General features: G+C 48.4%; 19 protein-coding genes, 1 long non-coding RNA gene and 1 other non-coding gene across 36 annotated transcripts; 4 read left to right on the plus strand and 17 right to left on the minus strand.

Moving 5' to 3' along the window:
- Positions 1-2,383: 2,383 nt before the first annotated feature.
- On the plus strand, positions 2,384-4,685 carry LGALS7B (lectin, galactoside-binding, soluble, 7B). The gene is made up of 4 exons (XM_002694977.5): positions 2,384-2,489; positions 2,886-2,974; positions 3,662-3,863; positions 4,501-4,685. The coding sequence occupies exons 1-4, from the start codon at positions 2,475-2,477 to the stop codon at positions 4,612-4,614; spliced, it is 420 nt and encodes a 139-aa protein (XP_002695023.4). The 5' UTR covers positions 2,384-2,474; the 3' UTR covers positions 4,615-4,685.
- A 9,282-nt stretch (positions 4,686-13,967) lies between these two features.
- LGALS4 (galectin 4) lies at positions 13,968-20,914 on the minus strand. Its single transcript, NM_001034768.2, is given in 11 exon segments — positions 13,968-14,212; positions 14,294-14,459; positions 14,655-14,743; positions 15,035-15,064; positions 15,466-15,504; positions 15,618-15,644; positions 15,749-15,775; positions 17,507-17,641; positions 18,469-18,673; positions 20,399-20,487; positions 20,810-20,914. Coding segments are annotated over 11 exon segments (999 nt in total). The 5' UTR covers positions 20,855-20,914; the 3' UTR covers positions 13,968-14,065.
- Positions 20,915-22,180: 1,266 nt separating this feature from the next.
- On the minus strand, positions 22,181-31,330 carry ECH1 (enoyl-CoA hydratase 1). The gene is made up of 10 exons (XM_059877533.1): positions 31,272-31,330; positions 30,191-30,392; positions 29,974-30,062; positions 24,223-24,347; positions 24,090-24,138; positions 23,888-23,952; positions 23,236-23,306; positions 23,079-23,150; positions 22,665-22,815; positions 22,181-22,482 (listed from the first exon to the last, which is right to left on the minus strand). Exons 1-10 carry the CDS (start codon positions 31,321-31,323, stop codon positions 22,378-22,380), a joined length of 981 nt encoding a protein of 326 aa, XP_059733516.1. The 5' UTR covers positions 31,324-31,330; the 3' UTR covers positions 22,181-22,377.
- A 3,263-nt stretch (positions 31,331-34,593) lies between these two features.
- On the minus strand, positions 34,594-48,701 carry HNRNPL (heterogeneous nuclear ribonucleoprotein L). 3 transcript variants are annotated; one of them, NM_001192030.2, is made up of 13 exons: positions 46,156-46,434; positions 44,120-44,238; positions 43,475-43,712; positions 43,263-43,348; positions 42,141-42,237; positions 41,982-42,054; positions 38,612-38,683; positions 38,220-38,500; positions 37,236-37,357; positions 36,775-36,976; positions 36,017-36,074; positions 35,821-35,916; positions 34,594-35,265 (listed from the first exon to the last, which is right to left on the minus strand). In NM_001192030.2, the coding sequence occupies exons 1-13, from the start codon at positions 46,417-46,419 to the stop codon at positions 35,207-35,209; spliced, it is 1,767 nt and encodes a 588-aa protein (NP_001178959.1). In that variant the 5' UTR covers positions 46,420-46,434; the 3' UTR covers positions 34,594-35,206. The 3 variants fall into 3 exon arrangements, with proteins under 3 accessions (NP_001178959.1, XP_005218970.1, XP_024833782.1); XM_005218913.5 differs by lacking the exon at positions 46,156-46,434 and adding an exon at positions 48,648-48,701 and having other exon boundaries at positions 34,875-35,265; XM_024978014.2 differs by having other exon boundaries at positions 34,875-35,265; positions 38,220-38,683; positions 46,156-48,701.
- An 11,688-nt stretch (positions 48,702-60,389) lies between these two features.
- On the minus strand, positions 60,390-71,065 carry RINL (Ras and Rab interactor like). Of its 6 annotated transcripts, none has more exons than XM_005219102.5 (13): positions 70,793-70,838; positions 68,888-68,963; positions 68,704-68,795; positions 68,345-68,504; positions 66,626-66,728; positions 65,190-65,262; positions 65,039-65,103; positions 64,397-64,546; positions 63,904-64,311; positions 63,184-63,501; positions 62,803-62,934; positions 62,476-62,639; positions 60,390-62,393 (listed from the first exon to the last, which is right to left on the minus strand). In XM_005219102.5, the coding sequence occupies exons 3-13, from the start codon at positions 68,754-68,756 to the stop codon at positions 62,331-62,333; spliced, it is 1,689 nt and encodes a 562-aa protein (XP_005219159.2). In that variant the 5' UTR covers positions 68,757-68,795; positions 68,888-68,963; positions 70,793-70,838; the 3' UTR covers positions 60,390-62,330. The 6 variants fall into 6 exon arrangements, with proteins under 6 accessions (XP_005219159.2, XP_010813231.2, XP_059732523.1 ...); XM_010814929.4 differs by having other exon boundaries at positions 68,878-68,963; XM_059876540.1 differs by having other exon boundaries at positions 68,878-70,838.
- Positions 71,066-71,157: 92 nt separating this feature from the next.
- On the minus strand, positions 71,158-90,995 carry SIRT2 (sirtuin 2). 2 transcript variants are annotated; one of them, NM_001113531.1, is given in 16 exon segments: positions 71,158-71,893; positions 72,011-72,077; positions 72,220-72,290; positions 73,211-73,262; positions 73,350-73,426; positions 73,576-73,631; positions 73,940-73,999; positions 76,309-76,438; positions 82,271-82,339; positions 82,956-83,012; positions 83,135-83,241; positions 83,373-83,414; positions 86,544-86,657; positions 86,921-86,969; positions 90,018-90,064; positions 90,895-90,995. In NM_001113531.1, coding segments are annotated over 16 exon segments (1,173 nt in total). In that variant the 5' UTR covers positions 90,911-90,995; the 3' UTR covers positions 71,158-71,734.
- A 287-nt stretch (positions 90,996-91,282) lies between these two features.
- NFKBIB (NFKB inhibitor beta) lies at positions 91,283-101,906 on the plus strand. The gene is given in 6 exon segments (NM_001075872.1): positions 91,283-91,525; positions 99,229-99,334; positions 99,416-99,749; positions 100,572-100,660; positions 100,751-101,014; positions 101,764-101,906. Coding segments are annotated over 6 exon segments (1,068 nt in total). The 5' UTR covers positions 91,283-91,346; the 3' UTR covers positions 101,860-101,906.
- Positions 93,776-93,848, minus strand: TRNAG-UCC (transfer RNA glycine (anticodon UCC)). Its single transcript has one exon. It is a non-coding gene; the product is annotated as a tRNA-Gly (tRNA).
- An 89-nt stretch (positions 101,907-101,995) lies between the features above and the next one.
- Positions 101,996-104,452, minus strand: CCER2 (coiled-coil glutamate rich protein 2). Its single transcript, NM_001195092.1, has 5 exons — positions 104,360-104,452; positions 104,067-104,107; positions 103,828-103,915; positions 102,977-103,485; positions 101,996-102,334 (listed from the first exon to the last, which is right to left on the minus strand). The coding sequence occupies exons 1-5, from the start codon at positions 104,430-104,432 to the stop codon at positions 102,245-102,247; spliced, it is 801 nt and encodes a 266-aa protein (NP_001182021.1). The 5' UTR covers positions 104,433-104,452; the 3' UTR covers positions 101,996-102,244.
- Positions 104,453-106,975: 2,523 nt separating this feature from the next.
- SARS2 (seryl-tRNA synthetase 2, mitochondrial) lies at positions 106,976-116,013 on the minus strand. The gene is given in 16 exon segments (NM_174457.3): positions 106,976-107,453; positions 107,553-107,618; positions 107,731-107,823; positions 107,925-108,018; positions 109,031-109,140; positions 109,221-109,308; positions 109,398-109,443; positions 109,709-109,817; positions 110,278-110,325; positions 111,062-111,167; positions 111,410-111,473; positions 111,747-111,801; positions 111,883-112,023; positions 112,563-112,592; positions 113,360-113,455; positions 115,739-116,013. Coding segments are annotated over 16 exon segments (1,557 nt in total). The 5' UTR covers positions 116,006-116,013; the 3' UTR covers positions 106,976-107,309.
- A 198-nt stretch (positions 116,014-116,211) lies between these two features.
- On the plus strand, positions 116,212-118,273 carry MRPS12 (mitochondrial ribosomal protein S12). Of its 3 annotated transcripts, none has more exons than XM_005219040.5 (3): positions 116,212-116,328; positions 116,757-116,824; positions 117,470-118,273. In XM_005219040.5, exons 2-3 carry the CDS (start codon positions 116,776-116,778, stop codon positions 117,838-117,840), a joined length of 420 nt encoding a protein of 139 aa, XP_005219097.1. In that variant the 5' UTR covers positions 116,212-116,328; positions 116,757-116,775; the 3' UTR covers positions 117,841-118,273.
- Positions 118,274-119,123: 850 nt separating this feature from the next.
- On the minus strand, positions 119,124-151,045 carry FBXO17 (F-box protein 17). 4 transcript variants are annotated; one of them, NM_001103239.3, is made up of 7 exons: positions 150,868-151,045; positions 131,154-131,248; positions 129,955-130,058; positions 125,159-125,270; positions 123,209-123,304; positions 122,544-122,679; positions 119,124-120,434 (listed from the first exon to the last, which is right to left on the minus strand). In NM_001103239.3, the coding sequence occupies exons 4-7, from the start codon at positions 125,203-125,205 to the stop codon at positions 120,291-120,293; spliced, it is 423 nt and encodes a 140-aa protein (NP_001096709.2). In that variant the 5' UTR covers positions 125,206-125,270; positions 129,955-130,058; positions 131,154-131,248; positions 150,868-151,045; the 3' UTR covers positions 119,124-120,290. The 4 variants fall into 4 exon arrangements, with proteins under 4 accessions (NP_001096709.2, NP_001421671.1, NP_001421670.1 ...); NM_001434742.1 differs by having other exon boundaries at positions 129,690-130,058; positions 131,138-131,248; NM_001434741.1 differs by having other exon boundaries at positions 129,690-130,058; positions 131,138-131,248; positions 150,852-151,045.
- Positions 151,046-151,108: 63 nt separating this feature from the next.
- LOC112442237 (uncharacterized) lies at positions 151,109-157,997 on the plus strand. Its single transcript, XR_003030266.2, has 2 exons — positions 151,109-151,961; positions 152,102-157,997. It is a non-coding gene; the product is annotated as an uncharacterized lncRNA (long non-coding RNA).
- A 7,776-nt stretch (positions 157,998-165,773) lies between these two features.
- LOC112442403 (mitochondrial import receptor subunit TOM5 homolog) lies at positions 165,774-178,124 on the minus strand. Its single transcript, XM_059877318.1, has 2 exons — positions 178,079-178,124; positions 165,774-165,952 (listed from the first exon to the last, which is right to left on the minus strand). Exons 1-2 carry the CDS (start codon positions 178,122-178,124, stop codon positions 165,774-165,776), a joined length of 225 nt encoding a protein of 74 aa, XP_059733301.1.
- A 4,876-nt stretch (positions 178,125-183,000) lies between these two features.
- LOC508086 (F-box only protein 27) lies at positions 183,001-187,105 on the minus strand (the record flags this gene model as incomplete). Its single annotated transcript, XM_024979455.2, has 4 exons — positions 183,001-183,422; positions 184,095-184,230; positions 186,269-186,364; positions 186,612-187,105. Coding segments are annotated over 4 exons (924 nt in total), but the record flags the coding sequence as incomplete, so codon positions are not given.
- A 10,724-nt stretch (positions 187,106-197,829) lies between these two features.
- LOC789309 (F-box only protein 27) lies at positions 197,830-199,580 on the minus strand. Its single transcript, XM_059877319.1, has 3 exons — positions 199,504-199,580; positions 199,304-199,439; positions 197,830-198,638 (listed from the first exon to the last, which is right to left on the minus strand). Exons 1-3 carry the CDS (start codon positions 199,578-199,580, stop codon positions 198,495-198,497), a joined length of 357 nt encoding a protein of 118 aa, XP_059733302.1. The 3' UTR covers positions 197,830-198,494.
- Positions 199,581-200,979: 1,399 nt separating this feature from the next.
- LOC132342748 (F-box only protein 27-like) lies at positions 200,980-201,682 on the minus strand. The gene has a single exon (XM_059877320.1). It carries the CDS (start codon positions 201,514-201,516, stop codon positions 200,980-200,982), a length of 537 nt encoding a protein of 178 aa, XP_059733303.1. The 5' UTR covers positions 201,517-201,682.
- Positions 201,683-208,222: 6,540 nt separating this feature from the next.
- Positions 208,223-213,915, minus strand: LOC112442404 (F-box only protein 27-like). Its single transcript, XM_024979457.1, has 3 exons — positions 213,910-213,915; positions 212,452-212,833; positions 208,223-208,335 (listed from the first exon to the last, which is right to left on the minus strand). Exons 1-3 carry the CDS (start codon positions 213,913-213,915, stop codon positions 208,223-208,225), a joined length of 501 nt encoding a protein of 166 aa, XP_024835225.1.
- An 8,547-nt stretch (positions 213,916-222,462) lies between these two features.
- Positions 222,463-229,647, minus strand: LOC112442405 (F-box only protein 27-like). Of its 3 annotated transcripts, XM_059877536.1 has the most exons (5): positions 228,745-229,647; positions 227,671-228,048; positions 225,466-227,325; positions 223,895-224,030; positions 222,463-223,229 (listed from the first exon to the last, which is right to left on the minus strand). In XM_059877536.1, the coding sequence occupies exons 1-3, from the start codon at positions 228,959-228,961 to the stop codon at positions 227,315-227,317; spliced, it is 606 nt and encodes a 201-aa protein (XP_059733519.1). In that variant the 5' UTR covers positions 228,962-229,647; the 3' UTR covers positions 222,463-223,229; positions 223,895-224,030; positions 225,466-227,314. The 3 variants fall into 3 exon arrangements, with proteins under 3 accessions (XP_059733519.1, XP_059733517.1, XP_059733518.1); XM_059877534.1 differs by lacking the exon at positions 225,466-227,325; XM_059877535.1 differs by having other exon boundaries at positions 223,895-227,325.
- Positions 229,648-236,079: 6,432 nt separating this feature from the next.
- Positions 236,080-240,919, minus strand: LOC132342749 (F-box only protein 27-like). The gene is made up of 5 exons (XM_059877321.1): positions 240,815-240,919; positions 240,325-240,761; positions 239,872-239,967; positions 236,863-236,998; positions 236,080-236,289 (listed from the first exon to the last, which is right to left on the minus strand). Exons 1-5 carry the CDS (start codon positions 240,917-240,919, stop codon positions 236,080-236,082), a joined length of 984 nt encoding a protein of 327 aa, XP_059733304.1.
- Positions 240,920-253,790: 12,871 nt separating this feature from the next.
- On the minus strand, positions 253,791-260,523 carry LOC529686 (F-box only protein 27). The gene is made up of 5 exons (XM_059877322.1): positions 260,505-260,523; positions 258,795-259,236; positions 258,417-258,499; positions 257,924-257,991; positions 253,791-253,934 (listed from the first exon to the last, which is right to left on the minus strand). Exons 1-5 carry the CDS (start codon positions 260,521-260,523, stop codon positions 253,791-253,793), a joined length of 756 nt encoding a protein of 251 aa, XP_059733305.1.
- Positions 260,524-279,426: the final 18,903 nt, after the last annotated feature.

The following is a 279,426-nucleotide window of genomic DNA, read 5'->3' on the forward strand; positions in this document are numbered from 1 at the left end:
CCAGAGACAATGAAGAAATCAAGACAAAGATGAGCTACCAGGATACACAGCAATGTATGGAAGGAGGCCTACAAAGGGGACCCGATTATGGATCTGAGTAACAGAACCCATCATTCTGGGAAACTCTCCACCCGAATAGATGCTGGTGTTACCACCTCCAACCCTACTACTCTCTCTAATTAAAATCATGATGTGGGGTGTCCTTGGCACACAGACCAGGCGCTGGCCCTACCCTTTCCATGAGGCCTTGGAGAAAGGCTGGCTCTCTCTAAGCCCACTTTGTTCTCTGCCAAATGGGGGTGCCTGCAGCCCCCACCTAAATGCAGCTGCCCACCCTCCCTATCTGAGAAGCTTGCCACGCCCCTACCCTCAGCTGTACCAACTGTGCGGTGATGGGGCTGGAGGGAGGCTGGCAGGCCTGAGAGGCTGAGGGCGGTGGACCAATTTCTGAGTTGTCTTGTCTCCACCCAAAGTCTCCATTCCTGGCTCGGCCCCAGGCCTCTTCTCCCTCTGCTGGGTGGGGTACCAACTGGGAGGGTAGGTGGGGTGGGGAGAGGGACACGGAGTTGTGGGCTGCTAAGCTGCTAGGAGGGGTTTCTGCTCAGCCCCACACCTCCCCTGTTCCCTGCCTTCCAGAACCTGATCTCGGGTGGCAACGGCTTGAAGCAGGGCTTGGGTTCCCAGCCAGAGACTGAGGCTGAGTTTTGGCGGTGAGAGCACCAGATCCTAGCAATGAGACCAGTGGTCAGTGACAAGGGCCCTGGTCCTTTGACTTTGCAGAAAAGAATTTCCACAAGGATGGAAGTAGTGAAGCAAGTAAAGTGTTTATTAAGAGGAGGAGTACTGCATGTGTGGAAGGACAAATGGGCAGACTCAGAGGGAAAGTCCCTGAGTGGCGCCCACATTGTATTTTAAGTGACTTATATGGGGCATTTCTGCCAGTTTTCCTTTGGCCAATCATTTTGATTTGCCTGGTTCACAATCCGCATTTGGTAATCTCAGGATCCTTCGATGTGCACGCACACGTCTCTTGGTCAAGATGGATCCTACCACAAAGGCTTCTGGGTACAGCATCCCTTGACATTGCTCCCCCATTGGCCTGCAAGGACCCTTTTCTGTGCACACGTGGTCGGGGAGGTCTCCTGACTTCAGGAACGAGAAATATCTGGTCTGAGCAGAGCCCAGCTTCCTCCCTTTGTTGTCCTGCTATTCACGTCTAGAAGTTTCGGTCAATGACTCTCCAATTGCTTTACCCTAGGGGGACCCATCTGTCTCTAGCCTCAAACCCTTTCCAGGATTCTCTTTCTCACCCTACCCTTCATACCTGTGTTCCCCTCCTGGCGTCTTGGGCTGTGGGAACTGGAAATGGACCTGGGGTTCCCACTTTTTTATCTCCTTTAATCTGAGTCTGGGTGGTCCTCTTCCCCCTCCCCCATCCCTGGTCCTGAACACCAGGTGGGAGAGAAGAAGCAATTCTGGAAGGAGAGAGGCTCAAAGAAGAGAAACAGACAGGAACACATGAGAGAGAGAGAGAGAGAGTCAGAGACAGGGGGAGACAGAGACACAAGACAGCCAGAGACAAGGGAGTCTAGGGCATCCTGGAGACAGAAAAAACCAGAGAGGAACTTCCAGAGATGAAGAAAGCCAGACACACAGTCTACATGGTTCTACTTAGTTGTGTTTCTTGGGCAAACTGCTTCTCCTTTCTGAGCCTCAGTTTCCTTATCTGTCAGATAAGGGTGATCAGGGGCCCTATGCTCAGTGGCCTGTCAGAGATCAGTGGTCTCTCCCACATGCTAGGCAAGCCCGAGGCTTTGTCAGTGGCACTTCTCATTATCTTTCCTTCTTTCTTTCATCCACATTTACTGAGCACTTACTGTGTGCCAGGCACTGCACTAGGCACCAAGGATACAGCTTTGACCACTGGGCAGAATATCCTGTCCTCTTAGCTGCCTTTCCTATCATTATCCTGTTGCCATGGTTATTATTATATTACAGGAGCATCAACTGGAATTTCAGGGGAGACCCATCCTTAGCCCTAGGCAGCAGGTCCTAACCTGGGAGAGAGGGCGCAGAGTTTGAGCTCACAGCTTCGCCTCTCAGGACTCAGATTTTCCATGATGGAATGGATGTGAGTCTTCTCTCTCCACCAGGCAGCAGGAAGGTAGGGCTGGAGGGATGGTGTCTCAACAAGCCTTCCACGCTGTGTGCTGTGCTGGTATGGTTATTATTGTTAACTGTCTCTATCACTATTAGCTCAAAGGGGAGGGACCGTACACCTGGGAATCCTCAGGATGGCAGGGGCATCAGAGGCCCTAGAAAGAGGGTGCTGGGCCAGCATGGCCCCAGGGTCTGTGCCAGGTGTGGGTGGTGGGTGTGGAAAGGCTGAGTCACCAGGGCCAGGCACACCCTGCTTTGATTTAAGGTCCCAGCAGCCACGCCCCCACTGCCACTGCCGTCCCGCTGTTCCAGCCATGGCCGGGAGCTTTGTGAGTGCTCGCAGTGTCGGGGCTTGAGGGGTTTGGACCCAAGGCTGCACTGGCAGAGGGGAGGGGCTGGGGCTTGGCTGAGGGCTCCTGTTTCAGGGAGAAAGCGGGTGTTCCGTTGTGCCAGAATGTTCTGGGCTGCCGTTTCTGGGTTCACCCAATCCATCCCCACGCTCTCCCCCCTCCCCCCATTGGTTCCCCTTACTGTCTATCTTTCTGTCCCTCTGAGTATCTTCCTGCTGAGTCTCTGTGTTCCTCTGCACCCCCGGTTCTCTTTCCCGTGTCTCTGTGCCCTTTCTTCTCTCTGATTCTGCTGCTCTGCGTCCTGGTCATGTTCTCCACACAGCTGACCCACTTGTCTCTCTCCTCTGCCTCCCTGATCCACTCTGGCTGCTGCAGAATGTCCCCCACAAGACCTCGCTGCCCGAGGGCATCCGAGTGGGCACTGTGTTGAGAATTCGTGGTTTAGTCCCCGACAAGGCTGGCAGGTGAGACCCCCGAGCCTCAGCGGTAACAGGTGGGAGGTTTCCAGGTTCAGTGAACCCCACTTTTACAGCCCAAAGAACAAAGCCCCAGGCCAACTTTGCCCACCAGGATCTTGGAATCCCCAGGCTATTTCTGCCCTTCTGGAATCTGATGTCTTCACTTATCTGTCCCATGACTGTGAAGGTGGGGTCCCTACATCATTGTAAGAATCTGGGCATTCCAGGGCAATGATATGACTTCCAGTCTGAGACCACAGCCACTTTGGAATCAGGGCATATGCTGAGGGCACCTCTGTGAATCAGAGGTGCCCTCGGTATATGGAAGGCCTAAGCAATCAATCCTACGACTACCTGGGTCGAGTCTTCAGAATTTCTGAGAATCTACGGTGCCCGGGAATACTGGGGTCCCTCGCCTTGTTCTCAGCCCTCTGGGAACTGGGAGCACTCTCGTCTTCAGGACCATGACTCCTTGGTCCTCTCAAACTCTGGAAATGAGGGGGACCCAGGCCCTGGTCTAGGTGGATGTGTGTCCAGGTCCCCAGTTGGTTTTCGGGTGCCCTGCAATCTGGGCTCCATGGCCTCCAGTCCACCACCCCTTTCCCCCTGATTGTGGCTCTCAGGTCCCTCTAAATATGCTCTGGCAAAGGGTTAATTCTCTATCGGATGCCCCTCTCTTCCACCACCTGCCAGGTTCTACATGAACCTGCTGTGCGGTGAGGAACCAGGCAGTGATGCCGCCCTGCATTTCAACCCCCGCCTGGACGAGTCCACGGTGGTCTTCAACACCCTGGAGCGCGGCACCTGGGGTGCAGAGGAGCGGGGCTCAGGCATTCCCTTCCAGAGAGGGCAGCCCTTCGACGTGCTCCTCATTGCCACCGAAGAAGGCTTCAAGGTGTGTCTCTTCCACAGGGCGGGGTCCAACACCCACGTCTCTTCCCTTGGCAAGGCCAGGAAGGCCCTTGGCAGAGGTTGGGAGCAAAGGTGTGGCCAAGGCTGGGCAGGGCCTCCCCTATCCCTCACCTCCCCTGGCGCAAGCTCACTACTGTCAGAGGGCAGGCGTGTAGCAGTGCCAAGGACCAGAAAGGGAGAGCCAAGTGCCCAAAAGGTGGGTTTCCAGCCGGGAGGTGTAGACATCCTGGATCCTATTCTCTGTCCACTGGCGACCGACGTAGCGGCTCTGGGGCAGAAGAATGGATGGACTGGGAGACAGGGAAAGTGCAGGGTGTGGTCGCTACAGATCCTCTACCACCCAGGCAGTCTTCACTTCCAATCTGCACGTCGAGGGAGGCAATGAACCCCGGCAATGTGGACACCACATCCACAGCTAAACCTTAAAAGCACTCAGGTGTCAACAATAAATTCATTTAATCCTCAGGACAAGGGGTTTCAGTGAACAGTAGCCATTTGCCCAAAGGGGCCCTGGGGCCTGACAGGGTTCCCTGAGTGTCCAGGTCGCCGCGTGGGTACGAGGCTGGAATGACCCCGCAGTTGCCTGGGGAACGTTAAGCCGCGTCCCCGTGCCCCTGCAGGTGGTGATAGCAGACTCTGAATACCACCACTTCCGGTACCGGATCCCGCCAGGGCGCGTGCGCGCGTTGGAGGTGGGCGGGGACCTGCAGCTGGAGTTGGTGAAGATCTTCTGAGCCTTCCCAGGAGGGCTGGCGGAGACCGGGGACAGGGGTCTTAGATGGCAAATAAAGTCTTTAGTCCCTCATCTGTGCGCCTGTCTTGTGTCAGTGTCTCCTTCATATAGACGAGAGTAGCACGTTCAGAGAGGTGAAGACACTGATTAAAGGTCACACAGCAATGCCCTAGCGGGGGCGGATCTGAGCCTAGATCTCCCAGAACTAGGCAGGTGCTGTGCCTAGAGGCCTAGGGACGGTCGCGATCTGGGGGGGCTGGGGCTTTGACTCGCCTTCCTGCTGCACTTTGCGGAGCAGCCAGGTGGTAGTGCGATGAGGGTGAGCCGATAAGAGTTTGGAGGGACCCTCCCTTATGGGCTTCCCTGATAATTCAGTAAAGAATCTACCTCCAATGCAGGAAACCCCGGTTCAATTTCTGGGTCGGGAAGATCCACTGGAGAAGGGATAGGCTACCCACTGCAGTATTCTTGGGCTTCCCCTGAGGCTCAGCTGGTAAAGAATCCGCCCGCAATGTGGGAGACCTGGGTTCAATCTCTGGGTTGGGAAGATCGCCTGGAGGAGGGAAATGCTACCCACTCCAGTATTCTGGCTTGGAGAATTCCATGGACTGTATAGTCCATGGGGTCCCAAAGAGTCGACACAACTGTGCGACTTTCCCTTTCTAAGCCCTCCCTTGGCTTCCCTGGTGCCTCCAGCCGCCTGCCAATGCAGGAATTGCGGTTTCAATCTAGGGTCGGAAGATCCCCGGAGGAGGACACGGCAACCCACTCCAGTATTCTTGCCAGGGAAATCGCATGGACAGAAAAGCCTGACAGGCTATAGTCCATGGGGTCGCAAAGAGTCGGACACGACCGAGCGATTGAGCACATATACACACACATACACAAGCCATCCCTTGGCGCCCTCGTGTAACAGACCCCCCAATCGGTTCGTCTGCAATCAGGTCCCTTGGGGACCTCAGGTGAGTGAATTTCAGGCTCCCCGCGCGCACCCCCAGCTTCTTGTCTCTCCCCAGCTTCCCCCACCTCCAGGCGGCTGCAGGTGGCTCGTGCGGGGAGGGGTTCGGAAGCAAATCGGACTTCACCTGCCTCCTAGACTTCTGGCATGCGGGTCTGGACAGGCTCCCGCCCTTTGTGCCCCGGGTCAGAAGCGCACTGGAGCGCCAGCCTCACCGCGGAGGAGACGCTGGACGCGAAGGGCGGGTCTGCCATGTCGAGTGGGTCCACACACTTCGTCCTTCCGGGCTCACCCGAAGGCCGCGAGCGTCCCACCCCAAACCCAGTCTTACCAGAGATTCTATGGGAAAGGGGGAGCTGGGTCCCTGCAGACGCCCAGTCTCCCTCCACTGCTCCCACCCCGCGACCTCCAGGTTGGGATTATCTGGATTCAGGGGTTCTCTGGGCCGCCACTGAAGGGCTCTGGTGGGGGCCGGGGGTAGTCAGGGCCACACGATCACCCCCAACCCTCTCAGCGAGGCGCTCGCAGCTGCCGGGGTTGTCACCTGCGGATGGAGCCGGGAGGGTGCAGTGTGCCAGCCGCGCACGGAGGGCTGGGCCGGGTTCTGGGAAAGTCCGGGGCCGCGCCTCTTGGCGGGATGCACCCAGCTTCCGTATCCATGGAAGATGTAAGAGACGTGGGTTCTGATCCTTGGGTTGGGAAAATCCCCTGGCCTAGTCCAGTACTCTTGCCTGGAAAATCCCATGGATGGAGGAGCCTGGTACGCTGCAGTCCACGGGGTCGCCAAGAGTCGGACACGACTGAGCGACTTCACTTTCACTCTTCACTTTCATGTATTGGAGAAGGAAATGGCAACCCACTCCAGTGTTCTTGCCTGGAGAATCCCAGGGACGGGGGAGCCTTGTGGGCTGCTGTCTATGGGGTCGCACAGAGTCGGACACGACTGAAGTGACTTAGCAGCAGCAGCAGGAAATGGTAACCCACTCCAGTGTTCTTGCCTGGAAAATTCCATGTCCGCTACAGAAGTTTAAAACTTGCTGAGCCTCGGCTTAAGAACAGAGGCTCAGCAAGCTGGAACTGGTTCCCGACTGAACCTGGGGTGGTGGGAAGACCAGCCGTGCTGCGCGGGGCTTCAGCCTTTTCTGGACCCATTTTTCTGCCCCTTGAGACCCTTCGGCTGAAGTCACCCCACCCCAGGTTCAGCTCTTGAGAGTGTGTCTCTGGATGAATCGTGGAATGAAGGCTCCCCTCTCCCAGTGGAAGACCCGGGAAAGTCTGAATTCCCCTGGTCCCCTGGGCTCATTTTTGTTGTTGTTTTTTGTTTTTGCCTGTTCAAGGATATATTCCTGCTGTGCTTAGTTGCTCTGTCCTGTCAGACTCTGTGACCCCACGGACTGTAGCCTGCCAGACTTCTCTGTCCATGGGGATTCTCCAGGCAAGAATACAGGAGTGGGTTGCCATGCCCTCCTCTAGGGGATCTTCCCAACCCCGGGATCGAATTCAGGTCTCCCACATTGCAGGCATTCTTTACCGTCTGAGCTACCAGAGACATGTACACACACGCACGCGCACACACACACACAGCAGATCTGGTGGCTCAGATGGTAAAGAATCTGCCTGCAACACAAGATACCCGGACTTGATCCCTGGGTCAGGAAGATCCCCTGGAGGAGGAAATGGCAACCCACTCCAGGATTTTTGCCTGGAGAATCCCATGGACAGAGGAGCCTGGCGGGCTCCAGTCCATGGGGTCGCAAAGAGTTGGACACCACTGAGCAACTAAGCTCACATGTACCCACATACACTTATGGTACAAATTCCCAGGTTTGCAGTGAAAAGTAGTCATTGGCACCATGGTAAATGCGGTTGGGGTCTTCAGAACAGATGATAGTTATTCATCCATGTAGATTTCCTGATTTTCACTGTGGCCTTACAGTGGACATGCAAGAGAATGTTCTTGTTTGTGTGGAAATACACAGTGAAGTATTTGAAGGCGATCAGGCAGCATATTGGCAACTACCACTCAAATGCGTATAGGAAAAAAAATGTTTGTATGGTGCTTACAACTTTCTGTGTTTGTCATTTCAAAACAGAAAAATATAAATATATAAAACATGCAGATGAAAGTCCTCCTTTATAAGAATAAACTTCTGTTACCAGTGTCTTCATTTCTTGTGTTTCTTTCTAAAACTCTGTACTTCTTTTTTAAAAAATATGTTTTATTATTTACCTTTTTAATGTATATAAATATTTTATTATTTATCTACTTTTGGGCTGTGCTGGGTCTTCATTGCTGCTCTCTAGTTGTGGGGAGTGGGGCCACTCTCTAGTTGCGGGGCTCGGGCTACGCCAGTTGTGGTGGCTTCTCTCATGGACGATGGGCTCTGGGGCGCGTGGGCTTCAGTATTTGTGGCACACCAGCCCGGTTGTCCCTTGGCACGTGGAATCTTCCCAGACCAGGGGTGGAACCAGTGTCCCCTGCATTACAAGGCAGATTCTTAACCACTGGACCACCAAGGAAGTCCTCTCTATACTCCTAAACTCATGCATATGCAGTTTTCTCGCCCCTCCCTGCATAAAATTGAGCTCTCCACCTACTCACCTTGCTTTTGTCACTTAGCAATATACATGTGTTTGGGGGTTTTTGTCTTTTTTTTTTTTTTGTCTTTGCCATGCCTCTGGGCATGCAGGATGTTAGTTCCCTGACCAAGGATAGAATCCCTGCCCCGCTGCTGTGAACCCGCCAAGTCCTAACCACTGGAGCTCTAGGAAATTCCCTACATGTGTATCTTTGATGTGTATATTTGATGTCAGTTCAGTTCAGTCGCTCAGTTGTGTCCGACTGTTTGCGACCCCATGAATCGCAGCACGCCAGGCCTCCCTGTCCATCACCAACTCCGGAGTTCACCCAGACCCACGTCCATTGAGTCAGTGATGCCCTCCAGCCATCTCATCCTCTGTCGTCCCCTTCTCCTCCTGCCCCCAATCCCTCCCAGAGTCAGAGTCTTTTCCAATGAGTCAACTCTGTGCATGAGGTGGCCAAAGTACTGGAGTTTCAGCTTTAGCATCATTCCTTCCAAAGAAATCCCAGGGCTGATCTCCTTCAGAATGGACTGGTTGGATCTCCTTGCAGTCCAAGGGACTCTCAAGAGTTTTCTTCAACACCACAGTTCAAAAGCATCAATTCTTTGGTGCTCAGCCTTCTTCACAGTCCAACTCTCACATCCATACAAGCTAAGCTAAGTCACTTCAGTCGTGTCCGACTCTGTGCGACCCCATAGACAGCAGCCCACAAGGCTCCCCCGTCCCTGGGATTCTCTAGGCAAGAACACTGGAGTGGGTTGCCATTTCCTTCTCCAATGCATGAAAGTAAAAAGTGAAAGCGAAGCCGCTCAGTCGTATCCGACCCCCCACGACCCCATGGACTGCAGCGTACCAGGCTCCTCCATCCATGGGACTCTCCAGGCAAGAGTACTGGAGTAGGGTGCCACACATCCATACATGACCACAGGAAAAACCATAGCCTTGACTAGACGGACCTTTGTTGGCAAAGTAATGTCTCTGATTTTCAATATGCTATCTAGGTTGGTCATAACTTTCCTTCCAAGGAGTAAGCGTCTTTTAATTTCAGGGCTGCAGTCACCATCTGCAGTGATTTTGGAGCCCAGAAAAATAAAGTCTGACACTGTTTCCACTGTTTCCCCATCTATTTCCCATGAAGTGATGGGACCAGATGCCATGATCTTCGTTTTCTGAATGTTGAGCTTTAAGCCAACTTTTTCTCTCTCCACTTTCACTTCCTACGTTCTTCTTTGTCTCTAGTAAAATTTTTTTAACATCTATTGCACTGATACCAATTTTGTCCTCACTCTCTTATGCTTACTGTTTGCCTGGTAGTTTTCTTATCCTTTTACTTTCAACTTTTTTTATGTCTAAAAAGTTAGATCTAAAGTACAAATAAGCATATGCTTGGGTCTGACTTTCTTATTCAGGCTGACAGTGTATTATTATCTATTGCTTCATAACAAATTATCCCATTAACGTCATAAAATAACACATACTTATTGTCTTACTGTTTCTGAAGTTTGGAGTCCAGGAGTGGCTTAACTAGGTGGTTGGGGTGCTGAGTTTTCATGAAGCTACAATCTATCAGTGAAGTTTCTATCATCCGAAAGATGTTTTGGCAAACTATGGCAGTGGGCTAAATCCACCCAATGCCTGTTTTTGTAAGAGTCACAATCTGAGAATGATTTCCACACTTTAAAATAGCTGGAAAAAAGTGAAAAAAAAAAAGAAGAAATTTTCATAACCCTGAAAATGATGTGAAATACACATTTCAGTGTCCATAAATAGTTTTCCTGGGACATAGTCATGCTCTTTCGTTTATGTGTTGCCTATTGGCTGCTTTTGCGCTTCACCAGTGGATTTCAGGACTTTTTCAGGTCACCCACAACGCCTAAAGGGTTTACTATGTGGCTTGGCAGCTTAGCAGTAAAGAATCTGCCTGCCAGTGCAGGAGACTCTGGTTTGAATCTGGGTTGGGATGATCTCCTAGAGAGGGAAATGGCAACCCACTCCAGTGTCCTTGCCTGGAAAATCCCATGGACAGAGGATCTTGGCCAGCTGCAGTCCATGGGGTGGCAAAGAGTTGGACACGACTTAGTAACTAAACAACACACAACAACATTATAGAAAAAGTTTGCAATCCCTATTCTAAAGGCTTGACTGGGATTGGAGGAGCTTCTCCAAAGAGGGCTTACACATATGAGTGCTGGCAGGAGTTTCAGTCTCTTGTCACATGAACACTTATCCAGGACTGTTCAAGAAGTTCCTGACTCCTCCGAGAGGAGGGATAGAAAAGTGTCAGCAATAGAACAAGCCAAGACAGAAGCTGCAGTGTCTCATAACCCTGTTTGTACCATGAGTTCTGCTGTATTTTCCTAGTCATTTATAGCAACGCTGGTAGTTTGGGAGGTGTTCACACAAGGGTGTGAGTATCCTTGGAGGCCACTTTGGAAGCTGACTACCACAGATGATCTCTGACTTTAGATTGGAATGTTTATGTCATTCACATTTGATGTCATGATCGATATGGTTGGCTTCATGGCTGCCATTTTGTTCTCCGTTTTCACTCGCTGTGACTCATTCACTACCTTCTCCTGTGTTAAACAACTTTTAGTATACTATTTAAATTCCTCTGTTGATTTTTTTAAAAAATCTATATATTTTGAAAGCTGGTTTTTAAATGGTCACTCTAGGGATGACAATATTTACACTGTAAATTATCACAGTCAACTTTAGGTTAATACATATTGACTCACAGTAAAATATAGCAGACTTGTTCCAACATATCTCCATTTCCCACCTTATTTTGTGCTACTGTTGTTCCATCACATCCATATATGTTATACACTCTACAACATAGTGTTATAATTTCCACTTTTACAATCACATTTTTAAATAAAAAAAAAACTTTGATTTTTAAAAATGTTTACCCACATATTTATAATTTCTAGGATTCTTCATTTGTTTCTTCCTGTGGATTTGATGTCATTTTCTTTCAAAGTGAAGGACTTTCTTTAGCATTTCCAACAGGGTAGATCAGCTCACAATGAATTCTTGATTTTTGTCTACCTGAGAATGTCTTTCTTTTGCCTTCAGTTTTGTTTTTTTAATATTTACTTAGCTATTTCATCATTTTGGGCTGTGTTGGGTCTCAGCTGTGGTATGCGGGATCTTCCTGTGGCCTGCAGGACCCTTTGCTGCAGCACGCTGGTTTCTCTGTAGTTGTGGCAAATGGGTTACAGAGTGCTCTGTGGTGTGGCCCGTGGGCTTAGCTGCCCTGGGCATGTGAGAATTTAGTTCCCCAACCAGGGATTGAACTCTCATCCTCTGCATTGGCAGTTGAGGATTCTCAACCACTGGACCACCGGGGAAGTCCCTTGCCTTCAGTTTTAAAATGTAGTTTTGTTGAATATAGAATTATTGACAGTTTTCCTTTCTTTAGCACTCTGAATAAATCATTCAACTGCATTCTGACCTCCATTGTTTCTGTGAACAGTTAGTTCTTTCTGTAAACACATGCTGTTCCCCTGTTCGTGTTGAGCTGTTTTTCACTTGCAGCTTTGAAAACTGTCCTTGTCATTTCTCCTTCTTCCTGCAGTTTGACTGTGTTGGGTCTGGGTACGTATCTCTTTGTATTTATCCTACTTGCAGTACATTGAGCTTCTTGGATCTAGAATCTAATATCTTCCATAAAATTGGGTAAGTCTGTAGCCATTATTTCTTCAGACATTTTGCAGCAGTGACACAAAATCAGACATGACCTCCCCAGCTCTTTGGGGGCCCCTCTCCCTAAGCCCCTCTAGGCTCATGTCTGATGTGTATCTCCAGGGTCATTCCTAGGCAGTGACTGTTCAGTGTGACAAGAGAGAGTCCAGAAGGAGGAGCCTCAGACTGGAGGTGCCCAGGTCATCCCTCCTCCCTTCCTGACCCCTCCTAGCATCCATCCAGGGTCTGAGGAACATCTTTGATCAGAGTCTGACAAATCCATAGAATCATCTGAAGAACTAAATGAACATACTGATGCCTGGGACCTGCTACTGATATACCAGGCTGGAACATATGGAATGATTGACATTTAAGCACTTTTAAACCTACAAAAATGGTATTTTTATATAGTTTAATCTAATCAAGGTCTGGGTTGGGATCAGATATCAATATTTTTTAAAAACTCCCCAGGAGATTGCAACATAGAACTATTTGAGAACTAGACTAGGTGAATGAATGAGACAATAAACTGAATGAGCAACTGAGTGGGCACTGACAAATAACTGGATATGAGAACAAGCAAGTGAGTAAGTCAAATTATAAGGGAATAAATGGATGCAAGAAAGTATAAATAAATGAATTACTAAATCAACACAAAGGTGATGATAAAGGGATGTCTGAATAAATGGCAGATGGTTAGTGGACATATGAAGAGATAAATGGGTGCATAAACAGTTAGGAATTAATCATGAAGAGATGAATGGATGAATGGATAGATATAAATGGAGAAATGAATGGATGACTGGATGGAGAGGTGAATGGACAAATGGATGGATGGATGGATGTGCTGTAAGGCAGAGAATTGCATGGACAAATGAAGGAGTGAAGAGATGAATGGATGAATGAAATTTGGATGTAAGGATGGCTGAATGGATAGACATATGGACTAATAAATGAGTAAATAGATGCTTGAATAGATGGAAGGTGAAGGATTGGATGATGAGTGGATGAACAGAGAGCTGAATGGATAAAGGGAAAGGAAGATTGACTGATGAGTGAATGAATGGTTGGATACTTAGGTGGATGGATGAACATATGCTTGCATGACTGTTTAGAAATATTGCTGGATGATGAAAGAGGTGGAGAGATGAATGGATGGGTGGATGGATGAAGGGTTGGATGAAAAGATGGCTGAACAGATGGATAAATGGACTAGCGAGTGGCTAGATGTTTAGATGTTGAATAGATCTATGGACTTTTGGTTAGATGGATATAGTGGTGGATGGGACAACAGGTTATGTTGCCCTAATGGTCCAGGAGCACGTGACAAGAATGAAGCCAGAACATGAAATCTGGTGCAATGGGTCAGGGGACCTGCAGCCTCTATTGGACTGAGGGGCAGAGTCCACTCTGAGTTCAGCTTTTATTCCTAATTGCAGACTACAAGGCTTTCTCAGATCTTATCCTTCTCAAGACACGTTATGTTAATCATGTACTTCTAAACGTAATGAACTACACTGACTTAGTCCAGATCTCCTTGTGCTTATCCCAGGCCGTTCCCTTCTGGGCTAGTCTCGGGAACAATTAGCAAGTGCTTAGGCAGTGTTCATGCCTGGCGCCAACCCGGTGTTTCAAGGTCCATGTTTTCATGATCCCAGTCATACTCCCTTCTGGGTCTGGCCTTGGAGTTTGTAACAAGGTGATAATTCTTAAGAAAAACATGAAAAGATAGTCATTAACATAAAAACATAATATGTTGTTTTTTCAGGTGCTATTTCTGTGAAATTTCTCAAGGCTGTAAAAGTACATTATTAGGAATTCCCACTACAAGACTACACAGTGGTTGAGCATGGGAACCAGACCACCTCGATTTGAATCCTGGTTCTGCCATTTAAGGACTCTGTGACCTTAGGCAGTGAACTTCATTTTTCTTTGCCTGTTTCCTCATCATTTACACATGGAAGATATTAATAGTTCCTACCTACTGGCATTGTGAGGAGTGAATGGGTTGATACACTCAAAGGCCTAGGTTTATTATGATGAGAAGATGGATGACCAGATGACTGGATGGCTGAATCAAAAAGAAAGAGACAATGAGGGAAGTGAATGGAGTCACATACATTCATGAGACACCCTCAGACATTTTATTAGGGGCTTAGAAAGGGTCCACCTAAAAATCCAACCATTCCTCTGTGTTCCCAAGGGTTATGGCCCCAGGAATAGATCAGATCTGGACGTAGGACAAGGTGACATCACCGTGGATCTCCACCAAGTCCACCCTCTGGAAGGCTGAGAGGCGATGGGAGAAGTCGAAGAGGTGCTTGCCATTGGCATACACCTTGAAGCGATCTGCACCACAACGAACAGACAGCTGCAGGGAGAAGGGCAGGTATGAGGCCAGGGCCAAGACAGACGCTTCAGAGGGAAGCAGGGAAAGAAACCCCAGACTCACATCAAAGAACTGTCCAGGACCAAATGGGTTGTAGGAGACCTTCCTCTCCTCAGATCCCCAAGAGCCATTCAGAAAGCTGTTCCGAACCACAGCGCCCTCGGTCATGCGGGGGTTAATGTGCAGAGCCACGTCCCCAGAGGATCCCACCTTGAAGTTGATGACAAAGCTGGGGCAGAGAGGAAGGCAGGAGTAAGGTGGGGGTATGGGAGGGGGGCTGGGGGAGCACCTTGCTCCCCAAGGAAAGAGGGAACTGGGGCCTGGACTCCGGGGTCTCCAATGGAGGAGGGGGTTAGGGGTTCAGACTCCTAGGTTTGAGCGATGATGGTGACAGAGATTTCACACCTCAATCTAGATTCTGTACCTCTTGGCTGTAGGGGGTATGTAGCCCTTGATAATGATGGTTCTTCGAACTATGAGCCCCCCTTGCAGTCTCCCATTAAATGGCACGGGCTGTGGAAAGAAAACACAACACCCCAACATCTCTCAGGTCCCCAGAAGCCAGAGGCAGGGACGAATTTTCAGAGAGGAGCATTCACTTATCCTGGGAAACGCTCCAAACCTCCAAGCCCCACCGACTCCGACCACCAATTCTACCCTCTCCCCACCCACCTCCTGTCCCAAATGTGCTCTGCCCGTTCTGTTTCCAAACTTCTCAGGGCTCCCAGTGGTTCAGGACCTCCCACTCCTGTTTTCCCACAAACTGCCCACCACAGAACCCTAAACTCCTGCCAGAGACCTTACCGGGTTGAAGGCTGGGGGTCCCTCCATGGTCTGTGAAGTGAGGAAGAGGAGATACTATTCTGTAATATTCGACAAAAATTAGGGCACACCTATGGCATACAGGGGCAGTCCCTGATGGCTCAGAGGTAAAGAATCCACCTGCCAATGCAGGAGATGTGGGTTCAGTCCCTGAGTTGGGAAGTTCGCCCAGAGAAGGAAATGGCAACCCACTCCAGTATTCTTGCCTGGAGAATCCCATGGACAGAGGAGCCTGGCGGGCTACAGTCTATGGGGTCACAAACAGTCAGACGCGACTGAGCGACTAAACGACAACAACAGCTACTACATGCAGGCATATCTCTAGGTGCTGGATTAATACAACTGGGATCCAATCTGACCACCCCCAGCTCTTACCACCCAACACCCAAATGGCCATACACTGTCCCACTTACAGGCAGTCTGCTTTGTTGTTGATAGTACTGTCCGGGACTCTACATGGATAGAAGGAAGACATGAGTGATGAGAGGCTGGGGGCCCCAGGGCCTCCTCAGCCACTGAACCCCCACCTCGAGGGGAAGTCCATCACCCACCAGCAGGTACTTACTGGGTACGCCTGAGCAGACATGGGCATCTGTGGAGAGAGGAGAAGGAGGCAATGAGGGGGGCCCCAGGGCCTCCTCAGCCACTGAACCCACACCTCGAGGGGAAGTCCATCACCCACCAGCAGGTACTTACTGGGTATGCCTGAGCAGGCATGGGCATCTGTGGAGAGAGGAGAAGGAGGCAATGAGGGGGGCCCCAAACTAGGGCCTGGAAGGTGTCAAGGATGCCTGCCCCAGGGCAGCCCGCCACCACCATCCATGGGAACTCTGGGTGTGCCCAGATGGCTCATTCATGGCAAGGAACTCATCAAGTTTAGGGATCTTCAGTGCACCTCTCCCCACCCCTCTAGGACAAGGCTGATACCTGCCCCCTCCTGGCGTCCTGCTGTCCCAGGACCCTCATCCACTCCTCACCTCCCTCCTCAATCCAGGAGTCCCGCAATAAAGTGAGCATCCTCAGAACACCTCCCAAGCCCACATAATACTCTGCTCACCTCATCACCAACCACGATTTGCCCCTCACTCTGCGTGACCACCCTGAGGCAACCAGGGGTGCTTTTACCAGCCAAGTTCCCATCTCTCCCCTGTCTGTCTCAGGCATTTTCAGTCTGTGTGAGACTCTCTCTTTCTCAGTCTCTGGCTCTCCCTGCCTTTGTTTCTCTCTCACTTGCCCTCACCTTCTCAACTGTGGCTTCTTGTGCCCAGAAAACCTTTTCCCCCATCTAGACAATTTTTATTTACCCTTTCTCTCTGTTTCTAATGAACTCCTTTCTGCCTTGACTTCTGTGTTAAGCCAGTTTTAAAAAATAGCTTCATTTTTTTTTTTCTCCTGCCTGTATTGTGCATTTGGTGGGATCTTAGTTCCCTGACCAGGGATCGAACCCAATTGCTCAGCAGTGAAAGAACAAAGTCATAATCCCTGGACCACCAGGGAATTTCCATTTTTTTTTTTTTTAAAGATACATTGATGAGGGAATTCCCTCATTTTTGGCAGTGAGGCCAAAAATAAATAAATAAAAACTAAAAAAATAATACAATACATTGATGGAGCGCAAGAGTAAAATGAGGTTACCCTAGGCCTGAGGTTACCTATGGATGAAGACATTCCTCACTGGGGAGGCAGAGTGGTTTGATCTGTGCCTCTGCCAATTACAAGCTCCAAGACCTTGGGCAAGTTACTTAAGCTCTCTGTGCCTCAGTTCCCACATCTGTAGAATGGGGCTGATGATCGTCAGAGAGTACTTTCCCCTGGGAGGGACTGGGGGACTCACAGGTTGGGAAGGGGAGAGCCCTCAGCTAAACGACATGCCAGGGGTATGGAGTTTGAGCTGCTCCAAGTGGTGCTGCTGGGAGGGTTCTAGTGCCTGTATTTTGGTGGCCAATCGTTCACTATGGACCTGGGAGTGGGTTTCCTGGTCACTGGGTCTGTGCTTTCTGACTCAGCTCACACACCTATGTCTCCTTCAGAAAGTCCTTCCTTAAGACCCTGCAGGGAATTCCCTGATGGTCCAGAGGGTGGGACTCTGCACTTTCATCACCAAGGGCCAGGGTTCAATCACTGGTCAGGGAACAAGGATCTTGTAAGCCAAGTGGCACAGCCAAAAAAATAAGTGAAAATAAACAAAATGATGGTGTAGGAAATGGTTCAAATACCTTAGAAAAAGAAAGACTCTCCAAATCCCCTGTATACCTCCCACCCCCGCACTGACCACCTGTGGCCACCACCATCTGGCAACAGAGCCATCTTCCCAGTAGATTGTCTTGGTTGCCGCTGGGTCCATGGAATCACCCAGCAGTGGGTCTGGCACAGAGAAAGTGCCCAGGAAATAAGTAAACATGGGCACGAATTAAGGAAGGAAACAAGCAGACAGGAGAGAGAGACACCACACACCTGGTTTGAGGGAGGCTGGCCTCCAATGAAGTTAATTGATTGAAGCATCAGGTCGCCATCCACATGCAGGTGGGTGACCATCTGCAGCGGGATCCGGTGCTTAAACTCATGGAAGGGAGTCCCATTCACCACCACCTGGACGGCAGGGGTAAGGTCAGAGTCGGCACCCATGACCTTGGGAAGGCAGAAACAGGAAGCAGGCAATAGGGAGCTTTTTGACATGGGGTCAAAACAAAAATATTTATGAATGAAATTATATGATATCTAGGATTTGCAGTTAAATGATAGGGGAGGGGAAGTGGCAGGTAGAGATGGGAGCAGACAGACCTGGAATTGACAGCTATCAGCCCTGGCCCAGGAGAGGAGGGTTTCCCACAATTCGGTGCTTCCTTTTGCGTGTGTTTGGGCTTTCCTAGTGGCTCTGAAGTTAAAGAGTCTGCCTGAAATGGGGGACACCTGGGTTCGACGCCTGGGTCAGGAAGATCCCCTGAGGAGAAGGGCAACCCACTCCAGTATTCTTGCCTGGAGAATTTCAGGGACAGAGGAGCCTGGCGGGCTGCAGTCCATGGGGTGGCAAAGAGTTGGATACGCCTGAAGCGACTAACACAAATCTCAATCTCACAAGAACACAGAGGGGCAAGATGATAAACGCGAAACATGTCAGAAGGGTCTCCACGGTGGAGGAATGGGAATAAGAAAAAGAGATGAGAGAATTTGTATTTAAAAAGTTCTAAAATGAAAAAAAAATTAAAAGAAAAAGAATTGGCTAATAGGCAGGAAAGAAGGAAAAGAAAAGAAAAAAGGGAGGAGGGAGGGGAAAGGGAGAGAGGGAAAAAGAAGAAAGAAACGGCGGGTGGGAAGGAGTAAGGGAAGAAAGGCAGGCAGGCAGGCAGGCAGGAAGAAAGGAAGAAAAGGAGGGAGGGAGGAGCGGGGCGGGGAGGCCCCGCCCCCACGGCTCTGACCTTGAAGTGCTCCGTCATGACCATGAACACCAGCTCGAAGGCCGCGCCCTTGCGGAAGGGCATGCTCATTTTCCTCTCCTCCTGGCCCCACGAGCCGTTCTGCTTCGAGTTCAAGACCACCTTATCCCAGCCATCAAAGCGGGGATTGAAGTGGAAGGCGACGTCTGCCCCTTGGCCCTGCCCCACCTCGAAGTTTACAAAGAACCTGGCGGGACACGGAGGGCTGTACCCCTGGCCGCACTCCAAGGGGCAGTTTCCCATCGCTACCCCGTCGCTTACTCCCTGTCCTTATGAGAAATCCTTCCCCCACCCAGTTTCAAATAGGACCAGCCCTGGGACTCCTGCGTTTGCCCCGACAAACTTGAAATCTATCAGTTCAAGTCTCTTTATCCCGGTCCCCAGTTCCTGAAGCCCATTCCCCAGGTGCAGCCAGAGGGACTCTCAGTTCAGTTCAGTTGCTCAGTCCTGTCCAACTCTTTGCGACCCCATGGACTGCTGCATGCCAGGCTTCCCTGTCCATCACCAACTCCTGGAGCTTGCTCAAACTCATGTCCATGGAGTCAGTGATGCCATCCAACCATCTCATTCTCTGTCGTCCGGAAGACCCAAATCCGAGCACTTTCCACAGCTCATTTCACATCAGCATCCCACAAATTACCGCAAGGGTGCAGGCACACACCTGCCTCAGGACTTTGCACTCAGATACACCTCAGACACACCCCAGACTCCCTCCCTCACCTCCTTCAGGTCTTTGCTGAAAAGTTCCCTTCCCTGGCCACCTTATTTAATGGGACAATGCCACATCCTCTCCCCCACATCTGCTCCCCATCTCTCTTCTCTCCTTATTTGTCTCCATAGCATTTATCACCATTTGCCAAATTGTATATTTGAGTTAAATTTATTTTTTATCCATCTCCTCTACTAGGATGTCAGCTCCAGGGATCTTTGTCCTGTTGACTGCTGTTCCCAGCGTCTAGGCACAGAGTGGGCACTCAGCGGATGTATAAAAAATGAACAAAGAAACGACGATCCTATTTTAAAGCCATAAAAAAAAATCTAAGATATTTGGCAAAACTAATACAATTATGTAAAGTTTAAAAATAAAATAAAATTAAAAAAAAAAATCTAAGGACTTCTCTGATGGCCCAGTGGTTGGGACTCTGCCTGCCAGTGAAGGGGACACGGGTTCAATCCCCGGTCTGGGAAGATTCCAGGTGTGCCAGGGCAACTAAGCTCGTGAGCAGCAACTACTGAGGCCATGCATCACAACTATTAAGCCCGAGCTCTAGAGCCTGTGTTTCACATCAAGCTAAGCTACCACAATAAGAAGCCCGCACACTGCCACTAGAGAGTAATGCCCCCTTACTGCAACTAGAGAAAAGCCTGTATGCAGCAATGAAGACCCTGGGCAGCCAAAAGTAAATAAATTAATAAAATAACATTTTTTTAAAAGCTAAGTTATTGTAGCACTGATTATACTACTTTACACATTTTACACATTGAATCCTCAAAACTCATTTTATAGATGAGAAAGTAAAGCACACAGAGCTTTCCCAGTCACACTGTTGGTAAGTGACAGATCTGGGATGTGAACTCAAGTGGACCAGTTCTGAGCCCATGATCTTAATTCATGCTATCATACCCATCAATTCCAATCCAGTGTTCCAAGTTTGGGGCCACCTGTCATAGTGAGTCTCCCTGACACCTCCCAGTCCCGAGGGTCCCCCTCTTGATCTGATCACCAAACCCTGGACTCCCCAGACCAGGGCTGGTCTTTGGCCATCCGATGCAGTGACATAGAGTCCTCTTCTCAGCCAGGGTGGAGGAAGGGAAGTAGGCCTCCTGCATTTGGGCTGGAAGCCCCATTTGTAGTCACCCCCTTCTCTCCCCACTTCCTCCTTTGCTCGCCTGGCACAGGTGAGGGTCTTACCTCTTCATGTGCTCGCTAGCCACTCCTTGGATGTAAACGGACATTCCAACTCTGAGACCTCCTGGGATGGGGTTGTGGTAGGGCAGCGTCTGCAGATGGGGTTGGGTGAGGGGCCTCAAAGGCCATCTCCCTATTGCAGCCCTTACCACTTATTCAGAAGCCCCTCCAGCCCCACTCCATTAAGCAAGGGAGAGGAAACCAAAGTGGGAGTGATCAGTGAGATGAAGAGAGCTGAGTTAGAGATGGAAGCAAATAGCCTGAGAGTCAGAGTGGGAGTAAGTCAGGCTCCAGGGTCACTACTGGGTAAATCAGCCCCAAGGGTCACAGATGGGTGCCTCTGAGGCTCAGGATGAGGATAAATGGGTGCGTGGAGGTCCGGGTGGAGCTAACCCCGGGGTTAGGGTATCTCACCGGGTTGTAGGTGGGTTGATAGCCTGGTGCAGGGACAAAGGCCATCTTTAGAGGCTGGGCTGGTGACTTCTCCTGTGAGAAAAGCTGCAGGAGTCGTGAATGGTGGCAGCTAGCAGGTGGTGGGTGGCTCTTATAGCTGAGGATAAGGGTGTGGCTGGCAGGGCAGGGTCCATGGTGGGGTCTCTCTTCTGCACATCCCAGGCTCCCTTCTCTTACCAGCCTCACTAGTGACCAACCAGCATCCAGATCACTGGGGCCACACCTGGTGCAACTGAGCTCAGAGCCGCTCTAGGCTCTTTTGTAAAGAGGAAGTGCTGGTGAACTTTGGCCCTTATCAGAGCCCATAAAACCTGACTGGCCCTTTGTTAGCAGAGGGAAGGTGAGGCCAGGAGGGTTGGGCAGGGCAAGGCTAAAAGGAGTGGCTCAGAACAGATGGGCAATGAAAAAAGTGAAAGCAGGGAGGACCTGGGCACTCTTGGTACCCCCAGGAACGTGAAAAGACCTAAATTTATTGCCTGCCCACTGCATGGCTCTACTATGTACATTATATTGTGTATGTAGTGCTTTAGATCACCAACTTCTGGAGCCAGAAGCTCTCGGTTGAATTCCTTCCTCTGCCATTTCTTGGCTTTGATCTTGGGTCAGTGCCTTCACTTCAATTTGCCCATTTGCCTGTCTGTTAAATGGGAGAATATTAATAGTATCAACCTCATAGAGTCCTTGAAAGTAGTCACTAAATTAATAAATATGCAGAATAGGATGTGGCATATACAAGACACCAAAGTAATGCTAAAATACTCAAAGACAGAGGGAAAATAATACTTTGCTCTCTTTCCAAACATAAATCCAGGAGGTTAGTTGTTTTTTTTTTAATTAATTTTTTTGGCAGTGCCACCAGGCTTGTATGATCTTAGCTCCCTGACCAGGGACTGAACCCTGGGCCACCGCAGTGAAAGCGCCTAGTCCTAATTCCCCAGGAGGTTGAGATTACCTATGGAAAACTCGAAACCTAAAGAAGTGAGGCAGTTGGCCCAAGAGTGTGTAGCAGCTGACTCCTAGCCACACTCCAGCACCAGATCCCACTATGTTCTGTGGTGAGTGGGTACCAGGCAGGGTAGACTCTGCCCTTAAGCATAAAGCAGGCAGGGAGACCATCTGTAGCCTCATCAACCTAAAGGGAATCACATGACTTTCTACCAGGCCTGGCCTGCCCACCAACACTCTGAATGGTCATCATGTGCACAGCTCCCGTTCCCAATTGGTCAAATCTCTATTCCCAACATTCAACACAACCGTGGTCCTTAGAGCCCCCAGGGTCATTTATCTACCTACTCTTTCTGCCTCGCCTCTCTTTCCAACAAGGACACCGGGTTCTTTACATTGCTTTACTGTTCGTGGGGCAAAGATAAGGCAGGAAGAAATGTATCATAAAGATAAAAACTGGAAGACTTGAGAAGACAGCAAGCTGGACCATCTTTATGAATCCTCCCTTCCCGTGAATGAGAACATGCAGGCAGGAGGCAGGGCAAAGCCAGACCCCTGCGTCAAGACCTGGGATGACAGGCCTCTCAGAGCTTAGAGAAGGAGACGGTCTTCAGATCCTTCTTCTCTATTGCGGCCTGGACAGACTTCATGATGTCTTTTGTTTGTAGCATGCTCATGTTCCAGGATTTCTGGATAAAGATGGCAGCCGGTAATAGAAAGAATACAGGAAGATTTTCGTTGGACCAATGAAAAATGGGAGGGAGATAGCAGCGAGCCAATCAGAGGACAAGGCCTGTAAATGGCCGCTGGGTCCTGATTGGTCACTCAAGGAATCAGAGATGGGTGTGACCGATTGGATGGAGAGTCTCACCATATAGTTGAGGCTCTCCATCACCGAATGGTCGCGGGAGTAGATCAGGTTGATTTTTGTGCTCTGCACCGCCACGGGGCTCTTGCTGGAAATCTCAGCTGCCAAGGTGAAAGCCGCATCAAGCATGCTCTCCTTGTCTGGGAAGAGCCGGCTGAGGATGAAAGGAATCGGAAATCAGGCAATCTGAGAAGAGCTCTCCTCTCCCTCCCATGGATGAAGAAGTGACCAATCGCAGTAGAAAGTGGAAGACAGCACTGGTGAAATGGACCAATCGGAGCAAGGCAGTAGACTCCAGACCACCCACAGAGAGGAGGCCACTTGGAATCCATGAGTTAAGGTGCATGGGAATCCAGGGAGCCCCACCCAAGTCTGCCTGTCCCTGAATTCTTATCCAGCACAGGCCTCAGCCCTTACCTGACCAGTCCACTCTCCAGGGCCTCGTCAGCCATCATCTTGCGGGCAGTGTAGGCCAGCTCGTTGACCAGGCTGCAAGAGGGCAGGACATGCAAGAGGATGGCATCCGGTTTAGGAGATGCTCTGCTGTCCCCTTCCCCAGGTTCCTCTCACCCACCTCTGGTTCCCGATGACTTTGGGCAGTCGCTGCAGGGTTCCCACATCTGCCGCCAAACCTACGTCCACCTCCTGGGGGAAGCCATAGTGTTAGTGCTTGGTTTCTGCCCAGTATTGTCCCCACTGCAGCCTCAATGCCAGCGAAACTCTGCATTTACCTCAGAGTCCCAGCACACTCTCACCTCGGAGACGCCCCTCCCAGACACCCCTTTTCATTCCCATCCACAGACTTTTGCCCATATAGGTTCCTTCGCTCTAGAATATAGCCCACCTTCCAACTCCTCTGTCCTCCCAACTCTTTGAAGTCAGCTGCATCTATCTCCAGGAAAAGCCTTGCCCTGACCCCCTCCATCCATGAGCTCCATCCTGCCTCCTACCCACTCCAGCACTGACTTGAGCAAAGCCCCCACCCTCTTCCCCTCCCCCACACCTTGACTCACTCTTGACCTCACACTGACTCCGTGACCTCCCCTTGATGTCCTCAATGGCCAAGTTTTACTTTTTAAGATTCAATTCTAACTCTTCCATGAAGCCATAGAGGCTCACTCCCACCCCCTTTAGCTTGCTCCGTCCCTGCTCTGACCCGGCTCTGCCACTCATTTCTCAGCCCTCAGTAGGACCCAAGGGAGCAGAAGCTTGGGAGAATGGCTCACCTTCACCTGGAAGAAAGAATCCCGGGTACTGTATCGGATGTCACAGGCAGTGATGAGATCCACTCCTGGGAAGTAGAGGCCAGAGACAATGAACAACCACAGGACTGACCCACATCCATTCCCAGAGTGGGGAGCAGGGGCTTGCACCTTGGGGCAAAGTCTAACTAGCAACAGATCTGGGGTGGGTGGGTTCAGACTCAACCTCCGCCAATGCAGCCTCCATGGATGGCGGCGATCACCGGCTTAGGGCACTGGAAGGGGACAGAAAGGGCAGGGTCAAGGCTGGTCCGGGAGCAGCAGGTTGGGGGGACACCCTGCTAGACTCCCAGAGTCACCTTCTCAATGACGCTGAAGGTCTCTTGGTATCTGGTGAGGAGGCTATGGAGGTGCCAGCTGATGCGGGCACTGTCGTCACCTGTGGGCTGAAGGAGGTCTGAAGCCATGTCCATAAGGTCGATACCTGGTGGGGAGATGTGGGGAGGCTCACCTAGCCTCCCAGGCCCTACTCATTGCCCCGACTAGAGGTCATAGGCCAGGCAAACCACCACAGTGGAGAAAGCAACTCACACAGGACTTCTGGAGGGGTTGCATTTGGGGTGTGAAGGGCAATACAAGTTAACACGTATTGAGTCTCTGCTCACTTTAGCCTCACAGTGATCCTCTAAGGTAGGTCCTATTACTATCTCCATTTTATCGGGGGAGAAACTAAGGCACAGGGAGCTTAAGTCACTTGCCCAAGGTCACCCTGGCTTGTGAGCAGTGGAACTGAGATTTCAAACCCAGAGCCATGAAGCTGGCTCTGGGCGGTAAAGAATCTGCCTTCAATGCAGGAGACCTGGGTTTGATCCCTGGGTCGGGAAGATCCCCTGGAGAAGGAAATGGCAACCCACTCCAGTATTCTTGCTGGAAAATCCCATGGACAGAAGGGCTGGCTCCTCTGTGGACTGGGCTACAGTCTATGGGATCTCAAAGAGCTGGACATGACTTGAGCAACTAACACTAATTTCGTCAAAGGTGGTAATGTTTCCTAAGACAGGGAGGTCAGAAATGGAGCAGTCTTTGTCACTCCAACCTTAAGACAATCCCAAGTTCGACCTTTTCCTCCACTGACCTGCTCCCACATTCTGTTCCTCACACACAGCCTCAGGGCCCTTGTGATCACCTCAGGGCCCTCTCTTCTTCCCATCCATCCATCCCTCTCATATAGAACAAAATGCGGGGTCTTATACCAGGACCTTACCAACTCTGCACAAGCACCATTTCTAACCTATTCCACTGGGCACGCAGGCCTCCACCAGCTGTTACAACAACGCGACACATTCCCTTCCTGGGGCCTTCATGCCTATTCCTCCCTCTGCCTAGAGCAGCCTTTCCCCAGCAATGGTCTTAAGACTGACTCCATCACACTGTTCAAGCCACAGGGCAAAGTCCACCTCCTCAGGGAGGCCCTCCTCCCCACCCTGGCTCGATAGCTGCCTGTCACCCTTCACCTCCTTTCTCTGCTGTGCCTCCCACACTGCCCTCTTGTTATCACATAATTGTGTGCCTGTCTCCCTCTCTAGGATGTGAGATCCATGAGCAGAGGAGCTTGTCAGCTACACACACACACATACACATGCACAGGCATGTGCGTGCACGCAAGGCGTTTGGCTTTTTGCCTCCCACTCTATCCCTGTGCCTAACACAGCTTAGTACACAGCAGGTGCTTCATCAATGAACAACACAGACAACAAGCTCTGCCCGCAGGGGGCTGCTCTTCTGGGGGGAAACAAACAAATGAGAAAATTCATTTTGTCCAGTGGAGAAAAGTACTAAAAAAATTAAAGGAGGGAAATGGAACGGAGTGTGAGTGTGTGTGTGTGTGTGTGCACGCACGTACGTGCGCATGTGCACAGGCATACGCCATGTGCAGTGAGGGCTGTTGCATTATTAACTGGGGTGGTCAAGGACCCTCTCACTGAAACGGTGACATATGAGTAAAGATCTGAAGGACCAGAGGGAGGAAACTGTACAGATATCTGGGATAAGACAGTTCTCAATGTTAGGGACAGCCAGTGCAGAGGCCCTAGGGTGGGAGTGCCCCTGGTGTCTGCGTGAGGACCATGGAGGAGGCCAGCATAGTGGAGCAGAGTGAACAAGGAGAGTAGGAAGAGCCAAGGATAGAGAGGTGACAGAGGCAGATTCTGTGGGGCCTCGTGGGCCAAAAGGAGGACTTGGCTTTGACTCTGAGTGAGATGGAGCTACAGGATGGTTCTGAGCAGAATTTTCTTCTTCCTGAGGTTAATCATTCTCATTTTTCACTTGTCTGAACAGTGCAATTTGACAAAGCTGGAAAAATCAGTCCCACATTTGGCCATACCCCTGACCGTCTATAGATTTGTGGCCTCTGCAGCTTGTTTAAATGAGCGAGAACAGAGGAGTGTTGACTTGGTAGAGCTGAATTTGTGCAAGTTAAATATGAGTAGGATATAACCCCAATTATCCTTCAAATAAAAATAAAATAGGGCTTCCCTGGTGGCTCAGTGGTAAAGAATCCGTCTGCCAATGCAGGTGAGATGGGTTTGATCCCTGGGCAGGAAGATCCCATATGCTGTGGAGTGACTAAACCAGGGCACCCCAACTACTGAACCTGCACTCTAGAACTCAGGAGCTGCAACGACTGAAGCCCTTGCACCCTAGAGCCCGTGCTCCGCAACAAGAGAAGCCATCACAATGAGAAGCCCTCATACAACAGCTAGAGAGTGGCCCCTGCTCGCCACAACTAGAGAAAAGCCCTTGCAGCAATGAAGACCCAGAACAGCCCAAAATAAATAAATACAATAAAATTATTAAAAAAAAAAAAAGAACTCTGTGTGACCTCAGCCAGGTCACTCCATTCTCTGGGTCTTGGGTTTCTGCTCTGAAAATTGAGGCTAAAACCCTCCCTAGAGCTCATGGGGCTGCAAGGATTCAAGAGACAGAGCTCATGGCGCTTTGAGCAGTGCCTGGCATGTAATGGCATCACAATAGGTCCTATTGTTATACATTCCATCTCTGCCAAGGCCAGAACCACCTGCATCAGTCTGTAGGCATCTGCTGGCTTCCACACCAGGTCCGAGAAGCTTGTATGACTCAGTGGGAACCACGCTTACTCCTAGAACAAGCTCAGCTTGGCAACTTGCGACACCTCCTCCCACGGGCTTTGCTGGTTTATCTGCCCTACTTGGATCTGCAGACATGGGTGGTTGTCTGCAACCCCTTGGAATAAAGGGCCCCAGACCATGGTACGAGGTCTTTCCCTTCCAGAGCCAGAACTCATTTTTGAGGAGTCTCTCATCTCATTCCCTGGGAACATCTAAATGTTTCAGATCTCATTCACTGTCATAATTAAGTTATTCATCATCATCAAGAATAACAGCTACATCAATAAAAGCTTCACATGAATTAACATTTGGTGCCTATTAACTCATTTAATCCTCGATGCAACCTGATGAGGGGGGTGATGAGTTGCTAAGTTGTGTCCAACTCTTTGCGACCCCATGGACTGTAGCCTGCCAGGCTCCTCTGTCTATGGGATTTCTCAGGCAAGAATACTGGAGTGGGTTGCCATGTCCTTCTCCAGGGGATCTTCCTAACACAGGGATCGAACCTGTGTCTCCTGCCTGGCAGGTGGATTCTTTACCACTGCACCCATGGGTGCTCATAGCATCGCCATTGTCTTCAGATCAGAAGCTCACAGAGAGGTGAAGGTGTGTGGAGGTGGCAGGGGTGGGAGGTGGCTGGCTACTGGGCCAGGAATACTCTGAATCAGCTTGCCACACACCTGGGCCATAGTCACTTAGTGGTGAAGGGCAAGGATTCTGCAGCCAGGCAGCCCACATTCAAAAATCCCAACAATGAGGACTGGGCACACTTCTTCCTCTCTGTGGGTCTCAGTTTCCTCATCTATCAAATGGGGATGATGACTGAGCTTGTCTCATAGGGCTGTGGTGAGAATTAATTAACATGTGTAAAGTGCTCAGAGACACTCCACAAATGTAAAGTCTGGACTACTTTTTTTTTAATTAGCAGTTTCATTCAATCTTTAAAACTGCTAATTAAACTAAATGTCTTCTTTCTGGCCTTCAGGTTGAAAATGGAACAAAATGGGCACAATCAACTGAGAGCTGAAAGATGAGGACCTCTGGCCAGGCACAGCTAGAGATGAACCCTCATCCTGCACTTCATCAGAATGAGGGGTCAGAAAACAGGCTGCTTCCTATTTCAAGGTCGGGGTCACCCAGGAAGGGGGCTGACACTGGAGTGACCTCGCAGAATGTTGAATGGATGAACAAAGAAATGAAGAACAGAAAAAGGAAACAAGGGACAGGCAAAGATGTTACAGAGAAATAGAACAGAAGGAAAGAGGAAACACAAAGAAATACATTGTTTAATGTCCAGTCTTCCCCACTGAAGGAGGGGCAGGGCCTGGGGCTATCTCAGTCGCCACTGGGTCCCCAGCACTGGGCTGCGCCCTGTGCAGAAATCAGTGTATGTGATCCCTCACTTCTGGCATAGAGCCTCCCACAGATGCCAACTATGTGCCCTAGATGAACAAGGTCCAATTACCTGAGGATACCAAGCAGATTCTTCTAGAAGGAACCAGCCAAGTGAGTTACCTGTTTTTTTTTTTTAAATTTAACCTGAGTACAGGGTGAAGTTGTGCCTGAAGAACCATAGGACAGAGTCCAGGGGGACCTCAACTGATGGAAAATGAAGGGGTAAAATTCCAGAAAGCAGACAGCCAGAGAGGAGAGCCCCAGATTCTGTGTATAAGCTCTGCCCAAATCTCTATAACAAGAGACCCATGAACCAGACCTACAGCCCAGCAAAGAGATTTAAAAACTGATACCAACGTAGCTGCTAAAACAGGAAATTCAGCACTCTGGAATTATGTAATAGGATCTAGAATTTCCATATCATTTTCTTCCATAGTCCAACATCCAGGATACATGCAATCCAACCTTACTCCAAAAACAAAGAAACAGGAAAATGAGACTCATTTTTTTTTTCAGGAGAAAAGGTAATAAACAGAGATTGACCCCAAGGTGGCCCCGATGTTGGGATCAGGAGACAGGATTTTAAAAACAGCCATTGTAACCATGCTGAATGATGCAAAGAAAAATATGATTGTGATGAATAAAAAGATATGAAACTTCAGCAGAAGAATGGAAACTATAAAAAAAAAAAGGAAACTAAGATACAGGCATATCTCATGTTACTGTGCTCTGCAGTATTGGGTTTTTTACACCTTGAAATTAAAAAAAAAAAAATCACTAGATGGGTTTAACAGCAGAAGAGAGAAGACAAAGGAGACGATGAACCTGATCGATGGAAATTATCCAACCTGATGAATAGACTTGTGGGACAATCAAAAGACCCAATAGACATGAACAGAAAATCAGTTCATGTAGGTTCAAAATTAATTGCACAAAAACATGTATTTAAGAAAAAAAGGTCTTGGCCACTTCATGTGCAGCTGGCAGGATCTTAGTTCCCCAACCAGGGACTGAACCTGGGCCCCTGCAGTGAAAGCACCAAATCCTAACATTGGACTTGATACGGAATTCCCAGAAAGCATGTAATTATCACAACACATTTTATTGACACCCAAAAAAAGACTGAGAGGTCAAGGGCCTTCATCAAGGCCATAGATTCAGCGTGAAAACCAGACTTTAGAGCCCGTGATCCTGTCTTTTGTTGGACTAATTTCTACATTTGAAAATGATTTAAGCAGACCTTCCCCAAGTAAAAGGTGGCACTAGTGGTAAAGAACCCGCCTGCCAGTGCAGGAGACATATGAGACATGGGTTTGATCCCTGGGTCAGAAAGATCCCCTGGAGAAGGGCACAGCCACTCACTCCAGTATGCTTTCCTAGAGAATCCCCATGGACAGAGGAGCCTGGTGGGCTACAGTCCATGGGTCGCAAAGAGTCAGACAACTGAAGCGACTTAGCATGCATATAAAGCAGAATTTAGAAGCTGCTTAAAACCCTAATTATGAAGCATTATTCTACTCCCAGGAGCAGGGGAGACTGGCAGGGGTGGGTGTGGAGAGCAGCTGCTACCTGAACTGAACATTTTTCCTGCACCAGAGATCACCACCACACGACAGTCAGAATCTTCTGCAATCTTGTTGAAGCATACCACCATTTCTCTGCAGAAGGGGAAAGGAGGAAGGGCTGTGTCTGGGGTGGGAATCCCCTGCCCCCAGGCCCTCCCCTGCCCAGTGCCCCAGCCCCTGCCTCCTCGTGCAGGCAGGCCTCCAGGATCTGCAGGCCAGACCTCCAGAAGGCCTTGTTCATGGCATTTCTCTTCTCAGGCCGGTTTAGTTGCACATGCAGAACGTGTTTCTGGGCAGCTGTCACCCGAAGGGACTCATAGCTGTGGCCTGGGGCTTCTTCTGGGGACGCTTTGGAGGCTTCCTCTTGTGTAAAGGCACTCATTGGGCGAAGGTTGAGACCCAGGTTGCTGGAGGCTGTCAATCCTGGGGAGACAGAGGTAGGAAGTGCCTTTGATGACCCTGAATACGGGGCACAGCACCTTCAAAAGCAGAGGGTACACATCTCAGTTGACACTAGGTTGGGGGACACAGCCTATGAGAGGCCTCGGTTTAGGGGATACAGACTTTAAGAGGGGCTTCCCTGGTGGCTCACTCAGTAAAGAATCTGCCTGCAATGCAGGAGGACCGGGTTTGACCGCCCTGATTAGGAAGATCCCCTGGAAAAGAAATGGCAACCCACTCCTGTATTCTTGCCTGGGAAATCCCATGGACAGAGGAGCCTGGAAGGCTACAGTCCATGGTGTCACAAGAGTCAGACGCCACGGAGTGACTAAAGCACCACCACCACCACCAGACTTTAAGATTCAGGTGCACTTATCCGAGGCCTCAGCCTGAGGATCACTTCAGACCCATGACTGTGGTGCACGCTAAGTTGCTCTAGTCGTGAAGCAACCCTTTGGCCCTAGCCCGTTCTTTGCAACCCTCTGGGCCATAGCCCATTAGGCTCCTCTGTCCATGGGATTCTCCAGGCAAGAATACTGGAGTGGGTTGCCCTGCCCTTCTTCAGGGGACCTTCCCGACCCGAACCCGTGTCTCTTAAGTCTCCTGCATTGGCAGGCAGGTTCTTTACCACTAGCGCCACCCAGAAAGCCCTGTGATCATGGTACTCACCCCAGACTGAGTACACTGAGCTTGTCAGCGGCCCAACTGTAAGACATAAGCCCTTTGGATGGGGGCACATAGACCTGTGAGTTTAATAAGGGGTTCGAACCCTCGGTGACCCTGGACAGGCCTTTCTGTCCAACTGTCGCGATGACAGCACGACAGCTCAAAGGACCCCTCAAAGACCAAGAGGTGACTCACGCGGGATAAGCAAGTTGCCGAATCGCCGAACAGCCGCAAACGCTGCCGCCATTGCCACTGACTGGTGGTGTAAGGCGACGAGAGTAAGCGATGGGGGCGGGCACAAAAGGCCGCCATGCTTGGTGAGGGCATCGAAGCCCTAGGCTGACCGCGGAGACGGTCCCCCTTTCCGCCATCTTTATCAAGGGCAACCGGAAACAGTCTTCTAAGTTCGCCGGCCATTAGAGTGATTCCGCATGAAACCTTTAACCCAGTAGAAACCTGACCTAAGAAAACAGTTCACAGTGCTTTTGAACATTGTGTTCAAAGTTCACCACAGCTGTTTCATAAAGGAGAAACTGGAGACAACTGAATGTCCACGGGCATAATGGCGAAATAACTGCCAATCTCCAAGTTTGCAATCATGCGTTTGTATATAGCCGGGAGAAATATCAATAACCTCAGATATGCAGATGACACCACCTTTATGGCAGAAAGTGAAGAGGAACTAAAAAGCCTCTTGATGAAAGTGAAAGAGGAGAGTGAAAAAATTGGCTTAAAGCTTAACATTCAGAAAACTAAGATCATGGCATCTGGTCCCATCACTTCATGGGATATAGATGGGGAAACAGTGGAAACAAGTGTCAGACTTTATTTTGGGGGGCTCCAAAATTACTGCAGATGGTGACTGCAGCCATGAAATTAGAAGACGCTTACTCCTTGGAAGGAAAGTTATGACCAACCTAGATAGCATATTCAAAAGCAGAGACATTACTTTGGCAACAAAGGTCCGTCTAGTCAAGGCTATGGTTTTTCCAGTGGTCATGTATGGATGTGAGAGTTGGACTGTGAAGAAAGCTGAGCGCCGAAGAATTGATGCTTTTGAACTGTGGTGTTGGAGAAGACTCTTGAGAGTCCCTTGGACTACAAGGAGGTCCAACCAGTCCATCCTAAAGGAGATCAGTCCTGGGTGTTCATTGGAAGGAATGATGCTAAAGCTGAAACTCCAGTACTTTGGCCACCTCATGTGAAGAGTTGACTCATTGGAAAAGACCCTGATGCAGGGAAGGATTGGGGGCAGGAGGAGAAGGGGACGACAGAGGATGAGATGGCTGGATGGCATCACCAACTCGATGGAGGTGAGTTTGAGTGAACTCCGGGAGTTGGTGATGGACAGGGAGGCCTGGCATGCTGTGATTCATGGGGTCGCAAAGAGTCTGACACGACTGAGCAACTGAACGGAACTGAAAAGGAAAAAACAGGTCCCACCAAAGTTATCCACATAAAGGAATGTGAATACAGACGGGCCAACGTTAAACTCTGTGCAATCTGAATTGCCCCACCACACCCAAAGAACCCGGTTCTCCTGTGTTGCAGGATTCTTTACCAACTGAGCCATCAGGGAAGCCCATCTTCAAGTCTGTATCTCCCTAAACCAAGGCCCCTAGTAGGCTGGTGGGGGTGGGGGTCTTACTATGTTACATCTACCTCCTCACTTGCTAGGGGTCATAGTATTTTACATTTGTATGCAGATAAAACTGGCTGGGGAGAAGTCACTAGTTCAAGGTCTCTGAGCTTCAGGAGTGCTAAAGAGGGGATTTATATATACAGTAAGTACATGTTGAAATTTCTTTCAAAAATAAAATGACTTTGGAAAAAGCTGGTTAACCCTAGAGTATAAAAAAACAAAACTGGGGCTTCCCTGGTGGTCCAGTGGTAAAGAATCCACCCTGCTACGCAAGGGACAGGTTGGATCAGTGGGGTTAGATTCCACATGCCATGGAGCCACCAAGCCCCTGGGCCACTATTTCTGAGCCAGCACTCTAAAGCCTGTGTGTTTTTTTTAAGTGCTATTGAAATGCTTAAGTATGCTCTTGTAGGAGGTGAACAGGTGTCCCTGACACATGGGATTGAAATGAGTATTTTGCTTTCTTTCTCCCCTTTTGGCTGCACCCTTGACTTGCTAGGTAAGTCCCACTTTGTCTTCTTCACGTGTCAGATGGTAAAGGTCTTTTGGAAGACAGAGAACTGTTTGGTTATCTGGAACCACTAAGCAGGTACCAAGATTTGAGAGAAATTTAGAGGTAGTACGTTTAGTTCAGTTCAGTCGCTCTGTCGTGTCTGACTCTTTGTGACCCCATGAATCGCAGCACGCCAGGCCTCCCTGTCCATCACCAACTCCCGGAGTTCACTCAGACTCACGTCCATTGAGTCGGTGATGCCATCCAGCCATCTCATCCTCTGTCATCCCCTTCTCCTCCTGCCCCCAATCCCTCCCAGCACCAGAGTCTTTTCCAATGAGTCAATTCTTCACATGAAGTGGCCAAAGTACTGCAGTTTCAGCTTCAGCGTCATTCCTTCCAAAGAAATCCCAGGGCTGATATCCTTCAGAATGGACTGGTTGGATCTCCTTGCAGTCCAAGGGACTCTCAAGAGTCTTCTCCAACACCACAGTTCAAAAGCATCAATTCTTCGGCGCTCAGCCTTCTTCACAGTCCAACTCTCACATCCATACATGACCACTGGAAAAACCATAGCCTTGACTAGATGGACCTTTGTTGCCAAAGTAATGTCTCTGCTTTTGAATATGCTATCTAGGTTGGTCATAACTTTCCTTTCAAGGAGTAAGTGTCTTTTAATTTCATGGCTGCAGTCACCATCTGCAGTGATTTTGGAGCCCCCAAAAATAAAAGTCTGACACTGTTTCCACTGTTTCCCCATCTATTTCCCATTTAGTTAGGTTGGTATAAAAAGACGGTTGTGAAACAATTGAAGGCGGAAGGGGGTTGACAGGATATGATTGGATGGCATCACTGACTCAATGGACCCGAGTTTGAGTAAACTTACGCACAGGCTACCTAGGAAATAGAACTTAATATGGGAAGAAAGCTGAGTGCTGGGAGTCAGAGTAGAGAAATTTACTTTTTACCCAAGTAGCTTAAAACCTAGTAGTATGATTTTGTAAGTTATGGCTACCAAGTGACTGTAGTTTCTCCTTGTTTAAAGGTTCTCTTAAATTTCCACCCTGATGAAGCAGTTTATCTGATGTCACTTGACTTCAGTATTGTTTAAAAACTCTACAGGAAATCCCCAAAGTGGTGATACAAACACATACAAGTGGGGGATACACACACAAGGCACTGGACTTTGCTCCCAGTCACCACTATCAGGGAGGATCAACAGTAACTGAACATACCCTTTAATCCGGCAATTCCACTGCTAGGAATTTACTTCTAGATCAGTATCAGGGAAGTTGCCTAAGAAGTTTGTGTAAAGATACACATCACAGTACTGTTTGCAAAACCAAATAATCGGAAATTACCTTCGGGACCAAGTAAACTATGACACATCCACACGTTAGGAGTCAAGATAAGGAGGTTGCCCTGCATGTGATACGAGATCACTGTACAGCACAATGCATTTTGTTAAAAGACACACAAATTGGAAAACTTCCCTTATAGACAAAAAAAGACTCTCAGAATTCCCAGCATCACCCCCAAGCCACAGCTCTGGCCCACACTGCTCCTCGGAGCTGGGTCTGTCCCTCTGGAGGCTGCAGCTGTTCCTAGCCACCCTGCCTGCCTTCAGAAGACTGAGTGGGAGGGAAGCAGACACACCTCAGAATCCCAGAAAGTGACCTTTATTTTCCAAACAATTTTATTGAAATGTGCCAAGAGTACATGGGCAGCACAAATGTATGAACAGGAAAAAAAAAAAAAAAAGAAATCACATGTACAATAATTTTTAAAAAGTGAAGGTTAATCTTGGGAGATATCAGTTCCCCTTCCCCTCCCCCTTTAGACTTCCAGCCAGTCCATTATGGTTAAAGCCTCTACTAAACTAGCATTTAAAAAAAAGGAATACAGGAACATTTGCAGGAAAAAAAAAAAAAAAAAAACCAGCATAAAAGAAAGAAATGTTTTCCTGCTCAGATGGGACTCTTCTTAGGCACCTAATTAGGAGGCGTGCTGAGCGGTGGAGAAACACAACTTCAGAGTGTACGGGTATGGCCCATCTGTAAGAGAGGAGAGACATGACTGGGCCCCTTTCCCCGCGTTTCCCTGGTTTTGCACACATCTTCTTCTGCAATTCGGGGGTCTAACTCATCCTTGCCAGTTTTGAGATTCAAAGACAAGCCAAATCCACAAGGCATTCTTCCTTCTGTTCCTTAACTGCAAGGAGGACCCCTTTCCCAGCTCTTTAGCTGGTACATGAGGAGAGGCCTGCCCAGGAACTGGGTAGGTGAATTTTACCTGCTGGCTAGTACAGCCCCCCTTTTCCTGGGCATTATGTGAGCCAGCCTCTGACGCACACAGAATGCCAGCTCCCTGGAGGACAAGCCTAAGCAACTCCCAAGCTGGCAGAGTGGGTGGCAGCAAGCAGCTAGGCTGGCCCTCCCATGTGGAATAGCAGGCTGCTCTCCTGACGACCAGGTCCCACCTGCCTGTGTCAGCAACAAGGAGGAAATCTCCAGGGCCCTGTCTTGACGGTACGAAGGATGGCTCTGGCAGGAAGCCAGCCAACCCACTAGGCCACAAGGGAGATGACTGCAGGACACACAGATACTCACTTGGGTTTTTCATCTGGTAATGGTTCAGGAAGCCCAGAGTCTCCAGGGCATCACTCTTGGATTCCCACTCCAGCAGTCCAGAGGAGCTGCGTTCACCTGAGGGAAAATGAAGGTGTTAGGCTGATCTGAGGAGGAGCCAGGGAGCTGCCTGTGTACCACCAGGGAACTGTGGAGATAGGCGGGGCAGTTCGCTCACTTTTGCCTGAGAATACTTTCACAGAAGATGGCCGCTTCACTCCCAACTCATCGCAGATCTGCAACAGAGAGAGAAAACAGACTCAGGAACACAAGAAGTGCCACATGGTGGAATGCAAGCACACAACCAAACACCTGCGTTTTTCTGGACAAGGAGTTGCTAAGCTTTTCTCACACACACTGTGGCCCTATGATCCCCCTCCCCAAAGACTGAAGTACAATCACTATTATGTTGAAAAACACTGGAAAACTGCTTTTTAAATTTCCCATCTTCAGCTGTTAATTTGGGTGTATTGCAGGTACTAGGTAAATATTTGCTGAACTGAATAGCAACACCTCAGGCTAGAATAAGGCCGAAAGTCCAAATCAGCAGTCAGACTCCCACCCTTCCCTGAAGCTGCCTGGTTCCCCTCTGAGGGCACTGTAATGGGACCCTACCTTCTAATGTCATCTAGGCCCCAGAGGGCCTGACAGCGCAGATGTTTCAAGATTGGGCTCCAATCACCAACCTACCATCTAGACGAGGACTCTCTCACGGCAGATGAGCAGCCACTCTAGCTTGCCAAAGATGCAGAGAGCACAGCAGACTCCACTGCTGGTAGGTGTTCTGTGCTGTTCTGAGCCTTCCTTGGTCCCTGACATGTGTCCAGCACCCAACCCAAAGCCCAGGAGAGTGGGAGCTCAATATTTGTTAAAAAATAAGAAAACAGATGGCCTCCTCAGATGGCTGTGCTGAGGGACCAACTCCGCAGCACCCACCTCAAAGAAGTTCTCTTCAGTCACCTCCAGAGGGGCATTGAAGAAGTGCAGCACATTGCTAGGGTGCTGGATGCGATTCTTGGCTGCCTGCTCTGGAGTGGAGAACCGGTTGTTCCTTGATTCACTGAAGTCTTTGTAACTGCAGGACCCGTCTTCTAGCCCATATGACTGACCGGGCATGATGGCTGGTTGCTTGGAGACACTGTCGGACAGAAGGGGAGCCCCGTCAGACCTCAAGCTGTCCCCCGCCTTCTACTGTGGCTTTCCCATCTGACAACACTGTGTGCCTCGCAGGGCCCTGCTCCACCGCGGAGAGAGGCTGACAAGACACTTCCATCACACCCAATGCCAGCCTGGCTAAGCACCTGGCTGTTCTGTGCTCCTCTGACCCCTGTCCAGAGTGGGCTCCACTGCCCTTCCCCTCTCCACACCTCCCAAGCCCACAGAGATGAGGTACCTACCAGACATTCAGCTTCTGCCCAAACATGAAGTTGTTGTTGAGGTGAGTGATGGCCCGGTCCACAGCATAGCCATCAGCCATCTCCACCATGGCAGCCCCCGGCTTGCTTTTCATGAATTTCACCTTGAGAAGAGCAGTCACAGTCAGCACCACTGGTCAGGTGCCAGAGACCCTTCTGCTGACCCTTCCTAGTTAGTTAAAAGCAAGTGAACTCCGGCTCTGGATCTAGGCTTCTATTTCCTCACTTGTTAAGACAGGTGGACAGAGACACTGGCCTGGCCCACAGCAAGTGCTGAGCCCAAGTTGGGCAGCAGAGACTCACTTGGCAGTGTTTCCCTAATGGCAGGACCCAACCCATGAATGGGTCCTTTAATGAAGCACAACAGAAAAGCGGCCACAGGGGGAGAAAAGCACTTACTCCCATCAACACAGAATATGTACAAATACTGAGTTGTGGCTGTTATACAAACACTGAAAACAGCAGTGTCAGCTAGAAGTCCTGCTTCCACATAAAGGCATGTGAAACTAGACAAGTTATCTGCTGCCCCCGATGCTTTCAATTTCCCTGCTTGTCTCACTAAGGATTCTTATAATGAATTTAAGCAACTTATAACACCTTTAACACCGTCCTGATACAGTAAGAATACCTGACACGTGTTAGCTGCTATTATCAATGGGCTAGGTCAGGGGCTGCAAAGCAAAAGGCTTTCAGGACCCAGATGAGTTTGACAGCAGAAACCACCTAGTCTGAGGTCGGCAGTCACAAGGCAGCCCCAGTCAGCTGTTACCCCTGGCAAGACAGAGCGCTCAGTGTTGCTGTTATCACCTGAAGCGCTCCAGAGAAAATCCTTATTACCCACTCTGGACCTGCTTGCTTCTAAAAAGGCTCCTGACCACTCTCTGCTCACTGAGGGGTCAGAGGATCAGGGCCTCCCTTGGGCCTGTCAGGTCTACTAGGAAAGCAGTGGACCTAGCAGAAGCTCACCTTCTCCACATTGCCATACAAGCAGAAGACATTGAAGACCCGGTCACAGTTCATCTTAGACTGATCCAAGCCATAGACCATGAGCACAGGGCTGTCGGCGTGGGGGCCATACTCGGGTGGTGGGGGAGGGGGTGGGGGGTGCCCATACTGGGGGCCGTAGCGACTTGGGCCCCGGCGGTGACCCCCCACTGGTGGGCCCATCCTTCTCCCTTCGTAGTGAGGTGGGGGGGGCCCGTAGCCCTCATCATGGTAATGGCTGTGGTACCCACCGTGGGGCCCTCCTGGGGGGTGGGAAGGAAAGAGAGGGAGGGCGGGTGAGAATTTGCGTGTCGGGCGGCGGGCAGGGGCACACGAGCCACGGGAGTCCACGGAGGGGAACCCCCTGCCCTCACCATATTCTGCGGGGTGATCTCCCAGTAGAGGGGGCTGCCTCTGGCGTTTGTTAGGGTTGCTGCCAGGGTCACCTGTAGACAGAGAGAACAGTCAGAGGCTGACTTGGAAATGGGCATCTCCCTCCCTCCTGACTGCAGGGCACAGTCTCAGCGTCCCTTGGCTCCTGAGGGCCTGGGCACCGGCCTTCCCAGGGCTGGATCCAGGGTGGGCATGAAGCCCAGGTCTCAAGGCTGGAGCCCACCGTCCCTCCCTGAGCCCTGCCCAGTGCAGGCAGGCTGCTTTCCTTTCCCAGTGAAGGGTGAAGCCAGATTCTGGACTTCCCACTTCCCAGAGCTCTGTCAGGAAGGTCAGCTCTTGGGCCCTCTGGGGAACTTGCAGCCACTATGGAAGCTGACTGGGGGCCAGGAACAGCATTCTACAGTAACTCCCAATAAGGCAAAGGAGTTAAGAGCCATAAAATAACTCAGGGAGGAGCAGAAAGGTAAAATCGGGCCCTTGAAGCCCCAAGGTTCTACGAGCGCTAGGGCCCACTCTCTAGAGACGATTTTCTCAAATCTGGTCCCAGTCACCCTCCCCGCTCATCATGTTCACCCCAAGGAGAGGGACTGAAGGAAAGGACAAAACAGGGCATCATCAGAACCAATTCAAATGAGCATCATATACAAGGCATCAACATTCTCAAGACAATGGCGCAGATCCACCCTGCCCCACCCACAGCTACAGTTCATAATCGCTACCTTAACTTAGCACTTCAAATGGCAGACACGGTGCTAAGAGCTTTACAGACAGACATCATTGTTTCTTAAATTCCTCACAACAACCCTATGAGGTAGGTACTAATATTTTTGCCCCATTTCACAGATAAGGATAATGAGCAATTAATTTTTAACTGAGCAGTTAAGACACTTTGGCCCAAGGTCACAAAGCAAGTTAGTGACTGAGCCGGGATTTGAACCCAGGCCTGGCTGACTCCAAAAACCCAGGGCTTGGGGCCACTGCCCTTTCCTGCCACCCGGCCTGGGTTTTGTTTTCCAACAGTCATTACAAAGATGGAAAAGGGTTACTTACAGCAGAAGTACAGAGTACAATATCCATTTGTCACAAAAAACAAATCTGTATTTTCTCTTACCATTGGACGCTTCAACAGTGAGTTAGCACAGTTCTGAAAGATGGCGTCCCACCAAACATACACTGCGACCCTGCATCACATGGTTTTACAGTCATAAATACAAGTTACGGTACACATCCGCTACAATTTTTTTTTCTTTAAAAAGAATTGTTTTTAAAGTCAATGTCTCGATTAAGTCAAAAATGGCTCACAGATGTTCTGTCCTCAGAAGATACCAGAAAGTGGACAATAAAGGTGTATGCAGTGGGTAGTGTCCCTCCGTGTTGTCACTCCTCACTGTGTGCTCAGTGCGGTGCTGCTGGCTGTGTAGCGCTCCGTGTGCGTGTCTCCTGGTTGTGAGGTGTGCCAGTGGCCCCACTATGCCCGCACTTTTGGCCTTGGGAGCGCGCCTGGTTACCCGCCAGCAGGTAACTGTGTACCTCTGAGCTGTTTGGTTTTAGGTCTGTTTTGGCTTTTTGATTTTTTTTTTGCTGTTGTTGTGGTTTTTTTTTTTTTTGGTTTCTGATCTCCAGCTGGTGCAGATTATGTTGGCAGCCGATGACTGCAGAAAAAAAAAATATCAAAACACAAAAGAAAAAAAAAAGAAGGCCCTCCCCAAACCAAAGGACTTAAAAAACAAACAAAAAAACCAAACCCACATGGCGAGGAATGGAGAGGATCCTATTGTCTTGGAGGCCCATGGAATCTACTTCAGTCTATGAATCGTTCTCCGAAAAGAGCGCCGCTGGCTGGCTGGGAGAGCTCTGTTCTCTGTGTTTCCTACTTCTGTGTACATTTTCGGGTTCAAGTTTGCTTGGATTTTGACTTTTTTTAATGTTTAGTAAAAAGCAGTGTCTGCTGCCATGTTGCGTCTCTTTCTTTGTCTCTGTCTGCCTCTGTCTCTGTGCTTGTAGCTGTTCCTTGGAGCGCGGTGTGGTGGTGTTCTTGATGTAGTGAGCTCAAGTCTGCGGCTGTTTCTGGGGACGTGGTGGAGGCTGCGTGTTCTGTTCTCTCCAGGAAGAGCTAGTGGTTTCTACCCTGTGTGTTGGTGAGCAATGTGCAGAGGCAGAGCCGCTGAAGTCTGGTTCCCGAGGGGGTGGCGAAGCACCGCCCTCACTCCAGGTCACCTCATCAGCTCTCGTTTTTTTTTTTGACCCCGGGCCTGGGGGCGGCCAAAGCTGAGAGGCATCAAAACCAATGCACAGCCAGCCCCTGCCACTAGCCCCTGCCGGTCTGCACATCTTCTACTTATGTTCCTTGGAGAAGAAATGGTTGGTTGCCGTGTTTCTGTTAGCAGTCATGTAATGCCATTGCCCGCTCTGGTACATTCACTTGGTCACCAATTTGCCTCTGATCTCTGGAGGGGGCAGCCTGCCCCACAGCGCCCATTGTGAGGGTCCTGGGGAAGAGTCTAGCCCACCCGGCCCACGGCTTCCCAGCGGCAAGGGCAAGCAGGACAGGCCTGCCTAGGAACAGGCGCCTCTGGCTTCCCAGGGCTGGTGAGATGTCAGCGACCAGCCACCTCCCTCAGCCCATGCCTAGTCCAAACAATCAGACCAAAACAGAAACAGACGGGTGGTTTGGCTGAGGGGGTGCTGCTGTTTTTCAAAGGCAACGCTCCACCTCTCCCTCCTATCCAAGGCAAACCATTCTTGAGAGATTCTAGGAAGAGGGTTGTCCATTTGGGCCCCCTGCAGAGATGTTGCGTCCCCTCTACAAGTGAGGCAAGGCGTGTCTGCCCCTCTCCAATCCGGGGTGTCTGAACTTCACAAGGTCAATCTGCTCAAAGGCTCTGCTGCAAAGGCCTGGGAGCCCTCATCACCTCCCCCGTCTCTCTCCCCACAAGCAGACCCTGTCAATAGTGGACAGCAAAAGGGCCATTCCTAGCCCAGTGAGAATGGAGTCAGTGACCCTAAGCAGCCTCCGAGAAGGTGAGCGGCAGAACCCGCCTGGGAGCTAGGAGCCACTGGTTTGTAAGCCATTGCCAGGGCCTGTGCTCTGTTTCCCACCCCACCCAGGCCTCTGCCTTGACCCTGCATCCTCAGCTGCATCAAAGGGCCGCAACCAGCAGCTAGGACGTAGAGGCCCCTTATTTACCCTCTTCCACAGGAGTGCCTTCTCCAAGAGCTGATCCTTAAGGCCCTCCCATGTCCACAGGGAGCCCAATGGCATTACATAACCCTGAGCCCAGGTCTATGAAGTGAACTAATCAAGTGAAGGCAAGGCGGGTGTATTTAGAATAAAGCGGCCATCAGGATTACCTTGTCCACTGAGATTGGGGTTTGTGTAGTCCCAAGTATCCTGATCATTCTTGAACACGTTTAAGCGTGTAGGCTGCAGGGATAAAACAAAGCTTGAGATCAGCCAGGCCCTAGGCTCACCTGAGAAGCGGACAAGGGGCAGCCATTTCCCAGACCTACCTTTGCATATTCTATCTTCAGAGTGCAACAGCCTGAGTAGATGTCAGCCCCGTTGAGTGAGGCCTTAGCTCGCTGGGCACTCTGCACAGAGTCAAACGTGAATCAAGTTAAGGGAAAGTCCCCTCCCAAGAGCTTTTCGGAAAGAGCTCAAGTTGGGCCAAAGGGGAATGAGGGCAAGGCAGCACCCAAAAACAGCTCCAAGTGGGCTCAGGGGTGAGCTCACTGCCCACAGCCACTCCTATGGAGACAGGTAGAGTGCTGCGCTGAGGCACAGAAACTAGCTAGAGTTCTTCTATGACTTGTACTCCCCCGCAACCCAGATATTAGCATCAGCCTTCTCTGTCACCATCAAAGGTCAAACCACCTTCTTCAGCCCAACCCTCCCCTGGTGCTACATGTCTTGACTAAGCCTGAACAGCATCTGAAATGTCAACGAGATTATGTTCCTGTCCTGAAAAATCCATCACTGAGCTCCCTCTGCACCCTGATCCAACCTTCACCCCACTGCCTGGGCCACCCTAACTTCTTCGATGTCTTAAGGAACCCTCTGTTCGCTACTCCTCAGTTGTCAGGTTGTTTGCTTTCTCCAACACTAAGCGCCTGCCCACTAGCAGACCTCTGCAGAGGTGGTGTTCTCGGTCGTGCACCTATCAGTTCCCACCTCCATGTGAAAACAGGAGGTCACTTCCTCAGAGACCTTCCCAGAACCTCTGTAAATTCTGTCCCCTTATAGCTCACAGCATGCTCTTTTTTCCCTTCACGCTTTAAACTCTGCACTGCACTTTCACAATACACAATTAACCCTTAAACACGGGTGTGTTTTACCGATACCGACCTCTGTGCAGTTGAAAACCAATGTATTTAACCAACTACAGATAACCTACTACTCAAGTATGCACTTAGTAAGTGAAATTCACCTTAAGAGGATCCACAGAGTTCAAGCCTGTGCTGTTCAAGGGTTATCTGTTTACATGTGATTGTTTAACTAACCCTCCCAGGAGACCATGGGCTCTATGAAGGCATCTGGCACAAGGCAGGTTTTCAGGAGACACATGCTGCTTGAAAATATGGACTCCTGTGAGCTCCCATCTCAAGGAACACCCATTTCCCAGCAAAGGATATTCCACCATGGCCTGGACGCCATTCTTCCGGAAAATCACAATTCTCTGGACAGGACCACAAGGATTACAGATAGTATAAAGAACATCCTGTAAAAACCAAAGATGAAAAGGCACCGGCCAATCAGTCTGACTCAGGGGAGAGGGAACAGGGAGAAATGGCAGGAGAGAGACTATACAGAAAAAGAACCTCAACAAGTAACTGCTGGCACGCACCGTGGTAATGGAATAGATGGGGTTTAGGATGGTAAAGAGAAGCACACTGTTGACGCTCCGGGAGTCATCTGAGTCCCCGGGACGGGAGATTTTCTGGCTGGTAGAGTAATTGACAAAAGCTGGGTGGCCCGCAATGTAGATCTGGTTGTCGGCTGCGTAGTTCACAGCATTGCAAGCCCCCAACACATCTTCAAACTCCACCAATGCTTGTCTCTTTTTAGGCATCACCACCACATAGCTGGCAGAGAGAACACAGAGAGAACGCAATCATCTTAGGGGGATGGAGACAATGAGAATCAGAGGACAGCTTCAACCTTCTATGAGCTGATTGCTCCCTGGCCTCTCGAGTGCTCTGAGCCCTGTCATGGTATCCTGACCCGTACCTTACACCCCTTACCGCAAACGGCATGACAAGCAAAAGGGGTCTGCAGCTTTGGCATTACATTCTTTGGCACAGAACTTGCTGTAACTTATCCAAAGTACAATGGCTAACCCCAGGAGTAGTGGAGCCTCAGGACCTAGCTAAAGGAACCTGGACTGAAATTGAAATAGGTTACTTCCAACCAGAAACCCGGTGACACGTAGGACGCCAAGGAGTTAACTCATTTGAATACCCAAGCCCAATCCCTGGCCTCGACCGAGTACCTGATGGGTCCAAACTCCTGCAAGGCTTCCACAAGGTCAGCTTCCACCACACCATCAATCAGGCCCCTGATGTGAACAACTGGGGAGGCAGGGGTTTTATGCGGGTCATCGTAGTTCTCCTGAGAAAGGAAGCAAAACCAAGACTTTACTTTCTGCTGTGTAAGATGGCGGCCTACTGGGTTCTGCACTGCTGGGGACTCAGATGGATAAAACATTTGCGTGTCACCCAGGAAGAACATACATGGCAGACAATAAGGAACAGCAATTCAACCAATCATCCCAAAAGGATTCTGGGTCAGCAGAGCAGAAGGCCTAAGTGGATGGCCACTTGCCTAATGGCTCTCACTGTTAATTTCTGAAGATGACAAAATGGAAGATGAAGCAAATCTCAAGCCCCATCTTATTAATTCATTCTTCCCAGAACCAATCTCTTCCAACTGACCAAAGAAATGTGGGAAGAGTGGCTTTGGAAAGGGGACTCAATGTTCTGCTGCAGCCTGAACCGGGACATTCCCTTTCCATTCATCCCAGCTTCTTCGCTCATCCTCTATTGGAGGAAGCTGCCATCACCACACAGCCAAACACTGCTGTTCCCCACCACTCATCCCCAGGTCCAGCAGGTGCCTCAGACGCTGTGGCATCCAGGCCAGTCTTTACTCTCCCACCAAAATCTGTATTGAAAAATACTACCTAGACACCAAATTAAGGAAAAAGAGGGTGAGGAAAGTCTTAAAACAAAACACAAAACTCCAACCCATATCACTAAAAACCAGGACACTTCCCTTCCCAGGGGAAGTATTTTTCCACCCACAGACAAAAGTCTCTGAGAGTCAAGAGGAAAGTTAAGCTTCTCCTCCTCTCCTGGGCTCTGGGCCCAGCCTCCCATCTGAGAACCACTAGGCAGAAGCCCATGTAACAGGGGCAGAATGGGATTCTATTTCAGGAATGAACCACACAAACCACAGGCACCACACCCGCCTGAGGTTACCAGCTCAGCGATTTGGAGTTCCACAGCCCTCATCAGTACTAATCCCAGCTGCTCCCTAGTTTAGCTACAAAATCAAATGTGTAATAGTAACACCATTCTTTATCTTATAGAAGAGTGTTAAGTATTTTAAGTATTATGCATGCAATGAAGCTTCTCACACACTTTAAATGCCTGTAAACCGCAGCTACAGAGCGCCACTAAACCCTGGAAAACCCTGCAAATGGCTGAACCGGACAGGATTTCATGAACTTCCAGGGAAGAAAAAATGGGCTCCAAGCCAGGAGTAACAATTGGTTGTCTTTTCGACGTAGGACGCTGAAGAGGCTGAATTCCTTCCAAAGTGCCCACCCCTCAGGGAACATTTTCGTTCATCAAACCTACCGCACCCATCTAACCCCAGAAATTGTAAGCAAACTTGTGATGACTCCAAAGCATGGTTAAACTTCCAAATATCTAAAAAGACCTTTCACAACTTTTTTCTTCCGGTTTTCAATGTTCACTAAATGAGGCATACTTTGATCTGGGTAAATACCCCCAAGTAAATAAATTTCTGTATTGAGACAAAACATGACGCTACAAAACTAAACAGTGTTCAGGCATAATGCCCAACTCAGGCGCGGAAAAGGCCACCACCCACTAGTTCCCGCTCAGGCGGTCCCCGCCACCCCCCGCACAACCGCCCACGAGGCCCGGACAGGAGAAGTGCGCCTGCGCAGAGGGCCAGCGAAGAGAATGATAAAGAAAAAAAAACCGGCCCGGCCGCGTGCCCGGCCCCCACATGCCAGCCCGCGACGCCTGCGCACTGCAGCACCTGCAGCGCGAGCAGTTTCCTCCGCCCCCCTACACCCGGTTCTGTAGAGCGCGCACGCGCAAGCGCCTGTCCTCGCGCAAACCCCGCCGTTTGCCCAACGCCCGCCCCTCCCCCACCCCTTCTACAGAGTGAGGGCTTGGGCGCGTGCGCACAGCCCCCCAACAAATAAATGCCCTCAAAGTGAGAAAATTTTCCTCCCTGCCCGACCATCTCCGGCGTCCAGGACCCTGGCCTCACCCCGCCGCCACCGCCCGCCGCCCCGGCTCCTCCGCCGCCGCCGCCGCCGCCTCCATGCTGGTCGCCGGCGTTGTCAGTCTTGAGCCGTTTGGGGGCCCGACCGCCCTCACTGCCGCCGCCGTAGTAACGGCCACCGCCGCCTCCGCCGCCCGCCGCCGCCATCTTCACCATCGCTCCGGACCGCCTCCGCTGCTCGTCCGGCTGCTGCCTCTGCTCCAGCCGCCGACGCCGCTTCTCCGCCCGGGGCAGCAGCCTCCGCGACATGGCGGCGCAGAACCCGCCTCCCCCCGCCTCTCATTGGGGGAGGGACACGCCCGTCACCCGCCGCCCCCACCCGATAGGGGGAGCCACTGGTCCCGCCGCGGGGGGAGGGGAAGCCTCCATACGCCTTGCGCGCCTATTGGATAAAGCGCACGCCCTTCTGCAGGAGTGCCCGCCCTCGTTTGTCTGGGACACTTCTTATAGGCGAGAGCTTTCTGCCAGTCATTTCTCTGGCCCCGCCGCCTTAAAATAAACTCTAACTTGATTGGTTGGATTTCTGGCACGGCATGGCCTCCTTAGGAGTACCTGATAGGAGCAGCACACCCTCACTGTCAAAAGCCCCGCCTCCTTCCCACTTTCATTGGTTTTTCTCGCTAATCCATCAAACCAAAAGACCCCTTCGCCTCTCCACAAGGAAACAAGACGGCCCCTCCCTTTGCCTCTCTCCAATGGCTACTGCAGACGCCGATCTTCTGCTAGACGCCCGATTAGTTAATTGAGAGTGGAAAGAGTCCTCTCACTAGATGTTAGGCCCACTGGTGACCCCTGATTGGGTGAAAAAGGGGAACCCACTTTGGCGCAGTCTACGAAAGGATCGGGACCGAGGACGCACGCGCGAATCGCGTTCAGTCACCTCCGGAGGCGGGGCGACCCTCCAGAGGAGGGAAGGCCTGGAGCACCGAGAGTGTGTGTGGACTCCTGTGAGCAGCACCGGCAGGGTAGACTCTTAAAGGGCAATTGCCAGTGCAGCTCTGTACCGATCCCTATCTCCTATTCCTCTCCATTGCTAACCTTCACAATGCCAGAGGGAAAAACTTTTTTAAACTCAATTTGACCCTTTCCCTCAGTATTAAACCATTTGCTGCTGCCGTCTATCTTATGACCCTGTCCAATTCGCCCGCGTCCTTTCACCACTTCACCTCTAAATTCAACCACAAATAACTCCTTTTAGTTTGCAGAAAGGGAAGAATCTCGCACCACTCGATCTATGCCCGAGCAGGCTCTTCGAACTAGAACACTTTAATCCACTATCCCTCCTGCCAGAATTAGGGATTAACATTCTAAAATTTCTCTTGTTCGTGCTCAGTTCACGCTGAAAAGCGTTCTTGGCCCTACCATCCCAGACCCTCGGTTTCCCTCATGATAACCCCTGATAGCTCAGGCCACCGGTTTTCACTCGACAGTCCTTACTATTCTGGGTTGTCAGTTTGGTGAATGCCCTTTTTCGTAGCATGAAAGTGCTTGTGTGATCTGTGTGTTGATCTTAGTGAAGCTGCCCACGACCCCGCCCGCCACCAAGCGCCAGGCACAGCACCCGGCACAGTGCTAGCTAGCTACTCGGCAAAGGCGAGCAGTTATGGTGTTCTAAGTGTCCGACGGGCCTCATTTCCTCTGGGACGGGTAGGGCTACCCACGCAAAGAACACCCACCCAGTCTCTAGGGTCCAACGACGGCCGAGGCCCGGAACGTTGGGGGCGGGGTCCGGGGTTGACCCTAGGATCCGGCCCAAAGAACTCTATAACCTTACGGGGCTGTCTGCTGGCGGGTAGTGGGTGTGGGGGGTCGTGGGGAGGAGGGAAGGAGAATGGAAGAGGCTAAAGATGCTACGGAACTTTTCCACTCGGGCGAAAGGGGCTTCCTGAAATAGGGTGTCCTCGTGGAAACTAAGTTTGAAATGGGGTCAGTGGCACTAAGAGAGTGGGATCGGCTTGGTAGCTCTGTGAGTTTGGGGAGGTGAAAGTTGGGGTAGGCTGATCTGGATCTAAATCAGCTCTCAATCACCCCGGAAAGATCCGAAGGGGCCGGCCAAAAGGAGACGGGGGACGGCGCAGCGCCTCCAACACGTGATCGGAGCGACGGAATTAAGGCGGGGCGGGTCGGACTGAAGGGCGGGGTCGCCGAGGTCCCGACGTCAGAGGAATGCGGTGGGGGGAGGGGGAGAGAAGGGGCCCCTCCCCTCCCCGCCCCCGCGCCTGGCCCGGACGCCCCTCGCGCCGGCGCGCGCCGACGGGACGCGGCGGAACCGTCCCCCGCGCGACACGTTTCAGGCCGCTCGCCCCCTCGAGCGCGTCCACGGCGGGCGACCGAACGGCCGCGTTATCTGCACCCCCGAGCTCCCAGCCTCCGCCCCTCCCCCACCCGTTGCACGCGGACCGCGGCCGCGGGCCCGGGGCGGCGCCTCCCTCGGATCCCCCCGCACCCATCCCTGACCCCTCGCCCCCAGCCCCTACCAGTTCGGCGGCGAGCCTGGCCGGCCGTCCGAGATCGAAAAGAGAGCAGACACTGGGAAGTTTTGGGGGAGGGAGGGGCGGGCCTTAAAGGGACCACGACCTTTTTCCAGCCGGGGGAAAAAACACGTGGGGGGGTTGTTGCGGGGGGAGACCGAGAGTTGCCCCGCAATTGAATGGAGGAAACAACGCAAAAAGAGGATGGGAAGACTCCGCGTCCCTTTTCCCCAAACAACTCCAACCTCTCAACACCCGCCGCACATCCCTCACAGAAAGTGGCACAGTTGTTTGGGAATCAATGCCTCTTTGCTCCTGGTCAGCCAAGTGTTGCGTTGGTTGAGGTGAATGTTGGGGTGCTCATTATACAGACAGGGAAATGAGCTCAGGGGACGCTGGCAACTAACCCAGGATCCCACCGCTTGTAAGTGGCAGATATAGAAGAATTTGCCGGAAAGACGCATAACCACTGCAGTGCCTGTTATGGAGTGGGGGTGGGGTGGGGCTGCAGTATACCCTGGAGATTAAGAGCGTGGGTCCCGGGGTCAGACTGTCAGCTTTCAGATGTGGACGGTGAACCTACTAGCTCTGTGGCGTTGGAAAAGTGATTTCGCATTCTGGGGCCTCTGTTGGAGTTGGGTGCAGGTGCACTCAACTCACATCGTTAGCTGGTCTTGAGAGGTGCTGAGAATGTCCAAACGGAACCTCAGATCTACCTCCAGTTCAGAGACTGAGGCCGGGAGAAGGGAAAGACCAGCTGAAGATTAACTAGCCTCTGAAAAAACAAATCCTCCCCTCCTTAGCACCCCCAGGGCATAATCTAACCTTTGTGGGCCCATCTAAATCCACGCCTAACCCTTTCCCCTTGTCCTCCACGTGGCATGAACACTGGTTTTCCTTCTGTTCATCAAATACCCAAAGCTCATTCCTGATGCTGCACTGGCTACTAGTCTGTCTAGAGAACACTCTTCTCCCAAATATTTGCTCCTCATTTGACAGGCCTTGGCTCAAATGTCACTTGCTAAGCACCCTGCCTAGTTAGCCCCCATACATAATCACGGTTTCCCATCTTTGCTCTTATTGACATGTGAAAATATCTAATTATTTAATTTTTGTCACCTCACTAGCATCTGGGCTCTTTGGGAGCCAGAAGTAGGTATGTTTTAATTCCTCCAAGGACCATTCATTCATGTAACAGATGTTTATTGAGCTCACACTATTTGGGGTATCTGGGATAAAATGATGAACAAGATAGGAAAAAACTCCCTCCTTCCTGGAGTTTACAATCTAGTGTAAAAGATGCACAATCCCAAGTAAAACATGTATCAGATGATGATAACTGCTATGAAGATAGTAAAATAAGGAAGGAGGATGAAACGTGCATGAGAGCAGTTGGCTCAGAAGGGTGTTCAGGGGAAGCCTCGCTGAGAAGATATTTATTTTATTATTGTATTTTAAAAATTTAAAATTTTTTTGGCTATGCCACACTTAGTTCCCCAACCAGGGATTGAACCTGAGCCCCCTGCATTGGAAGCACAAAGCCTTAACCACTGGACACCAGGGAAGTCTCTATTTTATTATTATTATTATTATTATTTACAAGATGACATTTTAGCAAAGCCTTGAAGTAGAGAGAGAGGAGGTCATGTAGATGCTGGGGGAAGAGCATTCCAAGGGAACATCCAGTGCAAAGACCCTGAGGTGACAGTGTGCCTGATGTGTTCCAGGAATTGGGGCTTCCCTATTGGCTCAGGTGGTAAAGAAACTGTCCACCATGCAGGAGATCGGGATTCGATCCCTGGGTCAGAAAGATCCCCTGGAGAAGGGAATGGCTACCAGTATTCTACAATATTCTTACCTGGAGAATCCCATGGGGTCACAAAGAATCAGACACTGCTGAGCGACTGACACTTTGTGGCAGGAGTAAAGGGAAGAAGGGGTAAATGGTAAGTGATGACATCAGGGAACAGGGAGAGGGCAGCTTGTGAGTGTCCTCCTGGGCCACAGGGAGGGGAGGACTTTGAGACGAGGTCTCAGGATGGTTATGAGCAGGGGAGGGCCCTGATCCGGGTCGGGTGTTCATGGGAGCCCTGTGGCTGTGGGCTGTGGGTGTGGGAAATTGTGGGAGGTGAGATGGGAGCAGGAAGACGGTGAGGAGGCTGAGTCAGTGGGAACGGCTGGAGAAGGTGGAAGAGATCAGGATGGGAGCCGTGGAGGGATTGAAGTGAGCAGGTTATGGATGTGTTTTGAACACCAAGCTCACAGGATGGTCTGAGGGGTCAAAATTCCTCATGATTTAAAACTATGCCATCTGCAGGGCTTGTGGTGGTTTAGTCACTAAGTCGTGTACAACCCTTGCAACCCCATGAACTGTACCCGGCCAGGCTCCTCTGTCCATGGGATTTTCCAGGCAAAAATTCTGGAGTGGGTTGCCATTTCCTTTTCCAGGGGATCTTCCTGACCCAGGGATTGAACCCACATCTCCAGCATTGCAAGTTGATTCTTTAGAGGCACAGATAATGCCTGCAGGGCTCATAGCGGTGGCCAACATCCCCAGCTATTTTTGGTCCTCTATCCACTAAGAGATGCTGCATTTTTAAGGAGAATCTCTTCTCCCTCTCCGTTTGACAAAGACCTGTTCCATGGCCTCCCAGGACCAGCTCTCCTGGGAGTGTGTCCATGTCAGTGTTGGGGGTGTGCATAACCACTCTAGAACACTTACAGCAAAACCCAATCCAGAGGGAGGTGGGGATTCCTCTGGCTTGTAGCCTTAAAAAAAAAACACACAATTTTTTTTTTATTTTAAAATTTTATTTATGTATTTACTTTTTGACCACTGCATGGCTTGTGGGATCTGAGTTCTTGGACCAGGGATCAAACCCATGCCCCCTGTAGTAGAATCACCAATTCTTAACCACTAGACCACCAGGGAAGTCCCAGTAATTTTTTAAATTGAAGTATAGTGGATTTATGATATTGTGTGTCCCTCCCAAGGCCATACTTAGACCTTGTCTCACTAACCACAGCCTCTTTAGAACCTCAGTTTCACGTGTGTTACTCTGTATCTATTGCCTATCTGTTTCATTCCTTTCAGAAGCTCAACTCCAATAGTTCATTAGCCCTACCATGTTTCCATGGCCGCTCAGCTCCCTCGTACCTTCACACAGATTAAATTCCTTGACCAACCACTGTAATCACTGCACCCGACCTTATGCCCATTCTCTATACACTCCACCCTACTCATCTTGCAAAACCACAATCCTTATTAAATCTAAGGCTCCATCTATCACATGCCTGCATCTGTGCAGGTGAATGTGGGTGGAGAAAAATACACAATCATGTTAACCGGTCTCACCTTAAATTCATTCCCATGGACTTGGAATGGATGCACAATGGTGTGTGATTTTCCTGTGTCCCCGGTCCCTTGGGCTTCCCTCATGCCTCAGATGGTAAAGAATTCGCCTGCCATGCGGGAGACCTGGGTTCAATTCCTGGGTTGGGAAGATCCCCTGGGGGAGGGCACGGCAACCCACTCCAATATTCTTGCCTAGAGAATCCCCTTGGACAGAGGTGCCTGGCGGGCTACAGTCCATGGGGTGGCAAAGAGTTGGACATGACTGAGCAACTAAGCGTGCGTGTGCATGCGCATATACGCATGCACGAACACATACACACATCCCTTGATTCTCCCAGAGGATATATCAGATCTTCTCCTCAAATCTCTACCAGCGGGTCTTCCCTGGTTGTCCAGTGGCTAAGACTCCATGCTCCCAATGCACAGGGCCCGGGTTCCATCCTGATCAGGAACTAGATACCACATGCCACAGCAAAGACTGAAGATCCCACGTGCTGCAACTAAAACCCAGAACAGCCAAATAAATAAAATAAATTAATCAAACCCTCTAACATCATATTCCTCTCAACAGGGTCTTTCTTCTTGCTTCCTGAGAGAACCACAGCCACCCTCCCCCCACATCCCCTCTCCTGCATCTTCACCGCCCACTCCACCTTCCCACTTTTAAGTGGGGTAACTAGCCATGTTCCCATCTGCTCAGCTGCTTTTTTTTTCCCCTATGCATATTCTTATTTTTTTTTCTTCACTTATTCAAGAAATTGGTCTCCTGTGGGCTCAGTGTCTCAGGAGAGAAATGTGACAAGCCCCAAAGCAGGAATAGGTCAGCTTTCTTTTCTTTTTTTAAAGCCTCTTCAGGGCTTTGAACGGAAATAGCTTCATGGTCTGTTGGGCCTCAAATTGAAAACTCAGATGCCTTTAGGGGTTAATGGGTAAAGCCGGCCTGGTAGGGGAAAAATTCTCAGTTGCATTACACAGTTGCAACTTAATTTTCCTCAAGCTTTATTGAGATATGCCTGACTTTCAAGAAACCATACATATTCAAAGTATACAGTTGCTGGGGACTTCCCTGGCAGTCCAGTAGTTGAGACTCCTAACGTCCAGTGCAGGGGGTGCAAGTTTAATACCTGGTCAAGGAATTAACATCCTACATGCCACACAGTGCAGCCAAAAATAATTTAAAAAAATAAAATTAAAACTATAAAGTATACAGTTGATGAGTTTTGACTTGTGTATAAACCTGTGAAAATACCACCACAGTCAAGATAATGACCAAAAGAAACAAAAGACCTACTACTGTACAGCACAGGGAACTATACTCAATATTTCATGATAACCTATATGGGAAAAGAATCTGAAAAAGAGTGCATATATATATATATGTATGTATGTATACACACACACAGACTTCCCAGGTGATGCTAGCAGTAAAGAACCCACCTTCTAGTGCAGGAGTTCCATCCCCGGGTAAGGAAGATCCCCTGGAGAAGGAAATGGCAACCCAGTCCAGTATTTTGGCGAGGAGAATCGTATGGACAGAGGAGCCTCGTGGGCTACAATCCATATTGTTGCAAAGAGTCGGACATGACTGAAGCAATTTAGCATGCACACATGCATATATATATATATATATATATATATATATATATTTATATATTATATATATATATATAAAATATATGAATCACTTAGCTGTACACCTGAAACTAACACATTGACATTGTAAATCAACTATACTTCAATAAAAAATAAGTTAATTAAAAATTTTTTAAAAGGGAATCTGTAAAAGAATATATATGTGTATAACTGAAACACTGTGCTGTATACCTGAAGCTAACACAATATTATAAATCAACTATCCTTCAATTAAAAAAAAAAGGTGACTTCTCTGGTGGGCCAGTAGCTAAGACTCCATGCTCCCAACACAGGGGCCTGGTTTTGATCCCTGATCAGGAAACCGAATCCCCCATGCCACAACTAAAATGTTCCCACATGCTACAAAGAGGATGGAAGTTCCCATGTGCCACAAGTAAGACCCAGTGCAGCCAAATAAATAACAACAACAAAAAAAGAAGCAGCAGCAGCGACGGCTTAACCATGAAAACAACAAAAATTAAAAATAAATGAATAAGTTAAATGTATGTTCTGAAGAACGTCAAAAAAAAAAAAAAGATAATGACGCAAAACTAATGAGCATATCCATCATGTCTGAATTTCCTCCTGCTTCTTGATAAACCCTTCATCCCTCACCCTTCCACACACACACATCCCCAGACAAGCACCAATCTACTTTCTATCGCTATTGGTTAGTTTGCATTTTTTTAGAATGATATTCTATAGTATGTACTCTCATGTCTGGCTTTTTCCCTTCAATATAGTTCTTTTGAGGTTCGTATATGTTTAGAAATAATTCATTCTTTTTATTTCTGAGTACTGTTCCATCGCATGCAATAGTTTATTTATCAAGTCATCACAATTTGTTTACGAGTCACCCACTGGTGGGCATTTAGGTTATTTGTAATTTTTGGCAATTACAAATGAGGGTGCTATGAACATCGACGTGCATGTCTTTTTTTTTTTTTTTAATCTTATTTATTTGGCTGAACTGGGTCTTGGTTGTGGTGTGTGAGATCTAGTTCCCTGACCAGGGATCAAACCTGGACCCAGTGCACTGGAAGCTCGGAGTCTTAACCACTGGACTACCAGGGAAGTCCTGATGTGCAAGTCTTTGTGTAGATATTTTTCTTTTTTTTTAGCCTATATACCCAGGAGTGGAATGCTTGGATCATATGGTGGGTATATATTCAACTTTTAAAGAAAAGTCATTTTCCGAAGTAGTTTACCGCAGTATCCAACCAACGTCTATTACTTAAAAAAAAATATTATTTATTTATTTATGGCTATGTGAGGTCTTTGCTGCTGCTCAGGCTTTTCTCTAGTTGTGGAGAGCAGGGGCTATTCTCTAGTTGTGATCTTCTCATTGCAGTGGCTTCCCTTGCTTCAGAGCACAGGCTCTAGGGCGTACACGATTCAGTACTTGGGGTGTGTAGGCTAGGAGTTGCAGCTCCTGAGCTCTAGAGCACAGGCTCAGAAGCTCTTCCCCAACGAGGGATGGAACCCGTGTCTCCTGCACTGGCGTGTGGATTCTTCACTACTGAGCTACCAGGGAAGCCCTCAACTTCTATTACTTTTAAAAACAACAATAATAATAAACTGGTTGAAAGTTTAGTATTTATTTTAATTCATTCATTCCTTGATCAGACAAATATTTACTAGGTACTGCCAGACCCTGTTCTAGACACTGGGGATTCAGTAGTGAACAAGACACACAAAATTCCCACTCTTGGGCAGCTGGTGTTCAACTTAGAGCCTCTCTCAGCCCAGGTGAGTTGGTTTTCTAGGTTGGGACCACACACACGCAAAGGAGACAGATGACCTGGTCCAAATCCTGGCTCTGCCATTTCCTAACTATGTGGCCTGGGCAAGACCCCTTCCTTATCTCTGAGTCTTACACTGTGAAAAGGGGATGCTGATAATACCATCTTTACCTCCTAAAGTTGTGGCATTGTTGATTCACAAACTGGCCCCTGAACATAGAGGGTCAGAAGATGCCAAGAAAGAGGCATGTCCAGATAGAAAACTGACAGTGTTAGTCGCTCAGTCCCGTCCGACTCTTTGTGACCCCGTGGACCGTAGCTTGCCAGACTCCTCTGTCCATGAAATTCTCCAGGCAAGAATACTGGAGTGGGTTGCCATTTACTTCTACAGGGGCTCTTTGTGACTCAGGGGTCGAACTCGGGTCTCTTGCATTGCAGGCAGATCCTTTGCTGAGTCACCAGAGAAAACCTGGTGCTAGACGGCAGGTGTAACAAGCAAGGGAAAGTTTATAGGAGGCTTATCTTGGGCAGCCAAAAGATGAACAGATCTCTGCACCCACCTGCAAGAATCTTCAAACTCTATGTACAGAGGCCTTGACTGGGCCGTCAGGTATACCATCTAGATGGTCTCAACAACACCGTACTTTCCCAGAATTGTGTGCCCTTGGAACAACTCCCATTGTGGGAACAGTGGGCAGTGTACATTCCAAGGACAGGGGAGAGGGTGAGGAGCCTCTGATGGCCTGGGTCCAGCTCTCAGGTCAACTGGCAGTCATGTGTGTTCTCTTGATGACCTCCTCCAGCAGGCAGGCAAGCCACTAGACATTAGTTAGAATCTACCCTTGGGTTTCTGGGGAGCCAGAGAATAAATAAGTGAAACAAAGCATGCCTCTTTAAGGGTCATGAAATGGTGGTTTGTAGTGATTTTGATTTGCACTTCTTGAATGATGAGTGATATTTATTATCTTTTGAAGGCTTCTCTGATGGCTTGGTGGTAAAGAATCTGCTTGCAATGCAGGAGATATGGGTTCGATCTCTGGGTCAGGAAGATCCCCTGGAGGAGGAAATGGCAACCTGCTCCAATATTCTTGCCTGGGAACTCCCATGAACAGAGGAGCCTAGCGGGCTACAGTCCATGGGGTCTCAAAAGAGTTGGACACGACTGAGCACATTATCTTTTCATGAGCCTTTTAGCCACATGCATATCCTTTTTGGAGAAATCTCCATTTAATTCCTTTGCCTGTTTAAAAAACTTTATTGTTTGGGTTTTGTTGTTGTTGCTGCTGAGTTTTAGAAATCATATATATATATATCTATATCTCATATATATTCTGGATATTAACCCCTTATGATTTGCGGATACTTTCCCCTATTTCATGGGTTGATTTTACATTCTGTTGATTGTTCCCCGCCCCCCCGTCCCCCACCTCCCTGGCCATGCTGTGTGGCTTGCAGGATCTTAGTTCCCCTAGAAGGGACTGAAACCAGCCCACAACAGTGAAAGCAACAAGTTCCCCACATTTTAAAATTTTTGATGTATTCCAGTTAATCTTTGTTGCCTGTCCTTTTGGTGTCATATCCAAGAAATCGTTGCCAAATCTAATGTCACAGAACTTTCCCCTATGTTTTCCTCTAATAGATTTATAGTTTTTACATTTAGGTCTTTCATCCATTTCAGGTTAATTTTTGTATACGTTTTTAGAAAAGGGTCCAACTTTATTCTTAAAAAAACTATTTTTTAAATTTTCTTGGCTGTGCTGCACAGCATGAGGGATCTTAGTTCTCTGACCGGGGATCTAATCTAGCCCCCTGCATTAGAAGCATGAAGTATTAACCACTGGACTGCAAGAGAAGTCCCCCAACTTAATTCTTTTGCATGTGGGTATCCACTCCAGTACTCTTGCCTGGCAAATCCCATGGACGGAGGAGCCTGGTAGGCAGCAGTCCATGGGGTCGCTAGGAGTCGGACGCTACTGAGTGACTTCCCTTTCACTTTTCACTTTCATGCATTGGAGAAGGAAATGGCAACCCACTCCAGTGTTTTTGCCTGGAGAATCCCAGGGACAGGGGAGCCTGGTGGGCTGCCGTCTCTGGGGTCGCACAGAGTCGGACTTGGCACAGACTTAGCAGTAGCATCCATCCAGTTTTCCCAATTCCATTCATTGAAAAGACGATTCTTCCCCAGTCCAATGATATGAAACCTTTGTCAAAAATCATTTGATCATACTTGCTGCTGCTGCTGCTGCTAAGTCACTTCAGTCGTGTCCGACTCTGTGCGACCCCATAGACGGCAGCCCACCAGGCTCCCCCGTCCCTGAGATTCTCCAGGCAAGAACATTGGAGTGGGTTGCCATTTCCTTCTCCAATGCATGAAAGTGAAAAGTGAAAGTGAAAAGTGAAAGTGAAATCGAAGTTGCTCAGTTGTGTCCGACTCTTAGAGACCCCATGGACTGCAGCCCACCAGGCTCCTCCGTCCATGGGATTTTCCAGGCAAGAGTACTGGAGTGGGTTGCCATTGCCTTCTCCATTGACCATACTTGTGAGCATTTATTTCCAGAATTTGTATTTTTAACAAATTGCTGCTGAGAATGATTGATACATAGTATCAGATTGTTGCAGGAAGAGGTACTGCTTCTGTTACAAAGTCCAAGCTCTTTCTACTGGTCCTAGGCCATGAAAACAAGGTGTTGAGGCAAGGAATTCTACTTTATTTAGAGAGGTGACTGACCAAGAAGAGGGCAGGCTAATGTCTCAAAATAACCATCTTATCTGGGTCTCAATACCAGGTTCTTTTAAATATCAGAGAGGAGGAGGAAATAAGGAAACAAAGTAACATGGTCATTAATCTTGCAAATATCTCCTAGAATGGCAAACCTCAGGGAGATGTGTTAATTTCTTCCTTCCTGCCATCTACAGGTGGACAGGGTTCTGAGCAAAGGCACTTTAATAGTCAGGCAGAGGGGCAGGATTCTCTGAGGCAGGCCATTATGTATGATCATAATAATAAAAGCAAGTCAGAGAAACAGTTTCAACATGGAATCAGAATTGACTTCTCCATGCAACACTTCCAGGGTCTGAGTGAGGACTCTTTTCTAACACTCAGAAATGAATTTTTTGAGGAGACACCCTTGCTGATAAAGCAAAAGACTTTATTGGGAAGGGGCGCCCAGGTGCAGAGCAGCAGGTTAAGGGAACCCAGGAGAGCTGCTCTGCCACATGGCTTGCACTCTCAGGTTTTATGGTGACGGGATTAGTTCCCAGGTTGTCTCTGGCTAATCATTCTGACTCAGGGTCCTTCCTGGTGGTGTGTGCATCTTTCAACCAAGATGGATTCCAGCGAGGAAGATTCTGGGAGGTTGGCAGAACACAGCATCTCCTCCCTCCTCCTTTTGGCCCCTCCCAAATTCTTCTGAGTTAGTTTTTTTACAAGATATACAATGGGCTGGTGTCAGGACCTCCTGTTGTGAGACAACTCAGGCAAGTGGTTAGCATCATGCCTGGCCAAGGCAGGTGGTTTTGGTCAATGTTTCCCTAACAAGATAAACAGGAAGGGAGGCTGCACTTTTTGAGAAGTCATAGAGAAGATGATGCAGAGATGCGAGTTCGATTTCTGGGTGGGGAAGATCACCTGGAGAAGGAAATGGCAACCAGCTCCAGTATTCTTGCCTGGGAAATCCCATGGACAGAGGAGCCTGGCAGGCTACCATCCATGGGGCTGCAAAAGAGCTGGACAAGTTGAATGAGTAAACAACCACTGCCACAACAATAAACTTTGAGCCTTATTCTATGCTCATTGTAACACATTAGCATATGTTAAATGACATACCCCAGGCACCAGGACAGTTCCAAGGCTGACCATAAAAGGGTGGATTTCCCAAGATTGCTCTCACTTTCTGAGATGACCCTCTTTCTGCTTGTGGAATGTGTTTCTCTCTAAATAGAGTTGCTTTCACTTTACCACGGCTTGCTCTTAAATTCTTTTCTGCCCAAAGCCATGGACCATAACTTGGCAGCCCATCCCGAATCCTTGGCAGCCTACCCCATCAAGACCTGGGATGTGACCATTCTCTCACTCCCCCTTCTCCTGCAACACAGGTAGGGGAAAGTCTGGCAAAGGCCCTGGGCTGGGTGGATGCCTGGCAGGTGTGGGGAGCAATGAGGAGGTGAGTGAGGCTGAAGCAGGTGAATGAGGGGGCGAGTGGGAGGAGATGAGAGTCTGGCAGGCCCTATGGGAACTTGTGGGCTTCAAGGGCCCTGGGCAGCACTCAGGCCTTCACCTGGAGTGAGCTGGGCTACGTGACCTGGGCAAACAGTGGAACATCAGGATGAGAAGAGGCCTCAAGATCAAGATGGTGGGTTGTCTCCAGCTGACTTCTGTGACCAGGCCCTAGGATGAACCAGGGGGCAGTGGGAGGCTTATTGTATTAAACAAACAAATTAAAATTTCCTCTCAGGTTAAAATTTCTTCCCAACATGGTGGGAGGAGGGCTCAGCTTAGATATCAAAGAATAAAAAAATAAAATTGTGTTTCTTGCAAACCTAATTTTTGGCCTGAGAGGTAGATCTCGGATCTATTTTTAAAATTTCCTCTGGCTGCCACTTGGAGGGCATGGGACAGGATTCCCAGGACTGGGAGCCAGGAGGCAGGGGGAGGCTGGGGCTGGACCATGATGGAGCTGTGGAAGGGGAGGAAGTGGGGGGAAGCGGGAGGAGAGGAAGGGTCCAGGATGAGGCTTGGGCTCTGGTCTAGGGACTTGGGGATCATGAGGGCCCCCTGAAATGTGGACTAGAAGGAGGAATGGGTTTCTTGGAGATGCTGTGGCCAGTTTGGGACATCATGGGAATGGGAGTCCAAGAGGAGGTATCCAGGAGGAATCCCAGAGCTTCAGAGTGAAGCCAAAGCCATAATTAACCAATGATACTCCAAACATCAGCCATTTAGTCTCACTTTCCCATACTTTGCCTCGTATCCATGTGTCACCTATACACTTAGCTACTTAATCATTTTCTTTAAATCAATTCACTTTTTAAAAAATTAAACACATTTATTTATACAGGAAACATCATTTCACTCCAGGAAGTGGAAAACTGCCATAAACAGAATAGAATAGTACAAATAAATCCAATGATTCAGCAAGGATCAAAGAGAGGTGTTGAGAGCATGGGCTAAAAAGTTGTTGGTGGGCAACTTAGTCAGGGTCTCAAGATACCACCCACAGAGTGTCAAAAAGCCGAATTGTGTTCCCTCCCCAAATTTATATGTTCAAGTCCTAACCCCGGAACTCAGAATGTGACTATATTTGGAGAAAGGGCTTTTAAGAGGTGGGTGATTAAGTGAAAGTGAAGTCATACAGATGGGCTCTGATGCAACATGAAAGAAAAGAAAGAAAGAAAGACAGTGAAGTCGCTCAGTCGTGTCCGACTCTGCGATCCCATGGACTGTAGTCTACCAGGCTTCTCTGTCCATGGGATTTTCCAGGCAAGAGTACTGGAGTGGGTTGCCATTTCCTTCTCCAGGGATGCAACATGAGTGGTGTCCTTACACGAAGAGGAGATTAAAACGAAGACACACACGCAAAAGAAAGACCATGTTGGGACTTCCCTGGTAGTCCGGAGGCTAACACTGCACTCCCAATGCAGGGGGCCTGGGTTTGATCCCTGGTCAGGGAACTAGATCCCACATGTTGCAACTAAGGGTTCACATGCTGCAACTAAAAATCCCCTCATGTTGCAACTAAGACCCAGCACAGCCAAATAAATAAAATAAATATTAAAAAAAATACCCACTCCAGTATTCTTGCCTGGAGAATCCCATGGACAGAGGAGCTTGGTGCTTGGCAGACTATGGTCCATGGGGTTGCAAAGAGTTGGACACAACTGAAGCAACTGAGTAAGAGTACTGTATATAAAGTAGGTAAACAACAAGGACCAAGTGCATAGCACAGGGAACTGTACTTAGCATCTCATAATAACCTGTGATGGAAAAGAATCTGAAGAATATATATATATTCTTTAAATATGCTTAAAACTAACACAACACTGTAAATTAATTATACTTCAGTTTTAAAAAACAAAGTCAAAAGCTGAGTCCCCTTCAGTTTTAAAAAACAAAGTCAAAAGCTGAGTCCCCGCTGAGATTCCAGGGGAAAATCCATTCCTTGTCTTTTCCAGCTTCTAGAGGATGCCTACATTCTTTGGCTCCTAGCCACATCACTCCAACCTCTGTGTGCATCATCATATCTCTTCCTCTGACTCTGATCTCCTTGCCTCACTCTTATAAGGGGATTACATTGGGCCCACCTGAATCCAGGATAATCTCCCCATAGCAAGATCCTTAATTTAATCACATCGGTAAAGTCCCTTTTGGGCTTCTCTGGTGGCTCTGATGGTAAAGAATTCACCTGCAATGCAGGACACCCAGGTTTGATCCCTGGGTCAGGAAGATCTCTGGGAGAAGTGAATGGCAATCCACTCCAGTATTCTTGCCTGGGAAATCCAATGGACAGAGGAGCCTGGTGGGCTACAGTTCATGGAGTCGCAAAGAGTTGGACACGACTGAGAGACTAACACTATCACTTTTCAAAGTCCCTTTTACCACTTAAGGTAAAATATTCACAGATTATGGGTATTAGCAGGTGGACATCTTGGGAGGGGCATTATTCTGTTTACCCCAGGGAGGATCCAGTCAGAGAAGCTGTAGTTTTAGACAGCAGTGCCTGAGACAGCCTCACTAAGAAGGTGATGTCTACCTAAGGGTCTGAAAGAATAGAAGGAAGGAGCAAGGTGGATATTGGGGAATGGCATGCCAGGAAACAGGAACAGCCAATGTAAAGGTTCAGAGGTCTTTAGGCCTGTTTCCTTTTCCTGGAAACCCCTGCCTCTAAACGACAGGGGTCAGAAGTTGGTGCTGTCCCAGATGCCTCCTGAATCTTGCTTGTGGGGCAGAAGTGTCTGAGATCTCTAATCATCTTTGGTCTCTTGCATAATCTCCATCGCCCATGGTTCCTCAAAGGGCAGCTTGGCCTGTGGGGAGAGGTAGGAGCCTGGGTCAGAAAGGAAACAGGTCCAGCCCTCCCTGCCACCCGCAGTCCTAAGGAGTGATCACCTGGTCCCCGGAGGGGCTCTGTCTGTGCAGCGTCCGCCTGCGGTGCCACTGGCGCAGAGAGGCCCGGACCTCAGAGCTGAGCCCCTTGTGCGCACGGGCCGTGTCAGGCTCGTAGTGGGCAATGTGGTACAGCGCCCCAAACCACGTGGTCAGGTAGTACCCGGCTACGGGCAAGAAGAGGAGGTCAGCGCAGCCATCTCAACTCCCCCGAAGCCCAACACCACCTCCCCCCCACCCCGCGCAGGTTGCCAGCCTTCCCTCCCACTGCAGGCAGGGGGCCTAGGGTGCCTCTTGTCGGGTCCCGGGGTTCTGAGGCTGGGGGCTCACCTTCTCCCCGTAGTTCGTCCGGATCCAGGAGCTCCATGAGAAACTCTACGTCCAGCTGCGTCTCCCCAATGTCTGGACTCCAGATCAGTTCCTCTGTCAGCGCTGGCAGGAAGGCGTCGGCCCCCAGGGGCTCTAAGGGAGGGGAGGACAGGCTCTGGGGTTGGAGGGGACGTGCTGGCAACTTCCATCCCATCCACAAGACCGCGAGTGCTGGCTACCCTTCCACTTTGCGGGATATGCAAACGACCCTCACTAGATTCCCCAGGTCCGCGTAAAGCTTGCCATCTTCTCCCGCTCGACGTGTGCACAACCGCCTGCTGCCTGGGTCTCACAACCCTCAAGTCACTCCACATCCAGGTAGACTCAAGACCCCTACTTTACCTTGGTTCTCCCCACGAGCCAGACCCTCGTATACGTCACTGCACACCGCCAGCAGGAGCGACACCTTGCGGCGCGGGGCGCAGGCGGCGTGGAGGTGCGCCAGGCGCTCATGAATGCGGCTCCGTAGGGCAGGGGCGGGGCTTCGCTTCTCACGCCCCGCCCCCTGGGCTCCCGGAGGCCCCGCCTCCGCCCGCAGGGCTACCTGTCGCCGCCGTAGTTGCCGCAGCTCTGGGGCGCGGAGCGTGCGGAGTCGCATCCACAGGGCGGGCTTCAGAGGCGCCAGCACCGCGCGGTACAAGGCCGCCTCCACTGCGGGGCCTGCAAGGGTTGAGATGGGGTTAGGCAGGGCCGCCAGGTTGACCCATGCCACGTTCTCTCCACTGACCCACCATCACCAATCACCACCCCTCCTTAGCCTCTGTCCACCCGCTTGTGTACACGTAGGTGTGAGCACATGTGGAAGAAGGATCCTGGGTATGAACAACCGCTTGGGAGAGAGAATATGCGCTGTCACACATGCGTGAAACGGAGCAGTGGTGAACAGAGTAGGTGTTGCTACTTGTGGGAAAGGGAGCGTGAGTAGAAAAGGAAACAGATGCGCTCAGAGATGGAGAGAACGAAGTTGGATGTGAACACCGATGTAGGGCCAAGAGATGGCAAATGTGAACCTGTGGGGGTTTGGAGAGTGTCCCTCGGTTCCCTCTCAGTCCTCCCCCTTACCTAGCTCCTCCTCCTTCTGGGGGGCCCCAGGTCCCCTGCTTGCGAAGACAGCCCTGACATCGGGATCCTTTGCTAAGTGATCCTGGAGGTCAGTAAGGAGGTGCCGGACGTCCTGAAGCAGCTCTGTGGCCGGGTCCCCAGGCCTGTGGGGGCCCCCAGCACCTGAGGTGAGGCGCGCCCGGAAGCTCCGGAACTGCTTGGCCACGTAGCTGCTCCGGGCCCTGGCTAGAGCCCGGACGTGCTGAGTGAGCATGTCCTCAGGTCCTTCTTCATCATCTTTGTCATCCTCCTCCTCCTCATCCTCCTTCTCCTCCACCAGGCTGGCCAGAGCTGGCCTAAGATGGTGTTCCTCTGGGCTGAGCGGGCCCTCCACCCAGGAGACACGGTGAGGGGCTGGGTTCCTGGGGGCTGATGTGGGGAGAGGGTTGGGTTCCACAGAACAGCAGCAGCAGCTTCTTCATCCCTCAGGGGCCCCGGGCCCTGCTTATCTAACCTGGACCGTGTCTCTCCGCAGTCTCTGGAGTTGTCTCTGGCAGGGTCTGCTCCATCCCCCATCCTCTGTGGGTCTCCAGGTAGAGGTTGTTCACCAGGAAGAGCACCCTCCTTGAGGTGCTGAGTTGGATGCTGCCGATTTGCAGAGGATCTGGGGGACAGCAGGAGTGAGGTGTCCCAGGTGTCCAAGGGGCCAGCCTTGGAGTCTTAGTGTTCAGCCTCATTACTGGAGGAACTGAGATTCAGTTTCTGGTACCTCCTCACTCAGACCCAGGAGCTGAGCACCACCCCCCTCAACTTTTTCAGGTCCCCTTGTGCTGTGTGCTTAGTCGCTCAGTCATGTCCAACTCTTTGCAATGCCATGGACTGTAGCCTGCCAAGTTCCTCTGTCCATGGGGATTCTCTAGGCAAGAATACTGGAGTGGATTGCCATGTCCTCCTCCAGGGGATCTTCTCAACCTAGGGAATGAACCCAGGTCTCCCGCATTGTGGGAGGATTCTTTACCATCTGAGCCACCAGGGAAGCCCCTCCAGTCCCCTTTATCCTCCCTCAAACCCTGTAGTTTGGTCCCCCAGGTACCATCCTCCTGGATCGAAGAGGTGGATAGGTGGACTCTTTCTCCCTTAGAGTATCATGTCTCACCTGTGTTTTGGTCTTCGGGCCCCAGGGTAGGAGGGGGCAAGAGCAATGTTCTAGGCAAAATATCCCTGAGAAAAGATAAGCAGGGGCCACAGTGTGGGTGGGGTGTCATAGGGAAGGATCCTCCTTAGCACCTTTAATGGATGACCTGTACCTGCTGGCTGATAGGAAGGCCAGGAGATGGGGCAGATCTGGCATGCAGAGCTTAGAGGATTCCAGACACACACCTGAGGTAGTGGAGGGGAAAGAGGGCAAGAAGGAATAAGTTAGAAAACTTGAGGGGTAGCAGCGTTCTTTTTTCTGGGACTCTCTCTTCCCCAATCCTGCAGTTCCCCCCAAGAACCTTCAGAACAGAAAAATTTCTAGCCATTGCAGTCCCCTTCTTTTCCTGTATTCTTATGCTAGCATCCCACTTATGCCACCAAATATGATTCATTGATTAGGCAATATTTATTAAGATAACTATTTTCAGGCATTGGAGATATATTTGTCAAAAGACAGATACATTCACTGCCTACCTGTAGCTTACCTTTTAGTGGAGGGAGATGAATGAGCAAACAAATAATGCTAAGTGTATAGTGTATTGAGTGCCAGAAATGAAATAGAGTGATCGAAAGTGACTAGGCCTATCATTAGCTGTGGTGGTCAAAGAAGATTACATTTCTATAGAGGTAGAAAAGATGGAGACTAAACTAGCCATTCAAGGAAGGGCACTCATACAGGAAAAGCAAATACAAAGGCCCTGAAGTTAGGACACATTTAGCCTGCTCAAGGAACAGAAAAAACAGTCTCTAGAGCAGAGAGAATGATGGGCAGTAGTGAGCAAGTGCTAATCATAATCTTATAGGCCATGATAAGGAGTTTATCTTTTAAATATTTATTTATTTGGCCATACTGGGTCTTAGTTGCAGCCTGTGGGATCTTCATTTTGGCATGAAAACAGTTGCAGCATGTACGATCTAGTTTCTCAACCAGGGATTGAACCCGGGCCCCCTGCATTGGGAGCATGGAGTCTCAGCCACTGGACCACCAGGGAAGTCCCATGAGGAGTTTAATGTTTATCTAAAATGTTGCAGGGCTTCCCTGGTGGCTCAGAGAGTAAAGCGTCTGCCTGCAGTTCGGGAGACCCGGGTTTGATCTCTGGGTTGGGAATATCTCCTGGAGAAGGAAATGGCAACCCACTCCAGTATTCTTGCCTGGAGAATCCCATGGATGGAGGAGCCTAGTAGGCTACAGCCCACGGGGTCGCAAAGAGTCGGACACAACTGAGCGACTTCACTTTCTTTTTTTTTTTAAAGATGTTGCATGTCCTTTGCAGGGTTTAAGGCAGGAATGTATAACATCTGGTTGGTGTTTCAAAAGACCACTCTGGCTGCTGTGTCCAGAATGGACTGCAGGAAGAAAAGGGTGGGAGCACAGAGACCAGAGAGGTGGCTGCTGCAATTGTCTGGGCAAGAGGTGATGGTGGTTAGGATTAGGGTATGGAGGTAGAGAGGATTAGGAAGATTCAGGAGATATTTTACAATAAAAAATGACTGATCTTGGTGATAAATTTGTTGTGGACTGGAAACTTGAGGGTAGGCTCCTCACCTCCAGGAAGCTTCTGGATCTGGTAGGTGTTGACTTCCCCTGGTGAAGATCCTGTCTTCAACACCAGGACCTGTCTGGGATGATGTCCTATGACCAGGAAACTCTTGGGGAAGGGAGACAAAGGCCAGGTTGAAGAGGAATTCTGCAGAAGTCTATTACTATTGCCTGCCTAGTATCCATTTCCTTTATTTTGGGTCCCACACCCCAAATTTCCTTTAGAAAACTCTATTCCACTCTCTACTTTAGGTCCTGCAGGTTGGACTAACTCTCCCAAGAGCCCTAAGTGTGGGTCCATGACCTGACCTAGCCAATAGGATTGAGTGTTCTCTGACTACTGTGGTTAGTTCAGAGATGCGAATGTGAACCAGATCCAGCCAATGGAAATCTCCCATGGGAGCTCTTTGGAAAGAGGCCTCTTTTTACACTGGGGTTGCTAACCTGGTAAGATGTGGCCCTGTGCTTGGGCCAGCCATCTAGAATTGCTTTATCCAAATCTATTCCCTACTCCTTGCAGAACTCTAGCTTTGTTCAGGGCATTAACAGGCCCAGCCATAGAAGATAGGTAGTGATCGATGTAGGCACTGGTTCTCACCTCTGGCTACATAACTCCCAGGAGAGCTTTTATTTTTTGGTTTGTTTGCTTTCTGGCTGCACAGCATGGCTTGTAGGATCTTAGGTCCTCCACCAGGGGTCAAACCCAAGCCCTCAGCAGTGAAAGCTCAGAGTCCTAACCACTGGACTGCCAGGGAATCCTTTCCAGGTGAACTTTTAAAAAATATTGCTACCTGGGCCTTGTCTGTATATTCTGGATCAATTGTGAAGGCTTTTGTTTTTGCTGGTAAAAGGAAAAAATGCAGCTGGTGCCTCCTTTCTTCCTTCCTCCTGCTTGGAATGCACACATGTGCTTGGGTCTGGGGCAGCCACTGGGCAACCGTAAGGGAAGTCTAGGAGAACTGCTGAGATGTCCTTGATGTCGTTTGAGGAGCAGAACTAGAACCTTCAGCTGTCTTTCTGGTTATGTTAGAAAGATAAATGCCTACTTATCAGGATATTGAAGAACAAGTGTTTATTTGCAGTGAAAAATATTTAGAATTTCCCAAAGTTTAAAGCAAAGCCAAGGAAATCCCTGGAGGTCCAGTGTTAGGACTCTGCACTTCCATTACAGGGGGCCTGGGTTCAAGCCTTGGTCAGGAAATTAAGATCTCAGAAGCTGTGCAGTGTGGTTAAGAAAACAACAACAACAAGAAATGGGATGAAGAGAAATATATATATATATATATATATATATATATATATTGTCTGATGTTCAAGATTCAGATATCCCTAAAATTACTTTTACTTCTGGACTTTTTGTGCTTCCCTGGTAGCTCAGATGATAAAGAATCTGCTTATAATGCAGGAGACCCGAGTTCGATCCCTGGGAAAATCCCTTGGAGAAGGAAATGACTACCCACTCTAGTATGCTTGCCTGGAAAATCCCAAACACAGAGGAACCTGGCAGGTTACAATCCATGGGGTCGCAGAGAGTCGGACATGACTGAGCGACTAACACTTTCACTTTCACTGGTCTTTTCTGGACTTTTCAGTCATGTGAATCAATAAGCAGGATTTCAGTTTGCCTGGTTTGTGTTGTGCTTGTCCCTGGCAACCGGCAGGGTCCTAACTGGTTCAGGGTGTCATGGGGAGGGTCAGAGAGGGTGCCTGGGGGTGAGTACTTACCCCTGGTGGCCACAGGTCCAGAAGGGCTTTCGCACTGTGGGCATCCAGCTCTGGGATCTGCCACACCCCCCATGTCCTCTGAAGGCGAAGGAGTGACTCTGGGGTCCCAAGGACCCTTAAGGGGGTCTCACCAGCTCCATTCGCCTGTGATGGGATTAGTCTGGGACAGGCAGGGACCAGGAGACCAGGGGACAGAGGAAGGCAGTTGGACACTGAGATGGGGTCAGAGGTACAGGAAGGGGAAGCCTGGGGGCAAAGGGTAAGAGATGGGGTTCTGGGTTCTGTCTGGGGGTGGGTGGGAGTTGGATGGAAGGGGCTTCTGAATCCAGGGAGGCAGAGATGGCCTCAGCAACCCTCACCTCTCCTGGTCCGTGGGGCCTGCTGAGGCCTTGTCCTCTGGCTGGGCCGTCATCCTCAGGATGCAGGAGGCCAGGGAGCCATGGTCTGGCCTCTGGCAGGGAGGAAAGTATGTCTCAAGGCTGTTCCAGCCCAGGGGTAATATTCTAAATATTTACAACCCACATGGCAGAGACCTTGACCAACCAGGATGGACTTGAGATCCCTCGCTGTGCCAGGTGTTAATTCTTCAGTTCCTGGGTGGTGGGGAGATCTGGGGATCCTAGTGGGGAGGCCGGTAGTGGGAGAGGGAGGGGGAGGTAGGGGGAAAGGAAGAGGACTCAAAGTAGCAGCTATTTACCAAGTGGTAGGGTAATATTTTTTTAGGGAAGCCCAGGTGCTCAGCTGTAAAGAATCTGCCTGCCAATGCAGGAGAAGCAGATTTGATGCCTGGGTCAGGCTGACCCCCTGGAGAATGAAATGGCAACCCACTCCAGTATTCTTTTTTTTTTAATTGAAAAAATATTTACTTGGCTGCACCAGGTCTCATTTGCGGCATGTGGGCCCTTCAACGTTTGCCGCAGCCCGCAGTTTCTTCAGCTGTGGCATGTAGGATCTAGTTCCCTGACCGGGGATCAAACATGGGCCGCCTGCATTGGGAATGTGCAGTCTTAGCTACTGGACCACCAGGGAAGTTCCCCACTCCAGTATTCTTCCCTGGGAAATCCTATGGACAGAGGAGCCTACAGTCCATAGGGTCACAAAAGAATTGGACAGGACTTAGTGACTAAACAACAGGGTAATATTTTATATTTTAACATCCAGTGAAGCCTTATGAAAGTGGACCAAATGAATAACAACCATTGTCAAAACCCAGGGCCTGGAAAAGGGCTCTGCCCACTGGACAGTCTGTAAATGTGATCAATGTTATACGATGTCTCTTCTTCCTCCCTTCCCTGATCACAAAGGGGCCTTCAAATATTTTCTCCCAAGGTTTTATCATGAGAGATCTCAAACAGAAAAATTAAAATAGGAACTTCCCTGGTGGTCCAGTGGTTAAGAATTGGCCTTCCGATGCAGGGGATTCAGCTTTCATTCCTGGTCCGGGAACTAAGACCCCCACACGAAAGTGAAAGTGTTAGTCGCTCAGTCGTGTGGGACTCTGCGACCCCATAGACTGTCACCCGCCACAGCCTCCTCTGTCCATGGGATTTCCCAGGCAAGAATACTGGAGTGGGTTGCCATTCCCTTCTCCAGGGGATCTTCCCCACTCAGGGATCGAATGTGGGTCTCCCACATTGCAGGTAGACTCTTTACCTTCTGGGCCACCAGGGAAGCCCAAGATACCACGCTGCAGAGCAAGTAAGCCCATGTGCACTGCAAATACTGAGCCCAGGAGTTCTAGACCATGCTCCTCAACGAGAGAAGCCCTCATGCCCAAATGAAGACCCAGTGCAGCCAAAACAAGCAAATTAAAAAAAACTGAAATGATTTTACAGGGAACATTTATGTACCCACTACCTAGATTCTACTATTGACATTTTACTCTTTTTGCTTTGTCGCACATCTGTCCCTCTAGCCACTGGATCCCAACTCTTAACCGGGTATAGCTTCCTATGGTGGGTTATCAGTTAAGGAGGGCATTCTAAAATATTTTCCTTGCAGCAGTCCTAGGAGCAGGAATCCATCCATCTATCCATGCACCCATACATTCAATAAATATTTACTGAAGTACAGGACCACAATTAGGCGCCTGGGGAAAGGGTGATGGGCAGAATAGGCCCCTGCTCCCAGGGGCTTCCCTTCTTCTTGGGGTGGGTATAAGGGATGGATAATAAACAGCTAAACCAATCCATCAGCCCACTGTTCCGAAGTCCAGGGTGTTAGGAAGTGGGGGACAGAGAGCAGGTGCCCTGCTTAGGGGAGAGCAGGCAGGAAGGGCGGGGAGAGGGAGGCAGAGGCTTGCCTGGGCCCCATGAGAAAGCAGAAGGAGACGAGGGGTGCTGGGCAGGGTGTGACGGGGGCAGCTGCCTGATGCCACAGGGAGGCTACAGATCAGTGTAGTGGAGGGGGGTGGTGATGCCAGCTGCTCGGTCCCCTGGGGGCCCCTACCTGTTCTTCGAGGGGAGGCCTGAAGTAGCAGGAAGTGAAAGTTCCTCAGAGAGAGAGAGAGGAAGCTGAGCTGGCAGGGGAAGAGGCGGGGCTGGGGGGATCTGAAATGGACCCTCCTCCCTCTTTTTGGGGGCTCAGGTCTTAGGTGACCCGGCTTTGGAGGAAGGGACTCTGGCAGGTGTCTGGGAGTCCAGGGGTAACAGCCACGACCCAAGGCTCCCACGGCCCCAGGAGTCCGCTCTCGGCACCTTTCAGCACTCTTCACTCTGCTTCTCACGATGGTTTCCTTAGCGGCCGGAGATCTAACCCCCTTCCTCCGACAGCTTCCCTCTGGGCCCCAGAAAAGAACAGCGAGGCCAGACAGCTAATCGTTAGTTGTTTTTTGTTTTTAATTCATCTCTAATAAGCAACACCATCTGCCCACCCCTGCCTGGGAAGCGGGATCCAAGAGAGGGGCCTAGCACCCACTTTCAGAGTTGGAGGCAGAGGCCTGGGAGGCCTTGAGGCTCGGATCTCCCCACTGGGTGCGTGGAGGGCACAACTCCCCACCCAGGGTAGGTTAGGTTTTATCTACTTGGCCACAGACCCTTGGGAGCAGTAGAGAGCGTGTGGGCCCTGGGGCTCTTGTCCTGGGACAGTTAGCAGTTTGGAGGTACCTGTGGCCCCCTGAGCAGTTAGAGATTAGGGGGGCTGATCCTTGGCTGTAGGGGTGGTTAGAGGCTGTGGGCTGTTAGAGACAGGCTGCCCAAGCCTCTGCCCCCAAGAATGTTAGAGATTTGGTGAGGTCAGGGGTGCTGGGACACCAGTTTTGGGAGGGAATAGTTAATACATTGAAGAAATGTTCTGAGCTCCCCAGAAAAGAGCTGTAAGTTAGAGGAGGGCCAGGGCTGGTTGGGGCTCAGCTGTCCCAAGGCTGGGTGTCCTGCCTGGGAGACGCAGTGGTCACTGGGGTTTCTCTCCCTCAGTGGTCCTGGGCTCCTCCTTGGTGGGAGGTGGTGGAGAATTCCTGGGGGAAGCTGAAGTAGCGGGGTTGGAGGCCCCCGACCCCGACTGGGCATCTATGCTGGCATGCTCCTTCCGAACAAGGTCCTCCAGCTCCTTCTGCAGAGGGCAAAGTTCATAGAGGTCGGAGGTCATCGTGTGTCATTGGGTCGGAGGACCTGTGGGAGGGGGATCCAGGGACTGGGCTCGGGGTGAGCTGAGGTGATAGCTCCTCACCTTCCATCCAAGGAGGTCGGCGAGGGCCAGGCAGCCCTGGTCACAGTCGCCCAGCCAGGCCACGTCCCTGAGGGCGAGGGAAGAGTCTAAGCTCCCAGGCTTGTCCCAGCACTGGTGGTTCTGCCTGTCCTTTGCCTCCGTGCCTTCCCGCCCACCTGGGCCCTGTCCCTCGCAGGCTCCACCTCACCCGCTGCAGGCCCGGGCCTCACCTGTAGGCCTTCTTGGAGTCAAAGTCCATGCCTCCTCCGAGGGCCATCATCATCCCGAGGAAAGGGTCAGTCTGTGGGGGAGGGGGAGCTCAGAGCACAGACTCCGGAGCCAGGGGGCCTGGGTTTGAATCCCAGCTCTGTGACTTCACTCAAGTGGCCTGGCCTCTCTGAACCTCAGTTTCCTTCTCTGCAGAGTGGGGGTAATCACCACACCCACTCCTAAGATGACACTGTCAGAGAAAAAGCTGAGCACAGTGTCTGCCACACAGTATGTTTTTTGCCTGCTGGAGGAAACAGCTGTCCCCGGGAGGGAGCCCCTCCTGGGACAGAGGTCACCTCAGTTTGAAAAGAGAGCTGAGAGACGGCACAGCGACTCCAGATGGCACTGCTGCCGGCCCAGGGACCAGCGAGCCCAGACTCTTCAGTCACAGGAAGCTCAAGGTTCCTGTTTTGGCTTAAGTTGCTTTGGGCTGGGGTTCTATCATCCCTTCAAAAGGGTGAATGGGACTTCCCTGGCGGTCCAGTGGTTAAGAATCCGCCTGCCAATGTAGGGGACATGGGTTCCATTCCTGGTCTGGGAAGATCCCACATGCTGTGGGACAACTAAGCCTGTGTACCCCAACTACTGAGCCCATACCCTAGAGGCTGTGCTCTGAACAGGAGAAGCCACTGCAGTGAGAAGCCCGCCATGCACTGCAGTTAGAGTAGCCCCTGCTAGCCACAACTAGAGAGAGCCCAAGTACAGCAACGAAGGCCTACTATAGACAAAAAAGAGGATCAAAAAGGGTGACTGACCCAGAGGCCTGTGGAACCCTGGAGTCGAGGTAGCCTGGAATCTGACCCCTGAGGATTCCAAGATCCCCAGGTCTGAGCTGAGGGGCCCAGAGTATTGGGCTTCCCCAGAGACCTGTCCCCTGGTTCCCGGGGAGCCTGGGGGAGGTGATGTGGGGCTCGTGTGTGGGGGTGGCGGGGTAGGACGAAGAGGACTCACCTGGCCAGTCTTCTCCTTGTTGATGAGCAGGCGCGGGGTCGACAGGGGCGCCCTGGGGGATGGTGAGCTGAGTGGTGAGGGCCTGTCGCGGCTCCCCTGGCCTCCCAGCAGCCTCCCACAGCCCCAGCCCCCAACCTACTTGCCGATGAGGGACGCGAAGGGCTGCACCTGCAGGGAGGTGCCCATGATGATAAGGAGGTCCACCTTTAGGAAGTCCTACGAAGCGGGAGTGGCCAATGAGGTCGGCTGCTGGCCCCTGCCCCCCACTGCAAGCCCACCTGCAGCTATTTGGGGAAGCCACCTGCCACAGGGCAGGACCTAGGCTGCCCCCGTGTGGGCCGAGACGGGGCGGCGGGGACACTTACTGACTGCATGCAGGAGAAGAAACGCGCTGGGAGGTTCTCGCCGAAGAACACGATATCTGAGGGGGAGACAGACGGACAGACAGACACGGGGACAGAAAGAGATGGTGAAAAAGCGGCAGACAGAGACAGGGAGTGGGAGAGAGAATGGGCAGGAGAAGGCGGACCCCAGGGCTGGGGCAGGAGCGTGGACGGGGCAGTGGGGAATAGGCCAGGGGGCTATGGCACCCCCTCCCCTAGTTAGGGAGAGAGGGTGACCAGGGTGGGGTGGATGGATGGGGAGCGTGGCCTTCTTGGGAAGGGGTTAGCGGGTGTGCAGGGTCCCAGCCCGCATCTACCTCGGTTGGTCCCAGGCCCCAAGGCTCACCAGGCTTCACCACGCTCTGACATTTCTCACACTTGGGAGTCACCTCGGAGAAGATCTTCTCTGGGCGTGGGGAAGGGGAGGAGGAGGAGGAGGTAAGAGGCCCTGGGTTGGGGCTGCAGCCTGCCCACACCACCCCCTTCATTGTCAATACAAACACATCTCAGTCATGGCAGAGCCTCCAGGGGCATTTGCCCTGCCCAGGAAGGACCTCCTCCCAGCAGCAGTCCACAGCTATTACATGAAAGAACAAACAAATAAGCAGACACTTGTCCCCAACAGGGGCAACTGGGTTCCGCCAACCCCCAACTTGGGGAATCTGGACTTGGGAGTGAAGTTCTTCCCATGGGTCTTTTTTTTTTTTTTGGCCATGCTGGGTCTTCATTGCTACACGGGCTTTTCTCTAGTTTCTGCGAGTGGGGGGCTACTCTCTAGTTGCGGTGCACGAGCTTCTCATTGAGGTGGCTTTTCTTGGAGCATGGGTTCTAGGGCGCATGGGCTTCAGTAGTTGAGGCTGCCGGACTCTACAGCACAGGCTCAATAGTTGTGGTGCACACATGGGCTTAGTTGCTCCACAGCATGTGGGATCTTCCCAGAGCAGAGATCAAACCTATGTCTTCTGCACTGGCAGGTGGATTCTTCACCACTGAGCCACCGGGGAAGCCCTTCCCATGGGTCCTTGAGGGCAGGCCTACTTCCATCATGGGTCAGGTCAGAGAGACCTGGTGGGTGCTAGGTTAGAGAGGGAAGAATTATGCAGATAATCCTGGGATGGGGACAAAACCTTAGGTCCAGGTGCTTCCCACTCTTAGGCTCAGTGACAGACCCCCTTTCCCCAACACACACACCATGCTATGACAATCCTCCTCCTCATTGCCTGTTGATCAAAGCTGTAAAGGCCTCTGTCACTTACAACCCACAGAATCTAGCTTGTTCATTCAGATATTCACTCATTCCTTCAATATTTATATAGAGCAATGCGTTAAGGTCTGCCATTTACTTTAAAATATTTCTGCATTGACAGCTCATGATATTTTGTGGGTGATGCTCATGTCACTGCTGCAAGGGACACATAATGGGGTAATGTTAATTGTACATGACCCCCAGCTGCTTGTACTTGGGCTATTCAGGAACCCTTGCCCCAGGGGCAGTCAGCTGGCATTTTGTCAGAAGGGCTACATTCCAAAAGCCTTACTATCAGCACTGCAGCTGTCCTTGTCCCACATGGACACCAGAGGCTTTGTGAAATCAGCATAAAGGTCAGAAATGGGTTTGCATGGATGAAATAAGTGGCTTCTTAATTAGCACAATGGATATCAGAAATCAACTCTCACTGGCATTCTAGAAATGTGGATTGACTGGGGTTTTTTTTTTTCTCTTCTTCTTCTTCTCTTTTTGGACACTCTGCCCTCACGTGAACAGGGACAATGACTTTAGCAAGCCCTGGAGTCTCTTCCCTTAGAGACAGCCCCCACCAGCCTTCATACCAGCGCTGTGCGCAGCTTCACATGTCATGGGCTCCACTCACCTGAATCCGGCTAATGGGCTGGTTGAACCCTGTGTCTCCAGGGCAGTGCTGTCCAATATGGTGGTTAGAGCCACATGTGGCTTTTACATTTTAATTAATACAAGCTGAAGAACGTTAGAGATTCGGTTCCTTGGTCATTTTAGCCACATTATAAGAGCTCAATTGCCTCATGGAGCAGATGGCTGCTATGTTGGACAGTGAAGATACATATAGAACATGCCCCTCACCACAGAAAGTTCTCCTGATACTTCTGCTCTTCTTAGAATGTAGTTGTGTTGGCCTGGATGAGGCCCTCATGTAAGAAGGGGTCAGAGCACCCAAAGGACAAAGGGCTAGGGTTTCATGACCTCACGCAACAGGCTGCATGACCACGTGGAGGCCAGTATGCTAACACACGTTGCTGTGTCTGGAGCCTGCATCCGTTATACCCTGGCTATGAGATGGGGTTGGGAGCAGAGAACCCCCACTGCCACCTCACATCTTTAGGGGCTGCCATTACCTGCTAAAAAGAGCCGCAGGGACTTCCCTGGCAGTCCAGTGACTGAGACTCCACACTCCCAATGCAGGAGGCCTGGGTTTGATTCCTGGTCAGGGAACTAGATCCCACATGGCCCAACTAAAGACCCCACATGCTATAATAAAGGTTAAAGATCCTGCATGCCCTGATTGAAACCTGGCACAGCCAAATAAATAAACAAATAAATTTAAAAAAAAGAGAGAAAGGAAGAGCTGCAGAACTGCATAGGACAGAGCTGGTGTCTGTGTATGGAGACCCTTTCCCTGGTGCTGAGGAGCAGACAGGGGACAGGAAGCCTACCCTCGGGGGTAACCTCCAGCCCCTCACCTTTCATCCAGCTTAGTGAGTACTCCTGCCGGCAGCCTGAGCTGATGCAGTGGGACGTGTAGAAGGTGCCGTGGGCCTCCACCAGGTCTTCGGGCTCCAGCCCAGCCACTCGCTCCAGGGTGTCTATGTTCTGGAGGGAGACACGGAGGGGAGAGGGTCAGGAGTGAACCACCTTCCCCTCCCAGGGGTCAGAAGACAGAGCAGGGGACTGCAGCTGAGAGAGGCAAGTGGGATAGGCTGAGAAGAGAGGAGGGGAGAGGCAAGGGACAGAGGTGTGTCTAAAACTCTTTGGTTCCCCCTGATGGTGCCTCTGAAAAGTCAGTCATGGACGCTTCAAGTCAGGGGCCCAAACTCAAATGCCTATGAACCCAGGTCACTGCCACCAACCAGCCCTGGTGTTTTTCTGCAAAATCAGGTCATTTTCCTTCCCTTTTGTGGAAAATTTGTTCTGTTAGAACCAGACACTCTAGTGGCACCAGCCAGAAATTTGGTGAAATAAATGTACCAATCTTCAGTGTCTCTACTGTAAACACAGCCCTCTCAGATATGGCATCCTTGTGCAGTGCCCAACCTGCACAGCTGTCTGTGGCAGGCTTGGCCAGACATTAACACAAATCAATGAATCAGGAAGTTTTTTTGAGTTTATTTACAGTTTTCCTATTTAACAGTCGGGTTTCTTACTGTGATCTGCTGCATAGATAGTATATTAACTTGTATTCTTTTCAGACAGAATTACTTTCCTTAGTCAACACACAAGGATATTTGTCTCTTTCACATTTGTGGTTTCTCCAGCCATTTTGGAGCAGCTTTTGTTTGCCCATGAGGAATGCCAATGAGGCAGGTGCTTCTGGAGGACCTAGCAGATGTTACAGAGATGGCCAGGAACGTGTAGTCCACAGCTGACCCAATAAGGTTTCCCAGAGACTCTGCGAACCACCATTCCATTTCCAACTGCCCTCTGCTTCTAGTCAGCCATCAGTTTACCCCCAAAACATGCAGACAAGAGTCTCTGTTTCCAGACCTTCTGCAGCTTTCCCCTGCCCCAGCCTAGGAGAAATGCTAGTTTTGCCTTTGCTCCTGGACTTAGTTTGCCGACTTCCTCACACGCGAGTAAGCAGCGTGTATGCAGATAACTGGGCTTCCCTGGTGTTCGGATGGTAAAGAAGGTGGAGACCTGGTTTTGATGGCTGGGTGGGGAAGATTCCCCTGGAGAAAGGAATGGGAACCCACTCCAGTATTCTTGCCTGGAGAATCCCTGGACAGAGGAACCTGGTGGGCTACAGTCCGTGCATGGGATTGCAGAGAGTTGGACACAACTGAGCAACTAACACTACTCAGTACTACTCATGCAAATAACTAAACGGCATATCAAAGGACTACCTACGTGCCTCTGTGGTACCTTTTGATGCCCCTTAAAAGAAATTATTTATTTGGTTGCACCAGGTTGTGGCACGAGGGATCTTTGATCATCGTTGCTGCATGCAGGACCTTTGGTTGTGGCACGCAGGATTTTGTTCTCTGACCAGGGATAGAACCTGGGCTCCCTGCAATGGGAGCTTGGAGTCAGCCACTGGACCACCAGGGAAGTCCCCTGATGCTACTTTTGATGGGGCACCCACAAATAAACAAAAATGAATGTGGCTGGGGAGTTCCCTGGTAGTCCAGTGCTTAGGACTTGGTCCTTTCACTGCCATGGCCTGGGTTCAATCCCTGGTTGGGGAACTAAGATCTTGTAAGCTGTGAGCACAGCCAAAAAGAAAAAACAATGTGCCCAGACTTCCTGAGTGTTCTAGTGGTTAAGCATCTGCTGACAATGCAGGGGACATGAGTTTGATCCCTGGGCTGGGAAGATTCCACATGCCTTGGGGCAACTAAGCCCATGGGTCACAACTACTGAGCCTGTGCTCTAGAGCCCATGCACCACAACTACTGAAGCCACCACATCGAGAAGCCTTGGCACCACAATGAAGAGTGCAACTAGAATGCACTCTTCAACTAGAGTGCAACCAATGAAGAGTAGCCCCTGCTCACGGCAACTAGAGAAAGCCCGCATGTAGCAACAAAGACTCAGCGCAGCCAAAAAACAAACAAATAAATCTTGGGGGGAAAAAAAAATCTATCTTAAAAAAAAAAAAATGACATGGCTGACCCGTATGTACTGGTATGAAGGAAATCTCTCCAAGATGTTAGAAGGCCCTGTGTACAAGATGTGGAAAAAATCAACATATGAATTTGTGTGTTTGCTTGCCTAAGTGTGGACTATTTTCAAAGGAAACCCAAGAAGCAGGCAACAGTAGTGGCCTCCAGAGAGGAAGCTGGGGCTGGGGAATACGGCCCAAGAGGCTCAGTATAAAGGACAAGCAGCAGTGACCGCATGGAGACACAGAGCAGCTGGTGTCTGGCCTCAGTGCCAGGCAGGGAACAGGGTGTGGTGAGGAGGTGGGCCATTCAGCTCTAGTCAACTGCTCCCTCCTCCACCCACCCCAGAAAGCCACCCGGGGTGCACCCAGTTCTTCCAGATCTTCAAGAGGAGCCTGAAGTCTGAGTTTTCATCTGCAATCTCTTTTGATTGTCAAACCTTAGCTCACTTTCGGTTTCAAGACATCACGTCTCTGACACGCTTTTGAAAAGCATGAATTGTGCTTCTCCAGTGGCTCAGTGTTAAAATATTCGTGTGCCGATGCAGATGTGAGTTTGATCCCTGGGGAAGATGTCACATGCCAAGGGACAACTAGGGACAACTGAACAATTACTGAGCCCACACAAAGCCCCTAAAGTCCGTGCTCCCCAACAAGAGAAATCACTGCAACGAGAAGCCTACGCACTGCAACTAGAGAGCAGCCCCTGCTTGCTGCAACTAGAGAAAAGCCTGTGCAGCAACGAAGATCCAGCACAGCCAAAAAAAAAAAAAATATAGGCTTCTCTGCTATAAATGGGAAATTTATTTTTAAATTAATAAAAAGCATGAAGCTGCTATGTGGCTGAGTATAAGGAAGGGTCTTCTAGATAAGGGCTTAAGGGAAAGAAAGCTGAGTATAAATCCAATGTATAATGTGAATGCCACAGATATAGATTTAAAAGAATGGAGATCACAGGGACTTGACTGAAGGAGACAACTGTTCTGTTTGAATGGATACTTGGGTCTTGAGATAAAAATAGCATGGCTTCAAAAGTGCTACATCGTCACAATTCAGGAAGACATGAAGACAGTATGTTGCAGAAAACTGGGTCAATGACTCAAAAAGTGGCTGAGGTTGAAGAAGAGGGTGAGGAGGAGTTGAAAAAAAGAATGGCTACATGAAACATGAGAGTGGAAAAAATGTTTCCACCTGTGTGTAATGTAATGCGCCAGTGTGAATATATATGTAGACTTAAATCTGTGCGTGAAATATTATAAGGGGAAATGCCACCACATTTCACACTGACCCGAGAACTTATTCATGTTGGCTTTCATGTAAAAATACCCTGCAGCTGGTGTGCTTTTGTGGTTTGGGGCAGGGGAGGGGGGTGCCTCATATGGAGGTGGGGAGTCAGCCCTCTGAGCATCTGGGATGAACCACATGGTCCTGGGCCTGTGTTTCTCGTGCTGGGACCCCTGTGATCTCCTGGTCTCCCTTGCTCTCCAGCTTGAGTCCAGATGCCTTAGTGTCTGGCTATCTGCCTACAGCTCCACATGGCTGTCTAATGGGCATCTCAACTTCGACGTGCCTTCAACCAAACTCCTCCTCTGCCCCCAACGCCTGCACATCCCACCATCTCAGTAAAAGACATCAGGTGCTCAGGCTGAGAGATGTCCGGCCATTCCTGACTCTTCTCCTCCTCTCAAGAACCATTCATCCAAACCAACAGCAAGTCCTGTTGGCTCCACCTTCAAAACGGGTTCACAAGTCACCCACTTCTCCCCTTGGACAGCCCTCTCCCCGGCCCAGCCTCCATCCTCTCCTGCTTGGACCATCACTGCAGCCCCCTTCCTGGCCTCTGTACCCACCCCCTACCCCCATTGCTTCCTCCCACAGTCTGCCCTCCACATGCAGCCAGAGGGACCCTGTGAACACCTGGGGCAGGTCATGTCTCGGCCCTGCCCAGAGCCCTCCTGTGGTTCCATCTCCCACCAGGGAAAAGACAAAGCCCTCCCAGTGGCCCCCAAATGCCCACATGGTCCACCTGTCACCTCCTGACCTCATCTCCTCTGTCCTTTCCTACTACTGTCCTTCTCGCTCACTCAGATCCAGCTATTTGAACACGCCAAGTGCAGCCTCACCTCAGGGCCTTTGCACTGGCTGTTCCCTTTGCCTCTCTCCCTGAGATGATCCCATGGCTCCCTCCCTCCCCTTAGGTCTTTGTTTAAATGTCCCTTTTTTCCACGAGGCCTTTCCTGACTTATTGTTCACAACAGCACCCTTCTCCCCACTCACACACAGAACTTCTGATTCCCCTTCTCTGTTCAGCCCAGTGCTCCACAGACATCTCAGCATTAAACAGACTAGATACTCGATTCATCCTTCTTGTCTACTGTCCCTCCCCACCTTAGAGTGTTAGCTCCCGGAGGACAGGGATGTCTGCTCCTTCTGTCTACTGCCTGCAGGGCCTGGCACTGGTTGGCACTTACTAAACACCGGGACAGAAGCTGACGAACAGGATTGACAGCAGGGCCGTGGTGAAGATTTCATGAAATCACACAGAAGGTGCTTGGCTTCAGGTGAGCTGTTTGTATCATGTCTGAGTGTATTCCATGGATAAAACTGACTCTCTGAGAAGAAAGGTCAAGTTTATCCTGAGCTGGGGCTCCCCCTCAACCCCCACCAGCCCTAGGTGGGAGTACTTGCCCCCTTCTGAGAATTCTGGACCTGAACAAAAAGACTTCATCCTCCCCCTGGTGGCAGATTCTGAGGCTGTAGGCTCCAGATTGCCAGGCCAGGAAGAAAATAATAGAACACCTATTTCTATCCATGGGTTCTCTCTCTATTTTATAAATTTGGGTTCTGAGATATGAATTCGAGTAGGCATGGTATCACTGCTCTAGTAGATCACGTAATTCAACACATATTTATAAAACAAAAGTAGAGGGACACTTTTCACTATTGGGTGTGCGAGACCCCAAAAGTCTCACCAACTAGGAAGCCAAGAATGCGAGCTGTCCTTACCTGAGGACCTCTGGGTGAGGCCCTCAGCTAAGTGCCTGCCATACATAAGCCGTGGCCCATGGCCCACACAAGGCCTTTGTGCAAATCAGAAGAAGGTGCCCCTTTCTTAAGCCTCTACAGCCACCAACTGGAAAACTGTCAGGGTGCAGCGGCCGTGGGAGCTTCCCTGATGCCTCGGATGGTAAAGAATCTGCCTGCAACGTGGGAGACCTGGGTTCAATCCCTGGATGGGGAAGATCCCCTGGAGAAGGAAATGGCAACCCACTCCAGTATTCTTGCCTGAGAAATCCCATGGACAGAGGAGCCTGGTGGGCTACAGTCCACGGGGTCACAGAGTCAGACACGACTGAGCGACGAACACTTTTACGCTTCAGTGATCATGCTAAACCAAGTCACTTCAGATCATCCGATGGAAAACCCAAAAAACTATGGTGCCAAAGGTGTCTGCTCAGAGAAGGGGTCCTTTCTCAGTACTCATGGGGTGGCCCTGAGGGAGGTCATTGCCACGTTACCACAGGCCTGAGAGGGTGAAGTGGTTCTGGCCTCTGCTTTTTTTTTTCACCCATCCTGTGGGGCGTGTGGAATCCTTGTTCCCTGAACAGGGATCAAACCTGTGTCCCCTGCATTGGAAGCAGCATGGAGTCGTAACCACTGGATTGCCAGGGAAGTCCCTGGCTTCTGTTTCATAGAAAGGGAAACTTAAGGCTGAGAGAGGGGATGTGACTCACTGCAAGTCACACAACAGAGAGGCTGCGGCCTGAGCTCCTGACCCCTCCTGCCCGGCCTCTTCCTCCCAGGATGCCCGAGGTCCTGCCTACCTGTGTGTAGCAGCGCAGGAGCAGTCCTTTTTCCTTCAGCAGGCGGATGAAGTAGTGGCAGATGGTCGGCTGGAGGGAAGCAAGCATGGCAATGCTGAATGCGCACCGCCCTGTGCCAGGAACTGTTCCAGACCTGTTTCTCCTCATGGAATCTTCACACCATGAGGCACAGACCTTCATTATCCCCATTTCACAGGTAGGGAACTGAGGCTCAGGGAGGGTGACTGTCTGGCCAGTCACACAAACTGTGGAGTTGGGGTTAGCACAGAAGCAGCCTGGCTCCAGAGTCTGGGCTCCTACATGTATCATTAGCTCATTTAAGCCTCACAGTATTTCTTTTCATGGACTATTATCTGCTCCATTTTACAGATGGGAAAACTGAGGTCCAAGGACACAAGAGCAGGAAACGAGAGAACAGGACTTGGACTCCGGTGATCTGGGCCCAAAGCCCACTCTGTTTTGTTCTGTTTTTTACTTTGCTTCAAGGCTTGCAGGATCTCAGTTTCCTGAACAGGGACTGAACCTGGGCCATGGCAGTGAAAACCCAGAATCCTAAAGATTAGGCCACCAGGGCCCATGTATTTAATGGTTGTAGGATATTTGTCTAAAGGGCCCTGAAGGGGTCCTTCCCATGCTTGCTGGCCCCCAATTTTTCCTGTCCCCACTTCCACAAAAAAGAGCTCACCTTGAACTGCCCAGGATAGAGTTCCTTGGCGAGAGCAAAGAAGGGCTCTGGATGTTTCTGTGGGAGAGAGAGCCGGAGGGCAGGTGGGCACCCAGATGCCCCTGGTGAGATGTGAGCAGGAGCCAGGAGGCCCCGTCCATCTCCATCACTATAGACCCTCCTCCCTGTGTGACACGTACCTTGAAGTAGCTGATTTCAAAGATGGCCTCCGGGTAGGGAAGACGGTATTTCTCCAGGTTGGCATAGAGGCCCGTGTTTGGGGACCGAAAGTCAGGGATACCCGCGGCTGGGGGAGGAGGGGTAATCAATAAGGGACTCTGGCCCCTTTTCTTTCACACCCCCCAACACAGCTCCTCCCCAGGCCCTCACAGGGGCGCCCCAACCAGGAAGTGGCTTTTGGGGGAGGGGAGCACTTACAAGTGGAGATTCCAGCTCCCACCAAACAGATGACCCTGCGACCTGGAGGAGGAGAGTTTAGGCAGCATGCGCTTTTCTTGTTTTCAACTTACATTTGTTAATTGTTGCTTTGAACATCAAACATTGCTCCAAAATATGAACCACTTATCTTAAGAGAGTTGTCTTTGCCATAAATTAAGTACTGAGCTGATTGATGTTTACAATTGATTTTTGACAACTTAAAAAACTTATTAGTGGCACTGCTGTCTAATAATCAGATATATTATCATAGACTGAATATAATGATTAAGAAAGTAAAGTTTAAAGAAAAAAAAGAGCAATGTTTCCCCTTCCCGTTCTTACCTTTAAGTAATTTCACCTATCACAGTCCCTGAAGCCATTTACTCTGTGCCAAACCCTGCGGCTAGCACTTCAGATCCTTGAATGGCTCTCCCAGCCATCTCAAGGTGGGTGGTGTTAACATTCCCATTTTACAGATGAGGAAACTGAGGCTTAGACAGGGGAAGGGATCATACAGCTGACTGAAGGAAGAGCCAGCATGGGGTCAAAGAATCCATTGGTTAAGATTACACCAGTGTAGTAAGATTCATAAAAAGGCTACTTGGAGAGAAATTTCTCCTCCTAGCTAGATCTAGACAAACACAGGAGATCTTAGTGAGAGGTAGATCTTAGGGAGAAGGCCGGGAGGGTGTGTTCCCATGGAAGTGCTGCATGTTATTGTGAAAAACAATCTCTCACCACCTCTTTATCTTCTGGACACAATATTGGACAGCCATCTATTTCCAGCATATGATACACATCCCTCCATCCTATTCCTTCCCTCTATAATCAAATGCATGTTAGCCACCAGAAGTCAATTAATTTTCAAGTGAGGATCCAAGCTGGGCCATTCTCAGCTCACACCCAGTGAGCAGCAGAGTGGATAAGGGCTTCCAATCCTGGCTTTCCTGTGCACCAGCAGAGTTGTGGAGGGGGTGGGGCGGGGGTGGGTCTTAGTTCAGATCACTGCGCTGGGCTTTAGCGTCCTGCTCTGTAAAATGGGCACAATCACTGCACTGGCCTCGAGGGGGCTGTTGAGAGAAGGAATTCTCTCCTGTGAAGCTGAGATCAATGCCTAGCACTAATGATTCTTCGAGACACTAGTACTCAACTTCTTCAGACCCATGATTCGTATCCCTATAAGCACTTTGTTCCCCCAGTGTCACCAGCTTTTGGAAAAGATGGGAAGATGTGGGAGGGGAGAGGTGGAATCATTTCACAAGCACGCAGGGCGGTGCGGAAGTAGCCTGGCTGCCTCTCTGGTGGCTGCCGGTGGAATCATCTCACAAGCACGCAGGGCTGTGCGGAAGTAGCCTGACCGCCTCTCTGGTGGCTGGCCGGTGGAATCATTTCCCAAGCACGCAGGGCTGTGCGGAAGTAGCCTGGCTGCCTCTCTGGTGGCTGCCGGCAGCCCTGCTGCACAGCGCCCTTGGCATCTGTCAGTCGGCTGATGGACACACACGAGTGTGAGGGCCTCTGGGGTGTCAGGATGCCATCGGACCAGGCCTGGCACACCCAGTGGACCCAGTGGAAGGGAGTGAGTATGCACTCTAGATTCAGGAGCCCTGACTGCCTCTCGCCGGCTGTGTAACCCCGCACCAGGTTACAACCTCTCTGTGTCTCAGTTTCCTCCTCTGCCCAGCTGACTCCTCACAGGTCTCCTGTGACGATCATATGAGGGGACGCCTGTCAAGTGCACAGCCCAGTGCCTGGCAAAAGGTGAGAGCCCAGTTCATTGCTATTAATTATTACTATCCCCTCACAGGCACCATCAATTATTCTAAAACCCAGGTGCAGGAGGACGGACGGAACGAAAGCTCTGTAGCCACTGCCTGTATTCTCTTTGGGGCCCACCCAAGCCAGAAGATGGGGCTTCCTGAGTAGCTCCGTGGTAAAGAATCCACTTGCCAATGCGGGCTCAATCCCTGGGTCAGGAAGATCCCCTGGAGAAGGAAAGGGCAACTGACTCCAATATTCTTGCCTGGGAAATCCTATGGACAGAGGAGCCTGGCAGGCTACAATCCGTGGCATTGCAAAAGAGTCGGACATGATTTGACTAAATGACAACAACAAAGGCAGGAGATGGCTGAAGGCCGCCGCTCCAGGAGAGGGGGGCTCAGGGCGTCCGGCCTGGCTGCCTGAGGAGAGATGGCAGCAGCTAGAGGACAGGGAAACTGCAGGAGACGTCCTCAACAAAAGGCTGTTCAGGACCCTCAAAGGGTCGATTGTTCTAGTCAAGGGCTGCTTAGGGCTCGGTTTCTCAGACTCTGGTGACCTCAACTCGAGGCAAGAAATATAAATTACCCAGTGACCGGGTAAAAAGATCTCTACACCACACCAGGAACAAGCCTCCTATAAGAATCGTCACGGGGAACACTTAGGCAACGCTTGCTCTGTTTCAGGCATTTATCTATGAATTTATGTAATCCCTCTTCATAATCCTGGGGCTTCCCTGGTGGCTCAGATGGTAAAGAGTCTGCCTGCAACGCAGGAGATGAGGGTTTGATCCCCGGCTCAGGAAGATCCCCTGGAGAAGGGCATGGCAACCCAGTCCAGTATTCTTGCCCGGAGAATCCCATGGCCAGAGGAGCCTGGCAGGCTACAGTCCATGTGGTCCCAAAGAGAAGGAAGGAAGCCATGGGGATACCTGGGGGAAGAGTCTATTCCATAATCTTATAAGGTAATTACTATAATATACTATTATTAGCATCTTCACTCTAATAAACAAGCCTGACCAATAGAAACATGGTGATTGGTTCGGGGGGTAGGACTGTGACCCAAGCTGGGCCAATCGGAGCCAATCTCTGCTCTTGTGCTTGAACCACTGGGAGAAAGATGCTGTTTTTCAGTGGGAGCTGCTAGGCTGGTGGAACTTGTTTTTACAGCTGCCAGGAGCTCCGAATACAGAGAAGAGCCAAGAAAGGGCTCAGCATAGAAGTTGCTGAATCCAGCCACACTTCAGGATCAACAGTTACAGGATCAACACACTCCCTTTTTGGCACCAGACAGTTTGAGTTGGGTTTCTTGTGACTTGCAGACGTAAGCTGTGAATGGTTTGGGGCTGAGAAGTCATGAGAAGAAGTGGGGGTGGGGGGGAGTCACGCAGGAAGGGGCCCAGGGTGGGGAACTCACAGCGCTCGCTCTGCATGTAGCGGCTCACTCCTTCCAGGGTTAGTTCGTCCAGGAGTCGCTCCTTCTGGGTGCCCAGGCCCAGAGTCTGGGAGAAGAAATTCCGCAGGAAGTCCACTGGCCAAAAAGAAGAGAGACAGCTGTTGGGTGGGTGTTTGTTCAAGGGGACACAGAGGCCCCGAGTGCCCCTGCCCAGCCCCGGGGTCTCCTGTCTTCCCACGACTAAAGGTTGGATGCCTGGCCCGGCCAGGGATCCCGAAATGCTGCATCTGTTCTTACACACTTTGCATGTCACCCCTGGTGGAGGTGAACACCTGGATCCCTGCCTTAAACCGCCCTCCAGCACCCCCCAGAACCATGCTCCCAAGGCAGATACTCACTCTCTGCTTCTCCGCCAGTGGCTCCTGCCTCAGTGTCTGAATCTGAGTCCTGGAAGGGGTGGAGGTGGGGTGACGAGGCCCCAGAAGTGGTGTTAGGGAGGGGAAGAGGGGATGACACCAGGGTTCCAGGGTGTGGCTGGGAGGTGGGCCCGAGGGAGTGAGGAGCAGCGGGGACCACGCTGGGGGCGCGTGTGGGCTCTAGGACAGGCTGCCTGTGTTGGAAACCCAACTCTGCAACTCGAGAGGAGCGCGGCCTCCTATGGGTGACTGCGTTTTTTCTGAGGCTCCGAGCTCCTCCTCTCACAAGTGGAGCTCGGAGGACTGAGGAAGGCCACCTGGAGGGCTGTGAGCAGTGAGTTCCAATGTGAGGCTCTCAGAACAGCCATGGTTGGGGCGGCAGTGGTGGTGAGTGCTCAGGAAGTGCTCGTTACTGCTCTCATCACCTCCCATGGTCCACGTCCTCAACTTATATCCCCTCCAGTCCCCTGCCCTGCCCAGCTGCCCCGCAGCCCGCCTCACCTACGTCAATAACGCTGGTAGAAACGCCTCGGTCCTCACCCTGTGGCCGTCAGCCCTCTGGCTTAAAGCACCCCCACTCCACCTTTCCAACCCTTCCATCTCCTTTATCAACTCCTCTCCTCGGCCAGGCGCCCAAATCGCGGGTCTGGGACTCCGTCCCGGGCCCTCCCTCCTGTTTCTGTCCGCCTTCCCTGGGCCAGCTCCCCCATGCACACCAGTGGTCTCAGCCTAGTTTCTGAGGATGCCACCTTTCTGTCTCCAGATCCGGGGTTTCCACAGCCCCCAGATGCCTCCCCCTAAGTGTGACCCCAGACCCCTCACTCTCACGGTGTCCCAAACTGGCCGCAGTATCTCTTCCAAGCCTGCTCCTCCCCCTGGGCCCCTAACTCAGTGTGGCTTCTGTCCCCGTGTTTGCCAGATGTCTCCTGCCTCCCTTGCCTGCCCTCCTGTGGGAGCATGTCCCCTCCCCGGGGCTCCACGTGGGCCAGCCTGTCCCTCCAGGGGCCCTGCCCCGGCCTCCGCCGTAGCTCCCGGTCTCAGTCTGCATCTCTGATCTACTCTCCTGCTGTTGACTTGTCTGGGTCCACCCTTTGCCCTCCACATCAAAGGCCTTTCTCTTTGGCTTCCCCAGTTTAATCATCTGATCACAAAAATCTGTGGCGTTTACCATGATGCCCGCTCCAAGAAGTCTGGGATTTTTCATGGTCACCACTGGGTAAAAATGTGTTAAGTCCCTCAGTCGTGTCCGACTCTTTGCAACCCCATGGACTGTAGCCCTCCAGGCTCCTCTGTCCATAGGATTCTCCAGGCAAGAATATTGGAGTGGGTTGCCATGCCCTTCTCCAGGGGATCTTCCCAACCCAGGTCTCCTGCATTGCAGGCAGATTCTTTACTGTTTGAGCCACCAGGAAAGCCAGGTTTCCTTGCTTTAAGATTGTGTCTATAAGCTTTACAAAACTCTGACCATTAGACAATGTATAACTTGAAGGTGCTTGCCTCCTGAGTCCCTCACCCACAGCCCCGCCTCCCCCACCCCATCCTCCCCTTCAAGATAGCCACTATTAACAGTACAGTGGTAATTACTCCAGATTTTTTAATCTGAATTGGTGATGGACAGGGAAGCCTGGCATGCTGCAGTCCACGGGGCTGCAAAGAGTTGGACATGACTGAGTGACTGAACTGAACTGAAAACTCATTATTTCCCCAGAAATGGGTCACCCCACAGTACAATGCTGCGCCTCGCATTTTCCACCAAACAATATATCACAGACCCGCCAGCTACAGAGTGTTGCATTGTACAGTTCATAGTTCATTTAACCCATCAACTGACAGTCGTTTGGGCTGTTTCCAGTTTGGCTGTATTGCACAATGCTGCAATTTACACCCTCGGATCTCTCTCTTTGGGACTGAGGGTCCCTTTTCCACATGAAACCTTTTTCTCTGACAGTGGCCAGGCTTTGGGAGCCAGGCGAGGGAGAAGCCTGGCCTGACAGGGAGCTCTTGTCCCCTTGGTGTGGCTCGGCCGTGCATCTGTGGGGTGCTCTTGTCACAGCTTCTGCTCTGCCCTACATGTGAACCGCGACCTCGTGTCTGTGGGTGGGCTGGCACGCTTTCAGGCTGCAGACAGTGAAGCTCTGTGGAAGGAGGCGAGGGCCCTGCCCAGCACGTGGGAGCAACTTGGTCTCAGGGGGGAGCTGAAGGTGATGGTGGAGCCTCTGTGACCTGTTTCCAGTGAAGTGTCTGGGAGGCAATATGTCAAGGCGCCGAGGGTTGCAAACCTGTCCCTGCTCTTCTAGCCAGTGGACAGAGGACAAGTTGTTAAAGAACTCAGTTTCCAATTCCTTGGCTATAAAATGACCACAGTAGACCTGCACCCCTCCCCTCCACCACTGCCCCCGGGATGCTAGGATGCCCATCAAACACGAAGCAGAGTACCCAGTTGGCTTAAATACTCGGTAAATGCTAACCATCAAGGTAATCAGCCACCTGAATCCTGAACACATGACACTCTTTCATGCCCCCCAGTATACCCTCTGCCTGGGACACCACTTCTCACCTTGCCTAAGAAAATCCTAAGTTACTCTACACTGACTACCATGTGCTGTATCTCAGTCCGACTCTGAGATCGGCCTGTGGATTCTTCCCGGGAAGGGACTGGCTGGGAACTGTGTGATCTCACACAGTTTACTCCGTGCTCCCAAAGTGCCCTGCCCTATTTTCATGATCACCAGTAGAGCACTGTCGAGTCACACGTCTATGAGATCTGTGAATTCAGGAACCAAATCTCTTCCAAGCCCACTGGGAATGAGGTTCAGGAGGGAAGGTGGGTGGGAGGGGTGTACAGGGAGAAAGGAAAGTTTGCAAGGGCAGGCCTAGGCTTGAGGCCGCACACCCTTCTCTGACAGGCCCCAGAATCCACCATTCCCCCAGGAGCTGAACCACAAGGGGAGGTGGGGTGAGGGGCTGGGGCAGTGAGCTGAGGGCCCTGGGATATCTGACTCCCCTCTGCCACCTCCCCCCGGTGTGGGGTGTGGGAAGTCCATCTCTCTCCTTCCCTCCACCCTTGTCCCCATCTCACCTGAGCCTCCTGCACCTTCCCTGCCTGGGTCTCCTCAGGGTCAGAGGCTGGGGGAGGAGGGGAGCAGACGTGGTTACAGTGAAGGGAGTGGTTAACAGGGAATGAAGGGCTTCCAAGTTGGGGTGCAGAGAGGGGCAACAAGACCCTCCAACCTAGTTATACGGGGTGGGGGTATAAAAAGGGAGTAGATGGAGGGAGGGAAAGGAAGAAAAGCAGATTTTATTAGAGTGGAGAGTGTTGGGAGGAGAGGTGGTTGGTGAAGGACAAAGAGGCTGGGACAAGGAGGCTTAGGAAAGCAAAAAGAAAGTAAAGCATATAAGGGCATGAAGGAAGGCTTAGGAGGAGTTAGGAAAGACAGTAGTGTGTGAGTGTGTGCTGGGAGGGTTAGGTTTACAAGCAGAAAAAAAGTAGAAAGAAAGAGAAGATAAGGGATACTGGGCCTGGAGGCAGGTTTGCAAGAAGAGGTGGCGGGGGCGGAACGGATGGGCGAGATGGTAGGTTTAGAAGAGGAAGGAAGGGATAGGAGGGGACACTAGGGGTCCCCTAGCACCCTACAGTTCCCACTAACAACCAGGTACCCTTAGCAACCCGGACAGCGGTATTCTAAGTCCCTAGTAACAAGGGTCCTTAGCAACTAAGGTGCGAGACACACGCTATCATTAGTAACTTAGGGGACATGGCAAATGGACCCTTAAAACCTCGCGACCCAGAAACCCACCAATCTAGCAATATGTATCACAACGGCTCCCTGAACCTCATTCCCCTCCATGCAGCCCCCATCTCATGCCCCACCACTCCCGCCCTCGGGCCCCGGGGCCTGCAGCCCTCAGCCAGGCCCCGGCGCGGCCCGACCCTCCCACCAGGGCCCCCGACTCACGATCCGGATCGGCCATGGGCGCGGGGCGGGGGCCCTCGGGACTGTCACCGACTGCTCTATCCCGTGACGGCACCGGAAACAGGAGAGGGCCGAGATAGGTCAAAGAACTACAACTCCCAGGAGCCATAGAAAACGTCCCGAGCGTGCCCCTCTGAGGTAAGAGGAGACACGCGAGAGCCGGACTACGAATCCCAGAGTGCCTCACGTCCGCAGCCATGTTGGTAAAGGGCGCGCGGAATGAGTGGGAAAGGGTAGAGAGTCGCAGTCCATCTGAATACTCTGATTGGTCATGGTGTATAATAAGGGCGGGGCGCTTACTATTTAGCCGACTCTGATTGGATGAGTCCGGGGGCAGTGTTGGGGAATTCCCAGCAGGGCGGAAGCATCAGAATTCCAGGCAGAGCCCAGCGACTGGCGGGCAGCCGCTGGGGTCCCCTGAGGCTTTGGGGGCTATGGCCGGGGTCGCGTGTTTGGGGAAAGCTGCGGACGCCGATGAATGGTGCGACAGCGGCCTGGGCTCTCTGGGTCCGGACGCGGCGGCCCCCGGAGGACCTGGGCTAGGCGCGGAGCTGGGCCCGGGGCTGTCGTGGGCGCCCCTCGTTTTCGGCTACGTCACTGAGGATGGCGACACGTGAGTGAACCTTAGCCTGCCCCACCGAGCCTTAGGATCCCACATCTGATTCCCTGTTAGTCCCTGATACTGATTTTCCAACCTCTTAATCCTAAATCTGTCTTCTAATGCTTACTCTGACCTCTAACCCCCAAGTCTAACCCTTGATAAAATCAGTTTCCAAACTAGTTTTTATCATAACCCCGTCCTTTCTGAAACTCTGGTCCTCAGAGTTTCACATCCATTGATTGATTCCACATTCAAAGCTCAATTTGAGCTTCCTGACCCCAGTCCTGAGACCTATCTTAAAACTATAGCTCACAGGCTCCTTCTGACATCTCACCTCCAAATATGATCTTTGATCCTTAGCTCCTAATTTAGGAGCTTTAAATTTTGATTTCCAAAATTAACATTTGGCTTTTGACTCTAAGGTCCCACTTTCTGAGCACTGATCTTCGAATCCTACACTGAAAGAGAAAATGTAAACTCTGTGACAGCAAGGATTCATCTGTTAAACAAGTATTTATCTAGCACCTACAACGTTTCAGGCCCAGTTGTAGATGCTGGTGATAAGGCAGTGAAGAAAGCACAACTTATGCCTTGTGGAGCTTACATTCTAGTGTGGGAGTCTATAAATGGAAGGGCAGACAGACTGACAGAAAGGAAGAAAGGAACGGTGGGAGGAACAAAAAAGAAAGAGAAGGAAAGAAAGAAACAGAAAGCCGTATAGACACAAAGTAAGAAAGAGAGAGAAGGAAAGAGAGAAGAAACAGAAAAATGAAAGGAAAAAAATGGTTTGTCAGAAGACAGTAATTTCCTTGGTGAAAAATAAAGCAGGAAAGAATGAGATAAGTAGATTATCTGGGGAGAACATTCCAGGTAGAAGGAACAATGTCATAAAGACCTAATTGAGGGAATGTACCTGGGGTTTTTGTCTGTTGTGTTTACTGTTATAGCCCCAGTGACAGAACAGTGCCTGACCCATAGGAGGCACTCAAGAAACACCGATCTTCTCAAAGAACCAGCTGTGGTTTCATTTATTTTCTCTCTCTTTTTTTGCTTTCTGTTGTGTTTATCTCAGTTTTGACTTTCGTTATTTACTTTCTTCTGCTTACTTTGAGTTTATTTTTGTTCTTTTTCCAGTCTCTTAAGGTGAAAGCTGAGGTCATTGATTTGAGACCTTCCTATTTTTCTAATATAGGTTTCATGTAAATTTCCCAAAGTAGTGCTTTAGCTGTATCTCATCAATTCTAATGTGCTGTGCTTTCATTTCCACTTAATTCAGGATAGTTTCTAATTTCTCCTTTGATTTCTTCTTTGGGCGGTAGATTATTTAGGAGTATGTTATTTAGTTTCCAGATATTCCAAATACCTTCCTTTTATTGGTTTTTAGTTAAATTCTATCGTGCGTGCAGTTGAAAAGAATGTCCGTTATCTTGTCGTTCAGTGTAGTTCTTCAGATGTCAGTTAGAGGTTGTGTGGGTTTCTTTTCTAAAACTTTTATTTATTTATTTTTGGCTGTGCTGCGTCTTTCTTGTTGCCCACGGACTTTCTCTAGTTCCGGTGAGCCGGGGCTCCTCTAGTTGCCGTGTGAGGGCTTCTCATTTTGGTGGCTTCTCTGGTTGCGGAGCAGTGTCTCTAGGGCACAGGCGCAGTAGTTGCTGTGCATTGGCTTAGTTTCCCCGAGGCATGTGGGGTCTTCCCGGATTAAACATTGAGCCTGTGTTCCCTTGGCAGGTGGATTCTTGGGCACTAGACCACCAGTACGTCCTGTGCTGGTTTCTTTGGTTCTTCTCTTTTTCAAGTCTACTATATCCTTGCCGGTAATTTCTGTCTATTTGATCTCAGTTATTGAGAGTGGGATATTGAAATCTTCAATAATAATTGTGGATTTCCTTGTTGTTTTATCAGGTTTTCCTTCATGTGATTGGATGCTCTGTTATAAAGGGTGCAAATGTTTTTGGTTTATTGTGTCCTCTTCCTGAACTGACCTCTTTATCATTGTGAAATAATCTTCACTATCCTGGGTAATATTCCTTGCTCTGAAATCTACTCTCATTTTAAAAAACTCCTTCTTTCTTTTGACTGACAGGCGTTAGCATGGTATATCTTTTTCCATCTTTTTATTCTTAACCTACTTTTAAATTTATTTGAAAAGCTGTTACTTATAGGCATCATATAGTTAGGTTTTTCTTTTTTTTTTCTTTTTTTAATATTTATTTTTAATTTATTTGGCTGCATCGGCTCCTAGTTGCAGCATGTGGGATCTTGTTCCCTGACCAGGGATTGAACCCTGGCCCTCTGCATTGGAAGTGCAACGTCTTAACCACTGAACCATCAGGGAAGACCCTAGGTTTTGCTTTTTCATCCAGTCTGACAGCTTCTCCCTTTTTGAACATTTGTGTTTATTTAGCTGTTTATTTTTGGCTGCACTGGGTCTTGGTTGCTGCGCACAGGCTTTGTCTAGTTGTGGCGAGTGGCGTCTGCTCTCAGCTGTGCTGTGCAGGCTTCGCACGGTGCTGGTCTCTCTTGTTGGGGAGCACGGGCTCTAGAGCACACGGGCAGCTGTGGCATATGGCGTTAGTTGCCCCACAGCACATGGAATCTTCCCAGACCAGGGATCAAACCCATGCCCCCTGACTGCCAGTGCGTTGGCAGGTGGATTCTTAACCACTAGACCACCAGGGAAGTCCAGTGTCTACCTTTCAATTGGAGTGTTTAGACTATTTGTATTTAATTAATTATTGATATGGTTACGTCTGTCATCTCGTTATTAGTTTTCTGCTTATCTCTCCTTTGTTTACCTTTTTTTTCTGCCTTTTGGAATGAGCAAATTTTGTTCCATTGCATTTCTTTTTTCAGCTTGTTACCTTTTACTCATTATTTTTTATTTTAGTGGTTGCTGTGAAAGATAGGTTGGCAAACTGGTCTCCAGGCAAAATCCCGCCAGCCGCCAGCTTTTGTATGGCTGTGAGCTAAGAATGGTTTTTTACCTTTTTAACCGGTTGGAGCAAAGTCAAAAGAAGAACGTTTCATGGCAAGTGAAAATTACATGAAATCCAAATTTTAGACTCCATAAAGTAAGTTCTGTTAGAATCCAGCCGTGCCGCCCATTCATTTATCAATACATATCAATGGCTGCTTTTGTATCCTAACAGCACAGCTGAATAGTAATAGACAGACCATAGCATCCACTAAGCCTGAATTATTTATCTGGCCCTTTACAGAAAATGTTTGCTGACTCCTGCTTTAGGGCTTATAGTGGCCCGTGGGCTTAGTACACGCTCCCCAACCAGGGATCGAACCTGCGTCCCCTGCATTGGTGCGGCAGATTCTTAACCACTGGACCACCAGGGAAGTCCCCACTTTAGCTTTATTATGTGCCACCTTTACGTGCTGTTATGCTCCTTCTCATGACATAAAAGAACCTTAGAATTGTGTGTTTCCATTTGTCTCTTCCTGGCCTTTAGTGTGTTGTTGTCATAGACTTCCTTTATCCATGTATTCTAAACTTCAGACGTTGTTATTTTTGCTTAAACACTCATTTCTTTTTAAGACCTATCAAAAGATAGAAGATTTACATATTGAGAAAGAAAAAATCTTATGTACTTATCCATATAGTGACTGTTTTCAGTGTTCTTTACTCTTTGGTTTTCCATGTTTTTGTTTGATGTCATCTTCCTTTTTGCTTACAAGTGTCCTTGGACGTTTCTAGTGATGTGGGTCGGGTGGTGATGAGTTCCGCTAACTTCTGTGTAGTTGAAAGCATGTAATTTTGTCTCCGTCTTTGAAACATATTTTGGCTGAGTTAAAGAATTCTAGGTTGACAGCCTGTCTTTGAGTACTTTAAAGAAGTGGCTCCGCTGTGTTCTCTTGCATTATTTCCTTTGTGAAATCTGCTGTCATGCTTATTTTTATTCTTCTGTACTTAAGGTATCTTTTCCTCTGGCTGCTTTGAAGGTATTTGTCTTTATTGTTGGTTTCGAACAGAGTTTCCATGTTGGGCCCTGGTGTGTGTGTGTGTGTGTGTGTGTGTGTGAAGTTGCTCTCGCTGTATCCGCCTCTTTGCAACCCTGTGGACTGTAGCCCACCAGGCTCCTCTGTCCATGGGATTCTCCAGGCAAGAACACTGGAGTGGGGTGCCATGCCCTCCTCCAGGGGATCTTCTGACCCAGGGATCAAACTTGTGTCTTCTGCGACTCCCGCATTGGCAGGCAGATTCTTTACCGCTGAGCCGCTGGGGAAGCCCCATGCTTCCTTCAGTTACAGGTATATTGGGCTGCTTATATACAGATATATCCCATGGCTCACTGACGTTCTTTCCATTTTTAAATATTTCTCTTTGTTTTTTTTGTTTCATTCTGGACAGTTGCTGTTGTGAACTCCTGAAGTTTGCTAATCTATTTTCTGCAACATGTAACCTGTTGTTAATGCCATCCAGCATATTTTTCGTTTTAGGTGCTGTAGTGTTTTTTGTTATTTTTTAAAATATTTATTTATTTGCCTGCACCAGGTCTTAGTTGCAGCGTGTGGGATCTAGCTCCCTGATCAGCGATCGAACCCGAGCCCCCTGCATTGGGAGCACGGAGTCTTAGCCGCTGGACCACCAGGGAAGTCCCTGTGTCTGATCTTTTTCTTCGATTTGAGACGGGCATGAAACCTGGTCCATGCTACTTCTTCCTGGGAGGGAGTAGAAGTCCTACTTAGTAAACATTGGAGACTTCCCTGGTGGTCCAGTGGTTAAGACTCCTTGCTTCCACTGCAGGGGGCGAGGATTCCATCTCTGGTTAGGGACCTAAGATCCCACATGCCGCACAGTGCAGCCAAAAACAAAAAATGAAATAAAACACCAAAGAAACCAAAAATACCAAACCAAACCAAAGCAAAACAAAAAAACACATTGATTAAATAAATTTGCTGAATTAACTCTGACCTGACCCTTCCAGATTCCTGACAGCTGGTTCTAGAGCTGTGGGTCATCATGCTTCACACAGTGGGCCCTCCACGTTTGTTGAAGGAATGAATGCAAGAGTGCTTGTCCTCATAAGAAGGAAAACAAACAAACAACCCCTCCACCCACCAAAAAAACAAAACCCAGTTCAGTTCAGTTCAGTTGTTCAGTCGTGTCCGACTCTTTGCTACCCTATGAATCGCAGCACGCCAGGCCTCCCTGTCCATCACCAACTCCCGGAGCCTACTAAACTCATGTCCATAGAGTCTGTGATGCCATCCAGCCATCTCATCCTCTTGTCCCCTTCTCCTCCTGCCCGCAATCCCTCCCAGCATCAGGGTCTTTTCCAGTAAGTCAACTCTTCGCATGAGGTGGCCAAAGTATTGGAGTTTCAGCTTTAGCATCAGTCCTTCCAATGAACACCCAGGACTGATCTCCTTTAGGATGGACTGGTTGGACCTCCTTGTAGTCCAAGGGACTCTCAAGAGTCTTCTCCAACACCACAGTTCAAAAGCATCAATTCTTCGGCACTCAGCTTTCTTCATAGTCCAACACTCACATTCATACATGACCACTGGAAAAACCAAAGCTTGACTAGATGGACCTTTGTTGGCAAAGTAATGTCTCTGCTTTTGAATATGCTATCTAGGTTAGTCATAACTTTCCTTCCAAGGAGTAAACATCTTTTAATTTCCTGGCTGCAATCACCATCTGCAGTGATTTTGGAGCCCCGCAAAATGAAGTCTGACATTGTTTCCACTGTTTCCCCATCTATTTCCCATGAAGTGATGGGACCAGATGCCATGATCTTTGTTTTCTGAATGTTGAGCTTTAAGTCAACTTTTTCACTGTCCTCTTTCACTTTCATCAAGAGGCGTTTGAGTTCCTCTTTACTTTCTGCCATAAGGGTGGTGTCATCTGCATATCTGAGGTGATTGATATTTCTCCCGGCAATCTTGATTCCAGCTTGTGTTTCTTCCACTCCAGTGTTTCTCATGATGTACTCTGCATAGAAGTTAAATAAGCAGGGTGACAATATACAGCCTTGACGTACTCCTTTTCCTGTTTGGAACCAGTCTGTTGTTCCATGGCCAGTTCTAACTGTTGCTTCCTGACCTGCATACAGGTTTCTCAAGAGGCAGGTCAGGTGGTCTGGTATTCCCATCTCTTTCAGAATTTTCCACAGTTTATTGTGATCCACACAAAGGCTTTGGCATAGTCAATAAAGCAGAAGTAGATGTTTTTCTGGAACTCTCTTGCTTTTTCCATGATCCAGCGGATGTTGGCAATTTGATCTCTGGTTCCTCTGCCTTTTCTAAAACCAGCTTGAACATCTGGAAGTTCACAGTTCACATATTGCTGAAGCCTAGCTTGGAGAATTTTGAGCATTACTTTACTAGCATGTGAGATGAGTGCAATTGTGCAGTAGTTTGAGCATGCTTTGGCATTGCCTTTCTTTGGGATTGGAATGAAAACTGACCTTTTCCAGTCTTGTGGCCACTGCTGAGTTTTCCAAATTTGCTGGCATATTGAGTGCAGCACTTTCACAGCATCATCTTTCAGGACTTGAAATGGCTCAACTGGAATTCCGTCACCTCCGCTAGCTTTGTTCGTAGTGATGCTTTCTAAGGCCCACTTGACTTCACATTCCAGGATATCTGGCTCTAGGTGAGTGATCACACCATCGTGATTATCTGGGTCATGAAGCTCTTTTTTGTACAGTTCTTCTGTGTATTCTTGCCACCTCTTTTAATATCTTCTGCTTCTGTTAGGTCCATACCATTTCTGTCCTTTATCGAGCCCATCTTTGCATGAAATGTTCCCTTGGTATCTCTAATATTCTTGAAGAGATCTCTAGTTTTTCCCATTCTATTGTTTTCCTCTATTTCTTTGCATTGATCACTGAGGAAGGCTTTCTTATCTCTCCTTGCTATTCTTTGGAACTCTGCATTTGGATGCTTATATCTTTTCTTTTCTCCTTTGCTTTTCGCTTCTCTTCATTTCACAGCTATTTGTAAGGCCTCCTCAGACAGCCATTTTGCTTTTTTGCATTTCTTTTCCATGGGGATGGTCTTGATCCCTGTCTCCTGTATAATGTCATGAACTTCCATCCATAGTTCATTAGGCACTCTGTCTATCAGATCTAGTCCCTTAAATCTATTTCTCACTTCCACTGTATAATCATAAGGGATTTGATTTAGGTCATACCTGAATGGTCTAGTGGTTTTCCCTACTTTCTTCAATTTAAGTCTGAATTTGGTAATAAGGAGTTCATGATCTGAGCCACAGTCAGCTCCTGGTCTTGTTTTTGCTGACCGTATAGAGCTTCTCCATCTTTGGCTGCAAAGAATATAATCAGTCTGATTTTGGTGTTGACCATTTGCTAATGTCTATGTGTAGAGTCTTCTCTTGTGTTGTTGGAAGAGGGTGTTTGTTATGACCAGTGCGTTTTCTTGGCAAAACTCTTATTAGTCTTTGCCCTGCTTCATTCCGTATTCCAAGGCCAAATGTGCCTGTTACTCCAGGTGTTTCTTGACTTCCTACTTATGCATTCCAGTCCCCTACAATGAAAAAGACATCTTTTTTGGGTATTAGTTCTAAAAGGTCTTGTAGGTCTTCATAGAACCGTTCAACTTCAGCTTCTTCAGCGTTACTGGTTGGAGCATAGGCTTGGATTACCGTGTTATTGAATGGTTTACCTTGGAAATGAAAGCAAGCAAACCATAAAAAGAATACTTGACCTCTGCCTTCTGACCCTGGTCCTTGTCCTCAGGGCACTGCACTTGGCGGTGATTCATCAGCATGAGCCCTTCCTGGACTTCCTTCTAGGCTTTGCAGCTGGTACCGAGTACCTGGACCTGCAGAATGACTTGGGCCAGGTGAGCCGCCCGTGGACAGCGTAGGGCTTGGGGGCCAGGATTCTCAGTATGGCCCCTCATCCCTGCCTTCTGCTCCTGCAGACGGCCCTGCACCTGGCCGCCATCCTGGAGGAGGCGTCCGCGGTAGAGAAGTTGTATGCAGCAGGCTCCAGTTTGCTGGTGGCGGAGCGTGGAGGCCACACGGCGCTGCACCTGGCCTGCCGCGTGGGGGCCCACACCTGTGCTCGCGTGCTGCTCCAGCCTCGCCCCCAGCGCCCCAGGGGAGCCCCCAAAACCTACCTCGCTCAGGGCTCTGACCATACCCCTGACACCGACCACACCCCTATTGCCCTGTACTCTGAACCTGATGTGGAGAAAGAAGAGGATGAGAGTGAAGAGGACTGGAAACTGCAGCTGGAGGCTGAAGACTATGAGGGTGAGGGTCCCCAGTCACCATGAAGGGCCCAGGCTCCCAAGAAGAGCGAGGGCAGCTGGGTTCAGCTGGCTCTGGGCTCAGCTCTCCTGATGCAGAGCTTGGCTGCTTGGGAAATAATCCCAGTAATAATAATACTACTCAAGGGACCCAGGCATCAGGACCAAGGACGCCTGCTCAGCCCCAGGTTATTGAGAACCACAGGCCCCAGCCCACCTGGGACAAGGGAACTCAAAGGCAAGGCCCTCTGAAACTCTGGCGACTCAGGTTCCCAGAGGCTGATATCGGGGTTCAGGGACAGCCGTCTTCAGCCAGACCTCATGGGAAAATAGATTCAGCCGTCTTCAGCCAGACCTCATGGGAAAATAGATTCTGTCTACCCAGGGCCCTCGCATCAGAGTCTTAGCTACCCCGTCTCTAAGCCCAACTATTTAATACTTGGCACCAGACCCCCACCACAGGTGGAAGGTGAGGACCCAGGGTTCAGGGACCACCTCACCCCTCAAGGACATGGACCCAGGAATTTGGGGACCTGATTCTTTGTGAAGTAAGACCAAAGACTCAGGTCCCCTGTCCGAAGCCCCTGGGCTCTTCACCCCTAGCCTCCAGACAACCTCACAACCCAGGCATTGGCACTGCCAGCAAGTTCCAGATCACCTGAGACTTAGGGATTTGGGATACAGGGCCTCTTTGATATACCCAGGAATGCAGAAGTCAGACCCAAACTCCATCAACCTCAGGTCACCAAACCTTCCCTGAAGATAGTGGCATTGGGGGCCCAGTCCCCACCCCTCCATCATCTGACGTCGGTCACTCTGTCCCTAGGCCACACCCCACTCCACGTGGCTGTCATCCACAAAGACGCAGAGATGGTCCGACTGCTCCAGGAGGCAGGAGCCGACCTCAACAAACCCGTGAGCTGCCCTACGGAGAAGATGTGGCAGGGTGGGAGGTCGTCCCCGCGTGGGGCAGGGCCCCAGTGACCTCTCTGCTGCACCCCTCAGGAGCCCACCTGTGGCCGGAGCCCCCTGCACTTGGCTGTGGAGGCCCAAGCAGCTGACGTACTGGAGCTTCTCCTGAAGGCCGGTGCTGACCCCGCCGTCCGCATGTATGGTGGCCGCACCCCACTCGGTAGTGCCATGCTCCGGCCCAACGCCATCCTCGCCCGCCTCCTCCGTGCTCATGGAGCCCCAGAGCCCGAGGACGAGGACAAGCCTGGCCCCTGCAGCAGCAGCAGCAGCAGCGACAGCGAGAGCGGGGATGAGGGCGTGAGTCAGGAGAGAGCGGGCAGCCCAGCTGGGGGGCCAGGGTAAAAGCGGGCAGGTGGAAGGGGGAGAGGAGACATTGTGCAGCTCACTGAGACCCGCTGATGTTGGGGCTGCTCTGATTAGAGAGCTCAGGCAGCCATGCAGGCAGTATCAGGGGAGACCTGGACAGGGGTGGTGGGGAGAGCTCAGGCACCAGCCGGTGAGAAGTGAAGGCAGTGGCAGAGGCAGAACTCAAGCGGAGAGAGAGATAAAACCTCGGTCGTAGTGGTTGGTAAACATAGGCAGCAGAGGATGGCTGCAGGAGATTTTTTTCGGGGAGCAAGAGCGGGAGAACGCAGGCTGTGGGAAGGTGACCTTGGGCAGCAGTGATTCGAACACTGGCAGCAGTGGGGAACGACCTCAGCCAGTGGTGAAGGGGCTTCCTTGGAGAGCCCAGTCAGCGAGACATGACTGTGGGCAGGGGTTGTCGCTGACTGGCAGGGGTTGAGGAATTTGGGTAAAGGGAGAGGGAAGTGGGGCAGAGGGGGAGACCCTCCTGCGGCGGCTGAAGGACTGGCGAGGCTGCGGGCCGGGAGAACACAGGTGACCTTGGAAGAGGTGGTGAGAGAACTAGGAGGTGGGATTTAGACTTAGGAGCGGGGACCTCGGGCTTCGACGCAGCACCCGGTTCCCACGGTGGGTGGGGGAACTTGGGCAGTGGGCAAGGTGGCAGCTGCCTGAGCCCCTCTGCCTGGCCCCTCTGCCCCCAGGATGAATACGATGACATCGTAGTCCACAGTGGCCGGAGCCCCAACCAGCTACCTCCCACCCCAGCGTCAAAACCGCTCCCTGACGACCCCATCTGACTTAACTGTTAATAGTTTCCAATTTAATAAAATGTCAGTTCCGATAACCAGTGACTAGATCAGCAGTCGCCTTCCCAGGCCTCCAGGTGGTTCCTGAGCCCCTGTCCCTCTAAAATCAAGTGCGATGCCATCAGCCTTGGTTTTCTCTGTGCTTTATTCACTCGGGGTCGGGGGTTGGAACGGGTTAGGGCATCTGGGCTGTGTCCTGAGTCAGGCGGAGCCCAGCCCCTCCACCCAGCTCAGACTTGGCCCCTCAGGCCTGGTTTCAAGGCACACCCTTCTCCCCACTCCTGCTGGTTGGGGAGCAGGGTGGGGTGATAGGTTGGGGGTCAGCGGTACTAAGCTGTATGGGGTGTGTGGGAGGAGGAGGACGTGAGGTCAGGGGTCAGCCCCCCCTCCTGAGCTCCTCTCGCAGCATCTCCGTCGCCTTCTTCAGCTCATCGCTCATGTGCTCCAGCCGCTCCACATCGTGCCCCTGGTGGCAACAGAAATGGGGTCTCAGCACCCACCTTCAAAGGCAGGCCACCTCAGTGGTTGTCCACAAACGTGGGCCAGGTCAGTTCACACAGTGGCAACCGCAGCGGTCTCCTTGGTCATCGTGGACTACAATGGTGACCCCGCTGGTTGACCCTGGAAGAGTCACGTGGGCTAACATGGCCAGCGGTGAGGCCCACGGTGTCTGCCATAGCCAGTGCGGCAGACGGAGGGCTAGCACAGGCGCTCACCTTGGATGCCATGACCCATCTGTGAGGTGAGGGCCATTTCTGTCACTGCTGTTGATCGTGGTGACAGCTCTACTCTCCACGACCCACCAGTGGTGTCCGCCTATGGCCCAGTGAACTGGGCACAGCCGCTACTTTTCATGGGGCCAACACACTGGTCACAGACCAGCAATGGTAGCTAACTCTGGCGCTTCTGGGCAATAAGGGTGGCTTCTTGGTTGCTGTATGGGGAGTAGGCATGGAAGCCCTCCTGGTCAGGTGAAGGCCCCGCTTAGGTGTTGCTACCTACTCCTTGTGTCAGCCTATTCATGGTGGATGTTGCTGTTGGTGACTACTTGGAAGGATGTCCACTGACATCTGGTCTACCCTGCTCCCCCATTGCCGCCTCCACTCACCTGCCTGTCTGAAGCCTCTTCCTTCTCCTCCTGCTGGGGCTCGGCTTCTGGCTGGCGGGAGTGGTGGCGGTCCTCACGTCTCTCTCCGCCCGCCTCGACCCCCTGCCACAGGCTGCGGCCCTCGCCCAGCACCTGCACTCCCTTCTCCTCTGCCTCGAACTGGGCCGTCTCCTCATCGCTGGCCTGCTCTGCCACCTGCTTCTGGGGGCCCCTGCCGCCCTCCAGACGCTTCTTCCACAGGCCCTCCAAGGTCTCCACGGGCCCCCTCTTCTTTTCTTCCTCTTTCTCCTCTTCGTGGTCCTGGTGGAGCCGGCTGTGGAGCTGCTCACGGACAGCCTGTTCCCGCACCTCAGACTTGTGGGTCCTTTCTGCTGCCTCCTCCTCCTCTTCCTCGTCCCTCACCTCCTGACTAGACCTCATCTTCCCAGCCTCTGGCTTTTTAAAATCCCCAAGCAGTAGGCCATTATCTTCAGTGGACCGACAGCCATAGGGCTCTGTCTCACACATTTCTGATGGAAAGAGGGGATGTTCTCTGTGCAGCTAATCAGGAGACAGACCTAGAGGAGTTCCGGGGGGTGGGGTGCCCGAGGTCCCCCAGGTGACAGCCCACACCTGGGAGAAGAGGGTCAGTACCGGGAGACACTCTGCCCCCATCCTGTACCCTTGCAGGGAGCCCCAAGGGTGGGGCTGTGGGCCAGGCTCCTTCAGTCTGGACATGCTTAACGGTGCCATGCCAGTCCAGACAGTGGCGCTGGGATGAGAAGGGGATGCCACTGCCTCGAGGCAGCCCTGGGCAGACCCCTGGTGGGGCGGGGGCTCCTAAGAGGAACTGGAGCTTGAGCCCCCCTTACCTCTGTGGAGGAGAGCCAGGCAGGGGCCTCGCCTCACCTGGCCCAGCGTCAGCACTTCTGTGACCACCTCTGCCAGACAGCGCGTCAGCTGGGGGTGAAGGATGAAGGGTCAGAGGGGAGATTGAGGGCAATGCAGATGGGGAGAATGAGAACGTAGGAGGGTTGGAAGGGAGATGGAGATGGTGGAGGGGGCTGGGGTCCCAGGGAGATGAGGTGGGGTGAAAGGCCACAGTCCTTACCTCCTCCTTGGAGGGTCTGGGTGCCAGGGGAGCTGCAGTGGCTGTGGGGGAAGGAGGTGGGTGCTGGGCTCGGACCCTGGGCACTGTCCCTGGTGCTGATTCCAGTTCCAAGGTCGTCCCGGTACCCACAAGTCCACTCCCCCAGCCACCTGCCAGGGGCACTGGCTCTACTTGGAAGCTCAGTCAGGAAAGCTCTAGTCTGGCCCCACTGGGTGCACTGTCCCCATTCCTGGTCACCTGAGTCCCTGCTCCCCCAGCTGGCTGCTGAGTTTGCCCTGATCTCTGGCACTCACCAGCCCCCAGCAGCAGCGCCAGCAGAGCAGGCAGCAACAGCAAGAGCAGCATGGTGGACCCTTGGCGCTGCATGGTTGGGCGTCCAGACCAGGGTCCTTGGCGCTGTGTGGCCGGGGTGGCAGCTCCTTATAACCCGCACCTGCCCTCCCCCGTTGAGTAGCCCCCACAGGGGAGGAAGTGATGTCACCGCCTCCCCCTCGCCGCCTGAGGCAGGGCAACAGCTGTGGGGCAGAGAGAGACCTGTCTGAGACCCTCAATTATTCATGGGGGCCCACTGCCCTGCACCCTCCTCTCCAGCTTCCAGCCCCTGAATGCCTGCTTGGAAGGTGAGGGCTTCTCTTCCCACATAAACAGGGTCTGACTGGGGCTTCCCTGGTGGCTCAGACAGTAAAGAATCTGCCTGCAATGCAGGAGACCCGGGTTCAATCCCTGGGTCAGGAAGATCCCCTGGAGAAGGGAATGGCTACTCACTTCAGTATTCTTGCCTGGAGAATCCCATGGACAGAAGCTGGCTATAGCCCACAGGGTCACATAGAAGTGGACATGTTAGCATGAGCTTAAGGCCCCGCTGGGAGGTTACAGACCATCCTCAGGCAATGCCTTGCCTTCTGGAAAGCAGGTCTCATAAACCTACTTCCTCAGAGTTGTAACTGGGCCCCACCTGAGTTGCAGCTCCTCTGCTACCAGCAGTGCAGCCCTGGGACAACTGCTTCATCCAACCTGTTAACTCACTTGTGAAACGGGGCTGGTGACAACCTATTCCACAGCTGATGGGGAAGATTAAAGTGATGCACATACATATTAGCTTGGGCAGTGCCTGGCATGGAGAACTACACGGGCCCGGGCTCCTTCATCCCAGTAATTTTTCTTGGACACACACTATATGTCCAGTCCTCTTCTAGACACTGGGGCTACAACAGAGAATGAGGCTACGGGCAAACCTCCCTGGCCTCTTGGAGTGGACATTTGAGAGGGGAAGACAGACAACACTCAAGGAAGGAGGAGGGACTTCCATGGTGGTCCAGCGGTTAAGAACCCGTCTTGCAATGCAGGGGACACGGGTTTGACCCCTGGTCGGGGAACTAAGTCCCACATGCCCCGGGGCCAACCAAGCCTTCGAGGCAACTTCTGAAGTCCACCTGGGCTACAACTGGGGAATCCGCGCACCACGATGAAAGATCCTGCATGCTGGAAGTAAGATCAACGCTGCAACTAAGACCAGAGGCTGCCGAATTAAAAAAAAATCTGCCTTCTAATGTTCCAATGCAAGGGGTGTGGGTTTGATTACTGATCAGGGAACTAAGATCCCACATGCCATGGGGCAACTGAGCCCTTGTGCTCTGGAGCCTGCGTACCACACCTAGGCAGAAGCCTCCGCACTGCAACCAAGATCCGACACAGTCAAAAAATATTAAAAAAAAAAAAGGGGGGGGGCAAGGAGGAAATGGCTGTGGCACATCACAGGAGCATGGCAGCTACAGCCTGGGGTTTTTGGCCAGGCTAGTCAGGGGAGCCCTCTCTGAGGAGGTGACATTTGGGCTAAGACCTGAAGGATAAAATGCAGGCAATCTCACAAGATTTAGGGGGAAGAACAGCTAGGATAGGAAAGAGTCGAGCAAGTGCCTGAGTTGGGATTGAGTCTGAGCGAACAGGCAGGCAGGTTGGAGGGCTGGCCAGAGCACAACAGGGAAGAGGCCATCAGAAAGGAAGGAGGGAGGCAGTTCCCGGGGGCCCCGGTGACAACTTGTCCTTCCCTCCCAGGGAGATGGAGCCACAGGAGGGCTCTGAGCAGGGAGGCACATGACCTGATGCAGTTGCCCACAGGGTCCCTCTGGCTTTGCGTGGGGGGGCAGAAAGCAAGAAGAGGCTGCTACGATACAGGACAGCGGACGAGACAGCAAAGGCAGGATTTGGGAATTTTTTTTTTTTTTAAGATTTACTTATTTTTGGCTGCACTGCGTCTTCATTGCTGCATACAGGCTTCCTCTGGTTGTAGAGAGTACAGGTTCTAGGCACGCAGGCTCAGTGGTTGCAGTTCTTGGGCTCCAGAGCTTGGGCTCAGTAGCGGTGGAGTACAGCCTTAGTTGTTCCATGGCATGTGGGATCTTCCATGAACTTGTGTCCTCTGCATTGGCAAGTGGATTCTTAACCACTGGGCAACCAGAGACCCCCTGGAAATATTTTGGAGGAGGAGCTGCCAGGGTTTGCTGAAGGATGGGATGTGGATGTGAGAATAGCCTAGGATGACTTGAAGTGCTGCAGTTGGAGGAGCTGCGAAAGCAGTTCCAGGTATGGAGATGGGGGCTCCAAGGGGAGGAGTGGGTTCTGGCTTCACCGAGTTCAGGCTGCTTCCCGCCCCACCTGGGGCTGGGGACCGAGGCGGAAGGTTGGGTGTGAGGTACCACTTATCCCAGGGTCAGGGGAGAGGCCTCAGCATCCTCTTGGTTCCCTCAGTGACCCCCAAGCTACCCTCTACATGCTCCGGGGGTGCTGGACACTTCTGGCATGGTCCCTGCAGCCACAGACCCCTGGATGGTTCAGCACCTCTGAGAAACTGGCCAGCATCCTGGCAAGTCGGCCAGGCCACCTCCCTCACTCACAGACCCACACAAGCCTTTGTTCTGACCATTTATTAGGGAACCTTCTCTTAATCACTGAGGGTGGGAAGAAGGAAGGAGGCATGGAGGCCTCCTCTCCCTCTCCTCTGCCCTCCCCCAGACCTCCAAGTCCCCTTGGAGGAACCACTGCTTCTCACTGCAGGCTGGGACCCCCAATGACAACAGGGTCTCTGACTGATCCCCAGGAACCCTGGAGTCCAGAGGCCCAGGTGGGGAGTGGACATGAAGAAGGTAGATGTCGGGACAGACTCAGGACACCAGGTCCCAGGGGCCAGGGACCCCTAAGCTCCAGGAAGTGGTGACAACCCTACTGGCCAACAAGGATGAGTCCTCAGCTCGAGGCAGGCTGGCCCGGGAGCCTGGGCTTCTGGGGCTGGTTGGGGCCGATGTACTGGAGAGGCACGTGGGTGGGGGTGGTGATCCGATCGGTGCCGAGGTAGGGCTGGAGGGCAGGGGGCACGAGCACTGAGCCGTCCTGGGGAGAGAGCAGGCCTCAGGCGGCTGCCCAGCCGGCCTTCCAGCCTCCGGCCCCCGCCTCCCACCATGGGATCCTCCCGCCGCCCCCGCCCCTCACCTTCTGCTGATAGCTCTCCAGGAGGGCGATGAGGAGACGAGGGACAGCACAGCCCGTGGCATTCACCTGAGAGGAGGGGACGCTCAGATCCAGGCTCCAGTGGGCCCAGGGGAGGGGCTGCAGTGGTGGGTCTCCGGCATGGGGGTGCAGGGCAGGGCGGGCAAGGGTGTGGGCTCACCGTGTGTGCGAACTGCAGCTCCCCGGCCTCGGTCTGGAACATGATGTGTAAACGGCGGCTCTGGAAGTCCGTGCAGTTGGAAGCACTGGTGACCTGGGCGTGGGGGTTGGGGTGGGCTGAGACGATGGGCTGTGGGGAGCAGTGAGGGGGGTCCTCTTTCCCACCCTGAGGGCCCCGCTGGACAGGGGGCTCACCTCACCGAACCGGCCTCGCCCTGGCATCCAGGCCTCAATGTCGAACTTGCGGTAGGCGGGCAGGCCCAGCTCCTGTGTGGGCATGTCCAGGACTCTGCAGCCCCGGAGAAAGACAGGGCAAAGGGCAGTGGGTGAGAGGTGGGGGGGTGGGGTGCAGTGGGAGGTGATGGAAGGGTAGGAAGCCCCAAAAGAGGGAAACGGAGGTAATAAAGAGATGACGGTGGCAAAGGGGACGAGATGGCCAAGACACCGGGCTGTTTGTTCACCAGGGCTCTTCTTCCTTCTATAGATAGCAACAGCACCCCCAGATTTCTGTAATGGGTCACTCAGAAAAAAGTCCACCCTCCTCAGCCTCTCCTGAAAATGTGTGACTGACAGGGTGAGCGAGGCGGTGGGGCTCGCGCCGTCCGGTCACCCCCTTAGAGGGAAGGGGTGTGCCCTCTCCCCAACCTCCCCTTCCCACTGGAAGGTAAAAAGCCATCCTGGGGCTTCCCTGGTGGCTCAGTGGTTAAGAATCCACCTGCCAATGCAGGGAACATGGCTTCGATCTCTGATCCAGGAAGATCTCACATGCTGTGGAGCAGCAGAGCACACGCGCCGCAACTACTGAGCCTGCGCTCTGGAGCCCGGGAGCTGCTACCACTGAACCCTCGCATTTCAACTATGGAAGCCTGAGCTTCCAGAGCCCATGCTCCACGAGAGAAGTCACTGCAAGGAGAAGCCCGCACACGGCCACTGGACAGCAGCTCCCGCTCGCTGCGACTGGAGAAAAGCCCGCACAGCAGTGAAGAGCCAGCACCACCAATAACAACAATAAGTAAACAAAACAGTATCTTAAAAAGCCATCTTGGACTAGGCAGATGAGACAGCATGCTAGGGTCGGGGAGTCACAGGAGGGAAGGGAGCTTGTCTTGACACTGGACTTGATAGATAGACATCCTATATACAATCCTAACACGGGCAAAAGGGGGCAGGGGAGAAGAGGCGGTGAGGGTTTTCAAGATGGGGGAGCGCCCAGCCAGCCTTTCCCTCCTCCCCAACCCCTCACCCTCTGTCCCCAACCCCAGACCCCACCATCCATCTCAGCCCCTGGCCCCTCCCCGCACCGGAAGTGCAAGCCCAGCTCTGTCAAGATCTCCATCTGAAGGGACAGGAACTCCTCCAGCAGCTCTGAGCTCTGCTCCAGCCCGGGGCCTGTCACCCCAAACATCTCCACCTGGGGCAGGGCGAGGGGCACAGGAGTCAGGAGGCACTAGGCTGTTGGGGTGTCCCCGCCACAGTCCTAGCTATGCCAACCTTGGTGAAGTGGTGTACTCGATACAGCCCCCACGGCTCCTTCCCCGTGTCTGTTTCCGCCCGGTAGCAGGTACTGGAACAAACCATCCTGGTGGGGGGTGGGGTGGGTAAGTGGGGTCAGGGAGAGGACAGGGGATGTCACAGGTGGGGACAAGTTCTACAGGAACAAGGCATCACCTGATTGGCAGGTCCCTGAAGGCCACGGAGTGGTCCATGAAGTAGCCTGGGAGGAGAAGGGGACAGAAGGGGTCAGCCAGGGCCACCATCCATCCATCCACAGGAAACCTTTGTGGGAATTAGAAAAGGTGTCCCTTCTGGCAGACACAACCTCATGTCAGGACACGTGGCTGAACAACCTACACAACTGTACGCATAGGCCCTGGGCGTGCAGCCATCACCCCCGGGATGCTCCTGGCTGCCCCCTTTCCCTCCCGCGCCGAGGACCTGAGGGGCTCTCGCCCTGCTCTGGCCCCCAGGTGTGCTCTCACCTGCAAGTCCTACCTCCGCTGTCCCGGCCAGATTGAGGTCTTCAAAGCGGGAGGGGTCGATGTTGTAAATTTGGGATGGTTTGGCATTTGGTGTCATCCCACAGCCTTCCTGGGGAGGAGGCCAGAGGACAGGTAACCTTGGGGGGCCCCATTCTGTCATCATATCCCCTGCTCCTCCCCTGGAAGGAAGGGAAGCACCCTGCATGCATGTGCGTGCTCAGTCACTCAGCCATGCTGACTCCTTTGACCCCATGGACTGCCGCCCGCCAGGCTCCTCTGTCCACGGAATTTTCCAGGCAAGAAGACTGGAGGGAGTTGCCATTTCCTCCTCCAGGGGATTATCCTGACCCAGGGATCAAACCCACAGCTCCTGCATTGGCAGGCGGATTCTTTACCACTGAGCCGCCTGGGAAGCCCCAGATTCACCCTGAGTTCCCTATTATGACGCGACCCCTTCAACCCAACCCCAGGGCAGTTTCTTCAGTGGAGACAGGCTGGTCTTGCTGCCTGGGGCCCCCATAACATGGCCTGACACATGGCTGGGCATGGGGAACGGAGTCCTCACTTACAAACACAACTCCTCGGAGAAGGTCTGGCACCGTCATGGGGGTGAAGCCCTGGGAAGGGGTAGGGAAGGGGTGAGGAGCACAGCCAGGACCCCCACCAGACCCCAAGCTCAGGCCTGAAGAACGGACACTGCAGAGGGGACTAACAGCTCCCCCGTGTCACTCTGAAGCCCATTCCACTGGAGAGGACACTGAGGCAGGCCCGAGCAGTGGGCATGGAGCTGGCCCTGGGTGCTGGGGCCCTGTCACTGGGGCCTCCCGATGTCCTCACTCAGGTTACCATACAGGGTAGTGGAGGTGTAGTTCTCCGTACAGATGTGACTGTGTCCCCCACCAGTGAACACCCTCTGTGACTCCCAGTGCCCTCAGGACAGTCCGGGTCCCTCACTGTGACCAGCGTCCCATTGGTCGCTGCATGACCAGCCCTCAGCCCTTGCCGACCCCCCCAGTCTCAGCAGACACTGTTCTTTCCCCAACACTCGCTGTCCACTGCAGGCAGGCAGTGAGGGCCAATGGTGACAGGTGCAGGCTCTCGGGCGAGCCCCACACGTGAGCCAGAGGTCCTGGACAGTTCCTCCCTCTCCAGGCCTCAATTTCTCCATCTCTAAAGGGGACAGTAACAGCACGCTCCTCTTAACGCTGCCCTAAGAATGAAGTATGCCAATGATACACATAAGCTCTGAAAACAGTGACTGGAGTAGAGGCACCCCCTCCTCTCCACCTTGAGCCTTTGGAGCTCAGCGTCGATGCCACCCCCTCCAGGCAGCCCTCCCATCCTGGCCCATACCCGGTGGATGAGCTTGTTGAGTGTGAAGTTGACCAGGCCGTGCTGCAGGAGGGCCCCAGCCCCGCGCAGGTAATAGGAGCGGTGGCCAGACACATGGGACAGGCGCCTGGGAGACAGATGGGCAGACAGGTGGGGGCCTGTAGGCCGGGGCTGGTGGGGGAAGAAGGGGGACTCTAGCACCCCGGGGCAGAGGCCCAGCTGCCAGGCGGGAGGCCGGTCATCAAACATTCATGCCGGGCGAGGCCCTGGTGGTTCCACATCCCATGCTGAGCCCAGTGAAGTGGAGCCGGCAGCCAGCTGCTGGGGTGGGGGGTTGCTGAATGGCAGGGTCTGGGAGGGGGGGCTCACTTCTGACGGATGATGTCGAGTTTCTCGGCTATTTCCAGGTGGCCCCGGGGTTGGAAGGAGAAAGCTGTATATGGATGAAAAGCAATGGGGTAAGAGGAGAAGAGACAGGGAACAGGGGATAGAGAGAAAGAGGATTAGAGAGACAGTGGGGGAAGAGGGAGGGAGAGAAAAGGAGAGAGAGGGGAGGAGAAAGAGCCAGACACACACACACACACAGGAACACACACACACGAGACAGTGTGAGAAAGCCCAGGGCTCTACAGGCTCCGGCCACAGTCCCAGACCCCAGGAGCCCCCGCCCTCAGCCTGGGGTCCCCCAGCCTGGGCTATGGCCTACCTGGCTTGTCTCCAACCACATGGAGCACGCGGGCCTGGCTTTCGTCCCCGACAGGCTGTGGGAAACAGTGGGTGTCAGAGGGAAGGTGGCGCCGGACAGGGCCCTGGCCTCCCCTGCCGCCCGGCGAGGTGCTCACCACGTCTGGGTGGGTCTGGTTGGGCAGCCTCAGTGCCCGCAGGTAGAACTGCTCTTCGAGCTGGGCCTCCTTGGGGTAGAGGAGTGTGAGCTGCTTCCGGATCTCCCGGCCACGTGCCCGCAGACTCTGATATTGGGGGTCCTGGGAACGGGACACGTGGGGTCAGCCCAGGAGAGGGTGGGGTCCTGGCTAGGATAACCTCTGTGGTGGACTTTGTTGCTTCTTCTTCAGGCTCAACATCCTGAATTTCCTTTCAGGAACCTCCCCTCACCACCTCGTGGCATGTCCACAAGGACATGCCTCTGGCTTGGCCTACTAGAACATTCCATTGCTTGGCCAAAGTGATTGGCTTAAAGACAGGCACGTGATCCAAGACAAACTCATGACAATCAGCCCCAGGGCTTTGTCTGGAAGTATCAAGAAAATGGTCCTCTTTGCACCAAACCTTGTCTTCCGTGCCCTCAAGGGGAGAAAGCTGAACCAAATATGGAGGAGCCAGGAGCTGGATCCAGCTGTACCTGAAGCCAGGATTTTTATGAATCAACACAGCCTGTTGTTATTTTTCTTACTCTTACTTGAGTTACGTTTTCCATCACATACAATGGAGACTGTATGACTGATAATGGTTATCTGTGCTGCCCACCCCCGATCAGGGACAGGATATCAACTCTCTGTAGTACCTGCTGCACTTGACTGTTGTCCTGGTTTACCTGGTAGAAAAGAGATGAGGAGGTGATTAGAGTGATGGAGTTGGGGATGAGGGGGAGGGGAAAGAGGGGTGAAAGGGCAGGGCTAGGGGATCTGAATTCCTTGCTCTGCCAGTGCCTGGCTGGACCCTCCTCCACCCTGTACCTCAGTTTCTCTATTAGTAAAACTGGGAGGAGGCAAGATAACATAACAGCAATCACACCCTGTAGCTCAGTTTAGTGCTGCCTCATGTCTAGCCATGGGCAGAGGACTCTCAGATGATCCTTTTTCTTCATAACCCCCACTATAAGGTTCGTATCAATGTGATTCCCATTTTGTTGATGAGAAAACTGAGACTCGGAATGGTAAAGTCTATGAGCATGCACATGGAGGCCTGACACCAACGGTCTTTGATGCTCGGAAACTTCTGTGTTCCTGAGCACCAGGGAATGCAGCAGAACTGGGTCTGAAAGTTGGGTGCCAACCAGAGTGTGCTCTTGGGCAAATCTCTTCCCCTCTCCAAGCCTTGGTATCCTGGTCTGTGAAATGGGCTGAGGGCAGGAGCTCCCCAGTCAGGCTGTTGCATGGTGTCCCCCAGATGATGAGCTAGGGACTTCCCTGGTGGTCCAGTGGTTAAGAATCAGCCCCAGGGATGCCTGGGCCCTGGACGCTTGTGGTGTGAGACGATGAATGTCCATATCCTTCAAACTCCTGAAACTGGGTTTCCCGTTACCTGTAGCCAGAGGCATCTTGCTGCCAGCCCCACACCTGCTCAGGACCCCGTGCTCACCACCAGGGCCCGCACTGCCTCTGTCACAGCCTCCTTCTCCTCCTCCAGGCTCCGGATCTGTTCCCGCAGCTGCCTCAGCTCCTGCCATGTTGAGATCTGGGATAAAATATACATAGAATTTTGCACATTAACTGTTTTTTAAGTGTACATTTCAGTGGCATTAAATACATTTATATTGTGCTAGCATCACAACTACCCATCTCCGGAACCACTGAACCTTCCCAAACTGAAACTGTACCCATTAGACATTCCTGCACCTGCCAACTACCATTCTATATTCTGTCTCTGTGGATTTGACTGAGACAAATCCAGAAGCCTCACAGAACTGGAATCACACAGTGCTTGCCCTTTTGCGACTGGCTTACTTCACCTAGCATAACGAATTTAAGATAAATCCATTTTGCAGTATGGGCTTCCCAGGTGGCTCAGTGCTAAAGAATCCACCTGCCAATGCAGGAGACACAGGGGTCGGGAAGATCCCCTGGAGGAGGAAATGGCAAGAAATGGCAACCCACTCTAGTGTTCTTGCTGGAAAATCTCATGGACGGAGGAGGCTGGCAGGCTACAGTCCATGGAGTTGCAAAGAGGCAGACATGACTGATCAGCTGAGCACTCACATTGTAGCATGTGTCGGAATTTCCTTCCTTTTTAAGGCTGAATGTTATTCCATTGCAAGTATTTACCACATTTTCTTACAAGATTCTTTTTGATGTGGACCATTTTTAAAGTCTTTATTGTACTGGTCACAGTATTGCTTCTGTTTCACGTTTTGGTTTTTGGCCTCAGTGCTCGTGGGGTCTTAGGTTCCTGGCCAGGGATCGAACCTGCATCCCCTGCTTTGGACCATGAAGTCTTAACCACTGGATTACCAGGCAAGTCCCTACCACATTTTCTCTATCCATTCATTGATTAGTGGACACTTGGGTTACTTCCACCTTTTGGCCACTGTGAATAATGCTGCTATAAACACGAACATACAGGTAGGTATCTGTTTGAGTCCCTGCTTTTCTTTTTTTTTTTGGGGGGGGGGTATGTACTCAGAAGTGGGATTGCTGGATTACATAGTAATTCTATGTTTAATTTTTTGAGGAACTGCCATATGTTTGTTTCTTTTTAAATTAGCTTCTCTGAGCCTTAGTTTCCCCTCTGTTAAAATTGTGGATATAATGGCACCCATCTCATAGGGTTGCTGTGAAACTTAAAGGGGACTCATCTGCATAAAGCACTTATACTAGATTGGATGTATGGGTTGGGGGGGGCGGTCCAAGAGAGGACTGGGAGGATTTGGGGTCCCCATCACCCCCAGCATTTCAACAGAGTCTAGAAATATGGCAATTCCAGTCCTAGTTCACCAGCATGTAGTGTTATGTATGTGCTGGCCTTATGAGTAGTAGCACAGTATGAATGTGTGTGTTAGTTGCATAGTCGTGTCCAACTCTTTGCAATGCTATGGACTGTAGCCCACCAGGCTCTTCTGCCCTTCTCCAGGGAATCTTCCCGACCTAGGGATCAAGCCTGGGTCTCCTGCATTACAGGCAGATTCTTTACCGTCTGAACCACCAGGGAAGCCCAGTAGTATGATTATTAATATTCACTGCCTTATTCTCAACATCAGGTACAGAACATACGCACTCCCTAAATATGTTCAAAAACACATTCGTTCATAAAATAACACTACTTAACTGCCTGATCGGAGAAGGCAATGGCACTCCACTCCAGTAGTCTTGCCTGGAAAATCCCATGGACGGAGGAGCCTGGTAGGCTGCAGTCCATGGGGTCGCTAAGAGTCGGACACGACTGAGCGACTTCACTTTCACTTTCATGCATTGGAGAAGGAAATGGCAACTCACTCGAGTGCTCTTGCCTGGAGAATCCCAGGGACGGGGGAGCCTGGTGGGCTGACGTCTATGGGGTCACACAGAGTCGGACACGACTGAAGCGACTTACCAGTAGCAGCAGCAACTGCCTGATACTTGTGGGGTAAGTGCAAAACTCTTCCTCTCACTCCCCAAAGGCAAGGGTCTCCCCTTACCCACTGATTCATATCTCTGTTCCCCGTTTTCCTTTGTGGCTTTACCATAAGCCTGGCAAGAGGCCTGAGCACAAAGGACGCGGGAAGACAGTGAGTTCCCAGCACGCTTTATGGACTAGGAGCATGATGGCTATATGGACAGTAGGGCCTTAGCACTCCGTGGTATCCGACACGTACCTAGGTGCCAGGCACAACACATTGGCTAAACTGGGAAGGAATTAAAATTCTTGCGATCAGAACGCCCCCTGCGGGACAGTATCTTGTAAGCCCATTTCGTCCGTAAAGCGAACAGCCAATAGGCAAAGCGGACCGGCCCCGCGGTGGTTGGGCCGCGCAAGCGCACTCACGATGCCGGGCAGATCCTTAGACCGCAACTCCCCCTTGCGGAGATCCAGCGCGCGCGCGGCATCTTCCGGGTATGCGCACAGTGATTCCATATCCAGCAGAGGGAGCGCGCTGTAGCCCTCACGCGCGTGTTCGTACAGGAGGTTCCGGTCCTGTCTCTCCGTAGCGAAACTTCTCTTGAAGCTCTGGTTACAGACACAGCCTCCTCGAAGCCGCAGGCCCCGACCAGCTACTAGAGGACCCAAGCGCCGCACTATGGACGCAGCCATCTTGGAAGGCGGACAAGGAGTCACGCACCCCCCTCGTCCCGCCCACTACTCATTTAGACCAATTACAAAGCTGCTGTTCTGCTCGAGACTAGCCAATCAGACCCTGGGAGGGGTGAAGCCCTTCTATGCCTCAAAAAAACACAATTCAATGAGAACAGTTGCCCGAGATTGACACTATCGTTGTCCAATCGTTCTCTGTTCCCCGCAGATCGAGCTAGAGATCGGTTTCAGCGTGTCGGCGGACCGGGCTAGGGTCGGTAAAGTCTACGGAGCTCGAGTTCTCCAAACCTCCGGGGTCTCCCCTCAGGTTCCCGTTTTATTCTGTATGTGAGCAGAGACTGTTGGCTCCCCGAGAGCTTATTCAGTGCAAGCCTAAACTTACGGAGGGACTTTCTCTTAGCAGCGTTAGGGGTTGCGGTTATACGGTAGAGGAAATTGCTTAGATTTGACCGGAAGGCTAAATAGGGAGGGTGGGGGAGAATTGGGGCTTCCATTGTGGCTCAGCTGGTAAAGAATCCGCCTGCAGTGTGGGGCACCTGGGTTCGATCTTTGGGTTTGGAAGATGCCCTGGAGAAGGGAAAGGCTGCCCACTCCAGTATTCTGGCGTGGAGAATTCCATGACCTGTATAGTCCATGGGGTCACAAAGAGTCGGACACGACTGAGTGACTTTCATTTCACTAAATAGGGAGAGTTGGGGAGAATTTGGACCCTACCCCAATGAAGGCCACTTTATCTTATCCCCTTATACAGGGACTCTGCAGGCGGTGGGATGTCTTGGTCCGGCCTTCTCCGTGGCCTTAGCATGTCCCTAAATTATGGTAAGTGGGGGGCTTGGGGTTCCTCTGGGTGGGAATTTGGCTCTTCATCGGACTGAGATGGAGCCATAGGGAGGCTCTGAGCAGGGGAGGAATGTATCTGACCCAGTGTCCACAGGGTACCTCTGGCTGCATGTGGGGAGCAGACAGTAGAAATAGGGAGACCTGGGAGGAGGAGGACAGGAGAGTCCAGTGAGAATCAAGGGTAGACAGGACCAGGGTGGATGCTGTGGAGGAGGAAGGGGATTCCGATCAGTTGTGAAGTCTCAGTTGACAGAATCTGCTCATGGGGATGGAAGTGGGGTGACAGGGGGAGTAACACGGCCCAGAGACCAGCCTCCCCCCCACCTCAGAGGGTGGCTGTGGGGCGGTGTGTGTTAACGTAGATACGAGGCATAGAACAGTACAGGACACAGTGGAAACCTGTAAGTTAATTCTTACGAAATGCTTAAAAAAGAACCCGACACATGGTGATTGCTCCATAAATGTTATTAATATTACTCTCAGCCATGAGTACCTCCAGCCATAAACAAATATAGCCCTGGGAAGTACTTGGAACGGTGCCTCAAACAAAAGAGCGAGTGGCTGATGCTGTTATCTGTTCGCTGGGATAATAATCTCTCTTCCGCCCTCCTGGTGTCTCTCCAGGCCTAGCCCTGGCCCCCCGGCCTTGGGGCACGCGTCCCATGGCCACCCTGAACCAGCTACACCGTCGGGGCCCCCCGAAGTTTCCGCCTTCGAAACCAGGCCCGACGGAGGGCCGGCCACAGCTGAAGGGTGTGGTCCTGCGCACCTTTATCCGCAAGCCCAAGAAGCCCAACTCAGCCAACCGCAAGTGTTGCCGCGTGAGGCTCAGCACTGGCCGGGAGGCCGTCTGCTTCATCCCTGGAGAGGGCCACAACCTGCAGGAGCACCACGTGGTCCTCGTACAGGGCGGCCGCACGCAGGACCTGCCGGGTGTCAAGCTCAAGGTCGTGCGCGGCAAGTACGACTGTGGCCACGTGCAGAAGAAGAAGTGACTGTGGGGACCCGGTGGGTGGATCATCACTCAGAACTTTCTTTCCCTTGGTGCACCTGCAGTGCCCTGAGGAAGCAAGTCCAGCTCTAGAAGTAGCTGGTCTGGGTTCAAAGCCCAGCCCAGTGGACCCTTAACCCATAGGGGTCCTGGGCGCCCCTCTCTCAACACCGTTGGCTTCCATGCTGGCTCCAACAACCTCTTCTGCTGGGACAAGACTCTGTACTGCCATCTTCTGGGGAGGGGTTGCAATAAAGACCCCAGCCCCCAAGGTTTGTGACCTGAACCCTCTTGTGTGGTATTCACCCTCTTTGTGGTCTTGGCAACTGGACATCCCCCGGCCTCAATTTCCTTCACCAGAAAAAAAATAACTCCGCTCACAGTATCCCCTCTGTTGGATTTGGTGACGATTAAACCAGATGCTTTTACGTGTATAATAGCACGTGCAGTGACCGCTGTTACAAGCTTTGGAATCAGGTGGGCAGCGCTGAGGTCCAGTTCCCCTTCCTTCAGGCCAAGGGCCTGGACATGAAAGCCCTCCTGTCAAGCTTCCTCATCTGAAAAGTGCCAGTAATTGTAACATTGGCAGCAAAAGGGTGTTGCTGGGATTGGTTGGCGTGCATGGCTCTGCTCAGACACACACACCTGTGTTCAAATCCTACCTCCTCTGCCTCTTCCTTGCTCTGTGACTCTGGGTATATTTGTTCCCCACTCTGGCTCCATTTCCATGGCACTGAGAGTGATGCGGACCTCACCTGATCATGTGCTTGGCCAGGTTAGAGTTTTTTTTTCTCTGTTTTTTGGCCACACCACGCTGCATGTGGGATCTTAATTCTTCTACCAAGGATTGAACTCTCTCCCCTTGGACTGGAAGTGCAGCGTTTTGCCCACTGCACCACTGGGGAAGTACCGTGGTTTTAAGATTTGGGAGCTGAGCATATATCATTGGGCTCTGGAGCCCAACGTCTGGTTCAAGTCTGGCTTCCCCTACTTCCTGGCCAGGTGACCCTGGGCAGGCCTTTTAAACTCTGAACCTGTTTCCTTCTGGACCAAATGGCAGTGACAATGGGGTACCTCCCTGAGAACTGCTGGGAGAACAGCTGAGAACAGGCAGGGGAGCTGTTGGCTGAGTCCTGGTGACCCATCTGTGTTCTCGAAACTCACCCACTTCTTGCATGGCACTTAGCACCCCGAGGTTCTCACTATTGGAAATAACCCACATGGCCTTTTAGGGTCAGAGCTGGGGGCAGACAAGCACATCAGTTACAGATAAAATCCCCCATCAGCTCACACTCTGCACCAATTTTTTATTAAGCTGGCTTGTCAGCTGCACTCAGCTAGGGAAACTGGGAGACATCAGGGGAGCCTTGCTCCCGGAGTCCTTCTCCAAGTGGGCTCAGGTGTGGAGAAAAGGAGGCTGTCGTCTTGGCAGAAGGAGAGGCTGCCCGACACAGGGCCAGGAGGTGGGGGTAGAGGATACAGTTTGGGGGTCAGTGCAGACTGGGCCTTAGGAATTCTGAAAGAAATGGCACCTGTATGGCTCAGAGGAGAGGAGCTGTTGGGTGTGGTGCTGGAGGAGCTTGCATGGGCCCCACTACTGAGTCCCAGAGATTACCCCAAAGGAGAGGATGGGTTCCCTTTGAGGCCCCTGTTGGTCCCCCCGAGGACAACTCTGCTCCCTGCCAGCAATTGCCTTAACCCCAAAATACGCTGACAAGAGTCCTTGTCCAGGATTGTTAGCAGCATTCCTCTATTTTTAACCTGGGTTTGGCCTTTGCTTTTTGACTCAGTGGGTTCGATCCCTGGGTTGGGAAGATCCTCTGGAGAAGGGAATGGCAATCCACTCCAGTATTCTTACCTGGAGAATCCTATGGACGGAGAAGCCTGGTGGGCTACAGTCCATGGGGTCACAAAGACTTGGACACGACTGAGCAACTAACACATCAACTGATGGGATTTCCCTGGTGGCTCCGTCACTAAAGAATCCACCTGCCAGTGCAGGAGATGTGGGTTTGATCCCTGGGTCAGGAAGATGGCCTGGAGAAGGAAATGGCAATCCACTCCAGTATTCTTGCCTGGGAAATCCCATAGACAGAGGAGCCTGGTGGGCTACAGTCCAAGGGGTCACAAGAATTGGACACGACTTGGTGACTAAACCAGCATCAACTGATCAGCACACGTGAGAAAGAAATTTACAAGTACAGTACAGGTCTCTGAGTTACTCTTTGACACTGCCCTGGGGAAGCAAGTGACCAGCCCGTTGGATCCCTGGTTTCTTGGTTGAAGCAGCAGCAAGTGGGGTTCACTGGAAGAGTGCCGGGAACAGGCCACACAGGACCTCCCCAGACCCTTCCACAGGCATCCTCTGGCTCCTGGCTGCAAAAGCCGCCCTTGATTGACGTTAGTGTCCGGCAGATGGCAGTCTGTCCTGGAAGGCTGGGTCAGGCTGGTTAGCTAGGACAGGCGGATCCTGACCCTCACACTGGAGTGGGTCACAAGGGTGCCGTAGTGCCCCACCCAGGAACGCGTGTCTCTTCCATACTGCTCAAAAGACACGTAGCGGATACCCTTGCCAAAGTTGGTAAAGACGTGGGAGACCTGCGCAGGGAAGGAGAGGGAGGGAGTGAGGCTCCAGGGGCTCCTCTTCCTCCGCCTCCTTGACATATCGTCTCCATCACCTGACCCTGCTCCAGGCACTGGGGATATCGCAATGAAGAAAGCAGCCCAAAGAGCTCATCCTGGGACTTCCTTCTAGTCCAGTGGTTAAGAATCTGCCTGCCAAGGCAGAGGACATAGGTTCGAGCCCAGGTCTGGGAAGATCCCACATGCCCTGGAGCAACTAAGCCCGTGTGCTGCTGCTCCTGCTGAACCCACAAACCCTAAAGCCTGTGCTCTGCAGCAAAAGAAGCCACCGCTGTGAGAAGTCTATGCACTGTAACTGGAGAGTAACCCCTGCTCGCTGTAACTAGAGAACAGCCTTCATGCAGCAATGAAGACCCATTGCTGCCAAAAATAAATAAATAAATCTTTTCCTGGTGAAGCTGAGAGTCTAGATTCTGACACTGAAGACAGAGGGGGGGAAAGGGTGGAGGAAATTCTGCAAGTGGGTGGGGTTGTAATATGAGTAAGCAAGGGCTGCGCTGAGATGACATTTGAGCAGAGACCTAGTGGAGGTGGGGATCTGGAGGAAGAGTGGTCCAGACAGAGGAACAGTGCAAAAGCCCTGAGGTGGCCGCGTGCCGCAAGCAGAGTGAGGGAAGTAGGAAAGGGTGTCAAGGAGGCAGTGGGCAGAGCACGTGGGGCATTTGAGATGGGCCCCAGAAGAACTTCGGCTTCTGGCTTTTAATTTTTTGAGGCTATGCCACTGGGCTTGTGGGATCTTAGTTCCCCTACCAGGGATGGAACTTATGCCTCCTGTAGTGGAAGCACAGAGTCTTAACCACAGGGAAGTCCCTTGCTTCTGGCTTTTTTGGTAATTTTTTAAATTGAGCTGAAATTCAAATTCACCTAACATACCATTTAAGACTACAATTCAGTGTATTATTTATTTATTTTTTTTGCACATTTGTAATATTATGCAACCATCAGCACTATCTAAATCTGGAACATTTCATCACCCTAGGAAAAAACCTCAAATCCATTAGCTGTCATTTCCAATTCCTCCCTCCCTCTGTCCTCTGGCAACCACTAATCTATCTGCTTTTTGTTTCTATGTTGTTCAGTCACTAAGTCATGTCTGACTCTTTGCAACCCCATGGATTGCAGCATGTCAGGCTTTCCTGTCCTTAACTATCTCCTGGAGTTCGTTGAACTCATGTCCATTGACTTGGTGATGCCATCCAACCCTCTCATCCTTTGTCGCCCCTTTCTCCTCCTGCCCTCAGTCTTTCCCAGCATCAGTCTTTTCCAGTGAGTTGGCTCTTTGCATGTGTCTCTAGGGCTTTGCTTATTCTGGAAATTTCATATAAATGTTATCATACAATATGTGGCCTCTTTCATTTAGCACAATGTTTTCATGGGTCACCCATGTTGAGGTGTGAATCTGTACTTCACTCCTTTTTATAACTGCATGATAGGATATTGGCTTTTGTTCTGAGATGTAGCCTTGGGACGGTTACAGGCAGGTGAAATCTGTGGTCTGATTTTTTTTTTTTTATTCACTTTTTAATAGCTTTCTAGATGCTGAGTCTGTGTGTTGGGTTGGGATTGGAGGGAGAAGATCAGGAATTGAACCAGAAGACCAAAGGTTACTTTGATAAGTGAGGTATGATGACCATGACAGCTTAGGCTCAGGAGCCACTGTGGCTTTGAATCAAGCCCTGCATGCTTTAGGGTGAGTTTGGGTGTCACTTCCGTCCCTCAGTTTCCCCAACTCTAGAATGGGGAAGGAGCAAGGATTTTGGTTCACCACATGCATTCCAGCAAGGATTTTGGTTCACCACTGCATTCCGAGCAACTACAGCAGTGCCCGGTACACAGTAGGTGCTCAATAAATGTCTATTGAATAACTAGGTCATTGTGCTAATGAAATAAATTAATGGGTAAAACTTTTGGACAGGCCTGTAATAAGGGCTTAATAATTGTTAGCTGTTGTTATTATAGATACAGATGGTGGTGCTGAGAGCTGAGAACTGAATTTGAGCAGGGTGAGAAGTGGATGTGCCCCTGGACAGGTCAAGGGTGGTGTGGAAGGCGGTCTGGACCCACCTGTCGGCAGCCTCTTTCAGTCCACTGAAGGACCGGGTTGGGTGAGGCCGAGAACTTGACCACTTCATTTTCATACACGTCCAGGAGGCGGACCCGAAGCCGGTAGATGCAGCCGCAGTTCTCCCGGGCACCCCACCTGCCAAGTGGTGGTGAGCCTTCACGTCTCCGCTACCCACTTAGGTCTCTGGCCTCCAGGAACTTTGATGATGCCAGGCCTGGGAACCTAGGGGGAGGAGCCTAGGTGCCCCTGAGGGGGAGCCAGAGCCTGGAGGAGGAGCCTGGGTGTTCCTGGGGTGGGGCCAGAGTTTGGGGCAGGAGCCTGGGTGTTCCGGGGTGGAGCCAAAACTTGGGGGAGGAGCCTGGGTGTTCTTGAAGAGGGGCCAGAGTCTGGGGGAGGAGTCTGAGTGTTCTTGGGGTGGAGCCAGAGCTGGGGGAGGAGCCTGGATGTTCCTAGGGTGGAGCCAGAGCCTGGGCTCGCTAAAGGTCCGTCCCTGCCTGGCTCTGCTACTATGAGAGCATAGCTTCCCTTCTTTCAGCCTCACTATGAAGGGGACACAGTAGCAGTGCCAGCCCATGGGAGTGACAGGGTGTGAAATGAGCCCCTTCTTTAGACCTACCACCTCCACCGGGGTGGCGGTGCGGGCAGGTTGCCACTCTTTACTCACCAGTCGGCCACACAGATCTCGATTTGGGCGCTGTCGAGCAGCTCCTGCCACACCCCTTCCATCACCAAGTCCACAAGCTGCCTCTTAAAGCACCATCTAGGAAGAGGGGGATAATGCGGGGTGGAGGGCCAAGAGTTCCATCATTTAAATCACAGCCCAGAAATCACCTCCTCCTGGAAGCCTCCCCTGACTATCCTGTCTGAAGCGGCCCCTTAGGGCTGCTCTACCAGACAAGACGTATAATGGGCTGTGGGCATCCCTGTTGGCCTCTCAGATTCCCCTCCATCATTCACTCCGCTGTGGCACCAGGAGGCTGGACCGTATGCAGGCTTGCCCCTTATATTTGTGGGGACCAGAACATGAATGCAAATAGAGGCACACCATAGTAGACATCTGAGCGAGAGTTCTGAGGTCTCCTCACGATCCAAGAGGCCCCCCGTCTAAGATTGTGTTGCCTGTATGGAAGGGTCTCCCTTCCCCTCTACTTCCTGTTGGGTCAGTCAGTGGGAAGCTTTAGCAGCAGATAGAAGGGAGAAGGCCATGGCACCCCACTCCAGTACTTATGCCTGGAAAATCTCATGGCTGGAGAAGCCTGGTAGGCTGCAGTGCATGGGGTCACTAGAGTCGGACAAGACTGAGCGATTTCACTTTCACTTTTCACTTTCATGCATTGGAGAAGGAAATGGCAACCCACTCCAGTGTTCTTGCCTGGAGAATCCCAGGGACGGGGAAGCCTGGTGGGCCGCCGTCTATGGGGTTGCAAAGAGTCGGACACGACTGAAGCGACTTAGCAGCAGCAGCAGCAGCAGCAGAAGGGAGAAGAGAGTGGAATCAGGGTATTTATCCTCCTGGCTCCCTCCCAAGGGATCATAGTGGGACTTTGTGTCTCTCCAAGAAAGGACCCTCTCCACAGTGCCCTCTCCTCCCAGCTTTCTCTGTCATCATGTTTCAATAACTGTTTTCTCCCTTACCCCTGCCAGGCCTAGGGGTAATAACGTCCCTCCCCCTAGCCTAGGGTCCTGCAGTATCTCTTGTGTTCTGCCTGTACCTTTGTAAATAGTCCTTCTTGAATTTCAATGTGCCATAATAACAGAAATAGTGATTTATCATGAGAACTGATAAACTGACCAGAACAGAGTGCTCAAGGACACATCTAGCTATGTATGGGAACTTCATAAATGATGGAGGTGGCGCTGACATTCCATGGTAAAAGGAAGGATTCTTTAGTACATGGTGTTGGGAAAACTGGCTCAGTATATAGAGGGAAAAACAAAAAACTGGATCCTTACCGAACATCACATTCAAAGGTGGATTAAAGATCTAAATATAAAAGATAAAACTATGAGGTTACTAGAAAAGAGTAGAAGTGAACACTGTTAGGATCTAAGGGGAGGGAAGGATTTTTTAAACAAAATTTCAAAAACAAATTCTAAAGCAAAAAGATGAATTTGATCATATGAAAATAACAAAGAATACCATGGACACACTTAATTCATATGGTAGAGTGGGAGATTTCTGTAATGTCCAGGATGGACAAACAACTGACATCTAGAATATATAGGAATTCTTGTGTATCAACGAGAATAAGACATCAACCTTAATAAAAATATGAACAGGCAGGGACTTCCCTGGTGGTCCAGTGGCTAAGACTCCATGCTCCCAGTGCAGGGGGCCTGGGTTCCATCCCTGGTCAGGGAACTAGATCCCACATGCTGCAACTGAGAGTTTGTATGCCGCAACTAAGACCTGATGCAGCCAAATAAATAAACTAAGTGGTAAAAATAGGAACAGGTAACTGACAAAAGAGGGAATTCAAAAGGCTGACAATTATTAGTCGAATGACTGAGTACATGCATGTGGGAAGGAGAGTGTGAACGTGGGTGAGGGTGAGGATGAGGACCGTAGGGTAGGGTTCCCCCTCCCTCGCCCCAGTGATCAAGGGCCACTCACTCGAACGAAGTCACGAAGCAGGTCTGGGAAGGAGCGCCCGGCATCATTATGAGATTCTTTTCCACGGCCCAGCCATTCCCGCCGTGCTCCACCTCCCAGCCTCTGAAGCCCTCTGTGGGATATAATAGGGTTAAACACGGGGGATTCGCGCTCCAGCTTGCCCAGGAGAGAGCCCACCACTACCTAATGTGCTCGGTCCACCGGCCCCTCCCTCCCAGCAGGCAGTCTTTGTGGACCCACCCCCCGACCGCCTCACTCAGCTCGGTGCATCCACTCAGCTTCTTCTCAGCCTCCCTGGGCCCAGTCCCCTGCCCTGCCTCTCTTAAATCTCTTGAACCACTGGACTTTAATTCTGGCCCCGCCCGCCCGGGGTGCTACCTCTGGGATCCTCCAGCCTTGACCCCGCCCATTTACTCAGTTCCCCTTCCCACAGCCTCTCAAAAAGGCCTGATAGTTCTATGCAAGCTCCGCCCCCTGTCAGAGCCCAGTCGGTTTCTCCCCAGCCCTCCCCTGACCCCTCACCCTTTAACTACTGCCCACTGAGTTGAGGGGACTTCCCCAGTGGTCCAGTGGCAAACACCCTCTTCCAACAAGAGAAGACTCTACACATGGACATCACAAGATGGTCAATACCGAAATCAGATTGATTATATTCTTTGCAGTGGAAGATGAAGCAGCTTTTGACAATCAGCAAAAACAAGACCTGGAGCTGACTGTAACTCAGATCATCAGCTCCTTATTGCAAAATTGAAGAAAGTAGGGAAAACCACTAGACCATGCAGGCACGACCTAAATCAAATCCCTTATGATTATACAGTGGAGGTGATGAATAGATTCAAAGGATTAGATCTGGTAGACAGATAACTATGAACGGAGGTTTGTAATGTACAGGAGGCAGTGACCATAACCATCCCAAAGAAAAAGAAATGCAAGAAGGCAAAGTGGTTGTCTGAGCTGAGAGAAGACGAGAAGCGAAACGCAAAGGAGAAAGGGAAAGATACCCATTTGAATGCAGAGTACCAAAGAACAGCAAGGCTTCAGCAATATGTGAACTGTGAACTTCCAGATATTCAAGCTGGTTTTAGAAAAGGCAGAGGAACCAGAGATCAAATTGCCAACATCCGCTGGATCATCGAAAAAGCAAGAGAGTTCCAGAAAAACATTTCTGCTTCATTGACTATGGCAAAGCCTTTGACTGTGTGGATCACAATAAACTGTGGAAAATTCTGAAAGAGATGGGAATACCAGACCACCTGACCTGCCTCTTGAGAAACCTATATGCAGGTCAGGAAGCAACAGTTAGAACTGGACATGGAACAACAGACTGGTTCCAAATAGGAAAAAGAGTACGTCAAGGCTGTATATTGTCACCCTGCTTATTTAACTTATACACAGAGTACATCATGAGAAATGCTGGGCTGGAAGAAGCACAAGCTGGAATCAAGATTGCCGGGAGAAATATCAATAACCTCAGATATACAGATGACACCACCCTTATGGCATAAAGTGAAGAGGAACTAAAAAGCCTCTTGATGAAAGTGAAAGAGGAGAGTGAAAATGTTGGCTTAAAGCTCAACATTCAGAAAACAAAGATCACGGCATCTGGTCCCATCACTTCATGGGAAATAGATGGGGAAATAGTGGAAACAGTGTCAGACTTTATTTTTGGGGGCTCCAAAATCACTGCAGATGGTGACTGCAGCCATGAAATTAAAAGACGCTTACTCCTTGAAAGGAAAGTTATGACCAACCTAGATAGCACATTCAAAAGCAGAGATATTACTTTGCCAAGAAAGGTTCGTCTAGTCAAGGCTATGGTTTTTCCAGTGGTCATGTATGGATGTGAGAGTTGGACTGTGAAGAAAGCTGAGCACTGAAGAATTGATGCTTTTGAACTGTGGTGTTGGAGAAGTCTCTTGAGAGTCCCTTGGACTACAAGGAGATCCAACCAGTCCATTCTAAAGGTGATCAGCCCTGGGTGTTCTTTGGAAGGAATGATGCTAAAGCTGAAACTCCAGTACTTTGGCCACCTTATGCGAAGAGTTGACTTACTGGAAAAGACTGTGATGCTGGGAGGGATTGGGGGCAGGAGGAGAAGGGGATGACAGAGGATGAGATGGCTGGATGGCATCACCGACTCGATGGACATAAGTCTGAGTGAACTCCAGGAGTTGGTGATGGACAGGGAGGCCTGGTGTGCTTCGATTCATGGGGTCACAAAGAGTCAGACACGACTGAGCAACTGAACTGAACTGAACTGAAAGAACAGCAAGGAGAGGAAAGAAAGCCTTTTTAAGTGAATGATGCAAAGAAATAGAGGAAAACAATAGAATGGGAAAGACTAGAGATCTCTTCAAGAAATTTGGATACCAAGGGCACATTTCATTCAAGGGATGGGACAGAAACCATAAGGGACTAATTGAAGCAAAAGAGATTAAAAGGAGGTGGCAAGAATACACAGAAGAACTATACAAATAAAGGTCTTAATGACTGGGAAAACCACAATGGTGTGGTCACTCAGAGCCAGATATCTGGAGTGTGAAGTCAAGTGGGCCTTAGAAAGCATTACTATGAACAAAGCTAGTGGAGGTGATGGAATTCTAGCTGAGCTATTTCAAATCCTAAAAGATGATGCTGTTAAAGTGCTGCATTCATTATGCCAGCAAATTTGGAAAACTCAGTAGTGGCCACGAGACTGGAAAAGATCAGTTTTCATTCCAATCCCAAAGAAGAGCATTGCCAAAGTTAATGTTCAAACTACCGCACAATCCAATCAACTCACAAGCTATCAAGGTAATGCTCAAAATCCCTCAAGCTAGGCTTCGACAGTATGTAAACCAAAATCTTTCAGATATACAAGCTGGATTTAGAAAAGACAGAGGAACCAGAGATCAAATTGCCAACATCCAGTAGATCATAAAAAAAGCAAGGGAATTCCAGAAAAACATCTACTTCCGCTTCATTGACTACACTAAAGCCTTTAACTGTGTGGATCACAACAAACTGTGGAAATTATAAAAAGATGGGAATACTAGACCACTTTACCTGCCTCCTGAGAAACCTGTACGCAGGTCAAGAAGCAACAGTTAGAACCAGACATGAAACAACAGACTGGTTCAAAACTGGGAAAAGAGTACATCAAGGCTATATATTTTCACCCTGCTTACTTAACTTCTATACAGAGTACATCATGTAAAATGCCGGGTTGGATGAATCACAAGCTGGAATCAAGATTTCTGGGAGAAATATCAACAACCTCTGATATGCAGATGATACCACTCTAACGGCAAAAAGCAAAGAGGAACTAAAGAGCCCCTTGATGAAAGTGAAACAGGAGGTGAATAAGCTGGCTTAAAACTCAATATTAAAAAAACTAAGATCATGGCATCCAGTCCCATCACTTCATGGCAAATAGATGGGGAAAAGCGGAAACAGTGGCATATTTTATTTTCTTGGGCTCCAAAATCACCATGGATAGTGACTGTAGCCAGGAAATTAAAAGATGCTTGCTCCTTGGAAGAAAAGCTATGTGTATTAAAAAGCAGAGATATCACTTTTCTGACAAAGGTCTGTATAGTCAAAGCTATGGTTTTTCCAGTAATCACGTATGGATGTGAGAGTTGGATCATAAAGAAGGCTGAGTGCTGAAGATTTCATGTTTTCGAATTGTGGTGCTGAAGAAGACTCTTGAGAGTCCCTTGGACTGCAAAATCAAACCAGTCAATCCTAAAGGAAATCAACCCTGAATATTCATTGGAAGGACTGATGCTGAAGCTCCAATACTTCGGCCACCTAATGGGAAGACCCGACTCATTGGGAAAAACCCTGATGCTGGGAAAGCTTGAGGGCAGGAGGAGAAGGGGACGACAGTGGATGAGATGGTTGGATAGCGTCACCGACTCAATGGATGAGTTTGAGGAAATTCCAGGAGATGGTGAAGGACAGGGAAGCCTGGCGTGCTGCAGTCCACGGGGTCACAATGAGTTGGACATGATTTAGTGACTGAACAACTGAGTCTACAGTTCCAGCAGAGCGTCACCTCTGCCACAGCTCTGCCCCTTGGCGCCTCCTCCTCTGTCTTGCCAACCAATTTGTACTCCGTCCATTGAAGCTCCAATTCTTTGGCCACCTGATGCCAAAGCCGATGCATTGGAAAAGACCCTGATGCTGGGAAAGACTGAAGGTAGGAGGAGAAGGGCACGACGTAAGACGAGATGTTTGGATGGCATCACTGACTCAATGGACATGAGTTTGAGCAAGCTCCGGAGATGATGAAGGACAGGGAGGCCTGGCGTCCTGCAGTCCATGGGACCGCAAACAGTTGGACAGGAGCGAGCAACTGAACAACACTGCCCACAGTCCCTGGCTCCTCCCACTCAGTCTGTACCTTCCCAGCTCCTCCCTGGCCTCGCCCACCCAGTTTGTCAAGGACTATGTCCCTTGGCTCCTGGCCCCGCCCACCCACCCCTGGGGTCTCTTCGGTCCCACCCGTGACCCCGCCCCTCCCCTCGGCCCCACCCCCGGCACCCACGCTCTCCGCAGGAGTTGAAGATGAGGTTGCGGCCTAGGGGCGCTCTCAGGCAGTAGCGCGCCAGAGCGCATAGCGGGAACTCCTCCTCATCCTCGCTGTTGGGCGGGCAGCGCTGGGCCACTGAATAGAGGGCGCGGCCCTCCGCACTGCGGTCGCGAGCCAGCTGCAGCAGCCAGACGGTGGGCCCGTCCACCACGTCGCGCCAGGCGCGGCACACCGGGCGGCAGCGCATCACTAACGCGCGCGGGGGCACGTGGCTCAGCACCTGCACGAGCAGCTCCGGGGGCAGCGCGTCCAAGGCTATGGGCGGGTCCGCGGGCAGCCGCCGCCGCCTCGAGGGCCGGGCGCCCATCTCCGGCCTCCAGAGTCCTGCAGATAGAGAGGGGTCGGCGGGTTAGGGCAGCCTGGCCTCCCTCCAGCTATCCTTCCAGGACGCAAGGAGAGCTTAACCGTGACCTCACCAGGTACACGGGCGACCGGGAGGCTGCCAGCTCCCAAGAAATTCAGCATCTGGTTCCTGCCACTTGGCTCCAGACGGCGACCGGTTTCTCCCCAACTTTACCCCTTGACCAACAAACCCCTAAGCCTGATCATGACCCCAGGAGGGCTGCTTCCTGCTCAGGCCGGTGGACTTGTGTCAGGCTGAGCACTTTACATATGACCACACGCTCACTGAAGACCTATGAGAAAAACCCACAGAGAGGGAAACCATTCCCCAGATGTCCCAACTCTCTGGCCTTGGGAATCCATGACCTGTCCTCCTGCAAAATCCATTTCCTCAATCTCTTCGCTGAACATTCTTGTCACCTTCTTGCTGTAATCAGAACCCAGATGTCCTGTGACCCTTCCAAGTGGGTACATCTTGCTCCTTGGTACCGTTTTCAGATCATTCTCTCTCCCTCAAACGCCCCAGCTCATCAGGGTTGATCGTTTGTCAGCTTGTCAGCATAAACTGGTGACCCAGATGACGACTCATCACTTCTCCATGATTTTAGCTCTAGACTCATTGCCACTCAGGTTGCTCTTATCAACATTCCGGGTGATTTCCAGATCCAGGTTGATGATCCTCCCGTCTACCATCCGGGCCTCTCTTGATCCCTGACCAGCTGTCCTCCTAGCCCCTTTCCTGTGGTTGCACCTACGCCTTGTCTCAACGGCCTCTTCAGAGCCTCCGTCTCAGGCTTCTCACTCTCCAGTCATCACCTCCTCTCTTTCCAGCTCTGTCCCTCCAGTGCCCCAGACCCTCCACAGTCCTGCCAACCCACTATGATCTCCCATCCTTTGTCCCTACCTCTTTTTCATTGCCCCCCCCACGCCATCAATTCTCAGTTCTTCTTTATCCAGCTTAAGTTCCTTGGTTAATCATTAAAAACATTTTTTGCGTACACCCTGGCCTCCTCTGGCTTCCTCCCACACATGACCTGGTTAAATCCAAGCCCTCCACTTACCTGTGCCTGTACTCACTCGGTTTAAAGCAGCTGAAGAACAACACACAACTCCACTGGCCAGCTCCACTTCAAGTTTGTGAACTTGACGCTCAAGCGTACCTGCAGCGCTGTCTGGCAATGAGATTACATTTCTCTTATCCAGTAGCTCTTCCTCTCTATACATAGTTATTTCACACCTTCTCCCCTACCCTCCAACACATCACACTTCCTTCCACCTTTTCACTCTTTTCTTGCTTCTTCTTTTTTATTTTTGGCCATGTGGTATGGCGTGTAGGTTCTTACTTAGTTCCCCCTGAAGAGGTGGAAGCACAGAGTCCTAACCTCTGGACCATCATGAAAGCCCCTCCTTGCTTCTTATTTTGCAGGAAAAAAAAATCGATAGAAAGTGAATGTCTACAGACCCCCACTGCCCCATAGACCCTCCCTGCCCTCTGCTTTCCCGCCATAACTGTGCCTATTCCAGGCCACTGTCTCATAGTTCTCTCTCTCTGCTGCACCTTCAGCTTCCCTCTCTGAACTGGGTCATTCTCATCAGCCCACAGAGTCATCTCATATGAAAATGAATGAAAATACTCTTGATTCCAGCTCCCTTTCCAGCTATGACCCCATTTCTTTGGTCCTCTTTATAGTAAAACTTCTCCAAAAAGTTGTCACACTCACTGCCTCTATATGGCCTACTGCTATTCTTACTCAAACCTTCTCTAATCAGGCTTTGCCCTCCTTAAAATGTTAATTGCTCAGTTGTGTCCGACTCTTTGCGACCCCATGGACTGTAGCCTGCCAGGCTCCTCTGTCCATGGAATTCTCCAGGCAAGAATACGGGAGTGGGTAGCCATTCCGTTCTCCAGGGGATCTACCTGACCCAGGGATTGAACCTGGGTCTGCGGCACTGCAGACAGATCCCCTGAGCCACCAGGGAAGCCCCTCCTTCTCTACCCCGAAATGTCAAGGTCACCCACCAGTGACCTCCCTTGGTGCTGAACCAGTAGTCACTGTTCGCTCAGTCTTCACTTTGCTTGACTTGGTAACAGCACCTGACACAGGGGTCGCTCTGTCTTCACTTCACTCCTCTGAGCCACCACATCCCTCTGGACCCCTTCCGGCTGCCTGGTGGCTCCCAGTCAGTCTCCTTGGCTGTTTCTTCCTCCTTCCTCTGATCTCAGGGTCAGGGATTAGTCTTTGAACCTCCTCTATTCTCCACCAGTACTCACTCCCTTGGAGATCTCATCCACTCTCATCACCTCTCACCTGGACCATTGCTGTCTCCCTGCTCCTTTCCCCAACAGCCTGTTTCCCACAAGCAGCCAGGACAGGTGTGAACACCTGAGTTTGGGTCCAGTCCCTGCCTGCTCAGAGCCCTGCTGGGCTCCACTCATCAGGGTCAGGGAAAGGTGCTCACTGTGGCCCACAAGCCCCACGTGATCAGCACTTGTCATCTCCCTGCCCTCATTTCCCTTGCTCACTCTGCCCCAGCCATACCAGCCTCCATACCTCAGAGCCTTTGCACAGGCTGTTTTCATCACCTAGATCCAGAGTACTTCTTTGTTCACCTCCACACTTCCTTCAAACCTTGGCTCAGCTTCTCCACGAGACTGTCTCTGGCCACCATATTTACAATTTCAGGGCCTCATGACCATCACCTACTTCTCCTTCCCTTTTCCCTACTTTATTCTTTTCTAACACTCCTATCACACCACACACATAAGTACAGGCGGATTCTTTACCATCTAAGCCACCAGGGAAGCCCATATATTGATATAATTTACTTAATTAAGTAAATCTTCTGTACTGTCTGTTCCCCTAGCCACATTGTAATAATCACGAGGGCAGAATTGCTGCTGATTTTGCACACTGCACACCAGTGTCCACACCAGTGTGTGACACATAATAAGTGTTCAATAAAGAGATATTAAGTGACTGAGTGAACGAACTGTCACATCAGAAACCCACTTCACAGATGAGGAAACTGAGGCATAACAAAACGAAACACCTGTATTTAAAACAAAACAAAACACCTTGGCAAAAGAGCTTAGTGATGAAATGCTGATTCCTGAGTACAGCCAGCCTGGGTTGAGTCCCAGCTAAGCCTCTTGCCTCAACAGCAAATCTCTTCATCTTTTTGTGCCTCACTTTCTTCTTCTGAAAATGAGGGTGTTAACCATACTTCCTTCATAGGGTTGTTGTAAGAATGAAATGAATTAATATTGGTAAAGCACTCAAGAAATAACCTCCGGTATCTCGTAAATAAAAGTGATATTAATATATGACACTAAATTTAGTTGCAGTTATTATTACATACCATAAAAAGATGACGAGCAACCATTTAGCTATGATATTTCCATCTGGTGACATTTATTGGGCCCTTTCTAAACCACTGTGCTGAGCATTTAAGCTGCATCATTGCACTGAATTTCATCATTGTGTTTTAATGGCCAAAACGATCCTCGGAGGTTGCCCTGGGTTAAGAGCCTTCAATGATCTAATGCTTGTTATATCATCTAGTGCCAGTAAGTGCTCAATTCATGTCAGCCGTTACTATTTTAAAATAAATTGATTAACGTCTTGTTAAGAATTAAGCCTTTATCAGGCAAGCGGTCTGTGGACATGGCACAAAGCCTGACTCCGCTTTGCCCCGACAACAGAGAACTGAAGTTGTGGAGCCAGGCTTTAGAGACTAGAGTGTATTTTGCCCCCAGGTGGTTATTAGTTGTATTAATAATTAGCTGCAATTTACAAGTGAGTCCACCAGCTTGCCTGGCAGGGACATGAAACTCACCAGAGCCTCATTCCCTGGGTCAGCTCTCCTTAGGAATGTGCCAACTGCTGGTGAGTGCGGGATTTCTGGACCTGAGAGTGGTCCCCTCACACCACTAGGGCAGCCGGACTTCACTGGGGAGCAAGGACTTTCAAGTGATGTACTGTATGAGCCCCTGGGTATTCAAAATACTTATCTGTGATACTCTCCTGAGGACCATGATGTGCCTTGTAGCCACCATGTCCAGCCCAGCTGAATGCCAGCTACTGGCTGGGTCAGAATGGCAGGTCACTGCCTGCTGCCAGGGTGTTTGGATGTGTGTGTGTGTCTGTGTGTGTTTAGCGGGGAGGATAATTGTATTGGTTGTCACAGTGACTGGGGGATGACACTGGTATTCAGTTTCTAGGGACCTGTGACGCACAGCAGACATCTTCTCCAAAAGCCTATAACAACGTATCCAATCTGACTTGCTCTTTTCCACTTGATCATTCTCCATTCACACCCCTCCCCTTCACATGGGCAGGCCTTTGGGACTGCTTCACTTTTCAGAGCATCACAGAAGTGATGTCGCTAAGGGGTTTTGGAGGTTGTGTTGTCTGGGGATGCATGCCTGGGGAGCCGTGAGTCCAGTGGTGTGCTCCTAAATGTTTAACAACGGACTCTTGGACTTTCCTGGGGATCCCGTGGTTGAGACTTTGCCTTCCAATCCAGGGTGTGCAGTTTCGATCCCCGATTGGGGGATCCATGAAAGACATGGTTTTTAGATTTTAGATTTAGGAATTGTAGCATTTGCTGATTTCTGTGGTGTGACTATACTGCCCATGGCTGATGGCAAGCTACCAACATGATGTCTCTGAACTTTGGAGTTGGAAAGCACTGTCCACAGTGAGCTCCCAGGATCTGGTGTGAACCAGTTCCAGCACAGCACTGCCTGAGTCACCGTGTGAGTCTGGCTGTCCTGTATATATATATATGCTTGGGGAGCCTCAGCTGTTTGAGTCTTCCCATCCTACGTGCTGGTGGCTCAGTGGTAAAGAATCCAGGTTCGATCCCTGGGTGAGGAAGTTCCCCTGGAGGAGGGCATGGCAACCCACTCCAGTTTTCTTGCCTGGAGAATCCCATGGACAGAGGAGCCTGGTGGGCTACCGGGGTCGAAAAAGAGCTGGACACGACTTAGCAACTGAACAACAACGACATCCCAGGTGCTAGACAGGGAAGCTAATGAGCCCTCGGATGACCCAGGCCCAATCACCGCCTGCTGGGACCTGCACAGCAGCCCCTGAGAATTGCTTAGCTGAGCCCAGTCAGTCCCAGAGCCATCAGAATAATAAAGGAACGGGTATTGTTTTAAGTCACTGCATTCTGAGTGGTCTCTTATGCAGCACTTACTAAATGCAACGATGGTCAGGGACTTGTATTGCAGGGGACAGGTACTACTCACAGAGGAAGGCCGAGAGAACCCCAGGCAGGATTAAAAGTTCCATTTGGAATGGATAAAGATGGGGTCCATATGTATAATAGAATACTACTCAATCATAAAAAAGAAGGAAATAATGTCATTTGCAGCAACATAGGTAGGCCCAGAGATGATTATACTAAGTGAAGTAAGAGACAAATGCCATGTAATATCACTTACACGTGGAATCTAAACTACAACCCAAGTGAACTTCTCTATAAAACAGATACAGACTCACAGACAGAGAGAACAGACTTGCAGTTCCCAAGAGGGAGGGGAATGAGGGAAGGAGGGATTGAGAGTTTGGGATTAGCAGATGCAAACTATTGTAAGTAGAATGGATAAACAAGATCCTGGGGTTTCCCTGGTAGTCCATTGACTGTCTCTGTGCTCCTAATGCAGGGGGCCTGAGTTCGATTCCTGGTCAGGGAACTAGATCCCACATGCTGCAACTAAGACTCAGTGCAGCCAAATAAATAATACATAATTTTTAAAAAATATTTTAAAAAACCCACTAAGGTTCTACTGTGTACCACAGAAAACTATGTTCAATATCCTGGGATAAGCCATAATGGAAAGGAATATGAAAAAAGAAGGTGTATGTATGTATAACTGAACCACTTTGCTGTACAGCAGAAATTAACCCAACATTGTAAATCAACTATATTCTCTTTTTGTTTGCTTTTTTCCCTTAAATCAACTATATTTTAATAAAATAAGTTTTTAAAAAAGTTCCATCTGGGCAGAGGTACTCATTTGAAAGTTGTTGTTTTTTTCTTCCTGTTTCTTGATCTAAAGTTGGGTTACATGTGTGTTCATTTGTGAAAATTCGTCAGGCTGTACAGTTTGTTTCTAGAAAAGGTTTACTGGAAACAATAACAATAAAAACAGAGATGGTAGTCCATGGAAAGGAACCAAAAGATATCCAAAAGGCTCTCTGCAAAGTTATTAAAAAATAGGATGAGGACGATGATGACGATTTTAAAAAGTGAAAGTGTTAGTTGCTCAGTCATGTCTGACTTTTTTCGACCCCATGAACTGTGTAGCCTGCCAGGCTCCTCTGTCCATGGAATTCTCCAGGCAAGAATACTGGACTGGGTTGCCATTCCCTTCTCTAGGGGATCTTCCCCACCCAGGGATGGAAGCTGGGTCTCCCGCATTGCAGGCAGATTCTTGACCATCTGAGCGACAAGTGAAGCTGCTTCACAAATACAGCATGCTAGTCTTCTCTGTATGGTTCCAATTTTAGTATATATGTGCTGCCCAAAGTGACCACAAAAGGATTATTTTTAAATTCAAGAACCCTTGAAACTATTAAGAGGTAGCTTCTCTCTTTCCTCGGTGGTTCCTCGAATTGTGTAGGGCCTTTTTAGAGTGACTGGAAAATTTCGCATAAAAATACCCCCATGACTCAGTGATAAAACCATTGCCATGGTATAATAAGCATTGTTTTATGATTTTTTTTGGTGGTCCCGGGGACTACCTGGGCTCAGCCACACGGTTCTCAGGGGCTCTTGTGCTGTGGTCCGGGGACTACCTGGGCTCAGCCACATGGTTCTCAGGGGCTCTTGTGCTGTGGTCCGGGGACTACCTGGGCTCAGTCACACGGTTCTCAGGGGCTCTTGTGCTGTGGTCCTCAGGCAGAGCATGGCACTGGGTCATCTTCTGAAAGTTCGTCACTCCTCCGCTGAGCGCTGGACCAGGGGACTCCGGCTGGGAATTCCCCAGGCAGTTCTCCATCTCCACGTGGTCTCTCCTGCTAGCTGCACACTTTCCCCAGAGTAGTTACTCTTGATGAAGATCCAATAATATCATTTCATTTTCACAGCTCATGATTCATTAAACTATCTTCATTTTATATAGTGTTTTTGAAAGTAATTTTATTTATTATTCTTATTTTTGGCTATGCTGGGTCTTCACTGCTGCTCGGGCTTTTCTCTAGTTGCAGAGTGGTCTAGGGCGCAAGGGTTTCAGTAGTTGCGGCTCCCAGGCTCTAGCGCACAGGCTCCATAGTTGTGACGCACGGGCTTAGTTGTCTGGAGGCATCTGGAATCTTCTCGGATCAGGAATTGAATCTGTGTCTCCTACATTGGCAGGCAGATTCTTTACCACCACGCCACCTGGGAAGCCCTATAGCGTCATTTTTACTTGGTTAATTTTCTTCCTTAACTTTGTTAATTTTATCTTTATTAAATTTAGCAAGTATACTTCCATCGATTTTGAAATTACTCTTATGATTTGATCAACTAATAACATATTGGGATAACTTAGGTGCAATCATTGCTTATTTATTATTTATTAATTTTGGGGGGCTGGGCCATGCAGCGTGCAAGATCTTTAGCTCCCCCACTAGGGATCAAACCCTTGCCCCCTGCAGTGAGACCGCAGGGTCTTAACTGCTGAACCACCAGGGAAGTCCCAACCTTTGTATATTTATAAATGTATGATTGTACTTGCTGTGGTATTTATACATTTTTGTACTTGAAGTGTCATGTCACTAACTTTTGTTTTATGAATTTGGAATACTGAACAAACAGTTGCTCTGAATGGCAATGTTTCAGTATCAGTCAAACAAATACACAGGCATTGTCCTTGTCTCCCTATCTTAGGAGTCACTGTATAATTATTTGAGCGTTTCTGTATGCCTGAATTTTTTCAGAATACAATCATGGGGGTAGAAAAGATTTGACTGTCAAAGACGCAATATTGGTAAATCCTATTAGGACCCTCTGCTGGGGGCAGGGAGCGGCTGAGGGTTTCCAGGACTCTCGGCTGCTGCTCCCAGCAGGACAGCTGGTGGTCAGGAGCTCCCACTATAGAGGCAGATAATCCAGGTTCAAATCCTGGTTCTGGGCTTCCCTGGTGGCTCAAGGGTAAAGAATCCACCTGCCAAGGCAGGAGACATGGGTTCAGTCCCTGATCAGGGAAGATCACAGATGCCTTGGAGCAACTAAGTCCATGCTCCACAATAACGAGCCTGTGCTCTGCAACGAGAAGCCACTGCAATGAGAAGCCCGAATGTCGCAACTAGAGAGTAGCCCCTGCTCGTTGCAACTAGAGAAAAACCAGACCAGCAACAAAGACTCAGCACAGCCGGAAAAAAAAAAAAAATTTGGTTCTGCCTTTTCTTGGGCAGGCCATCACTTTGGCATGTTGCTGGCCTCTGAGCCTCAGTTTTCTTGTCTGTAACATGTGCCATAGGAATAACTATTCTATCTCAAGGGCTGGATGTGAGCCGTGAAGGAGAAATATCCTTAAGTCATGTCTGGGACTCAAGGAATAAGTAAGACCCAATGTCATACAAGAACTAATAGGATTTCACTCTTTGGATGAAGATCTGGTAATATGAACCTAGTGAGATGCCCTTTGTAGATCTCCCTTGGGGAGAAGGGAAATGGGAGAGGCGGGTGGGCACATGTCCAACTCATCTCCCTTTCAAAACTCTTGCCAACTACCTAGGGCACCCATGTTGAACTTGAACTCCTGAGGGAGAATGCATGAACAGGGCACCAATCCAAAGCCAGGAATTACCTCCAGTAACACTTCACGGAGATACAGTGAATGCACCGGGATAAGCGAGGGAATCTCAGTGGTGGGATTTGGGGTACATTGCTGTGGTTCTTCCCTGGTAGCTCAGCTGGTAAAGAATCCGCCTGCAATGAGGGAGACCTGGGTTCGACCCCTGGTTTGGGAAGATCCCCTAAAGAAGAGAATGGCTATCCACTTCAGTATTCTGGCCTGGAGAATTCCATGGACTGTATAGTCCATGGGGTTGCAAACAGTCGGGCACGACTGAGCGACTTTCTGTGGTGTGTGCATGCATGCATATATTCCATTTATATTTGCCCAAGAGTCCTATTTCCCAGAAATTTTTAAAAATTAAAAAAAAATTCACGGATGTCTAATTTACATCCAATAAAATGCAAACATTTCAAGTGTACAGTCTGTGTTCTAACAACTGTATGTGATGGTACAACCATCCTCATAAACAAGAGGTGGCATTTCTGTTACTCTAGAATGTTTACCCTTTCCCACCTCCACCCCAACCACTAATTTGCTTTTTGTCACTACAAGTTTTCTTTTCTAGAGTTTCATATAAATGGAATCATATGGTGTGCCAGTTGCCAATTTACTGCCTCACAGCTCCAAGTTGAGAAACTGGAGTTTAGGCATTTAAATCTTCTTCCTTCGCCGGCTGCCATGTTAAAGTTTTCCAGTAGAGGGAGCCAGAGAGGTGTTGCAGGCGGAAACGGTTTTGCTTCTAGCTTGCAGTTCAGTTCAATTCAGTTCAGTTGCTCAGTCGTGTCCGACTCATTGCGACCCAATGAATCGCAGCATGCCAGGCCTCCCTGTCCATCACCAACTCCCGGAGTTCACTCAGACTCACGTCCATCGAGTCAGTGATGCCATCCAGCCATCTCATCCTCTGTCGTCCCCTTCTCCTCCTGCCCCCAATCCCTCCCAACATCAGAGTCTTTTCCAATGAGTCAACTCTTCGCATGAGGTGGCCAAAGTACTGGAGTTTCAGCTTTAGCATCAGTCCTTCCAAAGAACACCCAGGACTGATCTCCTTCAGAATGGACTGGTTGGATCTCCCTGCAGTCCAAGGGACTCTCAAGAGTCTTCTCCAACACTATAGTTCAAAAGCATCAATTCTTCGGCGCTCAGCTTTCTTCACAGTCCAACTCTCACATCCATACATGACCACTGGAAAAACCATAGCCTTGACTAGACGGACCTTTCTTGGCAAAGTAATGTCTCTGCTTTTTAATATGCTGTCTAGGTTGGTCATAACTTTCCTTCCAAGGAGTAAGCGTCTTTTAATTTCATGGCTGCAATCACCATCTGCAGTGATTTTGGAGCCTCAAAAAATAAAGTCTGACACTATTTCCACTGTTTCCCCATCTATTTCCCATGAAGTGGTGGGACCAGATGCCATGATCTTAGTTTTCTTCCTAAATGTTGAGCTTTAACCGTCTAGCTTCCAGACAGTTCTCCAAAGGCAGGCAGCTTTTCCTGCGACATTCACAAGGGTGTAGGCTTCTCCAGTGCCTGGCAGTGAGGAGCATCCCTCAGCCAGCATCTTGCCCTGGCACCCACCTCAGCTGGTTTCTTGGCTGAGTGCTTCTGGTGAGACACTTCCTTGTGAACTGTTTTCCCTAGCATCCTTAAAGGACCGACTTCTGGCAAGTTCCAGAGGGTGGATTTCCAGCAAGTTCCACAGCCGGAGCACTAAAGGGACTCCTTTGCCCTTTAGTGAGCCATGTCCAAGTGTTCTCCCAAAGCGTCAGGGTCTAGAGACTTCCCTGGTGCTCCAGTGGCTTAAGGCTCCATGTCCCAATACAGGGAGCCAGGGTTCAACCCCTGGTCAGGGAACTAGATCCTGCATGCCACAGCTAAGACCTGGTGTAGCCAAATAAATAAAAATAAATGTTAAACAAAAACAAAAACCCCCAAAGCGTGAGGGATTCTGGGACTGCCAAGGACAGTCTGGAGCTGACACCTTTCTCAAGCTCTCTATCTTAGATCTTAGTGGTAGAGGCTGCTCCCTGTATTTGCCATTTTATATTCTTTACCATTCTCTTTATTTCTCCGTAGCTACTCCTTGTAACTCTAATCCCCTGCTATGATGAATAAATCTGTATATTAAACATTCTCCCTTCAATTACTGTGCGGTTTCAGTCTCTGGATTGGACCCTGAGTGATAACCATAGGAGGCACCCCTGTATCTTCTTTCCTTTGGCAGAATAGTGTGTGATTCAGTCACATCATTGCTGTATTAATTGCCAGCTCACTCCTGTTTATCACTGAGTAGTACTCCATTGAACAGATAAACCACAATCTGTTTACTCACTCGGCATGATGGACATTTGGATTGTTTCCAGCTTGAGGCTGTTATGAATAAAGCTTCTATCAACAATCACATTCAAGTGGTTGTCTGGACATATGTTTTCATTTCCCACGAGTAAATATGTAGGAGTGGAATTCTTGGATCACATGTTCTTTACGAGAACGCACCCAAGCGTTTTTTTTCAGCATGACTGTGCACTCCCACCAACATGTATGACAGCTGCACTTCCTAGCACCTTGTATGGTCAATCTTTTCCATTTTAGGTAGAAAGGCTTCCGTTTCATTCCTTGGAGAGATCTTCCTCTACCTGACATTCTCCCTTATCAATTTTAACACTTTACTCTTGAACAGTGGCGCCGGTGTTGTCTCTATTTTATTTTTTGGCCACATTGTGCTACTTACGGGATCTTAGTTCCCCAACCTGGGATTGAACCCGAGCCCTCAGCGGTGAAAGTGCCCAGTCCTAATCACTGGACTGTCAGGGAGGGAAGTCCTGCCAGTGTTGTTCCTAACCTACAACAAATGGTTGCAGAAATATCACCAAGAAACAGGATTGAGATGTCTCTGGTGGTCCGGTGGCTAAAACCCTGAGCTGCCAATGCAGGGGGGCCAGGTTCAATTCCTGGTCAGGGAACTAGAGCCCATAAGCCCCAACTAAGAGTTCACATGCTGCCGCAGCTGGGACCCAGTGAAGGCAAATAAGGGCTTTCCAGGTGGTGTTAGCGGTAAAGAGCCCACCTGCCAATGTAGAGAGGCAGGTTTGATCCCCGGGTTGGGAAGATCCCCTGCAAAAGGGCATGGCAACTCACTCCAGTATTCTTGCCTGGAGAATCCCAAGGATAAAGGAACCTGGCGGGCAGCAGTCCATAGGTTTGCCAAGAGTTGGACACAACTGAAGCGACTTAGCATGCATGCATGCAGCCAAATAAATAAAAAATAAAAAACAAATGAAATATATAAGCGACAAGGGTATATTGTACAGCACAGGGAATTATAGTCAAACAAACAAACAGAAAAACCCAAAAAAACAAGATTGAAAATTTCTTGCTCCTTAGAATTATTTGCATGTACAAAGATTTGGCATGCCTTCTCCTTCAAGAAGGAAGACTGAGCTATAGATAATCAGGGCCTGCACTGGCCTGTAGGAGTCTTTAGGTAGATTTTTTTTTTTTTTTTTTAAGGCACCTCTTCTGGGTAGCATGACCTGGTGACTGGAGCAAGGCATGGATTTGAGTCCCCACTCATACCACCGCCCCTGGCTGGCCTCACAATTACAACAGCTGGTCCTGTGCTGCGTGCGTGCTAAGTCACGTCCAAAACACTTTGTGACCCTGTGGACTGTAAGCTGCCAGGTTCCTCCATCCATGGGATTCTCCAGGCAAGGATACAGTGTGGGCTGCCATGCTCTCCTCCAGGGGATCTTCCCGACCCAGGTATGGAACCCAGGTCTCTTATGTCTCCTGCATTGGCAGGCAGGTTCTTTACCACTAACACCACCTGGGGTTCTGTCTCTAAGTGAGGCGGACTGGGTGCAAGCCAACAGGGAGTGGTGGCGCCTCTGTCAGTCTGGAGAGAAGAGCCCAGCGTGGAGGCACTCACTCTGGCTGACTTACTGCCCAGTAGGAAGGTGGGCCTAGTTTGGCCACATCTTCCAGTTTGTCAAGAGACTGGAAATCCCTGTGTTTATGTGAAATCACCCGATTTTTAAATGTTAGCAGTGCATTTAAAGGAAAAAAAATTATTATAGCACAGTGTAGGCCAGAAGAGACAGATCTTCAAACCCAGGAACTGACTGGGGATGATCTTTTGTGGCTTATGTATTATTCCCATTGATTGTCACAACATGAGGAAACTGAGGCCCAAAGACGTGAAATGATGTACACAGCAGTCAGAAGTGGAGTGGCATGGACTTCCCTGGTGGCCCAGAAGTTAAGAATCCACCTTGCAATGCAGGGTACATGAGTTCAATCCCTAGTCGGGGAACTAAAATCTCACATGCCCGAGAGCAATTAAGCCTGTGGGCCACAACTAGAGATCCCACATGTTGCAGCTAAGACCTGATGTGGCTAAATAAACAAATATTAAAAAAAAAAGATTTCTTGGATATAATACCAAAAGTATGATTTATAAAAGAAAAATGGGTTAATTAAACATTATCAAAATTTTAAACCTTTGTACTTCAAAAGACATTATTAAGAAAATGAAAGACAAGCTATAGATTGGCAGAAAATATTTGTATATCACACACTTGATAAAAGACTTAAATCTAGAATATATAAAGAACACTTAAAATTCAATAATATGACATATCAATTTAAAAATTGACAAAAGATTTGAATAGACATTTCACCAAAGAAGAAATACAAAGGACTAATAAGCAAATGCGGGCTTCCCAGCTGGCACTAGTTGTAAAGAACCCACCTGCTAATGCAAGAGACACGGGTTTGATCCCTGGGTCGGGAAAATCCCCTGGAGGAGGCCATGGCAACCCACTCTAGTACTCTTGTCTGGAGAATCTCGTGGACAGAGGAGCCTGGCTGGCTACAGTCCATAGGATCACAAAGAATCAGCATAACTGAAGCGACTTAGCACAGCAATAAGCATATGAAAAGATGCTCAACATCATTAGTCATGAAGGAAATGCAAATTAAAATCACAGTGAGATGCCACGTCATGCTCTCTAGAATAGCTGCTGTCCAAAAGATTGGTGAGGACAGGGAGAACCCGGGACCCTTATACACCACTGATGGGAATGTAAAATGGTAAAGCCTCTTTGGAAAACAGTTTCTATAAAAGTTGAACATTAAAAAAAAAGAAGTGAAATATAAATTTACCATGAAATCCAACAATTCTTTTTAAAAAATATATATATGTATTTATTTATTTTGGCTTCAAGGAATATGGGATCCTAGTTCCTCAACCAGGGATCAAACTTGTGCCCCCTGCATTGGAAGCCTGGAGTCTTAACCACTGGAAGTTTGAAACACAGCAATTCTACCACTAGGCTATCTACCCAAGAGAAATGAAAAGGTATGTCACACAAAGACTGACTTGACTGCCAAAGTGCACAGCAGCATTACATATTGGAAAACAACCCAGGTGTCTATCAACTGGTGAATGGTAAGCAATATGTGATCTATCCATATAGTGGAATACTGTTCAACACTGAAAGGAAAGAGGACTCCCCTGGTGGTGCAGTGTTTTAAGAATCTGCCTACAAAAAAAAAAAAAAAAGAACCCGCCTGCAGGGGACACGGGTTTGATCCCTAGTCGGGGAAGATTCCACAAGCCGTGGGTCAACTGCTGAGACCTCCTGCTGCAACCGCTGAACCCCAGCACCCTAGAGCCGCTGCTTAATGGCAACTAGAGAAAGACCACACACAGCAAGGAAGACCCAGTGCAGCCAAAAGTCAAAACAAAACAAAACAATAAAAGGAATGGAGTAATGGTACAGGATACAGGGAGAATGAACCCTAAGACAGCACGCTAAGTCAAAGTGCTGGATACAAAAGGCTACATATTGTGTGAAATGTCCAGAAAAGACCGATCTAAATATAGGGAAAGATGAGGAGTTGCTGTGACTGGGCGTGGGAACAAGGAGTGACCACAACTAGGCACAATGGCTATTTTGGAGGTGATAGAAATGCTCTAAAACTGTAGTGTTGGCTGCCAAACTCGGAAAACTCACTAAATCACTGAATCGTACACTCAACAGGGCTGAATTTTATGGTATGTAAATTACTTCAATAAAGCTGTCACACACACAAAAAAAACCCAAAACCACCCAAATCCTGCACACTTTACAGTTACAGCGTGTAAGACTTAAATAGGGTAATAGAACAGATTATAGATATAATCAGCCTTGATGGTGTGAAAGCAAATGCATTACCGACAAGATGGGAAAAGAAAGGTGGGGGAGGGGAAGCCAAGACACTCCTCTCACTCAGTATCACGGGAATCAAAAGTTGCCAGGATAAAAAAAATACAAGTGAAGCATAAAATGTAAAGTCTCAAAGGTAAATAAGAAATGATCTTAAAAAAAAGTACAAGTGTTAAAAATTAGTGGAGTGAATACACATTGAGCTAAATACCATCTTTCATAGCTGACAGTAATAGATGATTTTGAATTCCTCTATTTCTCTGTCATTTTCACCATCATCACCTTCTCAGTTATCCAACTGCCTTCTGAACCACAGCATGGGTGAGATGAGAGGCAAAGTTACTTTGCATTTTGGTATATTCTAGTTTAAATGTCATGGATATCATGTGTATTAAAGAATACACTTTTATAAAAAAAAAAAAAAAACCAACCAACCAATAATACAACGTTACCATAATTTACAATCAGTGAGAACTCCCATACACACCTGATGAGAGTAAAAATTGGTGCAACCACTTTGGAAACTAGTTGGGGATTTTTTTTTTTAACTGAAGTTAGAAAAGTGCCTTTCCAACAAGCTGGCAATTTGACCCTAAAGCCAGGAAACATATACTAGAATATTCACGACAGCATTGACCCTCATAGCTCCAACCTGGAAATGATCCAGGTACCCACATAGGGTGTATAAATGAATGAAGGCAGTCATAGAATGGAAGACTAAGTAGCAGTAACAATAAGTAGACACAACAGCACAAAATGGACCTCAAAAGCATAATTTGGGGTGAAATTTACCAGAGACACAAGTCATCCAGAGTGTGAGTCCCAGGACAAGCAGACAGTCGGGGTGGCCTGGGGCAGGCCTGATTTACACCTAGTGTCCCAGGGTAATTAGGGTAAATATCAGTGACCCCTATCGCTTCCAAAATTACCTGGTTTGAAAATTGGATGATAAATTATATTCTCACACCAGAGATTTTTAGAAAGTTTACAAACAGGCTCAACTAATAAATGCTATTTACAAATGTACATACAGGTACTAAAATCATATATATATATCAGTTCAGTCGCTCAATTGTGTCTGACTCTTTGTGACCCCAAGGACTGCAGCACACCAGGCTTCCCTGTCCATTACCATCACTGGCGCTTGCCCAAAATAATGTCCATTGCATCGGTGATGCCATCCAATCATCTCATCCTCTGTCGTCCCCTTCTCCTCCCGCCTGTATATTCATACATATATAAAACAAGCAGAAACTTCCCTGGTGATCTAGTGGCTAAGACTCCATGCTCCTAGTGCAGGGGAAAGTGTTAGTCGCTCAGTTGTGTCTGACTCTCTGCGACCCCCATGGACCATAGCCTGCCAGGTTCCCCGTCCATGGGATTCTCCAGACAAGAATACTGGAATGGGTAGCCATTCCCTTCTCCAGGGGATCGTCCTGACCCAGAGATGGAACCCAGATCTCCTGCATAGCACGCATATTCTTTACCATCTGAGCCACCAAGGGGGCTTGGGTTCAGCTCCTGCTTGGGGAACTAGATCCCACATGCCACAACAAAGACTGAAGATCCTGTGTGCCACAACTAAGACCCAGTGCAGCCAAATAAACAAATACTAAATATTAAAAAAAAAAACACACAACAACACAAAACAAAATAACCCAGCCGGGAAACGAGCATTATAAAAGTCAGGATGCTGGTTCCCTCTGTGGGGAAGGAGAAGGCTACTAACCAGAGAAACATCTAGGGGGCTGGCAATGTTCTCCTTATTGGCCTGGGTGCTGCTTATATACTTTGTTATATATTTCATGTAGTTTTCTGTATGAGTGTTGTATTTTACAATTTAAAAAATTATTAATGGTATCAATGAACACCATGATTATTTAAGTCAAAGAAGGGAACAGTCGAATTGCATCTTAGTACAGATTAACAGTTCACATTTGTCGATGCTTTCGTGGTGTGAGGCACCCTGGGAAATTCTTTACGTGCATCATCTCATTCCCTGGAGGCGGCACTGACATTTCTGGGGCATCACAGGGCCAGCCAGGGACACTGGTTCTGGGAACTGCTGGTGACAGCCTGCAGAGGAGATGGCACTGCGGAGAGGTGAAACTTTGTCAGCTGCATATTCAGCCAGCCCCAGCCCCCAAACTCAAACTTTTTCGTGAACTTGGGCAAATGGGTTTCCCTCTCTCAGCGTAGATTTCTCCTCTGGAAAATGGGATGTGAATGTCCACATGTCCTCTCCAGGCTTCCCTGGTGGCTCAGTCAGTAAAGAATCTGCATGCAATGCAGGAGACCTGGGTGTGATCCCTAGGTTGGGAAGATCCCTTGGAGGAGGAAATGGAAAGTCACTCCTGTATTCTTGCCTGGGAAATCCCATGGACAGAGGAGCCTGGTGGGTTAGAGTCCATGGGGTCGCAAAGTTGGACACGACTGAGTGACTAAACCACCACCACACTCCACAATCCCTAAATCCAAAAGCTCTGAAAACCAAGGCTTTCATAGACCCACTTGGTGGCAGAACTGCCTGGAACTGATGGAAGGTTTTATTTATGATATGAACATGCATCTCACTGAAGAAGTATCCGTGTGTTTGATCACTCCCCAGTCCTGCTAGGGATTTTTTTGGAAAAAATTTTAAGTAATTATTTATTTTTGGCTGCCCTATGGCTTTGTTGCTGCACGCAGGATTCTCTGTTTGCGGAGAACAGGGGCTGCTCTCTGGTTTCCGTGGGCGGGCTTTTTATTGTGGGAGTTTCTCTTGTCCTGGGAGAGCCCCACGCCTTGGCGTGGGGCTCCAGTAGTTGTGGCTTGTGGGCTCTAGAGTGTGGGTTCAGTAGCTGTGATGCACAGGCTTCGTTGCCCCTTCGCATGTGGAATCCTCCCGGACCAGGATCTAACCTGTGTCTCTTGCATTAGCAAGCAGATTCCCAACCACTGGACCATCAGGGAAGTCTACCCCGATAAGGATCATATGTAATACACAGGATGGTTCTTTGTGACTTGCCTTATATTCAGTTCCTGCACTGAATAGCAAAAGTTTTGGCTAACACGCTGTGGACTTGTAGTAACTCTCACTTCCCACGGTGATGGGGAAATTCAACAAGATCAAGGCTGGTCTTCAACAAGTGTTAGCTGCCATTGTGACTGCTGTGACAATGATTAGCAGTCAAGGCCAGCTATGGGACTGGAGTCTGGGGCTGCACCTCCTTATGTCAGAATCATGCAGTCACTGAAACCACGCCTGAAGGAATGTAGGTTCAGGGGATTCGTGCCTAGGAAGGAACGAAATACAGCGGGACAGAAAACTGCACCAATGGCAAGATCAGAGCCACCTGGTGAATTTTAAAAAAGGCAAAAGATGGACAGTCCTAGTGGTTCAGCGGTTAAGAATCTGCCTTCCAGTGCAGGGGACGCAGGTTCATCCCTGGTCGGAAAACTAAGATCCCGTATGCTTCAGGGGCAGCTAAGCCTGTGCGCTACAATTATTGAGCCCCAAGAGCAGTTATGATGTTATGGATAATTATTCACAGGTGAGCTGACCATGGTTGTTAAGAAAAACCCTTCACAAAATACTAACAGCTACTGTTAACTGAACACTAAATCCTCCAGGCACGTACGTGGAAAGTGCTTTCCAAGATCTCACAGAAGTCTCACCAACAACCCCTTGAGGCCGGTGCTATTTTCAGCTGGGGAAACTGAGGCTTGGAGGAGGGAAGCAATCAACCCAGGGTCACCCAACAAGCAAGGGGCAGATTGGGGTGGAGGACTCCAGGGTCGTGCAGCTGTGCATGCATTCATCTCTGAGTTTCTAAACTTTTATCTTACTTTATTTTTTATATGTGTTTATTTTTCTGTCTCAATGCATTTTATTTATTTATTTTTATTGGAGTATAGATGCTTTACAATGTTGTGTTAGTTTCTGCTGGTAAATCGTCTTTATCTTCCCCAGATTTCACCATAAAAATGTCACCATACAGAAAAGCTGAAAATATAGTTAAAATGGATATCTGTTTCATATTTTGCCATATTTGCTTTCTCTCTCTCTTTTGATGAACTATTAAATACCTGAATATGCATCTCCTAAGAAAGAATAAGAACCCTTTATAGGTCTATTATCTCTCAACCCACTAAGAGAAATTCAATCTACTATCTAATGCTTCGTCTATGAACACTTTTTCTCATTGTTCCAAGGTCTTCTGGAATTGTATCTTCCAAACAAAGATGGGACTCACACACTGCTGGGGGTGCTCATTTCTCTCTAATCTCTTTTAATCTAAAAGACTGCCCCTGGGAAGTACGTAGCAGTCCAGGGGTTAGGACTCGAAAATCTCACTGCCAAGGGCCGGGTGTTTTGGATACCTGGTCTAGGAGCTAGTATCACCAAAACAAAACAAAAACAAAAACAAAAAACACTGCCCCGGCCTTTTCCATTTTTGTTAAACGGATTATATTACTTTTATCATAGGGAAAAAATACGGCAGTCTTGTTTATATTTGATTTGTGAACTGTATGTATATCTTGATTGGATTGAAAAATTAGAATTTAAATAAATATGAAAACTTTATTAAAAGGAGAATCAACAGATTCTGTATATGTATTGGAGAAGGAAATGGCAACCCAGTCCAGTATTCTTGCCTGGAGAATCCCATGGATGGAGGAGCCTGGTGGGCTACAGTCCACGGGGTTCACAAAGAGTCGGACACAACTGAGCTACTTCACATAGAATATACAAATATATATAGATATGCTTAAAGAAAAAGAAAAGTTTACAAAAAATAATTTCTTTAGAGAAGCCAAAAGGAATGTTGTGATTATACAGGGAGGAGAGAAACCCTGGAGATGATAAGCTTCTGTCCCCATCTATTTTTAGCAAAAGATTACAGACATTGTGTAAAAGTTGATAAACTAACAAATAACAATGGAATAATTTGCTTTAAAGATTTGGAAGGAACTACCAGAGGAATAAAGAGCAAAAAAAGGTTTAAAACGACACACCACGGATCACAAGTTACTTCTGCCATCTCTGAAAAGTAATTTAATTACAAAATTTAAAAACTGGCTGCAGAGGAGACTGCGCTTGTTTAAAGGATTGATATTGCATGCAAACCTTTGTCGTTTGTACTTGTGTTACTGGGACACTAAAAAAAATGTTATTGTCTATTTTAAAAGTAGATTGGTAATACTATAGTCTTTCAAAATAGCGGTAAACAGCTGCCGTCTAAAGTTGAAAGATCAAGACATGGAACATTAACAAATATGACCGGTCACTGCAAAAGTTAACTCAGAACAAAGTTTAAAAATTGGGTAGAGCGGCAGCAGCTAAAAACAAACTGTGCCCAAGTTGCTAAAGCAAGAAACGGTGCTCTAAGATCTTCCGATTCGTAGATTTTCCTGCCAGCCAGAGGACACAAAAAACAGAATTGGTAAAAAGTGGTCAGGCCTTTCACCAGCTGCTGTTGAACACGTGTTGGTCGAGTACGTGGGGGGTGGGGGTGGTGTTTAATAGTGGCCTCCTCAGACCAGCAGGCGGGCGGAGAGGCGAGGGCTTTAGAGGACCGGTTTTATAGCCAAGCCCTTTTCCTATAATCTGGGGCTTTCAAACGTGCGTTCGTGTAACTCTGGACTTAAAGGGGCAGAAGCGGGGGAAGGCGTGATGGGGCGCAGGACTCCAGGGACACGCCACTCCGGGCAGGGCCTGGGACGGAAATCCTCCCCGGGGCGCCCTAGCTGCGAGTGTGGACGGACACCGGTCCCGACCTCGGTCCCTACCTGTCCCGGCGCTCACCTGGCGGCCTGCTCGGAGGTGGCGGTGGACTACGATCCCCTTCCCCACCCTGCTCTGAGAGGCAGTCCGGGGGGGTGCTCCTCGGGATCGGCCCCGCCCAGGGAGTCCTCTAGGAGGGTTGGGGGAGGGGGTGGCGGCGGCTGAAGTCTGGACCCGGGGGCTGGAGACTGTGAAGTCCAGCGGGCAGGCGGGCGGCTGCGCGCAGCCGGAGCGGGGGAGGGGCGGGGTCTGGGAGGTTGCAGGCGGAGGGGGAGGGCTCAGCTGCCGCGAGGCTGGCGGGGAGGAGACCCAATCCCTGCGCTCCCGGATTTGGGGGCCTGCTCATCGCTCCTTTGGAAAGTCTATACTTTCTCCACGTGGTTACCTGCTGCCCAGGCGCCTCGCGATCTAAGACTGGGGTGGGTCGGTGGAGGTGGGGTGGCGTGGTAGGGGGAGGACCTTCACCGCAGGCATCTCCAATGGGAGAGTTCTGCCTCCCCCCGCGGAGCCTCCTGCGATGGGAGTTGTCCCGTCTGCCCCCACTCCCCAAATTCCCCTCTTTCCTTCTTATTCCAGCTGATCTTGAATGGCTTGAAGCAGGCTCCGGCTAGAGATTGAGGTCTAGCGGTGGCCGTGAAAGCGCTGAATCCTAACACTAGACCACCAGGGAAAGTGACAAGGCCTTGGCCCATCAACTGTATAGAAATGAGTTTCCACATAGAGACGGAAAGTATTTTTTGGAAGAAAAGGGATAGACACAGGGGAGGGCCAGATGGGGGCATTTCTTCCGGGTTTCCTTTGGCCAATCATCTTGCTTTGCCTGGTTCTGGGTCTGTATTTGGTTTATTTCAGGGTCCTCCCGTCTGTAGGGGCTTGCCTGGTGGCTCAGACGGTAAAGAATCTGCCTGCAATGCCAGAGACCTGGGTTCGATCCCTGACTGGGGAAGATCCCCTGGAGAAGAATATGGCAACCCACTGCAGTATTCTCGCCTGGAGAAGTCCATGGACAGAGGAGCCTGGCAGCCTACAGTCCATGGGACCACAAAGAGTCAGACAGGATTGAGCAACTAACACTCCCATCTGTGCCTCAGTTTCTCTTAGCCAAGAGGCCTATGGTAGGTTGACATCACTTACCATGAGGTGACACCCCCTGCCTTTTGACCTCCAAGGAGCCTTTCTGCGCATGTGTAGTTGAGAATGTCTCCTTGACTTCAAGAATGAGGAACATGGGGTCTTTTATTTCTTATCTGGGCAGGGCCCAGCGCTTCTCTGGCTTCTCATCTTCAAGGACCTGCCCACAGGGGACAAACTCTGGCTGTTCAGACTGGGTCCATCTATCTCCTGCCTCACAGCCACCTGCCTCCAGCTGCCTCCAGCATTCACATGTCTTTCACCATCTGTTTACTCCTAGTAAATGGCTGAGCTGTGACTCCAACCCTGGGCCTGGTGAAAAACACTTGGACTGAAGCTTCTGTCTGCAGGAATTCTCTGGAATTTATGTTGTGTCCCCAGGGTAGTGTCTCAGAAGCCCAGGCTTGTTCTTAAGTTGAACATCTCTGCCACACAAACTCCTGGGGCGACAACCTGGGTGATGCTACATTAGAAATCTGCCCCTCCCCTAAATTGCAGGCAAGAGAATTAATCCGAGGTTCACAGTAAGGATGGGACCAAGACCCATGTCTCTCTTGACCTCTGCCGTTGCCCTTCACTGTGATTTTGTTTTTTTCTGATTGCCCTAGATGGTGTGCACTCAAGGACTGACCTTACACATCCTAGAGGCAGCCTTCTGAACTCCAGGCCTCCCGTGCATGTGTGCTAAGTTGCTTCAGTCATGTCCGACTCTTTGCAACACCATGGACTGTAGCCCACCAGGCTCCTCTATCCATAGGATTCTCCAGGCAGGAATACCGCAGTGCATTGCCATGCCCTCCTCCAGGGGATCTTTCTGACCCAGGAATTGAACTTGCGTCTCTTACGTCTGCTGCATTGGCTGGCAGGCGGGTTCTTTACCACTAGCGCCACCTGAGAGGCTACTAGGAAATCACCAGCAATCCCAGTTACCCCAGTGCTCAGTCATCACAGGCACTGTGGAACTGATAGAATGTGTCTCTGTACTTAGTACAGTGTAGGTGCTTCTGTCTCGGGGCAGAAAGAATTCAATGAGAGGCAGAGAGACAGGTAAGGAAAGAGTTTATTAGTATAGGAGGCTTGAGTGCTGCACCCTGAGAATTTAGTGGGCTGTAGTTTTATAATCAAAGAAAAAGTGGGGAGGGGGAGAAAACCACCTTTTTCCTCATTCTTGAGTAGATGTCAAGCTTCCATCATCAGCTCCTCCTTCATGTCAGGTGGAGTTTTCATGTCCCTACCTGGTCCAGCCAGCCCTGTTCTGGCACAATGGAAATGAGCAAAGAGGCGGTAACATATGCTAAGAATAGTAAATCATCTCAGGTTTCAGTATAATGTCACCCTTTCCTTATATTTTTATTTTTGGTGTTCCCAGAGGAGCATTTCCTAGGTATTATTAACTTACTGAGCTCACTGGACAGGATGTGGGTCTCGTTTCACCATCATTTTTACTGTTTGGGGGCATGTCTCATGCTTCTGTTGCGTGGTTTTTGTTGCTAAGCAAGTCTGCTTGGCTTTGTGCTTAAGCAAACCTGCTTTCTTCTTCTTCTTCTTCTTCTTTTTTTTAAATATTTATTTGGCCCCACTGGGTCTTAGTTTTGGCATGTGAGATCTTAGTTCCCCGATCAGGGATGGAACCTGTGCCCCCTTCATGGGGTTCCCTGTGTAGTCCTGTGCAGTCCAATGGGCCTCCCGACCGCCAGGGAAGTCTCAAACCTGCTTTCTCGAATGATCTTTGACTTAGAGGGGTCTTCCATACTTTTTTTCTCTACTTACAATCCCCCAGTGGGATGAGGGCTCCCCTGGTGACTCAGACGGTGAAGAATCTGCCTGCAATGCAGGAGACCTGGGTTGGAAAGATCCCCTGGAGGAGGGCATGGCAATCCACTCCAGTGTTCTTGCCTGGAGAATCCCCATGGACAAAGGAGCCTGGCAGGCTACAGTTCATGGGGTCACAAAGAGTCAGATGTGACTGAGAGTCTAAGCACACACGCACACAGAGTGGGATGAAGTATTTAATCACCTACTTTGCCTTTATTCTGTCTCTACCAACTAGGCTAAATGCTTTATATGCAGTTCTCTGCAGCTGCCTCCTCTCCTGAGAAACTGAGGCCTAGAGATGGGTAGGCTTCGCATGAGGTGTAAGTCACTTGCTTGGGGGTCACACAAAAAGGGGTTTAAGCCTCCTCTCCCCAGATCCCCTCCACTGGAAGCCTGGGAAAGGCACCACAGCGCTGCTGTGAGGACAGTGTGAGATCGGCGTCTGTAGCAGCCATGAAATTAAAAGACACTTGCTCCTTGAAAGGAAAAAGTAGCTATGACAGATCTAGAGAACATATTAAAAAGCAGACATCACTTTGCCAACAAAGATCCATATAGTCAAAACTATGGTTTTTTCAGTAGTCATATACAGATGTGAGATTTGGACCATAAAGAAGGCTGAGTGCCAAAGAATTGATGCTTTTGAACTGTGGTGCTGGAGAAGACTCTTGAGAGTCCCTTGGACTGCAAGGAGATCCAACCAGTCCATCCTAAAGGAAATCAACCAAGAATATTCATTGGAAGGACTGATGCTGAAGCTAAAGCTCCAATATTTGGCCATCTGAAGTGAAGAGCCGACTCGCTGGAGAAGACCCTGATGCTGGGAAAGATTGAAGGTGGGAGGAGAAAGGGATGGCAGAGGATGAGATGGTTGGATGGCATCACCAACTCAAAGGACATGAGTTTGAGCAAACTCAGGGAAGCCTAGCATGCTGCAGTCCATGGGGTTGCAAAGAGTCAGACTCAACTTAGCGACTGAACACCACCACCACCACCCAGTAAACGCTGCCTCTCATTATTTGTACCATCCACCTTTCAAAGCATTTTCTGATACAGGTTGTAAAATTGTTGTGTTATTAATAAGGCTTTCAGTATAGATCCACACACAGTCCTTTATCTGAAAGATCTAGGACTAGATAGTATGGATTTCGGATTTTTTTTTTTTTTAAAGAAGTCAGTGGGTTGGAAAGATCTCCTGGAGAAGGGAAAGGCTACCCACTCCAGTATTCTGGCCTGGAGAATTCCATGGACTGTATAGTCCATGGGGTCACAAAGAGTTGGACACGACTGAGTGACTTTCACTTTCCGAATGTATGTAAGGCATATACAGCATTCTGCAGCATTCCCAGAAGGGTCAGGGCAGCCGTCCATGATCACGTGATAATTCTACTTCAAAGCATGTATAGAGAGAAGTACACTCTTAGTGGAATAGTTATAAATATGTGATGTCGGTTCTGTCAGATCTTATTGCTTGAAGACTTTGGGGCCTAATTTATGAAGAAAGTTTGCGGGTAAGAGACTGTAGCAATGCTTTTTAGGTTTGTTTTTTTTTTTTTTAATTGATACCATTATTAATCAGCTGCTTTGCAGACTTCAGATTATGTAGATTTACAGGCACTAAACAATTTATTTCAACAGATAATGCTGGCTTATTACAGATAAAATGGAGAAAAAACACAAGGTATCCCCCCAAAATAATTGGATTATCAGAGGATGTTAAAACCATTGCTAAAAGGCTGTTGGAGAATAGTCCAGAATTATTACCCATCAGATGACTTATTCATTAGAGAGGGGGAAAATATACCTACCAAGTGAGGGATGGTGGGTGTTGGCAGATAGACTCTTAACCAAATGATCAAATGATATCCTCAGTAGTTGGACAGCATGACCTCAAGGGTCTCTTGATGTGACACTATAAGAAGTATACAACATTGCCTAAGCAGAACGCTAGTTAAAAACATTTAAATCTCGATTTATTTTTTTAAATAATTTTATGTATTTATTTTTGGCAATGCAGGGCCTTCCTCGCTGCGTGGGCTCATCTCCAGTTGCGGCGAGTGGCGGCTGCTCTCTAGTTGTGGCGCGTGGGCTTCTCATTGCCGTGGCTGCTCTTGTTGCAGAGCAACGAGCTCTAGGGTACACAGGCTTCACTAGTCGTGGCTCGTGGGCTCTAGAGCAAGGCTCAGTAGTTGTAGCACACAGGCTTAGTTGCTCTGTGGCCTGTGGGATCTTCCTGGACTGGTGATCGAACCTGTGTCTCCTGTAGGGGCAGCCAGATTCTTTACCACTGAGTCACCAGGGAAGCCCTAAATCTACATTTAACAATATGAAGGCAATCAGTATTGAACATAATATAACTGGTCCCTGCCAAAAAATAACTGTCCAGAACTTTTCAAAAGAGTCAACATGAAAAACTAAAAAAGAGACTAAAGAGACAAGAACCAGAGTCAGTTTGTGCACCTTGGTTGGGGCTTGAATTGGTGATTTCCTTTGGGTTCTGTCTTGCTCGGGGCTGGTTTTCTTTTCCTGTCTGATGATGTAGCTTATTTCTTGCCGTTCTCAACAGAGGCACAAGGCTGCTGTCTGTAGGTGATGCCTGTGCTTTCTGTTATAAATGTTGACTGTTTGCCTGCCAGGCCACGCCATGAATGCAGGCTTTGTGTCTGGGTGTGGGACTTGCCGCCGGGCTGGCCTCCCGCGTGGGTGGTAAGAGACCAGGAGTCCCACTTCCAGCTGCCCTCCCCTCCCCCGCAAGTGCCAGAACAGGACGGGCTTTTTCCAGAAGCCACCACCTAGCCTAGTGACCCCCTCAGGCTGGCAGAGAGCTGGGTCTCTTTAGGGAACCGCCCTTCAGTTCTTGTTTTCCTGCGCATGAATGCGGGGTGGCTTGTGCCCTGGGGAAGGTGGGAGGACAGGATGCAGGAAGCTTGGAGAAACTGTCATCGGAGCCTGCCTAGGCTGCATTTTCTCATTCCTGCTCATGCACTGCAGCCTGGGTCCTGCCAGGCTTGCTCTTTCCTGCAGTCCTGTCTTGAATGCACGGACCTCTTTACTCTGATTCATGTCCCCAAGCCTCTACCTCGTTTGTCTTACCAGAAATGTGTGGAATTTGGAATTTCTCACAAGTGGTGGTGTCTGTGGTAGTGAAACCTGAGGGAAGGGGACAGGGCACAACCTTTAAAATAATGACAGAGCCCGAGGATACGACATGAGCTGATTAGAACCAAATAGGTCCATGATGGTGGGCAGGTTGATTTCCACTAGACCTTGAGTATCAATATACGCTCATTTGTAACACATTTGCATATGCTAAGTTTCACACTCACCAGTGCCTTGACAGTTCCAAGGCTGACCATGGAAGACCAAAAAGTGGGCAGTGGCCTAATCCCTGGAAATCTCCACCCCCTTCCCCCAAATTTCTTGACTTCCTACTTTTGCGTTCCAGTCCCCTATGGTGAAAAGGACATCTTTTTTGGGTGTTAGTTCTAGAAGGTCTTGTAGGTCTTCATAGAACCATTCAACTTCAGCTTCTCCAGCATTGCTGGTTGGGGCATAGACTTGAATTACTGTGACATTGAATGGTTTGCCTTGGAAATGAACAGAGATCATCCTGTCATTTTTGAGATTTTCTTCTAAGGGATTCTTGCCCACAGTAATAGATATAATGGTCATCTGAATTAAATTCGCCCATTCCAGTCCATTTTAGTTCACTGTGAGAGTTGGACTATAAAGAAAGCTGAGCGCCAAAGAATTGATGCTTTTGAACTGTAGTGCTGGAGAAGACCCTTGAGAGTCCCTTGGACTGCAAGGAGATCAAACCTGTCAAGTCAATCATAAAGGAAATCAGTCCTGAATATTCATTGGAAGGATTGATGCTGAAGCTGAAACTCTAATACTTTGGCCACCTGATGGGAAGAACTGACTCATTTGAAAAGACCCTGATGCTGGGAAAGACTGAAGGCAGGAGGAGAAGGGGATGACAGAGGATGAGATGGTTGGATGTCATCACCGACTTGATGGACATGAGTTTGAGCACACTCTGGGAGTTGGTGATGGACGGGAAAGCCTGCTGTGCTACACCAGGGGGTCACAAAGAGTTGGACATGACTGAGCGACTGAGCTGAACTCCCCCAAATAGTTGGAATAATCCTCCCACTCATTAGCCTATGAAGTTACCCAGCCCATAAAAACTATCCACACCATCACTTGTCTCTCACTGAATCTTTCTGCAAAGAGACATCAGAACCCCGAGCTTCATTAAGTCCTGAGACCAGATGTGTGATCTTGGTTAAAAGATCATGGAGTCAAGTTGCAATCTGAGTTACACAGTTACACTAGGCTGAAGAAAGTCCCCCACCAAGATATCTGTGCCCTAATTCTTGGAATCTGTGAATGTTGCCTTTCTGTTGTTCAGTTGCTAAGTTATGTCCGACTCTTTGTGATCCCGTGAACTGCAACACGCCAGGCTTCCCTGTCCTTCACTATCTCCTAGCACGAATCCTCAAATTCATGCTCATTGAGTCGGTGATGCTATCTAACCATCTCATCCTCTGTCGCCCCCTTCTCCTTTTGCCTTAAAGCTTTCCCAGCATCAGGGTCTTTTCCAATGAGTCGGCTCTTCGCATCAGGTGGCCAGAGTATTGGCCCATGCATACTTTTCAGTAACACTTCCAATCAATATTCAGGGTTGATTTCCTTTAGGACTTACTGGCTTGATCTCCTTGCTGTCCAAGGGGTTCTCAAGAGTCTTCTCCAGCACCATAGTTCAAAATCATCAATTTTTCAGCGCTCAGCCTCCTTTATGGTCCAACTCTCAACATCCATACATGACCACTGGAAAAACCATAGCTTTGACTAGACTGACTTTTGTTGGCAAAATGAATGTTGCCTAACACAGCAAAAAATATTATGTGGATGTGATTGAGTTAAGGATCTTTGAATGCTGAGATCACCCTGAATACAATCTCAGTATTCCTGATAGAAAGGAGACAGGAGGACTCCTTCAGAGGGAGGGCAATGTGATAACAGAAGCAGAGATGCTAGTGATGGGCTTTGAATGTGGAGGAAGGGGCCACAAGCCAACTGGAAGCTGAAAAAGGCAAGGACATAGTCTCCCACTCAGGATCTTCTAAAGCAAACAGCCCTGAGCCCCCTTGACTATCGACCTAACTGATTTTGTACTTCTAACTTTTGCTGTGTTAAGCCATTGAGTTTATGGTAATTTGTTACAGCAGCAAAAGGAAACAAATCCAGTCTCCTTCCCCATCCCTGTGCATTGTCAGCTGATTTCCTTTTTTGTTCTATTACTTTGAGCACGTGGGAGTGCATCATACCCTCTAACGTGCTAAGAGGGTGGGCTTTGGGTCAGACTTTTTGGGTCACTGGTGACAGCAGTGATTACTGAGTGACCCAAGGCAGCTCACTCTGTCGTCTCACTGTGCTGTCAGTTTCCTTGTGGTGTGAGGGTCAAATTCCAGTTTCTTTCTTTTTTATTTTTTGGGCTGTGTCATGCAGCAGAATCTTAGGTCCCCCACCAGGGATCGAACCTGTGCCTCTTGTAGTGAAAGTGCGGAGTCTTAACCACTGGGCCATCAGGGAAGTCTTGCCTCCATTTTCTTTACTTGTTAAAAAAATTTATTTTTTAATTGGAGGAAAATTGCTTTACAATGTTGTGATGGTTTCTGCCATAGGATAATGCAAATCAGCCATAATTATACATAAATCCCCTTCCTCTTGAGCCTCCCTCCCCTCCTCCTAACCTACCTCTAGATTGCCTCCATTTTCTATCAGGCCTGTATATGTTTTGTTTAGTTTTCAGTGTTTTAAAGTGTTCTCATTGAATAGGATAATTATCCTATAGGGTAATTTATTTTGAATGCTGCTAAGTCACTTCAGTCGTGTCCGACTCTGTGCGACCCCATAGACAGCAGCCCATCAGGCTCCCCCGTCCCTGGGATTCTCCAGGCAAGAACACTGGAGTGGGTTGCCATTTCCTTCTCCAATGCATGAAAATGAAAAGGGAAAGTGAAGTCGCTCAGTCGTATCGGACTCTTAGCCACCCCATGGACTGCAGCCTACCAGGCTCCTCCATCCATGGGATTTTCCAGGCAAGAGTACTGGAGTGGGGTGCCATATTTTGAATAGGATAATGTATTTATATGGTATAAGAATTTAAAAGTATAAAAATGTTTCCAGCGCTAATCTCTCGTCTACCATTGCCTTCAGCCATCCCAGTTATCCACTTGACTCAGATATGTTCTTACAGAGATTTTTCTATACATGGACAAGGAATTGCATACACACACACACAAACACACACTCACACACTCTCTCTCATCAAATGAACAATCACATACCATATGCTCCCTGCTTGACACTTTGCTTTTATCATATATTTTTTAAGAATTCTTTTCTACTATGGCTTATTACAGGATTTTGAATATAGCTCCCTGTGCTATCACAATAGGACCTTGTTATCTATCCATTCTATATATAGTTTGCATCTGCTAGTCCCAAACTCCCAATGTATCCCTTCTCCCCACCGCCTCTCATTTAGTATATTTTTTATTATCTTTCCATATCATTACATAGAGAATTTCTTTTTAATTTTTTTTTTTAAATTGGCCATTTGGCTTGCAGGAGCTTAATTCTCCAGCCAAAGATGGGGCCTGCGCCCTTGGCAGTGAAAGTCAGAGTCCTCACTCCTGGACCACTGGGGAATTCCCATCCTTACTTATTTATTTTTATATGAAGATACCTGATGCTTTTCTCTTGTCCTTTACTGATAGAAAGAAAAAAGAGTGTTTCTAATAGTGCCATATACAATGTGCGTATATATTTCTAAAAGTGACTCAGTCACAAGATATGTGCATGGTTGTGATTTTACTTTAAATTTTTTAAAATTTATTTTTCTTTTTTGGTTGTGCCATGTGGTGGGATCTTAGTTCCACTACCTAGGATGGAACCTGTGACACCCCCTGTAGTGGAAGCTCGAAGTCGTAACCTCTGGACTGCCAGGGAAGCCCCTTGGTGGTAATTTTTAAAAGGAACAATGATAAGTGTTGCTGAGTGTGTGGGTAAATTGGAACCCTCATACATTGCTGCTGGTGAAAATGTAAAATGATGTGGCTGCTTTGAACTACACCAGTCTGGAAAAGGTCCTCAAAAAGTTGAACAGAGAGTTCTCACATAATCCTCAGTTCCACTCTGAGGTATACACCATAGAGAAAGGAAAACATATGTCCACACAAATACCTGTACACAAGTGTTCATCGCAAGATTATTCATAACAGCCAAAAGACAGAAACAACCCAGGTGTCCATTAATGAATGAATAGATTAACATAATGTGATATTTCGATGCAATGGAATTCTATTATTATTATTATTATTGGCCTCTCTGTGCAGCATGCAGGATCTTAGTTCCCTGACCAGGGATTGAACCTGAGCCCCCTGAATTGGGAATGCTGAGTCTTAACCACTGGACCACCAGGGAAGTCCTGCAATGAAATTCTTGAAACGGGATTATTGAGCCAAAAAAAGAAATGAAGTACGAATACATGTTGCCACCAGGATGAAACTTGAAATAATTATGATAAGTTAAAGGACCCAGGACAGAAAGCCACATGCAGTACTGATCCCATTTATTTAAGAATGACCAAAACAGGCAAATCCACAGAGGCGCAAAGTACACTAGTGGTTGCCAAGGGGGGCTTCCCAGGTGGCACTAGTGGTAAAGAATCTGCCTGCCAATGCAGGAGACGTAAAAGACGTGGGTTCGACCCCTGGGTTGGGAAGATCCCCTGGAGTAGGAAGTGGCAACCCTCTCCAGTATTCTTGCCTAGAGAGTCCTGTGGAAAGAGGAGCCTGGTGGGCTACAGTCCATGGGATTGCAAAGAATGCCTGGTGGGCTACAGTCCATGGGGTTGCAAAGAGTCGGACATGACTGAAGCAATACACACACACACATCCAAGGGAACTGCAGAGAAAGGAGAGATATTAAGGTTCTAGAATCAGATAATGGGTGATGGTTGCACAGTATTGTGTACATACTAGAAACCACTGCTGCTGCTGCTGCTGCTAAGTCGCTTCAGTCGTGTCCGACTCTGTGCGACCCCATAGACGGCAGCCCACCAGGCTCCCCCGTCCTTGGGATTCTCCAGGCAAGAACACTGGAGTGGGTTGCCATTTCCTTCTCTAATGCATGAAAGTGAAAAGTGAAAGTCAAGTTGCTCAGTCGTGTCTGACTCTTCGTGACCCCATGAACTGTGGCCCACCAGGCTCCTCCATCGATGCGATTTTCCAGGCAAGAGTACTGGAATGGGGTGCCATTGCCTTCTCCAGAAACCACAGAGTCACACAATTTAATATGATAAATTGTTTTGTTATATGAATTCTATCTCAATAAAAAATACAATACTTTATAAAATGGTACATGCATAAAATTTTCTTACTTACTGCAGAATTACCCATTGCTCAGCAATGTATGCAAGCAACCATTTTTCCACGCTGCTGGATTTGCCAACAGCCATGGGGCTTGTGTGTAAATAGGAATACTAACTAATCTTTGTTCTTTGATAAAATCACTAAGCAGTTATTCTTCTGTATCAGATTTCCCTAACCCATTAAACAGTCCTTCCAAATGCTATCACTTAAACCCTTCACAAATCTAATATCAGATCCTTGTAAATGTTGTAAGTACCTTAATGGATAGACGAGGCGATCGTGTGATATTATAATGATTATGAAACTGATGACTGTATTGACTCATGTCACCAATGTGCTGACACCGCGGGTGTGAATTTGTTGTTTGTTTATGATGGCTGTTCCAATGTGTATTCTTCTTTTCTGTTGGAAGTATGATTTTATTTGCCTGATGGGAAGAGTCAGGGTTACTGGCTCAGAGGTGCCAAGCTTTTGGGTGGAGGTGGAGCCAGTTTGGAGTGAGCCAAAGGTTCAGGATCAGTGATGAGATGGGGGAGCACCCATCACGGCAGCCCACCAATGTGGTCGTTCCCCAGGAACTGTCCACAGGATCAGCTCTGAACACGTAGAAAGGCTTTATTTACGACCCCATTGGGCATGACCCCTGCTGCCTCCCATCACATATGTTCTGAGCATCTTCTCATAGCATATAGGCTGGCACTTTTTGTTCTGAGCAGGACCTGTTTCTTTTTAAAATATTTATTTGACTGCATTGGGTGTTGGTGGTGGCATGTGGGATCTTTGATCTTCTTGCAGCATGGGGGATCTTTAGTTTTGGCATGCAAACTCTTAGCTGCTGCATGTAGGATCTAGTTTCCTGATCAGGGATCAAACCCGGGCTCCCTGCTCGGGGAATGCGGAGTCTCAGCCACTGGACCACCAGGGAAGTCCCTGAGCAGGATTTGCTTCTACCCAGTTAAATCCAAAGTCAGTATGGTTTGACAAAACTCCAGCTATTTTTTTTAACTGAGGTAAAAAATATATAACAGAAAAGTTGCCAATTTAGTCCTTTTTAAGTGTATTCTGCTGCAGCACTGGTTGCCTTCTTAATACCTTGCAAACATCACCTTTCTCTATTTCCCCAATATTTCATCATTTCAAACAGAAACTCTATATCCATTAAGCAATAATTCCTATTCCTTCCTCCCTTCAGCCCCTGCTAACATCTAATTTACTTTCTCTATGAATTGCCAGTTCTAGATATTTCATGTTAGTGGAATCATATGGTGTTTTTTCTTTCGTGTCTGGCTTACTTCACTTTGCATAATGCTTCCAAGGTTCATCCACGTGGTAGCACACATCTGAGCCTCATTCCTTTTGATGGCTGAAGAGTATTCCTCTGCATGGATGTACTGTATTTTGTTTATCCCTTCATCAGAAATGTTTGGTTTGTGCCTGCCCTTGGGCTACTGTAGATAAAGCTGCTATGAACGTTCACTTACAGGTCTCTGCTTGAGTTCCTGTTTCCAATTCTTTATGGGTATATACCTAGGAGAGGAATTGCTCATGTGATTACGGTAATTCTATGTTTCACTTTTTGATAACCAACTGGACAGTTTCCCACGGCATCTGCACCATTTTGCATTCCCACTAGCAACATACGAGGGTTCCAGTTTCACCACGTCCTCGCCAGCACTTACTCTCCATTTTTACCATTATTATGGCCAAAAGAGTAGTCATAAAGTGTTATACAACCTCAGATTTTATTTTTTCTGCCACACTGCACGGCAGGCATGTGGGATCTCAGTTCCCCAACCAGGGATCAAACCCATTCCCCCTGCATTAGAAGCAGGAATCTTAACCACTAGACTGCCAGGCAAGTCCCTAACCCCAGCTTTTATCCTCATCAACCATCAAGACCTGAAATGACAAGCTGCTACATGTTTTCTAGTTCGGTGTCTTATCAAATGTTTTCAATCGTTTCCTAAGACATGACAAATGGTAACTTGCCCAGTCTTACTTTGCATTTCTCTTGGGGTGAGGAAGTGGATCTTCTTCTGTTTAAGAATTGCTTGTGTTTCTTTTCCATGATTTTTCTGTTCATCAACCTTTGCCCACTTTCCTGCGGTTACTGGTCATATGCTGTGTTTTAAAAATGAAGCATTGGCTGCAAACACTGAAAGCTCCAGGGGTGACATCACACAAAAATCTAATTTTCCAGCTTCTTTTGGAAGTGCCCTAGCTTGCACACTCACAAGGCAGGGAGTGACTGGAAGAGGCTGCTCTGTAGGCTACACCGTCCCCCACCTGCATTCTAATATGCCTGGGCCCATTACCTGTCACATGACCTGCCTGGCCCTGTGGGCATTTGTGGTGGCAGCTCCTGGGATACTCCTTTCAAAGCACTCAGTCCAGAGCCTGGCCCTGCAGAAAATTCAAAACAGTTAGATAGAAAAGAAATTTCAAAAACAGAGCTGGCCAGTCTCATCTCAGTGATTGATGGTGGTTAAGGCACCAGTTAATAAACTAGAAGCACATCTGTTCAGTGATGGTGTGCAGAGTTGGAGGGCAGAGAGTTCCAATGAAAACACATTCAATCGAGGAAAACCTTCTGAATGAAAAGGCAAGTTGCAAATGATGCAGTTCAGGACATGCAGCCCTCAAATGTGGCACGTTGGGATTCTGATTATTTTAAGCTTAGGGAGTTTGAAAACGGCAGAAGTAGGGAGATCACTCTGACCTCCTCCTTTCTTTGCCCTTCTTCCCTGAAGTAGGTCATAAAATCGTCATGTGAGAGGTGTTCCCACCCCACCCCCCATTCCCCCCCATCCCCAACCCCTCACCCCGACATGGAGGAAAAGAGCGTGGCATTTGTGAAGACAATGGGAGAAAAAGAAGGGTCCTAATAGACCTGCTGTGAGTTTTAATTGCTCAGTCCCACTTGCATAATCTAGGAGAATCTCCCCATCTCAGGACTCTGTAGGGACTTCCCTGATGGTTCAGTGGCTAAGACTCTAAGCTCCCAATGCCGGGGGCCCAAGTTTGAACTAGGTCTCATATGCCGCAACTAAGAGTTCGCCTGCCACAACTAAGACCCATTGCAGCCAAATAAATAAAAAAAAAATTTTAAACCATGTAAAGTCTCTTTTGCAATATGAGAGAGTATTTACATGTTCCAGGGGTGAGGACCTAGGTCATTTGGGGGCCAAATTCAGCTGACCACAAACCATGGTTCTTTTACTTATTTAACTTTATTAAATAATTTTTTTTCACAGGCATAATTCTCTTACAATTAATACTTGCTACAAAAATGACTTGAACATCATCTACAATTACACCACCATTCAGAGGCTGAATATCATATGCATGACAGTGTACTCAGATCACAAAAAATCTTTTCATACTTTCCAAATAGGCTTTTCTTTCAGCTATAAAGGTCAGTTACCTGAGCCAAACTTGTTCTTAATAAGTAGAATTTCTGTGTCCATTCCAAAAGTCTCTGATGTCTTTCTGGGCCTATTCATTTGCAGACAGGAATAGAAACTATGACCAGGGTTTTCACATCATGCATTGACAGGTGATGCCTGCTCTTCTTAGGCTGTCCGATTTCTCTAAGATAAAAGGAGTGACTCTCGGCAGGGCCACGTGGATGAGGAAGTTCCGTGCGGAGGAGATCACATCCTTGCGCATCTTCTCTGCAGGGTCCAGCTTCAGATTCAGGCTCTTGATGCAAAATACTGTGGCTCGGCTTCACCCATGGCTCTATTTTCTTCTTTTTTGACTGTGCCTCAGTGCATTCGGGATCTTAGTTCCCTGACCAGGGATCAAACCCACGCGCCCTGCAGTGGAAGTGCAGAGTACCAACCATGGTTCTTTTTATTTCAAGAGTCGTCATCATCTGGACTTCCCTGATGGCTTAGCAGTGAGGACTCCACCTGCGGATGAGAGACACGGGTTCGATCCCTGGGTTGGGGAGATCTCCTAGAGAAGGAAATAGCAACCCTCTCCAGTATTCTTGCCTAGGAAAATCCCCTGGACAGAGAGGCCTGGTGGGCTACAGTCCATGGAGTCGCAAAAAGTCAGACGCGACTTAAGGACTAAACCACAAGTCATCATCCTAACAGATATTACACAAGAATGTTCTGTAGTAATGGCTCTTAGGTGCCAGGTGCTGGGCTAAGTGCTTTAGGTATGTTATCTCATCTAATCCTTCCAGCAACCCTTGGAGGCAGGTACCACTGCTGTCCTGAAGATTCAGGCAAAGACAACACAGGGAAGGGATGAGAAGAGCTCTGACCCCGGAGCCCACCAGCTGGGCTGGTCCACCTGAGAGCATGAGAGCCACGGCTACCCCAGACGCCCCCTTCCCTGGACAGAGGTTTCCTAGGGCTTCGCACACTGAATTTTGTTCCTTGTTCTTCATGTGCTGGCCCCTTCACAAACTCCTCCTACCATTATTTGATGAAGCTGGCCCACTCAGCAGGAGAAGCCCTGCTGAATCAGAGATCTAAGGGCTGCGGGGTTACCTGTCGGTGCCAGGTGCACAATGGGGAATCTCTGAAAGCCTCAGGCTCAGGTACGCCTCCACAAGTCAGACTTGCTGGGAATCACTGCATGTGATTTTCTGTAAGGCAGTGCTTGCCAAGTATCCAGTGTCTGTAATCGGGATCACCTTTGAAGATCTATGCTTAGGAAGAAAGACAGCCCGAAGTTTTTGTCAAGCTGGCCAGCTGAGCCACCAGGAGACCATGGGTTGCCAGAGGATTGCTGGTGCAGGAGAAGATTTTGAAAAGAAATGTATGAATATAGGCTTCACAAGCAATACTTCTCTGGGGCAAAGAAACGGAAGAGCAGCACTTACATGATTGATGGCACATGTGCTGGTAGGGGGTTGCCTTATGACTTATGTGAAAAAAACATGTATTTATTAACAATTGTAATGTTTTGGGGAAAACACTGAAAACTCATACAAAGCATGCCAAACTATAAGGTCTTCATTATCATTGATGAAAATGAGGCTAGTAAGAGAGAGAATATTGATTAAAAGATGAGGTAGGGGTTTGGGAAAAGCTGAGATTTATCTGTCAAACAGAGATCCAAGTTCAAAGTTTATTTTTCTCTTCCTCTTTCTCTCCAGGTTGATAAAACAACTCTGCCCCATGAAGTTATTCAGGGATCTTGGTTCCTCCTAGGTGCTGGTCTTATCTTTGTGGTCAGAAGGCTCATCATGACTACCATACCACACAAGACCATGCCTGGCTGCATGGGAGGATGGGAAATGTAGGTTTTCTATCTGCAGGATCTTATGCCCAATAAGATACTATTACGATTGTATTAGTTAGCTATTACTGTATAACAAATCACTCCCCTACAGCATTATGCGTGCGTGCTGTCACTTCAGTCATGTCTGACTCTTGCAACCCTGTGGACAGTAGCCCACCAGTCTCCTCTGTCCATGGGATTCTCCAGGCAAGAATACTGGAGTGGGTTGCCATGCCCTTCTCCAGGGAATCTTCCCAACCCAGGAATTGAAGCTGAGTCTCTTTTGTTTCCTGCACTGGCAGACGGGTTTTTTACCACTAGTGCCATCTGTGAAGACCCCTAAACACTTAGTGATTTAAAACAATGAACACTTTTTATCTTATGTTTTCTAAGGTCAGGAATCAGTCCCTCTGGGTCAGAGTCTCTTCCAAAACTACACGTAAGGTGTTGGCCAAGGCTGCAGTCATTTCAAAGCAACAGGGGGAAGACACTTCTCCAAGATTTTTGGCATGCTTGCTGGCAGGTCCCAGGTCCTCACTGGTTATTGGTCAGTGACATCAATTCCTTGCCATCTGGGCCTCTCTGCAGGGTGGCTCAGAGTGTGGCTTCCCTCTGAGCAAGACAGCAAGTGAGAGAGACTTCACTGGTGGTCTGGTGACTAAAAATCTCCCTGCCAATGCAGGAGACACGGGTTTGATCCCTAGTCTGGAAGGATCACTCATGCCATGGAACAACTAAGCCGGTAGGCCACAATTACTGAACTCACACAACTATTGAGACCTGGAAACCTAGAACCCATGCTCTGTAACAAGAGAAACTGTCATGAGGAGCTTGCACATGCAACTAGAGTGTAGCCTCTGCTCTCTGCAAGCAGAGAAAGCCTGCATGTGCAGCAGTGAAGACCCAGTGAAGCCAAAAATAAAAATTAATTAATTAAAAAAAAAAAGAAAGAAAGAAAGAAAGTGAGAGAGGCAGAGAGGGCAAGCAAGAGAGAAGTCACATCCCTTTTGTAGCCTGATCTCAGAAGTGACATCTCACTACTTTGGCCATTTTCTGTTTGTTCGAAGTGAGCCACTTAAATCCGGGGCACAGAGGAGGGGACTGTGCACAGGATAAACACGTGGAGTTGGGGGTCACTGGAGGTCATCTCAGGGGCTGCCTGTGGACCAAAGGGAGGCGGATTGGGGGACAAAGTAGCTGTGTCTTGCACCATTTCTCTAAGTGAAAATTAGTAACTTACACCAGTGAGGGGCCGTGTAGAAGGAAATAGCAACCCACTCCCAGTATTCTTGCCTGGGAAATCCCACAGACAGAAGAGCCTGGTGGGCTACAGTCTATGGGGTCACAGAGTCAGACACGACCCAGCAACGAAAACAACAACCACCACCAGTGAGGTGGGGTGGCTTCTTACCAGCAGAGGACAGAGGGTCCAGCAGTGTCCTGGTGTCACTGGGAAGATGTTTGTGGATGGAAAAGATGAATTACTTCGTGTTTTAAGTTAATCTTCAATACATTAACACTACCAATTAAAAATATAGTCCTCTTTAGCATCAAACTTTTACTTCCAAATATTATTCTATTTATAAATGCAGTAAACTTTATTTTTTATTTATTTAAACATTTTTTTTGGAGTATAGTTGATTTACAATGCTGTGTTAGTTTCAGGTATACAGCAAAGTGGATCAGTTATACATGTACATATATCCAGTCTTGTTTAGGATTCTTTTCCCACATAGGTATTTACAGAGTATTGAATAGAGGTCCCTGTGCTCTACAGTAGGTCCTTATTTAAATCCAATCATTTTAACAGGCACTTTCAGGGAGATCTTTGATTAATGTTCAATCAAGTCCAGTTACAACAGCTTCACATCCTATTTAGAACTTTAGTTAATTACATTTCCTTAAGTGCTCTGCTTTCACATCTCAATTTTCTTTGACCACTCAACAGAAGCTTCTAAAAAGCACAACCTCCCCAGGTTCTTAACTCGTATAATAAATTACAAGCATATCAAGGTCTTTTAAATATTCTAGCACCATTTACTCACTTTGAAAAATGCCCTTTCACGTTTCAGTGAAAAATTCCAAGTCTAAAATAATGAATTGCTCAATTATACATGTTACGTTGGAAGACTGACATTTACAGGACACGTTTGTCCCATTTTTATGCCAAGTTCTCTTAAACATTTCAAATACATTAAATACTGAATATCCCAGATGATTCTTAAACATAACATGACAGTATTAATTCTATGGGTTCCGTTGGCTTTCTCTATGTAATTGTAAGCCTTCTTACAACTGGGCATTAAAAAACATTCTTAAGGAAAATTTTATTAGTGTGGTGAGATTGATTCGTAGCCAGAAATTTGGGGCTGGAACAAGAACAAGAGCTCTGACTTATTGGTTATGAAAAAGTCCACAGGGTCCTTTTTAAATAGTTACCAAAACAAAGCAGCTTCACAGGCTCCTAAGTTCTGGTCCCCTGGCTTGTGTCCCAGGTCAGGGTGTACTGTTCCCTCGCATGAGTACCAGTTCACAGCCAGTGAAATCAGAGGGAGTCTGCAAGGCTACCCAGGGCTGCTTACAGCTTGGATTGGCATCAGCTGGTCTGTCTACTGCCCGGCTGTCTATTCCGCATTCTTTCCTGAGTCTTGCTGTCAGGCCTGGCCACAGCCCCTGGAGGGAGCTAAATGATGTCCAGTGTGTTAATGGTATCACTCAGCATCCGTTTGCCTGGCTCCGCTCCTGGCCAGGCTGAAGTCAGGGTTGTGACGCAGACATGAACAAGGATGTCTTAAGGTTCCCCAGGGATCAGGGATCAGGAATTTGGAGACTATCCCTGGGATAGATCAACTCTTATGTCTATAGGATGGGAATGTGGGGAGGGTGCAACCAACCTGGAATTATCCAGCCTGGGTGTGGAGGGAGCAGCTGGGCTCAAATTCTTTTTTCTATGTGTTCTTTTTTTTTTTTCTGGCCATGCCACGTGGCTTGCAGAATCTTAACTCTGGGACCAGGGACTGAGTCTGGGCGATGGCCAGTGAAAGTGCTGAGTCCTAACCACCGGACTGCCAAGGAATTCTCTGGGCTCAAATTGGAGGGGGATGCAAAGGGCCAACAGGGAGGAAGATCGGAGAACAGGCTCTTGTGGGGGTTATGGTGGAGGGGGACAGTGGAAGGATGCTGGCCAAGCAACCTCGAAGCCCAGCCCTGCTCCTTCCACCCTCACTGAGTAGGGGTGAGGAGGTGGTTCAGTCAGCCCAGACACGAGCACCTCCAGCATGCAGCACCTACTATGTGCAGAGTGCCTTCCTGGATCCTGCTGTCTCCAAACTAGATGAATCATAACCGAGGGAAGAGGCAATCCTGCCCAGGACTAGAGCCAGGTGGTGGCAGAGGTGAGGCTGATTCTGCATATATATTTTTTAAAGTTTATCATCTCAAGTGTGTTTAAATGGTTGTTGTTCAGTCGCTAAGTCGTGTCTGACCCTTTGTGACCCCATGTACTGTAGCATGTCAGGCTTCTCTGTTCTTCACTATCCCCCAGAGTTTGCTCAGACTCATGTCCACTGAGTTGGTGATGCTATCCAACCATCTCATCCTCTGCCGTCCCCTTCTCCTCCTACCCTCAATCTTTTCCAGGATCAGGATCTTTTCTAATGAGTCGGCTCATCACATCAGGTGGCCAAAGTATTGGAGCTTCAGCTCAGCATTAGTTCTTCCATTGAATATTCAGGGTTGATTTCCTTTAGAATTGACTGGTTTGATCTCCTTGCTGTCCAAAGAACTCTCAAGAGTCTTCGCTAGCACCACAGTTTGAAAACATCAATTTAAACGGTAATAAATAATTAAATGTACGTATTTATTACTATTATTAAAATTTTTATTGGAATATAATTGCTTTACAAAATAATACTAGTTTCTACTCCACTCTACATGTATTTTGAAGGGAAGAAGCAGGATTTTCTGTTGGGCTGGATGGAGAGACAAGAGAGAGAGGAATCCAGAACGAGGCCAGGGTCTCTGATTTGAGTGTCTGGTTAAACAAAAGGAACTTTTCCTGAGAATGACCTGAGCAAAAGGTTTAGAGGGGCCTGATATTAATTCTTTCCAGGCATGTGCTGTGGACTTCAAGGCACAATATCCTTCCAAATGTTGTAACCACAATCTGAGTATGAAATACATTTTCCATAGCAATCAGTACACAGAATTTCTTGCAGCTATTTACCCTTGCTATATGCCAAGTCAGACATGACTTGGTGACTGAACAACAATATGTCGTGTACTCTGGAAAAATCAATTTTTTATTGTATTCCATTTAAAAACAAAGTGCTAATTATGACTTGTCAATAAGTCATGGCCAGAAATTTGTAAACCACTATTCTGGGTTCTACCTCTTTGAAACTTGTTTTGGGCTTATTACTGCCCTGGAGAAGTTGGGGAGCTCGGGCTGGGCTGACCACGGGGCAGTCAGAGATGTCTCAGGTGACTGGAGCGGGGAGATGCTGATGACTGGGGAGGCCACGGGGAGGTGGGACTCCTGAGGATCCCTCCAGGGATGGCTATGCTGGGTTAGGGAAAAGTTCAAGTCTGCTGACCCAGCACGGAAAACTGGCAGGGACAGGCACTGAGGGCAGCCAGGGTATGCGAGCATGGAGCAGGGGTGAATAGGCTGCTGGGTGGCCGCGGGCAGGCACCTGCCCACGCCTACTCCTGCAGAGGATGGCCAGGGTCTGAGGCACTGTGGAAATGACACCTGGGGAGAACAGCCCCTCCGATCCAGCTTCTGGGACCGCTCTGCTTCTTGCTGCCAGTGAGTGCCTGCCCCCTGCCCTCACCAGCCCCAGGGTGGGTGCAGTAATTTAGTTATGTCCTCAAGGAGCCTGGCTGTCTCTCCTTCCCCTTCACCATCCTCAGTAAATTGGCTTTTATCCTTCAAGGCGGTGGCCTCAGTTGCAGGTGCTTTAACTACACCCATAGTCAGGAAGGAATGGGAACGGAGGGCCTCCCCTGCGGAGAACGGGGCCGCATGGCCACCTTCCTGCAGGAGCCAGCATCCAACAAAGGGAAATATGTCTGCCTCCTGAGGCTGGCCCGTGGCTGCATCTAAAAAAATATCGTGGAGACTTTCCTGGTGGTCCAGTGGGCTAAGATCCTGCCCTCCCAATGAAGGGGGCCTGGGTTCCATCCCTGGTTGGGGAACTAGATCCCACAGTGCGCAACTAAGAGTTCTCATGCCCCACCTAAAGATCCTGCTTACCGCTACAATGATCAAAGATCCTCCGTGCCACAACTGAGACCAGGTGCAGTCAAAGAAATAAAAATAAGTATTTTTAAAAATTGCAGTTCTGGGCTTCCCTGGTGGTCCACTGGTTAAAAGAATCTGCCTTGCAATACGGGGGACATCAGTTTGATCCCTGATCCAGGAAAATCCCACGTGCAGAAAAATCCCAGTAAGCCGACGAGCCGCAACTAGTGAAACCTGCACACCCCAGGGCCTGTGCAGCACAAGAGAAGTCACTGCAGTGAGAAGCCCATGCACCGTGCCTAGAGAGTAGACCCGATTCACTGTGACTAGAGAAAGCCGGAGCGCAGCAACGAAGGTCCAGTGCAGCCAAAAATCAATAAATAATAAATAAAAACTATATATATATATGTATATAGTGTGGTTCTGTTAGTGAGGAAAGGGGATGGCTGGCAAGTAACAAGGCTGCCACAGCAGGACTAAGATGACATCTGCATTTTTTAATAGCAGCCCAGTCATTGCTGAGCACTGGAGCGGGGCCTCAGAAGCACCCTGTGTGTCCTTTTGATTATGGGAAGTGGTGAGGAAGTCTTGAGAAGGAGCAGAAGAGAGGAGGGGGCTTGGCAGTCGATATTGACCAATCTGCGTAGAATATTTTAATATTTAAACAATCTGTTTGACTAACAGAGGTAAGTCGGGTCCGACTATATGTGACCCCATGAACTGTAGCCCACCAGTCTCCTCTGTCCATGGGATTCCCCAGGCAAGAATACTGGAGTGGGTGGCAATTCTCTTCTCCAGAGGATCTTTCCGACCCAGGGATCGAACATGGGTCTCCTGTATTGCAGTTGGATTCTTTATCTACCGAGCTATGAGGGAAATCCCTGGGGATGCTCAAGAAAGGAGAACAGAGTCTTGCACATAAGGAAACAGGCTCGGAGACAGGAACTTATTCAAGATGGCTGAGAGGCGTTAGGGTAGCTTCTAAACACCAAGGGTGTGATTCTAATTACATACAATAACATATAATAACAACATAATGATACTAATTACAATCATCTGACAGCTGTCCCTCTATACCAGGCCTTATTCCAAGCATAACACACATGTTAACACACAGTTTAATATGCAGGTGCATGCTGTTATATGAGTAGATATGGTACATAGTGAAGATATACCAGGTAAATACTGTTATTGGCAATATTATGTAGAGGAGGAAGTTCTTGGAAATTAAGTGGTTCACCCAGGACAATGGTTCTCAACTGGGGGTGACTTCCCCCTTTCAGGAGACATTTGGCAGTATTTGAAGACACTCTGGGGCTTCCCAGGTGGCTCTAGCGGTAAAAAACCTGCCTGCCAATGCAGGAGACATGAGAGATGTGGGTTTGATCCCAGAGCAGTAAGATCCCCTGGAAGAGGGCATGGCAACCCACTCCAGTATTGTCGCCTGGAGAATCCCATGGACAAAGGAGCCTGGCGGGCTACAGTCCATAGTCCAACTGAAGTGACTTAGCCTACACGCATAGCAAAAATAATTGTTTATGGAGATACTCAAACAGTTTAAATTTCAATCCTTCTGTTAGTGACAAAAACAAGGGAGTGTCGCACAAATTTTGATTTGGTCGCACTGGTCTTAATTGTGGCCCACAGGGTGGCATGTGGGAACTTAGTTCTGCTACCAGGGATCGAATCCATGTCCTCTGCATTGGAAGGTGAATTCTTAACACTGGCCCACCGGGGAAGTCCCCCTCCTCCCCTCTGCCGCCCCCCTACACCACCCCCACTACACACACTTGTTTTTGCTCTTTTCCTTGATCCAGAAGGGTTCTTTAGTGTACATTACAAGCCTATGGTATTGTCAGGCGAGTGTATTTTCCTCGGTTCTGTCTCTTCACAATAAAGATTTGGAGTGACGGACATTAAAGCCCTTGGTGCTTGGACAGACCACGTTATAGCTCTTAGACAATTCAGTGTTACAGCTCTGTGTTACAGCTCTATTTTATTTAGAAAATAGCAGGAGAATCCATCCTCGAGGCATGAGACCATACCGACCCAAAGACATGAAGAGAAGAGAGTGGGGGAGCGCGCCAGCGCACAGAAGAGAGAGAAAGAGAGGGAAAGAGAGAGAGAGAGAGAGAGAGCCTTTTGGCTCCTCTTTTTTATATGTTTTTCCTCCCCCTGGGCCTGCCCTGTGTAAATTGGGCTAGCCAGGAGTGCTGTTTGTTCTACCTGAGGTCCTCACTCTGGTCCTTGGACCTTCCTTTGTTCTATTTTCGCAGGCTTTTCCCTTCCTTGTCTTTTAGCCACCGCCATTTAGGACTCCTGTTTCCTATTCTAACTACCTAACAGTATTTTACTGTTTTCAGTGTCCTTTCATGAGATGGTCAGTCCATTGAAGCCACAAGAGGAGACAGAGGAGAGGCTCAGGAAAGGCAAGTTTATTGTACTCACAGGTCCTAGTAACTGGAGGTGTGTCACACAGGGCTACTTGGGAAGGACACAGTGTGGTTAAGGGATAGGAGATAGGAGCCAGGGAAAGGCTGGGATCATGACCTTTACTGGGGTTTCCTCAGGAAAGATGGGCTTCCCTGATGGCTCAGCAGGTAAAGAATCCACCTGCAATGCAGGAGACACAAGAAACACAATTTTGATCCCTGGGTTAGGAGATCCCCTGGAGGAGGAAATGGCAGCCCATACCAGGATTCTTGCCTGAAAAATCCCATGGAATCAGAGGAGCTGCAGATTGCACGGGGTTGCAGAGTGAAACACGGGACTGAATGACTAAGAACACAGTAAAGGCAGCGCTTAGTTTCATTGAGTTAGACAAGGCTGTGGTCCCTGTGATTAGATTGACTAGTTTTCTGTGATTATGGTTTCAGTGTGTCTGCCTTCTGATGCCTCTCGCAACACCTGCCGTCTTCTTTGGGTTTCTCTTACCTTGGACGTGGGGTATCTCTTCACGGCTGCTCCAGCAAAGCGCAGCTGCTGCTCCTTACCTTGGATGAGGGGTATCTCCTCACAGTTGCTCCTCCTGACCTTGAACATGGAGTAGCTCCTCTCGGCCCTCCTGCGCCCATGCAGCCACTGCTCCTTGGACAGAAGAAAGCCTTCCTCAGCGATCAATGCAAAGAAATAGAGGAAAACAACAGAATGGGAAAAACTAGAGATCTCTTCAAGAAAATTAGAGATACCAAGAGAACATTACATGCAAAGATGGGCTTGATAAAGGACAGAAATGATATGGACCTAACAGAAGCAGAAGATATTAAGAAGAGATGGCAAGAATACACAGAACTGTACAAAAAAGAGCTTCACAACCCAGATAAGCACGATGGTGTGATCACTCACCTAGAGCCAGACATCCTGGAATGTGAAGTCAAGTGGGCCTTAGAAAGCATCACTACGAACAAAGCTAGTGGAGGTGATGGAATTCCAGTTGAGCTATTTCAAATCCTGAAAGATGATGCTGTGAAAGTGCTGCACTCAATATGCCAGCAAATTTGGAAAACTCAGCAGTGGCCACAGGACTGGAAAAGGTCAGTTTTCATTCCGATCCCAAAGAAAGGCAATGCCAAAGAATGCTCAAACTGCCGCACAATTACACTCATCTCACACGCTAGTAAAGTAATGCTCAAAATTCTCCAAGCCAGGCTTCAGCAATACGTGAACTATGAACTTTCAGATGTTCAATCTGGTTTTAGAAAAGGCAGAGGAACCAGAGATCAAATTGCCAACATCCGCTGGATCATGGAAAAAGCAAGAGAGTTCCAGAAAAACATCTATTTCTGCTTTATTGACTATGCCAAAGCCTTTGACTGTGTGGATCACAATAAACTGTGGAAAATTCTGAAAGAGATGGGAGTACCAGACCACCTGACCTGCCTCTTGAGAAACCTGTATGCAGGTCAGGAAGCAACAGTTAGAACTGGACATGGAACAACAGACTGGTTCCAAACAGGAAAAGGAGTACGTCAAGGCTGTATATTGTCACCCTGCTTATTTAACTTCTATGCAGAGTACATCATGAGAAATGCTGGGCTGGAAGAAGCACAAGCTGGAATCAAGATTGCCAGGAGAAAGATCAATAACCTCAGATATGCAGATGACACCACCCTTATGGCAGAAAGTGAAGAGGAACTAAAGAGCCTCTTGGTGAAAGTGAAAGAGGAGAGTGAAAAAGTTGGCTTAAAGCTCAACATTCAGAAAACGAAGATCATGGCATCTGGTCCCATCACTTCATGGGAAATAGATGAGGAAACAGTGGAAACAGTGTCAGACTTTATTTCTTGGGGCTCCAAAATCACTGCAGATGGTGACTGCAGCCATGAAATTAAAAGACGCTTACTCCTTGGAAGGAAAGTTTGACCCACCTAGATAGCATATTCAAAAGCAGAGATATTTCTTTGCCAACAAAGGTCCATCTAGTCAAGGCTATGGTTTTTCCAGTGGTCATGTATGGATGTGAGAGTTGGACTGTGAAGAAGGCTGAGCGTCGAAGAATTGATGCCTTTGAACTGTGGTGTTGGAGAAGACTCTTGAGAGTCCCTTGGACTGCAGGAAGATCCAAGTCCATTCTAAAGGAGATCAGGCCTGGGTGTTCTTTGGAAGGAATGATGCTGAAGCTGAAACTCCAATACTTTGGCCACCTCATGTGAAGAGTTGACTCATTGGAAAAGACTCTGATGGTGGGGGGATTGGGGGCAGGAGGAGAAGGGGACAACAGAGGATGAGATGGCTGGATGGCATCACTGAGTCGATGGATGTGAGTCTGAGTGAACTCTGGGAGTTGGTGGTGGACAGGGAGGCCTGGCATGCTGCGATCCATGGGGTCACAAAGAGTTGGACACGACTGAGCGACTGAATTGAACTGAACTGAACTGAAAGGCAGGGCAGGGTAAACAGTTTGGAATGGGCCATCAGCATGATTTAAGCAGGCTCTGGACTCTTGATGTGCTTTCTAGTTGCTTGGCACTGGCTCTGGGATGTTTAAGGCAAAGGAATACAGGCAGACCTTGGAGATTTTGTGTGTTCAATTCTAGACCACTGCAAACAAAGTGAATATCTCAATAAAGCAAGTCAAACGATTTTTTTGGTTTCCCAGTGCAATGATAACATGGGGCTCCTGAGGCCTTTCTGTGTCCCTCATTTCTTTGATTACAGGAGACAGCCTTCATTCAGCCCCCATGACCTTCCCTGAGTTCCAATGGGCAAATTCAATCACTTGTTAATAAGGGAGGGAATGCAAGATCAGGAAGAAACAAACAGCCAAGGAGCAGCCTTGGGGCAAACACACAACAATATCTTTGAGCTATTTTGCAGATACTGAAATCCCCTCCAGGTGGGAGAAGTTAATGATTACCTTCTATGCTGCCCACAAGCATGTAGACCCCAGACCAGCTGGACATGAAGGTTGATGATGCTGACTCCTACTTACCTCACCACCAGCCCATCAGAAGAAGGTCCACCATCTGATAATGTCTTCTCTGAACAATTGCTGTAAAAGCTCTCACTATCTTCCCCACGTTGGGACACATGGGTTTTGAGGGCATTAGCCTGCCATGGGCTTCCCTGGTGGCTCAGGTGGTAAAGAAGACACCTGCAATGCGGGAGACCTGGGTTCGATTCCTGGGTGGAGAAGATCCCCTGAAGGAGTGGATGGCAACCCACTCCAGTATTCTTGCCTGGAGAATCTCACGGACAGAGGAGTCTGGTGGGCTACAGTTCATGGGGTCGCAAAGAGTCGGACACGACTGAGTGACTAAGCACAGCACAGCCTGCTGTGGTCCCCCCTTGCCCAGCAAAGCAATAAAGCTATTCTCTTCTGTGTGTGCTGAGCTCAGTCGCTCAGTCATGTCCGACTCTTTGTGACCCCGTGGACTGTACCCTGCCAGGGTCCTCTGTCCATGGGGATTCTCCAGGCAAGAATACTGGAGTGGGTTGCCATGCCCTCCTTCAGGGGATCTTCCTGACCCAAGGATCGAATGCAGGTCTCCTGCATTGCAACTGGATTCTTTACTGTCTGAGCCACCAGGGAAGCCCCGACAGTTCTGCTATGCTATGCTAAGTCAGTTCAGTCGTGTCCGACTCTGTGTGACCCCATAGACGGCAGCCCACCAGGCTTCCCCGTCCCTGGGATTCTCCAGGCAAGAACACTGGAGTGGGTTGCCATTTTGAGGCCAACCATAAAAGGTCAAAAAGTGAGTGGTGGTCTAGTTCCTAGAAATCTCCACCCCTTCTCCCCAAATAATCTCCCATCTTTCAGCCTATGAAATTACCCAGTCCATAAAATCTAACCACACCATATTTTGGGGCCTCTTCCCTTCTAAGATGACCCATGTTCTGTCTGTGGAATGTGTTTCTCTCTAAATAAATTTACTTCTTACCCATTACTTAGTTTCTGAGCGAATTCTTTCTCCATTGAGATATCAAGGACCTGACCTTTATTAACTCCTGAGACCAGGTATGATCTGTTAAAAGACCATGGATTCAATCTGGGTTTTGGCTGGGTTCAAGTCTCACTTGCATCATACATAAGCCAGAATGTCTTCCCTAGATGGAAATATGTTAAATTTATTTCATTGGAACTCAGGGACAGTCTAGGAAGGTGAAGCCTGTTTCCTACAAACAAGAAATGGGGGTCTTGGAAAAGCTTTTGTACCCAGGAGGATCCTACTCCGTTTCATTTCCCCCTTTTCTTTGACACCCCTCAATCTTGGGGGGAACACTATGGGACAAGAAAAGAAATCAAGTTTTGGATAGAGAGGTCAATCATAGACTTGTTAGGGGAACTCGGTTTTACGGGGACTCAGATCAAACAGAGCAGCTCAGCTGTTTCAAACCATGAGCAACTCCATGGCCACCAGGCACTGGGGTTTCCCCATTCCACCCATCCCCTCCCTTTAACAGACAGGCCATAGTTTAGGTAGCCAGGATCTTTCTAGCAATGCCACCCGACACCACTGTGCATGTGTTCGTGTATCCCCAAGGCTACCCCCATGGCTGCATATTTGCCAGAAGGACTTGGGGGTCTCAGCATACAGTTGGACTCACTCCTGAGACACACTCCTTTAGAAGGAGAGGCCAAGCTATGTTAACCATTTCTGCTACTTCATCAGGCAGCTATTTAATCATTGTGACCTCTTCAGTCTAATGGTTGCAGAAAATACGCCCTAAAGGTGGTGATAGTGCATCCAGTTGTAAATGTGCTAAATATTTTGGGTGGAAAAATCCTCTTTGGTAACTATAACTTCTCTTTAAGTTTGAAATTGTGTCAAAAAAAAAAAAAAAAAGAATTTGGACATCCCCGATGGTCCAGTGGTTAAGACTTCGCCTTCCAATGCAGAGGGTGCGGGTTTGATCCCTGGTCAGGGAACTAAGATCCCACATGCCCCGTGGCCAAAAACCCAAAACACAGGAAAAAAACAATGTTATAACAAATTCAATAAAGACTTAAAAAACGGTCTGTATATATATATATAAAACAAAATTGAGGCAGTTTTGGTGAAGTGGATGAACCTAGAATCTGTTATATAGAGTGAAGTACATTAGAAAGAGAAAAGCAAGTATTGTATAGCGATGCATATATATATATATCTCAACAGTATCTGGAAAAATAGTATTAATGAGCCTATTTGCAGAGAAGGAATGGAGATGCAGATAGAACGGAATTGTGCACACAGTAGGGGAAGGAAAGACTGGGACGAATGGAAAAATAGCATTGACATATATACACAGCCACGTGTAACATAGATAGCTGGTGAGAAGCTGCTATATACCACAGGGAGCCCAGCCTGGTGCTCTGTGATGACCTAGAGGGGTGGGATGGGGGAGGACAGAGAGGCTCAAGAGGGAGGAGATATATGTATAATTATGGCTGATTTGCATTGTTGTATGGCGGAAACCAACACAACATTGTAAAGCAATTTTCTTCTAATTAAAAAATAAATAAAACAAAATATTAAAATATACATTAAAAATATAAAGAGAAGGGTGAGAATTGAGGACTGGCCTTAAGCTGAAACTGTTTTTGGGTAATAGAAAGTGACATGGAAATAACAATACTCTTCTCTCTACATTTGCTTGTATACAGAATTCTCCAAACAAAATTTTAAAACCCTGTCAGCAAAAGTGTCTTCTAAAAGTGGTTACATCTGAAAATGAAGGGAAATTGCATTGGAGGATGCTTCATATTTGTCTGTAACATAGTATTGCTACACACACACATACAGAAAATGAGAAGTTCATATATGCAAAAATGAGTTAGTACAGAAGGAACTTCTAACCACTGTTCACCACTGCGGTAAGCCTGTAATGCTTTGGTTCATATTCTTGTTATGAATAGATACATCCAGAAGTGAAGTGAAGTGGCTCAGTCATGTCCGACTCTTTGCGACCCCTTGGCCTGTAGCCTATCAGGCTCCTCCATCCATGGAATTTTCCAGGCAAGAGTACTGGAGGCGGTTGCCATTTCCTTCTTCAGGATATCCAGAAGGTAGTCCATAATACAAATGCACGGAAATATATTTAAATAAGCATGTGATAAGTTTAATTGAGGCTTTCCACGTGGCACTAGTAGTAAAGAACCACCTGCCAATGCAGGAGACCTAAGAGATGCTGGTTCAGTGCCTAGTTTGGGAAGATCCCCTGGAGGAGGGCATGGCAACCCACTCCAGTATTCTTGCCTGGAGAATCTCATGAAAAGAGAAGCCTGGTGGGCTACAGTTCATGGGGTCACACAGAGTCGAACATGACTGAAATGACTTACCAATGACCTAAATTTGGCATATAGGTACACACGCCTACAAATATGCATATAGGTATAATACAACACGTATATGTGAAAGTTAAATAATATGTTTATTTTTCAGGCAATGGTCTCCATCGTTCCCTTCCTGTAAATTCCTGTCTCATATTCCTTCTATCCAAAGTCCTCTAGTGGAACCAAAAATACCCTCCAGAGTTGAGTCTGAACCAGTATCTATTCCAGGACCACACACTGCATGTGGTCCTGACTCTCAGGTCTGTTTCAACCTGTCAATTCCCCTTTGGATGAAACTGACAAAACACTCTCCCCTTGGGGTGTGTCCCATCTTCTACTGCAGGTGGGGGGACACTTCAGGGTGGACACATCAAAGGCAGCAGCGGCTTCATCTGCTTTCCATCCAGAGACCTGGAGCTCCCTAGGGATCCTGCAGCAGGGAGGGGGCAGCTATGACCCCTGGACTGGTGTGGGGACAGCCGGATCCTGCCATTGCAAGGTTCTCTCTCATCCTCGTGACCAGAATGTCACAAATGTGGTGTCACTGTGACACTGTGCCCATATCCACTGCATGCCTAAGGCTTCTAACCCTGGTTGATAACCTGTGACCCCATGATTTCCTTCCGTTCAGTTCATTCACTCAGTCATGTCTGACTCCTTGCGACCCCATGAATTGCAGCATGCCAGGCCTCCCTGTCCATCACCAACTCCCGGAGCTCACTCAAACTCATGTCCATCGAGTCAGTGACGTCATCCAGCCATCTCATCCTCTGTCGTCCCCTTTTCCTCCTGCCCCCAATCCCTCCCAGTATCAGAGTCTTTTCCAATGAGTCAACTCGTCGCATGAGGTGGCCAAAGTATTGGAGTTTCAGCTTTAGCATCCGTCAGGACTTGGGAAATAAGGTTCTGACTCTGCCATTCTCTCCACTGGAGAACACCTTCTCTAGATGTTTCCTCGACTTGGGAAATAAGGTTCTGACTCTGCCATTCTCTCCACTGGAGAACACCTTCTCTAGATGTTTCCTCCTGTACAGTTTTTCCTCAACTGAAACAGCTCCTTACTCGGAATCCAGTAGTCACCCAGGCTGTAACACTGTATTGCTATTAAAAACTGCTGAGACACTTTGGCAAGATTATATTACATTTATTACCTATGATTGGCAGATATGTTCTTGATTTATTCTCTCCATATTTGAAAAGAATTTAAAAATGTAACAAAATAATTTTATACACTGTAGGATCCAGGGTAGGGTTGGGCTCAGGGGACCACATCACTGTTCACAGGGTGGGCAGAACCCTCCGTCTCCAAACAGTTTTTGAGGCAGTTTGACTTCCTGCTCTGAGTCCTGGTCCCAGTCTTGAAATCCCATGAGGTTAAGTTCACCACCAGTGGGGGCTGGGATTTTCTTAGCCATAGGGATGAGCTTCCAGTTCAGACATGAGGAGAGGGCTTTCTGCACAAGACCAGTGAAGCCTCTGCAGCAGAACCAGAAGGAAACGAGCGCAGAGGGCACAGGGGCTGAGCCAGAGGGCCTGGCGTGGGGGGAGGACGAGGAGTCCTCTCACCATCTCTCTGTCTTCATCTGTGCGTCTCCACTTACTAGAACAGTGCCTGCCTTAGAGCAGTGGCGACCAGTAAATCTGATGTAAGAACGTTCTTCCTGTAGCTTCCAGAACCTGAAGACAGGGCCCATTAGAAACTTAAACTGGATTCATTAGATCCCCAGAAGCCAGGAGCTACAAGTCCCTAATACTGAGACGGCTCAGCAAAGGGTCCCAGAGCCTGAAAGGCATGGTCAGGTAGTGCCTGACGGACCCGCACGGTCACACTCGGGTGTAATGGATAGTCTCCGTGCTGCTCACACGAGAACTCAAAGTCCCGGACCCAGTGTTCAAAAGACACAAAGCGGACGCCTTTCTTGAGGTTGGAGAACACGTGGTTGACCTGTAGACAGAAAAAGAGATTAAGTCCCACTGTACCATGGCCTTCCCCTCAAAAGCTGAGTTGGGGGCCTTCTGGCAGATGGTATTACCTATAGATGGCTGCAACAAGGTCTCTACTTCCACACATCCTTCTAGAATCATGCCACTCCTCACCCAGGGGTGGGGTCTAATTCCCACCCCCTTGCATCTGGGTGGGTTTCATTGTAACCAAGAGTGTGGTGGGAGTGATGCTGGGTGACTTTCACCAAGTGACTTCCACAGCAGGATCACAGAGGCAATGCAGCTTCTGCTGGTTTCTCCAGCAGCCTCATGGTGAAGCCCTGAGCAGCTGACTGCCCCGAAGCTGCCATGCTGTGAGGAAGTCCAACTAGACCATGCAGGGGGATCCCATGGCCAAGCTCTGAACCTAAACCAAGAGCTGCTTGGCCAGCCACCAGCTGCTGTGTACACACTCACACCCCACCCTGCCCTTCAACTCCAGCCTGTGTCTGAAGGGAACGACATGAGACTAGAGCCAGAAACTCCCAGCAAAATCATCCTCATAGAAACTGTGAGAGGAGATAAGATGACTGCTGTTGATATTAAACAACTAAATTCCGGGGCAATTTGTTAATGCAGCCATAGATCATCATAGGTTCCACTGTCCTTTCCCACAGCCCTCATAGAGACTCACCTCAAAGAAGAAACCGTTGCCCAACCGATCGCTGGGAAAAGGCAAAGGAGAGAAGTGATGCAGGACGACCTGGTTGGCATCTAAAAGTTGGACAATTAGACGATATAAACAGTCAGCGTCTCGGTCATCGAACCACCTATGGCAGAAGGGAGACTGTGAAGCCTGAACTGGTCACCCCATCTCTTTGGGGGTTTGCCTGCCTTCACCTGAAAGGGCTTGCCATGCATACAAGTACCAAGTGTTGTCATGGGAACTGGCACCGTCAGTGTCACGGGGCAGCTTGACCCCATTGCATATCTAACTGAATCCATCTGCACCAAACACGCTCCGCAGCTGGTCTGCACATTCATTTCAGGAGGAATGACCTAGAATCCCAGGCTTAAAGGTGCATGTGCGTGCTAAGTCGCTCAGTTGTGTCTGACTCTTTGTGACCCTGTGGACTGTAGCCCTCCAGGCTCCTCTGCCCACAGGATTCTCCACACAAGAACACAGGAGTGGGTTGCCATGCCCTCCTCCAGGGGATCATCCTGACCCAGGGATCAAACCCATGTCTCATATCTCCTGCATTGGCAGACAGGTTCTTTACCACTGGTGCCATCTGGGAAGCCTCAAGGTACCTCCTTCCATTGTCTTATTTCTCATCCTATAATATATTTCAGTGGTGGCCAAGATGTCATTTCCAATGTATACAATGGTAATGTTTTAATTTTTTAATTGTAAAAGGTAATTGTACCTTTTGAGGGTACAATTTTTTTTTTTATCAGTCGTATAACAGGATCCAGGGGCACCTAAATATAGTGGTGATGGGCTATCCAGCAACATCAAAGAAACGACCTCCAAATAGATAGCTATGTTTTGATGTAAGAAATTAAAATTTAAAAAATTAGGAGTAATAGGCTGTACAAACACACAAACAACTATCTTTCACAGAGACTTCATATCACTCTGCTTCTTAGAAACAGATGCCCATTCTACTTCTTCCTGTAGTATTTTGTCTTATTTCTGTATTAATATATTTGTGTGTTCTTCTGACTTACCTTTCATACTGTTCTGTGCCAATCACACACACGCGCACACACACACACACACACACACACACAAATGACCTGTCAATATGAAATGGTTGGGGCTGACCACATCCTCCATTATAGTCACATAACGGAGGCCAGCCACTCCAGATAACAATGTGACTTAGCATGAAGTATGGAATATGAATTGATCTGGAGATTAACACATGATAAAGCCCTAGTAAAAACTTGGGTGAGGGCTTCCCTGGCGGCTCAGTGTGTAAGGAACCAGCTTGCCAATGTAGGAGACAGGGGCTTGCTCCCTGATCCAGGAAAAGCCCACATGCCACAGAGGCACTGAGCCCGTGCACCACAGCTACTGAGCCTGAGCGCTAGACCCTGTGCCCTGCAACAAGAGGAAGCCACCACAATGAGAAGCCCATGCACTGCAACTAGGGAGTAACCCCTGCTCGCCACAGCTAGAGAAGTCTCGTACAGCAGCAAAGGCCCAGCAGACCCTATAAATAATACAATAAAATAAAAACTCAGGGACTTCCCTGGTGGTCCATTGGCTAAGACTCTGGATTCTTAAGTGGGGGCGGGCGGGTTTGATCCCTGGTCAGGGAACTAGATCCTACATGCCAGCCCCTCATGGTGGAATTAAGACCCAGCACAGTAAAGCAAATAGATATTTTTTTAAAAACCCACTCTTCTCTACAGCTTTTTCTCCACTGAAACAACTGGCTTTGTGGCTGATATATAACCCTGTCTTATGAAGATAGGGAAATGCAGGCATCACTGTGACTTGCCCAAGGCCACAAAGCCAGGAAGCTGGGATTTGAGTGTGAGAGGTCTGGTTCCAGAATCTGACCTCTTAGACAACTCTTCTATCTTGTCCCCTCCTGAACCAAGGAGCATCTCATTTACAGACAAGACTTAGTTGGACCCAAATCCTCTGCTAGGATCCAACCAGGCATCTTCCAATCCAGGTCCCTTTGGGGGCTGAGAGAGGGTTCAGGGAGAGGATGTTGCTAAGTGCTAAAGCTCTGATGGTGATGAAGTCATTTACCTTCCTGCTTATCTAAGGGGCTGTTAAGAGACCTACATGAAGTCACCCAAACCAAGGCCAATGCTCAGCTAAAGGGCTGTTTTTGTCACCACACTCACCAGTCGGAGACACAGATCTCAATGTTTCCACTATCCAGGAGTTCCCGCCACAGACCCTCCTTCTCCAGGTCCAACACCTGCTTCTGTTGACACCACCTAGGAAAGAGGGAGCAAGGTCAATGAGAACCAAACAAGTACTGGACAACCGCCCTGACCCTGGGGAACTAGGGACATCACCTGTAGGTAGACAGGAACCATCTCTGTCTATAGGCCATCAGCGGGCCCACCCTTGCGTTTTCCTCTGCACCCCGGGCAGCCCCTGCGGTCAGCACCATCCGGTTCAAGAATCCTTCCATTAAAAAAAAAAAAAAAAGGTTGGTGACTGAGTTCCCCGCCAGCCCACTCGTCCAGGTACAGGCCTCTCGTCTTTCCCATGCCTGCCCCGTTCGCATCCTCCAACGTGCTCCCACAAGGACCCTTCCCTGGGCTCCCACCTAGGCCTCGAGAGCTCTGAGAGTCCCCGAGGAGGTTGCGTCCTATGGGTCTGCGCTCGCAGAAGCGGCCCAGGATGCAGGGCCCGGGGTCGTCAGCAGGGGGCAGGCAGGTGCGGATGACGGGCCACAGGTCGGGGTGTTTCCAGGGCAGGATGCTCCGCCACAGGTCCCAGCCGTCCACCACGTCTCGCCAGCGCCGGCACACTGGGCGGCATTGCTGGAGCAGCGTGCTTGGGGGCAGGTAGCTCAGCACCTCCTGGAGCAGCTCGTTAGGCAGTCGGTTCAGGTCCAACACCTCCTCGGGTTCCATGTCGGGAGTGGCAACACTGGCAGGCAGGCCCCCAGAGGCCCACAGGTCGTCCTCACCAGGCCAGGCTGCCGCTGCTGGAGACCCGGTGTCAAGACGTCAGAGTTTCCATGACCTCCAGCCTCCACCAGCCCCACCCCTACCAGCCACACCCCAAGGCTGTCACTCCCCCAAACCCCATCAGCTGCCTCCCTATCTTCATCACCCCCAGCCCCGTCCTCAAGTCCCCAGACTCCCAAGCTGTCCTTGCCAGGCTCCCATCTCCTCCACTCTCCACCGTGCGCCCCACAGCCGCCCCCCACCCAGTCCCCTCTGGGGCCGTGCAGCCCCGGAGCCCCACCCTGTATCTCACTCATTGCTCCTTGCAGGCAGCCAAGCTTCAGGTACCCCCATCTCTACATCTGCCCTTTTTATTTTCTGGCCCCTCCTTTCTTCCTACCCAGCACCACCCTTCACCACCCACTCCCACTCCCTTTCTGATTCCACATTCTCTGCCTGCCCCTCCCTTCTCACTGTCCTGCCCCTCCTCCCTCTGCTTGTACTTACAAGCCTGCCCCTCCCTTTCCTCCCTGGGTGATCTCCAGAAAATCCCTCCATTGGGCTGTATTGGGACCACCACTCGACTGAAGAAAAGCCTTGGAGGAGGGAGGGGTTGGCTGAAGTAGTCAATCTTGTCATTGTCATCCCCACCAGTGACCCCTTGGAGTGTCCCTAACCAGGTTGCAGGACTTCCCCAGTGGTCCAGTGGTTATGACTACAGCTACCAATGCAGGCGACACCGATTTGATCCCTGGTCTAGAACGATCCCACGCCTAAGCGCAACTAAGCCTGAGCACCGCTACTACTGAGCCCACATGTAGTCACTACTCAGGTCTTCGTGTGCCCTAGAGCCCACACACCCTAACAAGAGAAACCACCGCGATGAGGAAGCTGGAAGACTGAAACTAGAGAAAGCCCATGCACAGCAGCGAAGAAGCAGCACCGCCAAAAATAAATGAATAAATTGTTGTTGTTCAGTTGTGTCCAACTCTTGGCGACCCCATGAACTGCCAGGCTTCCCTGTCCTTCACTATCTCCCTGAGTTTGAATCCTTGCTTTTAATCTGTATATCAACTCTATCCAGTGTATGTTGGCAATTTGATCTCTGATTCTTCTGCCTTTTCTAAATCCAGTTTGTACATTTGGAAGTTCTTGGTTCATGTACTGCTGAAGCTTAGGTTGAAGGACTTGAGCATAATCTTGCTGGCATGTGCAACTGTATGGTAATTTGAGCATTCTTTGGCATTGCCTTTCTTTGGGATTGGAATGAAAAACTGACTTTTTCCAGTCCTGTGGCCACAGCTGAGTTTTCCAAATTTGCTGACATAATGAGTGCAGCACTTTAACAGCATCATCTTTTAGGATTTGAAATAGCTCAGCTGGAATTCCATCACTTTCACTAACTTTGTTCATAGTAATGCTTTCTAAGGCCCACTTTACTTCACACTTGAGGATGTCTGGCTCAAGGTGAGGGACCACATCATCATGGTTATCTGGGTCATTAAGAGCTTTTTTGTAACATTCTTCTGTGTATTTTTGCCATCTCTTCTTAATTTCTTCTGCTTCTGGGTCTTTGCCATTAAAAAGAAAAAGAAGGCCTTTGGTGCTGAGCAATGGCTGTTATTTGGGTCAGACATCTCAGTCGGAGGCTTCCTATTCATTAGGTCGCATAAAATTCTTATCACCTTTAAGTACCCAATATCACTAACTCAGATCACATTGCACAGGAGAAAACAGGCTCCAGCAGGAAGCAAATGCATTTCCATCTGACTCCCTAAATAAGGGCTGCTGTTGTTGTTTAGTCATGTTGTAAGTCGTATCCGACTCTTCTGTGACCTCATGGACTACAGCCTGCCAGGTTCCTCTGTCCATGGGATTTCCCAGGCAAGAATACTGAAGTGGGCCGCCATTCCTTTCTCCAGGGGAATCTTCTCGACCCAGGAATGGAACCTATGTCTCCTGGATGGCACGTGGATTCTTTACCACTGAGCCACTGGGGAAGCCCCAGTCCACCTTCATGGAGTCTTTTATTACCAATCAGGGTAATAGTAGATATGGCTATGTCCTTACTTCACTCAGCTCAGAAAACTGAGGCCAAGTGACCTGCCCAAGGTCACACGGCTGGCAGGTGGCAGAGCTGGGATTTGAACCTAACCAGGTACCTCAGAGGACTTCCCTGGTAGCTCAGCTGGTAAAGAATCCGCCTGCAATGCAGGACACTTTGGTTCAATTCCTGGGTCAGGAAGATCTGCTGGAGAAGGGATAGGCTACCCACTCCAGTATTCTTGGGTTTCCATGGTGGCTCAGCTGGTAAAGAATCCACCCACAATGCAGGACACCTGGGTTCAGTCCCTGGGTTGGGAAGACCTCCTGGAGAAGGGAACGGCTCCAGTATTCTTGCCTGGAGAATTCCATGGACTATACAGTCCATGGAGTCACAAGCAGTCAGACATGACTGAGCGACTTTCACTCAGGCTGGCTCAAGAATCTTTAGTTTTAATCTGTATACTGACTCTATCCAATAAAAATAAAAGGGGAGTTACATATATAATTTCAATATCAGCAAGTAGAACTAGACCTGGATTCTTGCCCACATGGAACTTACCTTCTAGGGAGAGACATGGTAAGTAGGAGGCATGATAAGCAAATTAGATACTATTGGGAAATCAGTAAAAAATAAAATCCCCTGGGATTTCCCTGGCAGTCCAGGGGTTAAGACTCTGAGCTTCTGCTATAGCGGGGGGTGAGATTGATCCCTGGTCAGGAAATTAAGATCCCTGCATGCCAAGGATTGTGACCAATAAACCACCCCTCCCCGCCCTCCCCCACTGCCACCCTTCCCCTCCAATCCTCTCCACAAATGTGCTGCTGCTGCTGCTGCTAAGTCGCTTCAGTCGTGTCTGACTCTGTGCGACCCCATGATCTGCAGCCTACCAGGCTCCCCAGTCCCTGGGATTCTCCAGGCAAGAACACTGGAGTGGGTTGCCATTTCCTTCTCCAATGTATGAAAGGGAAAAGTGAAAGTGAAGTCGCTCAGTCGTGTCCGACTCTTCGAGACCCCATGGTCTGCAGCCTACCAGGCTCCTCCGTCCATGGAATTTTCCAGGCAAGAGTACTGGAGTGGGGTGCCATTGCCTTCTCCACTCCACAAATGTAGAAGAGAATAAAACATTTTTAACAAATGAAATAAGCATGAAATCAGACTGTGATTCACATGGGCCATCATGAACATAGACTTAACATGGAAATGACCTTGTATGTTGGAAGGTGGTCAGTGCTATGGGAAATCGAGCAGGAAAGGGGAAAGGAGGCCATCAGTAGTCTGGGTGGGAGACCCTGAATTCTGAGACATGGATTGACTCTTATACAGGACAAATTTCTTTTCAAAGTGTACACTTTCAATGCGACTTTTACTGCCGAGGTTCTCTAACATGTCCCAAATTGGAAGAATGGAAGGAGCACCCTGCTCCAACAGTTCACTCCTGGCCAATCTGTTTTCATCTCTATACCCTCTCACTTGCTCCCCCCGAGCAATTTGAAGCAAATCTTAGAAACCACCTCAGTCCCCAGGGTCGCAAAGAGTTGGACACGGCCAAAAAACTCACTCTTTCACACTTTAGAAGCAACACCCTTCTGTCCATCAGTTCAGTTCAGTCGCTCAGTCGTGTCCAACTCTTTGTGACCCCATGGATTGCAGCATGCCAGGCCTCCCTGTCCATCACCAACTCCCGGAGTTCACTCAGACTCATGTCCATCGAGTCAGTGATGCCATCCAGCCATCTCATCCTCTGTTGTCCCCTTCTCCTCCTGCCCCCAATCCCTCGCAGCATTAGAGTCTTTTCGAATGAGTCAACTCTTTGCCTTAGGTGGCCAAAGTACTGAAGTTTCAGCTCTAGCATCATTCCTTCCAAAGAAATCCCAGGGCTGATCTCCTTCAGAATGGACTGGTCTGATTTCCTTGCAGTCCAAGGGACTCTCAAGAGTCTTCTCCAACACCACAGTTCAAAAGCATCAATTCAGCTTTCTTCACAGTCCAACTCTCACATCCATACATGACCATTGGAAAAACCATAGCCTTGACTAGACGGACCTTTCTTGGCAAAGTAATGTCTCTGCTTTTCAATATGCTATCTAGGTTGGTCATAACTTTTCTTCCAAGGAGTAAGCGTCTTTTAATTTCATGGCTGCAGTCACCAACTGCAGTGATTTTGGAGTCCCCAAAAATAAAGTCTGACACTGTTTCCACTGTTTCCTCATCTATTTCCCATGAAGTGATGGGACCAGATGCCATGATCTTCGTCTTCTGAATGTTGAGCTTTAAGCCAACTTTTTCACTCTCCACTTTCACTTTCATCAAGAGGCTTTTTAGTTCCTTTTCACTTTCTGCCATAAGGGTGTTGTCATCTGCATATCTGAGGTTATTGATCTTTCTCCTGGCAATCTTGATTCCAGCTTGTGCTTCTTCCAGCCCAGCGTTTCTCATGATGTACTCTGCATAGAAGTTAAATAAGCAGGGTGACAATATACAGCCTTGACGTACTCCTTTTCCTGTTTGGAACCAGTCTGTTGTTCCATGTCCAGTTCTAACTGTTGCTTCCTGACCTGCATATAGGTTTCTCAAGAGGCAGGTCAGGTGGTCTGGTACTCCCATCTCTTTCAGAATTTTCCACAGTTTATTGTGATCCACACAGTCAAAGGCTTTGGCATAGTCAATAAAGCAGAAATAGATGTTTTTCTGGAACTCTCTTGCTTTTTCCATGATCCGGAGGATGTTGGCAATTTGATCTCTGGTTCCTCTGCCTTTTCTAAAACCAGATTGAACATCTGGAAGTTCATGGTTCATGTATTGCTGAAGCTTGGCTTGAAGAATTTTGAGCATTATTTTACTAGCATGTGAGATGAGTGTAATTGTGTGGCAGTTTGAGCATTCTTTGGCATTGCCTTTCTTTGGGATTAGAATGAAAACTGACCGTTTCCAGTCCTGTGGCCACTGCTGAGTTTTCCAAATTTGCTGGCATATTGAGTGCAGCACTTTCACAGCATCACCTTCCACGATTTGAAATAGCTCAACTGGAATTCCATCACCTCCATTAGCTTTGTTCGTAGTGATGCTTTCTAAGGCCCACTTGAATTCACATTCCAGGATATCTGGCTCTAGGTGAGTGATCACACCATTGTGATTATCTGGGTCGTGAAGATCTTTTCTGTACTGTTCTTCTGTGTATTCTTGCCACCTCTTCTTAATATCTTCTGCTTCTGTTAGGTCCATACCATTTCTGTCCTTTATCGAGCCCATCTTTGCATGAAACATTCCCTTGGTATCTCTAATTTTCTTGAACAGATCTCTAGTCTTTCCCATTCTGTTGTTTTCCTCTATTTCTTTGCATTGATTGCTGAGGGAGGCTTTCTTATCTCTCCTTGCTATTCTTTGAAACTCTGCATTCGGATGCTTATATCTTTCCTTTTTTCCTTTGCTTTTCGTTTCTCTTCTTTTCACAGCAATTTGTAAGGCCTCCTCAGACAGCCATTTTGTTTTTTTGCATTTCTTTTCCATGGGGATGGTCTTGATCCCTGTCTCCTGTACAATGTCACGAACCTCCGTCCATAGTTCATCAGGCAGTCTATCAGATCTAGTCCCTTAAATCTGTTTCTCACTTCCACTGTATAATCATAAGGGATTTGATTTAGGTCATACCTGAATGGTCTAGTGGTTTTCCCTACTTTCTTCAATTTAAGTCTGAATTTGGCAATAAGGAGTTCATATTGCTTCTGTCTATAGCAATACATTATTTTTTTGATGTAATCTGTTTGCTAATGAGATTATGAAAATTGATTGGATCCAATCAGGGGTTTAAAAAGTGGTTTAAAAAAATAGGTAAAAAAAAATCTTCAAGTAAAGCTCAAAGGGAAAATACTGACAAGCAAGTTTGCATCTCCATTCTTCAATTTCCTCCTGAGAGACAATCACTGTTAATTTTTGGAATCATATCCCATGGAGTATGCTGATTAAGAAGAAAAACAAATATAACTGGGTTCCAAAAGGGCTTTCCACCTAGAAGATAATGATTTTAGAGTAATGGCTTCCAGGAGGGGAAGGTGTATAAGGCACCCCAGGGGCCTTTTGAAAAAGTTAGGGCTCCATTTTTGATGTCACAGTAATGGGAGTGCTTTTCGGAAGCCGTGCACGGGACAGCGCCCCCTAGGGGAGAGCCGTCCTGGATTCCTCCTTCTGGTCAATGTTGTGCGTGCTTTCCGATAGGAGGAAAGCTCCCAGATGGGCGCTCACTCCAACTCCATCTGGCTTCATGTACATTTGGAACAGAGCCAGTGCTCGTGAACACTTATCTTAACTCTTAAATGGCCAGGAGGGAGTTTTTTGACATTTAGAGAAAATCAGCTTGATAAAACACCTTTTCAAAATTCTGACCCTGAGAGAGTAAACGATCTCCTAGGAGAAATCTTAAAGTTATAACTCTTGGTATGTCCTTGAAAGGTAAAACAGCCCACCTCATTTGAGACTACAGCCTCAGCTCAATTAGTGGAGTTTAAAACAGAAAGGGAGAGAAAAAAGTGGGAGAGGGACAGAGGCTTTCCGAAACTTAAGCAGTGAAGGTATGAGATCTCTGTCTGTGCCTATCTAGATGTATGTATGTATGTATTAGTCACTCAGTCGTATCTGTCTCTTTGCGACCTCCTGGATTTAGCCCACCAGGCTCCTCTGTGCATGGGATTCTCCAGGCAAGAATACTGGAGAGGGTTGCCATGCCTTTCTCCAGGGGATCTTCCTAACCCAGGTATTGAACCCAGGTCTCCTGCATTGTCAGGCAGATTTTTTACCGTCTGAGCCACCAGGGAAGCCCAATGTCTATGTGTACATTAAAAATATATGTCCTTATCTCTGGATGGTGCTATCAAAATATTACAACATTAATACTGTTAACAATATTCATTTTTTCCCATCTAAAAGTATGGGATATCTTTCCATTTCTTTGAATCACCTTCAATTTCCTTTATCAATATTTTATAGTTCTCAGCATATAAGATTTTCACCTCCTTTGTCAAATTTATTTCTAAGGTATTTATTTTTTGATGGAATTTTTTGTTTGTTTAAATATTTATGTATTTGGCTGTGTTGGGTCTTAGCTGTGGCATGCAGAATCTCTGCTGTGGCTTTCTAATTGTGGCTCACAGGCTCCGGAGTGTGAGGGCTCAGTACTTGTGTGTGGGCTTAGTTACTCTGAGGTATGTGGGATCTTAGTTCCCTGACCAGGGATCGGACCCTCGTCCCCTGCATTGCAAGGTGAATTCTTAACCACTGGATTGCAAGGGATGTCTGTGTTGAAATTTTAAAAGGGCTTTTTTTTTTTTTTTCACTTTTTGATATTTCATTGTCAGGGTAAAGAAATGCAACAGATTTCTGTGTGTTAATCTTGTATTCTGCTACCTCACTGAATTTGTTTGTCAGTTCCAGTATTTTTGTGTAAAGTCTTTAATGCTTTTTCTATATATTAGCATGCCATCTGCATTTAAGGCAGCTTCACCTCTTCTCTTCCAATTTGGATGTCTTTTATTTCCTTTCTTGTCTCATCCTGGTTGCTAGGACTCCCAATATAATATAGTATAGAAGTGGTGGGAGTGGGCCTCTACGTCTTGTTTCAGATTAGTGGGAAGGCTTTCAGTTTTTCACTGTTGTGCATTATGTTGACTGTAGATTTGTCATAAGTAGCTATAATTATGTTGAGATGTGATCCCTCTACACTCACTTTGACATGAGTTTTTATTGTGGGTGGATGTTGGATTTTATCAAATGCTTTTTCTGCATCTATTGAGACGATCACGTGGTTTCCGTCCTTTGTTGATGTGACGTATCATGTCGATTGACTTGCATATGTTGAATCATCCTTGTGATGCTGGGATGAATCCAGCTTGATAAAGGTGTGTGCTCTTTGTTGGATTTGGTTTACTAGTGTTTTGTTGAGAATTTTTGCATCATATTCATCAAAGATATTGGTCCGTAGTTTTCCTTTTTGGAGTGGTTTTATCTGGTTTTGGTATCAGGGTGATGGTGGCTCATAGAATGACTTTGCGAGTGTTCTCTCCTTCAGTTATTTGGAAGAGTGTGAGAGCAATCAGTAAAGGTTCTCCTTACGTTTGGTAGAATTCCCCAGTGAAGCCATCAGTCCTGGACTTTTGTTTGCAGGGAGTTTTAAAATTGCAAAATCGATTTCACTTCTAGTGATAGGTTTATTCAAATTATCTATTTCTTCCTGATTCAGTTTTGTTGTATGCGTTGTATATTTCTAGAAACTTGTCTATTTCTTCTAGGTTGTCTAAAATGTTGGCATATAATTGTTCATAGTATTCTCTTAATTTTTTAAAAATGCCTGTAATATCCGTTGCTATTTCTCCTCTTTCTTTGGAAGTTTGTTCACTTTATTTTTTGGCTGAGCTGGGTCCTAGCTGCTGTGCCGGGTCCTAGCTGCTATGTCCAGGCTTTGTCTAGTTTTGGAGAGCAGGAGCTACTCTTGTGTGCAGTGTGTGGGCTTCTCACAGCGGTGGCTTCTCTTGATGCGGAGCGTGGGCACCAGGCAGGAGGCTTTAGAAGTTGCAGCACATGGACTTAGTAGTTGAGGTTCATGGGCTTGGATGCTCCGTGGCATGTGGGATCTTCCTGGACTAGGGGTTGAATCTATGTTCTCTGCATTAGCAGATGGATTCTTAACCACTGGGTCACCAGGGAAGTCCAGCACGTGGGATCTTAGTACCTGGACCAGGAATTGAACTGGTGCCCCTGAAATGGAAGCAGAGTTCTAACCGCTGGACCATGAGGGAATTCCCATTTTTTCCCCATTTCTTCTTGTTGAATTCTTATATTATTTATTTGGGTCCTCTCGCTTTTCTCCTTGGAGAGCAGGCCAGAGCTTTGTCTATTTTGTTTACTCTTTCAAAAAACTGGCTCTTGATTTTATTATTTTTATTCTTTGAAAAAGTGTATGTTATTTTTTTCCTTCTGCTGACTTTAGGCTTTCTTTAGTCTTCCTTTTTCTTAGTTCTTTAGGTGCTAGGTTAGGTTGTTTATGTCAGGGCTTGTTGGTTGTTTGTTTTTTGGGAAAGCCTGTGTCACTATGAATGCTCCTCTTAGAACTGCTTTTGCTGCATCCCATAGATTTTGCATGGTTATGTTTTCAATGTGATTTGTCTCAAGATAGTTTTAAATTTCCTCTTTGATTTCATCATTGACCCATCGTTTTTTTTAACTAGCATGTTGTTTAGCTTCCATGGAACAATTATTTTTCCTGTAGTTTTCTAGGTTTCATGCTGTTGTGGCCTAAAAAGGTATATGTGTGTGTGTGTATATATATACACACACACACATATATATACATACACCTACACACATGCATATATATATGTATATAGTATATGTATATATATACACACACACATACCTACATATATGGGTGTGTGCTAAGTCATTTCAGTTGTGTTTGACTCTGTGAGTAGCCAATGGACTGTAGCCCAAATGGCTCCTCTGTCCATGGGATTCTTCAGGCAAGAATACTGGAGTAAGTTGCCGTGCCATCCTGCAGGTGATCTTCCAGACCCAGGGATTGAACCTGAGTCTTATTTGCATTGGCAGGTGGGTTCTTTCCCACTAGTGCCACCTGGGAAGCCCGTGCATACTTACACATATGCATATATGGACAATAAAAATAGAAGTGTATTTATATGTCCAGATTAAATTCTATGGTTGCCTTTGCTTTCTCTTGTTCGTCGGTTTTGTCTGTACTGGGTCTTTGCTGCTCTGTGCGGGTTTTCTCTAGCTGTGGTACGTGGGCTTCTCACTATGGTGGCTTCTCTTGTGGAGCACAGGTTCTAGAGCATGTGCTCAGCAGTTGTGGCCACGGACTTAGTTGCTCCTCTGCATGAGGAATCTTCCTGGAGCAGGGATCGAACCCACGTCCCCTGCATTGGTAGGCAGACTCTTAACACTGGACCAGTGATTGCTTTTTCTTTAGGGCAATTGTCTCCACCTTTAATTTTCTGTAAACGCCTGATTCATATTCCTCATATCCACATTTTTCCAGTTGGCCCCAAAATATTCTCCAGAGCTAAATTGTCCTAACTATGACCCAGGCCAGAGCAATAGAGCTCATTAGAGCAAGAGGAAGGACCACACAGGATTCTTCAGGACCCACATTACATGTGGTCACAACTCTTAGGTCTGTTTCAACTGTCAACTCCCCTTAGAATGAAACTGACAAAATACCCTCCCCTCAGGGTGTGTCCCATCTTCTACTGCAGGTGGGGGGATAGTTCAGGGTGGACACATCAAAGGCAGCAGCGGCTTCATCTGCTTTCCATCCGGAGACCTGGAGCTCCTTAGGGATCCTGCAGCAGGGAGGGGGCAGCCATGACCCCTGGACTGGGGTGGGGACAGCCGGATCCTGCCGTTGCATGGCTCTCTCACCCTTGTGGCCAGAATGTCACAAATGTGGTGTCCCTGTGACACGGTGCCCAGGTCTACCACAGGCCTAAGTCTTTTAATGCTGCTTGATAACCTTTGACCCCATGATTTCCTTAAGGCTTGGGAAATAGGGTTCTGACTCTTCTATTCTGTCCACTGGAGAACACCTTCTCCTGATGCTTTCTTCTGCAGTTTTTCCTCAACTGAAACAATTCCTTACTCTGAACCAAGTAGTCACCAAGGCAGTAACAATGTATTTCTATTAAAAAAGAGCTGAGACAGTTTTGGCAAAATTATATGTATTACCTATGATTTAAAAGATGTTCCTTAATTATCCTCTCCATATTTGAAAATAATTTCAAAATTACAAAGTAATTTTACATACAATACAATCCAGGGTAGAGCTGGGCTCAGGGGACGACTTCATTGTTCACAGGGTGGGCAGAACCCTCTGTCTGTCTCCAAACAGTTTTTGAGGTAGTTTGACTTTCTGCTCTGAGTCCTGTTCCCAGTCTTGAAACCCCACGAGGTTAAGCTCACCACCAGTGGTGGCTGGAATTTTCTCAGCCATGGGGATGAGCTTCTAGCTATGAGGAGAGGGCTTCCTACATGGGACCAATAAAACTTCTGATGCAGAACCAGGAGGAGACAAGGGCAGAGGGCATGTGGGTTGAACCAGAGGTGCCTGGCGTCGGGGGAGGGTGAGGAGCCTTGTCCCGCTACAGCATTTCACGGGTTCACTGTTCTCCTGTGGTAGAACAGGAGTTGTCTTAGAGTAGCAGCAGCCAATAAGTCTGATGGAAGAGCTTTCTTCTTGTAGCTTCCGGAATTTAAAGACAGGGCCCAGTAGAAGCTTTGACTGGATTCATGAGGTTCCCAGAGGCCAGGCAGCTACAAGTCCCCGAGTACTGAGATGGCTCAGCCACTGGTCCCAGCTCCTGGAAGGAAGGTCAGGCGGTCTTCAAGGACAGCCCTTGATTAGGGTAGACAGACCCGCACGAAGACAGTGGAGTTCATCAGACACACTCCATACTGCTCATTTCTGAACTCCAAGTCCCAGATGTGGCGTTCAAAAGACACAAAGCGAACGCCCTTCTTGATGTTGGAGAACACGTGGCTGGCCTGTAGACAGAAAAAGAGGTTAATTCTCAGTGTGTTTTCAAAAGCTGAGTTAGAGCTTCTGGCAGGTGGTGTTTTCCCTTGATGGCTGCAACAATGTCTCCACTTCCCCATGTCCTTCTAGAATCATGCCTCTGCTCACCCAGGGGTGGAGTCTAATTCCCACCCCCTTGAATCTGGGAGGGTTTCACTGTAACCAAGAGTGTGGTGGGAGTGATGCTGAGTGATTTTCACCAAGTGACTTCCATTGCAGGGTCAGAGGCAATGCAGCTTCTGCTAGTTTCTCCAGCAGCCTCATGGAGCCCAGAGCCACCAGGAAGCAGCTGCCTGCCCTGAAGCCGCCATGCTGGGAGGAAGCCCCAGCTAGAGCAAACAGGGAGATCCCAAGGCCAAGCTCTGAGACTAAACCCAGAGCTGCCTGGCCAGCCACCAGCTGCTGTGTACACACTCACAGCCCACCTTGCCCTTTGGCTCCAGCCAGTGTCTGAAGGGAACTACACGAGACACCAGAGCCAGAAACTCCCAGAAGAGCCCTCCTCATAGAAACCATGAAACGTGATGAAATGAGTGCTGTTGTTATTAAGTCACTAATTTGAGAGCAATTTGTTATACAGCCGTAGATCATCATAAGCCCCACTGTGCTTTCCCACACCCCTGCAGAGACTTACCCGAGAAGAGACACTGTTTCTACCACGCCGGATGGGAAAAGGCAGTGGAGAGAAATGGTCCAGGATGGCCTGGTTGGCATCTAGAAGATGGACAGTTAGCTGATATATGCAGTCAATTCCTTGTCGGTCGTTCCGCCTGTGGGAGAAGGGAAAACCTGAAGGTTAAACTTGCCTTCCCATCTCGCTGGGGGTCTACCTGCTTCATCTGAATGGCCTTCTCATGCATGCAAGTGCAAAATAGTTCTGTGGTCCCCAGGACTTCTACCATCAGTGTCATGTTGGAGCTCAGCCCCTCTGCATCCCCAATAAATCAGTCTACACTAAAGAAGCTCCCCAGCCACTCTGCATGCACATTCATTTCCGAAGTAATGAACTAGAGCCATGCTCTTCAAGGTACTTCCTCCCATATTATTTCTTATCCTGTGTTCCACTGGCGGTAAAAGATGTGACTTCCAATGTGAACAATGGTGGTGTTTTTAAGATACAATTTTCTTTCCCATCATTTAAACAGATCCAGGGAAATCTACTGGAGAAGAGCATGGCAATCCACTCTAGTATTCTTGCCTGGAGAATTCCGTGGACAGAGGAGCCTGGTGGGCTACAGTCCATGGGGTCACAACTGAAGTGACTGAGCACAGCACAGCATAGAGAAATCTACATAAATTAGTGATGGGATATCCAACAAGATTCAAAGACAGAACATCCCATGTCCTTCAGTGGTAAATGGATAAATTATGCTATATTCCCGTAATGGATATTATAAACCAGTGAAAGTAAAGTAACAGCAGCTCCATACAATTATGGATGAATTTACAAACATGTTATTGGTTAAAAGAAGACCATATACTATATACTGTACAACTCCATATATATTAAATGTCCAAATGAACAAAACTGATCTATGGCAACAGAATTCAGGATGGTACTACCCTTGGGTTGAAAGTGATGGGGAACAGAGCATGAGGCATATGGGGGTGGGGTTTGCTAGCAATGTCCTGTTCTTGATTGAAATGAATGTGTTCACTTTGTGATAATTCACTGCATTGCACAACCAAGATACGTGCTTTTTTGGTGATTGAAATTAAAAATGTAAAAATAAGAGTAATAACTGGTGTAAATACACAGTTATCTCGTTTTACAGAGACTTCCCATAGCCCCACTTCTTTAGACATAGAAGTCCATTCTACTTCTCCCAGAGAATTTTGTCCTAATGTATTCATGCATTTTTATATTCTTCTGATTTGCCATTCATACTGTTCTGTGCCAACCCCACACAGGTACATACAAGGAATATAATTAGAAATTTAAAAAATTTCAAGCCAAGATCAGCGATCAGCCAAAGGGCCGTTTTTGTCATGACACTCACCAGTCAGAGACACAGATCTCAATGTTTCCACTATCCAGGAGTTCGCGCCACAGACCCTCCTTCTCCAGGTCCAACACCTGCTTCTTGTGATACCTCCTAGGAAAGATGGGGAAAGGTCAATGAGAACCGGGCAAGTACTCAACAACCGCCCTGGCCCTTGCGGAAGAGGGACGTTCACCTGTAGGAAGACAGGAAGCTGGTTTGCATATAGGCCCTTGGCATGACCTCCAAGTTTTCCTTCTCCTCCGTCCAGTCATCTTCACGGCTCAGCACGGTCCATTTCTGGGAGCCTCCTGTTAAATGAAAACAGTTAGTGCCCAAGTTCCTTGCCAACCCACCCGCCCAGGGATAAGTCTCCCCGGGGGTTTCCCTTGGGGAAACTCCCACTCTTCTCTTGGGATCCAGTTCCACCCGGTTCACGGAGTCCAAGCGCCCCATGTGTCTGGTGCCTCCCACGTTCTCCCTGGAGTAAGACCTCTTTCCTGGGCTCACCACCTAGGCCACGAGGGCTCCGGAGGAGGTTGCGTCCTATGGGTCTGCGCTCACAGAAGCGGCCCAGGATGCAGGGCCCTGGGTTGTCAGCAGGGGGCAAGCAGGTGCGGATGACAGGCCACAGGTTGGGGTGTTTCCAGGGCAGGATGCTCCGCCACAGGTCCCAGTCATCCACCACGTCTCGCCAGCGCCGGCACACCAGGCGGCAGTGCCGGATCAGCATGCGTGGAGGCAGGTAGCTCAGCACCTCCCGGAGCATCTCGATGGGCAGTTGGTTCGGGCCTGGCGTCTCTTTGGGTTCAGGCTTCAGAGAGCAAACACCGACTGGCCAGTTTCTGGAAGCTGAGGTACACATGGTCTCCTCTCCAGGCTTGGTTGCCGCTGCGGGAGAGTCAGTGTCCAAATGTTAGGGACCTGCAGCTCCGACGGCCAGACCCCGCCAGCTGCCCTCCAAGAGTGCCATTCCCAAACCCTGCCAGCTGCCTGTCCATCCTCACCACCCCCACCAGGCCCATCCTCAAGTCCCCAAACTCTCAACCCATGCTTTGCCAGCCGACTACTGCAAACCCTCTCCTCCACAGGAAGCACAGCACAGCACAGCCGACCCCCACCCAGCACACCCCCGTGGCCTCGCAGACCTCAGAGTCATACCCTGCATCGCAGCCAGTGCTCCTGGTGGACTAACCGGTCACCTTGTCTTCTGCGCCTCCAGCGCCAAGTCTGCCCTTTTTATAGGCCACCCCATCCCTAATACGAGCACCGCCCACCACGCCCCGCCCCTTGCCCCACCTTCCCACTGACAATCCAATCTACCCCTCCGCTCCCTTCTCACTGTCAGGCCCACTCCTCCCTCGGCCTTGAACCAATTTACTAGCCAGCCCCTCTGGCCCCGCCCCTCATATTCTCCAGAACCCCTTCATCAGCTTGTACTCAGACTAGGGGAATTAATATGGAGCCAAATGTGACATGGACAATGTTGTCGGACGTTTATTAATACACATGTTCTAGAAGTTCCCCAAATTTTAAGTATTCCAAGATACAGTCATGTTTATAGCTATTGCTGCTGCTGCTGCTGCTGCTAAGTCGCTCCAGTCGTGTCCGACTCTGTGTGATCCCATACACGGCAGCCCACCAGGCTCCGCCGTCCCTGGGATTCTCCAGGCAGGAACACTGGAGTAGGTTGCCATTTCCTTCTCCAATGCATGAAAGTGAAAAGTGAAAGTGAAGTTGCTCAGTCGTGTCCGACCCTTAGCGACCCCATGGACTGCAGCCTACCAGGCTCCTCCGTCCATGGGAGTTTCCAGGCAAGAGTACTGGAGTGGGTTGCCATTGCCTTCTCCCTTCTAGCTATTATTAATATCTTAAAATTTGTATGTCACAGAAATAGCCAAATTTCTTTGACGACTGCATTGTTATCAGGTCTTTAACCACGCGTAAGGCTTTTGCCCTTGTAGACGGTTATTGTCTTACTCCAATGCTTTTACAAAAATGCTTGTCGATGACTTGCTTTTATGCTACAAAACTAAATTAGACTTGGTAGCAAAGGGACTTTCACTTTGTGTGATGGTTATTTCAGAAACGACTCTCTTATGGAAGGCTACTGAAGAAGTAGTAATGGGGTCTCCTTTAACTATGTCTTACAGTCTCTTCTATACTTTCAAAACACGGCACACAATTCTGTAAGCCAACAGACTTCTTATGAAGTATTGTTGCTTTAATACTCTGGTTTTTGTGGGTTTGTTTTGTTTTGTTTTTTTGGCCATGTGGTATAGCTTACAGGATCTTAGTTCTCTGACCAGGGATCAGACCTGGATGCCCCACAGTGAAAGCACCAAGTCCTGACCACTGGGTGGCCAGGGAATTCCCAGTACTACTCTGGCTTGATCTACTCTAGTCTTGCAACTTCCAGCATCACAACAGAAAAAAAAAATGATTGCATTTTGTTAACAGATTGGATTAACTTCTTGCTCCCAGGAATGACCTGTTAACACAAGAAACCCCTATTGATAATACTGATATAATTAGTTTATGGATGTGTCCTATGTAAAGGATGAGCAGGGACATTATTGAGCTGGATATGCAATGACACCCACAGTGGACATAATTTGAAAGCTCTTATTTACCCGAAACAAAGGTAGCACAACATGCTAAATTAATTGCCTTAATTTTTTAGCTTGTCAATTAAAGACCAGGTAACAAATATTTATACTGACAGTCATTATGTTTTTGGAGTGGTACACAACTTTGGAATGCCATGAAAACAATGAGTACTTTTAAGAAATTATTTATTTGATTGTGCCCAATCTAGGTTTTGGCAATTGGGATTTTCGATCTTCATTGCTGTATGTGGGATCTAGTTCCCTGACCAGGGATCGAACCCAGCATGTGGAGTCTTAGCCACTGGATCACCAGGGATATCCCAACAATAAAGTTTTTAACATCTTCAGGGCAACCTACCAAAAAAAAAAAAAAATAGAAAACCGATTGACAAGTTATTAATTGCTATACAACTGCCAAAGCAGCTATCAATTATTAAAACACCAGGCATTCCAAATCTGACACTATGGAAGCTGAAAGGAATCACTTGCTGATGCTGCAGGCCAACAGGCAGCTTTAAATATTTATTCTGTCCAGCTGTGAAAATGTCCACTTTTCTCCATTAACCCTGCTAACCCAATAAAAGGTTTTTTCCTATGGGTTCAAGAAATTGCTACTAATGAAGAGAAACAGATACAGCAACAAAAAGGAGGAATTTCGACCCCAGCACACAAATATGGTTTAGCTCTAATAAAACCAAACCAAACATTAGTGTCTGTTGAAACCCAATTGTTGATACTTCATCATGTATATTGGACATCTGAGAAAGTAGTTTTATGGGGAAAACAGTGTTTTGAAAATTTTCACCCAAGATGGCTCAAAGGAAACACATTACATTATTGAGATACTTTTAAAAAATTGGGAACTACTTTTACAAAGAGCTCCCAGGAGATGGGGACGATCATGGATTACAATCCGGAGATTTCGTTTATTGGAAAGGACATTAAAAAATGATTCTTTGCAGCCATTATAGAAAGAAACTTATAAGATATTATTACCAACCTATGCACTGACAAACTGAGAGACATTAATTCATGGATTCACATCTCTCATTCTCCACCTGAAGGGACTCTGATGGCTATTTCTAGCATTTAATTTAAACTAAGACAAGCATCACCAAGCTCAGAAGAGAAGAAAATGACAAGAGTAGCAGGCAGTTGACTGAAGAGTCTGGGCCACACCTGAAAGACACGTTGCACCAGTTCAAATGTGCTGTTACCAAATGTCTGTCTTGCAGTCAAAATTAAAATTTATTAAACTCTTCAGTGACACCATCACTACTGAGGGCAGTGACTGCTGCTGCTGCTGCTAAGTCGCTTCCGTCGTGTCCGACTCTGTGCGACCCCCGAGACGGCAGCCCACCAGGCTCCCCCGTCCCTGGGATTCTCCAGGCAAGAACACTTTAGTGACTATCACTACTTGCGGGCAATGACTACTGAGGGCAATTTAACCAATCACTGGATTTCGTCATCAAATTCATCGGTCAATAAGACTCATAGGAGCCCCTTGTAATTCTCATCACTGACTTTTGAGATGTTCCTACGCGCTATTAAAGTATTCCCATTGGCATATAGCCCGTGTTTGTTTATTACAGTCAATTAATTTATACGATTCTGAAGTTTCTATGATGAAAAGCTGATGCTGCAAAGACAAACGGCTCTTGATTTTTAAAACTACTTTGCAGGGACAAACTTGTGTGGTAATTCAGACAATGTTGTATTTTCACATCAGATGAGTCCTCTAACATAAACATCTAATGACTCACATACAAAGTAAAAAGTCCTTCAAAGGACACACTTTTTAGTCTAAATGAAATCTTTGGTAAATGGTTCAGTTCTGGTTGGCTTAAATATCTGCTTCTGATTTTGTTATTGTTGTTGGCTCTGTTGATTTTATTCTATATCATTTGTAGAGTAATAAAGTCTTGCACATTGCAGTGTATATTCAAAACTCCAATTAAATAAGGATGTCTAAACGACCTGAAACTATCGATTTTATCTATTGTTCTCTATAAAGGCCATGCATAAGGCACATACAGGATGAAGTTGGCATAAGTCCTATTGGAGAACCTAGAATCAATTATCAGTCCTTGTGAAATATTCTCTAGCATAACCCCCTAAAAGGAAAGGAAAAACTGGGCTCTTAAGACTGGCATCAAAGAACATGATGACTTCAGGGCAGGTGAGCAAGCACCCTGGCATTGGGGGCCAGATCACCTAATGTTTTCTATTGAAATAATAATACTCGAAAGAGGGAAATGATGAAATAAAATTTATATTTGAAACAGGAAGAGAAAAAAAATTGAGCATAAGGGACTTCCTTGGTGGTCTGCTGGGTAAGAATCTGCCTTGCAATCCAGGGGACCTGGATTTGATCCCTGGTTAGGGAACTAAGATCCCACATGCTGTGGCGCGACTAAGCCTGCATCACAACTCCAGAGCCCAGGAGCTCTGGAGCCTGCACACCACAGCTTGAGAGCTGCAAAGAAAGATTCTGTGTGACCCAGCAAGGATCCCACAAGCTGCAACCAAGATGTGACACCACCCTGGAGGCACAAGAGGCCGGGTCTGATTTCTTAGCCATTAGCTGGTTACAGATGGGCTTAGATTGCACTTCTCTGTGCATATCTTATAATTTCAGTACAAACTTAAAACATAACACAAGAAGTGAGCTTGATAACAGTTGAATCTGGGTGATGGGATATGAGGTTTTATTATGCTATGTTCTCTTCCTTTTGTGTGTACGTGTGAAAGCTCAAAGTTAAAAAAAAATTAATTCCATAAATGATCCAGCAATTCCACTTCTGGATAAATACCCAAAAGAACTGAAAGCAGAGTCTTGAGGAGATATTTTTACACCCCTGTTTATAGAAATATTCACAACAGCCATAGGTGGAAGTAACCCACGTGTCCCTTGACAGATGACTGGATAAGCAGAATGTGGTGTTTTTAAGGCTGGGAATGTTATTCAGCCTTAAAAAAGAAATTCTGATACATGCTACAACATGACCTTTGAGGACATTACTCTAGGGAAATAAGCCAGACACAAAAAGACAAAAACTGTATGAAGCCACTTAGACAAGGTCCCTAGAGTAGGGAAATTCATAGAGACCAAGTGGAATGGTGGTTGCTGGGGGTGAGGTGGAGAGAATGGAGGATTGTTGATTAATGGGTAAAAAGTTTCAGTTTTACAAGATGAAAAGTGTTCTGGAAATTGGCCCCACCACAGCGTGAATACGCCTAACATTTCATGCACACTAAGTTGCTTCAGTCGTGTCCGACTCTGTGCGACCCTGTGGGAAGCCCATACTTAATATTACTGAATGTAGAGAAGGTAAAGATGGTAGTTTCGATAATTAAGAATTATTTTGTTAAACAAATTTTAGGGACGTCCCTGGTGCTCCAATGGTTAAGAATCCACCTGCCAACGCAGGGGACATGGGTTCTATCCCTTGTCTGGGAAGATCCCACATGCCTCGGCGCAACAAAGCCCATGTTCCACAACTACCGAAGCCCGAGCACTGCAGAGCTCCTGATCTGCGACAAGAGAAGCCGCCACATCGAGAAGACCGAGCGCTGAGCAGTCTCTGCTCGCCACAAGTAGAGAAAACCTGTGCGCGGCAATGAAGTCCAGCACAACCAAGAATAAATATAGAAAATTAAAGATTTTAAAGTCCGTTTACAAAAGCCTAAGGTAGCTCAGAACAAATGTAACAAAAAAATGCAGTATTCTATAAAAAATTTATGAAACGTTATTGAAGGGCACTTAAAAAAGAGTTAAATACTGACACACAAAAGGACAAGATCTCTAGGTAATAATATGGACTAATTCAAAAGCAGGTCCTCAGAGTAAACATGAAGTTGTGGGTTGGTGAGTACAATATTTCCACGTAACTTAAAAACAGAACAATGCTGTATGATAATTGTGGGACAAACATAGGTAGAAAAAGGAGAAAGTAACCCAAAGTGTGTACCTTCCCAGGATAGTAGTTGGAAATGGGAAGTGGGACTGGAGGGATGGGACAGATACGGAGTATCTAGTTTGTCACAGCTGGAATTTGAAACCTGGCAGTCTTGGCTTCCCTGGCGGCTCAGATGGTAAAGAATCTACTTGCAATGCAGGAGACCTGGGTTTGATCCCCAGGTTGGGAAGATCCCCTGGAGGAGGGCACGGCAACCCACTCCAGTATTCTTGCCTGGAGAATCCCCATGGACAGAGGAGCCTGGTGGGCTACAGTCCATGGGCTCGCAAAGAGTTGGACATGACTGAGTGGCTAAGCACAGTCTTGGTTTCAGAAGTGATGCTAACTATTCCTCTAGGCTCTATGCCAAGTTCATGGATGGCTGGTGCAGAAGGGTCATGGACTTAGACACCTGCCTCCACTCCCACCCTAATCACTGCTGGATCAGACATTCCGCTCATAACTGTCACCATTCAGCACATGCAGAAGAATCCAGACCCTCGAATGGACCCAGGAGATCCCAGGAGGCCAGGGAGCTACAAGTCACTGATTACTGAGATGACCCGGCCAGTGGTCCCAGCTCCTGGAAGGTACGGTCAGGTAGGGTAGTCTTCAAGGTCAGCCCTGGACTGGGGCAGATGAACCTGCCTAGTGACACTGGAGTGAAATCATGGAGTCCTAACCACTGGACCACCAGGGAAGTCCCCTTTCAATCAAGGCACACACTGAAGTTGGAGAGCACATGGCTGACCTACAGAAAGGAAGAAGTAATTCTCCTTGAGCCTTCAGAAGCTGAGTTGAGGGCCTTCGGGCAGGTGATATTTTCCACAGATGGCTGCCATAATGTCTCCAGTTCTACATCCTTCTAGAATCGTGCCACTCCTTACCCAGGGGTGGGGTCTAATTCCCACCCCCTTGAATCTGGGCGGGTTGATTCATTGCAACCAAGAGTGTGGTGGGAGTGATGCTGAGTGACTTTCACCGAGTGACTTCCATGGTGGGGTCACAGAGGCAATGCACCTTCTGCTGGTTTCTCCAGCAGCCTCATGGTGGAGCCCTGAGCCACCAGGAAGCAGCTGCCTGCCCCAAAGCCGCCATAGTGTGAGGAAGCCCCAGCTAGAGCAAACAGGGAGATCCCAAGGCCAAGCTCTGAGACTAAACCAAGAGCTGCCTGGCCAGCCACCAGCTGCTGTGTACACACTCACAGCCCACCCTGCCCTTTAGCTCCAGCCAGTGTCTGAAGGGAACTACCTGAGAGACCAGAGCCAGAAACTCCCAGCAGAGCCCTCCTCATAGAAACCATGAGAGGAGATAAAATGAGAGCTGTTGATACTGAGCCACTAAATTTGGGGGCAATTTGTTATGTAACATTAGTTCATCAGAAACTCCACCATCCTTTCCCTTCACCCCTGTCAGAGACTCACCACCTAGGAGACACTGTCCACTGCCGATGGGAACAGGCATAACATAGAAATCACCCAGGATGGACTGGTTGGCACTTAGAAGTTGGACAATGAGATGATACAAATTGTCAGAGCCACGTCGGCTGGTCCACCTATGCGATAAGGGAGACCTTGAAGGCTGGACTTGCTGCTTCATCTTTTTGGATGTCTGCCCGCTTCACGTGTATCGCCTCTGCATGTACGCAAATCCAAAATGTGGTCCCCAGGCCAAGCACCATCAGGGTTCCTTGGCAGCTTGGATCTTGCCTATACCCAACAAATCCCAATGAATTGCATTAAATAAGCTCCCCAGGGACTTTCCTGGCAGTCCAGACCCCATGCTCCCAATTCAACAGGAATGGGTTTGATCCCTGAAGAGGGAACTAAGATCCCACAATGAGCCCATTAAAAAAAAAAGCAGCCAGCTGGTCTTCACGCGCATTCATTTCAGGTAATGAATTGGAGTCACGGGCTTCAAGGTACCTCCACCCACTGTTGTTGTTTAGTTGCTAAGTCATGTCTTGACTCTTTTTTTGTGACCCCATGGACTGTAGCCTGCCAGGCTCCTCTATCCATGGGATTTCTCAGGCAAGAATACTGGTGTGGGTTGCCATTCCCCTTTCCAGGGGATCTTCCTGACCCAGGGATCAAACCTGAGTCTCTGGCATTGGCAGGCGAATTCTCTACCACTGAGCCACTTGGGAAGCACCTCCTCCCATAGGCAGGTCCCAACGTATGGTCTTTGCTCTCTGCTTCTGGGATGTAATCTCTGGACCCTTAGGATTTTATGTCTGACAGGAGTAACCTTGTTTGCCTGGGGACAGCCTGCCACTGTGATTGTCGAGTGCTGGCCATGTCCACATGGATAGTCTATAATGGGGGCTGGTCACTCCAGGAAGACCAGCAATGTGACTTAGATGCTTCAGGCAATATTAGCTGACCTGGAGGCTGAGATTAAACACATGATAAAGCCCCTATAAACTCAGGTGAGCTTCCTGGTTGGCATTACTCCCTGTATACTGTCACCCATGAAGGCCAGGGCAATTGTACATCCTGACTCCACGGGGAGGAGAGGGCAATGGAAGTCTGGTGTTGGATACTTCTCCTGGATGCTTCCCTGTGATCATCCCCTTGGCTAATTTTATCTGTACTTTTTTCTCTTTAATAAACTAATGGTATAGAGTTTTCATTCAAGTCTATGTCTTTCTAGTCAATTACTGAGGCTGAGGGTGGCTTTGAGAATCCCCCTACCTGGCAGTTGAAAGGTGCTCTTGACATTGTGACCTCTAACCTTGCAGTAGGCTCTAAACTTCAAAGATCTTGACACCTGGCTCTCTCATCCTAGACACTCCTGTTTACTTGGTATGGAGTGTGACCCAGGCATTGGGAGTTTTCAGGGTTTCTGGGTGATGTATGGCAAAACTGAGGCTGCTGCTGCTAAGTCACTTCAGTCGTGTCCGACTCTGTGCGACCCCATAGACAGCAGCCCACCAGGCTCCCCCATCCCTGGAATTCTCCAGGCAAGAACACTGGAGTGGGTTACCATTTCCTTCTCCAATGGATGAAAGTGAAAAGTCAAAGTGAAGTCGCTCAGTTGTGTCCAACTCTTTGTGACCCCATGAACTGCAGCCTACCAGGCTCCGTCCATGGGATTTTCCAGGCAAGAGTACTGGAATGGGTTGCCATTGTCTTCTCTGAAGGAGTTACTGATTATTACAATCAACTGGTACACTATTGCTCAAAGCCATACAAATATGCTACAATAGTTTGATAAAGAATTAAAAACAGAAGTTGACTGTAAATACATCTTCTAATGAGATGGATTTGCAGAGGGGGCAGTTTATATGGTGCCTTGATTGAAAGTAAGTTTGGTGGACTTCCCTGGTGGTCTTGTGGTTAAGACTCCATGATTCCACTGCAGGGGGCATAGATTCCATCCCTGGTGGGGGAACTAAGATATTTATATTTTGGTGCAGCACAGCCAAAAAATTTAAAAAGGAAAAAAATGAAATAAGCACAGGACTTCCCTGGTAGTCCAGTGGCTAAGACTCTGCACTCCCAGTGTAGGGGGCTGGGGTTTGATCCCTGATCAGGGCACTAGATCCCACGTGCCATACCTGAGGGTTCACATGCTGCAAAGTCAAAGATCCCGCATGCTGGAAACTAAGACCCAGTGCAGTCAAAAAAACAAAAGCCCTTCAGTTTCCGAAATCCCCAACCTTCATCATCAGGCTGTGCACAGAATGGACCATTAAAAAAAAAAAAGGAAATTTGGTAAGGCCAAAATTTCAGCTGATCACTCTGCTTATCTCTCAAGTAGTCTTTACATCTGGGGACCATATAACACAATAAGGGGCTTTCTTTTTCTGTAAAACTGGAGGATTATGAGATAGCAATTGGGAAGAATAACTATATGATGCTCCCACCATAGATGTGATCTGTAGCTGAGTTATTTAAAACAGAGAACAAAGACGCGGAGGTTTGGAATTTGCCTCCCTTGAAATTGTCTGAGGCAGGTATCCCATGGAAGGTGCTCACGGACCATCATGGTTTCAAAACCATCATACAGAGCACAAGCTCTGGAGTCAGCAAGCATGAGCCTAATGCCAGGTTCTCCTTTGCCACTAGGGGAAGTCATCTCCCCTTTCTGAACTACTCAGTTTGAGAGTTCAAAACACACACTAACCCACAGGATCAAGGATCATGAAAGGCGATGAAACAGGTCACACTTCAAAGCACTGGCTCTGTGGCTGATGTGGAACCCTGTCTTGCACCTGTGACTTGCCCAAGGCCACAAAACCAGGAAGCCACGGTTTGAGCGTGGGAGGTCTGGCTCCAGAATCTGATCTCTTAGCCAACTCTATCTTGCCTCCTCCTGAACCAAGTCCTCTGTATAGGATCTAATCGGGCATCTTCCCATCCAGGTCCGTTTTGGGGGTTGGGCGAGGGTTCAGGGAGTGGACACCGCTAAGTACTAAAAGCCCTGGTGGTGGTGAAGTCATTTCCCTTCCTGCTTAATCTAAGAGGTTGTTGGGAGGCCTATATGCTTTGTCACCCATGCCAAGGTCAACTTTGTTTTTAAAGCTGTTTTTGTCACACTCACCAGTCAGAGACATAAATCTCAATCTTTCCACCATCCAGGAGTTCTGGCCACAGACCCTCCCCTCCTCCAGGTCCAACACTTGTTTCTTTTTATGACACCACCTAAGAAAGCAGAACATAAATCAATGAGAACCCATAACAAGAACTCAACACTGTCCTGGCCCTTGGGGAATAGGGATATTCATTGGTAGGCACCCTGGAAGCTCATCTGAGAAGGGCCCTAGGCATGACCCTCTATTGCCAAGGGGTCCCAACTTTGCTGAACCATGGATTTCTGGAGGTCTTGTGTAAAATGAAAAAGGTGTGTGATGGGGGCGGGGAAAGGGATAGTTAGGGAGTTTGGGGTAGGCATGTATACACTGCTATATTTAAAATGGATAACCAACAAGGACTGATTGTATGGAACTCTGCTCAATAGGTGGCAGCCTGGATGGGAGGAGGTTTGGAGGGGTGGGGGATGAATACACGGATATGTATGACAGTCCCTTCGCTGTTCCCCTGAAACTATCACAACATTGTTAATCTGCTATACCTACAAAATAAAAAAGTTAAAAAAAAGAGAGATTTGTGACCAAGTTCCCGACCAGCCCTCCAGCCCACGGAGAAGTTCCATAGGTTTCCCATGAGGCTACACCTCTCAAGACCCTCCCATCCGCATCCTTGAGTACCCCTTTCCTGGGCTCCCCACCTAGGCCACGAGAGTTCTGAGAGTTCCGGAGGAGCTTGCGTCCTATGGGTCTGAGCTCGCAGAAGCGGCCCAGGGTGCAGGGCCCGGGGTCGTCAGCAGGGGGCAGGCAGGTGCGGATGACGGGCCACAGGTCGGGGTGTTTCCAGGGCAGGATGCTCCGCCACAGGTCCCAGCCGTCCACCAAGTCTCGCCAGCGCCGGCACACCGGGCGGCAGTGCCGGAGCAGCGTGCCTGGGGGCAGGTAGCTCAGCACCTCCTGGAGCAGCTCGTTTGGCAGTTGGTCCACGTTCACTGCCTCCCGGGTTTGGGATCTGGAGGCGGGACCCAGGCGGGCAGGCCCCACCGGAGGCCGAGCTATCCATTCTCGTTTTACCAGGCTGGGCTACCACTGCGAGAAAACCAGGGTCATACTTCAGGGTTTCGGGGGCCTGAAACCTCCGCCAGCCCCACCCCTGCCAGCCATACCCCGAGACTTTCAGCCCCTAAATCCCGCCAGCTGTCTCTCCATCCTCACCACCCCCAGTCCCGTCCTCAAAACCCCAGACTCTGCATCCACCCTCGCCAGCAAACTCCTGCTGTCCCTCCTCCGCGTGCAGCACAGCCCCCGCAGCCAACCCCTTGGGACTCTGCAGCCCCCCGAGTCCTACCCTGCGTCTCAGGCATTGCTCTGCAAGCTTTCACCTAGCTAGCTTCAGGCGCCCGCTTTTTATTCCCCGGCCCCTCCCTTCTTAATACCCAGCACCACCCGGCGACACCCCCACTCTCTTCCCTACGTCACATTCTCTGCCCACCCTTCCCTTCTCGCTGGTCTTCTCCTCCTCCCTCTGCCTCAACTTACTAGTCCTTCCCTCCCATCTCCACCTCCAGTGATCTCCAGAAACCCTCTCTATTTGGGGCTGTATTGAGACCTTGGAGGTAGCTGCTCAATTGAGCCGAAACTTCAGAAGAGGGAGAGGTTGGTGGAAGTATTCAGTCTTGTCACCTGCCATCCTCACCAGTGACCTCTGGGAGTGTCTCTACCCAGGCTCTGAGTTCAGTTGGTGCTAAACACTTGCTGTTGTTCAGTCAGCCATTTGGGTGGGAGGCCTCATATCCTTTAGCTCCTGTAACAATTCTCATCACCTTGGAGGATCCAACCTCACTATTCCAGAGATCATTGCACAGGAGAAATCAGGCTGCAACAGGAGCCAAATGCTCTTTTTTAATTTTTAATATTTAATATTTATTTATGTATTAGGTTGTGCTGGGTCTTAGTTGCAGCACTCCAAGTCTTCAGTCTTTGCTGGGGAATCTTTAGTTGTGGCTTGTGGGATTTAGTTCCCTGACCAAGGATCAAACCCGGGCCCCCTGCATCCGGAATGTGGAATCTTAGCCACTGGACCACCAGGGAAGTCTCCCAAGTGCACTTCTATTTGACTCCCTAAAAGAGTGCTGTAACCTCTAATAAACCCAGCCAACCTTCATGGAGCGTTTTACTACCAGTCAGAGGAGCATCACTGACTCAGTGGACATGAGTTTGAGCAAATTCCAGGAGACAGTGAAGGACAGGGAAGCCCATCGTGCTGCAGTTCATGGGGTTGCAGAGTTGGACACGACTTAGCTACTGAACAACGACAGGAGCAACCCACTAAGATTGGGGCTATGTCTCCACTTCACAGGTTGGAAACTGAGGCCAAGTGACCTGACCAAGGTCACACAGCTAGTAGGTGACAGAGATGGGATTTGAACCTAGCCTGGTGGGCTCTAGAATTCTTGCTTTTAACCTCTGTACCAACTCTATCCAAGAAAAATGAAATGCAAGCTACACATTTAATTTTAAATATCAGCAAGTAAAACCATCATGGATTTTTGCCCACGTGGAACTTAGGAGAGCGATATGGTGAGCAGGAGACTGAATAAGCAAATTAGATACTTTAGGGAAATCTCCTGTCAGCTCTCCAACATCTTCTTCACAATTGTAGAAAAACTGTTTGATTATGGAGTAATCGTTAAATCAGACTGTGATTCACATGGGCCATGATGAGCAGTAGACGTGACATGTGAATGACATCTGTGTTGGAAGGTGATCCATGCTGTGGGAAATAGAGAAGGGAAAGGGAAAGGGAGCCATAGCAGTTTGTGCAGGGAGACCTTGAATTTTAAGAGGTGGACTGACTATAATACACAGCACATTTCTTTTCAATGTGTATATTTTCAATGCAGTTTTTCCCAAAGTGCAAGAGTGGAAGGAACACCACTAACAGTTAGCTCTAACAGTTAACTCCTAACTAATCCGGTTTCATCTCTACTCCCACACACTTGCTCCCTCAGGCAATTTGAAGCAAATCTTAGAAATCACACCTTTCTGTCCAAAGCAATACATTATTTTTTGATGTAATGTTTAAACTGTGGGACTCTTTAATAATGAGATTATGAAAATCAATTAGAATCCAAACATGAGTTTGGGCTTCCCAGATGGCACTAGTGGTAAAGAATCCGCCTACCAATGGAGGAGACATAAGAGTTGTGGGTTCGATCCCTGGGTCGGGAAGATCCCCTGGAGGAGGGCACAGCAACCCACTCCAGTGTTCTTGCCTGGAGAATCCCATGGACAGAGGAGCCTGGTTGGGCTACTGTCCAGAGGGTCGCAAAGCGTTGGACACGACTGAAGCAACTTAGCACCCATGCACACATGAGTTCAAAAAGTGGTTTAAAAAACAGTCTAAAAGTTTCAAGTAGCATAAAAGGGCAGAAACTGACAAGTCTGTTTCCATTCATCAGTTTTTCCTCAGACACCATCTCTGTTAATTCCTGGAATTACTCTCCATGATGTACTCCAGTTAAACAGAAAAAAATCATTGGATTCCAGGAGCCTGCTGCCTGGAAGGTAATGATTAGAGCATAATAGCTCCCAGGAGAGGAGGGTGTACAAAGCACCCCAGGGGCCTTTGGGGAAATTATGGGTGCATTTTGGTGTCACAATACAGGACAGCACCCCTTAAGGGAGAACTGTCCTGGATTCTTCCTCCTTTTCGTCAATGTTCTGGGTGTTTTCTTGCAGGAGGAAAGCCTGTTAAGCTGAGCCTAGAACCTAATTCCAGTTTGTCTGTAAATGTAGAGTGTGTAAATAGACCCTGAAGGGTCCAGGAGTTCAACTGCTGGGTCAATTGGAAGAATATTCTTGGCATTGTGGGCACTTTACTAGTTATTATGCTCCAATTCAGAAAAGGGCAAAATCTCTTCATCTAGGCAGTGCCAGCTGTGGGTGTTATGAAACCTTGCCTGCCCTGCGTGCTCAGCTGCTTCAGTCATGTCCAACTCTTTGGGACCCTGTGGACTGTAGCTCTCCAGGCTCCTCTGTCTATGGGATTCTTACCAGATTCTCCAGGCAAGAACACTGGAGTAGGTTGCCATTTCTTCCTCCAGGGGATCTTCCTCACTCAGGGATTGAACCCATGTCTTCTACATCTCCTGCATTGGCAGGCAGGTTCTTTACCACTAGTGCCACTTGGCAAGTGCAGGTTATGGAGCCCACTCCAGTATTTTGGCCTGGAGAATCTCCATGGACAGAGGAGCCTGGTGGGCTACAGTCCACAGGGTCACAAAGAGTTGGACACGACTGAGCGACTGAGCACACCCACACAAGAAGTCTGTATACCCTGGGGATTTTTCACATATCCTGCAGAGGTTTTAAAATCTGACTCTGAATGAGGTCTGCACTTGTAACAAATTCCCAAGGGGTGCTGATGGCTGTCCTCCATGGACCGCACTTTGAGTAGCTAAAACTTACCGGAATCAAGTTCAGGTATCATTTGCATATTGAAATATGTATTCTTTTACTCATGAATTTCTCTCCTTTTATTTCAGCTTTCCACTATACATAAATACTTTGGGACATTTTATTAACATTTAAAGAATTCTCAGTGGAGGTAGGTTTCATTATCTAGGTATTTCATTTCTTTTTTAAAAAAAATTAATCATTTTTATTGCTCTGGGTCTTCATTGCTGTACTCTGGCTTTCTCCAGTTGTGGCAAGCTGGGGCTACTCTTCACTGCGGTGCTTGGGCTTCTCATTGCCGTGGCTTCTCTTGTTGAGGAGCATGGGCTCCAGGCACACAGGCTTCGGTAATTGCAGCACGTGGTCCATGGGCTTAGTTACTCAGCAGCATGTGGAATCTTCTCAGGCCAGGGATCGAACCCATGACCCCTGCACTGGCAGATTCTTATCCACTGTGCCACCAGGGAAGTCCCTAAGTATTTCATCTCAAGGTGATAAAGGCTGCATGAGAAGCTATTTGCTATAAATGCAGGGAGGTTGTGGTGGGCTCTGACCCAGTGAAGCCACAAGGATGGGCAGGGAAGTGTTGAGTAGGGACCGAGGTGCATCTCTGGAGGTGTGCTTGGGAAGTGGGAGGTAGGGACCTGCCAGTCTGGTTTGCAGAAGTAGAAAATTCCTGAACCTTGGAGCACCAGCAGGCTTGCTACGTGAATATAATGAAGGCATTAAAACCTCCGTCAACTTGGCTTCCCTGGCCCTGGTTCTCCTATCTTGTTAACAGGAATAGAGTGGTGAGCTAGGAGGTATTTTGATTCCAGGGAAGGAACTGAACTGGGAATGGGCCCTTTGTGTGGATGGAGGGTCCCAGGGATCCTAGGAGGAAGGGGGTAAGTAGTTAACAAAATCTCCTCTCTCTGGAGAGTGGGAGGGATTAGAAAAGAGCCCCACTCCCTAGATGTTGAGTGGGGCAGCCCTGGGTGTTGGGTTCAAGCCCTTTGCCCAAGGTGGTTCAGCCCTGACGTGCCCATGTCTCCTGGAGTAGTGGTCTGGGGGATGTGGGTTTGGAGCTGGGATTTCTGACAAAGGCTTCTCAGCTCCCCATCCAACCCAGAATTGCAGGGCGGGGGGGATGTTAAGAGCAGAAAAGGGCCACAAAATCCATATAACTTATTCTGCCTCAAGAAGTAATTCCTTCCACTGAAGCCATGCTTGGAAATGAAGTAATCAAAGCCTTAAGAAAAGTTCAGGCCAGAGGCAATTTTATAGGCTTTACAATAAAATAAGAGGCTTTAAACATCAAAGCACCGGGAATTCTCTGGCGGTCAGGGGTTAGGATTCTGAGCTCTCAGTGCAGGGGACCCGGATCCCTGGTTAGGGAACTAAGATCCCACAAGCCTCACTGTGCAGCCAAAGGAAAAAAAAAAAAGATCAAAGCACCAACCTATCTGGAGAGGGACACTCGCACCTTGGGGGTTTTGAAAAGAAAGAGCTGGGTGGGGCAGGGAGTGGGACAGGAGGGTCTGGAGGGAGAGTCTGTTATGGAAGGTCTGCAGAGGGGGTGGGGGATGGGGAGGAGGGCTCCGGCCTGAGGGGGAGATGGGCCTGGTGGGTGTGGAGGGGTTCCCTCCTTCCAGAAGAAGCCACTACTTGCTTCTCATCAAACTGTCTAGCTGGAATATCCAAAATCACAGACTATGTGAACATTCCCAATAAGGGTTCAGCCAAAGTTGCCTGCATCTCTGGTGTATCCTGCCCAGGCAGGATACATATTACTCCATGCTGGCAACTGCTCATTTAGAAAATATCAGTAATGGGTGATCTCATGTATTTTAAAAGACAGTAATAATTCCTTGTGTGGGGGACTTCCCTGGTGGTGCAGTGCAATACAGGGGATGTGGGTTCGATCCCTGGTCCGGGAACTAAGACACCACATGTCTGGGAACAACTAAGCCCATGTGCCACCGCTACTGAGCCCAAGGGCTCTCAAGCCTGCAGGACACGACTAGAGAGTCTGTGTGCAGACAAAATTAAATACATAAATAAATCTTAAAAAAAAAAATGTATCATGAAGAAACAGTTTAAAAAACAAACAAAAAAAACAAACCTATGTCTAGAAGTGAAATAGACTCTGTAATTTGAAGACTCCCTACAGGGGCTTCCGTGGAGGTCCAGTGGTTAAGATTCTGCCTGTCAATGGAGGAGACTCGGGTTCAATCCCTGGTCTGGGAAGATCCCACAGGCCATAGAGTAACCAAGCCTGTGCACCACAACTACAGAGTCCACAGCATAAATAAATAAATCTTAAAAAAATAAAAACTCTCTACAAACAAAAATCCAGGACCAGATGGCTTCACTGGGAAATTCTAGCAAACATTCAAAGTAGAACTTAACACTGATCCCTCTCAAACTCTTCCAAGAGATTGAAGTGGAGGGACCACTCCCAAAATCAATCTCACAACTGTCATTTGTTTGACCTACACAATAATAATAGTAATAACAATAATGAAGTGATCAGAGGGAAAGACCATTTAACCTCTTACTGGATCTTAAGCTGTGGGTACTATGGCTCCTCCCATTTACAAAAGAGTAAACCAAGGCTGGAGCCTCAGTAAACGGGGGAGCCTGGTGGGCTGCTGTCTATGGGGTCACACAGAGTCGGACACGACTGAAGTGACTTAGTAGTAGTAGTAAACTGAGGCTCAGGCTTCCTTAGTGGCTCAGTGGTAAAGAATCCACCTGCCAATGCAGGAGATGTAGGTTCGATCCCTGGGTCAGGAAGAGCTCCTGAAAGAAGAAATGGCATCCCAAGCCAGTATCCTTCCCTGGGAAATCCCATGGACAGAGGAGCCTGGTGGGCTACAGTCCCAGGGTCGCAAAGACTTGGACACGACTGAAGCCACTTAGCACGCATGCATGTTCGAGGAGAGGTACATCCAGGTTCAAACATTGCAGTGCTTTTCAGCAAAGGGTCCCAGGTCCCAGGTCTGTCTCAGACTCACCCCTGAAATATACTACAGGAGTGCAGAAAGGATGCACAGCCGGATCCTCAGGGGAAAACACTAAAGCAGAGACTGGGAGAATCCATGTGCCTCTTCTCTCTGTCCTCCCCCTTCCCTCTTGGGGGTCATGCAGAGTGAAATTTTCCCACAGCAACAAAAAGGCAGTCACACATGAGCGATGTCCTGGGAAGCTCATGAGAGACCCAGCACCTTGGAGTGTCACTGGGACCTGGACATGGAGGACCCTCTTTCTGGCACGTAACAGAATTATGGATTCCCCAAATGAAAGCGGGGGTCAAGCAGAAACCATCTTGGTTGCACAGTCTAAGTATAATGAGCCTTCTTATCAGTTAAGAAACAGTGGGGACACTTCCAAAATTCAAGTTTCCAGCTGCCAGCCAGGGCTCACCTTGCAAACAGGTATTTCCAAGAAGAGAGAAAAGCTATGTTAAGCCTTTCTGTTATTTATTCAACACGAGCTTCATTATCCCAATGGTTGTATTGTAGTGATGTAGAAGAATGTCCGGATTTGCAGAAAATACACACAAAAAGATTTTGTAGTGAGGTTGGTGGTGCATCAAGTTGGAAATTTACTAAATGTTTCACAGGGAAAAAATGTTTATGTGCCATAATTACAATATCTCTTTAAGTTTGAGATTCTGTCAAAATAAAAATATATATTAAATATATATATAAGAGGAGAGAACTGATAGTGCTGTGGATTGAAGACTGGCCATAAGTCAATATATGTTTCTGGCTAATAGATATGTGGAAGTTATAATACTCTTCTCTCTACATCTGCTTATAATTTAGAATTCTCTATGCTGTTGCTGCTGCTAAGTCGCTTCAGTTGTGTCCGATTCTGTGCGACCCCACAGACGGCAGCCCACCAGGCTCCCCTGTCCCTGGGATTCTCCAGGCAAGAACACTGGAGTGGGCTGCCATTTCTGTCTCCGATGCATGAAAGTGAAAAGTGAAAGTGAAGTTGCTCAGTCGTGTCCGACTCTAGCGACCCCATGGACTGCAGCCTACCAGGCTCCTCCGTCCATGGGATTTTCCAGGCAAGAGCACTGGAGTGGGGTGCTATTGCCTTCTCCGAGAATTCTCTATAACAAAGCAAAAAATCTAGTCAGCAAAGATGTCTTCTAGGACTTCCCTGATGGTACAGTGGATAAGAATCCGCCTATCAACGCATGGGTTCGATCCCTGGTCTGGGAAGATTTCACATGACACGGAGAAACTAAGCCCCTGTGCCCCAACTACTGAAGCCTGCTCACCTAGAGCCTGTGGTCCTCAACAAGAGAAGCCACCTCAGGGAGAAGTCCACACACCGCAACGAAGGGTAGACTCAGATCGTTCCAATTAGAGAAAGCCTGAATGCAACAAGGAAGACCCAGTGCAACCAAAAATAAACTAATCTTAAAAAAAATTAACTCACTTAGAAAAAAAAAAAAAGATGTCTTCTAAATGTGGTTATATCTGGGGAATGCCCTTGCAGTCCAGTGGTTAAGATTCTGCACTTTCACTTCTGAGGGCATAGGTTCAATATCTGGTCAAGGAACTAAGATCCAGGCAAATGGTGCAGCTCAGGCAAATTTAAAAAACAATAAATAAGTAAATAAGCATAGGTATTTCTGTAAAGGAAGAGAAATTGCATTTGGGGGATGCTTTACATGGAAGGTACAGTCCATGGGGTCGCAAAGAGTCAGACACGACTGAGCGATTTCACTCACTCGCTCACTTACATTTGTCTATAACATTATATTTCTAGACACACAGGTAGAAAGTAAGAAATTCAGATAGGCAAAATCAGTAAGTACAAAACTCACCTCTATTCACTGTTCACCACTGCAGTAAACCCTGTAACACTTTAGTTCATATTCTTATTCTATATACACATATCCAGAAGATAGTCTAGAATACAAACACAAGGCTATGTAAATATATATTAATTTATTTTAGCACATATGGATATGCCCATATATGCACATGGAGAAGGCAATGGCACCCCACTCCAGTACTCTTGCCTGGAAAATCCCATGGACGGAGGAGCCTGGTAGGCTGCAGTCCATGGGGTTGCTAAGGGTCGGACATGACTGAGCAGCTTCACTTTCACTTTTCACTTTCATGCATCGGAGACAGAAATGGCAGCCCACTCCAGTGTTCTTGCCTGGAGAATTCCAGGGACGGGGGAGCCTGATGGGCTGCCGTCTATGGGGTCGCACAGAGTCGGACACGACGGAAGCGACTTAGCAGCCGCAGCAGCATATATGCGCATATGTTCTACATAACATATAAGAGTATACATGCTATGCTACACTATGTCGCTTCAGTCGTGTCCAAATTTAATACTGGCATAGGTTGCCATGCCCTCCTTTAGGGGCTCTTCCCAACCCAGGGATGGAACCTGGGTCTCCTGCATTGGTAGGTGGATTCTTTACCACTAGTACCACCTGGGACTCTTTAAGGAGTATATATATATATATAAAATCTGTGCTTGCTTTTTCCCCAGGCAATGGTCTCCATCTTTCCCTTCCTATAAATTCCTATCTCATTCCTCCTATCTAAATTCCTTCAGTTGACCCAAAAATATCTTTCAGAGCTTAATTGTCCAAACCAGTATCTACTCCAGAACCACACACTACATGTGGTCACTACTCTTAGGTCCCCACAACTCTCAGGTCTGTTTCAACCTGTCAACCTGTCATACTCCCCTTTGGATGAAACTGACAAAACACCCTCCCCTTGGGGTGTGTCCCATCTTCTACTGCAGGTGGGGGGACACTTCAGGGTGGACACATCAAAGGCAGCAGCGGCTTCATCTGCTTTCCATCCAGAGACCTGGGGCTCCTTAGGGATCCTGCAGCAGGGAGGGGGCAGCCATGACCCCTGGACTGGGGTGGGGACAGCCGGATCCTGCCGTTGCACAGTTCTCTCTCACCCTCGTGGCCAGAATGTCACAAATGTGGTGTCACTGTGAAACTGTGCCCACATCCACCGCCTGCCCAAGGCTTTTAACCCTGATTGATTAACTTTTGATCCCATGATTTGCTTAGGGCTTGGGAAATAGGGTTCTGACTCTTCCATTCTCTTCACTGGAGAACACCTTCTCTTGGTGTTTCCTTCTGTACAATTTTTCAACTGAAACAGCTCCTTACTCTGAACCCAGTAGTCACCAAGGTTGTAACATTGAATTTCTATTTAAAAAGAGCTGAGACGCTTTTGGCAAAATAATACTACATTTATAATCTATGATTGACAGAGATATTCCTGATTTATTCTCTCCATATTTAAAAGAATTTCAAAATGTAACTATTTTATACACCACACGATCCAGGATAGGGTTGGGCTCAGGGGACCACATCATTGTTCACAGGGTGGGCAGAACCCTCTGTCTCCAAACATTTTTTGAGTTGGTTCACTCTCAGCTGTGAGTCTTGGTCCTGGTCTTAAAACCTCACAAAATGAAATTCATCCCCTACGGGGGCTGGAATTTTCTTGGTCATAGGAATGAGCTTCCAGTTCAGACATGAGGAGGGGGCTTCCTGCACGGGACCAGTGAGCCTCTACAGCAGGCCTGGGAGGAGACCAGGGCAGAGGGCAGGGGGGCTGAACCAGAGGGCCCCTGGTGAGGAGCCCTTTCATGACCCAGCCTTTCCCTGTGCTCACCCATGGGTTTCCAATCAGAAGAACAGGGCCTGCCTTATAGAAGTAGCAGGAATTTTCTTCTAGTAGGACCCTCAACTGGACCCAAGAGATCCCAGGATGGCCAGGAACTACAAGTCCTTAATTAGAGAAACGGTGTGCCCGCACGCAAAGTTCCTGACATCCGTGGGGTGGTTGTTCTCCAAGGATAGCTCTTGACTAGGATAGGCGACCTGCACAATCAAACTGGAGTTGAGCAAACTGGCGTTGGTAAGTTCGACTCCACTTGGCTCATTGTTGAGATCCATGACTAAGATCCACTGTTCCACAGACACAAAGCGAACACCCTTCTCAAGGCTGGAGAACACATGGTTGACCTTCAGGGAGAAAAAGAGATAAGCTCCATTGTGCCCTCAAAGGCTGAGTTGGGGGCCCTCTGGCAGGTGGTATTTTCCCTAGATGGCTGCAACAATGTCTCCACTTCCACACATCCTTCTAGAATCATGCCACTCCTCACCCAGGGGTGGAGTCTAATTCCCACCCACCTTGAATCTGGGCAGGTTTCATTGTAACCAAGAGTGTGGTGGGAGTGATGCTGAGTGACTTTCACAGCAGGATCACAGAGGCAATGCAGCTTCTGCTGGTTTCTCCAGCAGCCTCATGGAGCCCTGAGCCACCAAGAAGCAGCTGCCTGCCTTGAAGCCACCATGCTGTGAGGAAGCCTAAATTAGACCACCCAGGGGGATCCCATGGCCAAGCTCTGAGACTAAACCAAGAGCTGCCTGGCCAGCCACCAGCTGCTGTGTACACACTCACAGCCCACCCTGCCCTTTAGCTCCAGCCAGTATCTGAAATGGAACTTCATAAGAGACTGGAGTCAGAAGCTCCTAGTAGCTCCTAACAGGAAACCATGAAAGGAGATAAAATGAGTGCTGTTGATATTAAGCCACTAATGCTTTGGGCTGTTTGTATGTTATACAGTAGTGGATTAACATAGGCTCCACCAACCTTTCCCTTCACCCTTTTCCCCACACAGACTGACCTTCAAGGGCTCTCTCCTTCTGCACCGCCCGATGTGAAAGCTACTCTTAGAGAACTGATCCAGGATAGTCTTGTTGACATCTACAATTTGGACAATTAGCTGATATACATGTTTATTGCTTCTTCCTTAGAACCACCTGTGGGAGAAGGAAGACCTTAAAGGCTAGACTTGCCATCCCATCTCTTTGGGCGTTTGCCTCCTCCACCAGAGATGCCTTCCTATGTCTACAAATCCAAAATGGTGCCGTGATCCCCAGGACTAGCACCATCCATGTCCTTTGGAAGCTTGATCCCTCTGCCTCTGCAATGAATCCATCTGCACTAAACCCAGTCCCCAGCTGGCCTGCATGTATGTTCATTTTAGAATGAACCTTGGGGTGGGAGATGGGAGGGAGGTTCAGGAAGGAGGGGACATATGTATATTTGTAGCTGATTTATATATGGAGAAACGCAACACAACATTGTAAAGCAATTATCCTTCAATTAAAAATAAATAAAAATTTTAAAAAAGAAGTAATGACCTAGAGCCATGCTCTTCAAGGTACCTCCTCCCACATTATTTCTTCTAGGTCTCATTGGTGGCAAAGATGTTGAGCTATTTCAAATCCTAAAAGATGATGCTGTGAAAGTGCTGCACTCAATATGTCAGCAAATTTGGAAAACTCAGCAGTGGCCACAGGACTGGAAAAGGTCAGTTTTCATTCCAATCCCAAAGAAAGGCAATGCCAAAAATGCTCAAACTACCGCACAATTGCACTCATCTCACACGCTAGTAAAGTAATGCTCAAAATTCTCCAAGCCAGGCTTCAGCAATACGTGAACCGTGAACTTCCAGATGTTCAAGCTGGTTTTAGAAAAGGCAGAGGAACCAGAGATCAAATTGCCAACATTCACTCGATCATGGAAAGAGCAAGAGAGTTCCAGAAAAACATCTATTTCTGCTTTATTGACTATGCCAAAGCCTTTATCTGTGTCAATCATAATAAACTGTGGAACATTCTTCAAGAGATGGGAATACCAGACCACCTGACCTGCCTCCTGAGAAACCTGTATGCAGGTCAGGAAGCAACAGAACTGGACATGGAACAACAGACTGGTTCCAATTGGAAAAGGAGTACATCAAGGCTATATATTATCACCCAGCTTATTTAACTTACATGCAGAGTACATCATGAGAAATGCTGGGCTGGATGAAGCACAAGCTAGAATCAAGATTGCCGGGAGAAATATCAGTAACCTCAGATATGCAGATGGCACCACCCTTATGGCAGAAAGTGAAGAACTAAAGAGTCTCTTGATGAAAATGAAAGAGGAGAGTGAAAATGTTGGCTTAAAGCTCAACATTCAGAAAACTAAGATCATGGCATCTGGTCCCATCACTTCACGGGAAATAGATGGGGAAACAGTGTCAGACTTTATTTTGGGGGGCTCCAAAATCACTGCAGATGGTGATTGCAGCCAGGAAATTAAAAGATGCTTACTCCTTGGAAGGAAAGTTATGACCAACCTAAGTGAAAAGTGAAGTCGCTCAGTCATGTCCGACTCTTTGCGACCCCATGGATTGTAGCCTACCAGTCTCCTCAGTCCATGGGATTTTCCAGGCAAGAGTACTGAAGCAGGTTTCCATTTCCTTCTCCAGAGGATCTTCCCAACCCAGGGATCGAACCTGGGTCTCCCACATTGTAGGCAGACGCTTTACCATCTGAGTCCTAAACAGTATATTAAAAAGCAGAGACATTACTTTGTCAACAAAGGTCCGTCTAGTCAAGGCTATGGTTTTTCCAGTGGTCATGTATGGATGTGAGAGTTGAACTATAAAGCTGAGCTCCAAAGAATTGATGCTTTTGAACTGTGATGTTGGATAAGACTCTTGAGAGTCCCTTGGACTGCAAGGAGATTCAACCAGTCCATCCTAAAGGAGATCAGTCCTGGGTGTTCATCGGAAGGACTATGTTGAAGCTGAAACTCCAATTCTTTGGCCACCTGATGTGAAGAGCTGACTCATTTGAAAAGACCCTGATGCTCAGAAAGATTGAAGGTGGGAGGAGAAGGGGACAACAGAGGATGAGATAGTTGGATGGCATCACCGACTCAATGGACATGGGTTTGGGTAAACTCCGGGAGTTGGTGAAGGACAGGGAGGCCTGGTGTGCTGCGGTTCATGGGGTTGCAAAGAGTTGGACATGACTGAGTGACTGAACTGAACTGAACAGTGGTAATGATTTAAGGTATAATTTTCTTAGTGTTTTAAAAGCATCCAGGAGAATCTAAATAAACAGATGAAGAGATACCCAGCAACATTCAAAGTAAACAACGTCTAATGTCCATCAGTGGTAAATGGATACATTATAGTATATTCAATAAGATATTATACAGTCATGAAAGTAAATTAATTGTAGTTATAGACAATTATGAATGAATTTACAAATATGTTATTGAAAGAAGTCAGATACATACTACATATGACACCATATATAATGTATTCATATATATATTAATATATATGTATATATATATAGTATCACAATGGGTAAAATTGATCTATGGTAACAGAATTCAGGATGGCGCTACCTTTGGGTTGGAAGTGTTGGGAATGGGGCATGAGGGGTGCTGAGGGTGCTATTTGCTGGCAACTTTCTGTTCTTTTTTTTAACATTCTGTTCTTGACTTAAGTGAATGTGTTGAATCTGTGTTGAATCCAACCAGGCATTTTCCAATCCAGCTTCCTTTGGGGGTTAAGGGAGGGTTCAGAGACTGAACTCTGCTAAGTACTAAGGCTATGAGAGTGGTAAAGTCATTACTATTCCTTCATCTTAAGACGTTGTTGTTTAGTCACTGAAGTTGTGTCTGATTCTTTTGCAACCCCATGGACTGTAGCCAGCCAGGCTCCTCTGTCCATGGGACTTCCCAGGAAAGAATACCGGATTGCGGTGTCAATTTCTTCTCCACATGGGCTTCCCAGGTGGTTCAGATGGTAAAGAATCTCATGGCAATGCAGAAGACCCAGGTTCGATCCCTGGGGCAGGAAGATCCCCTGGAGAAGGGCATGGCAACCCACTACCGTATTCTTGCCTGGAGAATTCCATGGACAGGGTACAGTCTTTGTGGGCTACAGTCCATGGTGTCACATAGAATCGGACACAACTGAGCAACTAACACTTTACTTTTCCTTCTCCAGGGGATCTTCCTGACTCAGGGATCGAACCCAGGTCTCCTGCATTGCAGGCAGATTCTTTACCACTGAGCCACCTGGGAAGCCCAAGGGATTGTTAGGAGGCCTAAATGACATCACCCATGTCAAGGTCAGCACTTAGCTAAAGGCTGTTTTTATAATCACGGTCACCAGGCAGAGACAGAAATCTCAATCTTCCCACTATCCAGGAGTTCTGGCTCTCTTCCCCTAGGTCCAATACTTCCTTCTTTAGAAACCACCTAAGAAAGAAGGAGAAAAGTCAAAAAGAGGCAAGTTCTCACTACTGCCCTGGTAGTTGGGGAATAGGGAGGGACATTTACTTGTCACCAGGACTGTGGCAGAACGGAGAAAAGACTTCAGGAATGCCTCTATAGGTTCCCTCCATCGTGCAGTGCATCACTAAGCTATGTTTTTGGAAGCCACGTGTTAAGTAAAAAAGACTTGTGCCCAGGTTCGTCGTCCACCTGTGAGCTCAGCTAAAGTCTCATGGGTCTCCCCTATGGTCCCCTGCCGCGCCCCCACCAAACACAAGGCTACCGCACCCTCCCTCCCACTCCCACAAGGACCCTTCCCTGGGCTCCCACCTAGGCCACGAGAGCTCTGAGAGTCCCGGAGGAGGTTGCGTCCTATGGGTCTGCGCTCGCAGAAGCGGCCCAGGATGCAGGGTCCGGGGTCGTCAGCAGGGGGCAGGCAGGTGCGGATGACGGGCCACAGGTCCGGGTGTTTCCAGGGCAGGATGCTCCGCCACAGGTCCCAGCCGTCCACCACCCAGCGCCGGCACACCTGGCGGGATTGCCCGAGCAGCGTGCTTGGGGGCAGGTAGCTCAGCACCTCCTGGAGCAGCTCGTTAGGCAGTCGGTTCTGGTCCAGCACCTCCTCGAGTTCGCGGTCCGGAGCGGGGACCCTGGTGGGCAGGCCCCCAGAGGCCCACAGGTCGTCCTCGCCAGGCCAGGCTGCCGCTGCTGGAGATCCAGTGTCAAGACGTCAGAGTGTCCATGACCTCCAGCCTCCACCAGTCACGCCCCTGCCAGCCACACGCCTGTCATCCCCCCACCCCCTAAACCCCATCAGCCGCCTCCCAGCCCTATCCTCAAGTTCCCAGACTCCTCCCATCCCCTCCATTCTCCCCTACTTGCACCACAGTCCCAGGCAGCCAGCCCGCTCCGGGGCCGCGCAGAGCCCTGACTGAGTCCCACCCTGCATCTCGGCATGCTCCTCCTCCCCAGCAGGCCATCACCTTGCTCCACATGCCCTGATTGCCTTCTCGGCCTTTTTCATACTCCTGCCCTCCCTTCTTAAAACCCAGAACCACCCACCGGCCCTCATTTGCTCTTTCTTACTCCGTGGTCTCCCCGCCCCTCCCTTCTCATTGTCCCGCCCCCTCTTCCCCACTGCTTCGACCCCAACTGACAAGCCAGCTTCTCCCATCCACGCCTCCGGTATTCTCCAGACACCCTCTCCTTCCGGCTGTATTCAGATTGTGAATTAATCAACAAACAGAATCCGCAGAAGAGGAAGCGGGTAGGGTCACCAAGATCCAGAGTCTGTCGTTCTTAGTCCCCACCACTTGTCCCTTGGAGAGTCCCTAACCAGGCGCTAAGTAAGGACCTGGTGTTGAACACCTGCTGTTACTTAGGTATCCAGGCAGGAGGTCTTACATTCTTTAGTTCCATGAAGAATTCCCATCACGTTTAAGGATCCAGCATCATCACTAACTTGGAGATCCTTGCACAGGAGAAAACAGGCTCCAGGGGAAGCCAAATGCATTACTATTTGACTCCCTAAATGAGTGCTGCAATCAGTATAATCCAGCCAAACTTCATGGAAATTTTTACTACTGGTCAGGTTAGAAACCTCTGAAGCAGGTATGACCATATCCCCACTTCACAGCTGAGAAAACAGACCAAGGGACCTGCCCAAGGTCACACAGCTAGTAGGTGAGAGAGCTGGGATTTGAACCTAGCCAGGTTCATGGTCATGGTCACTGTTTGGTGGTCTGCTGCCTGACCGATCCACTACAGCTTTCTGAATCCCAACCATTACGTCTGAGAAGCATGCTCAGCAAATCGATGAGATGCACCCAAAACTGCAACGTCTGCAGCCAGCATTTGTCAACATGTCTGCTTGTCACTCAGTCATGTCTGACTCTTTGGGACCCCTTGGGACCCACCAGGCTCCTCTGCTCACGGAATTCTTTAGGCAAGAATACTGGAGTGGGTTGCCATTGGTTAACAGGAGAGGCCCAATTGTTCTCCATGACAATGCCCAACCACACATCACACAGCCAACGCTTCAGAAGCTGAAAGAATTGGGCTATGAAGTTTTGCCTCATCCTCCATATTCACCTGAACTCTCGCCAATCAACTATCACTTCTTCAAGCATCTCAACAATCTTTTGTAGGGAAAATGTTTCCACAATCAGCAGGAGGCAGAGAATGCTTTCCAAGAATTCCTTGAATCCTAAGGCACGGAGTTTTAAGCTACAGGAATAAGCAAATTTATTTCTTGTTGGCAAAACTGTGTTGATTGTAATGGTTCCTATTCTGATTAATAAAGATGTGTTTGAGCTTAGTTATGATGACTGAAAATTAATGGTCAGAAACTGCAATTACATTTGCACCAACCTAATAGTTAACTACAGAGGATGACAGAAAATGAGATGGCTGGATGGCATCACCGACTCGATGGACATGAGTTTGAGTGAACTCTGGGAGTTGGTGGTGGACAGCGAGGCCTGGCGTGCTGCGATTCATGGGGTTGCAAGGAATCAGACACAACTGAACTGAACTGAGGAGACAGGATTTCAGATAAAATCCTCTCAGCTCCCCACCTAACCCAGCCTCTGGGGGTCAAGAGCAGAAAACAACTACAAAATTCACAAAACATCTTTGCCCTAAAGAAGCAATTCCTTCTACTGAAGCCACGCCTAGAAATGAAATAATCAAAACATTAGGAAAAATTCTGCTAAAATTTCTAATCTCTACAACAGAATAATGATCAAAACATTGGCCTGTTTGAAGGAGAAACACACCAAGGGGGATTTGAAAAGAGAATCCTGGGTGGAGCAAGGAGTGGGACAGGCCAGGTGACTGAAGGGAGAGCCCTGATATGGAAGGTCTGCAAAGGGGCGGAGGGCAAGGAGGAGGATTGCTTCAGCCTTAGGGGAAGATGGGCCGGGGGCATGTGGAGGGGAAGAATCCATCCTGTCTAATGTCCTTGGAACTGTCCAGCCAGAACCTCCCTAATCGCAGACCATGGGAACGTTCCTAATAAAGCTTCAGCCAGAGCTGAACATCTACCCGGTAGCATTACTGCTTGCAGGCAACTGCCCATTTAGAAAATATAAGTAATAGGTGAAGGTGAAGGTGAAGTTGCTCAGTCGTGTCTGACTCTTTGCAACCCCGTGAACTGTAGCCTACCAGGCTTCTCCGTCCATGGGATTCTCCAGGCAAGAATACTGGAGTGGGTTACCATTTCCTTCTCCAGGGGATCTTCCTGACCCAGGGATCAAACCCGGGTCTCCCGCATTGGAGGCAGACGCTTTAACCTCTGAGACACCAGGGAAGCCCATAAGTAATAGGTAATCCCATATATTTCAAAAGACATTTTTAAAATTTTTTTTTGGCCATGCCATGAGGCACGTGGGATCTCAGTTCCCTCACCAGGGGCCAGAGATCAAATCCATGCTCCTTGCAGTGGAAGCACAGATTCTTAACTGTTGGACCTCCAGGAAGTCCCCAAAAGTGGTTGCTTGTATTTTTTTTTTTTATTGTTTGTTTGTTTTTGGACACGCCACACAACTTGGATCTCAGTTCCCCAACCAGGGGTTGAACCCAGGCCCACGGCAGTGGAAGCACTGAGTCCTAACCACTGGACCACCACGGAATTCCCCAAAAGACGTTAATAATTCCTTAAGTGTGCTAGACTATTGCAGTTTCTTCTTTAAAAACAATTAAAAAATTTTATTTCGCTGCATTGGGTGTTAGTTGTGGCATGTTAGATCTAGTTCCATGACCAGCAATTGAACCCCGACCCCCTGTATTGGAAGCATGGAGTCTTCCTCAATGCACTGCCAGGGAAGTCCCAATATTGCAGTTTTTCTTTCAAGGAGAGAGATCTTATCTTTTAGAGATTTATACTGAAATGTTTTTGGAGGAAACAATATGATGCTTGGGAGGCATTAAGTCCTGTGGGAGGATGGATGGAAGTATAGATCCAAAAAAGAGTGACCATGTGGAGAAAAGGGAACCCTCCCTCACTGTTGGTGGGAATTAAATTGCACCAATATAAATTGGTGCGGCCAATATGGAAAACACTACGGAGTTTCCTCAGAAACTAAAAACAGTTGCCATATGATCCTGCAATACCGTTTCTGGGCATAAAATCCAAAACACACATGCACCACAATGTTCACTGCAGCACTGTCTACAATAGCCCAGACATGGAGCCAACCTAAATGTCCACTGCCAGAGGAAAGGATAAAGATATGCTACACAGATAAACACAATGGAATACTCAGTTCAGTTCAGTTCAGTCGCTCAGTCGTGTCCGACTCTTTGTGACCCCGTGAATCACAGCACGCCAGGCCTCCCTGTCCATCACCAACTCCCAGAGTTCACTCAAACTCACATCCATCCAGTCGGTGATGCCATCCAGCCATCTCATCCTCTGTCGTCCCCTTCTCCTCCTGCCCGCAATCCCTCCCAGCATCAGAGTTTTTTCCAATGAGTCAACTCTTCGCATGAGGTGGCCAAAGTACTGGAGTTTCAGCTTCAGCATCATTCCTTCCAAAGAACACCCAGGGCTGATCTCCTTTAGAATGGACTCGTTGGATCTCCTTGTAGTCCAAGGGACTCTCAAGAGTCTTCTCCAACACCACAGTTCAAAAGCATCAATTCTTCGGCACTCAGCCTTCTTCACAGTCCAACTCTCACATCAATGGAATACTACTCAGCTACAAAAAATGATATGCTATTTGCAAGGATGGACCTAGAGATTATCATACTAAGTGAAGTGAGTAAGAAAGAAGAAGATAAATACCATATGATATCACTTCTATTTGGAATCTAAAACATGACACAAAAGAACTTATCTATGAAGTAGAAACAGACTCAAAGACATTGAGAACAGATTTGTGGTTGCCAAGAAGGCAGTGTGGGTGGAGGGATGGATTGCAACTTGGGGATTAGGAGATGCAAAGTATTGTGTCTAGAATGGATAAACAACAAAAACCTACTGTATAGCACAGGGAACTGTACTGAATATCCTGTGATGAGCCATAAGGGGAAAGATTATGAAAATGAATGTACAATATGTATGTATAACTGAATCCACCACTTTGCTGTACAGCAGAAATTACCACAATATTGTAAATCAATTCTACTTCAATAAAATAATTGTAACAAAAGATTGACCATGCTCAGGCCAAGGGGCACCTCCCACGACTGCTGCTACCAGGACCCCCATCCCCACGGCGAGCCACTGCTGACCAACACTTCTGCAGGAGACCCTCCAACACTAGCAGATGAAGAAACCGAGTCCAAAAGACAAGAAGAAGTCAATTGCCCCATGGCACAGTTTAGGTCTCACTTCTGTCTTGAATGAACACTTCTGGTTACGACTGGTTAGAAGATTCACCATGGAACCAGGTCATGGCCTTAACCTATTGTGTAGGGGTGGCCTCCTCCATGGAGGCCTCCTCCCATTTTGCAAGATGGGAAATAAATACATAGAATGATTAAAATAAAATTGACCACAAGTTGCAATAAACACATGAAAAGGTGCTCTAGCTCCTTAATCAACAGGGAAATGCAAATGAACACCACCCCACATCTATCAGAACTGGCTAAGCAAAAATTAAAATCCCAAGAATAAACCAGTAACAAAGAAAAACAACAAAAAACCAATAACAGAATAAATCAGCGTTAGTGAGATTGTGGAGTGATGAAATAAAATGTACATTTCGAGGCAGGACAAGAGAAAATTAAACACAAAATTCTCCCTACGTGTCTGTCTAATGTGCAGTGTTCAACTTCATTACAGCAGAACTCCTGAAAAACATCAGTGTCCGCTCTATCGTAAAGATCATTTGCTTTCTCTTTCTTCTGATGTTAGCAGTGTCACTTCCTGAAGAGCAGTGTTCTCTCCCAGCTCACTTGGGGTCCTGTTGACTTATTGCTTGCTTTGTACATTCTTACCTGGATTATGTATCCTTGGTAAACGTTACGTAAAATATTATATGTCATTTTGTGGTACGATCCTTTGTTTAGAAAATGTATCAATACATAACTCTACCTTCACCTTCTAACAGGTGGTACAGTTCTCAGAGGTTTCTGAGTATCTGCTTCCCCAGCTGTAATCCTGTTTGACTTTAATAAAATTCCCTTTTCCTCTTCTTGAGAGGTGAGGAATTTCCATTGACATTTTTCTTGGAAGAGTCAGCAGGATCTCAGAGACATCCAACAGAGAACATCTGGAGGCTCCCCTGACACCTTGAGCCCCACTAGCTTCTTGGCATTCCTTGGGTGCTTCGGCAAGTTCTGATACCCAGACATCACTGCTTACATGATGTTCTGAATTTTACTCCAGCTCTTTTTCTTGGGACTTGGAGTCCTGAAGGAGTGTGTGTGTGTGTGTGTGTTCAGTTGCTCAGTTGTGTCTGACTCTTGGCAACCTCATGCCAGGCGCCTCTGTACATGGTATTTCCCAGGCAAGGATACTGGGGTGGGTTTCCATTTCCTTCTCCAGGGATTCTTCTTGACCCAGGGATCGAAACCACATCTCCTGCATTGGCAGGCAGACTTTACCACTGAGCCACCAGGGAAGCATATATATGTATATTATCTTCTGGAGATACATATATCCAGAATACCAATGCAGGATATATTCCATTTTGAACTTGGCACATATATATACACACCAACACTTACATATATTCATAGATGTACAATATATATGTGTATATATATGTGAAAGTGAAAGTTGTTCAGTCGTGTTTGACTTTTTGCAACCCCATGGACTGTAGCCTGTCAGGCTCCTCTGTCCATGGAATTCTCCAGGCAAGAATACTTGAGTGGGTTGCTATTCCCTCCTCCAGGGGATCTTCCCAACCCAGGTCTCCCGAACAGGCATAGCAGGTGGATTCTTTACCATTTGAGCCATCAGGAAATCCCATATGAATGTATGTGTATATATATATATGTACATATGTATGTATGCACACAAACACACACACACACACTACTACTTCTACTACTTCTACTACTTCCCATCTTCTACTGCAGGTGGGGGACACTTCAGGGTGGACACATCAAAGGCAGCAGCAGCTTCATCTGCTTTCCATCCGGAGACCTGGAGCACCCTAGGGATCCTGCAGCAGGGAGGGGGCAGCTATGACTCCTGGACTGGTGTGGGGACAGCTGGATCCTGCCGTTGCAAGGTTCTCTCATCCTCGTGACCGGAAAGTCACAAATGTGGTGTCACTGTGACACTGTGTCCATACCCACACCTGCCTAAGGTTTTTAACCCTGGTTGGTAAGCTTTGACCTCATGACTTCCTTTCTAACTCTTCCATTCTCTTGACTGGAGAATACACCTTCTATTGGTATTTTCTTCTGTACAGTTTTCCCTCAAAGGAAACAACTATTTACTCTGAACCAAGTCAGTGAAAAAGCTGACTTAAAACTCAACCTTCAAAAAACTAAGATCATGGCATCTGATCCCATCACTTCATGGCAAATAGATGGGGAAACAATGGAAACAGTGACACACTTTTCTTGGGCTGCAAAATCACTGCAGATATGAAATTAAAAGATTAAATTAAAAGCTTAGAAGGAAAGCTATGACAAACCTAGACAGCATATTAAAAAGCAGAGACATTACTTTGCCGACAAAAGTCCGTCTAGTCAAAGCTATAGTTTTTCCAGCAGTCAAGTATGGATGTGAGAGTTGGACCATAAAGAAGGCTGAGCACTGAAGATTTGATGCTTATGGATTGTGGTGTTGAAGACTCTTTTGCGAGTCCCTTGGACAGCAAGGAGATCAAACCAGTCAATCCTAAAGGAAACCCAACCCTGAATATTCATTGGAAGAACTGATGCTGAAGCTGAAGCTCCAATACTTTGGCCACCTGATTCAAAGAGCTGACTAATCGGAAAAGACCCTGATGCTGGGAAAGATAGAAGGCAGGAGGAGAAGGGGATGACAGAGGACAAGATGGTTGGGTGGCATCACTAACTCAACGGACATGAGTTTGAGCATTCTCCGGGAGATGGTGAAGGACAGGAAAGCTTGGCGTGCTGCTGTCCACGGGGTTGCAAAGATCCAGACACAACTGAGCAACTGAACAACAATGTAGTCAAGTAACATTGTATTTCTATTGAAAAAAGCTGAGTTACTTTAGGCAAATATTATATTTATTAACTATGATTGGAAGATACATTCTTGATTATCTCCATATTCAAAAAGAATTTCAAAGTAACAAAATAATTTTGTCCACCATAGAATCCAGAATAGGGTTGGGCTCTGGGGACCAAATTCATTGTTCACAGGGTGGGCAGAAGGCTCTGCCTCTAAACAATTTTTTGAGCTAGTTTAACTTTCAGCTCTGAATCCTGGTCACAGTCTTGAAATCACAGAAGGTTAGAGACTGGAATTAGCCAGAGGGATGAGTTTCTGGTTCAGACACGAGGAGAGGGTTTCTTGGAAGTGATCAATGAAGCCTCTGCAGCAGAAACAGAAGACAAGGGCAGAGGGCATGGGGGCCAAACCAGAGGGGCCTGGCATTGGGGGCGGCGGGTGAGGAGCCCTCTCACCATTTCCTTGTTTTCGCCCGTGTGTCTCCACTCTGTAGAACAGGGGCTGCGTTCAGTCAGTAACCCTGATGTAAGAATGTTCTTCTCGTAGTTTCTCATAGAATTTAAAGACAGGGCCCAGTAGGACCCTTGATTGGACCCAGGAGAGATCCCAGGATGCCAGGAGCTACAAGCTTTTGATTACTGAGGTGGTCTGGCCGATGGTCCCACCTCCTGGAAGGCACAGTCAGGTTGTCTTACAGGGACAGCCTGGGGACGGATCCGTACGATGACACTGGATTGGGGTCTGCAGACTCCACACTGCTCAGGCCACGAATCATAGCCCTCGACACTATGGTCAAACAACACAAAGCGGACACCCTTCTTGATGTTGGTGAACGCATGCATGATCTGTAGGCAGAAAAAGAAGTTAAATCCCATTGTGCCATGGCCTTCCCCTCAAAAGCTGAGTTGGGGGCTTTCCAGCAGGTGGTATTTTCCATAAATGGTTGCAACAATGACTTCCACACGTCCTTCTAGAATCATGCCACTCCTCACCCAGGGGTGGGGTCTAATTCCCACCCCCTTGAATCTGGGAGGGCTTCACTGTAACCAAGAGTGTAGTACCCTGAACCACCAGGAAGCAGCTGGTTTCCTCGAAGCTGCCATATTGTGAGGAAGCCCAACTACTCCCAGCAGGGAGATCCCATGGCCAAGCTCTGAGATTAAACCAAGAGCTGCTCGGCTAGCTCTGTACACACTCACAGCCCACCCTGCCCTTCAGCTCTAGCCAATGTCTGAAATGGAACTACATAAGAGAACAAAGTCAGCAACTCGCAGCAGAGACCTAGTCATAGAGACCACAGGAGGTGATAAGATGAGCCTTGTTAATATTAAACCAGTAAATTTGGGCCAATTTGTTAGGCAACAGTAGTTCATTATAGACCCCACCATTCTTTCCCCTCATCCCCGTCAGAGACTCACCCGAAAGGAGAAACTGCCTGTCCGCGGCCGGACGGGAAAACGTTTATGGAAGAAATAATGCAAGATGGCATAGTTGGCATCTAGAAGCTTGACGACTAGCTGATACATCCGGTCACTGCCTTGTTGTTCTGTCCAGCTGCCGGAGGAGAAGATCATCCCATTTCTCTGAGGGCCTGACTGCTTTACCTCAATGGCCTTCCCATGTGGAAATCCAAAATGGTGGTCCCCCCAACAAGTACAATCATTACCTGCCAGTGCTTGTTACATGGGAGCTTGGAACCTCTGCATACCAAGGAATGCATTTGGACTAAATGAGCTCCCTAGCTAGTCTGTATGCTGTGACTGGGAGTTGTGCTCTTCAAGGGACCCCCTCCTGTATTATTTTTTTCCCCATATTGTTTCTCATTCTTTCACTAGTGGAAAAGGATGTCATTTCCAATGTGTTTTTCTTAGTCATTTAAAAGGATCCAGGGGAAATCTAAATAAACTGGTGATGGAATACCCAGCAACATTCAAAGGAACATCCAATGTCCATCAATGCTAAATGGACAAATTGTGGTATATTCATATAATGCGATATTACACAGTCATAAAAGGAAACCGCAGCTACCTATAATTATGGATGAATTTACAAACATGTTCATTGAAAGAGGCCAAATATAAACTATATTCTGCATGACTCCATATATATTAAGCACCAAAATGGCAAAACTGATGTTAGTAGAATTCAGGATGGTGCTACCTTTAGATTGGAAGTGATGGGGAATGGGGCGTGAGGGATTCTAAGGGGAGGTTTGCTGGCAACATTCTGTTTTTCATGTCACTTTAGAGTAAGGGACTATATAAATACACAAACAGGTAATTTCCTTTACAGAGACTTAGCATCACTTCAGTTTTTAGGTGTACATTCTACTTCTTCCACAAAAGTATCCTCCTGCTGTTGCTGCTGCTGCTAAGTCACTTCAGTCATGTCCAACTCTGTGTGACCCCATAGACGGCAGCCCACCAGGCTCTCCTGTCCCTGGGATTCTCCAGGCAAGAACACTGGAGTGGGTTGCCATTTCCTTCTCCAATGTGTGAAAGTAAAAAGTGAAAGTGAAGTCTCTTAGTCGTGTCCAACTCTCAGCGGCCCCATGGACTGCAACCTACCAGGCTCCTCTGTCTATGGGATTTTCCAGGCAAGAGTACTGAAGCAGGGTGCCATTGCCTTCTCTGCAAAAGTATCCAAGCATAGTTTTAATATATGTTCTTTTGACTTACCTTTCAAACTGTTCTGTGCCAACCACATACACAGTTATAAATACCTATTCAAAATTTTTTCTGTGACCATGAAACACTAAGTGTGGAGTACCTTTGTCCACCTGGGGACTTCGGGTCATACTGGACAGACTACAATGCAATTTGGTGGAGGCTGTCCACATCCACGTAGTGTAAACTGGGGGCAAGCCACTCCAGTAAGACCAACATGACTTAGGATGACCTGGAGGCTGAGGTGAAACCCATAATAAGGCCCCAAAAGAACTTAGTTCAGGGGTTTTCTTTTTCTATAAAACTGGAGCCTTGGGAGTCCCTTCAATGCAAGGGACTCAGATTGGATCTCTAGTTGGGGAACTAAGATCCCACATGCCTTGGAACAACTAAGCCCATGTGCCACGACTAGAGAGCTGCAACTAAGATCCGGCACAGATGAATTAAGGAAAACAAAACAAAACTGGAGCATTACGGGATAGGAATTGAGAAGCATAAACAATGACGCTCCCACCATAGGTGTGATCTGTAGCTGAGTAATTTTACAACAGAGAACATAAAAGTGTACAGGATTTGGGATGCACCTTGCTTAAAATCATCCAAGTCAGGTATCCCTTGGAAGTTCTTTCATGGACCCAAATTTCAAGACCATCGTACAGAGCACAAGCTCTAAGAGTCAAACAAGTTTGAGCCTAATGCCAGATCTGGCCAAGCCTTTAGCTATGCCACTAGGAGAAGTCACCTCTACTTTATGAACTACCCAATTGAGATTTCAAAATACACATTCCCGCAGGATCAAGGACCATGAAGGGTGCTGAAAGAACTCAAACTCCACAGCACTGGCTTGGCACCTGATATATAACCCTATTTTTAAGAGGCACACTGTGACCTGCCCAAGGCCACAAAACCAAGAAGTCAGGGTTTGAACGTGAGAGGTTCTGGCTCCAGGATCTGACCTCTTAGCCAACTCTATCTTGCCTCCATCTAAACCCAAGAAACTAAACCCATCTAAACCCTGTAAACTCATTCACAGATGAGATTTAGTTGGGCTCATGCTATGCTAAGTCACTTCAGTTGTGTCCGACTCTGTGAGACCCCATAGACGGCAGCCCACCAGGCTCCCCCGCCCCTGGGATTCTCCAGGCAAGAACACTGGAGTGGGTTGCCATTTCCTTCTCCAATGCATGAAAGTGAAAAGTGAAAGTGAAGTCGCTCAGTCATGTCCGACTCTTAGCGACCCCATGGATTGCAGCCTAACAGGCTCCTCCGTCCATGGGATTTTCCAAGCAAGAGTACTGGAGTGGGGTGCCATCGCCTTTTCCGTTAGTTGTGCTCAAGCCCTCTATATTGAATCCAATCAGGCATCTTCCAATCCAAGTCCCTTTAGGGGGTTATCAGAGGGCTCAGGGAGTGGACTTTTGCTCTATGAAGGTGGCCCAGTCATTTCCCTTCCTACTTTATCCTAAGGGGTTGTTTAGCTGCTAAGTCATGCCCCACTCTTTTGCATCTCCATGGACTGTGGCCCACCAAGCTCCTCTGTCTATGGGATTTCCCAGGCAAAAATACTAGAGTGGGTTGCCATCCCCTTCTCCAGGGGATCTTCCTCACCCAGGGATCGAACCCACATCTGCATTGGCAGGCAGATTCCTTACACCACTGAGTGACGTGGGAAGGCCCAAGGTGTTTCTAGGAGGCCTAAATGACATCATCCATGTCAAGCTCAGCACTGAACAAAAGGGCTGTTTTTAGCCTCACACTCACCGGCGACAGACAGAAATCCAAATCTTTCCACTATCCAGGAGTTCCCGCCACAGACCCTCCTCCTCCAGGTCCAAAATTTCTCCTTTGTACCAACACCTATGAGAGAGAGCAAGATCAATGAGACCCAGCAAAAATGCACCACGGCCCTGACCCTGGGGACTAGGGACATTCACCTGTAGGCAGGACTGTAGCTCGTCTCCCCAGAAGTCTTCAGCCTGGCCCCCAAGTCTTCCTCTTCCTCTGAGCTATCGCTACCACTCAGCACCATACAGTTCCAGAGGTCTTTTGTTACATGAAAAAAGTTTGTGACCAAGTTCCTTGCCTGCCCTCCAGCCCGAGTTAAGTCCCAGGGGTTTCCAGGGTGGCCTCGCCCCTCCGATCCTCCCAACAGGCTCCATCTCTGCCCCAGCCACCAAGTTTTAGCTGCAAAAAAAAAAAAAAAATCCCTCCCACCCTCCCGCACGAGGATCGATGCCTTTCCTGGGGTCCTCACCTTTGCCCACGGGGTTCGCGGTGAGCTTGCTTCCTATGGGTCTGCGCTCACAGAAGCGGCCCAGGATGCAGGGCCCGGGGTTGTCAGCAGGGGGCAGGCAGGTGCTGATGACGGGCCACAGGTCGGGGTGTTTCCAAGGCAGGATGCTCCGCCACAGGTCCCAGCCGTCCACCACGTCTCTCCAGCGCCGGCACACCGGGCGGCAGTGCCGGAGCAGCGTGCTTGGAGGCAGGTAGCTCAGCACCTTCCGGAGCATCTCGATGGGCAGTTGGTTCGGGCCTGGAGCCTCCTGTGGCTCGCGGTGCGGATCTGGGACGCGGGCGGGCAGGCCCAAGGAGGTTGAGGCGCCCATGGTCTCCTCGTCAGGCCCCGCGGCTGCTGCTGCTGGAGAGCCAGCCTAAGACATCAGTAACCTGGAGCCTCCGCAAGCGACGCCCCTGCTTCCCGCACCCAAAAGTTGTTGCCCCCACACCCCAGCAGCCGCCCTTTCAAGTCCCCAGACTCCCAGCCCGTCCTTGCCAGCAGACCACCGCAGCCGCTCTCCGCCCGGCGCATCCCAGCGCCCGCAGCCAAACCCCCTCTGCGTCCCGAGTCTTACCCTGCATCTCAGCCAGTGCTCCTCACGAGTGGGCCTTCACCTTGCCTCACCTGTTCCCACCGCCACCTCAGCCCTTTTTATTCATCCGCCCCTCCCTTCTTCATACCCAGCAACCAGTCCACCCACCCACCCTCCACTCCCCTACCCCCTACCCCACCCCCGCCCTGGCCTCGTTCTCCCAATGACTAGCCATATCTGCCTGCCCCTCCCTTCTCCCTGTCTCTTCCTCCCAGGCCTACTTGCCAGCCCCCTCTTGCCCTCCTTCGAACTCTAGTTACACCTGCAGGGTAATTAAGGAACCAAATCACTGAAGCAATAGTGGAGGGAGGAGCAGGAGATGCCAGAATCCAGAGTCTGTCTGTCAGCCCACCATTGGTCCTCTGGAGCATCCCTTACCAGGCTGTAAGACCCTTGGTGCTGAACATCTGCTGTTATTCAGTCAGGCATCTAGGCGGGAGGCCTCATATCCCTTAGCTAATGGAACAGTTCCCATCACCTCTAAGGATCCAGCATCACTATCTTGGAGATCCTCGCACAGGAGAAAACAGGCTCCAGCTGGAACTAAATGCATTTCTTTTTGACACCTAAATGAGTGCTGTAACCAGTAATAATCTAGTCAAACTTCATGGAGCCTCTTACCACCAGTCAGGTTAGCAACCCCCTGAGGTAGGTATGGCTATGTCCCCACTTCACAGCTGTGAAAACTGAGGCCAAGTGACCTGCCCAAGGTCACACAGCTAGTTGGTGACAGAGCTGGGTTTTGAACTTAGCCTGGGTGGCTCAGAAAGTAAAGAATCTACCTGCATCGCAGGAGACCTGGGTTTGATCCCTGGGTTGGGAAGATCCCCTGAAGAAGGGAACGGCTATCCACTCCCATATTCTTGCCTGGAGAATTCCATGGACAGAGGAACCTGGCGGGCTGCAATCCATGGGGTCCTAAAGAATCGGACATGACTGAATGACTAAGGCTTTCACTTTTGGGTGGCTCTAGAATTCTTGCTTTCAACCTCTGTACCAACTGTATGCGATGAAAATAAAATATGAGCTATGCATGTAATTTGAAATATCAGCAAGTGAAACCAGCATAGATTTTTGCTTAGAACTTGCCTTCCAAGAGAGAGATAGATGGTGAAGAGGAGACAGAATAAGCAAATTAGATGCTTTGGGGAAATCTCCTGCCTACCCCTCAACATCATCTTCACAACTGGAGAAAAATGGTTTTATTACGGAATAAGCATGAAATCAGACTACGATTCACATGGGCCATGATAAGCAGTGGACGTGATATGTGAATGATATGTCATGTGTTGGAAGGTGATCAATGCCACGGGAAATAGATCAGGGAAGGGAATAGGGGGCCATAGCAGTCTGGGTATGGAGACCTTGAATTCTGAGAGATGGGGTGACCATTATAGAGGACAAATTTATTTTCAATATATATACTGTCAATACAATTTTTCATATTGAGGTTTTCCATCGCGTCCCAAAGTGGAAGAGTGGAAGGAGCAAGCAGCTCCGACAGTTAACTCCTGACCATTCCGGTTTCATCTCTACTCCCACCCACTTGCTACCCCAGACAATCTGAAGCAAGTCTTTGAAACCACACCCTTCTATCCAGCGAAATACATTACTTTTTAATGTAATGTTTAAACTGTGGGAATCTGTTTGATAATGAGATTATGAAAATTGATTATCACCCAATCATGAGTTCGAAAGGTGGTTTTAAAAAAAGTTTAAAGTCCCTGGTGTGCCAGTGGTTAAGAATCTGCCTTGCAATGCAAGGGACACAGGTTTGATCACTGGTCCAGGAAGATTCCACATGCTGTGGAGCAACAAAACCTGTATGCCACAACTACAGAGCCCAAGGGCTACTGAAGCTGGAGGGCCTAGAGTCCGTACTCTGCAACAAGAGAAGCGACTACAGTGAGAAGCCTGAGAACCTCAACAAAGAGTAGCTCCTACTTGCCGCAACTAGAAAAAGAAAGAAAGAAACAGAAGTCACTCAGTTGTGTCCGACTCTTTGCGACCCCATGGACTGTAGCTGAACAGGCTCCTCCATCCATGGGATTTTCCAGACAAGAATACTGGAGTGGGTTGCCATTTCCTTCTCCAGCTGCAACTAGAGATAAATCTAAAAAAAAGTTTTAAAACTTCAAGTAGGATAACAGGGCAGAAACTAACCAGCCAGATTCCATTCTTCAATTTCCTCCTCAGACACAATCTCTGTTAATTCCTGGAATTACACTCCATGCTGTACTCCAGATAAAAAAAAAAAAAATGATTCGATTGCAAGGGCATACTGCCCGAATGATTGGAGCATAATGGCTCTCAGGAGCCAAGGGGGTACAAAGACCACAGGAATATTTGGGGAAAGTTATGGGTGCATTTGGGCTTCCCAGGCGGCTCAGTGCTAAAGAATCCGCCTGAGATGTAGGAGACATAAGAGATACGGATGCCATCCCTGGGTAAGGAAGAGCCCCTGAAGGAGAAAATGGTGACCCACTCCAGTATTCTTGCCTGGAAATTCCATGGACAGAGGAGCCTGGCAGGCTACAGTCCATGGAGTTGCAAAGAATCAGACAGGACTGAGCGACCGAGCACACGCATGGGTGCATTTTGGTGCTACAGCAGTGGGAGTGCCACTGGGTAGCTGTGCACAGGACAGCATTGCCCAGGAGAGAGCCGTCCTCGGTTCCTCCTTTTAGTCAATGTCCTGTGTGTTTTCACACAGGAAGAAAGCCTGCTAATATGAGCCTATAATCCAGTTCAGTTTACATGTAAATGTAAAGTGTGTTAATAGACGCTGAATGGCCATCTCCAAAAAGTAAATTGGAGCTGGAGGAATCAGGCTCCCTGATGTCAGACTATCGTACAAAGCTATAGTAATCAAAACAGTATGGTGGGACGTCCCTGGTGGTTCAGTGTTTGAGAATCCACCTTCTAATTCAGGGGACACAGGCTCGATCCCTGGTCAGGCCACTAAGCCCATGAGCTACAACTACTGAGCCAACATGTCACAACTAGAGACAAGCCTATGTGCCGAAATGAAAGATCCCACATACACGACTAAGACCTGACACAGCCAAATAAATAAACACTAAAAAAAAAAAAGACGGTATGGTACTGGCACAAAAGCAAAGAAACAAACAAAAGGTCCATGGAATAGGATAGAAAATCCAGAGATAAACCCATGCTCCTATGGCACCTAAACTATGACAAAGGAGGCAAGAATATGCAATGGGGACTTTCCTTGTGGTCCAGTGGTTAAGAAGCCAGTTGCCAATGCAGGGACATAGGTTCGATCCCTCGTCCAGGAAGATCCCACATGCCATGGGGCAACTGAGCCCGTGTGCCACAACCACTGAGCCCACAGGCCTAGAGCCCAGGGTCTGCAACAGGAGAAGCCACCGCAATGAGAAGCCTGCACACGGCAACTAGCGAGTAGGCCCTGCTCACTGCAACTAGAGAAAGCCTCAGGCAGCAAGGAGGACTTAGTGCAGCCAAAAATAAAATACATTTAAAAAAAGAATATACTATGGAGAAAAGACTGTCTCTTCAATAAGTGGTGCTGGGAAAAGTGGACAGCTACATATAAAAAATGAAATTAGAATACTTATTAACACCATACACAAAAAATAAATTCAACCTAGATTAAAGACACAAGTGTAAGGCCTAAATTCTTAGAGGAAAACACAGGCAGAACACTCTTTGACATAAATTGCAGCAGGATATTTTTTGACCCACCTTCTAGAGTAATTGGGACTTCCCTGGTGGCTCAGACAGTGAAGAGTTTGCACACAATGCAGGAGACCTGGGTTTGATCCCTGGGTTGGGAAGATCCCCTGAAGAAGGAAATGGCAAAGCACTGCAGTATTCTTGCCTGAAAAAACCCATGGACAGAGCAGCCTGGCAGGCTATAGTCCATGGGATTGCAAGGAGTTGGACACAACTGAGTGACTTCACTTTCCTAGAGTAATGAAAATAAAACCAAAAATAAACAAATGGGGCTTAATTATTCTTAAAACCTTTTGCATAAGCAAAGGAAACCACAAACAAGAGCCAAAGACAGCCCTCAAAATGGGATAAAATATTTGCAAAGCAACTGACAAGGCATTAATCTCCAAAATATACAAACAGCTCCTGCAGCTTAATAAAAAAAAAGAATGCAATAAAAAAATGGGTGTGAGACTAAATAGACATTTCTCCAAAGAAGACATATAGAGGACCAAAAGGTATGCAAATCTTTTGGTCAGCCATGTGCCCATGTGCATAGGGTGTAGGTGGAGCAGGCACTGGTAGGGCAAAGTGTGTACAGAGAGCAAGAGAACAGCCATCTTGAGTGACCTGACCATACAGTCTTACTGGGAGCAAGCCCAGGTATCATTTGCATTTGTAATATTTGCATATTGTATAGCACAGGGAACTCCACTCAGTGCTCTTTGGTGACCTAAGTAGGAAGGAAATCCCCGAAAGAGGGGATACATGTATATGTATAGCTGATTCAGTTTGCTGTACAGCAGAAACTAACCCAGCTATATTTAAGCCAATTATATTATTGTTGTAGTGAAGTGAAAGCAAAAATCACTCAGTCGTGTCCAACTCTTTGCAACCCCATGGACTGTATAGTCCCTGGAATTCTCCAGGCCAGAATACTGGAGTGGGTAGCCTTTCCCTTCTCCAGGGGATCTTTCCAACCCAGGGATCGAACCCAGGTCTCCTGCCTTGCAGGCCGATTCTTTACCAGCTGAGCCACAAGGTTGTAAAGTGACTATAATAAAAAAGTAACAATAAGTTTTAAAAAATAGACACTGATAAGTCCAGGAATGCAATTACTCTGTCAATTGGAAGAATGTCCTTGAGTTTGTTGGTACTTTGCTAGTTATTATGCTCCAATTCAGAAAACCACAAAATCTCCTCATGTAGGCAGTGCCAGCTCTGGGTCTCATGGAGCCTTAGGCATCCACAGAGAAGTCTGAACACCCTGGGGATTTTTCACATGCCCTGGGAAGGTTTTAAAATCCAGGCTCTGAATCAGATCTGTGTCTGTAACAAATCCCCAAATGATGCTGATGACTGCCCTCCACACTTTGAGTAACTAAATCTTTTTGGGCTACCCCTCACAGGCCTACAAGGCCTGTGCTTTCCCAGCCTCAAGACCAAAGAAAGAGCCCCGAGTCAGCAACAGAGACATAAGTAGTTTAATGGATGGGGAAGCGACAGCCCACCGTGTGCAGAGGTTGGTGGGCAGAACACGGGGGCAGGATGTGGTGGCTGTCTTTCCTCCCAGGGTGGGGGTCAGTGTTAGGGGGAAGATTGCCAGTTACAGGGGCATTGATGTCAGGTGGGCCAGGGAAACCAGAAGGGCAAGTTCCTCACTGCCCCTTTGATAAGAACAATCACTAGATGGGGCCTGGGCAAGTACGGAGGTAGGTCAGCCATGTGCCCGTGTGCATAGGGTGTAGGTGGAGCAGGCACTGGTAGGGCAAAGTGTGTACAGAGAGCAAGAGAACAGCCATCTTGAGTGGCCTGACCATACAATCTTACTGGGAGCAAGCCCAAGTATCATTTGCATATTGAAAAACATATTCTTTTTTTGTTTTATTATATTTATTTATTAATTTTTAATTGGACAATGTTGTGTTAGTTTCTGCTGTGCAACAACTTGAATCAGCTTGATGCATACATACGTGCTTCCCTGATGGCTCAGATGGTAAAGAATCCACCTGTAATGCAGGAGATCCTTGGGTTGGAAAAATGCCTTGTGGAAGGGAATGGCTACCCAGCTCCAATAATTTGGCCACCTGATGTGAAGAGCCAACTCACTATTAAGACCCTAATGCTGGGAAAGATTGAAGGCAGGGGGAGAAGGGGACGACAGAGGATGAGATGGTTGGATGGCATCATTGACTCAACAGACGTGAGTTTGAGCAAACTCCAGGAGATGGTGAAGGACAGGGAAGCCTGGCGTGCTGCAGTCCATGGGGTGGCAAAGAGTCAGACACAATCAAGTGACTGAACAAAAAACCCACTCCAGTATTCTTGCCTGGAGAATCCCATAGACAGAGGAGCCGGATGGGCTATAGTATACGGGGTCGCAAAGAGTCAGACACAACTGAGTGACTAACACTTATATCCGATTCCTTCTGAGCCTCCCCCTAGCCCCAGTTCCATCCCTCTAGGTCATAACAGAGCAGGGAGCTAAGCTCCCTGTGCTATTCAGCAACTTCCCACTAGCTATCCATTTTATACATAGTAGTGTATATATCGGAGAAGGCAATGGCACCCCATTCCAGTACTCTTGCCTGGAAAATCCCATGGACGAAGGAGCCTGGTAGGCTGCAGTCCCTGGGGTCGCACAGAGTCGGACATGACTGAGCGACTTCACTTTCACTTTTCACTTTCATGCATTGGAGAAGGAAATGGCAACCCACTCCAGTGTTCTTGCCTGGAGAATCCCAGGGACGTGGGAGCCTGGTGGGCTGCTGTCTCTGGGGTCGCACAGAGTCGGACACGACTGAAGTGACTTAGCAGCAGCAGTAGCAGCAGTGTATATATAGGGATATATCAGTGCTATTCTCTCAATTTGTCCCATCCTCTCCTCCCCCTACATGTTCTTTTAATTATGAATTTCTCAGGAATTTCTTGGAGGTCCAACACTTTCCCTGGCAAGCCATGTGGCAAAAAAAAAAAAAAAGGAAAAAAAGAAGAATTTTAAATAATTATGAATTTCTCTCCTTTTATTTCACCTTTACCCTGTATACATTATATTTGGGACATTTTATTAACATTAGAAGAATTCTTTGTGGATACAGGTTTCATTATCTAAGTATTTCATTCCAAGATGGTAAAGGCGGGCTTGATACATCATGTGTCTGTGTTAATCGCTCAGTCATGTCTGATTCTTTGGGACCAAATGGACTGTCACCTGCCAGGCTCCTCTGTCCATGGAATTTCCCAAGCAAGAATACTGGAGTGGGTTGCCATTTCCTCCTCTAGGGGAACTTCTTGACCCAGAGATCAAAACCATGGCCCCTATACTGGCATGTGGATTCTTATCCACTCTGCCACCAGGGAAATCCCTAAGTATTTCATTTCAAGGTGGTAGAGGCTGCATGAGAAATTATTCTCCATAAAAGCAGGAAGGTTGCAGTTGGCACTGATCCAGTGAAGCCACAAGAATGGACAGGGAAGTGTTGAGTGGGCATGCAGGCGCATCTTTGAAGGTGTGTTTGGGAAGTGGGGAGTATGGTGCAAGGGGGGAGCCCTGCAAGTCTGGTTTGCAGAAGTAGAAAATTCCTGAACCTCAGAGCACTGGGAGGCAGGCTGCACGAATCCCAAGGTCATTAGAAGTTCCACAAACTTGGTTTTCCTGGCCCTGGTTCACCTATCCTGTTAACAGGAGAAGAGCTGGGAGGTGTTTGGATTCCAGGGAAGAAACCTGACTAGGAATGGGCCTTTTGTGTGGATAGAGGGTAGGAAGGATCTTAGGAGGAAGGAGATAAGTAGTTAATAAAATCTCTCTCGGGAGGGTAGGAGGGATTTGAAGAGAGCCTCACTCCCTAGATTCCCTGATGTAATATTCCCTGGTGGCTCAGAGGGTAAAGCGTCTGCTTGCAATGCAGGAGACCTGGGTTTGATCCCTGGGTCAGGAAGATCCCCTGGAGAAGGAAATGGCAACTCACTCCAGTACTCTTGCCTGGAAAATCCCATGGACAGAGAAGCCTGGTAGACTACAGTCCATGGGATCGAAAAGAGTCGGGCACGACTGAGCGACTTCACTTTCACTTTCACTTTTCACTCCTTAGAGGTAGGGTTGAGTGGGGCAGCCCTGGGTGTTGTGTTCAAGCTCCTTCCTCAAGGTGCTTCAGTCCTGATATGCCCATTCTCCTGGAGTGGGGCTGGGGGTTGTGGGATTGGAGATAAGATTTTAGGTAAAACCCTCTCAGCTCCCCACCCAAAAGTCTGTAGTGGGTATGAAATAAAATTCATATTTATGGCAAGACAAGAAAAATTTAACATAAAAATTCTTATCTGCCCTCACCTCTCCCAGCACCATGCATTGTGCATCAGCATTATGCACTGACCAAACCTGCCCACCAGCAGGAATACCTGCTCAACCATAAACAGCATTCTCTTAGCATCAACAAGACAACTCCTTCAAGGATAACATTCCTTCTTGACCTTGTAAAGGGTCACATGTACAAACACTGGGCACTTCAAACTGGATCATGTAAACTGTCAATAATACATCATTTAATGTACAGTCTACTGTCTCAAAAACTTATATATAAACTGTGTCTTGATCACTAACGGACAGAACTGTTCTCAGAACTCTTTGAGATGCTCTTCCTAGGTTATAATCCTCAACTTTGGCTCGAATAAAAATTATCAGTTGTATCTTCAATCGACTGATTTTTCCCTGACATGGGTCAAGAGCAGAAAAGAGCTGCAAAACCTTTTCACTCTGAAGAAGCACTTCCTCCTATTGAGGCTACCCTTGGAAATAAAATAACCAAGACCTTAAGAAAAGTTTGGCGGGAGCCAGTTTCCTAGGTAAAACACAAAACAAAATAAGAAGATTTAAAGATCCAAGATCTATTTGAAGGGGAAACACACCTAGGGAGATTTGAGAAGGGAGTCCTGGGCGGGGCAAGGAGTAGGGCAGCCAGGGAGGGCCTGGAGTAAGAGCTCTGGTATGGAAGGTCTGCAGAGGGTGGGAGGAGGGATCCAGCCTGAGGGGGAGATGGGCCTGGGGGGTGTGGAGGTCCTGCCTCCTTCCAGAGGAATCCACTCCTTGCGTCTCACTGAACTGTCCAGCCAGAATATCCAAAATCACAGGCCATGGGAACATTCCTCGGAAGGGTTCAGGCAGCGCTGCCTGCATCTCAGGTGTACCCTACCCAGCAGCATCACTCACTGGCAACTGCCTATTTAGAAACTATAAGTAATAGGTGATCCCATATATTGAAAAAGACATGAATAATTCCTTCAGTGTGACATTGGTATTGTGGGTTCTTTAAAAAAGAGAGAGGAACTTCCCCAGCTGTCAAGGGGTTAAGACTCTGAGCTTCCACTGCACGGGGTATGGGTTCCATCCCTGGTCAGGAAAGAAGATCCTGCATACTGTGCCCTTCCCTGCCCCTCCAAAAAGGAAGTATATGTTTAAAAAGAATAATAAAAATGCTCTTCTCTCTACATACGTTTGTATTTAGAATTCTCTATTAAAAAATTAAGTGAAGTGAAGGTGCTCGGTTGTGTTTGACTCTTTGCAATCCCATGGACTGTAGCCCTCCAGGCTCCTCCGCCCATGGGATTTTCCAGGCAAGAATACTGGAGTGGGTTGCCATTTCTTCCTCCAGGGGATCTTCCTGACCCAGGGATCAAATCCAGATCTCCCACATTGCAGGCAGACTCTTTACCATCTAAGCCACCAGGGAATCCCATAACAAAATAAGTCAAATAAGTAACCCTTTTTTAAAAACTTTGTTTTGTATTGGGGTGTAGCTGATTAACAATGTTGTGATAATTTCAAGTGAACATCGAAGGGACTCAACCATACATATATTCCATCCATTCTCCCCGCAATTCCCCTTCCATCCAGGCTGTCACATAACATTGAGCAGAGTTTCATGTGCTATATGGAACTTGTTGGCTATCCATTTTAAATGGATATAAATATACATGTAAATATTAAGAATAGTCATCTATGGATGCTTTACATTATTTTTATTGCCATTTATATATTTTTTACGGGCTTTCCTGGTGGCTCAGAGGGTAAAGTGTCTGCCTGCAATTCGGGAGACCCCGGTTCAATACCTGGGTGGGGAAGATCCCCTAGAGAAGGATATGGCAACCCACTCCAGTATTCTTGCCTGGAGAATCCCATGGATGGAGGAGCCTGGTAGGCTACAGTCCACGGGGTTGCAAAGAGTTGGACACGACTGAGTGACTTCAGTTTCCTTTAGTTTATGTATGTTCTATTTATTTCAAATTGTTTATTGTTATCATTAGTCTTTTTTTTATTGAAGTAGAGTTAATTTTTGGGCTTCCCTGGTGGTGCAATGGTAAAGAATCCACCTGATGATGAAGAAGATGCAACAGACACGGGTTCAAACTCTGGGTCAGGAAGATCTCCTGGAGGAGGAAATGGCAACCCACTCCAGCATTCTTGCCTGAAAATGCCCCATGGACAGGGAGCCTCTTGTGTCAATGTCTACTGTACAGCAAAGTGAGTCAGCCACACACACACGTATATAGTTTTTAAAATTCTTTGTTAGTTTGTCTTAAATAAATCTAAACAATACACACAAAAGAATAATCATATATTTAAGAATAATATAAGATTCCAATGACTTCTAGGAGAAAAATTCAATTTTATAGAATAATCCAACAGCTAATCATGATCATCATAAAAAAAGCAGTGACTTTGGGCTACTTGGTCCCTGGGAAGATAAAGTCCCAGCCCAAGAGAAGTAAGCAACATATAAGGACAAAATTAAACACACTTACATGGAAAGATACTTTGGCATGCACAGTAATGACCATACAGGAGGGACAGACAGAAACTGTAGAAAATAAAACACTGGCAACTATTTCTGCGGTGAAAATTTTCCAAAGGCAATTTCAGGGTGAACCATGTTTCACAAATGGTTAGAACTCTACTGAGAAATGAGAGCTTTCAAGCCGGCCAAGTGGCATTTTAGAAGCTATGGCTCCTTACCACCACATCCTGGTTAATGGTGTGCCACTTTTAACATGACCATGACCCAAGTGAATGCTGGAGGTGAGAATGGCCACGGAGGATGGGTAGCCATCGTGGACTATACTTCATGTGTGCAAATAGATGAGAACACCGAGAACCTCAGAGTCCTCTTCAGCACACTAAGGGCCATCACTATTACAAACAGTTAGAATTGGGAGAATGGATACGTGTATATGTATGGCTGAGTCCCTTCGCTGTTTATCTGAAACGAACACAGCATTGTAAATTAGCTACACCCCAAAACAAAATAAAAAGTTTAAAGTTTTGGGGGAAAAAAAAGAATTAGAATCACACACACACACAAAACAATTTTGTCAGCAAAGACGATTTCTAAATGTGGTTATTTATGGAAAGGGAAATTGCATTGGAGAATACTTATTTGTGTATAACACTGTATTTCTACACATAAGCATGTAGAAAATGAGAAATTTAGATAAGCAAAATCAATAACTACAAAAATCACAACTATGCACCTATCACCATTGCAATAACCCTGCAACGCTTTAGTTCTGTATATATCCAGAAGGCAATCAAGAATACAAGGATATATACGTATTCTATTTTAATGTGGTGTATAAACAAATACTTGTATATAAATGCATATATGCACAGTGTAGACAGAAGTATTTATTGTTGTTCAGTCCCAAAGTCATGTCCAACTTTTTGTGACCCAATGGACTGCAGCACGCCAGACTGCAGTATACATACATCCAAATTAAATCATATGGTTCTTTTTTCAGGCAATGGTGTCCACCTTTCCCTTCCTGTAAATGCTTGTTTCATATTCCTTCTATCCCAAGTCCTCTAACTGACCCAAAAATATCCTCCAGAGCTTCACTGTCCAGATCAGTATATCTACTCCAGAACCACACACTACACGACTCTCAGGTCAGTTTCAACCTGTCACCCTTCCCTTTGGATGAAAGTGATGAAACACCCTCCCCCTCGGGGTGTGTCCCATCGTCTACTGCAGGTGGGGGGACACTTCCGGGTGGACACATCAAGGGCAGCAGCGGCTTCATCTGCTTTCCATCCTGAGACCTGGAGCTCCTCAGGGATCCTGCAGCAGGGAGGGGGCAGCCATGGTCCCTGGACTGGGGTGGGGACAGCCGGATCCTGCCGTTGCAAGGTTCTCTCTCACTCTCATGACCAGAATGTCACAAATGTGGTGTCACTGTGACACTGTGCCCACGTCCACCACTTGCCTAAACTTCTAACCCTGACTGATCATCTCTAATCCCATGAGTTCCTTAGAGCTTGGGAAATCAGGTTCGGACTCTTCCATTCTCTTGGCTGGAGAATGCCTTCTACAGTTGTTTTCTTCTATACAGTTTTCTCTCAACTGAAACAACACCTTACTCTGAACTGAGTAGTCATCAAGCTGTTAACACTGTATTTCTATTCAGCTTTGGCAAGATTTTATTACCTATGATCGACAGATATCTTCCTGATTTACTCTCTCCATATTTAAAAAGAATTTCAAAGTAACAAAATAATTTTATACACTATACAACTCAGAGCAGTTGTATATAGGGGACCAATTCATTGCTCACAGGGTGGGCAGAACCCTCTGCCTCCAAACATTTTTTGAGCTTTACTTTCAGCTCTTGAGTCTTGGCCCCAGGTTTGAAATCATAGTTTAGAGGCTGGAATTACTCAGCCACAGGGATTGAGCTTCTAGTTGAGGGGTGAGGAGAGAGCTTCTGGAAGTGACCAATGAAGCCTCTGCAGCAGGAACAGAAGGGCAGAGGGTACAGGGGCAGAACCAGAGGGGCCTGGCATGTGGGGGGAGGGTGAGGAGCCCTCTCACCATCTCCCTGTGTTCACCCGTGTGTCTCCACTCTGTAGAACAGGGGCTGTGTTAGAGCCGCAGCAGCCAGGGGACCTGATGCAAAAACGTTCTTCTCATAGCTTCTCATAGAATTGAAAGACAGGGCCCAGTAGAACCCTTGATTGGACCCAGGAGATCCCAGGATGGCAGGAACTACAAGCCCTTGATTATTGAGGTGGCCCAGCCAATGGTGCTGGAAGGCATGGTCAGGTTGTTTAACAAGGACAGTCCTCTACTAGGGTTGACAGACCCGTACAATCACACTGGCCTTGGGCACGATGATTCCATAGTCCTCAGGCAGGAACCCCATGTCCCAAATCCAGTGTTCCAGAGACACAAAGCGGACACCCTTCTTGAGGTTGGAGAACACGTGGTTGGTCTGTAGGCAGAAAAAGAGGTTAAGTCCCACTGTGCCATGGCCTTCCCCTCAAAAGCTGAGTTGGGGGCCTTCTGGCAGGTGGTATTTTCCCTAGATGGCTGCAATGTTTCCACTTACACATGTCCTTCTAGAATCATGCCACTCCCCACTCAGGGGTGGAGTCTAATTCCCACCCCTTGAATCTGGGAGGGTTTCACTGTAACCAGTGGTGGGAATGATGCTGAGTGACCTCACCAAGTGACTTCCATGGTGGGGTCACAGAGGCAATGCAGCTTCTGCTGGTTTCTCCAGAAGCCTCATGGTGGAGCCCTGAGCCACCAGGAAGCAGCTGCCTGCCCCGAAGCCTCCATGCTGTGAGGAAGCCCCAACTAGAGCAAACAGGGAGATCCCAAGGCCAAGCTCTGAGACTAAACCCAGAGCTGCCTGGCCAGCCACCAGCTGCTGTGTACACACTCACAGCCCACGCTGCCCTTTAGCTCCAGCCAGTGTCTGAAATGGAACTTCATGAGAGACTGGAGTCAGAAACTCTCACCAGAGCCCTCCTCATAGAAATCATGAGAGGAGATAAAATGAGTGCTGTTGATATTAAACCACTAAATTTGGGGGACATTTATTTTTTAGCAATAAATCATCATAAGCCATACCATTCTTTCTCTTTGCCCCTGTCAGACTCACCTTAAAAGGGATACTGGTTGTACCTTGATGGATTGGCCTAGGAGACAAATGATGTAGCCTGGCCTGCTTGGCATCTAGAAGTTGGACAATTAGCTCATACAGACAGACTGAGGCTTCTTGGTCTGCCCACCTGTGGGAGAAGGAAAATCTTGAAGGTTGAACTTGCCACCCCACCTCTTTGGGCATCTGCCCCCTCTACCTGAATGGCTTTCCCATGTCTAAAAATCCAAAATGGTGCTATGGTCCCCAGGACTAGCAGCATCAGGTCACGTGGGAGCTTGGCCCCTCTGCTTCCCCAAGGAATCCATCTGCCCTAAACACCCTCTCCAATGGTCCACACGCACATTCATTTCAGAAGTAATGACCTAGAGCCACGCTCTTCAAGGTACCTCCTACCATATTATTTCTCTTTCTATGTTTTGCTGGTGGCAAAAGATGTCATTTCCAATGCATTCAACGGTGATGTTTAAGATACAATTTTCTTAGTCACTTAGAAGGATCCAAGGGAATCTAAGCAAATTGGTAATGGGACATCAAGTAACATTCAAAGACACAATACCCAATGTCCGTTACTGGTAAAAGGATAGATTGAGTGGGGGTGTAGCTCGGTGGTAGAGCACATGTTTGGCTTGCACAAGGCCCCTGATTCATACCCCGGCTCCTCCATTTAGGAGTTTCTCCTTACTAGAAGCCACTGGAGAAGAGAATTAATTATTGGACTTCCCACGTGGCTGTAGTGGTAAAGAACCCTGGGCTGGGTAGATATCTCTGGAGTAGGAAATGGCAACCCACTCCAGTATTCTTGTCTGGGAAATCCCATGGACAGGGGAGTCTGGCAGGCTACAGTCCAGTTGCAAAGACACAACTCAGACGCTTGAGCACCTGTGCACACATGGTATATTCACACAATGAATTATGAAGCCATGAAACAGACTGCAGCTACATACAGTTATGGGTGAATTTACAAACATGTGGTTGAAAGAAGCCAGATACACACTATATACGGTATGCTATGCTAAGTCACTTCAGTCGTGTCCGACTCTGTGTGACCCCATAGACGGCAGCCCACCAGGCTTCCCCATCCCTGGGATTCTCCAGGCAAGAACACTGGAGTGGGTTGCCATTTCCTTCTCCAATGCATGAAAGTGAAAAGAGAAAGTGAAGTTGCTCAGTCGTGTCCCACTCTTAGCGACCCCGTGGATTGCAGCCTACCAGGCTCCATCCATGGGATTTTCCAGGCAAGAGTACTGGAGTGGGGTGCCATTGCCTTCTCTGATATACGGTATAACTCCATAAATATACATGGCACCAACATGGACAAAACTGACCTATGGTAACAGAATTCAAGATGGTGCTACCGTTGGATTGGAAGTGATGGGAATGGGGCATGACGGATACTGAGGGTGCTGTTTGCTGGCAACATTCTGTTTTTTTCTTTTAATCTTCTGTTCTTGATTTAAATGAATATGTTCACTTTGTAATAATTCATTGACTTGCACACACAAGATACATACATTTTTTTGGTGCCAAAATACATATTTAAAAACAAGATTAATTTGAGACATATATATATATATACACACATACATACACACATATATATATATATATACAAAGTAGTAACTTCATTCACAGAGTTATCATATCACTTCTTAGGTGTAAATGTACATGCTACTTCTTCCAGATTTTATCCTTATATAATAATAATATATGTTTATGTTCTTGTGACTTACCTTTCATACTGCTCTGTGCCAACAACATGCACACAAAGAATTTAAGTAGAAATTTAAAATTTCCTAAGTGCTAAACTTTTTTCTTTTTGGCTGAACTGTTACTTACAAGTGGCTGCCAGACACTGCTGCAAATTGGAATCATATGAATTCCAGAAAAGATATTGTGTAGAAAGGAATTTCGCCCTGTTCAAAGCTATGGTCATTGCCATCTGACACTGAGAGGTAATCTCTGGATCCTTGCAATTTTATGTCTGATAGGATATCTCTATCTGGGATAAGCCTGCCAATATAGTTTGGTGGAGGCTAGCCACAACCACACAGATAGACTATAATAGGGGCTAGCCACTCCAGGAAAACCAGCAATATGACTAAGGATGCCTTGTGTAGTATCAGTTGATTTGGAGGCTGATATTAAACATTGATAAAAAACCCCTATATACAATGAAATATTACTCAGCCATTAAAAAGAATGAAATAATGTCATTTGTCATGGATGAACCTAGAGTTTGTCATAATGAGTGAAGTCAGACAGAGAAGGAGAAATATCATATGACATCCGTTATATGTGGAATCTAAAAAGAAAATGATACAAACGAACTTACAAAACAGAAACAGTCACAGACTTAGAGAATGAACTGATGGTTGCCGGGGGTGGGGAAGGACGGAGGGAAGGGATAGTTAGGGAGTTTGAGATGGACATGTACACACAGCTATATTTAAAATGGATCCCCATAAGGAACTACTATACAGCACATGGAACTCTGTTCAATGTTATGTGGCAGCCTGGATGGGAGGGAAGTCTGGGGGAGAATGGATATGTGTACGTGTATAGCTGAGTCCCTTTGCTGTTCACCCGAAACTATCAGAACATTGTTAATCGGCTAAGTGTGTGTACTCACTCAGTTGTGTCCGACTTTTTGTGACCCCCATGGAAAGTAGCCCACCAGGCTCTTCTGCCCATGGAATTTCTCAGGCAAGAATGCTAGAGTGGGGTGCAACTTCCTATTCCAAGGGATCTTCCCAACCCAGGGATTGAACCCAAGTCTCTTGTGTCTCCTGCATTGGCAGGTGGATTCTTTACCACTTGCACAAATTATGAACTTAAATAAAGTATTTTATTGTAAATATATTTCTGAAAGAGATGAGTTTTCAGAGAGGGGAAGTTTATGGTGTTTTGACTGAAAGTGAATGTGGTAAGACCAAAATTTCAAATTTCAATCTCACTTTGCCTGTTTCCCCAGAGGTCTTTACATCCAGGGACCATACACCTTAGTGAATGACTTTTTCTGTAAAACTGAAGGGCCGAGAGACAGGAAATTGGGAAAGCATAATCATACAATGCCCCCATCATAGAGGTAATCTGTAGCTGAGTAATTTGAGAAGAGGGTACATAAAATGGTAGAGGATTTGGAACTTGCCTCCCTTAAAATAATCTGAGTGAGGTATCCCCTGGAAGGTCTTCATGGAGCACGCTGGTTTCAAGACCATCAAACAGAGCACAAGCTCTGGAGTCAGACAAGTATGAGCCTAATGCCAGGTCCCGCCAAGCCCCGGCTGTGCCACCTGAACAAGTGACCTCACCTCTCTGAACTTCTCAATTCGAGGTTTCAAAACACACTTCCCCACAGGATCAAGGATCATGAAGGCTGCTGAAACAGGTCACACTTCAAAGCACTGGCTCTGTGGCTGACATAGAACCCCGCCTTATGAAGACAGGGAAACGTAGGCACACTGTGGCTTGCCCAAGGCCACAAAGCTGGGAAGCCAGGGTTTGAGTGTGGGAAGTCTGACTCCAGAATCTGATCTCTTAGCCAACTCTATCTTGCCTCCTCCTGAACCAAGTCCTTTGCACAGGATCCAACCTGGCATCTTCCCATTCAGGTCCGTTTGGGGGTCAGGAGAGGGTTCAGGGAGTGGATACTGCTAAGTAGTAAAGCTCTGATGGTGGTAAAGTCATTTCCCTTCCTGCTTTATCTAAGGGGTTGTTGGGAGGCCTACATGCCTTGTCACCCATGCCAAGGTCAGCCCTGTTTTTAAAGCTGTTTTTGCCATCACACTCACCAGGCAGAGATACAAATCTCAATCTTTCCACTATCCAGGAGTTCCGGCCACAGACCCTCCTTTTCCAGGTCTAACACTTGCTTCTTGTAGCACCACCTGGGAGAAAGGGGGAAGGGTTAGTGAGAACCAGGCAAGAACTCACCACCACCCACCCCAGCCCTTGGGGAAGAGGGACGTCCACCTGTAGAAAGGCTGGAAAGGGTCCTCGGGAACTAGCCTGCGGTCTTCCTCCCAGCTTTCCTCCTGTCTCCAGCTTGTACAGTTGATTGTCCTCCAAGGCAGGAAGGCATCTGTTTAATGAAAAAATGTTTGTGCCCAAGTTCCTGGCCTGCCCACCAGCCCACGGATAAGCCCCAGGGGTTTCCTTGAGCCTCTCCTCTCTGTCCCGCACCTCCAAACCACCCCATGGGCACTCTTGAGACCTCTTTTCCTGGGCTCCCCACCTATGCCATGGCGGTTCGGGTAGAGATTGCGTCCTAAGGGTCTGCGCTCGCAGAAGCGGCCCAGGAGGCAGGGCCTGGGGTCGTCGTCGTTGTCTGGGGGCAGGCAGGTTCGGAAGACGGGCCACAGCTTAGCATGGCTGTAGGGTAAGATGCTCAGCCACACGGCCCGGGTGTCCACCAGGTAGCGCCAGTACCAGCACACGTGGCGGCATTGCCCGAGCAGCACGCTTGTGGGCAGGTAGCTCAGCACTTCCAGGAGCATCTCGATGGGTAGTTGGCTTAAGCCGGGCGCCTCCTTGGGTTCGGGGTCGGAAGCGGGAACACAGGCGGGCCGGCCCTGGGAGGCTGAGGCCCCCGTGGTCTCCTCGCCAGGCCCTGCGGCTGTGGCTGCTGGAGAGCCAGGGTCCAGACATCAGGGACTTGCAGCCTCCGCAGGCCACGCCCCTGCCGCCCGCACCCAAAGGCTGTCGCCCCCACACCCCAGCAGCCACCTCTTCCAGTCCCCAGACTCCCAGCCCGTCCTTGCCAGCAGACCACCGCAGCCGCTCTCCGCCCCGCGCATCCCAGCGCCCACAGCCAACCCCGCTCTGCGCCCCGAGTCTCACCCTGCATCTCAGCCAGTGCTCCTCACGAGTGGGCCTTCACCTTGCCTCACCTGCTCCCACCGCCACCTCAGCCCTTTTTATTCGCCTGCCCCTCCCTTAATATCCCTCCCTTAATATCCAGTATCAGACCCCCGCCCAACCCCTCCTCCCCTCCCACTCCTCCCCTCCACCCCGCCCTGGCTCCATTCTCCCAATGACTAGCCATTTCTGCCTTCTTCTCCCTTCTCCCTATCTCTTCCTCCCAGGCTTGCTTGCCATGCCCTCCCAGCCCTGTCTCCAGGCTCTGTTCTCCAAACTTCCCTTCCTTCAGACTCTGTTCAAACCTGCAGGGTAATTATGGGACCAAATCGCAGAAGCCACCGTGGAGGGAGGAGCAGGAGGTGCCAGCATCCAGAGTCTGTCTGTCATCCCCTCCATTGGTCCTTTGGAGCATCTCTCACCAGGCTGTAAGGCCCTTGGTGCTAAACATCTGTTAGTCAGTCAGGCATCTGGGCAGGAGGCTTCATATCCCTTAGCTTCTAGAACAATTCCTATCACCTTTAACAACCTGGCATCATTATCTTTTTTCCAATTTTTGGCCATACCAGGTAGCATGTGGGATCTTAGTTCCCTGACCAGGGATGGAACCCACATCACCCTGCAGTGGAAGAGTGGAGTCTTAACTACTGGACCACCAGAGAAGTGCCCAGCGCCCCTAACAAGAGCTAAAACAGGCTCCAGTAGGAATCAAATGCACTTCTATCTGACTTCCTAAATGAGTGCTGTAACCAGTAATAATCCAGCCAGCGTTCATGGACCCTTTTACTACCAGTCAGCTTAGCAACCTGGGGTAGGTGTGGCTATGTCTCTACTTCAAAGATACGAAAACAGGCTAAGTGACCTGCCCAAGGTCACATAGATAGTAGGTGGCAGAGCTAGTATTTGAACCTAGCCAGAGTGGCTCTAGAATTCTTGCTTTTAACCTCTGTACCAACTTCGTCCAAAAATAAATAAATAAAATGCGAGCTACCCATGCTTTTCAAATCAGCCAGTAAAACTGGACAGGGAACTTACCTTCTAGGAGAAGAGACATGGTGAACAGGAGACAGTGTAAGCAAATTAGATACTTTGGGAAAATCATTGAAAAAAGAATCTGCCAATCCCCCAACATTGTCTTCACAATTGTAGAAAAGACTCCATTTTATTATGGAATAAGCATGAGATGCACTGTGACTCACTGGGCCGTGATGAGCAGTAGATGTGACGTGTCAATGACGTTGCATGTTGGAAGGTGATCAATGCTATGCGAAATAGAGCAAGGAAGGGGGAAAAGGGGTCATAGCAATCTGGGTGGGAGACCCTGAATTCTAAGAGATGGGGTGCCTATTATATGCGAAAAATTTCTTTTCAATATATACACTGTCAAAAAATTTTTGGGTATTGAGGTTTTCAAACATGTCCCAAAGTGGAAGAAGAATGGAAGAAGCAGTCAACCCCAGCAGTTAACTCCTGACCAATTTGCTTTCATCTCTATTCCCACCCACTGGCTCCCCCAGGCAATTTGAAGCAAATCTTAGAAATCACAGTCCACAGCAATACACTGTATTTAAAGTTTTTTTATTTATTAATTTTTGTGGTTCAGTGCGACGCACAAGGGATCTTAATTCCCTGATCAGAGTTTAAACTTGCACCCCTGCAATGGAAGGTGGACTCTTAATCACTGGACCACCAGTGAAGTCCCAGCAATACATCACTTTTTAATGTAATGTAAAAGCTGGGGGAATCTTATTTGGTAATGAGATTATGAAAACTGGTTGTAATCCAATTATGAGTCCAAAAATATGGCTTTAGAAAAATGTTTAAAAACTTCAAGTAGGATAAAAAGCCAGAATCTGACAAGTCATTTTCATTCTTCAATTTCCTCCTCCAGAGACAATCTCTATTAATTCCTGGAATTACACCCCATGCTGCACTCTGATTAAAAAGAAAAACAAATATAATTGGGTTCCAAAAGAGCCTACTGCCAGGAAGCTAATGATTAGAGAGTAATGGCTCCTAGGAGACAAGGCTGTACAAAACAACCCACTGGTCTCTTGGGAAAGTTATAGGTGTATTTTGATATGACAGTAATAGGAGTGTCATTGGGTAGCCAGGTACAGGACAGAGTCCCCCCCCCAGGGGAGAGCCATCCTGGATTCCTCCTGCTTTAAGCCAGTGTCCTGGGTGTTTTCTTGCAGGAGGAAAGCCTGTTAATCCAAGCCTAGAACCCAAATCATTTTGCATATAAGTGTAAAGAGGGTGAAAGAGGAAAGTGAAAAAGCTGACTTGAAACTTCACATTAAAAAAAAAAAAAAAAGATCACAGCATCCAGTCCCATCACTTTTAGGCAAATAGAAGGGGAAGAATTGGAACCAGTGACAGGTTTTATTTTCTTGGGCTCCAAAATGACTGCGAGAGGTGACTGCGGCCAAGAAATTAAAAGAAGCTTGCTCCTTGGGAGGAAAGCTACCACAAACCTAGACAGCGTATTAAAAAGCAGAGACATCACTTTGCCGACAAAGGTCCAAGCCATGGTTTTCTCAGTAGGGATGTATGGACAAAAGAGTTGGATCATAAAGAAGACTCAGTACTGAAGAACTGATGCTTTTGAATTGTGGTGCTGAAGAAGACTCTTGAGAATCTCTTGGACTGCAAGGAAATCAAGCCAATCAATCCTAAAGGAAATCTGTGCAGAATATTCGTTGGAAGGACTGATGTTGAAGCTGAAGCTCCAATATTTTGGCCACCTGATGTAAAGTCCTGATTCATTTGAAAAGCCCCGAAGCTAGAAAAGGAGAAGGGGGCGGCAAAGGATAAGACAGTTGGATAGCGTCACCAACTCAATGGACATGAATTTGAACAAACTCCAGGAGATAATGAAGGACAGAGGAGCCTGGTGTGCTGCAGTCCATGGGGTCACAAAGAGTTGAACACAACTTAGGGACTAAACAACAACAGATGCAATTCTTTTCTTTCTTTTCTTTTTAATGAGTCCTAACATTTTTTTTATTTTTTAATGTTTATGTTACTTATTTGGCTGTGTTGGTCTTAGTTGCAGCATGCAGGATCTTTCATTTCAGCACACAGATTTTCTAATTGTATAGCATGGACTTTCTAGTTGTGGTGCAAGGGCTTAGTTGCCCTGAGGCATGTGGGATCCTAGTTCCCCGACCAGGGATCGAACTCAAGTCCCTTGCATTGCAGGGAGAAGTCTTAACCACTGGACTACCAGGGAAGTCCCACAAATGCAATGCTTACTCAGAGAATGCAGAAAACTGTGAGCAGCAATTTCTCTGGTCTTGTATTTATTTTTATTTTTTTATTTTTTTTCAGTGTTACAGCTCCATTTTATTTAGAAGATAGCAAGAGGGAGAAAGGGGGAGAGAGAGAGAGAGGGAGAGGGAGAGAGAGAGGGAGAGAGAGGGAGAGAGAGAGAGAGAGAGAGAGAGAAGAGCGCACGCACGCAGGAGAGAGAGTCCGAGAGAAAGCACTTTGGCTCCTCCTTTTATATGTTTTTTCCTCCACCTGGGCCGGCCCTATGCAAATTGGGCTTAGCCAGGAGTGCTGTTTGTTCTGTTTGTCCTGCCTGAAGTCTTCACTCTGGTCCTCGGACCTTCCTTGTCTTTTAGCCACCTCCATTTTGGACTCCTTTTCCCTATTCTACCTACCTAACGTTCCCCCCTCAAGAGATGGGAGGCCCAATTCTTTGGGAATAGGGGCGTCGAGGTCTTTCTGGCTACTTCCTGCTGAACTGAGGTGGCGAGGGGTATTGAGCCGCCCCCTCTTGCTAGTCTCAAGCCTCAGAGTCCTTATAGCGGTGTCCAAGGGTGTGTGATATTTTCCGTGGTCAGCTGTAGTTTTATATCTTTGTTGAACTGGCACTGCATGTTGTAGCTGGTTGACCTTAACCAGAGGTCTTCTGGAATCTGAGACTGGGCCGCGTGAGCTTTCTGCTGACTTCGTTTCTCGCTGTCCCGGTTTCCAGCACGATGGGCCTTCCCCTGCGCTGGGTTTCTTCGCCTTCCGCTTCTAGCTCGGGAGCTTTGCTGAGTTGGGCTCCTGTTATGCTTGGCCTCTTCCACGTAGAGGTTGTTTCAGCCAGGTTAAACCCGAGTCACGGCACCATAGATGTCACGTGAGTGTATGTTCCTCGGTTCTTTGTCTCGTCACAACAAAGATTTGGAACAACGGACATTAAAGCCCTCGGCGCATCACAGCTCTCGGGTCTTGGACAAACTGTGTTACAGCTCTTAGGCAATTCAGTGTTACAGCTCCATTTTATTTAGAAGATAGCAAGAGGGAGAGAGGGGGAGAGAGAGAGAGAGAAAGAAAAGAGTGCACGCACGCAGGACAGAGAGTCCGCTCTCTGGTCTTTTAAAAGGTCATGCTGCTGCTGCTGCTAAGTCACTTCAGTCATGTCCGACTCTGTGTGACCCCATAGACCGAAGCCCACCAGGCTCCCCCGTCCTTGGGATTCTCCAGGCAAGAATACTGGAGTTGGTTGCCATTTCCTTCTCCAATGCATGAAAGTGAAAAGTGAAAGGGAAGTCGCTCAGTCGTGTCCGACTCTTAGCGACCCCATGGACTACAGCCTACCAGGCTCCTCCATCCATGGGATTTTCCAGGCAAGAGTACTGGAGTGGGGTGCCATTGCCTTCTCCGACTTAAAAGGTCATATTTGGGATTAATAGCATTGGTGTAGGATTCCTCTTCTAACTAGCTCTTTCTTACCCTCTTTAGGCAAGAATCCCTGCATTCCTAGAGTCTTTCAACCTTGACCATGCCTTTGCTTCCATAACCATCCCCCAGTGAAGATAAATGAAGCAAAGTGAGTGGTCTTGGATTTGCCCCACACCGAGTAAGACTTACCTAAGGGAGCATCTTGTCACCCATCTCCTGGAAGGGCTCACAGCGTCTTGACAACCCCGGGAAGAAAGAGCTCTTCCTATTCGCTGACGGTGGAGGAGGTACTGGCCAGTCCTTTCAAAGTCTGATCTCTCTTCCTGGCGGCAGGACTTGGAGGACACGAACAATAGTTTTCATGGTAGAAAGAAAGGGGTCTGGGCTTCCCTGGTGGCTCAGTGGTGAAGAATCCGCCTGCCAGGGGACAAGGCACAGGTTCAATCCCTGATCTGGGAAGATCCCAGATGCCTTGGAGCAACTTCTGAAACCCATGTGCCATAGAGCCCGTGCTGAGACGCCACCGCCATGAGAAGGCCACGCACCTCAACTAGAGTGGCCCCCACTCGCTGCAATTAGAGAAAAGCCTGCATAGCAATGAAGACCCGGCACAGCCCAAAATAAAGAAAGAAATAAAATAAAGGGATCTTCACAGACAGCTGAGAAAGAAGCCCTCCTCTCTGAAGGGCTATAGCCCTTTTGTAAATTCAAATTGACTACATAATTGGCCTCAGTTTTTGAATATTCTGGCAGGCATAATTCACAGAAAGTAGGCCATTTAGATCAGAAGAACCAGAATACATCCTGATATTATGATCTCTGTTTTGACCAGGAAGCATATGGTAGATTTTGGTGATTCTTTGTTTAGATGTGTAAAGGAAAAATCCAGATTTTTCCTTCCTCTGTAGGGAAAAATCCAGTTCTCCCCTGTTGCATTTCTCCTCTGTGTGTGTCCTTTACTTCTCACACACAACCCTTCACTTCTGATACTCTGGTCGCCAACCATGTGGAGGTTATCCCCACAAACACTTCTCCGTGCCACCAACTAGAAGTCTGGGAAGGCTTACAATTTAACTCGATTCTGACTCTATCTGGGGCTTCCTAAGTGTCACTCTCAGTAAAGAACCTGCCTGCTAATGCAGGAGACATAGGAGACCGTGGTTCAATCCCTGGGTCTGCAAGATCCCCTGGAGGAGGGCATGGCAGCCCACTCCAGTATTCTTGCCTGGAGAATCCTGTAGACAGAGGAGCCTGGTGGACTACAGTCTATATGGTCACACAGAGTTGGATGACTGAAGCAACCTAATATGCACGAGTGATACTCTCTCCCCAGAGAGAGTGTCAGATCTTGCAAGTTAAGGGTTCAGTCCCAAAAGACTGCCCCTGCCACCCCTCCCCCATGACAAGGCCAGGTTATCAACAGTGCTTCTGACCAACTACCTATAGATCTATAGATCAGAAGTTCCAAAGACTCTCCTTGGGCTCAATTACTTTACCGGAGCTGCTCACAGAACTCGGGGAACTATATGTACCATTTTGTTAAAAGATTCGATAAAGGATGTAGAGGAACAGTCCATTGAAGAGATGCACACGATGAGGTCCAAGAGGGTCCTGAGTGCAGGAGCTTCTGTCCTCTTGGAGTTGGGGTACATCACCCTCCCGGAGTACATGTGTTCACCCACTTGGAAGCTCCCCAGTTCAGTTCAGTTCAGTTCAGTCGCTCAGTCATGTCTGACTCTTTGCGACCCCATGAATCGCAGCACGCCAGGCCTCCCTGTCCATCACCAACTCCCGGAGTTCACTCAGACTCATGTCCATCGAGTCAGTGATGCCATCCAGCCATCTCATCCTCTGTCGTCCCCTTCTCCTCCTGCCCCCAATCCCTCCCAGCATCAGAGTCTTTTCCAATGAGTCAACTCTTCACATGAGGTGGCCAAAGTATTGGAGTTTCAGCCTTAGCATCAGTCCTTCCAATGGACACCCAGGACTGATCTCCTTCAGGATGGACTGGTTGAATCTCCTTGCAGTCCAAGGGACTCTCAAGAGTCTTCTCCAACACCACAGTTCAAAAGCATCAATTCTTCCGTGCTCAGCTTTCTTCACAGTCCAACTCTCACATCCATACGTGACCACTGGAAAAACCATAGCCTTGACTAGACGGACCTTTGTTGGCAAAGTAATGTCTTTGCTTTTTAATATGCTGTCTAGGTTGGTTATAACTTTCCTTCCAAGGAGTAAGCGTCTTTTAATTTCATGGCTACAATCGCCATCTGCAGTGATTTTGGAGCCCCAAAAAATAAAGTCAGCCACTGTTGCCACTGTTTCCCCATCTATTTCCCATGAAGTGATGGGACCAGATGCCATGATCTTCGTTTTCTGAATGTTGAGCTTTAAGCCAACTTTACTATTGCCCTCGTATGGAGGCTCCCTCGTGCACGCAGAGTCAGCTATTAACTCCATTGTCAGCTGATTCCCCTGTCTGGACAGTGAGGATGATGGGGGTGGAAGGGTGGGGTTTCTAAACATTCTAAGTTTCTAATCGTATCTCGGTCTTTCTGGTGACCAGCGCTGCCCTCCCGCACCCCCCGCCCCCCCGCCCCGCCGCTCCGATTCAGAAGCCCACCCAGAGTCCCATCATTAGAACAAAACATGCTCCTAGTGCTCTTTTTTGAAAACTGTAGTCATTTATTTATTATTTAGTTTCACTGAGTCTTCACTGCTGTGCTGGGGCTTTCTCTAGTTGCTGTGAGCAAAGGCGGGTCTAGCTGCCTTGCGAGGGCTTCTCCTGCGGTGACTTCTCTTGCTGCGGCACACGGGCTCAGTAGTTGCGGTACACCCACTTAGTTGCTCCGCAGCACGTGGAATCTTCCCAGACCAGGGATCGAGCCCGTGTCCCCTGCTTTGGCAGGCTGATTCTCAATCACTGGACACCAGGGAAGTTGCTCTTTGTGTTCTTATCACTTAGGAAATTACAAAGGTTTCAGGATTTCTGTGCCAAGAACCAGGGGTAGAGACCAATGCATATATTTTCTGTCATCTCACAGACTACATGGGATTCTGTTTTAAGCCATAAAATGTAATACTCCTTTATGTGGTTTAAAAAAAAAAAAAAAAAGCCCTGGGTGAAAAGCGGTAAAGAGTACCTTTGACCTGGAATGGAGAGGGGGAGCAGGGAGACCACAGGACGGGATGCACAGGTGAAAAACACCTGCGGTGTCCGCACACAAACTTTGGTGCTGTGGACTGGAGGCCGAAGGGCGGTGAGAGCTGATGCACAGACCCACCTACTAGGCTTCGGCTAAGGGGCGGTGGCACAGTTCCTGACACATAGTCCTGAACTTGCCCTGCGTCCAGGTGAGCGGGCTAGAGGCCTCCCCAGTCAGCATGCCAGCACTGTTCTGGCGGCCGGCCAGGGGGAGCCGGCCCCTTGCCAGGCTGCTCAACTGGACTGGGGTCCAGCCACAGGGCTCCAGGGTGACCCCATTTAGGCAAGAGTCCTAGAGCTCCTCAGGACTTCCAGCCCACCCCATGCACCAGGGTTGATGGTGGGGGCAGAGGCAGAGCCCTCCAAAGGGGCAAGAAACAGGATGGGACCCACAAAGGTGCAATTCTAAAGTCAGAGTACCTTGGGACTTGGCTGGTGATCCAGTGGTTAAGACTCTGCACTTCTACTGCAAGGGGCACAGGTTCGATCCCTGGTTGGGGAACTAAGATCCCATAAGCCATGCAACTCGGGCAAGAAAATATGTTTTTTAAAAATCCAGCAAAGTCAGAGAACCCTGCTTAGGGTACCCTGCAGCCCTAGCTTAGAGAATTTCCAGGGAAGTGCTACCAAGGGCAAGGCCCCACTTCTTGGTGTAAGGATGCCTCTGATGGGGTGCGAGAATCAGAGAGGTCCAGATGGACTCTAAGATTACTGGTCTAAAAATGGAAGAGATTTCTCTGCTATTTATTAAGACAAGAAGTTATGGGGAAGAAAGCTGGTGGGGAAAGGCGTAAGGAAATCAGGGCTCAATATGAGGGAAACGGAGGCTCAGGAAAGTCCAAAGGTGCAGAGTGAGGGAATTCCCTGGCAGTCCAGTGGTGAGGATGCTGAGCTTTCACCGCCAAGGGCCCGGGCTAGGGTTACAGTTTGATCCCTGGTTGGGGAACTAAAATCCAGCAAGCCAAGAGGTGCAGCGACAAAAAAAAAAAAAAAAAGGAAAAATAGGAAAACAAAAAACACAGGCACAGAGTAAAGATGTAACCCAGTTTTATCGCTTAGATCCTAGACAACACTCCCTGTGAGGTACGATTTTTCAAGCATTCATGATGCACCAGACCTAGCACTGCACATGTCATGAGTGATCTCATAGACTTTTCCCAAAGTGGGCATTCTTTTTTTTTTTTTCAATATTTTATTTATTTATCAGTCTGGGCCCGGGTCTTACTTGTAGCACTCGGGTTCTTCCATTGTTGCAGCATGCGGGATCTTTTCATTGTGGCATTCGGGGCCTAATTCCCTGACCAGGGATTGCACCTGGGCCCCCTGCATTGGGAGCCCAGAGTCTTAGCCACTGGACTAGCAGGGAAATTCCCCAACAGTGGGCATTCTGATCCTGTGTTAGGAGGAACAAGACGGGGCTCAGAAAGACCTCGCACATGGCCTCAGACGGAGGATGTGGCGGACATCAGTCAGCCTTGAGTCCAAGTTCATTGGACCGTTACTCTTTTTCTGTCCTTGGTCAGGTTTTCTAGAAGCTTCTTCATTCAGGAAGGGAAGGCTCCCTTGTCACCCAGGGAGCCTGGGGCTAATTCCTGCTATTTTATTTGCATTGTTCACACCCAACTGGCCCCAGGCACGAGCAGTCCAGCTGCCACCCACCCTGCAGGGGCCTTCATGCAGAGACCCATGGGAGAGGAACTCAGTGGAAGGTACCACTCGGCTTGGGCAACCCCAAATCAGCCATTGTTCACCCCCACAGGAAGCGTGGTCCCCGAGGTGCCAGAATGGGTGATCTCACCGTGAACTGTGCCTGAGGCCTGCCTGGCGCCCGGGCCAAGAGTTCCACTCTTTAGTCTCCCTCGCCCACTTCCAACCTCTCAGCAAATGCTGTAGGCTCCACTTCACAAAATCTCTCCAGAGCCTGGGACTTCCCTGTGGTCCAGTGGCTAAGACTCTGAGGTCGCCGTGCAGGGGACCCAGGGTTCAATCCCTGGTCAGGGAACTAGACCCCACATGCCACAACTTAAGCCCTGGTAAAGCCAAATAAATATTTCTAAAAAATCTATCCAGAAGCCAGTCACTTCTGCCGCCACCATGGTCCTGTCCATCCTCACCTCCTATCTGGACTAGGGTCTCTCTGCCCACCAAGGTGCCCACACCCCACTGAGAAAAGGTCAAAGTCCTCACTGTAGCCCATGATCTTCCCCATAACTTCTCTGATCCCTGGACCCCGTTCTCCCCCTTGCTCACTTTGCCCCAGCCACTCAGGCCTCTTTGCTATTCTATGACCGCATCAAGCGTACTCCACCTCAGGGCCTTTCACTGGCTGTCCCCTCCCCATGGAACACCCTTCCCCAGGTACCCCCAGTGGCTCTTTCTCTCCCTTCCTTTGATTCCTTTTTTTTAAGGTTTTTTTTTCATGTGGATCAGTTTTATTATTTTTAAAATTAATTTATTTGTTTTAATTGTAGGCTAATTACTTTACAATATTATACTGGTTTTTGCCATACATTAACATGAATCAGCCATGGGTGTACCTGTGTTCCCCATCCCGAACCCCCCTCCCATCTCCCTCCTCATCCCATAGCTCAGAGTCATCCCAGTGCACCAGCCCTGAGTACCCTGTCTCATGCATCAAACCTGGACTGGTGATCTATTTCACCCATGATAATATACATGTTTCCACAGTTTTAAAGGATTTATTTGATTTGTTACAATATTGTTTCTGTTTTGTGTTTTGGTTTTTTTGGGTCGTGCGGCATGTGGAATCTTAGCTCCCCGACCAGGGATTGAACATGCATCCCCTACACTGGAGGTGAAGTCTTAACCATCAGACCACCAGGAAAGTCGCTCCCACTTTGACCTTTGCTGGAGTATCACCTTTTCGGCTATACCTTCTCTCACCACTATGTTTAATATTACTACCCCAACCTTTCTAAGCCCCTTAACCTGCTCTGTTTTTTTCAGGGAAGCCTTCCTGAAAAGGAAAAATTCAGTTTTCAATCTCCCGAATAGGGAAAATCCCAGTTTTTCTCTACTGTGTGGATCTTTATGCTGTGAGTCTCTTTTATGACCTACACAAACACTCCTAATCACCAAATGTGTGTAGAGTTATCCACAGCCAGGTGATTCTCTGAGATACTAGCTGTGTATCTTACAATTTAACTCAACTCTTTTGCTATTGAGCCAGAGGTAGCATAAGATCCCACACGTTAAGGGCTTAGTCCCAAGAAACTGCCCACCCCCACCCCAGATGCGCACTTTAGGTGTGCATTCAGGTCCATTTTTTTTGACGAGTCCCCACAGTATGTGGGATCTTAGTTCCTGGACTAGGGATCGAACTCATACTCCCTGCAGTGGAAGCACAGAGTCTTAACCACTAAACCACTAGGGAAGTCTCCAGATGTCAGTCAAGAGCCCAAGTTATCACTGGGCTTCTGACCAACTGGCTGTAGATCAGAGGTTTCAAAGAGCCTTTCCTTGGATTTGATTAAGTTGCTAGAGCGGCTCACAGAACTCAGGGAAACTCTTATGCTTACCAGTTTATTGAAGGAAAGGATACAGATGAATAGCCAGGTGGAAGAGGTGCACAGGCAAGGTAGGGGGAGAGGGCACAGGGCATCCTTGCTCTCTCCAGGTGTACCACCTCCCAGCACCTCCACCTGCTTACCAACCTGGAAGCTCTCCAAACACCATGCTCTGGGGATTTTATAAAGCTCCCTGGTGTACACTAATTATTAACTCCATTTCCAGCCTCCCTCCCCTGAAGGACAAGGGGTAAGGATGCCCCATCTCCCCAGCACCACTGACGCAGGAGCAAACACTTCTGTCTCCAACCCTGGTAGCAGCCCTGGCCTTGTTACCTCCCCTCAGACACCCAGCCAATCATCCCTGACTTTGTTTCTACATCTCTGGGCCAGTTTCCCACCCTTGACAAAGCAATCCCCCGGAAAATGTCACTTCTTTAATCTCAGACCAGCATCTGAGTGGGACATGCTGGTGAGATTTTAGGTGGACACAAAATGAACCTTTGTGATCTAACTAGATCCATACTGTCTTTGACAAAATATTCATCGATGCTGACTTTCCCTTCACAGTAGTGATATAAAGTCACCTTTCCCAGAGGGTGCAATGGTGAAGAATCTGCCTGCCAATGCTGGAGATGCACCAGGTTCTATCCCTGAGTCAGAAAGATTCCCTGGAGGAGGAAATGGCAACCCACTCGAGTATGCTTGCCAGGAAAATCCCATGGACAGTGGAGCCTGGTGAGCTACAGTCCATGGGGTTTCAAAGAGTCAGACACGACTGAAGGACTTAGCATGTATGCCTGCTAAGTAAATAATCGTTCAAGTAGTCCTTGAATATGGCTAAAAATCTCAAGTGGTACTTGAGCCACTGAAGTTTGGGAAATTTGACCTTAGAGAAACCCAGCACTGCTTCCCCCTGCCAGGTAATGGCCCTAGTTTGTGTGGGTTTTGCTTGAGATTCACCTTCTTTCTTGGGTCTTCCCTTCATATGCATGGGTGTCCAGCACCAGGGTGAAGGTTGATGGCTATCACCTAAGCAGCCATGTCTCTGTTACAAAGAGATCATATTGACAGAGATTCAAAGTCAGCTGAAACGTAGGAAAGCTCTACTTAAGTGGCACAGGTAATGGTCACACTCCTGTTTCTTAATGCCCCTGCCAGTGTGGGGACAGGGCTGTGGACTGTTGGACTAAGCTTTTGAAAGAGAGAGACCTGGGTTCAAATCCAGGCTTCCCCACATACTAGTCATGTGATGTGGACAAGCTACCTAATCTCTCGGACTTTTGTTTCCTCATCTGTAAAATGACTAATAATGAAAACCACTTCCTGTACTACGAGAAGTAAATGAGATAAGGAATATAAAATGCTTCGAGTATTCAAAACAAGGATGACAAATGAAATGACCCCATGAAGAAATCATCAAATCCAGAATGTGGGACATTGTAAAGAACAACCATTGAGTTTCTTCAAAATGACAGTATCATAGCGACTTGCCTGGCGGTCCAATAGCTAAGAGTCTGTGCTCCCAATGCAGAGGGCCCTGGTTTGATCCCTGGTCAGGCAACTAGACTCCACGTGCCACAGCTAAAGATCCTGAATGCCACTATGAAGATGGAAGATTTCAGTGCTACAACTAAGGCCTGGCTCAGCCAAATGTATGTTTCTTTTAAAAAGTCAATACCATAGAAAAGAAGAGTACATATATCTGGGAAACTGAAAGGGTCAATCAGATGCCATGTGTGAGTCTTTTTATTTATTTGTTAGTCTGCATCAGTTCGTAGTTGCAGCACGTAGGATCTTCCATTTCTGTGCGTGGGCTTCTCTCTCGTTTTGCACATGGCTTAGGTGCCCCTCTACGTGTGGGATCTTAGTTCCAGGACCAGAGAGCAAACCCATGTTGGAAAGGAGGATTCTTAACCACTGGACCACCAGGGAAGTCACCCATGTGTGGTCTTGATTCACCCCAGATTTGAAAAAATGAAAAAGAAAGGAGAAGAAGGGAAGGAAGGAAAGGAGGGAGAGAGGGAGGGAGAAAGGGTAGAGGAGAGGGAAAACATAATTTTGAGATTAGTAGGGAAATCTGAAATGGGCCAAATAGAAAGTACTACGGATTTAGGTGGGGTAATGGTAGTGAGATTGAGCAGGAGAAGGACATGATTGTTAAAATTGTTAAAAGATGGACTTCCCTGGTAGTCCAGTGGTTAAGAATCTCCCTGCCAGTGCAGGGGACAGGGGTTCGATCCCTGGTCTGGGAAGATTCCTCATGTTGCGGAGCATTTAAGCCCGTGAGCCACAGTTACTGAGACTGCGAGCCCTAGAGCCCGTGCTCCACAACAAGAGAAGCCGCCGAATGAGAAGTCCGAGCACTGCCAATAGAGGTAGACCCCACTCGCTGCAACTAGAGAAAGCCCTCACACAGCAGTGAAGACCCAGTACAGCCAAAAATAAATACTTTTTTTTTTAATTGCTAAACAATACGGGCCCAAGTGGCACTAGTGGTAAAGAACCCACCTGCCAATGCAGGAGACATAAGAGATGTGGGTTCAATTCCTGGGTTGGAAAGATCCTCTGGAGGAGGGCATGGCAACCCAGTTTTCACGGCTTTTCACGTGGAGAATCCCACGGACAGAGGAGACTGGTGGGCTATGGTCCATAGGGTCGCACAGAGTCGGACATGACTGAAGCGACTTAGCGTGTGGGCTTAAGTATTTAAAACAAAACAAAACAAAATTCAACTGAGCAAATTTAAAAATCAAATTGGTTTTATTCATCAATTTGTGAATCGGGCAACATCCCATCTGGCAAACAGAAAGGAGTTCCAAAGAGCTGAACAAAATGGGAGGCTTTTAAAGGCAGAAGTGGGCAGGGACAGGAAAGAGAGATTACCTCATCATTCTCTGAGGGATGGAAGGGGCTATCAGGTGGATTACCTCACCAGTGCTGACTAGAAGATTCCAGATTGACCTGTTATGATTACATTTCTGGAGGAGATGAAAACTGCAATTAGGTTAGTGATTAAGTCTTGGTTTGTTGACATGGGGCTTAGCATAAGTGACTCCATTTGAGGCCTGTTACTTCCTATTTAAAACTAGGATGAATAGTCATTATGTCTGCAACTAACTCTTAAATGGTTCAGAAAAAAAATCCAGACCAAGCAAATATGGAAAATTATTAACAATCATTAAATCTGGACAGAGGTAATAGATATTAGTTTATTGTAGTATTCTCTCCACTTAGGGTTGGGGAGAGCTATGATTGGGAGGGTCATGAAGAGGGGGTCTTGGAGGGTGAGGCAATATTCTGTTTCTTGACATGGTTGATACTTGCATTATAATAATTCATTTATGTTGTATATTTTTGTACTTAATTGTATGCATGCTGTGTGTGTGTGTGTATTTGTGTCAGTATAAATGTTCCTTTCCCTTTTCTGTAGAGCTTGAACGAAGGCACAAACATACAGGAAGCCCTGGAGGCTGTCTTAAGACAACAAGACATCTGGCTCAGAGATGGATGCCAACATACTGAAGAAGAGAAGGGAAAAATGGTCTGAGATGCTTCCTGATGCCATTGCTGAAACTGCACTACCTCAGGTGTGGCCCTGCCTCCACCCCTGTGGTTATAAGGGAGAGTAAATGTCCTTATCTTCAAAGCCTCTTGAAATCAGGGAGTGGGGGTGGGAAGGATGCATTGGAAGACTGGGATTGACCTGTACACACTACTGTATGTAGAATAGACAGCTAATGGGGACCTGCTCTTGTAGCACAGGAGCTCTGTGATGGCCTGTATGAGAGGGGAATCTGAGAAAGAGTGTATGTATGTGCATATATGGCTGGTTCACTTTGCTGTGTACCTGAAACTAACACAATATTGTGAATCAACTATACTGCAATAATTTTTTTAAAAATTCCAGAACAAATGACTACCAAAAACATCTCTTGGAATCATTTTCTTTTCTATATCCCAAAGCATCTCAGGTATTGTGTTGGGGGTCGCCCAGACCATCCTTGAGTTTGGTGAGTCACTGGAAGGACTCATAGGACTCAGAAGTGATAATATTCAGAGTTTTTTTCATCCTATTTTAATTTCTTTATTTTTATTGAAATGCAATAGACATACAATATTACATTAGTTTCAGGCATGCTCTCAGAGAAGGCGATGGCACCCCACTCCAGTACTCTTGCCTGGAAAATCCCATGGACGGAGGAGCCTGGAAGGCTGCAGTCCATGGGGTCGCTAAGAGTTGGACACGACTGAGCAACTTCACTTTCACTTATCACTTTCATGCATTGAAGAAGGAAATGGCAACCCACTCCAGTGTTCTTGCCTGGAGAATCCCAGGGATGGGGGAGCCTGGTGGGCTGCCGTCTATGGGGTCGCACAGAGTTGGACGCGACTGAAGTGACTTAGCAGCAGCAGCAGGCATACTCTATGGTGCTTTGACATTTGAATACATTCTGAAATAATGATCACAATAAGTCTAGAACCATCTGTCCCCATACAAAGTTATTCCACGTTATTGACCATAGTCCTATGCTGTATAGTACTCAGGGTTATAGTTCATTACAGTGAAAGGATGTGAAGCCAAGGTGCATGAGAAGAAATCCAAAGGAACCTGGGTGCAAGATTCCAAGAGTCCTCTCCCAGTGAAGTCACACAGGATGCACGGAATCCCAGCTGTGATGTGACAACATATGTGCAGTGCTATGTACCTGGGATGCTCACTTGAGCCTAGGAGTCCAGGGTTTTTACTGGGGGAGAGGGAGTCATGTAGACACACACGCTTTAATGGCTGGCCATAGTTATTGACGCTCTAGGAGAAAAGCACTTGTTAAACCACAAATTCCATCATTTGAACAAACTAGATCAACTGTACAGTGTAGTTCAAGATTTAAAAAAAAAAAAAAAAAAAGACTCTAAAGAGTACAAAACACTCTTACCAGAACCTTCGAGGAGCTCAGTTCCCTGTTGTCAACCAAGGCCCATTCACAACAACAGATCCTTTTTGGGAATGTGCAGGGTTTGAGCAACTCAGGTCTGCTGAGTTAACTCTTTTCTGAGCAGTATGATCACCATCCTCAGTCTTTCCTTTGAGTAAATGGAGGTCCAGAGGGGTTACTAATAAAAAAGGTACCTAAAGCAGCCCAGCTAATAAAGAATGGAGCTCTTAAGCCCTTGGTGTGACTGTTTCAAATGTCCCCTTTCAAGTGGGCCACACCACAGGGGCTCACTCTCAGGATCAGAGAAAACACAGTGGCAGGCTGGATTTGGCTCAAAGGCTCTGCATCCTGCACCCTTGGGACATCTAAAGATTCTCTTTCTGGAAGTGCCTGTAAAGGAATAAAAGGGTGAGAAATCCCCCTGCAGTGGGAAAGCAAAGGAATGGAAAAGAAAATCGTACAAATGGATAGAAATATCAAAAATTTCCCAAAGACAGAATTTGTCTGGGAAGCTGTTGACTCAGGGACGGTGAGGGGGTCCCTGGCCCCAAACCTGCAGGCAGGGCCTACTGGAGGAGCAGGGCAGGACCAGATGGTGGATGGGAAGGAGAGACATCAGGGGTGTCGCCAGCTGCTTACACCCTCCACCTCCTCCTCCCCCAACCACAAAGCACAGGCAACCCAACACTTGAACCCAGAACAGCCCCCCACCCCACCCCCAAGTATGAGAGAGGGACAGATCATTCTCTAAAGCAATGTTTTTGGAATGGCAATAGAAACTCATTCCTAAAGTGGCCATTGCTCTCCCAAAGGTGTTTGGGAAACTGAAGGAAGGTTTGTGTTATAGGGATTAGGGGGTGCCACAAGCACTTCCTGGGAGGGGATCAGGATGCTAAGTGTCCCAGGAGGTGTCCCACCCTACATTCCATGAGATATTCATGGAGGTAGAGAACCTGTTATAAATACCCAAGTCCAGCTCTGAGTGCCATTTTACTCATAAACAAAAGTAAAAATTTCCCAAGAATGCAACAATCGAGTGAAACAACGGAAGTTTGTTCTTGTTTCACTGTTTTGTTTATTGTTGTTGTTTTTGTTTGCTTGTTTGTTTTAATTTCATCTTCCTCTCTCTTTTAAAATTGAAGTATAGTTGATTTACTATGTTGTGTTAATTACTGCTGTACAGCAAAGTGACTCAGTTATTCAGTTTAGTTCAGTTCAGTCGCTTAGTTGTGTCCAACTCTTTGCAATCCCATGAATCGCAGCACACCAGGCCTCCCTGTCCCTCACCAACTCCCGGAGTTCATTCAAACTCATGTGCATCGAGTCGGTGATGCCCATCTCATCCTCTGTCGTCCCCTTCTCCTCCTGCCCCCAATCCCTCCCAGCATCAGGGTCTTTTCCAGTGAGTCAACACTTCGCATGAGGTGGCCAAAGTATTGGAGTTTCAGCTTCAGCATCAGTCCTTCCAATGAACACCCAGGACTGATCGCCTTTAGAATGGACTGGTTGGATCTCCTTACAGTCCAAGGGACTCTCAAGAGTCTTCTCCAACACCACAGTTCAAAAGCATCAGTTCTTTGGCCCTCAGCTTTATTTATAGTCCAACACCCACATCTATCCATACATGACTACTGGAAAAGCCATAGCTTTGAGTAGATGGACCTTTGTTAGCAAAGTAATGTCTCTGCTGTTTAATATGGTATCTAGGTTGGTCATAACTTTCCTTCCAAGGAGTAAGCGTCTTTTAATTTCATGGCTGCAGTCACCATCTGCAGTGGTTTTGGAGCCCAAAAAAATAAAGTCTGACACTGTTTCCACTGTTTCCCCATCTATTTCCCATGAAGTGATGGGACCAGATACCATGATCTTAGTTTTCTGAATGTTGAGTTTTAAGCCAACTTTTTCACTCTCCTCTTTCACTTTCTACAGATCACTTTCCTCTTAATCTGCCTTTATGTTACAATAAGCACATCTTTATTTTAAAAAAGTTATTTGTATGTGGGTAAGTTATATTATCCAAAAATTTCATTTCAGGATAGTAAAGGGAGCATATAAAAATGTTTCTTTTAACACTAATCTAGGGAATTCCTTGGCTTTCACTGCTGAGAACCTGGATTCAATCCCTGGTTGGGGAATTAAGATCCACATGGCTTCTCCCCTCCAAAAAATACCCCCAAATAGAATACAAATCTATGGTAATAAAAAAATCAGAAAAGCATTTACCCAGAGTGGGTGGGGCAGGTAGGTGGTGGATGGTGAGAGAAAGAACTGTAAAGGTGCACAAAAGAACTTTCTAGAGTGAAGGAAATGTTCTCTGCCTTGGTCGGGTTGGTATGCAATTGTCAAAACTCATCAAACTATGCACTTCAAGTGGGCGCATTTCATTGCAATTGCTATGTAAATTATACCTCACTCAAGTTGGATAAAACATAAATTTAGACATTGTACAGAAAATTTTTTTTTCCATTTAAAAAAAAAATATTTAGGGTTCAGGATGGGGACCACATGTACACCCATGGCAGATTCATGTCAATGTATGGCAAAACCAATACAATATTGTAAAGTAATTAGCCTCCAATTAAAATAAATATTTTTTTTAAGAAAAGAAAAAAAATTATTTATTTATTTGGTTGCACTGAGTCTTAGTTTCGGCATGCAAGATCTTTGATCTTCCTCTTGGCATGTGGGATCTTTTTTCAGTTGCAGCTTGTGGGATTTAGTTCCGTGATCAGGGATCGAACCTGGACCCCCTGCAATGAGGAGCATGAAGTCTTAGCCACTGAATCACCAGGGAAGTCCTTGTACAGAAAAAATTATAAACATATATTTGTTGTAGAAGGGAGGCATTGGATCTGCTAAGGCCTCGAAATTCATTAAGTGGATTTGGACAGGCATTTAAAATAAAGGTACCTGGACCCCCTGCAATGAAATGTGAATACATTGCTTATTCTGAATTGTAATTACAAAAGTTTGAAAAACACACCCTAAAATAGGAGTTGGATTTTCAAAAGGCTGGCCTTTCTTTCAGCACAGTACCTACTCAGGGCAAAGGTTTCACTGATGGTGGTGGATGAAAATCTGCATTTCACATAGTTTTCTTGATCATTTCTGATTCTTTTTCAGCAGCCTTATCACATGTGATTAGATCATCCTGGCTTTACCCAAGAAACTTGCTGGTCAGGAGCTGGTGTTTGCAAGAGTCTTAAATGTGGTAGTGTGAGTTCTAATCATGGAAATTACAGGGAAGTGGGGAAACGGGTGATGAGGTTAGAAATATAAATTTTCACCTTTCATAACTAGGAGTTAATAGTTAATGTCTAAATTTGACCAATCCAGAATTAACACCAACAAAATAGGAAAAATACATATCGTATGACACTTGAAGGGCTAACTTTCCTAACATTGTGCAAATATTCCTGACTTACCATGGTCTAACTTAGAATTTTCTTGGCTTTAAGATGATGTGAAAGCGATATGCATTCATTAAGTAGAAATTGTATTTTGAATTTTGATTGTTTCCCAGGCTAGTAATATGGAGTTTGACCCTTTCTGGTGGTGCTGGGTGGGGCAGTGGCCACAGTCCCCATGATCCAACGATTCTGTCCGTG

Source organism: Bos taurus, chromosome 18 (assembly GCF_002263795.3).
Source record: "Bos taurus isolate L1 Dominette 01449 registration number 42190680 breed Hereford chromosome 18, ARS-UCD2.0, whole genome shotgun sequence".
In the NCBI taxonomy this organism is placed as follows: domain Eukaryota; kingdom Metazoa; phylum Chordata; class Mammalia; order Artiodactyla; family Bovidae; genus Bos; species Bos taurus.

What these genes read in the sequence shown, in the direction of transcription:
- LGALS7B (XM_002694977.5), top strand. An exon ending in GTCCCCGACAAGGCTGGCAG is followed by an intron (nt 2,975 to 3,661) that starts GTGAGACCCCCG and finishes ACCACCTGCCAG; the next exon opens with GTTCTACATGAACCTGCTGT. An exon ending in CCACCGAAGAAGGCTTCAAG is followed by an intron (nt 3,864 to 4,500) that starts GTGTGTCTCTTC and finishes GTGCCCCTGCAG; the next exon opens with GTGGTGATAGCAGACTCTGA.
- ECH1 (XM_059877533.1), bottom strand. Translation starts at nt 31,323, where the DNA reads ATGGCGGCAGCGTTTGCGGCTGTTCGGCGATTCGGCAACTTGCTTATC. An exon ending in AGGAAAAATGTTCAGTTCAG is followed by an intron (nt 24,348 to 29,973) that starts GTAGCAGCTGCT and finishes TCTCCCCACCAG; the next exon opens with GTATCGACCTTATGGACATG. An exon ending in AAAGTCATCGGGAACCAGAG is followed by an intron (nt 23,151 to 23,235) that starts GTGGGTGAGAGG and finishes GCCCTCTTGCAG; the next exon opens with CCTGGTCAACGAGCTGGCCT.
- HNRNPL (XM_024978014.2), bottom strand. Translation starts at nt 46,419, where the DNA reads ATGTCGCGGAGGCTGCTGCCCCGGGCGGAGAAGCGGCGTCGGCGGCTG. An exon ending in CCATCTATTCCATTACCACG is followed by an intron (nt 43,349 to 43,474) that starts GTGCGTGCCAGC and finishes TGGTTTTTACAG; the next exon opens with GATGTTCTTTATACTATCTG. An exon ending in TGTATGGCAATGTGGAGAAG is followed by an intron (nt 37,358 to 38,219) that starts GTGAGCTTCTGC and finishes GCTCTTCTCAAG; the next exon opens with GTGAAATTCATGAAAAGCAA.
- RINL (XM_005219102.5), bottom strand. Translation starts at nt 68,756, where the DNA reads ATGACGGCCCAGCCAGAGGACAAGGCCTCAGCAGGCCCCACGGACCAG. An exon ending in GATCCAGAAGCTTCCTGGAG is followed by an intron (nt 65,263 to 66,625) that starts GTGAGGAGCCTA and finishes CCACTACCTCAG; the next exon opens with GTGTGTGTCTGGAATCCTCT. An exon ending in GGACGAACTACGGGGAGAAG is followed by an intron (nt 62,640 to 62,802) that starts GTGAGCCCCCAG and finishes TCTTGCCCGTAG; the next exon opens with CCGGGTACTACCTGACCACG.
- SIRT2 (XM_059876539.1), bottom strand. An exon ending in CACTGGCGGAGAAGCAGAGA is followed by an intron (nt 86,658 to 86,920) that starts GTGAGTATCTGC and finishes CTTTTTGGCCAG; the next exon opens with TGGACTTCCTGCGGAATTTC. An exon ending in GGGAGCTGGAATCTCCACTT is followed by an intron (nt 83,242 to 83,372) that starts GTAAGTGCTCCC and finishes CTCCTCCCCCAG; the next exon opens with CCGCGGGTATCCCTGACTTT.
- CCER2 (NM_001195092.1), bottom strand. Translation starts at nt 104,432, where the DNA reads ATGCAGCGCCAAGGGTCCACCATGCTGCTCTTGCTGTTGCTGCCTGCT. An exon ending in CCAGACCCTCCAAGGAGGAG is followed by an intron (nt 103,916 to 104,066) that starts GTAAGGACTGTG and finishes CTTCACCCCCAG; the next exon opens with CTGACGCGCTGTCTGGCAGA. An exon ending in CCTGGCTCTCCTCCACAGAG is followed by an intron (nt 103,486 to 103,827) that starts GTAAGGGGGGCT and finishes TCTTTCCATCAG; the next exon opens with AAATGTGTGAGACAGAGCCC.
- MRPS12 (XM_005219040.5), top strand. Translation starts at nt 116,776, where the DNA reads ATGTCTTGGTCCGGCCTTCTCCGTGGCCTTAGCATGTCCCTAAATTAT. An exon ending in TAGCATGTCCCTAAATTATG is followed by an intron (nt 116,825 to 117,469) that starts GTAAGTGGGGGG and finishes GTGTCTCTCCAG; the next exon opens with GCCTAGCCCTGGCCCCCCGG.
- FBXO17 (NM_001434742.1), bottom strand. Translation starts at nt 130,041, where the DNA reads ATGGGCGCCCGGCCCTCGAGGCGGCGGCGGCTGCCCGCGGACCCGCCC. An exon ending in TGCTTCGTGACTTCGTTCGA is followed by an intron (nt 123,305 to 125,158) that starts GTGAGTGGCCCT and finishes CCCTCTTCCTAG; the next exon opens with ATGGTGCTTTAAGAGGCAGC. An exon ending in CTGAAAGAGGCTGCCGACAG is followed by an intron (nt 120,435 to 122,543) that starts GTGGGTCCAGAC and finishes TTCCCTGCGCAG; the next exon opens with GTCTCCCACGTCTTTACCAA.
- LOC112442403 (XM_059877318.1), bottom strand. Translation starts at nt 178,124, where the DNA reads ATGTCCAGCTGGTCTGGGGTCTACATGCTTGTGGGCAGCATAGAAG. An exon ending in GCTTGTGGGCAGCATAGAAG is followed by an intron (nt 165,953 to 178,078) that starts GTAATCATTAAC and finishes GCCGAGCCACAG; the next exon opens with TATTTTGCATCAAGAGCCTG.
- LOC789309 (XM_059877319.1), bottom strand. Translation starts at nt 199,580, where the DNA reads ATGACACTGATGGTAGAAGTCCTGGGGACCACAGAACTATTTTGCACT. An exon ending in GAGAAGGCCATTCAGATGAA is followed by an intron (nt 199,440 to 199,503) that starts GCAGGTAGACCC and finishes CTTCTCCCACAG; the next exon opens with GCGGAACGACCGACAAGGAA. An exon ending in GAAACAGTGTCTCTTCTCGG is followed by an intron (nt 198,639 to 199,303) that starts GTAAGTCTCTGC and finishes TTCTGTCTACAG; the next exon opens with GCCAGCCACGTGTTCTCCAA.
- LOC132342748 (XM_059877320.1), bottom strand. Translation starts at nt 201,516, where the DNA reads ATGTGTACCTCAGCTTCCAGAAACTGGCCAGTCGGTGTTTGCTCTCTG.
- LOC112442404 (XM_024979457.1), bottom strand. An exon ending in TCAGAACTCTCGTGGCCTAG is followed by an intron (nt 208,336 to 212,451) that starts GTGGGGAGCCCA and finishes TGTTTGCTCTAG; the next exon opens with CTGGGGCTTCCTCACACTAT.
- LOC112442405 (XM_059877534.1), bottom strand. Translation starts at nt 228,961, where the DNA reads ATGGTCATACCTGCTTCAGAGGTTTCTAACCTGACCAGTAGTAAAAAT. An exon ending in TCTTCATGGAACTAAAGAAT is followed by an intron (nt 228,049 to 228,744) that starts GTAAGACCTCCT and finishes CTGGATCTCCAG; the next exon opens with CAGCGGCAGCCTGGCCTGGC. An exon ending in TCAGAGCTCTCGTGGCCTAG is followed by an intron (nt 224,031 to 227,670) that starts GTGGGAGCCCAG and finishes CTTCTCCCACAG; the next exon opens with GTGGTTCTAAGGAAGAAGCA.
- LOC132342749 (XM_059877321.1), bottom strand. Translation starts at nt 240,919, where the DNA reads ATGCGCCGGGCGGAGAGCGGCTGCGGTGGTCTGCTGGCAAGGACGGGC. An exon ending in GTGGGGGCAACAACTTTTGG is followed by an intron (nt 240,762 to 240,814) that starts GTGCGGGAAGCA and finishes CTGATGTCTTAG; the next exon opens with GCTGGCTCTCCAGCAGCAGC. An exon ending in ATCGATCCTCGTGCGGGAGG is followed by an intron (nt 239,968 to 240,324) that starts GTGGGAGGGATT and finishes TCTCTCTCATAG; the next exon opens with GTGTTGGTACAAAGGAGAAA.
- LOC529686 (XM_059877322.1), bottom strand. An exon ending in GCCCATGGGGTGGTTTGGAG is followed by an intron (nt 258,500 to 258,794) that starts GTGCGGGACAGA and finishes CCTTTCTCCCAG; the next exon opens with GTGGTGCTACAAGAAGCAAG. An exon ending in TAGTGGAAAGATTGAGATTT is followed by an intron (nt 257,992 to 258,416) that starts GTATCTCTGCCT and finishes GACCTGTTTCAG; the next exon opens with CAGCCTTCATGATCCTTGAT.